The sequence below is a fragment of the Onychostruthus taczanowskii genome, unplaced genomic scaffold (assembly GCF_017590055.1).
Source record: "Onychostruthus taczanowskii isolate IOZ18803 unplaced genomic scaffold, ASM1759005v1 scaffold32, whole genome shotgun sequence".
In the NCBI taxonomy this organism is placed as follows: Eukaryota; Metazoa; Chordata; class Aves; order Passeriformes; family Passeridae; genus Onychostruthus; species Onychostruthus taczanowskii.
In genome coordinates, this window is record NW_024500572.1 from 4,284,778 (window position 1) to 4,523,822 (window position 239,045).

At 51.4% G+C, this 239,045-nt stretch overlaps 12 protein-coding genes across 30 annotated transcripts; 7 read left to right on the forward strand and 5 right to left on the reverse strand.

Moving 5' to 3' along the window:
* Positions 1 to 15,418: 15,418 nt before the first annotated feature.
* FAM222A (family with sequence similarity 222 member A) lies at positions 15,419 to 28,459 on the forward strand. Its single transcript, XM_041410281.1, has 2 exons — positions 15,419 to 15,571; positions 26,890 to 28,459. Exons 1-2 carry the CDS (start codon positions 15,490 to 15,492, stop codon positions 28,095 to 28,097), a joined length of 1,290 nt encoding a protein of 429 aa, XP_041266215.1. The 5' UTR covers positions 15,419 to 15,489; the 3' UTR covers positions 28,098 to 28,459.
* Positions 28,460 to 33,218: 4,759 nt separating this feature from the next.
* TRPV4 (transient receptor potential cation channel subfamily V member 4) lies at positions 33,219 to 41,856 on the reverse strand. Of its 3 annotated transcripts, none has more exons than XM_041410412.1 (16): positions 41,737 to 41,856; positions 39,078 to 39,522; positions 37,717 to 37,889; positions 37,422 to 37,574; positions 37,151 to 37,291; positions 36,764 to 37,062; positions 36,134 to 36,313; positions 35,891 to 36,049; positions 35,695 to 35,787; positions 35,458 to 35,531; positions 35,208 to 35,373; positions 34,942 to 35,008; positions 34,406 to 34,719; positions 34,146 to 34,273; positions 33,825 to 33,946; positions 33,219 to 33,689 (listed from the first exon to the last, which is right to left on the reverse strand). In XM_041410412.1, exons 2-16 carry the CDS (start codon positions 39,440 to 39,442, stop codon positions 33,547 to 33,549), a joined length of 2,577 nt encoding a protein of 858 aa, XP_041266346.1. In that variant the 5' UTR covers positions 39,443 to 39,522; positions 41,737 to 41,856; the 3' UTR covers positions 33,219 to 33,546. The 3 variants fall into 3 exon arrangements, 2 of the variants coding, with proteins under 2 accessions (XP_041266346.1, XP_041266345.1); XM_041410411.1 differs by lacking the exon at positions 41,737 to 41,856 and adding an exon at positions 41,572 to 41,720; XR_005953099.1 differs by lacking the exon at positions 41,737 to 41,856 and adding an exon at positions 41,572 to 41,720 and having other exon boundaries at positions 33,549 to 33,689; positions 34,406 to 34,685.
* A 718-nt stretch (positions 41,857 to 42,574) lies between these two features.
* On the reverse strand, positions 42,575 to 45,053 carry LOC121338881 (glycolipid transfer protein). The gene is made up of 5 exons (XM_041410223.1): positions 44,855 to 45,053; positions 44,111 to 44,172; positions 43,782 to 43,915; positions 43,136 to 43,286; positions 42,575 to 42,978 (listed from the first exon to the last, which is right to left on the reverse strand). The coding sequence occupies exons 1-5, from the start codon at positions 44,955 to 44,957 to the stop codon at positions 42,796 to 42,798; spliced, it is 633 nt and encodes a 210-aa protein (XP_041266157.1). The 5' UTR covers positions 44,958 to 45,053; the 3' UTR covers positions 42,575 to 42,795.
* Positions 45,054 to 45,847: 794 nt separating this feature from the next.
* On the forward strand, positions 45,848 to 49,722 carry LOC121338794 (trichoplein keratin filament binding; the record flags this gene model as incomplete). The annotated part of the gene is made up of 11 exons (XM_041410028.1): positions 45,848 to 46,323; positions 46,392 to 46,572; positions 46,776 to 46,832; positions 47,391 to 47,459; positions 47,652 to 47,807; positions 48,009 to 48,121; positions 48,432 to 48,498; positions 48,758 to 48,930; positions 49,155 to 49,236; positions 49,414 to 49,599; positions 49,669 to 49,722. Coding segments are annotated over exons 1-11 (1,311 nt in total), but the record flags the coding sequence as incomplete, so codon positions are not given.
* A 1,384-nt stretch (positions 49,723 to 51,106) lies between these two features.
* Positions 51,107 to 75,218, reverse strand: GIT2 (GIT ArfGAP 2). 11 transcript variants are annotated; one of them, XM_041410015.1, is made up of 21 exons: positions 75,068 to 75,218; positions 70,759 to 70,892; positions 70,146 to 70,258; positions 69,358 to 69,463; positions 68,967 to 69,053; positions 68,690 to 68,820; positions 68,155 to 68,249; positions 67,565 to 67,610; positions 66,728 to 66,776; positions 66,185 to 66,257; positions 65,763 to 65,860; positions 65,384 to 65,495; positions 64,787 to 64,929; positions 63,922 to 64,071; positions 62,211 to 62,459; positions 60,586 to 60,675; positions 58,200 to 58,282; positions 57,940 to 58,122; positions 56,306 to 56,425; positions 54,099 to 54,162; positions 51,107 to 53,328 (listed from the first exon to the last, which is right to left on the reverse strand). In XM_041410015.1, exons 1-21 carry the CDS (start codon positions 75,189 to 75,191, stop codon positions 53,116 to 53,118), a joined length of 2,463 nt encoding a protein of 820 aa, XP_041265949.1. In that variant the 5' UTR covers positions 75,192 to 75,218; the 3' UTR covers positions 51,107 to 53,115. The 11 variants fall into 11 exon arrangements, with proteins under 11 accessions (XP_041265949.1, XP_041265950.1, XP_041265948.1 ...); XM_041410016.1 differs by having other exon boundaries at positions 56,306 to 56,422; positions 66,728 to 66,779; XM_041410014.1 differs by having other exon boundaries at positions 66,728 to 66,779.
* Positions 75,219 to 75,353: 135 nt separating this feature from the next.
* On the forward strand, positions 75,354 to 88,575 carry ANKRD13A (ankyrin repeat domain 13A). Of its 2 annotated transcripts, XM_041410026.1 has the most exons (15): positions 75,354 to 76,096; positions 78,138 to 78,270; positions 78,385 to 78,509; positions 79,467 to 79,512; positions 80,126 to 80,269; positions 80,661 to 80,856; positions 81,446 to 81,512; positions 82,427 to 82,508; positions 83,174 to 83,232; positions 83,842 to 83,978; positions 84,275 to 84,432; positions 84,818 to 84,922; positions 85,109 to 85,260; positions 85,472 to 85,536; positions 86,283 to 88,574. In XM_041410026.1, the coding sequence occupies exons 1-15, from the start codon at positions 76,001 to 76,003 to the stop codon at positions 86,479 to 86,481; spliced, it is 1,764 nt and encodes a 587-aa protein (XP_041265960.1). In that variant the 5' UTR covers positions 75,354 to 76,000; the 3' UTR covers positions 86,482 to 88,574. The 2 variants fall into 2 exon arrangements, with proteins under 2 accessions (XP_041265960.1, XP_041265961.1); XM_041410027.1 differs by lacking the exons at positions 75,354 to 76,096; positions 78,138 to 78,270; positions 78,385 to 78,509 and adding an exon at positions 78,911 to 79,030 and having other exon boundaries at positions 86,283 to 88,575.
* A 787-nt stretch (positions 88,576 to 89,362) lies between these two features.
* CUNH12orf76 (chromosome unknown C12orf76 homolog) lies at positions 89,363 to 91,315 on the reverse strand. Its single transcript, XM_041410428.1, has 2 exons — positions 91,161 to 91,315; positions 89,363 to 91,056 (listed from the first exon to the last, which is right to left on the reverse strand). Exons 1-2 carry the CDS (start codon positions 91,258 to 91,260, stop codon positions 90,971 to 90,973), a joined length of 186 nt encoding a protein of 61 aa, XP_041266362.1. The 5' UTR covers positions 91,261 to 91,315; the 3' UTR covers positions 89,363 to 90,970.
* A 938-nt stretch (positions 91,316 to 92,253) lies between these two features.
* LOC121338988 (sodium-dependent serotonin transporter-like) lies at positions 92,254 to 102,043 on the reverse strand. Its single transcript, XM_041410406.1, has 14 exons — positions 101,724 to 102,043; positions 98,815 to 98,921; positions 97,004 to 97,138; positions 96,691 to 96,910; positions 96,426 to 96,564; positions 96,097 to 96,231; positions 95,466 to 95,569; positions 95,065 to 95,192; positions 94,872 to 94,984; positions 94,504 to 94,635; positions 94,314 to 94,413; positions 94,002 to 94,102; positions 92,512 to 92,679; positions 92,254 to 92,334 (listed from the first exon to the last, which is right to left on the reverse strand). The coding sequence occupies exons 1-14, from the start codon at positions 102,041 to 102,043 to the stop codon at positions 92,254 to 92,256; spliced, it is 1,983 nt and encodes a 660-aa protein (XP_041266340.1).
* Positions 102,044 to 104,031: 1,988 nt separating this feature from the next.
* On the forward strand, positions 104,032 to 136,031 carry SGSM1 (small G protein signaling modulator 1). Its single transcript, XM_041410418.1, has 25 exons — positions 104,032 to 104,079; positions 113,478 to 113,553; positions 117,314 to 117,476; positions 118,222 to 118,374; positions 118,860 to 118,927; positions 119,066 to 119,211; positions 119,630 to 119,761; positions 120,277 to 120,401; positions 120,923 to 120,985; positions 121,791 to 121,858; positions 122,248 to 122,411; positions 122,815 to 122,944; positions 125,342 to 125,480; positions 125,750 to 125,814; positions 126,254 to 126,399; positions 127,361 to 127,489; positions 128,030 to 128,212; positions 129,885 to 129,956; positions 130,452 to 131,033; positions 131,714 to 131,838; positions 132,983 to 133,065; positions 133,310 to 133,419; positions 133,675 to 133,771; positions 134,128 to 134,295; positions 134,554 to 136,031. Exons 2-25 carry the CDS (start codon positions 113,490 to 113,492, stop codon positions 134,640 to 134,642), a joined length of 3,264 nt encoding a protein of 1,087 aa, XP_041266352.1. The 5' UTR covers positions 104,032 to 104,079; positions 113,478 to 113,489; the 3' UTR covers positions 134,643 to 136,031.
* A 12,727-nt stretch (positions 136,032 to 148,758) lies between these two features.
* On the forward strand, positions 148,759 to 213,593 carry KIAA1671 (KIAA1671 ortholog). Of its 5 annotated transcripts, XR_005953073.1 has the most exons (14): positions 148,759 to 148,901; positions 168,818 to 168,946; positions 169,208 to 170,846; positions 171,410 to 171,503; positions 172,943 to 176,143; positions 176,906 to 177,028; positions 203,900 to 204,018; positions 208,097 to 208,349; positions 209,838 to 210,012; positions 210,199 to 210,326; positions 210,520 to 210,653; positions 210,817 to 210,899; positions 211,279 to 211,605; positions 211,715 to 213,593. XR_005953073.1 is itself a non-coding variant. In XM_041410005.1 (13 exons), exons 3-12 carry the CDS (start codon positions 169,261 to 169,263, stop codon positions 210,893 to 210,895), a joined length of 5,892 nt encoding a protein of 1,963 aa, XP_041265939.1. In that variant the 5' UTR covers positions 148,759 to 148,901; positions 168,818 to 168,946; positions 169,208 to 169,260; the 3' UTR covers positions 210,896 to 210,899; positions 211,279 to 213,593. The 5 variants fall into 5 exon arrangements, 4 of the variants coding, with proteins under 4 accessions (XP_041265939.1, XP_041265941.1, XP_041265940.1 ...); XM_041410005.1 differs by having other exon boundaries at positions 211,279 to 213,593; XM_041410007.1 differs by lacking the exons at positions 148,759 to 148,901; positions 168,818 to 168,946; positions 169,208 to 170,846; ... (1 more) ...; positions 172,943 to 176,143; positions 176,906 to 177,028 and adding an exon at positions 181,361 to 181,572 and having other exon boundaries at positions 211,279 to 213,593.
* A 174-nt stretch (positions 213,594 to 213,767) lies between these two features.
* On the forward strand, positions 213,768 to 220,204 carry LOC121338790 (beta-crystallin B3). Of its 2 annotated transcripts, XM_041410009.1 has the most exons (7): positions 213,768 to 214,792; positions 215,501 to 216,908; positions 217,596 to 217,675; positions 218,917 to 219,035; positions 219,114 to 219,246; positions 219,324 to 219,466; positions 219,956 to 220,204. In XM_041410009.1, exons 3-7 carry the CDS (start codon positions 217,601 to 217,603, stop codon positions 220,119 to 220,121), a joined length of 636 nt encoding a protein of 211 aa, XP_041265943.1. In that variant the 5' UTR covers positions 213,768 to 214,792; positions 215,501 to 216,908; positions 217,596 to 217,600; the 3' UTR covers positions 220,122 to 220,204. The 2 variants fall into 2 exon arrangements, with proteins under 2 accessions (XP_041265943.1, XP_041265944.1); XM_041410010.1 differs by lacking the exon at positions 215,501 to 216,908.
* Positions 220,205 to 223,396: 3,192 nt separating this feature from the next.
* On the forward strand, positions 223,397 to 225,904 carry CRYBB2 (crystallin beta B2). The gene is made up of 5 exons (XM_041410407.1): positions 223,397 to 223,574; positions 223,965 to 224,178; positions 224,775 to 224,907; positions 225,408 to 225,550; positions 225,661 to 225,904. Exons 1-5 carry the CDS (start codon positions 223,397 to 223,399, stop codon positions 225,827 to 225,829), a joined length of 837 nt encoding a protein of 278 aa, XP_041266341.1. The 3' UTR covers positions 225,830 to 225,904.
* The last annotated feature ends 13,141 nt before the right edge of the window (positions 225,905 to 239,045 follow it).

A 239,045-nucleotide genomic window follows, 5' to 3' on the forward strand; every position in this document is an offset into this window, starting at 1 on the left:
CCGCCCCGCCCCGCCGGGCACCGACCGCCGCCGCACAAAGGAACCGGGGGCAGCCGCGGTGTGATGCCCCGCGGGGTCGCCGCGCCGCCCCAGCTCAGCCGCGCCGGGTGGATTTGGGGTTGATTTATTTTTATTTTTTTTTTCTCCCCGCATTTTTTTTTTTTTTTTTTTTTTTTTGCGGGGGCGCGGGGAGCGGGGGGCTCCGCCGGCTCCCGGAGCGCAGCGGAGGCGGTGCCGCCGCAGCGCGGTGCCCGGTGGTGCCCGCGGAGCCGTCGCCGCCGGGGCCCGGCTCGCCCGTCGCTACCGGAGAGGAACGGGAACAACTTTTGGTTTTTTTTGGTTTTTTTTGGGTTTTTTTTTATCCGATTTTTGATTTTTTTTTAAATGGCTTTTTGGGTCGCCTGACTCATAAGTGGAAATAAAATATCCACGGGTGCCTCCAGGAGGAAAGCTGAGACACTTCCAGCGGGAGCCGACCGGGAGCTGCCACCTTTGCTGCGACCCTTTTCTGCCCCTTTTCGCCTGGGGGGGAAAAGGAAAAAAAAAAAAAAAAAAAAAAAAAAAGGGGGTTTTCTTCTCCGTCCCGGGCAGGAAAGCGCCCGATCCCACCGCGACACCGGAGCGGGTGGTGGCAGAGCAGGACCCCGCGCCTGGTGTGGATCCCGCCGGTCACAAAGGAGAGGGAAGAAGGACCCACCCAGCGATGGTTTATTTAACACTCGTCTCCCTGGCTGCCTCCGCCGGGTCAGGAGGCTCTGCCGGGGAAAATCCCCTCTGGAAAAAGCTCCGCTGCGGAGGCAGCATCCCTGTGGCGTCTTCTGGACCATCGGCGCTGGGAATACGATTCACCGGGGACGAGGCATCGTGGTCCCCGAGAGCTCCTGGGCAGCACGGCTGGGCATCCACCGGGTCGGCCGCCGGCTCCAGCCGGGGACGAGCGAGCTGTGCCGCCTCTCCGGCTCGGTCCCCGGCAGAAATGAGGTGTTGCCGGTGCCAGCAGCTCAGCCCCAGCGTCCCAATCCAGCTCCGGGGAGAGCCGTCACATCGTGGAGATTTAATGGCTGGAGAGGCAGGGCCTGGACGCAGCGAGCCGGCGGCGGCACGGCACGGCACGGCACGGCACGGCACGGCACAGCTCGCTGCAGGGCACGGCTGCAGCCGGGGCTCGGCTCTGGCCCTGCGGGGTATTTCCGAGGAGAGGCACTGGCAAAGTTTTCCAGCCATGCTTGGCGTTTGCCAACGGATGAATTCATTGGCATTGGGCAGTGGTGGTTTGCCCGGCTCTGGTTGTCAGGATCTCCGTAGGGAGGTTTTTGATACGTATTTATATGTGTGTATATATATATTTTATATATATATTTATCTGTGCATCCTGCTCGGGATGCTCTGGCTGCAGGCAGCTTGTCCGGGTGGGTGAGGAGCTTTCATGGAGGGTGGAGTGGCCGTGGGGCTCTGCGGGCATGGGGACAGAGCCACGTGGCCCCTCTCTCAACAAGGAGCACCCAGCATCGTTCTTGGGATAATTTAGTGGGGTTGGGCAGTTTTACCCCTTCTCGTGCCCCTGTGGTGGGGTTTGGCTGCCCGCTGTGCCGGGCACATGTCGCTGGTCAGTGCCCACACACGTGGCCATCGCTCTGGTGGGAGCCTGGCCGGCAAAGCTCTCACACCCAGGCTGTGGTGATGGGGGGTGAGGTGAGAAACATCCTTGGCAGAGGGCACCCGGCATCCTGCGAGGGTTTTTTCTTAGGAAGGATCCATAAAACTTTGAGGAGTGGATTTGGTGCCAGGGTGTGAGCCGGGTGCGTCGGGTCAGGCGGCCTCGAAGCCGTGGTGCCTTGTGTGTGGAGCAGGGGAAGGGATTCCCTGGGAGCACGGCTTGTTTTCCCAGCTCCAGGAACAGCTTTCCTGCTGGTTGGAGGGTCGGTACCAGTAGGGCACGTTCTTGATGCCGGAGCAGCACCGGCTGTGAGCTGGGCCCTGTTTCAGCCAAGCGTGTCGTTAAAAATTGCAGTATCTCGGTGTGAATATTTGCCCTCAGGCTGGAGCAGGGAAGCCCATGGAAGGAGGACATGTCTGGCTGCTGCCAGGCTGCTGAGGCCACGTCACCTCAGTTTTTTAGCCCCTCTGGTTGTCTGTTTTATTTGAGCCTGAAATTCGTCCATCCCTGAGCGGGCTGCGGAGGAACCCCTTCCCTCCTGGGGCTGGTTTTTAATTGCGTGCTGCTGCCCTGCCCGGGAAGGGCTCTGGCTCTGGGACCGAGGGTCTCCTGGACCCACGACCCCACGGGGGTGATGCTCTTGAGCCGGGTGTCCCATCCCCGAGCTGTCCCCGAGCTGTCCCCGCCGTGCGTGCGGCATTACTGCCGGGCGCTTGCATCCCTGCCAGGCGGCGGAGTTAATTTTTGCCTGGAGCGGGTTCCCTGCGTGGCCTCAACTTGTGTGGGAAAATCTGCGGTGGAGCCGGGCAGCCCTGCTCCCTCACCGGCGTGATCCTGCGGCACAGGGAGCGGTGGGCTCGGGAATGTGTGCTGGGAGCCAGCCCACCGCAGCCCCCTCCGCCTGCCGGGGTACCACGGGCAGGGATGCGGGGTGCTGAGCGTGGAGGGTGATGGCAGAAGTCTCCTGTCCCCACGGCTCCATGTGGGGACGGCAGGATATGTGTCCCTCGGTACGGTTCTTTGCTGGTGGTGTCTCGCCCTGGGATGGAGGCAGTGTGTGTGTGACCCCCCCAAGGCTGGGGATGCTGCAGCTGGCGGGGTGGGCCGGGGGCTGCACCTGCCGGGACCCCTCTCCCGGCCCCCGCCGGCATCTGTGCCGCCGCATGTCCGTCTGCAGCAGGCGCATGCATGCAAAAAAAAAATAAGACATTTCTTCTTTCTCTTCTGCCTGCGCATTCCTCAAAAAGCTAATATTCATGAAAGGTAATTCAATCAAACCACGATGCCTATCAGCTAATGCAGCAAAGCTGGCGCAGGGGTGAGAATGGGAGCCAGGAACACAAAAGCCCTGTTTTATTACCTCCTGCTTGCCTGAGAATTGCTTTTCTCCCTCGAGTGAGCCGGCTAAAGCTGGCTTTATTATGTTAACCTATTTGCGTGTCAAGAGCTATTGTGCCTCTCTTTATCTGTGTTTGTATTTGCTCGATGCAGGGAATAAAAGGACGAGGCGAAAATGGATGGCTGGTCAGTGCTCCGCACTCTGGGGGCACTGATTGGTTGCTAAGTGATTTGCATCCCCGGTAATCGCTTTTATCTCGGAAGGATGTCGTGTATAATTATAAGCCTACTGACATCTTTTGAAATCTGCCTAATGGGTGTTTTTAATTTACATGGGAAGCAGGGGCTATTTGTGTTGCTCTGATTACAGGTTGGGCGAGTATATGGGTTAAAATACAGATATTTCCATAGATGCGGGGCACCGGCAGGGACGAGGCTGGGATTTTTGGCAAGTCCCTGCTCTCTTAGGGATGGGTGGAAGAGCACAAGTCTCCGTGTGTGAGTTTGGGGTTTAATCCCTCAGCCCAGTGCACAGACTGTTGTGCTGGTGCTGGTCCTGCAGCCATCCCGTGAAATACAACACGAGGTGGGCTCCTGGCTGCTGCCAGAGCCAGCTGGACCCCAGGAAGCCCCTCTGCAGCCTGGGATGAGGCAAGGGGGGGCTGTCCTGACTCCAGCCATCTGTGCCAGCATGGGGCTGGTGGGGGTGGCACACAGAGCTGGCTGTGCCAGCGAGGGGACAGCCTGAGCTTCTTGTTCAGGCCCCCATGCAGGGAGTACCTGTGGAAATGGTGTTTGGGGGTACCTGTGGAACCATCGAAGCTCCAGCTGGGTTCACATGGGATGAGTTCACACAGCCATGGCAATAAAGCACCTGTGCCAGCCCTGGGCACCTGCATCCAGCAGGATCCCAGCAGGGTGGCTCGCTGGAGCTGCCAAGGCATCAGCAGGGTCCAGGGTGAGCTCCCTGTGTCAGGGGCATTGGCAGGGCCGTGGGTTGCTGTCCTGGACAGACAAGACAGCAGGATGTGGGTGCTGTGAGATTGTCCCGTGTGTGGCAGAGGAGCCACGAGTGGGAAACATCCTGGCAGGAACGCCGGGCGCGCCGTGCCAGTGGCACGTTCGATTTCATGTTTCTATCTGTGCTGTTGGAAAAGCAGAGCTCTGAGGTGCAGGCAGTGGTGAGATGAGGGGTCTTGGTGTCCCCCCAGGGCTCTGTGCACTGGGCTGGGTCACCTCGAACAGGCAGAGGTCCTGAACTGAGGGTGGTGCTTGTGACAGGGGCTGGGCTGGGTGACAGTGTGGGGCAGGTGACCCACGGGGACAGCTCCAGCCAGCTGCCTCCTTCCTCCTCCTCCAGGAAAGGCCGGGACTGAGCTGCAGGCACGTTGCAGCTCCCTCAGGCCGTGCACAAGGTGACCCCATCCGTTTGCAGGGCTGAGGTGGCTCCGTAGCACACGGTGCTGCTGTTCTGAGCAGGATGGGGTGCAGGGAAACGTGGAGCAAGGGAAAAGTTGATAGAGGAGAGCAAGTGCTGGACCCCACACCTTGGAGCCTGGGGTGCTGAGCCCCCCTGCACAGGCAGCCCCATCCCATCCCATCCCATCCCATCCCACCCCATCCCATCCCATCCCATCCCATCCCATCCCAGCCTGTCCCGCTGGCGAGCGAGTGGCGCGGGCGCCGCTATTTATGGCTGGCTGTAAACAAACTCCCAATGAAAGAAAGTTAATGACCTGAGACTGACAGGAGCCTGCTGGGAGTTTTTATAGCCCCTGGGACTCCTTTTGCTAAAGAGAGAATACATCAGCGTTTTAACCCAAAACGGAGAGAGCTGCACGCTGCGGGGGCGGGGGGACAGCCCCAGCCTGGGGAGGCATTTCAGAGGGGCTGGCGCTGGGTGAGGAGGGGGCTTTGGTAGGGGGACCTTGACTCTGTCTTCCTGCATGGGACTGGGATGCACAGCCCCCTTTTGAGGAGGCACGTCCCGGCATCGGGGGCTCTGCAAGGCTTTGCCATCTGCCTCTTGTAGGTCATCTCTCTGCGCTCCAGGCAAGAGCAGGGCTGGCTTAGCGTGGCTGGTAACCACACACTAATAAAGCCTTAATACCCTGCAGCGGGGAGATTTCACTGTCAGAGATAAATATTCATATTGCTTTCCAATTCAGCCTTGGCTGCACGACAAGGGCGCCGTGGGGGGAGACGGGAAGGCTGCGGTGTGGGGTGCTCCGAGCCCCGCTGGCTGCCCTGCCTGCTCCTGCCTGCCTGCTGTGTTCAATACCGTGCCCTGGCTAATTGTGGGGTGTGAATATCATGCCCAGGGCTCTCAGGGGACAGGATGGTGAGCGTGGCACAGGGTGCCCCTCTCGCCGTGCTCCCCGCCTCCTCCTTCGCCGCCGCCTCGCACACGCAGCCTCCATCTGCACGCGACGCTTGATTTACCGAGAAGAGCTGGCAGTTAAACCTGACAAATTGAAGGCAGTTTTAAGTGGTTCAGGTTAATTAATAGTCAGGGAAGTATCAATTTTTTTAAGGGATGCTCTTGGCTCGCGGGGAGAACTGGAGTTTGACTTTGCCTTTGGAAAGTAGCGCCATCTGCATGGGTGGGTGCCCACGGGCAGGGGGATGGAGCAGGGCAGGGGGATGGAGCCAGGCAGAATGGTGAGCTTGTGGGAGCTCCTGTCCCACAGCCTCACATTGCTGCTGGTATTTCTGACCCCAGCTTGTTGGTGCTGAGGGAGTGGCTGGCTCAGGGAGGGACAGGGCTGTCCTGTGTGGCCCAAGCTCCAATGCTCATCTCAGTGCCCTTTGTGGCTCTGGTTGTCCTCTCTCCTGGGGTCTGTGCCATGGCTGCAGTGCTAGAGGGTGCAGCTGTGACAGTAACCAGAGAGATTAATTCATAGCCACCTGTAGTGGCACAGCTGAGTGGCTGCAGTTTCCCTTCTATCGTGGGGGACCCGAGGATGAGCAGCAGCTTTAATGAGGGGCTTCATGGGGGTCCATCCTGGGCTGGGACTGGGCGTTGGCATGGATGAACTGGAGCAGCATCAGTTCCCCTCGGTTTCTGCACATGTGATTGCCCTGTTCACATCTGCCAAGCCTGGGAATGCTGAGGGGGAGGACAGATTTTAAAAAATCTCACTGAAAGGTTAAGGTCTTGTATAAGGAGGAGAGATGGTCAGGCTTTGAGTGTGTGCAGCACAGGAAGGCTCCAAGCTGTGTGTGAGAAAGTCTGCACGGCACAGGACCTGGGCTGTGTTGTGATTGTCACGGGATGCCACAGGGGTGGACAGCTCTGGGAGCTGGCTCAGGGCTGTGTCCCAGAGCAGCACAAACCCTTCCTCAGGCCATGTGCTCTGTCTTTCCCAGCACGGAGCAGGATGCAGGTGGAAGTGGGGGGTTTCCAGCAGCCCTAATTCTTGGGAATATGAGGGATTAAGGTTAGTGACCATTTTTTAACTCAATAAAGGGGAAGACAAGCTGGAGCCTGCAGTCCAGAGATATAATTAGTTCGCAGCAGTGGTGCTTTCTTGATTTAGCTTCAGAGAGCAGAACAAGACAAGGATGTTATACCCAATTAGCAATAACATACAGCCCGAGCCTCGCTAGGTGAGATAACAAGCCATTTTTATAGCTCTTCTTTACGGACTTTTTTTTTTGGAAAGGAGGGGGGAAAGAAGAAAGGGACCGAGTCTCGATTTCTTTTCATCAGGGAACAATTATTAGCGAGCTCAGAAAGCCCAAAGCTGAGTGATCTGTTGGCCAGTGCGGATGATAAAACAAATCAAACAGCTCAGAGCCGGGCTGAGGCCATCTCTCCATCCAGCTGGGGGAGGCTGAGCAGGTGACAGCCGTGTCCCGGCAAGGACACGGCCAAGGGCCACCCACACACCGTGGATGTGCTGCTGCGAGGCTTGGTGGCACATGGCCTGGCCGTGCTGCCCGCAGGGACCTGGTGCAGGTGGCTGCGCTCCGGGCGTGTCCCACGGTGGGTGACCCCGAGCCGTGTCCCCTGCACAGCCCCGGTCAGATGGCAGCCGCCTGCCTCTGCCAGCGCCGCCGTCCCTTTGTATTGCAGCTCGATGGCCATCGATTTTTCCTCCCCGTGTAAACCTGCCCGGGTCGGGTTTTTGTGCACGTCTGGCTCTGGCTCTGCCGTGGTCGGAGCAGCCCGTGCTGGTCCCCGATCCCATCCAGCTCCAGCTCGCCTCTGCAGCAGAGAAACTCAAGGACATCCGGAAAAACAGCCTTGTAAAGAGTCGGGATAATTCGGGTTTCATTAATCACCTGTTAATGACGGGCTCTGCTGTTCGCTGGGGTGTTTGCAGTCTCTCTCCTCGCTCCCCAGGGCAGGACCCCAGCCCCTCCGGTGGCACCTGCTGGGGATGGGGCTGTGGCAGCTGGTTTGGGGCACCTGTGGGAGCAGGGTGTCCCCCTCAGCCTGGGGACACTCCTGCTGCACAGGGGGCTCAGTGTGGGCGACGTTCTCCCTCCTGATGTTGCCCCCCCTGCAGCCACCCCTCCGATGGGGCAGAGCCTGGGGATGGATGGAGCAGGAGGTTGCTGTCCCCTCCGTGTCCTTCCTGTCCTCTCCGTGTCCTTCCTGTCCCCTTGTCAGAGTTTTACAGCCTGACAGGCAGTGGTGTGCCTGCGTGGGACCACTTGAGCTCATCCCAGCCCACCCGTGGGAGCTGGGCTGGGACATCCCCGCTTGTCCCCACCGGGAGCCGCTCTCCGGGCTATTAACACCCCGCGATGATCATCAGCTCTCGTCGTAATCATTAAGACTATTAGAAAGAAATGTTGGCTCGCAGCTCGTGTCAGACTTTCCGTTCTGCTTTGCAAACGCGCACAATTAATGCCAATCAGGCGGGGGAGGCAGCCAGCTCCGATCCCGGCTGCTCCCAATCCCGGCTGTCAGCTCTCCCCATCCCGCCTGGTACATTTTCATACAATTGCTATAAACATCTGAGGGAAACTCCGTGTTCTTCGGCAGCTCTGAGTATTGTTCTCTGTTCCTTTTAATTACTCGACATTCAGCGGCTCATCCGGCCTCCCGATCGGGTGGGGAAAGTAGGGATTTGTAAAACAAATAGAGAAATCTGGAGAGATGCCTTATTTTCCCATTCAGTGGCTGCCTTAGGTTGTCTATGGATAAATAAGAAAAACCTGTTAATTTTTCTTTGTCTTTTCCTTCCTCCCCCTCCCGAGTTGCTTTCTCCCCATGAGGACACAGCCTGGTCCCTCTCCCCAGAGAACCCCAAAAGCAGGGTGAGCTTGGGAGAAGGGGGGGAAGAGCTGGAATTACTTGGCCGGATGGTGGTATAATCCTTGTTACAAAAGTACACATCAATTATAAGAATTCCTACAGTAATCTTGGAAATCTATCTTTTCTGCTGAACCAGCTCATTAAAGAGCACCATTCATTTCCATCTCTCCGGGTGAGAAGGGTTTAAATCTCCAGAGCTTTGTGTTACCAAATAGACTGAGGGTGATGGACTCGCGTTAAATATTAAAAGGAAGAAGTTGATTTTTATTTTTTTTCCCCCCAGACCGGCAGCACAGACAAAGTGGAATGAAAGGAGAGGAGGGTGAGGGGTGCTGTGAGAACCTTCCCCAGCTGTTGGTGGGCGACACAGGGCTGCGCTCAATGGGTGCCTTTGAGGACCCCCCACTCCTCCTTTGGCCTGGGGACCCCTCCAGCTCTGGGGGAGGTGGAAGGGAGCCAGGGAGGTTTCCCCAGGCCACCCTGGCAAGCCCCCGAGCCTGCGCCGGAGCCGGCTGTGGCACAGGCAGGGCTTTTGTGTGCCGGGGGGGCAGTGGGCGGCTGCGGGGTGAGGGACGGGCACAGAGCCCCTTTGTGTGCAGCTGCGAGCAGAGCAGGATGTGGGATAGGGCCCAGCCGTGGGGATGGGGAGCCAGGGATGAGCAGAAGTAGCCATGGATGGGGAGCAGGGCCGGGGATGGAGAGCAGCGGCCGGCCGGGGTCGAGGGCGGCGCGGGGCGATGTGTGCGCTGCGCCGAGGCTCTGTGCAAACATGTTAATTTGTTTTCTTTCTTGCCTCGCCTTTCAGGGTAATTGGTTGCATTTGAAGCCTTTGTGAAAGGCTTTGATTATAGTAATTTCAGCAGTGCGATCTACCCTGGATTCCTTCGTCAGATTCTTTCACAGCTCCAGCACTTGGGGCTGTAATTATGGAGTGGAGCGCGCCCGGCTGCCGAGTGTGGGGCAGCTGGACAGGGCACCACGGCCATGGGAGCACAGGGGCTGTCACTGCAGGGGACAATCAAACCCCTGGCATGAGGCAGGAGCGAGCCAGGGTGGGACAGGAGCTGTGGTGGGGAGCTTTGGTCTCTGCACTGCTGAGTTTTTTGGGTCTCAGCTGGAGTGCCCATGGTGTGGCTGCCCGTGCTGGAGGTGGCTCCTGGCTTGTTGGGGTCCAGAGTGCATTTAGTTGCTGCTGCATGGAGCCGCTTGGCTTTTCTGCTGGTTGATCCCAGGTCTGTGCTGGTGCTGGGATTAAAGCCCATGAGCATCCCGAGCATCCGTGAGGGACAGCTCCCCAATCCGTGTGCAGGGGGAAGGCATGGCACGACCGCGTCAGATCAGTGAGGTTTTGCTTTGAGGAGCTGTTGCCACATCCGAGGGGCCACGTCTCTACATGTCTGGCAGGACCTGGCAGATCCTGCCCGCCCGCTGTGCGCTGGCCCTGCCGGGACCTCGGTGCGCACAGCCAGGGCTGAGCCCTGCCAAAAGCACCGACGGCACCCAAGTGGGGCCCTGACCTTTGCTAACAGGGCTGCTCCCCCCTTGCTCCTGGCATTTTGTTCCCAGTCCCATGTAATGACCTTCTCGGCAGCGCCGTGCCAGCGTCTGCCACTTCCAATTACCCACGGCTGCTCGGCGCCCGCCGCGGCACGCGGGGTTCCTTCCTCCCCGCAGGATGGCAGCCGGGCGGGGGGATGCTGCACTGTGATCCCCCCACCCTCCTGCCCTGGGGAGCCTCAGGAGCCCCCCGAAAGCACACAGGGCTCTGGGGTCCTGCCCCGGGGTGCTGGAGGCGCTTGGCTTTCCAGAATCATTATTAACCTGTTCGAGAGCTGTTCCCGCTCGCAGCGAAAATAGATCTTTAATCTCTGCCCAAAATAGCTCATTTGATGAGAGGCCTCCTTAAAGCTGACACATAAATTTAACCAGGCCGCCCGAGCCCTGCGCAGGGACGTCTGCAAATGCTCAACAGCACTCGAATTGTTGGGTTTTTTTAAATTCCATCGTTGAGGACATATCTGATACCCTATTTCTTCCTTAGGGTCTTTGGAAGTGCTCAGGAGGTGATTTGCCATGCCCTGTCCCAGTTCTTTTGCCCTGCTTGTGAGCAAAAGGTTATTTTGGGGTGTTTTTTCATGTTGACTCTCTTGAACAGTCCAAGGGGTTTCTCCTTGGAGCTGCCACAAGAGCAGAAACCTCATCTCTGGGTGGGATGGGAGAGACATGAGGTGCTGCTGTAGGATGCCTGTAGCAGTGAGTGGTCCAGTGCCACTCTGTCCCTGGCACTGTGCCACGGTTTGTGGGCTTTGTGCCATCCTGGTGTCACAGCAGCCCAAAAAAGTGGGAAATGAGGATGCTCAAGGTGTCACAGCTCTGCTCAGCGCTGGGTCCAGGGCTCACCCCAGCACCTTCCCAGTATTTCCACAGAGCATGGGCTGGGAGAAGCCACTTGGCTGCTCTGAGTCTCTCCCCCAGCCCCCCACAGTCCCCACATCCCAGCAAGACCCTGAGCAGCAAAATAATCACTTCCAGCATCATTATCCATCGCAAACCCCAGCTTCCAATTTTAATCAGAGGAGCTGGTGTTGCTTTAAGATCTGCGGGTTTTAAAGATCACAAGAGGGGTTAGAGAAAATTACCCTTGACTCTTACATGCTAATGTAATCTCTAACCAGATCTGCAGCACTGCAGCTAAAATTGCTTTTTAGATTAACATTTAATTATTAACAGGGCCCCCTGAAAGGCCTGGGGCTGGAGCACGCGGAGGGGAGCGGATTAGCCGGGCGGGATGAGGGAAGGTCGGGCAAGGGAAGGTTGTGGGGTGACCTTTGGTGACAAACTTCGGGTTTTATTTTACCTGATGCTCCCCGTGGTTCACAGTGGGGTGACCTTTCTGTGCTCACTCCTTGCAGGGCTGAGCTGTAGCGTCGCTGCATCCCCTCCACCCTAAATCTGGATGGGAGATGAGAGTGGCAGTGCCAGGCAGCAGCACCAGCCAAAATGCTGCTCGCTCTGCAATGGGTGAGCATCCACTGTGTGCAGAGAGGAATTCTTCCTCCTCTGGCACCTCCTCACCCTCGGCATGGGATGGGAAATCAGTGTCCGTGGGACCAGTGGTGGTGGCAGTGACGGGGAGCTCCGATGTCCCCGGGGCTGTGAGGGAGGGGAGCTCCCTGCTGGTGTGGTTGGATTCTCCTCCATCTGTGGAGGGATGAGGGACAGGGATGTTCCCAGTTGTACTCTTCACACCAAGGGCCAGTGAGGGCTTTTGCTTTGTTTCTCTGGTTGCTGCCAGCCTTGGCCTTGCCCCGTGCTGTCCGTCTGTCTGTCTGGCACTGTCAGGAGCCTCCTGTGCCTCTCCCAGCCGGGGTCACCTCTCACCTCCTGTCCTTGTGCCAAACCCTGTGCTGGCTTTTGATAGCCAGGGGGGATACAGCCATGGTGTGACTCAAACAGCTTTGCAGCATCCCTGGTCCTGCCCCCCTTTCCTCTCCCAACCTCAAAAGCTCTTTTTTGATGGGATTGCACCCCAATAACACCTGGGGAAGGATCTGGATGTGTTCCACCACAGCCTGGATAGTGACCAAGACCTTGTCCCTCACCGTCCCCACCCTGCCACAGCTCAGCAGCCACACAGACCCACTTCAGGCTGAGACTTTAAAAGTTCCTTTTTTCTTTTCTCCCCCCTCCCGTCACATTTTCTTTTATCTAAATCCTCGCCTGCAAAAGCCTCTATCGACAGCTGCGCTGGCCTTATCTCGCGGGAGGGACCTTCGCAGGGCTCTCGCAGGAGATAAGCCCGACTTATCAGCTGCTGATGTCAGAGGAGGTGCCAAACCCTCCCATCACTGGGGCTTTAGACATGGAGGGTGGTGTTTTTTATTAAAGTCACAAAGACCTTGGGCTTATAAATAGTGTGATGTGGAGATGGATTAGCTGGGTGTGGGGCAGGATGGAGTGGTGGGAGAGGGGAAGGATGGAGTTGTGGCTCCCCCATCCCTGGAAGTGTTCAAGGCCAGGTTGGACAGGGCTTGGAGCATCCTGGTCTAGTGGAAGACATGCCTGTGCATGGGAGGGAGTGGGAGAGAATGGGCTTTAATGTCCCTTCCAACCCAAACCATTTGGTGATTCTGTGATGCCAGAGTTGTGGGATATGGGGTTGGGGCTCCTAGGGAACCTTGCTCCAGATGTCCCCAAGGGACCCCACTGTTGGTGGGACTCACCCTGTGCCCCAGTGCTGGGTGATGGTGGATCCATGTGCACAGCCTGGCCAGAGGCCGTGCGGACTCGGGGCATTCCAGCAAAACTGCTGAGTGTTGCCTTCCCTGCCACGAAAGAGCCAGAGCAGCTTGAACTAAATCGGATCCTGCTGATTGGAATTAGTTCAAATGCAGATGGAGCTAACTAAGCCGGCGCTAAGCGTTGGACAGCCCAGCGCCCAATTCCCATCAGCTGATTCAGGGGCTTTTCGGAGTGGCATTAGCGAAATGCCACCGTGGCACAGATGCCCATTGTGCCAGGCGCCCACCCGCTCGCCCACGGGCCTTCTGGGGCTCGGGGCTCCCAGCAGGGTGTTGGGGTGGACAGATGGACGCTGTTCTGGGGTCGTGGCACCAGAGCCTTCCCGGTTCTGAGCGTGCCTGTGAAGGTGGGGTGAGGAGCAGCGTAGCTGTCGGAAAAATCACCTGGGCTGCGAGACGCCGGGAGACGGGGGCAGCAGCAGGGCCTGAATTAATCGGTGGCTTTATTCAGTTTGGCGTGTGGCTCCTGCGCCTCTCCCGCCTGCTGCCGGTGATGATCCGAGCCCAGGGTCGGGATGGCTCCAGGAGGGAGCTGGGCTGTGCGTGGCAGGGCGCAGAATCGTGGGGACAACCTGCGCCAGCATGGCGGTGTCTCCAGGGCTCTGCTGGGCCCTCAGGGTGCGCTCAGCTCCTGTGGCAGGCTGCATCCACACCCTCCCTGTGCCAGCACATGGGTTTGGTGACCCCCTGGGTGCTTTCTCCTCGCCCTCAGCCTCGCGTGCCCCAGGGACCAGCAGGGACCTGATCCGCATCCGGCAGCGGCACGAGCCGCCCACGCCGCCCGTGTCTGCCAGGGACACGGGTCAGTGTCCCCGCGAGGAGCTGCCTCGGCGCAGGGAGCGGGTGACGTCCGCCGCTAATCGGCCAGATGGTGACACCCGGCAGGACGCCAGCCCTGAGGTCACCGCGGAGCTCAGGCTCAGGTACGGCAGCAGCCGGTGCCATCATCCATCTCCTGCACGGCCGTGGGTGCTTTGATCCGGGGCCACCCTTGGGGGACAGGGATAGGGATGGGAATGAGGTCGGGGTGGCAGCTCCCGTCATGGAAAATCCGGGTGCCGGGCACGTTCCGGGGGAGCCAAGGCGCCGGGAGCGGGGCTGCGTAATGAACCCCAAGTCCCGGCGGGGAGAGGAGAACTCCTGGCAGTCAAGTGCGTTCAGGCTCTGAATAAGAAGCACTTCATTCTCTTTTCAAATTGTATAATTTCTGCCTGATTGTAATGGCATATTTTAAAATTACCAGAAATCGAAGCCAGAAAATGGATACGGCTGCTTTTACTGCGAGCTGCGTTAACAAAGGATATGTAATGCATGAAATAAAAACACCTCCCTGCCCCCCTCCTTTTTTTTTTAAGACAGTAATAGGAGAAAATTGGTTTTGAAACTGAATAAAAGTCCCTTTCAGAGGAAATCATTTCTTTCAGGGTACCTTTGCTGAAAGTAAAATAGTGAATAATGAAAGGTGGTTACATGATTGTCTTTCATTTAGAGAGCGCGAGGACAGATGGAATCTGGGAGAAATGCACGATTGGAATAATTGCATGGTAACAAGGCGCTTGTTGTGAAATTAGTATCTTAAGAAAGTAGTGAAAAAGGCTTTTACTCATGAATACTTCATTATTAGGAGAAAACAGCACAATTTGGGTTCTCCAGACACCTGCTCGGTATTAGATGACTTCCTCCCCTCCTCCTCCTCCTCCTCCTCCTCCTCCTCCTCTTCCTCACACCTTTTTGCCGATGAGTTGCTCCTTGTCCTTGCTTTGCTGGGGGAGTCAGGGTGAGACCCTGAGCCTGATGAGCCCAGCTGAGGCATGGACACCCTGCATGGATCCCATCCTGGGCATTATCCCAGAGCCTGGCACCCTCTGCCTGGTGGAGGGCACAGAGCAGGAGCGAGCAGCACAGGTCCTGTTGTGTGTGCCCATGGTGACATTTAAACCAGCAGAGCTTGGAGAGCCCCGGGCACAGCTCAGGGAGCATCAATCCATACTTTATTTCCTTGTGCTGACGGTCACGGGCTCTGCCAGAGGCCACCACGTGCCTGAGGCCACCGCATCATTCCCTGCACGCCCGAGCCAGCACTGGGACATGTGGGAAGCATCCCAGATGGCTGCAGGAAGGCACAATTCCCCCACAAATGAGAAGATGGAGTGATGTACCCAGCTGTGACACCCATCCAGGATGTCCAGTTGTGACCCCCAGCCACCCATGAACGTTCAGCCAGAGAGCAGCAGCACAGGAGCTGAAATGCTGGCAGATGGGCACCACGCCTGCTTCTCTGCTGCTCCTGCCCACGTCTCCCTGCCCTCTCCGAGTGGGAATATCGCTCCCCGCGCCAGCTGGAGCAGTGGGAGGGTGTCAGCAGCAACTGGTTATAACTCAGGGCCCTGGCGGCGGCTGGGGAAGGATGTACAATGAGCAGCACCGTGGTGACGACGACTTTGGCCTGACCCCTCCAGCTTTTGTCAAGCGGATTTTGATGCCAGCTGGGAGCTGGCGGCAGATCCCAGGACCCCGAGTGGGATGTTAACACTGTCTTTCCCCAGCCTTGGCCGGGGTCACTCCGTGCCAGGAGGCACCGGCTGGCACGCCAGCGGAGCGGTCTGGCACCGCCACGACGCCCCGGCTCCGCCACATTCCCAGTGGGAAGGGCGGAAAGCTCTGCAGGAAGTGCAAATCACCCGCTGAGACCTTCATATTTATTTTATATACATCCCTCTTCATTTCAGGCTTTCAGAGTTACTTGTTTATCTCCAGAGGAGCGAAGGCACTGAGTGCTGGGGGGCTCCTGCCGCGTGGGCACGGGGGTGGTGGCAGGGGGTGGTGGCAGGGGGTGGTGGCAGGGGGTGGCAGGTCCCTGGCTCACCGTGTGTCTCCTCTCTCGCAGGGCACGGGGCGGCAACGCCCGCAGGGAAGCCTGGACCATGCTGGCCTGCCTGCAGAGGACCCAGAACCCCCCAGCCCAGCACCTCCCCTGCCCCAACAAGGCGCTGGAGCCACGCAAGTGTAAGTGCCCGGGGGCGGGCGCCCGCTTTGATGCTGTTTCCCTTATTGAAAAAGACATTTATTTAACCGATAATTAAAAAGAGCAGGAGAAGCGGGGAGGAGAGGGGGAGGAAGGAGCCAAGATAAGCAAATTAAATTGGGTTCTGTTGTTGATAAGTCCAACTTCAGCAAATGTTGCAGAGCTGCCTGGGAAGCGTGGCGGCAGCAGAGGATGGTGCAGTCAGCCCCCCAAACCTCCCCGGCCCTTCCCCCCCTAATTACTTTCCCCGTTTGTGCTGCAGCTCGCCTTCCCCAGGAGCTGGCCTTTCAGATAAGCTGTAAACTAGTTACATTAAAATGGGATCCAAAAGGTCACTCCGGCAAAGCACCTGTCTCTCCCAGCCTTTGTCTCTCAATCCAAACCGTGATTAAATGTATATTTAATGAGCCTGCTTTAGGCAGGCGTGTTTGACCTCCCCGGCTGGGAAAGACGCATTAAGATTCTCAAGTGATGAATGTGTGTTTTAAAGAGGGGAGTGGATATTTTTCTGCTGGTCTCAGTTGGATTTTTAAACATTGCCGGCTGAAGACAAATCAGCTGCTAAAGCTCTGCTTGTTAGGCTGTGACAGCCCCCGGGTGTTTGTTTAATGAGCTGGATTTTCCTGTAGATGTTTTTTTTTCCCCTCTACCTGAGCACCCTGAGCAGCCAGGTGAGCTGGGCATGGGGTTTGGGCAAGCTGGGCATGGATTTTGGATGATGTTCAGCCTCTCTGGGGACCCCCAGCATCGCTTCACCATTGCGCTGCCAGCCAGGAGGGAAGTTCTTTTATCCCTGAAATGTATCATGTTCATGGCCATGGATAGGGCTTGGAGCAGAAGGTGTGCCTGCCCATGGCAGCGGGGAAAGTGAGTGATCTTTAAGGTCACTTCCAACACAAACCATTCTGGATTCCATGATTTTTTTGTGTGACGCTCTGAAAAGCACAGGGAATAGGACACCCAGACCAGAAGTGGGGTTTTGGGCACCCAGGTGTCACAGTGCAGCTTGTACTGCACTGGAGCATGCAGTGCCTCCCAGGTTTCCTCCTTATTGGTGTCTGGAAGGAAAAAAGGATGCTGCTGTTGTAAAATTATTCGTAATCCGTAACGCCTGAGCATCGCGGCAGCGCAGGGCTGGCGAGAGGTGTCCAGCTCCTGGAGCACCTCGTTGCCATGGAATAATGAGCCCAGCCATGCCCACATGGTCTGAGACCCACGGGCAGGATGAGCCTGACAGGGTTTTCTGGAGAAAAACTGGAGGTGTTCAGCATTGAGAATCTCTGTGTGAGCTTGTTGTGTTCCTGGGGTCAGGATACACCTGCTGGTTCCCACAGCATTCCCAGCAGAGCTAAGGAGCATCTCAGCTCATGGAACAGACCCCAGAGGCACCTTCCTGCTGGGGGGCTGGTGCTTTCTAGCATTTCCCACCCTGCCATAGGTGCTGAAATAAGGAGGGTTTGGGAAGCAGGAGCCCTTACATGGTGTCACATACGGTGCCATGGGTGTGAGAGATGCTCCTGGATACAGCTGCCTGTGTGCTGGGAGGGTCCCAGCCCCAAGGTCCTGGTGGTCCTGGAGTTGTGCCAGTGGGATGAGGACAGAAGTTTGACCCCACCCCAGACCCTGGCAGCGCGGGGTACCCAGGAGACAGAGACTGGTCTCACCTCATCCCTCAGGCAGGGCCGTGCTCACCTGAGATCTCCAAGGGACTTGTGTCCCCCCAGGATGGGTGGCAGCAGCCAAGCTCCTGCCCAGACCCCCACGCTGCACTCACCACCGGCTGCCACCAGCCAGGTCACCTTAATCAAAGTTTAGCTGCCCGTATGTTTCCGCTCATTATGGGCAAATCCGGCACGTCTCGCTCCTCTCTGCCTCCTGCCAGCGCAAATTAAATTGCAGGTGACATCCAGGGCCACGCATCTGGCTTGGAATACAATTTTCCCTTCCTTATTTATGGCACCTGTGGGAAGCACAGTGGAGGGGCTGGGAGCTGGCACGGGGCTGAGCTCCCGCTGCCACCGGAGCGCCCGCGCGGGGAATCGGCGCGGAGAGCGCGCTCTTCAAACCAGGCGCCATTTAGAAGTGCCTCTGATTACTTAATTTGTTCCTGAGTATCTCAGTAATTATCTTTATGGGTCTTATTTCTGTCCTCTGGCATTGTTTCTGTCGATATTAAATGAGTCTGGCTCTCGGCACATTGGCCGTCTGGCCCGGCACCACTGTGAAATCCTATTATCCTGCCCGCGCCGCTGATTAATTTTGGTATTAATTTCACGTAAAAGGTGAGCTGACTCATTTTCCTGCCCATGCAGGGAGCTGCTGGTGCCTTCATCCCCCGGTTCTGCCCCTGGCCTTTCCTGCTGAGTGTTGTCCCCCCCATCTCTGTGCCCCCCACATCGGTGTGGCTGCATCCCAGCGGGCCTGGAGCATCCCACAAAATCCATCCTGATAGAGCTGGAGGTGACTTTGCTGCTGCTGCCAGCGGTATTCCCAAGGCTGTTCTGTAGGAGCCAGCCTGGCATGCCTTGAGGAGGGTGCAGGAAGGTGCCAGAGCCCTTCCAGCCCTGCCTGTGCCTCCCTCCTCCAGCAGAGGAGCCTGCAGAGCAGCAGCATCCTCAGGAAAATATCACGTCCAATTAACTCCAGCAGCCTGGTCCCTTTTGATTTTATCCTGGGTGCATTACAGGAATCCTGAGCTTTATTTAAATTATAAATCAAATAATGCCCCTCTCAGCTTGGCCAAACTCTTTGCTGCTCCCACTCTCAGCAGTCACGGAGCAGTGGATGATATTTAATGAAATGTTATATTCCATGTGCCCTCCTCCAGCCAGCCTGGGGCTGGGAGTGTGGCAGGGAGCAGGATGTGTGTCCCCCTAAAGGGGCTGGGAGCCATGGGGAGTTCACAGAGGTGAACCTTGTGAGCTTCCTCTGTGGCCTACAAGAAAGATGGAGAGGGGTTATTTACAAGACTGTGGAATGGCAGGATGAGTGGGAATGGCCTCACAGTGCCAGAGGGAAGGGATAGATGGATTTTGGGAAAAAATTCTTCCCTGTGAGGGTAGAGAGGCCCTGGCACAGGGTGCCCAGAGAAGCTGTGGCTGTGCCATCCCTGGAAGTGTCCAAGACCAGGCTGGACAGGGCTTGGAGTTACCTGAGAGAGTGGAAGGTGTCCCTGCCCATGGCAGGGGGTGGCACTGGATGAGCTTTGAGGTCCCTGCAGCCCAAACCAGCCTGGGGATTCTTTCACCATTCACATCCTCCATGCCAGGGGTCCCATGGGAGCTGTCACCTCAGCCCCACAGGGACAGTGTGATAAATGGCTCTTTGGGGGTGGCACAAACCCTCCCGGGGCCCATCTGGGTATTTAAACACTAACGAGGGGATAGCCCTAATGAGAGGTGATGGCCAGGGCTCCCTGCCTTCAGGGTCACCCACAGCTCTCCCTGCACCTGTGGGGACTCTCATCAGTGATAAACCAGTTAATTGCACACGGGATGAGGCCCCATTTAATGGCCTCTCGTTACCCAATTCTGCTTGTTCCAAGGGCATTTTCATTAGAGTGGCTGCAGCGAGGCTTTTCTTTTGTACACACCCATAAAATATCATTTTAATTTCATGAGGGGTTACACATGAGTGAAGTAAGATTAATTCTTTCATTTTCAGTTTCTGGAAGGGATCGGTTAATGATGGTTCTGTGTATTTATATACGTGCCATAAAAAGGAGTTCAATTAACTGCTGGGCCCAAAATGTGCTGTTCACTTGCACTTTCCCTGCCAGGAATCGCTGCAAAAACACTTTTCCATTGGTCATGTGTGGAGAATGAGGTGGTGCTGCTCAGTGCCCGTCTCCTGCCAGGTCAGAGGCCTGGATTTGGGGTGGGCTTGGCTGGTAATGGTGCAGTGCACGAGGAGGTTTGGTTTGTGTCCAAACTTCCCAGGATTGTGATGGCCCATTGGCCACAGAGCAGGTTCCTGGGCACTGGCAGACCCCAGGATGGGGCACCCTGCTTTGGAGGTGCCCACCCTGCTCCCCTTGGCAGATACAGAACCCGTGTCTTAAATTAATTAAAATATTAATTGGCTGTGGATGAGTGAGCAGAGGGGCTGGGGGCAGCTGGGATGAGCTGCAGGGCCAACAGAGGTGGTGGGGTCCCCTCCTACTCCCGGGGTCTCTCGGAGGCTCTGTGGTGAAATGGCATCAGGGCTTCTGAAAGGTGGCACTGGCATGGCATTGGGGTGGCAGCTGTGTTGGGGTGGCCTCAGGGCTGTGCTTGGGCAGCGTTGGGTGACACACAGGTGACATTAGGGCAGTATCATGGTGGTGCTGAGGTGGCACTTGAGTATCACGAGGGTGGCACTGGGACAGCACCAGGATGGCATTGGGATGGCAACGGACTAACAGTGGGACAGCATCAGGATGGCTTTGGGGTGGCAATGGACTGACAGTGGGACAGCATCAGGGTGGCAACAGACTGACAGTGGACAGCATCAGGATGGCTTTGGGGTGGCAATGGACTGACAGTGGGACAGCACCAGGATGGCTTTGGGGTGGCAATGGACTGACAGTGGGACAGCACCAGGATGGCTTTGGGGTGACAATGGACTGACAGTGGGACAGCACCAGGATGGCATTGGGGTGGCAACGGACTAACAGTGGGACAGCATCAGGATGGCTTTGGGGTGGCAATGGACTGACAGTGGGACAGCACCAGGATGGCTTTGGGGTGACAATGGACTGACAGTGGGACAGCACCAGGGTGGCATTGGGGTGGCACTTGGCTGACAGTGGGACAGCATCAGGATGGCTTTGGGGTGGCACTGTGGCATCTTCCCGCAGTGGCACGGTGGCTGTGGTGGCACAGAGCACGGTGCCTGTGCCGGGCTAATACCTCGTGGAGGAGACAAATGGGAAGTGACACGTGTGTGTGTAGACCGGTATTTGTGGTGACGCTTTGACTGCAGATAATAAAGTGCTCGCCCCGAGGTGATCCAATTCAGCAGCCGCCTCGGCAGAGCCGCGCGCGACGAGGGGGAGAAGAAAGGGGAGGAAGAAAGGCCCGTCTGAAATGACATGTCAGCCTAAAAAGGGAACGTGTTAACGGATGAATATCTGGGGACGGCGAGCCCGGCGCTTCCCTTTGTGCTTTGTCATGAATTTTGTTGTCTTTGCAGATTCCGGCGCTGCCGCGCGGGGTTTGCCACCTACGGTTATTCAGATGGATTTCTCCCGCTGTTATTGCTGTAGTTGGTTTAATTTAAGCCCCCCGGAGCTGGGGTGGGTTTGTCTCAGCTCCTGGCACCACGGCTGGGGGGTCCCACAGCGGGGGCTCTGCCGTGGTGATTTTGGGGATAGCACAGCGTGCTGGTCATGGGTGGTGCTGTCCCTTCAGTGATGGGGAGGGCAGGCAGGGACCCCCACGGCGTGGTGGCCTCTGTGCCACCCATCCTGGGGACACTGTCACCATAGAAACCGCTACTGGTGCTGGATGGGAGGGCTGGGGGATGTGCCCAACCCACCCGGAGCGGGGGGCACAGTGCCCACAGCTCCCCTGCCCAGCAGCACCCAAAAACCACGTGGCTGCTCTCCCCATGCCCACCCACTGGGCACCCTGGTCTGGGCAGGGCAGCATCCCCCAGCCCAACCCCCAGCTCCGTCTGGGACCCCCTGGAATGTGCCCTGCCCTTGGCTGGGGTCACGGGCTCCGTGTGCCAGCTGTGCCAGGCTCTGCCCTCCAGGGCAGTCAAATCCTGCCAGGCAGCTTTGCTACTTGGGGCACAGACCCAAAACTTGAAGGACTGTCTTGATTTGTTAAATGTAGCAGCTTTTGTTTGTTTTCTTCAAAGTGTTTTCCAAATATTGAGGTTTCTTCCAAGTGTTTTGCAAATATTTAGGGTTTAGCTTTTACAAAATCTGTTCCCAGCGTGGCAGGCAGAGAAAAAGGGGATTTTTGATGCTTTTTGAAGCTTTGAAGGCACTGGGATTGCCTTGCTGCAAGGGCAACAGGGATCCTGGTCCCAAAGCTGGGGACAAGCTCTCTGCTCTCACAGAATTTAATTCATTTGGAGGCTGCAGCACTATTATTTTTTAATAAGAGCCATTGGCACGGCTGCTCAGGTCCCCAGTGTGCTCCTGCCTCTGCCCGGCATCGCTCCCCTTCCCACCCCTCCTGCCCCTGTGCCAATTAAAAATCCTGACTAATTGCTGCCCTTCTGCCCTGCCAGCTCAGAGAGGCTGGGCAGGAACAAACCAGGAGCTCAGGGCTGGAAATGCCAGTGCTGTTCTGGAAAAGGGACAGGGCAGGACAGGGATGGAGGGTGAGGTTGGGTAGGATGCTCAGGGCTCCAGGAAAATGCCCCTTCCCAGGGTGAATGTGGCAGTGGGACCACGGGAAGACAGAGCTGGGGCAGACGCTTTCCTTGAGCTGCTTTTTTGGGGTCGAGCCCTCCATTGCAGCTTTTTTCCCATCTGGAAAAGGGGTGAAAAGCTTTTTCCTTTGGGACCACGGGGAAGGCGAGGCCCATCCCCTGCTCAGGGAAGCTTCCAGCCAGCCACACGTCGCCTTCGGCAGCTTTATAAAGATTCCCTGCCGAGATTACTTCTTTCATTTATTGCAAAATATTGTAGCGCCTTCGATGTGTAAAAATAAGGATTGTCCCATCTTATCTCAGAAGGAATGGGGGGGGAGGGAGGGAGCAGCACGTGTCTCTGGTGCTGCTGTTAACCAGTGAGGTGCCGTGTCCTGCCACATTCCCTCTCAGCTTCTCCCTGAGGAGTCCTTGCTCAGGGCTGTGGTGCTGCTGGTGCTGATCCCCAAATTGTTCCTTCTGTGCACCCAGACATCCTGCTCCCCATCCCCTTCCAGAGCTGGCAGCTGCCAAGGCAGTGCAGTCTCATGGGCTGGAAATTAAAGACACAAATTTCTGGTGCCCATGCTCATCTTCCTCCAGGGAAGAAGGAGCCCAGCCAGGGATGTTGTTCCAGCACCATCCTGGGGGTCACACAGGCACCTGGGCTGTGGGAGCAGAGTGGAGCTTCCTGCTGTGTGCTGAGTGTCCATCCTGCCCTTCCTGGTCCAGAGCATCCTTCCCAGTACCAAGCATCCCTCCTAGTTGTGAGGATCCACTCTGTCCTTCCTAGTTCTGAACGTTCTTCCTGATCCTGAACATCCTTCCCAGGACTGAGCATCCTTCCTGCTCCTGAGCATCATTCCTCTCCTTCCTGCTCCTGGGCATCTTTCCTGGTGACATTTTGATCCCACAACTGCTTTAGCCAGGCAGACCATGCTTAGCTTCCCTTCTCTTCTTTCTTCCCATCTTCCTTCTTTTCCCTTGACCTTGTGGGCTGTGGCTGCAGCCAGGGGTGGTGTGGGTGTCCCTGGGGACACCAGAGGTCAGAGGAATGCAGGGGATGCAAGGAATACTGTGCAGGCGGGGGATTTGGGAGATGCAGGGAATGCTGGATGTGTGGGGGATGTGAGTGATGCCAGCAGCAGGTGGGCACATTTGAGGAGGTTTTGGGAGGGATTTCCCCCACCTCTCCCACCCTTCCTGCAGCCCTCCCAGGTCCCTGTCGGACATTTTGCCTCATCCTGCTGCTCTGGGCACAGCAGGGCTGGAGCTCCCTGCTCCATAAACCAGAGATTTATCCCAGACTGAGGCCCCAGAGGGGTCTGGGATTTACATCTGTGTCTGGGACTGGGTTTGGTGGCCAATTTGCTAAAAATAAAGTAAAGTAAAAAGTTGTTTAGCTGGAGGCGTAATCTCATAAGCCCGTGCTGCCATTAGCTGGGGTCTCCTCGCTGCCTGGCTTTCCAATAATGCTCCAAGCAGAAGCTCAGAGTAATATAAAAAGCCATCGGATTATTACTGCGGGCGATGCATTTTCCATTTACAGTAATAAAATACTGAAGAAACAAAACAATTTAAAATTCCAATAAAATTCAAACCAAATCTTCGGCTGCTGAGCAGATTCAATTATTTAGCTGTTATTGAGTGCAGGCTGGAAAAATAGAGCAGGTCAGGGAGGGAGGGGGAGCTGGGGGGTGCCGGACGCATCCCATGGGAATGCCAGTGAGGGAGGGAGCTGGGAGGCAGGGAAACATCTGGGAGGAGGGGCTGGTTGCTGGCAGTGCCTGAGCTGGGTGTAGGGATGGCAAGAGGTGGTGATGGCTGTGCTGTGCGCAGGGGAGTTCAGGAGGGGATGGACACGAGGACAAACAGCCAGTGGCAGTGTCAGGGCTGGCTCTGATGCTCCAAGTTCAGTAGGGGATGGACACGAGGACAAAGAGTGAGTGGCAGTGTCGGGGCTGGCTCTGATGCTCCAGGTTGAGAAGGGGATGGACATGGAGGACAAACAGCCAGTGGCAGTGTCGGGGCTGGCTGCAATGCTCCATGTTCAGGAGGGGATGGACACGGAGGACAAACAGCAAACGGCAGTGTTGGGGCTGGATCTGATGCTCCAGGTTCAGGAGGGGTTGGACGCAGAGGACAAACAGCCAGTGGCAGTGTCAGGGCTGGCTCTGATGCTCCAGGTTGAGAAGGGGATGGACATGGAGGACAAACAGCCAGCAGCAGTGTCAGGGCTGGCTGCAATGCTCCAGGTTCAGGAGGGGGTGGACACGGAGGACAAACAGCAAACGGCAGTGTTGGGGCTGGCTCCAATGCTCCAGGTTCAGGAGGGGATGGACACGGAGGACAAACAGCCAGTGGCAGTGTCGGGGCTGGCTCTGATGCTCCAAGTTCAGGAGGACATGGACACGGAGGACAAACAGCCAGCGGCAGTGTCGAGGCTGGCTCTGATGCTCCAGGTTGAGGAGGGGATGGACACGGAGGACAAACAGCCAGCGGCAGTGTCAGGGCTGGCTCTGATGCTCCAGGTTCAGGAGGACATGGACACGGAGGACAAACAGCCAGCGGCAGTGTCGGGGCTGGCTGCAATGCTCAAGTTCAGGAGGGGATGGACACGGAGGACAAACAGCCAGCGGCAGTGTCGGGGCTGGCTGCGCCCGCCGGTGCCGCGGTGGCTCGGGCAGTTTGCATCTTGCAGCAATTAGAGCCCGCTGGAAAGCAGTAATTACTGCGGAGAGCGGCACGCCGGCGTGCCGGCAGCCGCCGGGAGAGCGGCTCTCTGTAATTTTCCCGGCGGGGGTGCGGTGCGTCACCCTGAGATGTGACAACACACCGAATTGGTGGCTTGTCACATCCAACGCAGCTGGAGCAAAGAGGCGACAAAGGCTGCTGCGGGCACACCGGGGCTGGCGGGTGGTGATGGCCAAGGCCAGGCTGGGATCACCGGGCTTGTCCCATGGCACAGGGAGTGTCACCTGTAGCCTCAGTGCTTGGGGACAGGATTTTGGTTATCCCCGTCAGGGAGTCGTGGTGCCCGCAGGTGACACCCCCTCCTTCCCTCCCTTCTGCAAAAGCCCCTTGGTTTTTTAGTATTTTTTTTCCTCGTAAAGGAGCATTTCCATGGTACGGGCTCATTAGGGATTCTGCAAGTGTCACCAGCTAATTAGTGTCATGTTAATTGAGTATTCACGATGCTGCCACCTCCAAGGACAGTGGTGCTGGCATGAAGGGGAATGCAGATGTGCTGTGCCGTGCCATTCCGTGCTGTGCCATTCCATGCTGTGCCATTCCATGTTCTCTGGACAGAGGGGTCCCGTTCTCAGCCCCCTGCACCCACTGGCTTGGAGGGTGCCCATGCCCAGCAGAGCCCACCATGCCCCCTCAGTGTGCCCTCACTGCCCTGCTGGCTCTGCAGGAGCTTCCCAGAGGCTGGAGGCTCCGTGCCTGGGATGTCCTGGTGCCACACGTCCTCACGTGTCCTGCCAGAGGGAGCTGCTGGTGCTGTTCCTCCTGTGTTCCAACAGCTCCTCTAAATCCTCCTCAAAGGCACTGGTTTTAATTGGCTTAATACACTCGTTAATAACAATGTCTATTTAAGACACCTGTAAAAAGCCCGTAACATCAGCTTAATGGGGGCAATGGCTGGCGCAGGCGCTGTGTCCTGCCTGGGCAATTCCCTCAATTCTCTGATGGAGAGCATGGGGAGCACGGAGAGTGGCCATGGATGGAGAGAGAGCATGGAGAGCATGGAGAGCATGGAGAGCAGCCACAGCCTCGCTGCTGTGTCCCCCCTCTGCTGCTGGGAGCAGGGGTGATGTGGACAGTCACAGATTCCAGTGCATCCCTCCTGCTGAATCCTGCTTTTAACCAATGCCTGGTTCATCTGAGCATGTCACAGCCATGGGAATGTCACTCAGAGCAGGATTGGGACAGGAAATCCCCTCATAGGGAATGTGGAATGTACCCAGAGGTGCAGCTCTTCCATGGTGACTTTCACACCCAGGATGTGGTGGCATGAGGGGTTGCTGATGCTTGTGGCATCAGGAGCAGAGTGCTCCAGGTATTACTGGGGGGATGAACTGCCTGGGAAAGCTGGGTCTCCCCAAAACCCCCTATTTTACCACCTCTCCCTTGCAAAACCTTACCCTGGGCAGGCACCAGGTCTGGCGTTCCCAGTGTGCTGTAGACATTCCTTGGCAGGGCTGGGAATTTTGGGAACCAGCTGGGAACCAACCATCATTCCCATGTTCCAACGTGTACGTGCACGTGCCTGCGTGCGCGCGTGTGTGTGAGTGTGTGTGGAGATTTTAAACACCTAATTTATTCCATCTATTAGATAGATTTTGTAGATTTAATCATTTTCACAGTTGGTGGCTCATTGGATACTCAAGATAAACTCCAAATGAAAGTATAATGGGAACGACAAATGAGTTTTCACACCAGAATGGCAGAAACTTGCTCAGGAAAGAGTTTGAAAGGAACAAAACTATATACATATATAAATTTTTTTTCTGCAGTGGCTTTTGCTGACTCCAGTAGGTTACCACAGTTAATTTCACCAGTTTTGTTCATCTGTAAAATTGCATAAAAGTGACATTTTTGTGCTCATTATAGGAACTGCTGATTTATGGCTGGTAAATGCAATGCTTTTCCATTTTTGGTGAGGTTCTCGTAGCAGCGCAAAGCACCCATGAAATTGCTTGTATAATGTAGTTTAAATCCAATCTCAGAGAAAGATTCCCCCATTGGGTAAAGTGACATTTCCATTCTCCACACCGAGTTTATTTTAGGCCACTTACAAGTGGCTCCCGTCAGCGGGAGGGGACAGCTCGGTGCCGTGACCTGCTTTCTGCCGGGAGCGGGTGGGATCCGCCCGGGGGAGGACGGTGCTGGGCCGCTGGGTCCCCTCATCCTGGTGGCACTGGATTCACCCCAAGCTTTGCTCCCGCAGGCGAGGCGGCCCCCATGCATTCCCCGCGCTACCCCAGCCCCGCCGAGCTGGACGCCTACGCACAGAAGGTGGCCAACAGCCCGCTGACCATCAAGATCTTCCCCACCAACATCAGGGTCCCCCAGCACAAGCACCTTAACCGGACGGTGAACGGCTACGACACCACGGGGCAGAGGTACAGCCCCTACCCCCTGCACGCCGGCGGCTACCAGGGGCTGCTGGCCATCGTCAAAGCCTCCGGCAAAAGCGTGGTGAAGAACTCGGAGGGGAAGCGGACTAAGCTCTCGCCCGCCCAGGTGGGCGTCGCTCCCTACCCCGCCTCAAGCACTTTAGCTCAAGGTCCCTCCTGCGCCGGGCAGCTGAGCTACCACGGCGGCCAGAAGCAGCTGGAGGGTCCCGTGCCCCCCAACGTGACGGTGGCGGCCTCGGTGCTGCCGCTGGCGGGCAGGAGCCTGGCCCTGCCTCCCTCCAACCTGCCCTCCATCCAGAGCATCATCTACCAGATCAATCAGCAGTGCCAGGCGCAGGGTGCCCAGCCCGGCTGCCCGGCAGTCGTGGCAGCCCACCCCAGCCCGGCCAAGCACGGCGCCTTCGGCCCCGGCTACGGCGGCACCGTCCTGCCCGAGTGCCGCAAGGGCGCCGAGCTGGCGCTGGGCTCCAACCCGGCCGCCGCCCTGGGACCCAAGGCGGGCGTTTACCCCGAGGGCATGGACTACCTGGTGTGGCAGCAGAAGCAGCAGCAGCAGCACCTGCGAATGTACAGCGGGGGCAGCGGCGGCGGGGGGGCTCTCAGCAAATCCCCCGAGACGTGCGCGGGCGCCTCGCGGCCCTACGGCCTGGGCGGCGCCGCCGACAAGGTGAGCTCGTCCCCCTTGAACTGCATGCACGGCAACTTCGCGGTGGGGCAGTACTTCGCTCCCCCCTGGAACAGCATCCTGGTGACCCCCAACAGCGACTGTTACAACCCCCCGGAGCTGGGGGCCGGGCCCCGCGAGCTGGGGGTGCCCCCGGCCGACGGGCTGCCCAGCAAGACCCTCTGCAATACCTCCATCCTCAGCAGCAGCCTCCAGTCCCTGGAGTATCTCATCAACGACATCCACCCGCCCTGCATCAAGGAGCAGATGCTGGGCAAGGGCTACGAGACCGTGTCTGTGCCAAGGCTCTTGGACCACCAGCACGCCCACATCCGCCTGCCCGTCTACAGATAAGGGACCGATGCTGCTCTTCCCAAACCCAGGGCGAGGACTTTGGCGCGAGCTGCGGGCACCGGACCGCGGCAGCGAGGGCAGGGGGACAGGGAGGGGGACGCGGGATCGGCGGCCGGAAGGGCTCCCGGGACGCTGGCATTGCACCGGGGTCCCCAGACTGGACACACCCGCGACCCGCTGGAAGCCGAGGCCGAAGGACCGCTTGTCTATATAGCTCAGAAATCATTTTATCTCCACGAATGTGAACAGGGAATTGCTACGAGTTGCTGCTATCCAGGGAGGGGAGGCTCTGCCGCGCTGGCGGTGCCCAGAGCGGGGCAGAGCCCGGTGTCGTGGCCGGCTGGGAGGCTCCAGGGTGGGTCTGGGAGGCTCCGTGGTGGCCAGGGCTGAGCTGGCAGCTGTCCAGGAGGCTCCGTGGTGGCCAGTCCTGGCACGGCAGTGGCTGGGAGGCTCCGTGGTGGCCAGTGCCAGCCTAGTGGTGGCCGGTCCCAGCCCGGCGTGCGGCCGGTGCGTGGCCGCAGGGAGCTGGCGCCTGACCTGTAGCTGAAGTCCGTAACTTGCACTGCTTTGATTAAAGCTAATAACTGGGGACAGTCTGGAGGCTATTTAAGAAAAACACTTGAAAACTTGAACAGTTTTTTTGGTTTTTTTAATTTTTTTTTTTTTTTTTTTTTTTTTTTGTTTTGTTTTTTTTTTTAGTTGACTAGGCTGTACATCTATGTGTTGGCTGCTACAGAGTCTCCTCCCACCCCTCTTCCTCCTCATCCTCCTCCTCTCACCTGGCCCCACAGTGGCCATGGCTCCTATTCCCACTCAACCAGGAGGTTCGGGACCCCCTCAGCCCCTCTCTCCTGGGAACCCCTGGCTCTCACACTTCCAGGCTGTTTTATTTCCTCCCTTACTGTCAGTTCTACCTTGGTTCTGGGTCACGGTACTGGGGCGCTCACATACCTCCTTTTTTTTCTCTTTTAAAAAAAAAAACAAACAAAAACCCAAACAATTCCAAAATTATTATGGTCCGTTATTCACTCTGTGTAATTCTGTGTTTAATAGATTTGTTCATTTACAAAAGGCTCCTCACCACGAAATACAAAGTGTTTTGATGTTTAAAGGTAAAAGAAGAATAATATCCCGATGAAACCCAAGGTGATTGTGCTCGGAAAAGAGGTACTGTATCCCTGAAAGCCTGTTCAAGCACTAAGTGCATTTACAAATCTCTGAGAATGTTTTTTTTTTATACTAAAATTGACCATTATATTCTACTGTGAGAAGTGCTGGCTGCACTATATTGTTTTAAAAATGAGAAAACAAAATGATAAAAAAAGAAAAAAAAAAAAAAGAAAAAAAAAAACCAACACAAAACCCGCAAGCCGTGTGTCCGGATGGTGTTTTTCCCAAAGTAAAACCAGGATCTTGCTGGATGTGTGCTCTGGAGTCTCTTTGCTTTGCTGTGGCCTCCCCCAGAGCCAGGACACCCCCCCTGCTCCCAGAGATTTTTAGGGCACGGTGGAGCACCTATAAATAACCTGTTAATGATGCTGAGCCATTAATCCCAGCACCAGTCTCTGCCTCACACCCAAGGGGTGGCACATGGGACAAATCCCTGGATTAGGGCTGTGGCCTCACGTGCACCCTTGGGATGCCCATCCCTCATGGGGCAATGGGTGCCAGGGTCAGGCACCGCGTCCCCATCCTGTCACCAGTGCAGGGCGTGGCATCTCCAGTGCCATCCGTCACTCCTGTTTCCCACTGGGTTTCCATGGCAGGGCCATTCCTGGTGCCCAGGTGGGGTGGGGGCTCTGGTGGCCCTAAATCCAACCCCGCTGCTCTGCCCAGCAGGATATCCACAACAGGATAATGGGACTGAATCCCAAATTGATCCTGGCTGTGGATGCATCTCCCCGGCCTCTGTGTCCCACGGTGGGACACACGGCATGGCCTTATCCCAGCCAGAGAGGGGACAGGGTGACAGAGGCTCAGCTGCCTTCTGTGCATGACCAGGAGGGTATGGGGATGGGACGGGACGGGACGGGACGGGAACCAAGGGGAATCAATGGGAACCAATGGGAATGGGAATGGGAACAGAATGAGGATGGGAATGAGGGTGGGGATGGAATGGGATGAGTTGGGATAGGGATGTGGGTAGGACAAGGATGAAGATGGGAATGAGATGGAGACAGGGATGTGGATAAGAATGGGGAAGGGGATGAAGATGGCGATGGGATGGGATGGGATGAGGATGGGATGAGGACAAGGACACAGCCACGTGCCTGGAGCTGCCCCATGGCTGAGGCCAGGGCTGGCAGCTCCATTTGCCTCCTCTGCTCTGTCACCACAACGGCGTGCATGGCTCCGCCGGTATTTATGGCACGCCGGGAGGGGACCTCTCTGTCACCAGCAGCAGCGAGCAGCGTGACAGCCGATCCGGGGAACAAAGAGAAATTGGGACAAAAGGAAATTCTCACAGAGGTTAACATTACTGCTGGGGGGGGGGGTGCCACTGCCTGCCTGCACGTTAAAATTATTCCGTCTGGAGGAAGATCTTCGCTCAGATCTTTGTCATTAAAAAGACGCCACATCAAAGGAATGCGAGGCTGGAGCTTGGCGGGGCTGCTGGGGGCAGGGCAGCCCCTCCTTGGGGACCCCCTGCACCAAAGGGGGACTCTGCAGAGGCTGGGGTGCACGGAGCCGTGCTGGGGGCTCCAGGAGAAACTTTGCTCCGTCAGCGGTGCCCGTGGGAGGAGGATTCATTAGCGCTGCCTCCATCAGATTTCCCAGCTCGCCATAAATCAGGGCGAGCGGCTGGGAGCGACGGCGCGATCCATCTTGCAGGTCTCCGAGTCATTACATTTCATTAGGAGGTGTGCGGGGGTTTTTATTATTTAGCAGGTTAATTCTCCCCTCAGATCGCTCCTTGGGAGGAGGATTTCGCTGGGCGCGGGGAGGCTTCAAGCGAGGAATGCAAAACAAATGGGTTCCTCCTTGGTGGGCACCTGCTGCAGTGCCAGCTCTGGCAGGTGCAGGTGAGCACATGGGGACACAAAATGTGCACAGACACTGGTGGGAGATGGGGCAGGGACACCTGAGGTACAATCCAGCACCGAGGATGAAGACACCACAACCCACTGCCCTCCCGTTCTGTGGGGCACAGCGTGCACGAGCACTGTGGGAACACACAAGGAAACAATGCTGCTTCTGGCCTACAAATACCTTCCTATTCAAATTATACCAGTAATAATACCAATAATAATACAAATTTCTTAGTGCACGAGGCTGATATTAAACTTAGCCTTTGCTGTTTGGGAGCGAGGAGGAGAGACAGGCAGTATAAATTGCACGGCTGCAAAAGGACTTAAAAAAACCCATCTCTCATTTTGATTGATATTAGCTTCACAAATTAAGCTTTAGATTTATCTAAAAATAAATTTGCTTCCACGCTCCGCATTCTGGATGACAAGTGCTTTTCTCTTCCCTTTGTTGGGTTTGTCATCTCTGGCAGGGCGGCGCGGGGAGGGGCGGGAGGGGGCCGGGGCTGAGCACCCCCCGTTCACCGGCCCCCAGCTGCCTCCATCACCACAGCTGAGGGTGAAACAGCTCCAGGCTTGGTGGGGCAGGGGGTAAAAGGGCCAAAGTCAATCCCTGAAGGTGGCAGAGGCCTGCTGTGCTGGGATGTCACTGTGGAGGCTGTGGCGTCCCCGTCCTCACAGAGCCACCGCGGGGTGCAGAGTGATGGCGCAGGGGCTTGGTGACAGCTGTCCTTCCACACCCCATGTCTTTTTAAAGCTCACTGATATGTGGCCTCTTGGCTTTGGGCATCGAGAGCGGCATTGGAGGGGAGAAAATTGGTTTATGTCTCATTTTACTGGAAAATCCCATCTCTGGTGCTGCAGCCGGGGGCAGCAACAGTGCTGAGCCCATCTCTGGCTGTTCCAGAGCTCCTCAGCCACCACACACGGCCCAGCCAGGACTGCCCACTGTGGATCTGTGACCACCCACTCGGGTGAAAGCCAAGTTCATTGTTTTCACCCAAGATCCAGCCTAGAAGCAGAGCAGCTCCGCTCCTCATTCGATTATGAAGCAGGAGCCGCCACCTCCGCCTCTCCCGAGGAGCGATAATGAAACATATTCATCCCTCACCCTGGGGAAATACTTAAACCACAATATGAGAGATGTATGTAAATCACATTTAAACGGAGACGGTGCCGTTAACGCTGACGGCGACTCATCAAGTTGGAAGATGAAGTGTCCCCTCTGCTGCTAAAGCGTTTGCTGAGAGAGCTGGGCTGTCCCCAGGCCCTGGCCAGGGTCTCTGCCAATGTCACCGTGCCACTGGTGCCCGCCCAAAGCGCATTCACACCCGCACAAAGTCCAGCTATTAAAGGAACGCTCACCACTGCAGGTGGCTGGGAGGATGCGGAGAAAAGGAGTTACAGAGGGGTGATGGATGGGATGGGCTGAGGATGGGAATGGGATAGGGATCCATGGGGATGGGCTAGGGACGGGAGAGGATGGGTTACCGATGTTATGGGGATGCGGAGAGCTGGTTTGCCGCTGCCCGGTAGCGGCCCCATCCCTGAGCTCGGGGTGCGGGGTCAGCCCGGCCCGGGCTCCCCGCGCCCGCCGGGGCCGGGCCCGCATCGCGCGGTGTGGGCTGCCCTCCAGTGGTGCGACCGTGCACGGCACCCCTGCACCGCACCTGTGCATCGCATCCATGTGTCACACCTGTGCATCGTATCCCTGCACCACACCTGTGCATCGTAACCGTGCACGGCACCTGTGCATTGTATCCATGTGTCACACCAGTGCATTGCATCCATGCATCACACCTGTACATCATATCCATGTGTCACACCTGTGCATCGTATCCATGTGTCACACCCGTGCATCATCACATCCCTGTACCACACCTCTGCACCACGGCCCTGCACTGCATCCGTGCACCACACCTGAGCTCATCTCGATGGGTGACCATGCCCAAAGGCACGGCATGGCTTGGCCTGGTTTGGCTCGGCTCGGCACGGCCGGGGAGCAGGCAGCTCCTCCCTGCGAGCCCTGCCGGCAGCGCGGCTGTCCCACCCGGAGTCACCCAGCGCCGGGAAGGCACGGCGGTGGCGCGCCAGTCTTTATTACTAAATAAATAACCGTATAAATCTTGTGCAAAACTCTGTGGCAAAACCTCGGCGGGGGCCGTGCTCCCCACCCCGGGCCGAGTCACGGCACGGCACGGCACGGCACGGCGAGGTGAAGCTGGAGCTCGCCGGTGAGAGCCGCGACCGCGGGCAGCGCCGGGCCCCGATGCGGGCGGGACACCCGCCGGGACAGCGGCTGCCGGAGGGGACACAGGCTGCGCGAATCCCTGAGGAGCAGACAAGCACCATCGAGCCCAGTCGCGGTTCCGGAGCCGCTCCGGGGGCCCGGGCAGAGTCCATCAGCTGCCGGTGCTGCCGTGCTAGAGCGGGGAGCTCGGGGCATGGCCGTGCCGCCGCTCCCGCGGCTCCGCTGTGCCCAAGGTCCCCAGGGGCACCACCACCTCCTCCGGCGGGCAGCTCTTGTTCAGCTCCACCACGCGTGGCACCACCGTCGACCACCGATCTGTGGAGAGGGGGGGAGATGCGCAAAGCCGGGGGCCTGTGGCGGCTCGCCAAGCCCCCAGATCTGCTGCTGGGGCTCATCAGAGGCTGCAAGCAGCATCCTGGGGGATGTGCCAGCCCACAGCAGGGCGCTCACCTCTTCGCAGCCGGCCCATGGTGTGGGAGAAGCCGTAGTACTGGTATGTGTCGCTCTTGCCCGGGTCCTCACTGATGATGCCCAGGTTCTGGTTCCAGTGGGACCAGTTCACCTCGTCCACCCTGTGGGGAAGGTCAGACCCGCAGGGGCTGCACGGAGTGCCCGGGAGCCGGGGCGGGACCCTCGGCACCCACCGGCAACGCCAGCTCCCTCCAGACCACTACAAAGCACCCAGCAAATGAGTGCACGGTGCCAGCCCCCCAAAAATGCTGCTGGGAGAGGCTCAGCTGCTCCCCAGCCTCCGAGGGAGCCCACCTTTACCTGAAGCACCAGCGGCGGTCAGGGGTCCCGTCCGTGCCCTTCCCCACCGTGACCATCTCCCCCGAGCGGAAGGCTTTCCGCAGGAACACCGGGAAGGAGCGCTCGATGTCCAGGATGGTGGTGGCCCACTGCCAGGGACACCAGGGACTGCTTGAGCATGGAGGTGCCTTGCCCATGGAGCTCAGGATGTCTCAGGATGTGCAGCCCCCAGGGCACAGACGGCTCCTGGAGCCCCCATCCCGCCACCCCTAGGGTGGTACCTGCAGCTTCCAGATGTGCTTGCTCTCCTTGGAGACTTGGCCCACGGTCTCGCCCATGAGGGCGATGAGCATGTTGAGGAGGAGCACAAAGGTGAGGATGATGTAGGTGACGAGGAGGATGATGAAGACGCCGGGGTATTTGGCGCTCTCGAGCATCTCCAGGTCGCCCATGCCGATGGTGAGCTTGAAGAGGTCGAGCAGGAAGGTGCTGAAGGTCTGGCTGTCCCGGCAGGAGGGGTAGGTGGGCACCGTGCAGTTGGACTTCTCGCTGCAGGACTCGCTGCTGGGACATGGGTTGAGGAGGGACACCAGGGCTGGGGGAGAAGGGACAGGGACAGCGAGTCCGCAGGGGCAATGGCAAGGACAGGATCCACAATGGGCCCCAGTGTGGCTCCATGCTGGCTGAGACCTTCTCCACCATGACAGGAGGCAAAGGTTGAGCCTGTGGGTAGGTGGGATGGAGCTGGGGGTCTGCAGCCCCCTGCCCAGCCATGCTGAGCCACAGGGCTTGTCCCTCCCCCAGCCAGGCTGGTTACCTGATGCGTAGCCAATCATGAAGAGCAGGTAGACCAGGAGGAAGCGGAACAAGTCTTTGAAGAGGATCTAAAAGTGATGGAGAGCAGGGTGAGGTGTGCTGGACCACAGCATCATCATCAAGCTGTGCCACCGGCACAGCTGGGCTGGGAGTAGGGCAGTGGAGAGCCACAGGAACCCTTCAAAAAGCCTGGAGGGACCTCTCGAGGCTGCACTTCCACAGGAGGATCACCCCTGGAGAAGGACAAGACCCACGACCCCACCAGACCTTCTGGATCATGATGCTGTAGGTCCCTGTCAGCTTGAGCCCACGGGTGAAGTACAGGGCGTTCATCCAGCCCAGGACCAGTGCGAAGACCATGACAGCCAGGTAGGCCTCGATGCCACCCAGGTACAGCCCCGCCGTGACAATCACCAGCACCGAGTAGATGAAGCTGCAGGAGAGCTTTGGTCAGACCCTGCAGCCACGAGCCTGGGGGATATGTGGCTCATGGTGGCCCTGGGGGTTCCCCACGTACTAGAGCAGCTGGAAGGAGCCATCTATGAAGAAGGAGTTCACACCTGGGCATTTCTTCATGAACAGGTCTTTAATCTGTGGGAGGGAGGCAGAAGTTGGAGGGTCTCAAGTGGCAGGGTCCCCATGTCTGGGGCCACTTTGGCAGTGGTGGATGCTTCAGGGGACCGGGCTGTCACCCCTGGAGACCCCAAAGAGTTCAGTGGTCCCAGGGGAGGACACCCTGCCTTGCCACACTGACGTTTGTGCAGAAGAAGAGGATTCCAGTGAGGAGGGTGATGATCTCCCCTGCCAGGCGCAGGTAGTCGGCGGTGGTGGTGTAGGGGTAGGGCGGCTGTGGGGAGAGCACAGAGCTGAGCTGCTGCCCCATCCCCTGGGACAGAGCCCTGGCAGACCCCCCTGCAAGGCCGTGGGGCTGTGCCAGCCCAGGGACTCACAGGGCCTTCCATGGGGCGGTAGTAGGCAATGAGGGTGAAGATGATCATGGCGCTGAGGTAGGAGACCACGCTGATGTAGAAGGAGACAGCCCCAAACTTGCGCCACTTGTCCCTCAGCAGCTCGTTGATGGGCTCCACTGCCAGCATCTCGTGGCGGTTCTGGCGGGACACGGCTGCTGGCAGAGGGGACAGGGCCACCCAGTCCCCTCCAGAGCCCTCCCAGTCCCCCCCAGCCCTGCACACCTCGATCTTGCTGTTGTAGACGAGGATCTCCAGCACGGACACCTCCTCCCCACAGGTGTCCAGCGAGGAGAGGTCGTAGAGGGAGGAGTAGACAGGGCCATAGGCCCAGTCCTTGAACTTCCTGGAGAGGTGCCGGGCGTCCTCATCCGTGATTTCCCTCCGGATGATGTGCTGGAAGATCTGCCAGAGGGAGGGAGGGAGGGAGGACTGCTACCCACAAACCTGGCCCCATCTGCTTGGGGCACCCTGCCCTCCTCCAACCCCATCCTGGCTGCATCCCCCCACCCCCTCCCTGCACCCCAGTGGCTCAGGGTGCTCCCAGGTGCTCCTGGGGTGATGCAGGCACTGTCGCAGCCCTGCAGGATGCTGCGGCTTTTGTATTTTTGGTGACTCCCCTGCCTGCCCCACCAGAGGCCAAGGGCTGGTCAGGGGAGAAGATGGGCTGTGTGAGAGTGTGGAGTTAATTGGGAAAGGGCCAGAACGCAAAGGGGTGTTAATTAGCCAGGTTAATAGGGCTGCACATCCAGGTTTCCACCAGCATCTGCAGAGAGAAGCCGTGCATGCACTGAGTGTGACAGGGCTCAGCAGGGACAGCAGGGAGACCTCCCCAGTACGGGGGGGACACCGTACCCCGATCTTGCCGGTCTTGGCTGCCATCATGAGCGGGGAGAGGCCGTCGTTGTTGAGCAGAGTCTCCAGGTTGGTGTCGGGGAAGAGCTTGGCGCACTTGACGAGGAGCAGGTCGTACATCTTGGTGACAAACTTGGTGTTCTCGCGGGTGTTGTCGGCGATGGCCACCAGGGCGTGCAGCACGGTGTTGCCGCGGGAGTCCTGGCGCCGCAGGTCCGCCTGCTTGTGCCCGTTCTCCGTCAGGTAGTGCACGATGTGCGGCTGGTTGGTGCAGGCGGCCAGCGAGAGGGGCAGCTCACCTGCGGCGACAACACCGCGGCTCCTGTCGCTCCATCCTCGCTGCGGGGACATCTTGGGGCGCAGCCCCCCAAATCCCTCCCTGCTCACCGAAGTAGAAGTAGCCGCCCTCGCCCTTGGGCTGGAAGAAGCGGCCGCGGGCCTGGGCATGGACGTCTGCTCCCTTCTCCACCAGCAGCTCCACGTAGTGCTTGCAGCGGCGCTCGATGGCGATGTGCAGGGCTGTCTGACCTGTGCCACCCGTCAGCCACCGCCGTGCCCCGCGACTTCCCCCGCGTCCCAGCCTTCCCAGTCCCTTCTCCGGTCCCTGAACCACCCCAGCGTCCCCAGGCGGGGCCAGCAGTGGCCCCACGCCCCCCACCTCGGTAGTAGACGTCCCTGAAGGGCGAGTTGATGAACTCGCGCATGTTTCCCGTCTTCTCGGCGATGTCCAGCAGCACCGGGATGGTGTCGTTCTTGCCCCCGCTCAGGTTGAGCAGGGCTTTGGGCAGGCACGTCTTTCCCGTGGAGGGCTCTGCGAGTGGAGGGTGCTGAGGGGGTTGGCCAGGGCAAGCCCCTCAGGCCCCTGGCTCCCCATGCCAGAGCTGTGCATCCCCATCCCCTAGGAACACAGGGATCGCCAGAGGCACCAGGGCAGGGAACAGCCAGGTCCTCACCTCGGAACTCCTCGTCTGTCAGGCGCTTCTTGTGGGTGAGCAGGAAGGAGAGGAGCCCATCCAGGCCGGCCGGGGACCCCCGGGAGACGATGTCGAAGAGGATGGGTCTGTTGAAGACCTTGAGGACGGGGGGTGGGTCGGGAGCCGGTCCCTTTGCGGCGGGCGGCTGCTTCCTGCGGGAGAAACGCCAGCGCTGGCAGCAGGAGCCGCTGCCTCGGCTTTCCCCACCTGTGCGACGACCTTGAGGGTGCTCAGCCACTGGGGACGTGGGGACACCTCCCGGCCGGGGTCACCGGTGAGGCCAGGGCAGCCTCCCCATCCACAGCAGCCCAGTGCTCCCGGTGCCTTTCCAGCTCCCACCCAGGTGCTGCAGCGCTTGGGGCCCCCAGCTGTGCCCCCCGGGAGGGACGGGCCGCGGGTTTGTCACGCTCCGGCACCACGGGTGAAGCCAGACCGGTCGGAGCAGTCGGCAGCAGGGCGGGGGGGGGATGGACCGGGGGCAGCTCCGGGCACCGGGAATGGAGGCAGGACTTTTGGCGGCTGCCCCAGCCGGGGACTTCCAGTATGTGGGCTCATGGAGCATCCTGGGCCCCTCCAACCACCTCCACGGGGAACATCCCGCTCTCCTAAGCCGGTTGCACCCCTGGGTGGGGACACTGGCGGGCCGCCCCAGGTGCCCGGCACAGAGGGGCATTGTGCGTCCGGCCGCGGGCTGCCCCCCCCGGCTCCGGTTTCCTGGCGCGGGCAGGGCGGAGGCCCTCCTGAAAAGCCCTTTCATGCCGCAGCCAGACGGCCGCACCGGCCAGGGGAGCGGCCGGGCGCACAGAGCCTCTTTCATGGCTCCCGCAAGGGGGAAGGGGAGCGAGCTCCGCGGTACCGGGGGCTGCGGAGCCCCACCACGGCATGGCACTGGGGACTCGCTGGGAGCTGCTCCGTCTGCCCAAAGCGCCCGAAAATGCAGCTCGGAGGAGGTTCGCCCACGTCCCCTGCTACTGAACATCCCCATCCCCACCGGGGTGTCCCCAACTGAACGTCCCCATCCCCACCGGAGTGTCCCAAACAGAACATCCCCATCCCCACCGGGCTGTCCCCAACTAAACATCCCCATCCCCACCGGGCTGTCCCCAGCTGAATATCCCCATCCCCACCCGGATGTCCCAAACAGAAAATCCCCATCCCCACCCGGGTGTCCCCAACTGAACATCCCCATCCCCATCCCCACCGGAGTGTCCCAAACAGAACATCCCCATCCCCACCCGGCTGTCCCCGGCTGAACGTCCCCATCCTCACCCGGGTGTCCCCAGCTGAACATCCCCACCGGGTGTCCCCATCCCAGCACCCCGCGGGGGTCCCATACTCACTCCGCAACCCTCCTGCGCCAGCGCTTGTTCTCGCTGGGGTGGTGGCGGTAGGTGCCGTAGTCGAACAGGGAGTCCATGGGGGCTTTCTTGGGCGCGGGGACCACGGGGGACTCGTAGATGGTGGCCTCCAGCAGTTCCATGGGCTTCGGGGCGCCTTTCCGAAAGGCCCCGTGGAATTTCATGCGGAGGTTTTGCTTTCCATCCCCGGCGCCGGGGGGACCCCGGGCTGCCTCGGCGGGGCTCGGGGTGTCCTCGCTCTCGAACAGGTTGGCCAGAGAGGAGAGCGGGAAGGATTCGTTCTGGAGGGAGCCGTCCTCCCCCGCGCCCTCCCCGGCATCGCGCGGGGCGTCCTCGCTGTCTGCCATGGCCCCTGCCCGGAGGGACGGGCACGACCGACCTGCCTGGCTGGCTGTGACCCCCGGCTCCTTCCACGAGAGCAGGAGACCTGGCAGCGGAAAACCCCGTGTCAGCCCCAAAACACCCTCCCCATCCGAGCCCCGGGTCTCCGAGCCCCGCGGCGGGACAGGTCCCACACCCACCCTGGCAGAGGCTGGGGCCGGCAGGACCCGCTGTAGCTCAGAGTCTCCCGGACGGTCCTGCCTTGTCCCGGCTCTCCTCGGCACCCACCTACCCGCTGCGGGGACCCCTCACGTCTGCGGGGGCCCCTCCGGCTGCGGCGCTGCCCTGCTGGGCGAGGGCGAGCCCGGCCCCGCTGCGGTCAGCCGGGGTGCAGCCCAGGACAGGGCACAGAGCAGACCCTGTGCGCTGCGATCTGCCGCCCAAGGAAAGAAAACATTCCTTGGGATACTCCCCACATCCAAGGAAGCGTCCAGGGAAGCGCCCAGAGGCAGCAGGAGCTGCCACCGCAGCAGGGCTGGGAGCGGGGCCAGGGCTGCTCCTGATGCTCCACAACCCGGGGGGGCTCGGTGGGACCCGGATCGGGGCACCGGGAGGGGACGGGCGCGGCACGGGGGGGGGGCTGCAGCCGGCGGGAGGGCAGGAGCAGCGGCTGGGACAAGAAATTGCGGGTTTGGGTTGCCCAGAGGGAGATAAAGGAGAGACGTGCCTTCAGCGCGGCCAGCAGAGCACTGTACCGTGTCACCGCGTCCTGCCCGCCACGTCCGGGACACGGACAGGTGACCGACCCCAGGCACTCCCCCAGCCCCGCTTCCCACCAAAACCCTGCGGCGAAACCCAGCAGCGTTAGGGCTCAGCACAGCTCCCGCCCGCGGGGAGCTCAGCCCTCCCGGGACGGAAAAAGCAGCGGGAAACGTGTCATTTTGTGCTGGGCTGAAGCTCTGTGCGACAAGCCACAGTGGCAGGCTGGGCTCTGTCAGGACAGGGCTCGAGTGAGGCAGAGGGTCCTGGCAGCCACGCGGGGCTCCCGTGGGCACGGGGGATGAGGGTGGCAAACGGCCCCAAATCCTGCAGGGACAGGGAGGGGGCTCAGGCAGTGGTCCCTTCTCCCTGCCACCCTTGGGGACAGCCAGTGGGGCTGGGGGACACCCAGAAAAGACAGTGCATCCCTAGGGGACACAGAGCTGACAGTTTCTCCTCTTTGCTGACTTTCCTGCCATCCCCGTCTCTGCAAGAAATTCCACAAGCACCTGCCAAAGCCCGCAGGTCCCACATCCCGAACCCATGCAGACAGGGGCCCTCGGATGGCTGGTTTGACCTTGGACAAGGGAGGAGAGGGAATTGCCAAGCACACGGACCCTGCGGGCTGGGAATGGGGACGGAGCACCTGACCTGTCCAACCTGTGCTGGGACCCGGAAAAGTGCAGCTTTAGGGAAAACCTGGACACGGCACGGGATGACCCACGCCTGCTGTCACCGGGTGAAGGTGACAGCTTGAAGCTTGTGTGGGAAATGAGGGACTCAGGGCTGGTGGCGTCAGCCCGGGTGCTGCCAGGAAAGGTGCTGTCACAGGGCTTTGATTTGGCCCCTTCATTATTTGGGTTTGGATTTTTCAAACTTCCTCACCTCATGGAATAACCGAGTCAAGGCACAGCTCTCGCATCCAACACAAACCCCACCTGTGCTCCCACCTCTTCCCAGCTTCCCACCAAGGTACCTCCCAGTTGGACCAGTGTCCCCAGTCAGTGCCCGCTCCTGCCCACCACGGGAGCACGGACGCTGTCACCAACACCGGGATGTGCGGGGACATCTATGGGTGGGTGGCAGCGAGGGTGTCCCATGACATTAAAGGGTGATCCGGTGGGAGTGAATCCCTGAAACCACAGCGGGTTCTAGTCGGAAATGCTCATCCCGAGTGATGCAGCTGCTCCCCAAAATCGCTCACCTCGGCAACAGCAGGAGCTCGGTGTGGGCAGCAGGGGGGGTTCGGAGCCGGTGGGAGCCCCCTCCTCAAAGCTCTGCCTGGGAACCCACCCGCACCCCAATCTCCTGAGCCCCCAGGCTGTCCGGACAGTGCCGGGGCATCCACGAGGGTCCACCTGGCCCTGCCCAGCTCAGCCCTCGACCCCGGCCTCACCTGGGGTCTCCGTCCTGTCCCAGTCCCCGTGTGCTGCCCGGAGAGTTCCATCCTGCCCGTTTCCGTGTCCCCGCACCGGAGGCTCCATCCAGCCCCCGGTGCCCGCGTCCCGGCCCGTCCCACTCCCGGTCGTGCCCCCCGCTGCCCGCTCCCCCGGTTCCGTACCGCCAAAGGTCCCGTGGAAAGTCCCGTAGGCTCCGGCGCCGCCGAGTCGCCCGGGGCCGGTCCCCAGCGCGGCCCCTCCCCGCCCCGGCTCCGGCTCCAGCGGCGGAGGCGCCACCGGGACCCGCCCTCGGGATCGGCCCCCGCCCGCCCCCGGGCACTCTCCCGGGAACACCGGCCACAAACCAGCCCAGAAGGGACAGCCCCAAAATACCTTCCAAAAAATAAGCCCCCAGGAAAAACGTCTCTGGCACAGCCCTCCCAAGGAACAGCTCCAAAAACCCTCCCATAAACAGCTCTCCCAGGGTACAGCTCCAAAACAGCCTCTCAGGAACAGCTCCAAAACACCCTCCTCAAAACTCTCCTGGAAACGGCTCCACTAGGAAAAAAAAAAAACCCGAATCTCCCCACCCAAAACAGCCCTGCCAGGAACAGCCCCAAAACACCTCCCCTAAAACAGTCTCCCCAAACACCCTTTGGGGCTGACACAGCCCCAAATGAGGCTCCCAGGCCACGGGTACTGTCAGTTTTTATTAATTGCTGCTCCTGGGGCTCATAAGGCACCGCAAACACCACGGGGACAGTCCCTGGTTTCTGAATCCCAGCACAGGGATTTGATCCCACGCCAGCACTGGAGGAGTTGGGATCACCCAGGAAAGTCATCAGCTCCTCCTCCATGGGCATCATTCCTGACAATCCAGTGGCAATCAACACGAGGTGCCCGTCGGTGGGTTCCAGGCACAGTCCGAGTGCCACTTCATTCATCAGCAGGACACTTCATTCCCTGCCCCACTGAAGACAGGAATCCAGGAGTTGGGACTAGAAACACTTGTTCTTCCTCTTGGGAAATCCAAGGGTGACACCCACAATTGTTTTATTGCCGTATTCTTAATAGAAAGTTAATTACTGTTATTTTTTGGTTAGAAAAGACATTATCCACTGCAGATCCAGACAGGAATCGAAGCCACCGGAGAGCTGGGAGCCGCCCCAGCTGCCTCAGTGATGAAGACATAGGTAACACCCATCACATGTTATTTAATCTGTGCCAATCCTGTGCCAGCTTTAGGCTTTGTAGCTCAGCTCAGCGTTCATCTTCGTGTACATCTCATAAATTGCATCCAGGATTGGAGTGACCCTCGTGAGAAACTGGTGGATTTTTTCTATGCTTTCCTCTTCCTTGACTTCTTTACCCTTCTCCAAGGCCTTCAGCAAATCGGATTTGTAGGGAAGAGCATAGACCGAGCCCTATAAAACATGGAGAGGGTGTTTGACCCCCACAACAGAGACCATGGGTTGGGCTGTTGCTATGTGCCAACGCTGTGGGGTCTCTGGACACTTGTCAGTGCACAGGAGCAGCTTTAGGGATGGTGTTTGGATGCTTGGAGAGGGAGGGAATGCTCACCGTGAAGAGCTTCTGCAGCATCCAGCCGTGGTATTTCTTCAGCGCGATCTCGTAAGCCTTCAAGGCGTTCACCCGGATGAGGTTGGGATGCTCCTCATCCCTCTCCCCGTCAGAGATGCTCTGCAGCAACACCAGAATGAATTTCAGACCCCTGGGAGAAGAGCAGAGATGTTGGGCTCAGGGAAGTGGGTTCTGCTTCCCCGCTTCCAGCCTGGTGTTTCCAAGCATCCCAAAACCCCACAGTCCCATCAGTGCATCCCTCTTGCAGAGCTGGTGCCTGCCCCTGTGTGTCCATCCAGGGAAGAGAGAGAGGAGGGCTGCATGGAGCCCCCAGGGCAGGATGGATCCCCAGGTGAGGCCAGGAGCTGGGCAGGGTCAGGTGCAGCCCCGTGGATCCTCCAGGCACCGCAGGGTCCTGACCTGTCCAATTTGCGGGCTCATGCTCTGAGCTTGAACTCCCCTGTGCGTTCCCAGGGTGGAGATTTGAGGAGGGCGTTCCCAACAGCTGTGCTCCCCACACACAGCACCCCAGTGCCAGCTGCCCAGCCCACAGGGACCAGCCCAGCACACACAGCCTCCATTCGGAGCTCTCCAGCTCCCCACATGCCGGGACACAGCAGGAGCAGCTCCCGACGCCGTGAGTCACCTTTTCAACCACATCAGCGCCAGCGTCGCGCCTGTCCTGGGCCAGGCTGAGCCGTGCAGCTCCTTCTCCACCTCCAGGATGTTCTGCAGCGTTTTGAACTTGGCAGGGTTGGAGTCATAAACCGCCCGGATTTTCTGAGGGCAGAAAAGGGGATTGGCACCCAGGAGCAGGGACTTTGGGCAGCAGCTCTGGGAATAAACCTGTGACCGGGTGAGCCACTGCTGAGCCCAAAGTCCCCGTGGGAAGAAAAGCCTTTTGAAACACCTCCAGTCCCACAGCATCTCTCCCCAGGGATTCTCCTCTCTGAGCCCTCCCGAGTCCCTTCCTACCTTGATATTTCCAGTCAGGTCTGCTTTGACTGGCGAGTAGACGATGGGAGTCCCCAGGCAATCTGTGGAGACAAAGAGGGAGGACAGTTAGACATTGGTGACACAGGGGACACCACAGACTTCCTGAAACCAACAGGTTTCACTTTAAGCACAGCCCGGGCACTGAGTCTGAGACTAGAAAGGAATCTCAGAGCTTCATACACGGCTGTTGGTCCTTGGGACAGCCCTGCCAGTAGGTGGGCACCTACTGCGGCCCCACCAGCGACCTCCAATCCCCCTGGCCCCGGGACACAGCCCTGGCAAAACATCCTGGAACAGCCTGACCGGCACCGGACGCTGCCCATCCACAGGCAGGCAGCCCCACGTCCTGCCCTTCCGGGGCTGCCACACAATAGCTGACATTGTGGAGGGCAGCGGGCACATCGTGCCACGAGGGCGGCCACGCCGACACCCACCCGTGTCCCGGCACGGGGTGGGATCCATGGGTGGGATGGCAGCCCCGGGCGATGCCTCTGCATCGGGCGCTCCAGGGGACGGCAGGACGCTTCCCAGCGGGGCTGCTCGGCGGGTTTGACAGGATCGTGATGCAACCCCGGCTCTGGCAGAGCAGCCAAGCCCGGCGTGAGCCCTGGATCAGGTAGGGGGGCACCACCCAGAACTGGGGAGGGGGCACCCCGAGCGGCTGAGCCCGCAGCAGGCCTGGTCCCAGCCCGCATCTCCCAGCCCCGGCCACCCCGGTCTCACCGAAGAACGGCGGCAGGTGCGCCACGGCCTCCAGGAAGGGCAAAGTCTCGATCTGTTTATCAGCCGGCAGCGGCTTGAACTCGTGCTCCAGCAGCAGCGCCATGACCAGCACTCCTCTCCCCCTTTCCCCCTCACCGCTCCCCGGCTGAGGGGGCTCTGAGGCGGCGGGGGCCGACCCGGCAGCGCGCCCACGCCACGCTCCGCCCCCCGCCGCTCCGACCAATGGCTGCACATCAGCCGTACGGCCGGTGCGCAGCCATTGGTCGGAGAGGAGGAGGGCGGGACTTTCATCCCAAGGAGGAGACCACACCCCCATCGCCCCCTCAGACTCGGGGCCTGGCCGTGCCCGGGGCCGTGCGCTGCCCGGGCGGCGTTCCGAGCGCCGGGCGGGCCGGCGTTAATTATTCACGGGAGATAAATATTTTATAGGGAACAGATGGAAAACAAACCTCAACGCGCGGGAGTGATGACACACCTCAGTGAGGGGTTGGGTGGGAAAATGACACCGAGCGGGGACACGGGGAGGTGATGAAGAGGTGGGAGCGGAGGGAGGCTCAGCCCGTCCGCTGCGTGGGGAGCGGACCTGCCTGTGACAGGGCCCCAGATATGGTGTTTTTACCGGTTATGCTGGAAAAACAGGTCGTGGGGCGATAGCGATCTGTGCCTGGCAGGGCGGGTGCGGGTCCCCGGCGGGGGCTGCCGGCTGGTGCCGCCTCCCTCCCCGCTGCCAGGCTGCCGTGGTGCCCGGAGCCCGCCTGAGAGATGCCCGGAGCCCTCCCGGGACGCTTGAAGCCCCTCCCGGGGTGCCAGGACCAGTTCTGCGGTGCCCTGAGCCCAGCCCAGGGTGCTGGGAGCCTGTCCTGGGATATCCAGCTCTCACTTCGGGTTGCCCGGAGCCATCCCGGGATGCCCGCAGCCCCGCCGGCGGTGCCCGGGCTGTCCCGGGTCACTCAGCGGCCGGTCCGCTTGGGTTCGCTGCGGGCGGCGCCGCGCTGGTGCCCTGCCAAGGCGGGCAGAATCAGAAACCTTTAACCCCTGAAATATTTACAGCGCCACAAACCCCGCGCTGCTGCGCGCTCCGAGCCGGGCCCGGGCTGTATCCGCACATCCTGCGAGCGCTCGCTCGGGGCGCGGCGGCACCGCCGGGCCGGAGCGAACCGATCCCCCGCCGCCGCTCCATCTCCCGACCCTCCCTCTCTCCCCGCCTCCCTCCGTCGGTCCCCGCCTCCCTCCGTGCTCGCGGAGCCCGTCTCGCCGTGTCCCTCGGCGGGCGCCGTCGCGGGCGGGCGCGGTGCGATGTCGCTGTGGCTGCGGCGGAGCCGCGGCCCGGAGCGCAGGGCGGCCGAGCGGCGGGAGCTGCAGGAGCGCAGCCGGCAGCAGTGGGAGAGCACCAGCCGCGCCTTCGCCCGCGCCGCCGCCTGCTGCTCCCTGCAGGCGCGGTGGAGCCAGCCCCGCGTCCCCCCGCCCAGGTAGGGCCGCGGTCCGGCGGGTGCCGGGGCGCTGCGGGGATGCCGCTGACCCCCGGTGTGTGCGGCAGCGCGGCGGCGGCGCGGCGGGACGCGGAGGAGGCGGCGGCGCGGCTGGAGCGGCGGCGGGAGCGGCTGCGGCGGCTGCTGGGCGAGGAGCGGGAGGCGCTGGCGGCGGAGCTGCGGGAGCGGCGGCGGGGCGGGCTGCGGAGCCAGGAGCTGCGGGACAGCCCCGGAGAGTGCGGGAGGAAGGTGAGGGAACGGCCCGGCCGTGCTCGTCGCGCATCCCGGGGCTCCTCCGGTGAAGGGCCGCTCCCGTGCTTCAGCTGTACCAGCGGGACTTGCTGGAGTTGCCACCGCTTGGTGCCCTGAGCCCCTGTCAGCCTCGGCGGGGTTTGGGATGCCGAGCACTCCTGTGTCCTGTATCCTGACCTGACCCAGCTCTGTGTTCCCAGTTTGCTGAGCCGCCGCTGCAGGAGCGCTGGAACAAAAACAACGCGGAGCTCCGAGAGGTGATGTTGCTTTCTCCTGAGTCCCTGCTGCCTTGTATTCATTAAACCGGTTTTTAACTTGAAAGTCATCATGGCTCTGCTGTGGTCACTCATCTCGCATCACAGCAACTGCCTCAAGTTCTGATAAACAGAAGAAGTAAAGAGTTTAAGTTCAAATAATTTTAAGAAGCCCTCTCAAAGCTGTATTTTTAAAAGCCAGAAATGTGTTCAGACTCTGAGCAAATTTTCAGAGCTCACAATGTAAATATCTCAGGCACATAAAATATAAATAACACCAAAAAAAAAAAGTTTTTATCTCAGCTGTACCTGCCATGCTGTGGTGCTTCCTCATTCTTTATCCCACCCATGTGCTGCTGCAGCATTGCAGTCCTGTATCACTGTCACTGTGGTGTTTCCCATGTGACAGCGACCCTCAGGACCTGGTGGGCACCTTGGACACTCAGATGAGCCCAGAGGCAGATCCTCCTGGGATTTCAGTGGTGCTCCAGAGAGTCTGGAAGATCCTGGGGGACAGAACCTCTGGCACTGATGACCCTGCTACATCTGTTGTGTCTCCAGGCAGAGTCTGAGCAGCAGAGGAAGCACATGAGGGAGGCTTGGGGTGATCAGCTAACACAACAAAACAAGGTATGGGGGCAGCCCTGGTGTTCTGGTCACTGGGAGGACTCTGAAATGCGTGTCTGGGTGTAGGGGTGACACTTGTGCCAGGAAGGGCACTGTTAACAAAGCCATCCAGCTTGCTTTGTGGATTTTCTGAGCCAGAAGTTGTTTCTTTGTGTCAGGCTAACCTGAAATGCTGTTTCCTTTTCTTTGGGAAAGGAAGAGGTGACCAAACTTGAAGAGAAGAAACATGAAAATGAGTATGAAACTGCACGAGGGGAAGCGCTGGAAAGAACGAGACAAGAGGAAGAGAAGCCTCAGCTGGAGAAGGCCTTGCTTCAGCAGATAGAAGAACTGAAACTGCAGGAGACAAAGGTAATCTTGACTTTCTCCTCATTTGAGAAAGGAATTCATTGCTTCACTTGGAAATACAGCAGGGCTGACCTGACCTCTTCTCTCCATGTTTGCACTGCAGGGAGGGTTTTCCCTGCCTGCAGAGCAGAACAGGGTACAAACTCTGGTCAAGCATGCTCTCTGATGAACTCTTGCTCTCAGTGCTTGTGTTTTCCTTTTTAGGCAACAAAGCTGAAAAAGGAACAAGAGAATTTATTGAAGCAGCAGTGGGAGCTGGAGAATTTGGAAGAAGAAAGGAAACAAATGGAAGAGCACCGAAGGAAGAAAGAGCTCGGGTAGGACACCAAGTGGAGCTTGTTTTGGATAGAATCTGTTCCTGTGCCCACAGCAGGACTTGGGGCACAAGGAGATTTTCCAAGTAGCAGTGGTAGAATGTAAATATCTGAGTTTTGGCAGATTTGCCCACAGCAGCCAAGGAGCAGAGGCACTGGTGCTGTTACTGCTTTTTGTTTCTAGTAGCAGGTTCCTCATTGTCACAGATGTACCTCCCCAGGTGCTGCTGTACAACGATGTGGTGCTTTAGAGTCAGTGTGACTGAAATACTGTTGTTTTATTTTTTAATTTTGCTTTTTTTTCCTCCTTCAGTCGCTTCTTGAAGCATCAGTGTGACGTCCAGTTAAGGAGACGAGCGCAGCAGGTACAGGAGGAGCTGGTAAGAGATTAATTTATACTTTATAGATGCTGTGTGGTGAAAAAACTTGTTGTGTGTGGTTTGTGTCTGCCTATTCCTATAGATTGGGGGGCCCCTTCCAGCTTGTGCACAGGGCAGGAGCACAAAGCTGACGGGGAAGCAGCAGATGGAGCATCGTGCTGAGCACACCCTTGACACTGTCACCAGTAATGCCTAGAGGAGCACTGGAAGCAGGCTGGGAGGCTCTTGGATAGTTGTAAATCTCGTGGTTTTTCTCCAGGAGGCAGACAGGCAAATCTTATCAGCTCTCCTGGAGAAAGAAGAGCAGGATCAGAGCTGGCAGAGCGTGCGGCGGGGACGGGCGGTGGCAGATGTGGCCTGGATGAAGAAGGTCATCGAGGAACAGCTCCAGCTGGAAAAGGAGAGGGAAGCAGAGCTTGAGACTATCTTCAGGTGAGTCTGTCTACCTCTGAACCTCACCTGAAGAGTCCATGTGTCCACACCATGTGTGCTGAATGTTCTGGGTCAGGGGGTCACTGAGAGGCACAGGTGGGATGGACACACAAACTGGCACGGGCCAAACCTGAAGAGAAACCCAAGTGCTCCTCTAAAGCACAGGATAGCTTGTCTGTGCCTGTGGAGTTAATCTCAGAGATAATTCTTCCTCTCTCCTTTAGGGAAGAAGCAAGAAAAATCTGGGAGAAGAGGGAAGAAGAATGGGAAAGAGAGAAGGTGGCCAGAGATCGCCTGATGAGTGAGGTGATGGATGACCTCTGTTGATGATGTGTCCCCCTTGGCTCAATGAAACCATCATTCCACTTGTAACCCACCACCCTCTGGAGAGTCAGAGCCTTCCATGCTGGGGTGGAATTTTTTTGCTTGTCTGGTTTGTTTCCTGGTGTGTTTAACCATCTTCTTCCTCCATCCTTTGCACAGGTCCTTGCAGGCAGGCAGCGCCAGATCCAAGAGAAGATGGAGCTAAACAGAAGGGCCCAAAAAGAGTCCATTAAATATCGAGAGCAGCTGATCAAAGAACTCGAGGAGGCCAAGGAAGGGACTGGTCGGGAGAAGGAGCAGGAGGAAGAACAGCAGAGAGCCCACAGGAGGGAGCTGCAGGCACAGGTAGGCTGAGCTCCCCAGTACACACCTGGCTGCTGAGGCTGCCCCATCTCACCTGACTTCCCTGTGCAGGGGACAGAGCACAGCTTGAGAGAGGAGGAAGAGCAGCAGGAGGGATCAGCCCAGCAGCACCTTGAGGAGCTGGAGCAGCAGGAGGCCAAGCAGGGCTGGCACAGCAGGGTAAGGTCACACCTGGGTCACCCTGGCACAGGGGTCACCCCAACACACGAGCCCCTCATGGAGGGTGACACCATCATTACCTCTGATCTGCACTTTAGTCATCACAGTACCAGGGCACAACACAGGGCTGTTCCTTCCCCTCACAGAGCTCTACACTTCCCTCTGTTTTTTTGTTTTTTTTTTTTTTTTTTTGCTGATACTGAGATATTAGGCCCTAATGTGTAAAGAGTTTTTGAGGCAGATGTGTTGCTAATGCCTCAAATCTTGCTCAGTGCTGAAAGGGATTTATTTTAAATGCATAAGTGCAGTTGGTACAGTGCAACTCCCCTGCTCAGTGTCTTTGTTGACTGTCCTGCTTTGCCTGGCTCTAAAATCATAATTGAGTAACCCTACCTAAAGCCCCTGCCCAGCCCATCTGCTCCTGTGCATGCTCAACACTGTGTGTGGATTAATTCCAGAGCCCAAAAACCTGTGCTGATCTTTGTTTTGACCCCATCAGTTCTACAGTTACCCAAGAGCAGCTTGGACCTGAGGAATGAGCATGACATGCAGCTCCAGACTACAGAGAAAAAACTCTGAGGACTCAAGGAACTCCTGAAATAATGGTGCCTCTGGAATAGCCTATAGTGAGATCAAGACATGACTCAGTAGATTTCTGAAAACATTTTTTAGTTGTGGCCAAGCTGAAGAGGAGAAAAGTTCTACTGTCTTCAGGAATGTGGAAGTGTGAGCACCTTCAGAGAAGTGAACTGCTTCACTTTGCATTCTGGAGTTGTGCTCGTGTATTTTGGTACGTGAGAGGCTGAAGCAACCCAGCAAATTCAAGGGCCCTGTGGACCTGAGCCACAAAAGCATCTGTGTCTCCCCAGGAAGAGGAGCTGTGGGGTTGTGTCAGACTCCCACCTTGGAGAATCAGGCTGTGCCTGGGTTCCCACTGGACTGTGAGGAGTTAATTCATAATGTATATTGCAAATCAGTCAGATCATGTGTGCTGTGGCAGCAGTGCTTGTCCAGTTCCTCTCCAGAAGGTGCTGGAGAATTAAAGATTGTTTTTCACTTGTTTAATAAATAATGAATAATTGAAACCTGAACAAGGATTTGGTTTTCTTACATGAGCAAACCACTGCAGCAACAGGAGAGGAGATTGAGCTGATTATTGCAGTTCATTCCTTGCTGTTACCATCCACTACTGCAGCTTGACACCAGTCCTGTCACAGTGCACAAGGAGCTGTTACAAAGACTGGCAGCACTTGACTCAAGAGTAGAAACTTTTCCAGAGATCTTCGGAGAACCAGCAGTCAAATAAGCCCACATTATTTCACACACTGAAAGGGTTTTAGCATTTTATAGTAATACTGTAAACAAAAGATTAAAAGTCAAAATATTGTACAGACAGAATGACACTGATAAATACAAGGTTTGGAAAAAGGCAAAAAAAGCTTTTCCTTTCCTCTGCAGCATTTTGTAAAGGAAGAGCAAGTTTGTTTACAGGGGAACAAGAGATCTAGTCCTAAAAGAAAAACACACTTTTGTTACTTGAGGTGCTACAAACTCTGTGACTGCAGTGCTGTGAGTGGAGGGTTCATGAACTTGCTGCTGGGGGTTCCTGTGGGGTGTGGACCACTCTGATTTCAGTGTAGCTGGAGCAGGGGCTGGCAGTTACTAAAGTGTCCCTTGGTTTTGTATCAAAGGCAGGTTTAAATAAGTGTAAAATACACCATAGCTCAGTGTTACCCTGCTTTGGAAAGCAGGTAAGATATGTTAAAGAACAGCACACAGTGGTGTCCTGGGAGACTGAAAAATACCATCTGCTGCCTTTCAACCATTATTTAAGGAAAAGTTCCGAGAAGATTCTCAATGTATTTAATTAATTGCCAGTTACATGATTTTGAAGTAGGTTTCACAAAGGTCATTTGCAGTTTTAATCCCAGCCTGCCTCTGCTGTCTGGCTAGAGCTGCTTCTGGGGTTCAGAAGGGCAGAAAGGAAATAAAACACCACAATGAAGAACATTAATTTACTGGGCTGTCATCTCCTCTCTCCATTCCTTCCCTCCCTCAGACTCTGTGACCAGACAGCACCAGGAATCCAGCAGTGCTATGGCACTTTTATATCCACACAAACACACCATGGCTGGCTCCTGGGCAGGGACAAGACACTTCCAAATTGGACAGAGGCAAACATCAGTGATTTCCTGCACCACCTAAAATTCAGACTCCCAAAAATATTCTCAATTTTTAAATTAGGGACTGACACACTTCTGTGAACTGTTATAGATGAAGAAACCTGGAGCACACATGGCCACTGGGGCCAGGCAGCCTGGCAGGGGTTACTCAGCAAGTTGTCAAATTTGTAAAGATTTGCATAAAAAACTTAGGAGATACGAGAAATATTTTCACATTTGGATATGTTGAGGTACAGAGGTTATGTGCTGTGGCAGACACAGCTGCTTTTGCACTGGCACTCTTCTAACTTCCTTTTTTTTTTGCTAATAAGCACAGAAATCTTTAGTGAAATTGCATCTGGAGTTACTGAGAAATGCTGCTGCAAACAAGACGGTGCCTCAAAGATGACAGAAAAATTCTGCAGGAAACTTAACAATGAATTACTAACTCAGAAACAAAGGATAATATTTTAACCACTAATGCCCTAAAATAACATCAAACATATATATTAATGGCATAGTGACAACTAAAAGAAATAACTACTAAGTTTCAAATTCCTTCCAAAACAGATAAAGTGACAAAGACCTTGTAGAGTTACACGTAACAAGCTTGGATGCCCACAACTACTACTGGTTTAGCAGACTAAAAAAAAAACATATTGCACAACAGTTGATATGGGAACAGAGAACGTTGGGCTTGTACCCCGTTACCAGGACAAACCTTCTTCCTGCTGGGAGCAGTCCTGGAGCCTGGGGAGCCTCAGCCAGCAGGATCCCAGCAGGGGAGGCTCCAGAGGGATGGAGATGCTGCTCTCCCATCCGTGCAGTGGTGTCAGAGCAGTTCCACCAGCAGGATCTGAAAGCAGAACGTGGCCCCAAGGAAACGTCTACAAGAGCTCGGTACAGCGCCGGGACATGAGAGTGGCTCCACAGCTACTTGCAACATGCTATTATCCATAACTACACTGGCAACACAGGCACAAAATAAGGCAGTGGGTTAAATTAATCATAAAATTGTTAGAAAACATGCAAAAATAATACTGAGTTTAAAAAAAAAAAAAAAGTTTCTTGCCCCTTGAAGTTTTTTTTTCCTCTTAAAAATGCGCATAGTTCCACACCTATATGTTGAAATCCAACCTTTAAAAAAAAAACCCCAGAGTAAAAAGCCCCGAGTGCCTCAGTTGTTGTTCTCTTTGGTTGTGATGGTGACCAGCTGCTTGGCGGCCTTGGCGATGTCGTAGGCGCACTGGATGACCTGCTGTGTCACCAGCTGGATGTCGGGCGCGGGGCTGGGCTCGGCGGGCAGCGCCTTCCTGCACTCCGACTGCAGCCTGTAGGCGCTGGATGTCAGCAGGCGCAGGGAAGTCCTCACCAGCTCCGACTTGGGCTTCTGGGAAGGGAAAACAGACGCTGGAACAGGCAGAACAACACAACCTTTTAATTAGCCGGGAGTGCTCACAAGGGTTCTTTGATGCGGCCAAGCCCCGATTCCCCTCGTGGCAGCCGGGGGAATTTCCCTCTGCTCTCGGGGAGATCCCGAAGGGCTGCCAGGCAGCAGGCAGGGAATATTGCTCCGTGCCCTCCCTTAGGAAGTTACTCAAGCTCATTTCTGGTGGCTGTTTACTGTCCCAGCCCATGTCCTGTCTCGCAGGAGGGGACAGCATGTCCAGGATGATGGGTGCAGGCGGGACAGCAGCTTTGGTTCTTTCCTTGCAGTTTTGGAGAGGTGGGTAAAGACTTTACAAGAACTTGGTCATGGGGATTTCACTCCCTAAATTTGCTGTGAGCAAACAGATCACTTTGATGGATGGATAACAGAGCTAAACGTGGCTGCAGGAAAGAAATCCAGGTGATGGAACTCAGATGGCAAAGGGGGTAATGAGTCTGGTGAAATTCCTATATAACCACACAACTCTTCATGCCAGATCCAAGCACCTCCTGTTTTGTACAATTCTTAAGTGTTTTACATTCAAGAGTACAATTAAAGGCCTGGAGTCACACTTCAGCCTTTACCAGCTGCCACGCTAATAAATACAAAGGTGCATCATAACCCCATCATTTCTCCCTACCGTTTTCATTTTGAAGTGAAATAATTTTTAATTTTCATTCTGAAGGGGAATTGCACACAAGGAAACCATTCTGATGGTGGCAGGTACTTACTTTTGGGAACAAGGCTGCCATTTCTGTCACTGCCACATGTATTCTCTCGGAGCACGGTATATAGCTGCAGAAAGATGCCCTGGGTTATTCATTGTGTGGAGACTCCCCTCCCTCTTCCACTTCACTGCTCAGTGACTGTTATTCTAAAAACAACCAAGTGACTTCAAGAAAAAGCAAGAACTTAACCAACAGTGCAAAATTATTTCTTAGATTTTCGCTGTTTTTCGGAGTTGGTCTGAAGGAATAACTGTCCATACTTTCCATATAAAACTTGGTCAGGAAAGTCTCCATTTGTGTGCAACTTCAGAACACCAAGATGCCTTCTTGGATTAATTAATATCCAGTAAACAGACAAGGCAGAGTTCTCACACACATGCATCCCCAAACTACCAACGGTATCCACAGTCTGTGAATTCTAAATATTCACTAACTCTGATGAGTTAGTTAATAAAACAAAGGCAGATTCCATGAATCCTCACAGATTTCACTTCTGATTTATATACCAAATGAAAACTGGTCTGTTCAAAATAGAATTATTTACCATAAACTGCTGTGAATAGTGAAGTGTTAGTGTGCTCTCTCACAAGTCTCATTTCAAAAGACTCTTATGCCAAAACTGAGTCTTTGAAGCATAAGTTAGTTCACATGATCCAATCTTAAGCAAGAGAATCTCAAAACTCACAAAGCATTCAAGAAAACTATTCAGCATGTGTGGGTTATGGTAGGTCAGTGCCCTTTCAAGCAAAAAGAGCCCCCAGACCCACCCCCCCAGTCATTATTGATTTGATCTTCTTGCAACACCAAAGGTGCAAAAAAATCAGTCACTTGCAAATGCACTGAGAGAAAAGCAACACACTGGGGTCATTTTGGCAATGCAGGAAAATTGCTTTAAAAGGAGTATTTCCATGTGTCTCAAGTCACATGAGTTCTTCCAAATAAACTAAAAGTGGAGAGAGGTCTTCCAAGTTCACCACAATTCCCCTTCTGCTGTGGAGTTAATGATTAATCTGCTCCCTGCAGCCACAGTGACCAGCACCCCACCTCATTAAAAAGTCAATTTACTGATTAAACCCTTCACTAACAAGGCAGAGAAAGCCCTGAGAATAATCTGAATGAGACACTCAGGTGAACATGTTTCACTGTATGTTCTCTAGGTCAGCTGCAAAGTTTCCAGTCTAGCCTGGAGGAATGGCTTTGGTTTGATGTCTCAACACTCACTGTGAGATGCTCTGACACTCTGTTGGGTTTACACACGCTCCAGTGAGACATCAGGAAGATATTCAAGTAGTGACAGCTTGGAAAAGGAATCCCTCATTAGCAGTAAATTGTGTTAATCTCTTCCTCCAATCCTGACATTTGTTGGGTTTGAACCTGGGCAGTTCTGTTTTAAAGAGCCGCTCAGGCAAATGTCACTTTTATTTTAGGCACTAACAAACAATGTTTTGGTCAGGTTGGAAGATATCATATAAACAGACATCTTTTTTCATGGATTTGGGATACAAATGATCTCATTTGACCCCCAGCTGTATAAACACTGGAGGGGCCTCAGCTGTCAGGTGTGAATGTTCCACCTTGGGAATGTGAAACTCCTTGCTACTTTTGCAATGGTGCTAAGAAGCAGCAACCACGTGTTTTGTCCACAAAATCATAGAATATTTTGGATTGGAAGGGACCTTCAAGCCTCAAAGATTTCTTCCTAAAGGAAGAAATTCTTCCCTGTGAGGGTGAGGAGACCCTGGCACAAAGAAGCTGTGGCTGTCCCATCCCTGGAAGTGTCCAAGGCCAGGTTGGACAGGGCTTGGAGTAACCTGGGATAGTGGAAGGAGTCTCTGTCCATGGAGGGGGTAGAACAAGGGGGGCTCTAAGGTTCCTTCTAACCCCAACTATTCTGTAATTCCACAAACCAACCAAGCTGTAATTTAATTTATCTTGACAGGCAATAAAAACCAAAACAGAGACAGAAGAATACACCAGAGCCAGCTGCAGCTCCAGGCTGTGGTTCTGCTGCCCACTGATACCTACTGGGAGCTGAAGGGGTTGTGCCACACCCCTGGCTTGGAGGGGGCTGCCTGCAGTTCCCTCATCCCCTGCAGCATTTCATGCATCGCCTTCCACGACCCCGTGCGGCCGGAGAGGGAGGGAAAAAGGCAGCAGAGAGAAGGAGAAAGGACACTGTGCCTGGGAGGCAGGGACAGAGGCCAGAGTACCAGGAGGCAGGGCCGGGCTGCTGGCTGGTCAGAGGCTGCAGGGGCGCTCGCTCAGCCCCGGGGAGCCGCGTGCCGAGGCTGTGTCTGAGCTGGGATGTGCCCCCACGCTCCAAGGGCCTGCTGAGCCCATGGAGCACAGGGAAAGGGATGGGAGAGAGTGAGAAACAAAAGGGAGAAGGGGTTTCATTAATAGATGATACTCTGGCATTGCATTTTTTTTTTTTTACTCTCCAGTTAGCTATGCAGCATGTGATTTCTCTGTACAACGTTCCCAGCATGAGCTTGGAGGATGTGTTATTACATCCTCAAGTGTCTCATTTTGGTAAGGAAGCATTCCCCTGTGTTAAGGAAGCCAGGGAAGGGGAAAACAAAGAACAGCAGCTTCCTCGTTCAGTGTTTTGCAAGATAACACTCATCTAAGCATAGGCAAACACCTCACTCCACGTGTGGTACAGAAAACAAAAATGCAGCATAACAGGTTTTTTAAAAACCTGATCAATTCAACAACGAAAGCCAGGTATGCTGCATTGCTTCCTTCAATGATTTCTTTTTTAAATTCACAACTGTATAGTGTGATATACATAAAAACTACACTCATTTGAAGCTTCTCTGTGTGAAACAAGCACCAAGAGATTGCACTGGAAAAGGTTACACCAAGGGCAAAGAGCTCAGTACAAACACGGCAGAAGTCGTCACTCGGGTGAGAAGGAGAGGCCACGCCAGCCCTGCTAAAAATAGCAAAGTACAAGAAGGAAAAAACACAGAACAAAAGTGGCCCCATTGTTGTTCACTTCTCTGAGCCAGGCAGGAAGTGAGGGCTCAACACAAACCTCTGCTGCTTCTCCCAGGCACAGAGGGCACCGAGCTGGGGCCACAGCAGAGCCAGACCCAGCAGCCTGCAGGGTCAGGTTTGCTGGAGCCCAGAGTGTTCCAGCCCCAAAATGTGCTCACATCTGGGAATATATAACTTTGATTTACAGCCTTCTAGAAGAGCAGTGTGGAGAACACCACCTGATGATCAGCAGGGGCAGTATCACTTTTTGTAACCCACAGCTATTCTGGAAATTGTTCAGGTGGGCCAGAATTTCCCTGAGGGAGCTGAAGCTGCTGCAGCCTGATGTGCTCAGTCAGTGCTCTGCTCACTCAGTTGGCTCTGTATCTAAAACCAATAGTTCAAAATACTTTTGCTGGTACATAATTTGTACTAATACCTCAGTAGGAAAGCCAAATTCTCCCTCTTTCACAATTTGCTCCTGAAGCAAGGCTTGGTGTTATTAGCACATTCTGCAGGGTGTAATTACCTATGGACATAGAGGGGTGAAGACCCAAGAAAAAATTGCAGGGAGTTTTCTGCAACACATTTGATTTGTGTCTATTACAACCCTGGTTTTGCAGCAGGACTCACAAGTTAAGGGCAGGGCAGGCAGCACTGCAGCCAGGACCCACTCACAAGGGGCTGGTCACTTGTCCCCAACTTGCCCTGTGGCACTAAGGACACCACAGGCCTACACATTTTACAGGTGTGAAATAGCAGGGCTGTATTTCACTTTCACCTGTGCTACAGGTGGAAACACCTGAAGAATTTCCTTTGTTTTCTCACCAGCCCCAGAGCTTTCTCAGCTTTCCCTCCTTACCTGTCATGTTTGTTCTCCTGTGCTGCCCGCAGCAGCTCCTGGATGTTCTTGGTGATCTGCTCAGTTTTCCGGATCACATCTTCTGTGCTGGGCAGACTGGAGCTGGGGGCTGGGTCTGTGTCCTCAGGGATGGACCCCTCCCCCTGCCACACCACGCTGCGCTGCCTGCCCTTCCTGCCCGACCTGCAGGGAGCAAAGCAGGGCTTGGCCTGGGGACAGAGCAGTCCCCTGCCACCCCCAAGCTGTGTCACAGCACCTACCCCGGCTCCTCCAGCTCCACGGGGGTGGTGGGGTTGTCATAGTCGCTCTCAGACACGCTGCTCTGCTTCTCCAGCTTCGAGGCCTGCAAGGAACAGATTTACTTCAGCCTGTGCAGGAAAGAGCAGCTCTGGGCTGTGCCAGAGCCACGTGCTGTGGATTTGCTCCTTGCACAACAGTTCCTGCATTACCCTGCAGCTGCTGTGCCCCTCTCCCCATGCCAGGCTGCTGCTCAGCTTGTACCCGAGGCCCTGGGCACTGCCAGGACAGCCCCACCAGCCCCTGGACACCCAGCACAGCAGGACAGACAGACAGAGCACAGCGTCCTTCCCTGCCACTGAAAATGCCCCGGGGACACACTCTGAGAGGCCACCAGGAGCACAGGCCAAATGGAGAAGCAGCACCATGAAACAGGAGCCTGAACAGTGAATAAGAACCACTGGAGAGGGAGAGAACCCCAGAGAAAAGGAGGCCAGACCAAGAGCAGAGCAGAGGCCAGAGACCACGGTGGGGAGGCTGAATGCAGAGTGGAAAGACCACTGCAAAATGGGAGCCCAAAACAAGGGCCGAAGACTGCGGCAGTGGGAAAGCCAAAATACAGACAGGAGACAGAGACGGGGGAGCCCAAACTGCAGGTGGAAGATTGAGGGCATGTGTGGGACTGATGAGACCTGGAGCTCATCACAATTTGGGGCCAGAGGAGTTAAAGCCCATTGCAAAGTGAAGCCCAAAACAGGGTGGGAGGACAAAGTGTGAGGAACTGAGGTCCATTGAATGCTTAATACTGGTACAGAGCTGGAAGACCAAACAAGTGAGAGTTGTGCCCCAGAGCACTGGATGCAATAAGGGCAGGAGGCCAACCATAAGAGGGCCACAGAAGAGCAGTGTCAAAAAGAGGAGAGGGGCCAATTCCAAAGTGGAAGCCGAAATGAGAGCAGGAGGAATGCAGGGAAGCAGAGGCTGGATTGAGCACTGTAGGCCCATTGCAAAGTGGGAGGCTGATCCCAGAGCAAAGGCTGAATGAAGAAAAGGATATCACAATGAGCTTGGAGGGCAAATCCTCAGCCAGGCCCCAGGATGACCACACATCTGCTTCCTCAAGTCTTCTAAAAACTGCAAAGCTTCACCCAGGTACCCAGCATGATGTGTCTGATGTCACTCTGATCACAGAGAAGCAGCTCAGGGTTCTTCACAGCCCCAACAACCAGCCCTGGGGCTCTTACAGAAACCCTAAAGTCACCATGAGGGAGTCTCCAGGGTTAAACTGTAAGGGACACCTCCAATCTGCTGATCAAATAATATTTCTGCCTCAAGGACAGACCAAAAATGTGACCAGGAACTGGTTTTCACTGGCTGAGTTTCAGTACGTTTGTTAAGCACTCATCTGATGTTAAATCCATCAATTCTTAAATGAAGCACCTGGAGTTAGGAACCCCTTTTCAATTTTAAAGTTACTCTGCACAGAAGGAAAAACCAGCATTTTCTGAACACTCCTCTCTCAGGACAGCTGGTAAAGATCAATTGTATAAGTGAAATGTATTTTGAAAATAAACTATTTTATGTAGAGTCTGACCTTTCCCCACTCCCAGGTGTACAGAGACAACAATCCTAATAAGGCAAAGCTCTACCATCTGGTCAGAAATACAAACAACAGTGATGAATTACAAGAAGAAGATACTGTGGGATCACTAATATAGAATCAGTGTAGAATAAAAACAATCAACCAAACCCTGTGCAAGTCTCCAGTATCAGACAGCACTGCAGCCAAACCCAGATTTCCATTTGGCTAAGTAGGATATTCCCTTGAAAGTTTTTATTCTATCCCTACTTGCAAATCTAGTATTTTCTGGATTAATATGTCCATACATGGCATAGTCAAAATAAAATGGGGACAGAAGGAATTAAAAAGGAGAATCTGTGTCCTGGCAGGGAGAGACCAGAGTAAACATTTAAACCCCCAGATTTGTTATCTGTAAGGCAAACAGTCAATCAGGACCACCTGGATTGGTGCAAGCCACCAGCCCCCAAGGAAAGAAGCTTTGAAGCTGGGCCTCATGCAGTGCTTTTAGTCAGCAGGAGAGTTGTACATTGGCTTAGAAATATCAGTGAGAGCCTGGAAAATCAGTGTCCAAACAGCAGCCAGCTTGTCTTGGGGCTGTTGTGCAGCTGAACAAGTGACCTGCAGAACTGTGCGTGGTGTTAAAGGCTGAAGATGTGAAGTTAGAGAGAGGCAAGAGCCCAGAGCTGGTGGCAGCAGGAATGGAAGGGAGGAAATTCTGCTCCATGCAGGCTGGAAGGCCAGGCAGTGAGAGGGGGAAGAGAGAGGATGTGCTTCTGGGGAGATTGGCACCTCCTCCAGGGAAAAGATGGATTGGGAAGGTACTTAACCCTTCGTGTGCTCTCATCCCTCGACCAGGAAAGCGTGGAGGGGAAGGAAGGTAGAGATGAAGAGGAGGTCACAAACGCACTCCTCCCGATCTGAAAATGGGAAAGAGAAAAACCAAAACCAAAACACAAACAAACTCTTAACTGAAATCAAAGGAACATTCTTAAAACCATGGAGAAGACATAAAGCAAGAATGACGTTGAGAATCTGGCTTAGGCTGAGGGGACTTAATTCTTTCAAAATACAATTCAATTCATGCTTATTCTAATACTGAGATTCCAGAGGTGCCAAATTCCACGGAGAACAAAAAAATTCACCACATGCCAAATTAACTAACTCCACAAAACAAATCAATGCTTCAGAACTGCTACTGCTATCCAAATTTCCACCCAAATGGCCATAGGACCTATACAAAGCACTGTCACATTTTGCAAACACCGTCACACACAAATGAATTCTGACATTTCTTGCTGCCAGAACTGCCATCATATCAACATGACAATATAATTTAAAATTATCTAGATTTCATAGCTTAAATTAATTTCATTGAAGGTGGGGATTGATTCCCTTGGTGCATTCAACTGTCTTATGTGGAATGTGCACGGAATATTTGCTCTCCCTCATGCCAAAGGTAACTTCAAAATACATTTTAAAGGTCTTAATAATTTGACTGGAAGGAAATAAAAGACATTGCTACTAAGAGGGAAAGATATTGTCAAAAATCCACACATTTTCAATGTGTGCCTAAAAGATACTGTCCTGTATTGCAGCCCACAGGGCAACAATCTATGAAGATGAAACAAAAAATTAACTGTGCTAATGAATTAAATGCACTTGTTAATTAAATGCACTAGTGTGTGGTGGGTCACTTCTGTAAAGTGTGAACACTTCAGTGCAAAATCCCTCTGGCCAACAGAGAACTCCCTCTTCACTTCACACAGGAAAATACTAAACCAGAAGAATCTGTTGACTGACAGATCTAAATCATCTCCAGCCTCCAGTTCCAAATTCAGAATAAGAAACTAGTAGTCTGGGGAAAATTTTTCAACTTTATTTTATTTTTTCAAGGGAAAATATTAAACCAGAATAATCTGCTTGACTGGCAGATCTAAACCATCTCCAGCCTCCAGTTCCAAATTCAGAATAAGAAACTGGTAGTCTGGGGAAAATTTTTCAACTTTATTTTATTTTTTCAAGGTGGTTATGAAGTTCCACAAATTGGTACCTGCATGTTTATGTCCAGAAATACATAAACTTTACCTACCTTCTTGGAATATTATTTCCCCCTCCCTTCCTGGTTTTCAGACAATCACATATTGATATTTTATATCTATATATAAATATATGTATAAATATATATATCTATATATAATGTGGTTAAAAAACCAGCTGAGCAGAAGCCAAAAGCTCCAGTTTCCATATGCCAGAGCTGCTACAGCTTCTGCTTTTCAAACCAACAGGCTCCTGCAGACATGTTAATACAGCAAACATGAACAATTCTCACAGTTTATCCCCTCTGGGTTTTTTTTTCCCCTCTGAGGCAGAAGCTGAGTGAACGAGCAGCGTCGGAAGAGACAGGAAAGCTGAACATGAGAGGCAGTGCAGAAGCAGCAGCAGTTTTACTCACGTGTGGAGGGAAGGGCTGCAGCCTGGTGATGTTTTCCTCTGGGTAGGTGACCTCCCCCATGGGCAGGTAGGGCTTCTGCCCCGAGCCAGTCTCGTACATGGACATGGGCCTGCTGCCCCGGGCCGACGGGCGCCGCTTTAGGGAGGAATTGCTGCTGGGGTCTGGGTACTCAGAACCACTTTGCACCTGATAGATATTGGTTGTGGCCTGTCTTCTGAGGTTGGTATTTTCACTCTGTAGAGTTTGGAGCTGAAAGAAACGTTTAGCAGTGGGATTTGGTTTCCTAAGAGCAAGTGCCAAAAGCAAAGTGACCACGCGACACTCGCTTGTCAGCCGTACCAGAAAATCCAGGTACTGCTGCCTGGGGGTTCATTTCTTTTTCAAAATCTACTTGAATTGCTTGGTACAAGCATAGAAACACCTTTATTCCAGATCTGGAAATATTTAGGTGCTGGTTTCCAGCAGCTGGTGGGATGTAAACTGAAGTTAGATGTTAAAATTGGCTGCTGTAGTTCAAAAACACACGGCCCATTCCCTCCAGCCTGCTCTACTGGCACAGGAATCCTGGGATAGAATGAGGCTGTGGGGGACAGACTGCCAACACAACAGTTTTCCAAGCAAAGGGATTCATTGCAGCAGCCAATACAAGGACTTAGAAGACTTTAACATAAGGCCAGTGAAATCTGACAATGCCAGAACTGCAGCACAGACACCAGAGGCAGCACAAAGGAACTTGAGCTTGCTCTGCAAAGCAAGGAGAAAGTTCAGCTTATGAAAATTAGGCATCAGCTATTGCTATCTAAAAGCCAACAAGAAAGCATTTTAAATCTTATTATTATTATGTATTTATTTGATAGAGAAAATGTACCAATTCTGATTATTTTGTGTATTTGGAGTAAGTTTGCTATATTAACACATCAGAAAGAAAAGATGAAGTGAAGAACAACTGCAGGACAGCAAGAATTTTCCTTCTGCTACACCATGAAAATATCCTAAAGCCTCATTAATTCATAGGCCCCAAAGGAGTTTTTTTTTACCCTAAATGATTATATCTGTCTAAAGAAACCCAATGTACATGAAAAATTAATTCAATTGATGCAAGAGAAATGCTGAAACCAGTACAAGCTTTTGAAAGACCAAGGAAACACTCTGAGATCTCCCAGTGTTCACCATTCCAAAAGAACAGAACTGGCACTTAACAGACAAGGATATTCCAATTAATCTGAGGGCAAGCAGCCAGCCCTTTCTAGTTTTAGTCTAGTTTTATCCTATCTTTCAGACAGGATAGTGAACTCAGATATAAATTGTCTTTTACCTCACAAAATATAGGTAAGTGCACACACACAAGGTGTGCTGACACTTGATTCCTCATTGTTTAAAGCTGCTTATATTGAAGCAAGACAGCAAAAACACCCAAGACTTGCAACAACTGTCCTGTCACTTGGAAAACTGATGTTGAAGTTTTGACATAAGTTCAAATAATCCTCGTGATTTGCAGGGCTGGACCACCACCAGCACCATGAAAAAACAAGATTTAAAGCATGTGCTGCACATAAATATTTATAGTCTCATGTCTGATCCCAAAGCAGCTCCACTTCAGAATGAGTTTTCTCACTATCCTAATACTGGATTATTTCATCCTCAGTTCCAGCAGTTTTATTCTGACAATTTCAGATACCCCAAGAGCTGGAGGGAGGGGCTCCTCTGTTACCTTTTTCTGCATAATCCTCAGCTCATCACTCAGGTTGATGTTCACTTTCATTAACTGCTGAATCTTCACCTCAGAAGCCACCAAGGCATTTTTAACCTGCATATATTCCTGGGCTGTCACTGGTCCATCTGACAAGTCTGAATCCAAGCTCTAGGAAAAAGGAAGAGAAAAATACTTACACCATTAAGAAGAAGAAAACAAGATAATGAGATTTCAACAGCTTTTCATGTACTTACTTTAAAGGCATCACAGTTCAAATGAAGTTGAAATTAATAAAATCCATTAACCATAATCATTTAAAGTCCTCTAGAAAATCAATCAGCTCTTAGCTCCTCCAAAAACATTTGCATCAGCATTTTAGTGATAAAATACTCTTTTATAAGGGTTTTTTAAAATATGCAATAAAGAACTGCAAAGTTATGAAAGACAGACTGCTAAATATCCAGTGTGCATTTCCAGAGAAGATTAAAGTAGAACCACCAGGTTTTACTGCCCTTTGATGCCATTCTGCATTATTCCAGGATGGTTTAACTCACTTGGACACCATTGGTCTGCTTTGAGTATTTCTCCAGTAAGAAGCAGTAAATGTTTGTGAAATACCATGGAATCACTGATTTAGAGCTTTTTGGCAGATCAAATTATTTAATCTATCAATTAAATCTGTATCTTGTCTCCAGCCATTCATATTACTTTTCTAGAGAGGCTTTTTTTTTTACAATAAAAATTCCTTAAGAAACAACATTTAAGAAAGTTCATAGACATAGACATGATTATAAAATTAATTAAAATATTAATTTTCTGATAATTTATGCAAATTACCTTTATTAATAACACTTGGGGGGGTGTATCACTCTTTCAATCTTACCTTCTGCCTGTTTGATTTAGCTGCATTTGTTTCCAGATCTGTATCTTCATCTGAAGCAACACTGTCATAATCAGGCTGGTCATTGTCCTGGCTTTCACTGCTGTGCTGATTGCTGATTGATTTCAGTATCAGCTCCACATTTTCTGCAGATCAACACATGAAACACATTCTAGTAAGTCTGGAGAAGAAATAGAAGTTCATAATTTGGAAAAAATTCAATTTAGATCCACCTAGGAGGAATGAATGATTACTGTCCAAAACTTCAAAGTATTATGGTTTTGTCTTTTTATTTCTTCTAAGTGTTTAGGCAAATTTAAATAAGTGGTGAGAATCCTTTAGCAGCTTAATAAAATTCATATAAATTTAAAAAAACCCCAACAGACTACATTGGACAAATGGATGTCAGCATGCAAATGAAAAATACAGGGAAATATTAAAAGTAAAAAAGATTTTTTTTTTTGTATTTTTTCTCCAGAGGGAAAAATATATAAGAAAACAATATATAGATCTCTCTCATAATTCAGCTCTGCTGAGGGGCTCTGGGAGTGATTGAACTACTTAAGAAGTGCCTGCAAAGGAGCTGACAAGCTCACTCACCTTTGGAACCAGTGAGAGAATTCCCCTGTTGTCTTCGTTTGGCATCACTTAAAATGTCTATAACCAGTGTAGCAAACTCGTGGGCATTAAATCGAGCCAGTTTCTGCCTTCCCATAATGCAGAGGAAAGAAAAGTACATCCTGTATCAGAAGAACAGCAGAGTCCCCAGGAAAAACTAGAACTACACACTTGGTGTGGACTGTTCAACTACATTTATTGCAAAAAGTGTGATTTAAAAGGGAAATGTGAAACTATTTTAACCTCTTTCCAAGTAGATGCGACTCTTCTACAATAATAAAATGCAGTAAAGCAATATTAATTAGGCCAACTTAATTACCTGGGCTGTTATATCATTTTTTACAGTATTAAAATTGCATACCTGATTCCTGGTTGAGGAATATTCAGGGTTTACAGGAAGAAAAGGGACCACAGTGGTCTCTGTCACGAGTGTGCTGTGGTTCTGAGTAGCAAGCCAAACTGCTCCAGAGGAAAAAAAAAGAAGAGGGAATAACCTTCCTGTACTGCTTGACAGTATTTCTTTGTCAAATAAAAGACTGCAATTTCAAACACAAACACAATCAATTCAGAGGAAAGCTTTTCCCCAGAGGGTTCTCTACTTTGTGGAAAACACAAGATTTTTTTCAATTAACATCCCCTTCAGGCAATGCAAGACAAAGAAACTCCTCAGCAGTAACTGCTGAATACAGAAGCACTTGAACAGAACATGTACTTGGACTGGAATCTTGTATGTAAAGTGACAATACAGACTTGTTTTATTTAATTCCAGAAAGTCTCACTCACCTGCATCTGTTTCCCTTCTGTCAACTTCATCATACACATCCATGGCAAGTTCTTCAAATAAGTGGTTGCTTAGCTAAGGGTAGAGGAGAATAATTACAGTTTGAAAAGAAATGAAACCCAGCAAGATCTCTGATAACAGAAAATAACAGAGAAAATGTAAGAGCACAACTCTGCTCTTTTCTCCAGCCTCTGTAATCCACAGAAAAGCTCCTTTTTCAGCCTGCACAGGCAGCAGAAATGCATGACCACCCCATTTCTAGGTACAGAAACAACCATCCTCTTCTACATTCCTTTCCTGGTCAATGGATTTCTTTTTCCTCTCCCATCTGATCACAAGAAGACCTTTTGTGTTTGGGGTGAGGCAGAGGCACTGTGGGAATGAGGTACCAAATGGCACTGGAGATGTGACCTTCAGTGAACAGTGAAGGCTCACAAAATATTTGTGGTTCAAGCTGCTCCTACAACAGATGGGTCAAGAGATACTTGTGCTAGGGAGCCTGAGAAATGAGGGCTTGCCACATCTAGAAAAGGAGTTTTACTTACAGACTGAAGCTTCTTCTTGGCTGCTTTTGCCAGTTCTGATACATCCAGACTGCTATGAAAACAAGAAGTGATCATTACATCTACAGCATTTCATGGCTTCTACATATCAAAAATCTACATTTTGGTAACTCAGTGATTAAAATGTCACTTTTACCTTAACAATTTCAGTATTTCAGTATTTTTAGCATTGTTTTTAACACACTGATGTTATTAATACTGCTACTACAACATCACAATTAGCATACTATTAAGCTTTCTTTTTAAAATTAAAACAAAACAATACCAAAAATTCTTTGGAATATGGATACCCACAGGTTTTTACCCACACAATTTTTAAGTTACTGAAGTTTTTCACAGAAGTTTTGCAAGCAGGAGGTTGGACAGTGATTTACTTACAGCCGTCTTATTTCCAATTGCACAGCAATAAAAGAGGAACAGGAACTTAAAATTAGTACTTGATACTTCTTACACAAATCTGATTTCATTGATCACAACCAAAAGTTACAAGCATTAAAATATCAGAAAAATACTCAGTTGGTCCTTAAATTATTTCCACAATCTGTTTCCTAGGAATTCCCCATGTGTGTTCCCTCCCCAGAAACATCTCACCTTCTCCCTGCATTTTAATAAATATAATTGGCTTCTATAATTTTATGATTTTGTTGATATCCCAATATTCTTTCTATGAAAAAAAGCTTTCAAGACTAATAAAGGTACATTTTAAAAAGCCAGAATAGCAACAAGCTTAAAATGTGTTTCAGAAAAGAAAGAAAACTTAATTATTAGGGTTTTTTTAATTCTGATGTTTTCAGACATGTGATGGAATCAGCAACTTACCTGTCTGCCATCTGAGGTATAACAAAGTGCTGCCCATTTTTGTGCTCTAGAATTGAAAACAAATTGCACTTTACTAGGTTGGTACCGGCCTACAGTTTTCAGTAATAAGCATCAGGCAACACTAAGTAATTTATCTTGCATGTAATTATTCAATTAAGGCTTGTTAGTTGTATTGAAATTCCATTAAAAAAAAGGAAATTAAGTTCTAACACAGGTACCTTTATGGTTAAAAAGCTGTAAGTGCCCTTGTGTTCAAAAGGCACGCACTTAACAGAACATTCCCCTGCTGTTGCACTTCAATTAGAAGAAACTACTTGGAAGAGTTTCTACAGTATATAAAGAACATGTATTTGTGGAAAACCAGGAAGGAATTTTGTTTTTAATTTCTGTCTATTTAAAACTCTGCAGTTTTATCCCAATTTTAAATGTATCATCCCTAACCATACATCTTATACTTTCTTTGGTTATGTGTAATTTATTTGACTATTTGGAAGGGTTACAAAAAGTGCAGTGCACAAATATGACACAGCAGAGTCTGAATGTCCTGTAAGTGGCAGTGACAGGTCTGAGGGTGCAGGTGTGCTGCTCACCTGGTTTCCTGCCACAGAGGTAGAAAGCCAACCTGTCTGTGAGCTCGTACTGGATCTCCACCAGCCTCTCTGCCAGCTCGTGGTGCCCCCCTTGCCTGCTCACACACAGGGACAGGGGGCAGTCAGTGACACACAGAAATGGTCAGACACATTTAGTACAAGCCAACACTGCACTGCTTGGTGCATCAACCCATCACAGACTCAGCCCAGCTCCACCCCGTGTGCCCCAACCCATCTCTGCAGTCTGGGACATTCCTACAGCAATTCCTGAGCAAATCCTCACTCTTGGAGCCTGAACTTTCAGAAACTCTTCTCTAATTAATTTCCTGTCAGCTGCTAGATTGGCACAGCCTGTGTCATTGGCATCATAGCTGATGTCACAGGCTGTGATCTGATGAAAATACTTATTCCTCATTTTTATTTATTCACTCTTTCAGGAAAAAGTATTATTAGCATTTAGCAGACAAATTATTTCAGGACAGAAACATATCTTAGCAGGTCCATTGTGTGATTTATGGATACCAGAGACTCCCACCTTGCATAATCAATTGGAGTTTTCCCATTGGAATCTTGTGTGCCAGGATCAGCACCATAAACTGCCAAGAGTTCTGCTTGCAAAGTCTGTCCTGCCTTAGCAGCAACGTGCAGTGGGGTGTTTCCTTTCTCCTGCAAGAGATTAAGGAAAAGTATCTACTTAACCAAAAGGTCTGAGTAGAAGATTGAAATATAACATGAATCAGCTGAAATGAGTGTAAATAATATGAACTAGAATTGATTGTATATCATCAAAATAATGAAAAAAGGGCTCCTACAGGATGGAAGAAGTTGGCTTGAGCTCCTAAGGAGAGCAGTCGCAAACAGGTCTCCAGATTCCCTGTCCTCACACTGGAATGGAGTTGCTGAAAAGGAAGCAGAATTGTATTTAACACACTGATTCAGCAGGTATTTTTCAGCCATGCTTTGAGAAACAAGAGCATGCAGATTTCTCACTACAGCTCTTTCGTGTAAAGGGTTTTCTCCAAGTTCACCTCAATTAATGCCTCTCAATCATCACTTCCACTGAAAACCACAAAAAAGGGGCTTCGAGCTGAAGTCAAGCTTTATTTATTTATGATAAATGATAGTGCAGAAAACCAGAAACAGTTAAGCCAAAAGCAAGCAAGGGAAGCCAGTGAGATTTGTGCTGTCCCAGGAGGCACTGACCTTGCTGAGATCCTTGGCAGTGACACTGTCGTCCTCCCGGCATGGCAGGCGATGCACAAACGCTAACATTTGATACTTAGCTCTGATGAACTCTGCTTTGTTGGGACTGCAAAGAGAAATCCAGGCAACAAGAAGGGACAGGAAAGAAATATCAGTGTTTTCATAAGTAATACAGATGTTCCAGAAAAAGAAAAATTTCACAAGTGAAGATTGCCATCAGCAACACGCAAATCTCTGATTCAAAGTTAGGCATGGAAAAATATTTTCATTAAAAAACAACCCAGTGCAGATTGTCTGACTACACAGAGAAAAAGTCTGTTACAACCATCAAATATCTGCAGACTGTAGCATGTGGTGTCTCTTTCTTAAAAGAAATACAGACTTTAAAATCATGCCAACTTAAGATATATACTTACTCTACACAGTTATTTACATTTTAAAGTGCAGCACACAGTCAGGGACAAAAGTCTCTGAACTTTTATTTAATTCCTCAACCAAACTCCATTTTGTTGGCAGCACTGAGTTAAATGAAGCATATGACAAAGAAAAGTCTTTTGACTAAAGTGCAAGCAGAGTTCCTCACTATTCAACAGGAATCAATAATTCAAAGAATTCAAGCACTGTATTCCTATTTCCGCTATAAATTTTAAAAAAATTAATACTTGGAAATAAAAGAAAAGAGTAACTACCAAACACACAGAGGTTCCTATGGATTCCTTGTTGCCCTGTCACTGCTGAATAAAACAATTCCACTTCTCTAAGATAAGAATTCTGCATTTCCCACTTACTGCACTTTATCCTGCGGGCTGGCCTTGCGCCGCCCGCTCATCACGGAGGCAGGGTCCAGCAGGGAGTGCTCCCAGATGGAATTAGCACCATTGTTGTACAGAGTTTCCACCATCTGAAAGCCAGAACACACAGATATTTTGCTGCTGGCTGCATTAATCAACTATCTGTAATTATTTTCAAGCAGGTATCAAGCAAACAGATTCCCACTCTGTGTGCCAGCACCAGTAACCTGCTGAGATATTATAACTGGGCATGTGTTTAGGATATTATGATGTGGAATTTAGTGAGAACCCCCTTAAATCTCTCTGCTCTTCCCAACAGCACCTACAATGAAAAGAAAATTCAGGTTGAAAAAGATGTACTGTGGAATTTCCTTCATAGATGTACTGTGAAAGTTGAAAGTGATCTTCCAAAGCAAAGGCATCAAATTCAAAATGAAAAGATAATTCTGACTTCAGTGGTCCACAACAAAACAAAAGAAATAAAATGAGAATAACTTAGAAAAACAAAGTTTAAAAGGACGACCCCTCGCAGAAAAAGGTTTAGTGATTTAAGTTACATGAAAAATCACTGTATCTGGTTTCAATGGAGGAGAACAGTTTTCCTCTGTACCTGCAGCAGTGTTGGAGGCCACGGGGTGTGTTTGAGATGCCTCACTTGGGAGATGTGACGGCCCAGGCTCCTGTGCACACTGCAGCACTCATCACAGATCAGGATGCCCCTGTTTATGGATGCCCAGCAAGGATCTGCAAAAGAAGCCATCCATTATAACACAGGAAGCAACAGGGCCTTGGATTGCAAAAGCAGAGTCTCAAATGAGCAGCTCTGCATTTCAACCTTCCCTGCTCAGCCACTGTGTGAGCCTGTGAATGTCACAGCCCTGCTGGGGCTCTGGATGCTGGGAAAATGGGAAACACCAGTCCTGGCACTCATGGGGGATGTGGCATTCCAAGGACAGGGAGATCATCTGCAGTGGAAATTTGGGGAAAAGCCCCACTGTTTGCAGTTCTTCTTGTGGAAATACCTTCCTTTCTAAACATAACAAAACATTGAATTTATCACCACCTTGAAGTGCTTTACTTGTTATTTTGTGGACTCCCACAGAAGAATTCCTAACAACAGTGCCTACTTGCTCTTTGAAAAAAACTCTGTTTTTTTTTTTTAAACTTGTCAAAAAATACTTTTTAAAATAATTAAATCTACACACAAAGTTGCCACAGCACTCAGCCTTTCCTCCTACTACTCAGTTTTCAGTTCTATAACAATGCCTTTTAAATTTCCACATTGAATAATAAAAACACACAAGAGTGTCATAATAAAAAAGGATACATATGTGCCAAGTCAAAGGCTCAATAAAATCCAGAATTCTCAAGCAAAATAACTTCATCTCATAGCAGATACGAACTGAATCATCTTATAAGCAGCCCAGAAAGAAAACTGATGGGAAGTGAAGTAGTAAATAACATATATGAGCTACAACATCAAAAGGCATAAAATCAAGTAGGAATGGTGGATTAGGTTAAAACAATAAATGCCTACAGGACACCAAACAGGTCCCTCAGCTGCTCAGAGCTCAGTCTCCAGAAGAAATTCCAATTTCTGTCAGTGACACGTGAAACCCAACGTGCCAGAACCCTGCAGGAACAGGCAACTGAGCAGCCAGACAGAGCTTCAGACCTAGCACATCCCATGAGAACAAAAAAGGAAATCAAGATCTCTTTTATTTTGGAAAAATCTTAATTTCAAATGCAGAGATGAGTCTGAGGCCAAATAAGCGAGTACAAGGCTGCCTGGTATTTGATGAGAGAACTTCTGAGTCCTGTCAGAACACATCTGAGCACTGGTGCATCATATGGAAAAGTCTCCTCTGACCCACACAACAAATGGACTGAATCCCTGCAAACAAGATGTGATCACAGGTTTCTGAGCAGAGTTGATGATCTGGGTGTGCTGCAGGCAAACCTGTCCGAGCCACGAGGGACAGCAGCATCTCCTGACCCACCAGAACCAGCCCAGAGCCAAATTAAAGCAGGTGAAATAAGAAAAATAATCAATTTGTTAAACAACAAATTACAACAAGCACATTGAACTCCCTGTTAAATCAATCCATTATTTAACAACTTTGATTTCCAAGAAGAAAAAGAGCAGCAATGGAGTGAACATGCATTCATGGCAACCTAATGACCCAAACTGAGGCAGCCTTCCAGATTAATGAGCCTGGTCCTTTCTTGTTAGAGACAGCCTCATCACACATGGATGGGATCCTCAGGGATCCCTTCCCTTGCCCATTCCCAGGCTGTTTGTGAGCATTGCTCTGCATTATCAGCAGTCAGCACTGGGGGTTTTCTTTACCTGCACCTCAACACCCAATGCTCCTGGATATTTCAGGTGTAAATTTAATGCAATGAAGTATCTGTCCTGGAATTTGAGTAATTTTTAAGAGACATAATTATGGACTCGATCAGAATACGTTTAAGCCAGTACCAAAATACACAGAAACCCACAATCACTGAGGTTGGAAAAGACCTCCAATATTGAGCCCAACCTGTGACTGATCATGCCCTTTTCACCAGCCCAGAGCACTGAGTGCCACATCCAGCAATTCCTTGGACATCTCCAGGGATGGGGACTGTAAACCTCCCTGGGCAAGCCCTGACCACCCTCTCCATGAGAAAATTCCTCCTGCTGTCCAACCTGACCCTCCCCTGGCACAGTTTGATGCAGTTTCCTCTCCTCCTGTCCCTGTTCCCTGGGAGCAGAGCCTGACCCTCCCCAGGCTGTCCCCTCCTGTCAGGAGTTGTGCAGAGCCACAAGGTCCCCCCTGAGCCTCCTTTTCTCCAGGCTGAGCCCCTTTCCAGCTCCCTCAGCTGCTCCTGGTGCTCCAGCCCCTTCCCAGCTCCATTCCCTTTCCTGGACACGCTCCAGCCCCTCAATGTCTGTCTGGAGCGAGGGACCCAGAGCTGGACAAAGCAACTGAGGGGCCTCAGTGTCCAGCTGAGGGGTGGCCACAGCCTGGCCCTGCTGCCCACGCTGGTTTTGATACAAAGAACAACTGGGGAGAAGCTGCAGGGCCGGGCGGGCGCTTTCAGGAACCTGCAGGGTGGTTCAAAACAGGAAGCGTGAGATGAAGACAAACCCGGCCCTGGCTTTGAGAAGTGAGCTCCTGCCTCGGGATAGGAAGTGCAGCACAAGAGCTCCTGTAAGATCACCCCGAGTCAAAGAAAACCCTCCACACCCTGCAGAGACAAAGGGGGCATTGATGAGCTTCCAGGGGAAGCAATAATTAATGCAGGTGCAGCCCCCAGGTCTCCTGACACAGCCCCCCTGCAGCCAGGGACAAACCCTCTGGCTCAGCTAAAGGAAGGGGTTGATTGGTTTTATTTACAAAAAGATTAAATTGAGATTTCTTTATATATGTGGATAAGCCAGCGGATTTCTAGTAAATAAGGAAAGAGCTGGCAGTGCTCTGATGTCACGATAAAAGGCAGGGTTACAGGATTACCTGACAGAGATTCTGATACCCCCAGGACCTTAAGGAACACAATTCACACAGCTTTATCTCCGAGTCACAACACTCCTGAGGTGTGCAAGCATAGATAGGCTTCCTTGTGTGATAGGGAAAACTGCCTGCCTGAGGGATGCCAGCTCCATTTATTGTAAAACCAAATTTCTACAGGGATACAAGCAGAATCCAGGCTAGTTTGGGTTGGAGGGAGCTTAAAGCTCACCCAGTTCCAATCCCTACCCCAGGCAGGGTCACCATCCATTATCCCAGGCTGCTCCAAGTCCCACCCAGCCTGGCCTTGGACACTTCCAGGGATGGAGCAGCCACAGCTTCTCTGGGCAACCTGTGCCAGGGCCTCGCCACCCTCCCAGGGAAGAATTCCTTCTGTAAAAAGAAGAAAGTAACTTCCTGGAAGTTTTACAATTTTTTTAAACATAACTCAGATTTAATAAAAGTTGTTCTCCTTTCTCCCACATCCTATCTTCTACCAATTCCAGTGTTATCTACATTACACAGACATCTACATTATACCCGTAATAATAATGTATTATTACATTAGTGCTTTAATTCATTTCAGTATGTGCATAATTAATTAATTATGGCAAGAACCTGCCCAGAACACAAACAGCAAGAACTAGAGAGAAAAGACACAGAGCTGATAAAATAAAGCAGGGCAGTTTTAGATACAAGAGCAGCAGAACTACAGATGGTCAGGAGATGCAAGAGCCCTTCTAAACACAAAATCTGCTTCCATTCGCTCCCAAACTGATCTGCAGTGGGATACGTGTCAGCCCAGAGCAGACACCGCTCCCTGAGCGTCTCCAGACACCTCAGCACAACTTTCCTTGGAAGCCCCAACCCCGGCCGTGGGACAACTCCCAGTTCACCTCCCCCGGCGCTGGGAGCTCGGGATGGATGCAGAGCTCCGAGCCCGGCCCGCCCTCGCCTCCCCAGCTCCCCCGAACAGCCCGCTCCCTTCCAGGGACACATTCCCACCCCACGCCCTCCTCCCACCTTGCAGCCCCGGGACTGGAAGGTGGATTTCTGTCAGCTTTCCTCCTTCCTGAACTGGGCAGCTCGGCGTTTCCTCTCCCGCCGGAGATCTCCGGGACGTTGCCGGAGCTCTGCCCGCCCCGGGCTCGGGACCCGGACACCCGGACACGGAGTTACACCCCAGCCCCGCCAGTGTCCCAGGCCAGGCTGGACGCGGCTAGGAGCAGCCCGGCCTCCTGGAAGCTGTCCTGCCCATGGGATTTAAGGTCCCTTCCCACACAACCCATCCCGCTCCATCACAGGTGCAGCGGCGGCCGCTCCGGGGCGGTGACACTCCCGGGCCAGCGGCGCCCTCACGGCCCCCGGCCCGAGAAGGGTCGGCGGGACGAGGCCGCGCGGTGCCGGTGGCGGTGGCGTGCCTACCCTGAGCGCTGCAGTCGGCGCACACCTCGCTGCTCCTCAGGCGCTTCGCCATCGCGGGACCGGCGGCAGCGGCGGCAGCGGGGCCGGTAACGGGCCCCGCCAGCCCCGGGCCGGCCCCGCGCATGCGCGCCGAGCCACCCTGTGCCGCTCCCCGTGTCGCCCGTGCTGCCATCTTTACTGCTGGCAGCGGCTTGCCTTCAACTGAGCCCTGGTTCAGCGGCGCAGCACTGAGCGCTCCCGCCCGGTGCTGCGGCCGCCTGCCTGCTGCGCCCTCTCGGAGGGGTGGCGGAGCTTCATAAGCCTGGCGAAAGAGGCCTCTGTGTAGCGAGCTCTGCCCTCACCCGACATGGCGGGCGGGCGAGCGAAACCAAGGCCGGGCGAAGGCGGGGTGAGAGCAGCCGGCGCTGAGCGCTCCCCCCGCGCGGAAGGCAATGGGACAGCTGCGGGCGGGACGTTCCATCTGATCGCCCGCAGAGGGGGAGGGGGAGCGGCTTCCGCTTTCCGTGCGGCTGTCGGTGGCGGTGGAGTGCGGGGCACCGCGAGGAGCCCCCCCTGCTCCGGCCGCGCTGTGGTTCGCGCCAGCCGTCCCCGGAGGGACGGGGAAGAGGGACGGGGGCGGCTGAGGCGGCGAGACCCCCGGGAGCGGCGCTGAGGGGGCTCCGGGAGGAGACCCTCGGGAGCGGGGGGCTGCCAGGGGCACCAGGAGCAGGGGAGACCCCCCCGCGGTGGGGTTTTGCATGGGGCTCCCCTTGGAGAGGGGCGAACGGTTCCTAGGGGGTTGTGGCCCGGGCTCGCACACACGCACCTGGGCCGGGTGGGTGCCGGCAGAGAGCAGAAGCTGAAGGGCGCAGGGCTTGGGTAACCTGGGGTGTCCAGCGTCCAGAGAGGGAAGAGTGAGGGGCCCTGGCTGCCCCTCCCCAGGTGTGTGCCGGGATGAGCTCCCCTGGCGGGGCCAGCAGCGCCTTCCCCCTCCACGTCCTGGTGTGGAATAACGACTACAGGCGGCTGGACGAGGAGCTGCAGCACCAGGTAACGGGGGGCCCGGGGGCTGCTGGCCACGAAAAGCACCCTGGTGGTACTGCCAGGAGCGTCCGCTGGGCGTGAGGGATCCCTGCGTTGCGTTACCTGTTTGTTTGTGGTGTGGGAGCGATGTTAGAAGGTGTAGGAATGTAGTTTTATGTCAGACACGAAACGTTGGTTTCCCATCTGTGAAGCTGTGCCCTGAGCATTCCAGCTGCGGAGTAGCTCTCTGGGGGAGTTAGGAGTGGCTCAAGGAGAGCAGCTGTGATGGGGATTAATTTATTTATTAAAGCAATAGTGTTTATCTTAATGGGAAGTCAACGTACGGCAAAGGTGGCTGCTGCTGGACATCAAACCAGCCCCCAGCTTGCTGAGCACCATCAGTTCTCATAGGTTTGTTGCTGCCCAAGATCGGGGGTAGAGCTTTTATATTGGTTGGAATGTTGTCAGCATCTCTGGTAAAAAAAAAAAAAAATGGATCATTGTTCCATGCTGGAGAGTAGAAAACACAAAGCTGTCCCCTCTCTGGGACATGATGACGTAAGGAAACAGCCTGAAAGCTGCAGCAGAGCTTGAGCAGCAAAAATCCTTCTGGCTGAGCTGCTGTGGAAAAACTCTGACAGGAGCTAGAGTGAGGTACAGTTAATAAGCAGAGCTGATTAATTAATTATACCTGACACCACAAGTAGGTGAGCCCAAGAGCAGCCGTGCCACCTCCTGACTGTCACCTGCAGCTCTAACGGTGCACCTGACTTACTAATTCCTGCTTAGAGCATGTTCCTGCCCTGGTTTGGGAGAATCTTTGGAATGCAGTCTCACTTTTTATCTAATTTACGTCACCTTATGCATTAACAAAAATTTTTAACCTCACTGGCACGCTGCTCCTGTGTGTTTATTTCTGACACCTGTGAGGGTTTGTGGTTAAATAGGGATCACTCAGCAGCTCCCACCTGTGGAATGCTGCTTCCTCCCTCCATTCCCTGGGGAAACCAGCAGTGTGTGAAGATGGACTGTCTTTCTTACTTCCTTTACCTGCTTTTAAACCCCCTATTTTTTTTTTTTTTAAAGTATTCCAAAGATCTATTTCCCCCCGCTTCTTTGGGATGAGCTTCCTGCTGCGGAGGGACGCGGGAAGGGATCAAAGGCACTCCCAGCTGCAGCAAACGGGGTCGGGCATGTGGGGACCAGGGAACAGCAGCAAACACAGTGGGGAGGGACCCTTGGAGCTCTTTGGTGCTGCAGTGTGGAGCTGCAGGAGGTGGGGAAGGAAATTAATTAATGTTCCACCCCAGAAGTGAAGATGCTTTAAAACGAAGCTCTCCCACTCTCTGTGAGATGTTCTGACTTGAAGCTGTCGGATAACGCTGTTAACATGCATAATAACCTTCCTTTCTCATTCTGCTATTGACTTTCCCCTTTTCCTTTAGTTATAGATGCTCTTCTGTTTCAAATCTCTAAGCTAATAGTGAAAAATGTGTAAGGTATGAGTATGTTGTGCTTGCATGTTTTGGATATTTGTGCCTGTGTAGTTTATTTTTTATTTTAGTGACTTGTAGAGAATGCCCTCACTCCTCATTGTGCTGTGTGTGCTTTGTGAAACACCATCTGCTTCTGTCTTTTCCAAAAGTGCTGTCCAAAAGCTGTGTTGTGTGCCCTGTTGCCTTTTTCCCCCCTTTTCCCCCCATTTTGTTGTCCAGTTTAAGCCCTCTGTGGGGTCTCAGGCTCTCGGCCGTCCGTGGGGTGACGCACACGGACGAGAACTCCCATCTCCTCCTGAGCCTTCTGGGGGGAGCCAGAGGGGAAAATAATGACAGAAAAAGAAATGAAAAGCACCAGCAAGAACTCCTGTCCTACAGATTTTGTGTCATTTCTTAGGCCCCGTTCTGCCTCTCCTTTTATTCACGTGGGGAAGCGAGCCAGCCCCGCAGAAGGGCGGTGCAGGAGAGTTTGGGAGCGGATCCGTGGGAATGGCAGGGAATGTTGACTCCTGGATTAGCCCTCTGTTTGTGCAGGCTCTGATGAGCTCTGCTCCTCTCTTGGACACTGGCAGGATGTTGACCAGCGGGATCCACGGGGCCGGACCTTGCTGCACTTGGCTGTTTCCTTGGGTTACATCGAATCCGCCAAGGTCCTCCTGCAGCACAAGGCAGATGTGACCAAGGAGAACGCGCAGGGGTGGACGGGTAAGGAACAGCCTGGGGTGGCATTCCTTCAGTAGCAGATGTTCTGTGTTTTTATGGGGAGGTTTTGGTCAGCAAGCAAAGTGACCCACCTGGCTGTGGCTGGGTTTCTTTCAGTTTTGCATGAGGCTGTCAGCACAGGGGATCCAGAGATGGTCCAGCTGATCCTGCAGCATCGGGACTACCAGCAGACCTCCATGACCCTTGGAGGAGTTCCTGAGTTACTGCAGAAAATTAACGAGGTAATGATTTATTGAAGTGTAAACTCTCTCTCCAGACTGAAATCACTGCTTGAATTCTCATTCAAGTAGTTCACTTAAGTGAACTATTGCAATCAGCTGGGCAATTCCAACCTGCATATTCTGTAGGAGGCTTTTCCTTGACTTTATTTAATCCTTTGTCATGTACTCCAACATGGGAGGCTGAATCTTGAGGGCATTACTGCCCCTCCAGTAAAACAAGGAAGAACAGCTCCCTAGAAAGCAGCAGGGGCAGGGCAGTGCCTGTTGTTGCTACTTTCAATTTCAGTTTTAGCGTTGGCTAATAATTTCTCCAGTTCTGCTCTCCTTTTTTTTTTTTTTTCCTTTTTCTAAAATTTTCTCAGGAAATGCTGCCGGCTGTGGCTGGGTTTCTTTCAGTTTTGCATGAGGCTGTCAGCACAGGGGATCCAGAGATGGTCCAGCTGATCCTGCAGCATCGGGACTACCAGCAGACCTCCATGACCCTTGGAGGAGTTCCTGAGTTACTGCAGAAAATTAACGAGGTAATGATTTATTGAAGTGTAAACTCTCTCTCCAGACTGAAATCACTGCTTGAATTCTCATTCAAGTAGTTCACTTAAGTGAACTATTGCAATCAGCTGGGCAATTGTGTTTTGTTCCAACCTGCATATTCCGTAGGAGGCTTTTCCTTGACTTTATTTAATCCTTTGTCATGTACTCCAACATGGGAGGCTGAATCTTGGGGGCATTACTGCCCCTCCAGTAAAACAAGGAAGAACAGCTCCCTAGAAAGCAGCAGGGGCAGGGCAGTGCCTGTTGTTGCTACTTTCAATTTCAGTTTTAGCGTTGGCTAATAATTTCTCCAGTTCTGCTCTCCTTTTTTTTTTTTTTTTCCTTTATCTAAAATGTTCTCAGGAAATGCTGCACTGAATGTCAAACTATTTCATGAGGTATTCATCAGATGTTTTCCTTCTGCAGACTCCTGACTTTTATGTGGAAATGAAATGGGAGTTCACTAGCTGGGGTAAGAATCTTGCTCCTTGTTACCAATTCCAAGCTGTAAAAATGAGTTACAAATGTCCCACAACACAGGCAGGGAAATATCCACTCCCTGGAATCCTCCTCTCCTCCATCTCAAAATGACCTCTTGTGCTTTTGTTGCACAATTATTCTTTGTTTCCTGTGCGGTTGGTTGGTTTTTGGTAGTGGAGAATTTAGCTGTTGTTGCAATTGCTGAAGACTTTTCTTGAGGTTTTTTTACCTGTCCCTGGCCATCTGATCATGTGTCATCTATGGATGCACTGTTTGGGAAATACCTGCTCTTCCCTGAAAGGAATGAACACTAGGCCTCACAGCTGATTAAATATTTCAAATATCAAACGATTAGACTACCAGGCATGGAGTTTATGCCATTTCACACCTTTCAGTCTGAACAAATATCTTCTTCCTTTTCATATTCATCTTTAAATTAGTCCAGTTTTGCCCTAAGCTGGTTGCTCTTAAAGCTGAAGAGGATCAGTATCTCAGCTCCTCTGGAATGACATTCCCAGGAGTGAGCAATCCCTGTGCTTGAGTTCATATCCTCTGTGCTGCACCTGTTGCCCATTTTCCCTTTCCATTCCTCCCATTTCTCCCAGTGCCCCTGGTTTCCAGGGTGTGCCCGAGCGACGTGTGCCGCATCTGGAAGAGCCGGGCCAAGCTGCGTGTGGACATCACCTTGCTGGGCTTTGAGAACATGAGCTGGGAGAGGGGCAGGAGGACTGTCATCTTCAAGGGAGAAGGTAAAGGGTTTACCTGTCTGCACCACTGACCCCCAGGTACTCTGTGAGCACAGTGAGAAATCTGATTTTACACGAAAAAGGCCTCTTGTGTTTTATGAAGGTTTTATGCTTATGTTTGTGTATCATAGAGATGCTGTTTTATGATGGCTTAACTTCTTTGCTTTGAGTAAAGCTGAGGTAAAAATTTGGTGATAGGGAAAAATGTCAGTATTTTACTGTTTCTCTCCCTCTTTTCTGCTGCCCTACATATAAAAAACAATTTTAGTTCCATCTCCAAGTTTGATCCCAGCTGAGTGCAGAAACACCTGGGTTTGATACACGATGCACCCCCAGCTTTTCACCCTGGAACACTTGCTGAGTTTAACTTGAAATATGCCTTTTCTTCCACCAGACACTGGTGGCTGGGCAGAGCTCATTGAGATCAACCACGATGACAAGTTTGTCACAACAGAAAGGTTTGAGATCTCCCAGCACATGAAACGTTTGACTTTGGGGTCAATGACACCCAAGAGGAAAGATGTGGAGAGGCGCCTTACATCCCCAATCATCAGCACGTGCCTTGATACCAAAAACATTGCTTTTGAAAGGTAAGACACAGGGTTTCTATTAGAAAATAAACATTTTGATGTTATGTCTGAAGAAAGCTTTAATGACAAACTCGCAAAAGCTTTGATAATTAAAACTTCTAGGGCTAGGTTTGAAATTAATTTAAGCTTCATAAATCGCTAGATAAAGAAATTTGTGTTGGTCAAATTGCCACTATTGCTTGGCAAAAAGTTCCCAGATGAAAGAAATCATTGGCAGAAAACTTCCAGTTTATCATATTAGTGGGATAGAATCATTAAGGTTGGAAAAGGTCTCTAAGATTGAGTCAATTGCTCACTGCAAATTTGCATTTCACTCAAATCCATGTGCTGGAACTGATGGACAAGAACCTGGATTTGGTAACAAATTTTGGTAACAAATAGGTCAACTCTCACATGATTACTTTAAGTAAATATGCACAGTGTGTCTTTTAACAGCTACACATTTGTCTTTCTTCATGGCTACACCTATTTATCTAGGTATCTGGGATTAATAACCTATCAAATTTGTTTAAAATGAGATTTAGAATGACTAGCTGGGGGATTGTATAGAAATGCAGCTGTGCAGACACTTGTGTTCCCTTTTTGTCAGAACCACATCTGGATTCTGGGTATGGAGGACAGAAAAATCAGAAGGTGTCAATGGTTATGAAGCCAAGGTAAAGCCTGTTCTGTTCTTCTGACAGATCTTGCAGCAAATTGAAGTCTGGCTGTGCTTTTTCTGTATATCCTGACTATTTCAGGTCTTCAAATTCCTTTTGGGACGTTGATTGTGTTGCCAGCAGAATTGGGCTGGAGTGAGGAACTTCCAGGCTTATGGGAGGGATGGAGCTTGTGTGCAGGAATGTCACCAGGGGGATCAAAGAGGGGAGAGGAGGGACAGAAGATGCAGCAGAGCTGCCTGCAGTCCTTCCCTTCCAGAGGCTGGCACTTAACTCACACTTGAACACTGCCATTGTTTCAGTGGGTGAAAGCTGAGGAACCTGTTGATAATAGCAGCACTTCAAGCAGCCATGAGTGGCACCATGAATTCATGAGCTGGGCTCTGCCCTGCACCTGAGTCACAGCTGCTCGGAATGGCTCCTCCTGACACTGGTTTTGACCTCTGTTTCACCTCAATGAAGTGTTTTTCAAGGTGGTTTTGCAGCCTTGCTGTGGTAGGAATTAAATCATGAGATTTAATTTCTCTGATTCTGTGTTTACACCAGGTTTGGGAATTGGTGCAATAAATTACATTTTGTAATTTCATTCACCAGAAGAGTAAGTGCTGAATAGCTTTTGCATTTATCTGAAGGTTTTTCCTGATAAGACTGCAGGGCTCTTCAGCTGGACAGAGAGTTCATTCGTGTTCCCAAACTGTCACTAAATACAATTTCTGAGGTCTTATAACTACTTCTGATTAGAAATCATGTTCCCTGACTTTCCTTTTCCATTCCCTTTCAAAATCTCTTGGAAATGCCAGTCTGGTGTTGAGGTTGGTTGAGTTAGTTTTGTGTACATGATGTTTTACTGGGGAACTCTTTTTTTTTAACCTGTGATGCTGCTTGGTTTTTGTCCCTGTGTTTTTCGTAAGGTCTACATGGCAAACAACGTGAACGTGGTCACACGGATCAGAACAGAACATTTAACAGAAGAGGAGAAGAGGAGATATAAAGGTATCTTCCCCATAGGAAAATTGGGAATAAATACAACCCTTTGGCTGTCTGACACCTCCTCTGTGTCTGAAGAACTGGGCAGACAAACAAGGAAATTCTCTTCTTGCTGCTTTTGCCCTGCTTTTCTTTGACGTGTTCTGTGTCTGAGGCAGCTCATTATTTCACTCTTAACCTACAAATGAACCTGGTTTTATCCCAGCTGTGTTTAGAGGAAAGAAAAACCCTTCAAACCTGTTGAAAGTTTGCTGACAGTTTTAAAAGGCTGCGCTTTTCTGCTCTGGAATGTATTCCTGCCCTTAATTCACTTTGGCTATGGATATAAGTTTCACAGAGGCTTTGTTTGCTTGGAATTTTTGTTTTGGTCTACTAATTTCTTCTGGTATTTGAATTAGAGTAAAAGGTGACCAGCCAGTTACTTTATATGGAAATTCCCCTACCCTGGGGCCACTGAGGCACTGGGACTCATAAAGGTGTCTGCTAATCACAAAACCCACTGAAAGTCTGTGCTCTATTCTGTGTGTTGTACCTGTTTTGGTCCTGGGCTTGCCTGAAGCTCACTGGAGATCTGAACAACTTCCCTTTGGGTGGGAAGCCTGGCCTGAGTGCCAGTTTTACTGCTAATTAATGCTAATGTCTGTTTTTGTTTTCCTTCCTGTCACCTGAAGCTGATAGGAACCCTCTGGAATCATTCCTGGGGACAGTGGAGCATGAATGTGGTGCTCAGGTGAGTGTCTGATGTCAGCACAGGTCACTGTGCCAGTAGGAATTCCTGGTGTGTGGAGTCACCTCTTGTTTCCTTAATTTGGCAGCAGTTTTGATTATGAGGTTTTCATTTACCCTGAGGATGTTTTCGTTTGGTTGGGAATAGGTGAACTTTGAGATCCCTTCCAACCCAAACCATTCCATGATTCCACGTGGCTTTAGAAGCTCCCTTGCTTCTAAGCTGTGAAAGAACAGTGGATAATGGATTTGCTGGCTCTCTGTCAGGATGGCATTGCACATTTACAGGGATTTAGAGATTTTGGGTTCAAATTCTCCATCCAAGTTTTGTCTTTAGTAAAGGATTTGGAGCCTGGAAATGCTGTAGCTTGTGTGTTGGTTTCCAGCTTTAAAGTATCTAAGTAGATTTTTCCTGTCTCTAAAACTTTGGAGATTTTTAACCTCAGTAAAACAGAGTAAAACCTCACTCTAATAGCAGCTGCTGCTTAGGGCTGTTAGTGACTGTGTCTGAAATAGGGAAGGAGTTACTTCACAAAGAGTAAACTGAAAGTTTCTTTTTGTAACCATTGTTCATTACTTTTTGGGTTGTTTTCTTCCCTCTCTTTCCTTCTAGAGTATATCCAGGACTACAGAGTATGCTGCAACCAACAATCCCACTGCTATTACTCTGGAGGAATACTTCAACCCAGAATTTGATTTGAAAGGCAGAGACATAGGAAGACCAAAGGAAGTCACTGTTAGAACACAAAAGTGAGAAATACCATTTCAACTATTTCTGATTTGTCTCTTCCCAGTTATCTAATCCCTGGAAACCATTTTTACAAATATCCACTGTGGTTTTCCCCCCAGTTTTCACAATTAATTAGAAGAGAGATTTTGAAGTATTCAGCTATAATCTATTTTTAATTCCACTGAGTCAAAGCAAACATTTGGGCTGGTGCTGTAACTTGTTAGTAACCTCCTGTCACTGCCCAGCTGCCTGTTTTGCTTTGCATCTGTTCCTAAACTGTGAATTTAGGATGCTTTTATCCTACTTTGTCTTTAAGATTTAAAGCAACCTTGTGGATGAGTGAAGAGTTCCCCTTGTCTCTTATGGAACAAGTCACTCCAATCATTGACCTGATGGCCAGAACCAGTGCTCATTTTGCCAGACTTAGGGATTTCATCACTCTGGAATTTCCACCAGGATTTCCTGTCAAAATCGGTAATATTTAGCAGTTTTTATTGTAACATTTTGTCCATTTTTTCCCCTTTGGTTTGGCAATGTATTATTTACAAAAAACCACATTGGCTTTCTAGTTGTCTCACTGCTACCTAAAACGTTGTTTTGTACATCTGGAGTCAATCCAGAAATATCATTTTAAAGACAATATAATTTGACAATGAGCTGTTGTCAGCCCCTTTGCTCTTAGCTTCAGTGCCTTAAATTTGGCAAATCTTATTTTAAAATAAGAGATTTAGAGAGAGATTGAGAGTAACTAAAGCCTCCTTCTTGGTGAGGTGAGTCCCTCTGTGCTTTGTCATTATAGGAAGCTGTTGTGGAAGCAAACAGGAGTTCTCATTTTGACAGAAATCTTGTACTCTTACAGAAATCCCCCTGTTTCACGTGCTGAATGCCCGAATTACTTTTGAAAATGTCAACAGCTGCAGGACAGCTGAGAGAACCTCTCCTGGAGGTGCACAGAGTGATGCAGGTAAGGGATCCCACCTTTTTACATCCCTGTCCCTGGAATGCACAGAGGAGAGAGAAGCTGAACTGCAGGGAATGGAACAGAGGGAGCTGCAAGGTGTTACTGCCAAAACATTCATCAGAATCTTTTCAGTTACAACTTGTTACAAACAGGGCACAGCGTGTTTCTAACTTTATTTGGCTTCTGTAGGTGCTAATTTTGAGGTTGACCAGTCGGTGTTTGAGATCCCCAAATCCTACCACATCCAGGATGATGGCAGGAACATCCACGTGCAGGATGAGGATAATGAGATCATGCAGTTTGCCATCCAGCAGAGCTTGTTGGAATCTGGTGCAAATAAAGTAAGTGCTGGGGTCTGTACAGTGGCAGCTTGGGCAAGGACTGTGCAGCAGGAGCTAAGGAAACCAGTTTAGGACCAGTTTTTCTAAGGCTTTAGAAGATAAAAATAATGTATTTCAAAGAAGAAATAAGGGTGGTTTAAGGGTGACTTTCAGTGAGTTAATTCTGCAGATCTGATAACTGCTGTGGAATTGTCTCTTTGCCCATCTCTAGGAATTGGAGGTGCTTTCCAATGGAGCAGTTGCCTATTCCCCAGACTTCAACATGCAGTATCAGAAGTAAGTACCTTTTTTCACATCAAACCATGCAGTGACAGAGCAAAAATACACCCAGCAGTAGCATGAAGCAATTTGACAAATTTTTTTTTTGTGTGTGTGAGTAGCAAATGCACAAAACTCGAGGTTTCTTCTTGTGCTTCTTCCAACTTTTCCAAGAAACAAAACCTCCAAACTAGGCCTCCCTGGTTTATGTTGTGCAGTTCTTTCCAGCTGTGGGGCTGATCTGTGCACACAACAGATTTTTCACCCAATATACAAACCCAGTCCTTCTCTTCTGCTCTTAAAACTCTGAATTTGGTCCCTCTGCATTGAGGGTTTGGTTATTAGAGGCTGCACACTTCAAGGCAGCTCTTCTTTCTTTTCAAAATCCATATGTAATCCTTAAAAACACAGATTTAATGAAACTTAAAAATGGGCTCTGGTGTCTGTGGAGCTGTCTGCAGTTAAGTGCAAAGAAACCAAGAACTGAATCTTCTGGGTTCTTCTATACACGAAAAATCCTTTAAACCAGGTGAGGATGCTTTAGAGGCCCATTGAAAATATAACTGTTGGCATCTATGAAAGATTCAAAGGAATCCATGTTTGACATTGAGAATTTTACAAGTGTTGGAACTCAAACTGTTTTCTCCCCTCTGGGAGAGATTTTCAGGTTTGTGAGTCTAAAACAGTTGCCAGGAAGGATCACTGCAAAGAATATGAGACAGGCTCTGTCTCTTTTACTTCTCAAAGTTGTTGTTTTCCATCAGGGCACTGCAGGAGAGCTTTCTGACAAGATCAGGGACCTCCCACAGCAGCAGCACCAGTGAAGCCTCCAGCTTTGAGAAGGACTTGCAGCTTGCCATGGAATTGTCAGTGCGGGAGCAGGAGGAGCAGGAGAAGCAGCGTCGGGAAAAGGAAGATGCAGAGCTTCAGCAAGTTTTACAGCTCTCTCTTGTGGAAAAATAGCTCCTAAGTGACCTCCTGAAGCAGGGATGACCAAATCTGTGTAAAACTGGAGATTGTCAGAGCTGTCAGCCTGAAGACCACTCCTGGATTGCTTAAGGAAACGTTTTACTGCCTTCTAAGTTGGCATCAGCTGCAAAAACCTGATTTATTTTTGTTTGGGGGAGTTGTAGATCACAGGACTCCACTTTTGGCTCCCCAGCCATGCAGTCTTAGCTTTGAAGGAAATGTTTTTATCTAAACTTATTTATTGAAGAGCAGATGGAAATTTTGCTTTGCACCAGGATGTAGGATTGCAGTAAAGCTTGAAAGTCTGATTTATGAGGAGTTCAGGAGGGAAACTTCATTACTTACCAAAGAAATACTCATCTGCTTCATTATTTCTTAATAATTCAAAGCCATTGCCTGTTTTTCCAGCTGTTTCATGGGAGAGCATCTCCCTGCCTCTACACACAGTAGTTCTTCATGCTGACAGATGTTTTCTGTTAGTTTTGTTTAGATATGGTTATCTCTCCTCTAGTTATTGAGATTTTTGGCTTAAGAGGGATAATTTTATACTTGAACAGCTCATCCAAGCTCCAGATTAAACTAGTGCTTTCTGAAAAAGGACAAAATAAATAGCCAGTAACATTTTAGATGCTGAAATGGGACCATCTGTCCAGTACAGCAGCAGTTTCTGCAGAGATTCCAGACCAGCTCGTTCCCCTGCTCAGAGGGCAGCAAGAAATTAAGGCATAGATACAGGTGCTCCTTTGGGATCTCTTGGTGTGCATGGCTGAGTGTGGGTGCTAAATGCAGCCAGGAAAAGAATTCAGGGGAGATTTTCATGTGTCCTTATTGGAAGAGAAGTTTTAATTCTGCAAGGGAAACGTGTGTTGCTTTTTAAACCCCCAGCAGTTGTCCTTCATGTGAATACATCTATTTTTTTACCTGAATATTTTTATTGATTTTAAACCAAACCACTAGGCCTACACTCATCAAACTGGTCTTGTAACGATTCCTAGGTCTGTTTTAACCAGCTTTCCTCAGGTTTTTGGCCATACAGGATCTTTGTAGCTCTTTTGTCTGCACTCCTCTCGGTGTTTACAGTACTCACACTGTGACTCACAAGTGCACTCCACAGGTACACGATGAACAGCCACAGGAAAGCCTTACAGTTGTCAATTGTGAGCAATATCCCTCTGCTCTGCCTGCCAGGGCTGGAGGAACCTTTGGTACAGCTGCTCTGAGCTTGCTCCTAACACTGCTCCTGTTCCTCAGGCTGAACAGGGCAGTTCTGGGTGACCAACTCTTAATTAACCAATGTAAAATCACTATAAAATGGACTTGATCATAACCAATGGGGCAGTTGGAACCCTATTTTAAACCAATAATCCATTTTACATAGGAAATGATTACAATTCCTTCAGTGTACACTAGGACTGGCCTCTCCACACTGGTTTTGTTCCCTGGCACAACTTGCATCCCTGAAAACAGCTTCCTGGGTGCTGCTGCAGTGGGGACTGTCCTGCACAGGGGCAGTGGGCTGGGTTGGGATTTCTTTCTTTGCAAGGGGGATTCCTGTGACTGTCACAGTTGGGAAAAGGGAAGAGGCCTCGTGTTGAGCTCCTGACAGGGTGGGAGGTAGGAGATGGAGCCGTGGGCATTCCTCCAGTGGGAATAAAGAGTGCTGTTGCCTTTACAAATCTGCCTGCCTGGCATTGCCTGTCTTCTGCTAAGCTTTTCAAAGGTTACAAGAGGGGTAAAAATAGCATTTTTCAAGCTGACTTGTTCTGGTTTTATATTTAAACTAAAGAACATTGAGCACTTTCAGCTGAAGTTTTGTTACGCTCCTGCTTCTTAGTCTGGGACTGTAAAATAAATTGGATTAGCTTTTGGGGTTTTTTTTTTTTTTTTTTGCTTTCTTTGACATTTGTATCATTCCAGCTAAAACTAGAAGGCCCTGCTTCCCTCAGCCAGGTGCTGCTTCTCTTAAAGACTGGCTTAACCCTTTCAGTGCAAGATGGACATGCTCTGTGTGCTGGAAGAACAAACCAAAGGTACTGCACATTACACCACATACAGGTATTTTTTCTCACACTGTATTTGGAGTCTTTTTTTTTTTTTTTTGCTAATTATCTGTCTTTTTGTACATTAAAGTGACATTATAATCTATGAAATTCTCCAAGGTAGTTCTGGCTTAGTGTGAATCAGACACACAACCCCCAGAACCACTTTTTGGACTTTTTCAGCCAAGTTTTGAGTCTCCCTGTCTGAGAAGGGGGAGTCAGTACAACACAGAAGTCAAGGCAGTGAAAAGCAGGAAACCCTGTTCATTTCTCTGCATCTTCTTGTAAGAGAGGAGCAGAGGGTTCTGAGTGTGTTTAATATTAAGCCAAGACTCCTGTGTACCAACAGAGTCCAGTCTCTCTCTGAGGCAGCTTGAGGCTGATGTAGGAAAGAGAAGCTCAGATTTACAAACACCTGTAGCTTCTAAAACTATAACCAGCTTTAAAAGTGGGTTGTTGCTGTTAGTTCCTGAAAGCAAGACTATGTGCTTTTTCCCTGCTTTTTACCCCATTTCAAGGCTTCTTACATCAGCAATTAATGATTTTGTTTATTTGGAAACCCTTCTTACACTGCTTTGGCTGAGTTTTGATTCATAGCTGAGCTGCTGGAAACTGCACAACCATTGTAGGATGTGCTTCTGTCGTGCTGTTAAATGGCTCCTTGCTGACAAACATCCATGAAAACATTCCCCCAGCACTGCCATCCTTTCCCTGCCATCCCACTAAAAACAAGGTAGGAGCCACGAGGGGGCCAGAGGTGGGAATCAGGACAGCCTCGCCCCTTTCCAGCCCAGTTAATAACAAACAGCACAGCCATGAATAAATGAGAGCCTGGATTGTTTACTGAGCGTTTTATTTGTACAAAGAGGCATAGCAGGGCGTGAGGAATGAGAGCAAACAGGAATTCTGCTCCTGGGAATGCAGAGCTGAGGCTGGGAGCTTCACCATCCACCCCCACGAGCAGCACAGGCTGCAGGCCAGGCTTCACAGCGATGAAGGACCAGGAAAAATCAGGAACACAGGAATCAGTGAGGAAAAGGAGGAGCAGAAAGCAATAGAAAGAAGAGTGCTGCCTTGCTGCCTCACTCTTGGATTAACAACTCCGTCTGCTCGAGGCCAGGCTCACTCTGTCATTTCTCAAAACAAAGAAAATCCCTGTTCAATGCCAGCACTCTGTGTCCTTGAAACAGAACAGAAAACACCTCAGATGCAGCACGAGGGCTTGAGAACAGGTCAACAACAATTGTTCTGGAAGTTACATTTTAAAATTCTAAATAAATTACTAAGCAAAACGCCCCTATGTTAAATATTAAAATAATAATCAGTAAAATCCAGTTACTACTTGTAGCAGTGCAAAACAAAATAGCAGCTTTTGTATGGAAGTGGGATTCAGTGTAAACACTTGTTACTGAAACTGCATCAAATGGGTCTGGCTGGAGCTCAAACTCTTCCAGAGCCTCTGCCTGGCTTGCAGACCTTTGGAGGCTCCTGTTTCCAGGAGCACAGTGCCCAGCACATGCTGGAATCCCTCACCTGCACCCCAGTTCCCAACAGGCTCAGCAGGGCTGGTTTGATGGGAGGTTATTCGGGGCTTTTCAGCCAGGAGTTAAAGCAAATAACGTTGGGAATGAGAAGCCTGGCTTGGGAAAACTACACCAGGATCAGCTCATGCATCATGTTCTGCTCAGAGGCTGGAATGGACCAGACCCTCCCCCCACTGCTGGCTGGGTCACTGAGCTTTTACCTTTGGAATAGTTTTGAATGGGACCTTAAAGCTCATCCTGCCCTGACAGGGACACCCCCCACACCCCAGGTCGCTCCAAGCCCCGTCCAACCCTCAGGACTCAGCGTTCACACAAGGACCTGAATTAATCAGAAAGCAAAAAGCAGACGTGGCGTGACTGAGCACGTGGAGCTGCTCCTCGGACAGTGTCCCCAGTCTCGCTCTGTTCTTGTGCCTGCACGCCCCGGGGATGCTCTGGAGCACACGGGGTGGGATCAGCCTCGCCAAAACGCCGCGATTTGGGAGGCGTTGCTCAGCCCCCGCTCCGAGCCCGGCGGGTTTGCTGCGGACACGCCCCAGGAGCTCCAGGAGTGTCAAACTGAGGGAGAGGATGATTTCCAGCACCCGGCCAGACCACCGCTGGAAGCCACATCACGATGGAGCCGCGTGATGCGGCAGAGATGGGTGAAAAGCCACGCTCGCATCCTCAGGGCATCCCCAGCAGCTGACGAGAGCGGAGGGGAGAACCGGGCGGCACCGGAGCGGTGGCGGCACGCTGGGTAGCGGAGGGGAGAACCTGCTGGGTCCGGAGCGGTGCCGGCGCGGTCGGTACCAGGCGGGAGAACCGGCAGGACTGAAGCGATGCTGGGATGGTGGATGCCAGGTGGGAGAACCGCGTGGGATGCAGCATTCTCTCGACGCCCCGGCGGCTCCCGCTCCGCTACCGCCGCCGGACGGGCCGGTAGACACAGATGGCCATGAGGATGATGGTGAGCAGGAGAGCGCTGAGGATGCTGCCCAGCAGCACTGCGGCGGGAAGAGAAAGAACATTAATTAAACACTCCCTGAGCAACTCCCGAGCCCCGGGCCGGGTCGTGGCGGGGCTATCCCCGGTGCCCCCCGCTCCTCACCCAGGTTCTGGTGCTGCAGCACAGCGTAGGGCCGGCTGCGCTCCGCCGGGCCCGGGGACAGCGGGGACAGCGCCCAGCCCCGCGCCGCCGCCAGCCCCATGGCGCCGCGACAGCCGCGGACCGCGCCGGGGCCCGGGCTTTGTGCGCCGGACCGGCCCCGGCCCTGCCCCTTCCTGCCGCCCGCCCCGCCCCGGGACCGGCCTTCCGGGGGAGCGGGGACACGGAGCGGCACCGGGAGCGGCACCGGGAGCGGCACCGGGAGCGGCTTCGCCCCGCGCCCGCCCGGGGCAGACCCGCGCGTCCACCCCGCGCCTCCCTGCACCCCCATGGGCATCCTCTCCTCCCCAGCCCCTGTGTCCCCCCAAAGCCCCGTGTGTCCCCCCAAGCCCCCGCTGTCACGGATGTGGGTTTTCCCGGTGTTTTACGGGCCCCAAATACCCAGGAACGGCGATGCTGCTCTGGGAGCGGCGGGACTGGCGGCTGATTGACACCGGCTCAGCCCGACCCAGGGTTTCGTTTTTAAATGAGATATTTAGGTCTTTTCCCTCTTCAAATGCCTGTTCTCTGCGGCAGAGGCACCGACCCGCCCGGCTCCAGCAGCACCTGGGACCCACCCCCGGGCTCGGGCGATTCCTCCGCCGGGTTTGGGATCTTTGCAGCAGGACAAGGTGTGTCTGGACAGCGACGTCTCACCTGTCCCCCAGCCCAGCACGGCGCTCCATGAACACAGCACTGCGAGCTGCGGCTCCTCTCCCTCCCCTCATCTCCGAGCATCAGCATCTTTATTTTCCAAACACGGCACGGCTACAGACATGCACGGGGGAACCTCCGAGCGAGGCAATTCCTCCGTCTGCTCCGGGAGCTGGGGTTCTGCTCCAACCCCGGGCGCTTGGCCCCTTGGCTGCCAGCCGGTCCCGTTCTCCCTGCCGCGGTTTTCCTGCCAGCAGCGAGAACGGGCTCTGCTCCGCCAGGACGTGCCGGGGATGCTCACGGCGATGCCGGGTGCGCTCCGCGGTGAGGATGGCAGCTGTCCCTTCGCTGTGCCAAGGAGGCAGCCCGAGCAGCCTCCGTGTCCCCCGGCCGTGCCACCGCGCTACAGGACGGGGGCCATGCCCAGCCCCTCTGCCTGGGGGGCTCGCATCAGCTTCTCGGGCCGAATGCAGACGGCGAGGCGCTGATTGAGAGACAAAACCCCCCGCCGTTCCTTCCTGGCCTGCCCTTCCCAGGGCGGCTCTCCCGGTGGGATTTAATTGCCAAGCTGCCCGGCTTCCCAGCCTCGGGTGACCCCAGTGGGGTCCCTGCCCACCCCAGCCCACCCAGGAGCCGTGGGATTGTCAGTCCTGCTCCTGACCTGCTTGAGGGACCCCGGTGTCCAGACGAGCTTGTACACCATGTAGAGGGGGATGCAGATGAAGGACGACGCCCCGATGAGGAATCCCAGGGAGATGCTCCACTCGGGGTACTGGTACTCAAAGAGGGTCAGGGGTGGCTGGTCCAGGAGGGAGCTGATGACAATGAACTGTAACGAGCAGAGCCACAGTGGCCTCGAGTCCTGTGAGCAGTTTGGGCTCCTCACACCAAGACAGACATGGAGGGGCTGGAGCAGGTCCAGAGAATGGAACAGAGCTGGGAAAGGGGCTGGAGCACCAGGAGCAGCTGAGGGAGCTGGGGAAGGGGCTGAGCCTGGAGAAAAGGGGGCTCAGGGAGGATTTTTTATCTCCCTACAACTCCCAGATGGAGGGTGGGCTCTGCTTCCAGGGAACTGATAGAACCAGAGGAAATGGCCTCAAGTTGTGCCAGGTTATGTTGGACATCAGGGAAAATTTCCTCACCAAAAGGGTTCTCCAGCCCTGGCACAGCTGCCCAGGGTGGAGTCCCTATCCCTGGAGGGCTTTTACAGACGTGTGGATGTGGGCCTTGGGGACATGGGTTAGTGGTGGCCTTGGCAGTGCTGGGTAATGCTTGAACTCTTTGATCTTTGAGGGCTTTTCCAACCTAAATAGTTCCCTGATCTCCCCAGTTCACCCCACAGGTTATCAGGGTACAGGGATGGAACAACATCATCTTTAAGGTCCAACCTAAACCATTCTGCAATTCCATGATTCTATGAGCACCCTCCACGTCCTGCTGCTCCCGCTGTCATCCCAAATCCCAGCCAGCACGGACATCACAGGGACATCTCCCAGGCTGCCACCCCTGGCTGGGTGAGGGCTGGGGGGCTCTGTCTAACAAACCCTGAGCCGGTGGCCTGCGAGGGCTGCTCAGCCCCGTGCTGAAACAAAACCATTTGCTGTGTGCTTTGATGATAATACTCCTCTCTTAATAACCAGGGCAAAGTGCTTAGAGCCATAATTAATCCTCACAAGGCCTCTTCTCCTGCAGATCCAGTGAGATTAGACCCCTCTGCCGACGGCAGCCTTTGAAGTGCCGTGGGAGCTGGCATTTCAAAGGGACAGATCCAGCCCAGCACAGGGAGATGGACTCGTGGCCAGCCCTGCCAGGGGTGCTGCGTGCTGGGAGGATGAGGCTAAGCTGAGCTTGCACCTGGGTGAGCACCCAGCTTTGCCCAGGAGCTGTGGAAAAGGCTGGAATGTGAACTTCCAGCTCCCTTTCTCGGAGAGGTCCTGGGGATGTGGGCACAGTGGCAGTGCCCCTGGCTGGAGCAGCTGGCATGAGGTCCCTCAGCCCTGTCTGCTCTCCTGGCAGCTTGGTCACCTCGTGTGGGTGAGAGGGGAGTTATCCATGGCACGGGGAGCTGGGCAGCAGAGGGGAGTGACTGTCCTGTGGGGTGTCCAGAGGGACAGGGATGACCTTGTCCATAATTTGGCCATGGATACTCACCGCCAGCAAGGCTGGGCTGATGGCAACCCAGCACAGCTTCCAGAAGAGCCCTGGGCTGAAGCCCAGCATGGCTTTGACATCGTGGGAGAACCTCTGGATCCCTGCCAGAGGAGAGAGCCCTCTCAGCCCCAGGATCCCGCTGGGGATGTGGGGTCGGGGGTATCCACACGGACACAATGCCCTCTGTTCCCATCCCAGCCTGGCCAGGAGCCACACACGGGATCCAGTGCCAGGGATTTACTCACCTGTGCAGGGTCACACACCTGTGTAGGTGGCCATGGAGTGTTTTCCACCACAGAGGCAGTTTCTTACCATAAAACCAGGAGACAGCGATGGTTTCCAGCAGCACCACTGCCAGGATGGAGCAGCCAGCACCGAACTCCTCCAGCAGCTTCACCACGTAGGCTCCTCCCTGGAGCAGCAGGAGGAGGGGGAGGCTGCAGACCCCACGGGGTGAAGGAGGGCGTGTGGGGCAGGGCAGGGTGGTGCCAGTGGAACTCACGTAGGTGAGGGTGCTGAGGGAGCCCAGGAAGCAGACTGTGATGAGGCCGAGGACGAAGAGCTCCCGTCGCCCTGCCAGGACCTGGGGGTACTCGTCCATCACGGCCGTGATCACGGCCTCCAAGCCTCCAAACTGCCAAGGAAATGTTGGTGTGGGGTGGGGAAATGGGATGTGGGGACAGCCCTGCTCTCCAAGAAAATCTGCATGGCAGAGCGGGGATGTCCCATCCCATCCCAGCCCATCCCCTCCCATCCCATCCCAGCCCATCCCCTCTCATCCCAAGGCCATAACTCCCTTTGTCACTCCACTATCAGCCATGGGACATGGCCACCCCCGTGGTGGGGACACAGCTGGGCTGTCCCCCCTACCGTGCTGTCCAGCCCCAGGGTGATCATCATCAGGAAGAAAATGATGGCGAAGAAGGTGGATCCCACCATGTTGGCAATTGCTTCAGGGTAGGTGATGAAGAGCAGGCTGGGCCCTAGGAGGGGACACTGGCTTGCTTGGCTGTTCCCTGGCACAGCCCTGGGGGTGGGAAGAGGCTGCTGGAGGGAGGAGAACCTTTATCTCTGGCGACATCCTCCACCTCCACGTCCCTCATCTCGGCCATGTAGCCCAGCACGGTGAAGATGACGAAGCCCGAGAGGAAGCTGGTGAGGCAGTTCACAGCACTGGTGACCAGCGCATCCCTGAAGGCAGAAAAGAGGCAGAGACCCCACTCCAGGTCAGCCCTCACCCCACTCCAGCTGCCCTGGCCTTCCCCCACTCCACTTCCCTCTCCTGGCCTGTGACACCAAAACCATCAGTGAAATGGGGAAAGCTGCCCAGCCTGCAGCCACGGGGACCAGGAGCTGTTGGGATGTGGCAGTGGGGACCAGGAGCTGTTGGGATGTGGCAGTGGGGACCAGGAGCTGCCAGAACGTGCCTCCCCTGCAGCTGTGCCCCCTGGGATGGACCCTCACCGGTAGCAGTTGTTGTGGAAATGGTTGTAACTGGCCAGAGCAAGGATTACTCCAAATCCAGGGCCCAAGGAGAAGAAAATCTGTGCAGCAGCATCCACCCAAACCTGGAGGGAGACACAACAGGAGAATGGGCAGGGCAGGAGGTCCTTGGGGCTGGCATGGAGCTCGAGGTGCCCCCCAGTACCAATGGGATGGATGGATGGATGGATGGATGGATGGATGGATGGATGGATGGGAGCCCTGAGCCTGCCATGCCCACTCCTGCTGGCACATTCAGTGCTGGCAGCACGGCCCTCATTACCTTTAATGAGAATTCTCAAGTGCTGCCTGGTAATTACCCACAGGAAGCCCATTGTCAGCCCAGGGGGGGAGCACAGCACAAACAAAACCGGCCAGAATGAGATGGGTGATTCAATTATGGATTTACATTTCCAAGAGCCTGTCCAGGGCACCTCGTTTCTGTGGGAACAAGGGCCCCATTGCCCTGTGCTGGGGCCAGACCCGTGGGCAGGGTTGGGTGGGTGTCCTGGGCAGGATTCTGGGTGTTGCCATGCCCAGTGGGTGGGTGGGTGTGCTCTGGAGGGCTCTGGGTGCTGCCATGCCCCGGGCAGGGGGTCCCACCCGCACTCACCGCCGTGCTCAGGAGCTTGCCCCAGTCTGGGCGCAGGTAGAAGACAACCCCTCTCCAGGCTCCAGGCAGGGTGGCCCCTCGGATGAGCAGGATGAGCAGGACGACGTAGGGCAGCGTGGCTGTCACCCACACCACCTGGGGGGAGGCAGGTGTCACCCCGTGTCACCACAGAGCACCCAAACCCCGTGTTGGGCTCGCTGGGGGTGGCCTCAGGAGCAGGGGATGAAGAGGAGGTGACATTCCCTCTTCCACAGTCAGGTGGGTGGCAAGATCCTGGAGGTGAGGGGTCCCCTCCTGCCCTGGCAGGGCGGTGCTGGAGCCCTCCTCACCTTCCCAGAGGTTTTCACCCCTTTCCACAGGCTGAAGTAGACGATGGTGAAGATGAGGAAGAGGCAGAGGAGCAGCTGCCAGCGGATCCCCCCGATGTCATACAGACCCCCGGATTTCTGGATCTCCAGGACCTTCCTCCTGCAGGCAGGGATCCCCACGGCTGGGAGCAGGCTCAGCCCCTGGCAGCCAGTCCCTGAGCTCCTGAGGAGCATCCCCACCCCAGAGCCCCCTCGGGGACGTGACCAGCTCACACCATCCACTTACGTGTAAAACTCCTCGGCGGGGGACCTGGAGAGGTTGCTCCAGGTCACGTTGCTCTTCCCAAAGTAGTTGGTGCAGTCAGGGGTGTTCCAGGGGTTGTCACAGCTCGCCCAGGGCAGCGTGCCCGAGAAGGACGAGTAGAAGTAGTAGAGAGCCCAGGCAATGATGGTGTTGTAGTAGAAGGAGACGTAGAGGCCGATGATGCAGATGGCAAAGCCGATGCCTGGGAAAAGCAGGATCGGGCTCAGCCCTGGGACTGAGGGGCTCTGGGGACCTGCTGGGGGCCACGGTGTCACCCCAGCTGGGGGTGCCTCACCTTTGAAGATGGGGCAGATGCGCTTCCAGATGGGGATGGCACCTGTCCTGTGGAACTGCCCCAGGGCCAGCTCCATGTAGAAGAGGGGCACCCCCCCAAAAACAGCCATCAACGTGTAGGGGATGAGGAAGGCTCCTGCAGGGTGGGAAGCAGAGCAGGGTGAGCACCAGGCTGCCAGGGGACCATGGCAGTGTCACCTCCCTCCCTCCTGGCACTGCCCCAGCAGGTTTGGATGTGTTTGTGAGAAGCTTTGGAAATGATCTGGTCAGAGGAGCTCAGAGATGTGAGACCCTGCTTGGTGTTGCAGCTTCCTGGGCTCCCAGGACAGGTCCCAGCCCTTGCTGGGGAGGCCAGGATGGAACAAAGAATCACACAAACCATTAGGGAGAGGACAGGGGAGGGGACACCCAGCACCCCTCAGGTCTGGAAGAGTTTTGGAGGAAAATCTGACTGAATATGCACAGCCACCCCAAGACACATAATTAGCGCTGTAATCTGCATTATTCATGACATCCTCATTTTTACTGGGGCTACACTTGTACCCCATGGAGCTTTTGGAAGTGGAACTGCTCTCTGAGTTCTGCTGGGATTAGTTAATTTAACCCCCCCAGCTCCTCCCTCTGACAGATGTGAGTGTGATGCACCCCAACATTCCCAGTATCCCCAAAACCCCCAGCACTCCCAGTATCCCAAATATCCCTGTCACCTCCAGCTTCCCAAATATCCCCAGCACCCTCCTGCAGCCCCCCTGTCTGCCTGGCAGGACTGGCCCAACAGGACCAAGTGTTTTCAGTGTTTTCCTTCCAGGCAGAGCCTGAATTGTGGGTGAGTCCAGTGCTGCCTATCCCAGTGTTCCCTCTCCACGGGGCTGTGCTCCTCCAGAGCTGCTCCCTGAACTCCTCATCCTCCTGTGTGTGGGGCAGGTGGAATCCTCCCACCCAAACCACAGGCACACAGAGGGGCTCAGCTCTGCTCCCAATCCCACAGGAGCAACTGGCAAATAACTCTGTTTCAACGTGGGCACCTGGGATCCACAGTTTTGCCTTGAGTATGGAACTAATTATCTCTTTCTAATTTTCCCAAGCAGTGGAGGATGCTCCCCGAAAGCCAACTTTGGCAATTAAATCCGCTGCGCTTTCCCAAACAGCACAAAATTCTCATCCCTCCTTTTTCATTTCCATGTGAGGGGGGTTTCTATCCTGCTCCATTCTGAGCAATTTATTTAGCTGTCATTTACTGAAGGTTTTTCCCTTTGTGGTGTTTGTGTCTTCTCTTCCCACTGATCCCTCAAAGCCAGGGCTGCTCGTGAGGTGCAGCACTGCCAGCCAGGATCCACAGCAGGAGGGTGGGATGCTCATGAGGATGATTTTAAACCAGGAGACATCCCAAAGAGCAGCTGCCCAGAGTCCCAAAATCATCAAGTGTGTGAGCCTCCCAGCCCAAATTTACGGGTCTTTATCCTTTTTTGCAGTTTGGGCCATGCTAATTTTCCCTTTGTGATCCTAGAGCTGCTAACGCACCTCTAACCCCGCTGGGAAAGGAAGGAAAGACCAGAAAAGGAGGAAAGGACCCCAGGGAAGGAGGATGGAGGGAGTGGAGGAGGATTTTGAATGAAGAAAGACACAATCAGAAAAGAGACAGATGTCGGGAGAAGTTGGGTCGGTCTTTAAACCGCCCTGTCTGAAGTGGAGCGGCTGGAAACAAAGAAGGAGAAGAAACAGTGAATTCTTCAGGGTGGGAAAGATGGAAAACGAGCAAAAAGGCATCATTTCTCCAAAAGAAGACTTAAATAAGCCCAGTGGTGTCCTTACCCCCTCCGTTCTGGTAGCAGATGTAAGGGAACCGCCAGACGTTGCCCAGATCGACGGCGAATCCGATGACGGAGAGGAGGAAATCCATTTTTTTGCTCCACTTGTCCCTGGGGTGGGTGTGGGGGTTTGGGGGTGCAGGGCTGGCAGGGGGACCCAGGCAGGGCTGCTCTGCCATCCTGCCACCCCGGCAAATCCTGCAGGATTCAGGCTGAGTAACTTGCGAAGGATTTCTGTGTTGCTGATGACAGATCCGAGGAGGGGAGGGTCAGGCTGACAGCGCTTCCCCACCTCCCGCTGGAAACCCACGGCACGGAGAGCAGCCGGCAGGGAAACAGAGCCGTGCTCTGATCAAAGGCAGCCGGGGAGGGCAGCCCCCGAGCCTGGGGACCAGCCTGACCCTGCAGGGACTGGCATCACCTCATGGGGACCGGCAGCATCCCACAGGGACCAGCCTGACCCTGCAGGGACCGGCAGCATCCCACAGGGACCAGCCTGACCCTGCAGGGACTGGCATCCCTCACAGGGACCAGCCTGACCCTGCAGGGACCAGCATCATCCACAGGGACCAGCCTGGCCCTGCAGGGACTGGCATCCCTCACAGGGACCAGCACCATCCCACAGGGACCAGCCTGGCCCTGCAGGGACTGGCATCCCTCACAGGGACCAGCACCATCCCACAGGGACCAGCCTGACCCTGCAGGGACCAGCATCATCCCACAGGGTCCGGCATTATCCCACAGGGACCAGCCTGACCCTGCAGGGACCAGCATCATCCCACAGGGACCAGCCTGACCCTGCAGGGACCAGCATCATCCCACAGGGACCAGCCTGACCCTGCAGGGACCAGCATCATCCCACAGGGACCAGCCTGACGCTGCAGGGACCGGCAGCATCCCACAGGGACCAGCCTGACCCTGCAGGGACCAGCATCATCCCACAGGGACCAGCCTGGCCCTGCAGGGACCAGCATCATCCCACAGGGTCCGGCATTATCCCGCAGGGACCAGCCTGACCCTGCCGGGACCAGCATCACCTCACGGGGACCAGCCTCACCTTGTGTGAATAAACATCACCCTGTGGATCCCACCCAGGGGAGGGGATTCCAGCTCAGTTTTTGGGGCTGAGGTGGTAAAATTGAACTGTGTTTCCTCCTTCCTCCTGACAAATCCTTGTTTCTCTCTCCATGGTGTGTTTTGCTAAGGAGGTGACATTGATGCTCGCAGGGGAAATTCAGGAATCATGGAGTGGTTTGGGAGGGAAGGGACCTTTAAAGGTCATCTCATCCATCTGGGCTCGACAGGTCTCTCTGGGCTGTGAATTGCTGGGAAAAAGCCACATGAAAGTGAAATAACTTCCACAGCTGAGCTGTGACCAGGAGGGGATGGCAGCATCCCCAAAGCCGCCGCTCTGCCCTGCGACAGTTTCACAGCGAAATTCATTGCAGTGAAACGTGTCTGTGCAGGGCTTGCACAGACCTGAGGTCACCGGGTTCTCCCGGGGCTCTGGGGGCCTCCAGCCCTGGCTTTCACAGCCTTTCCCGTCTTTAATTAAAAGAAGCTACAGGAGAGACGGAGCCGGAGCTGCGGCTCCAGGGCCATGGTGAGCGGGTTGCTGTGACGACGTGACGCAGCTGCCGGGCCCGGGAAGCCTCTGGACACTGTTAATCCCTCAGGCACACACACATAGGGACCTGTTAGAAACCTCCAGCTAAAAGCACATCTATATTTTTTCTCTTTTTTTGTTTGTTTTTTTGTTTGTTTGTTTGTTCATGTCTGGCCGGGACCCGTTAGAAACCTCCAGTTAAAAGCACATTTATATTTTTTCTCTTTTTTTTTTTTTTGTTTGTTTGTTTGTTTGTTCGTGTCTGGCCCTGGCTGCTTTGGCTGTCATAGAATGGAATCACAGAATCCTGGAATTGTTTATGTTGGAAAAGCCTAAAAGTGGGTCCAGTCCTGTCAGCCCCTCCACAGGGTGGACTGCACTCCCTCTCCACTGTGGTATCTGAAATTATTCTTGCTTTAAGGTGAAATAATCATTCTTTGAACACCTCTCCTGCTGTGAAACACAGCAGTTTTCTGCTGGTGGGTTACGTGGAGCCACGAGGATGTTCCCCCAGTGAAGGGTTGGGTGGCCGGGGCTCAGGGTGGTCCCTGGGCTGGGGGGGAGTGAGGGGAGATTGGGGGGGTCCCGGCACAGCCCCTCCATCAGCCCCTGCTCCTAAACCTGGTGTGGCTCCCCCCGAGCCCAGCCCCAGCACTCAGGTGAGGGAGAGTTCATCTGCTGTGGTTTGTATGGGATTTGTGCCCCACCTGGCACTTTGCAGAGCCGTGCATCCCAATCCTTCAGAGCTGGAGTGGAGATGAAAGCCGAGGCTGTGGGGGCTGCCAGAGGGGCCGCCCTTGTCCCGGGTTTTGGGATGAAGGGGAGAAATCCCCTCTGGGGAGCGGGGTTTAACCCTCTGACCAAAGACCATCTCGGGGTGTAAATAACAGAACTGAGGCAGCTGGTGCCCTAGCAACTGTGAAAAATAATAGATAATAGAGAATAGAGAATAGATAATAGAGAATAGAGAATAGGTAATAGAGAATAGATAATAGAGAATAGATAATAGAGAATAGGTAAGGGCTCTTTCTCTGCTGCTGGCCCTTCTTTTCTCCGGGTGGTTTATATGGAATGGCTCGGTGGGACATGTGGGAGACCCCCCTGTTCCCACATCCTGCCCCTGCTCAGGAGGGCTCAGCAGATGGGCTCAGGCACTGCCAGGGGTCTCAGGGGTCTGCAGGAAGCAGGGACAGCCCCCAGCATCCCTCCACCCCTTTCCCAGTGTGAAGTAGCAGCTGTTCAAACTCTGGCATCTATTTCAAACTAATCTCCTTTCTGTCCTGAAGAGTCTGTCGTTTCCCTCACACCGAGCTATCAAACCACGCTCGGGGGGGCAGAGCGGGGCCTGACGGAGCATCGGTGGCCGGAGCTGTTCCCGGTGCGGGGTTTGCAGCGCAGGGATGCGCACGCTGCTCTCCGGGAGCTCGCTGTGCTCAGGAGCGCACCGGGCACGGCCGATGCTCCAGCCCGGGGCTGAGCCGAGCCGGTTCAGTACCTCCATCCCTGACAGATCCCCCGGGCTGGCTGGGGAACGAGCCGTGAACGCTCCCGGTGCTCCCGTCCCGCGGCTCGCCCGGCAGCGGGGCAGGGCCGCGCTGTCAAACCCATCAGCGCGGAGCTTTGACATCTCCGCCCGCTTTTAGGAACCGCGAGGTGGAAAGAGCTGCTGGAGGTGGGAGGAGGGCAGGGGGAGAGGTGTCTTGGGGAGGTCATGGAATGGTTTGTGTTGGAAGGGAGCTTATAGAGCAGCCAGTGCCACCCCTGCCATGGCAGGGATGCTTCCACTGTCACAGGCTGCTCCAAGCCCCATCCAGCCTGGCTTTGGGCACTGCCAGGATGGAGCAGCCACAGCTTCTCTGGGTACCCTGTGCCAGGGCCTCACCACTCACAGGCAGGAATTCCTTCCCAATCTCCTGTTTCTCCACCTGAGACGCTGTGGTCAGACAGTCTGTGCACTGCCTCAGCCTCTTACTTCTGCTTTTTCCCTGTTATTTTCCTTATCCAAAGCACAAATCACTTCAGATTGAAAATGCAGAGTTGAAATCCAGCTCCAATCAGATTTAAATTTGAATATCCCTTGCTTTAGAAGTTGTTTCTAAACACCACAATGACTTGATCAGCAGAATGCTTTTATCCCACCTGCTCATCCATGCAGGGAAGTGAATTGTGGTCTTAAAACAGCTATCCTGTTTAAGCCTCAGAGGCAGCAGTGGGAAGTTTAATTTAATTAGCATGATACTCGGAGATGTAACTTAATCACATTAAGAATAGATCAACGTGCTCTCATTTAAGCTCTCCAAGCTCCAGAAAACAGGGGCCAATTGTCTCCCACCTGTCTTTAATCCAGGGAGAGGCAGAATTTTCCAAGGAAAAGGAACCAGCAAGGCTTGGGGGGAGCTTGCCCCTGTGCTTTTTTCCGACGATTTTCTCCCAAGGATTCTGGGACCCATCTGGTCCAGCAATCACATTCCCCCGAGTGACATTTGTGCCAAACGGGTATTTAACAAGCAAATCAACAGCGAAAAGCAAACAGAGTACACGGAAATACAGGTATGGCCTGGGCTTCCTCCTGGCCCCTGCAAGGTACAGAAGGAACCAAATTCAGATTAATCCCGAGGCCAGAGCTCCTTCCTGTCCTCCTGCCGGCTGGGCAGCGGAGGGAACCACTGGGATGGTGGTCCCTGCTGTCATCAGAGGCACCGAGGAGGAGCAAAGCTCGGAGGCAGAGGATGCAGCCCAGCTCTGGGGGCTGCCGGGGGTGGGAGCGTGTCCCTGTCCCTGCCGTCCGTGCCGGGATGGAGCCCCGGTGCAGCGGGGCCAGGCGGGGCCGTGCCGGTGGCCGCTGGCCCGGCGCCACCGCGGTTTGTAGTGATTGGAAACCGGACTGCGGAGGAGCCAGGATGCTGTTTCTATGGAAATGTCCTGGAACAGCAAACCAGGGAAGAGGAAAACAGAGGAGATGGTAATGGAGCTGCAGGCAGGGCACTCTCCGAGGGGCTGTGATTGAGAGGAGGCGTTGGGGGTCTCTGGTCATTGTCACCTTCCCGCTGTGCTGGCGCTGAGCGGAGCGGGCCTGGAAGGCTCACGCCTCAAAGGACGTGGTTGTTTCCCCCCTGCGAGGGACCCCCAGAGCCCGGTCCCGCTGTCCGAGGCCGCACACGGCCCCAGCCGTCCCAAGAGCGGGGACACCCCCAGGGCTCTCCCCGCCCGGTGTCACCCAGCCCCGCCACCACCGTCCGCGGGCACCTCGGGGCTGGGCCGGGGGTGCGGGGGCCTGGCTGGGGTAACGGGGGTCAGGGGCTGGTGGCGACACCGGGGGACGGCTGTGACCGCACCGTGGGACCGGTCCCGGTTGAGACCCGGGCGAGAGCACCGGCCCGGACCCGGCCGCCCCTCGGGCCGGGTGTCGGGGTGTCGGTGCCGGGGCGAGCCGGGGCTGCGGCTGCCGGTGTTACCGGAGCCGGGATAGCGGGGTGCCGGTGCCGGTCGCGGATTGGCGGCGGCGGCGGCCCCTCCCCGGCCGGCGGGGCGGGGGGCGGTGCGGCCGGCGGGCCCGGCCGCGGGGCAGGGCCGGGCCGGGCCGCACTAACGGGTCTCTTCTCCTCATTTCTCCCCGCAGAGGCGGAGACCCGGCAGCGGCTGCTGCGCACCGTGAAGAAGGAGGTGGGTGCGGGACCCCCGGGAGCAGCCCCCGCCCGGTGCCCGGGGAGCGGCGGCTCTGCCCGGGGAGCATCCCTGCCTCCGGCTGCTGCTGCTGCCGCGGGGTTCAGAGCCCCCCAAAAACCAGCCCGGAGTGGGGCCGAGAGCGCAGCCGGGCGCGGTTGCGGGTCCCGGGGGGCGGAGGAGCATCCCTGCAGCGCCGGTGCCCGGCATCCTTGGAAAATCGCCTTTGGCCGGGGGCAGAGCACGCCACAACTTGGGATTTTGCGCAGGGAAAAGGGGCGAGTCCCGGTGCTGCATCCTTCCCTTGGGAGCGGGGATGGGACGAGCCCTCCCGCAGCTCCTCGGCAGGGCGGGGGGCAGCGGGTTCTGGGGACCCCGGCCAGGAAAAGGGGGGGCCCAAATGTGTGTGCCCGCTGCGGGGTGATGGCGTTCCGCATCTCGCCGTGCTCCCCCTTCTCAGGCATCTTTAACTCTTATTAGTTTGTGCGATGTTTTATGCTGAGCTCCGTGTTTATCCCGTGTGTCACACCCGAGCCCACGGTCCATCGAGTCCCGGCGCCGAGTCCTGCCCGGTGCTGGAGCACCGGGGGCTGTTCTCATGTCCTGCTCTGTCCCCGCAGGTCACCTCCCGGGATGTCGGAGCGGGGGGAGGTGTGTGGTGTTTTGTTTCTGGTGTTAGGAGCATCTCGCTGTTTACAGGGAGTGGAAGACACGGCTTGGAGTCGGGAGGAGCAGAGCCGTGGGTGGTGGGCCTGGGGAGGGTGACAGCTCTGCCCAGCCTGACCACTTCCACCTCTAATCCTGTGCCGGGTGTGGTGCTAAGGAATACTACCGGTTGCCTCAGCAACGGCTATTAAACCAGGAAAAGGGTATGACATTTATTTAGCGTTGTGGATAGAGCTGCCATCTCATTATTGCTGTCTGTGGCAGCTCCTGAGCGCAGAGACAGCTGCTGCAGGGTGGGAGCCAGCGCTGCTCCTGCCTTCCCCCTGAGCCTTCAGTGCCCGGCTTTGCTGGCTCCCAGGGCTGGGGGAAAGTGGAGCTGCTCAGGGAGCAGAGCTGGGGTTGGTTCCTGCCCTTCTGCTGGTTTTGGGGGAGATAACGTGGGTTTGGTGAATGTGGGTAGAGCCTGAGGGAGGGAGGGTGCGTGGGGGAAGCCCTCCCGCCCTGTGAAGTGCCACCACGCTGCTGTGAGCTGCATGTTTGTCACCCTCTGGGGCCCTCTCCAGCAGCCCCTTGGTGCTGACACAGAGCAGAGGCTTTTTCCTGGTGATCCCATTGCTCGGGATGTTGGTGTGGATGTGGGTTCCCTGCAGGTACCAGGTGCTTGCCATTCCCTTGGGATTTGCCTTCCACTCCTGCTGGAAGTGCTGCGCTTGGGCAGGGGCTGTGGCTGCATGGCCACACAGGTGAGGGATTTCCATGGAGTGGAATTCCCACTGTGCTCTGGTAGGAATTAAAAACCTGGGAAAACATGGTCCTGTAGGTTATGGAGTTAATTATTCAGCACCATCCCTGAAAACAGGAGCAGGTGGGGCATTCTTGTGCCTGTTGCTCTCTGCTCATGCTTTTGGTTTTCCTTCCTCTTCTAGGCTGACCTCAGGTTAAGTCAGGAGGGTGTGCAGACTCCAAGGAGCAGTAGAAAGGGCCAGCTGCAGAAATTTGGGTGTTTTTTTTCCCCCACTCCCAGGATTTTAGCCTTTCTCAAACCTGCATTATTCTCATTTCACGAGGCCATGCCTGGTTTTGCTCCCTCAGCACAGGTGAGCCCAGCTGAGAGCAGGGACAGGCAGGGCTGTCCTTGGGGAGCTGTGCCACGTCTGTCAGGGCCATAACTGAGAAGACAAACACTGGGAAGAAGGTCTGATCCCAGCAGGGGCAGAAACAATAAACTGGAATTAGCCAGGGCACTGAGCAGCCCTCAGTATTTGGCTGTTGCCATGGTTAAGGCTTCTGGAGAAGTCCTGTGCTGCAGTGCATGTGCAGGTTGAGATGAGCTGTGTTATCTGTCACCATCTTCTTCCTCCCCCCAAGCCCATATGGCCACAATAAATCAAACCAGCCCTGGAAGCTGCAGGATTGACTGTTTGTCAGCAAGGGAAGGAGTGGAGCCTGGCTTGGTGAGGCACCCTGTGTGCTGTTGTGCAGGACAAGCAGCATGGCCAGCATTCTCTGATTTTTGTAGGGCTTTTATCAGATGGTATGAGGCTTTTTCACTAACCCAGAAATGCCCAGGTTTGGAGGGGTGTGGGTTTCCAATTAGAAATATTCCTCTTGTAACCTGTGCTGCTCCTTCTTTTACAAGTTTTGTTCTGCATGGAGGAGAGTCCTGGGCAGGTGTTACCTGTGCCATCCACCCGCACACGTGGCCCTGGAATGTGAGCTGAGTGAAGAGCTGAGTGGTGTGTGAAAGCAAACAGTCATCTTGGTCTTTCTTCTGCAAAAACTTAGTTTATGTTTAACTTGCCACTCAGGAAGCAGCTCTGAGTCTTTACTCATCAGCAACTGTTGAACCTGGGTTGAATATTTTGCTGCCTGTTCTTAGGATTCTTTCAAATATTGGGGTTGACCGCAGCCTGCTTGTCTTCTGCCAGATATATTGTTTATTTTGCAGTAGCTGGAGTGGTTGTCACTGTGTAGCTGTTGACTAATTCCTTCATCATGTGTCATGGGAACAGCAGTCAGTCTCTCCCTCCCACCCTTTCAGAGAAGCCCCTGCTTTGCTGCCATGTTGCCTGGTTTGTGGCTAAATAACACAAATGACTGGTAAGAGCAATGTTTTTGCAGCTTGGGTTTGTTTTTCTGTGTGCCTGCTATTCCAAAATATCAGATTGCAGGCATCAGTGCCAGCTATTTCATTCTGGATGGGTAGAAAATTGTAAATTAATTTAATGTTACTAGGATTTGAAAAATTAATGTTGAGAGCTTTAAGTGTTCTCAAGGCCAGTTTATTTAAAAAAAAAAAAAAAAAAAAAAAAACCGAAAAGGCCTTTGTGTAGCTGTCAAAAGTGTTCAGGCAAGATAAGGATGAGGATGATGAGCTGCAGGTTGGTAATGAAAGCTGCTGTTGGCAGAGGGACCCTCTGATGTCTCTCGAGCACCCAGGGCAGCCTTTTTCAGATATTTCTGTACCAAGAGAGAAGAGAGGGCCCTTAATGCAGCATTTCTCGATTGCCTGCATCGATCTGCTCTGGAGAGCAGCTCTGATCACTGGGGACCATTTCCTCTCCTCTCAGAGATAAAAGCAGGGCTTTGCTCAAGAGCTCTCGTGCTCCACAACCCCCTGCCTTGAGCCTTCATCCCCAGAGCAGGTTTTGTGCTGCTTTCCCCCTTCCTCAAACCTTCCCTGGGCCTGGGGACCCTCTGTCCTCTGCTGCCAAAATTTCCCTGCCCTCCTCCCTCCCTGCATCCTGGCTGTTGCCATGGAAATTCCTGGCTTTGCACAGATTCAGGACTTCGGGGCAGTTTGGAGCTGGAAGTTGCCCTGGGTTTCAGCATCATCCTTTGCCATGTTGCAGTGAGTCCAAAAGACTCTTCAGGGAGCCATCACTACCTTGGAAAAACAGGAGCTTTGGGATGTGCTGAGAGCAGAGCCCAGCTTCGAGGCTGGAAACACAGAAATGACTAAAGTTTGCCTTAAGTCTTCCCTTAAATGTCTGCATTGAGCATTTACAGCGAGCAGTGCCCACAGATGGCGTGGAAATGTGCCTTTGAGAAGCACAACAGGAATAGAACCAGCTATAACGTGATCTCAGGCAGCTTAAATTAGTGTTGCAAGCAGGGATTTTTTTGGCCAAAAGTTGATGCTCTGTGAAGAAAAGTCTTGCTGCAAAACATTCTCAGCAAACACACGTGGCTGGGATCGCCCCTGTGTCCCCCAGGGTGCAATGTTGCATTGTGGATCCTTCCATTAATATGTTTTAAATTAATTTTCCAGCAAACTGCACAAATATTCAGAGTTCTTCTCTTCCTTTATCCCCCCAGGAGCCTCAGCCCAGTCCCCAGCTGTGAGCACAGGTGGTTCCTGGGGAAGGGCTGGCCTGGAATTCCCTCCTGTGTGCCACGTGGAGGATCCCTCAGCTGCAGGAGGTGCCATGTTTTATTCAGCAAGTGGTCATAAATAATTAAATAAGACTTTTAGAGAAACCAGAGGTCTCAGTGGGCTGGAGGGTGATCGATGTTTCGGAGGCAGCAAGAACAGGGAGCTGCCAAATGGCTTTCAAGGCAAGTGCCTGCTGCCATCAGAGCTGTCCCCGTGCTGTCCCCTCATTCCAGGGCCACCAAAATTTCTCAGGGTGTAAATGCTGCTGTGCCCTGCAGCTGGGGGTGTTTTAACTGATCCCAGCACAATTAATTGGGATTTTTTTTTTTTTTTTTTTAGTGGTCAGCCAGTGAGCTCTTGGGGAAGTGGCTGCAGCTGGGGGTGGTGCTGAGCAGGGTCTGGCTCCTGCTTTTGGGATCATCAGGGAAAGGTGGGGAACGTGGTAAGGCAGGAGAAACAGGAAATCCTGCAGCACCGAGCTTGAAAATATGAATTTTATCAACAAGGCTGCTAAAAAAGGGCATTGTAGCAACAAGACAGGCAACAGGCAGACATTTCATTTACAAATGAGAGCATAAATCTGGTGAGAGGTTTCAGTCTGAGGAGTTCTGCTGTAGCTGGAAAAGTGGCTTCAGCTCCAGCCTGGGCAAAGTGCTGAAATATCCCAGGATTTCCCTCCAGCATTCCCTGCAAATTCCTGTGGGCACCAGAAGGACTTGGGGTTTGGAAAAATGTCTTTGTGTCCTGAGGCTGAGCAGAGATTCTGCACTTGCTTTGCCTGGGACACCTTTGGTACATCCAGCAAAACCAGGCTAGCATTCCTGCTGGGAAACATCCCCCTGCAGTGCAGGGGAGGCTGTTTGTCCTTGCAAATACAGCCCTGCCTGGGGGTGTCCTAATGCTGCATCTCAGTGATCTTCAGCATTCTGTAACACCTGAGAAGTGCTGCAGTGTTCCATGGGGGGCTGCTTCCTGCGGGGATTTTTCATGGAAAGAGACCTTGGTTGGGAGAAGCAGTTACAGGAGAGCTCAGACCACAGCAGGGAATTCCCAAATGCACTCGTTGCACCAAAACTGACAAGGGAAATGGGATTTTTTTTTTTTAAGTGCAAGAATTAACTTCAAACACATAATCAAAGCAGTGATGAGAGCGCTGATGAGAATGAGAAAGCTCCAGCTTGGAAAATAATTTGAAAAGCAAATGTACAAAAACAAATCAAGTTTAAAGCCTCTTTCATCAATGGATTGGGTGGTTTAGGGTTTTTTAAAATTATTTTGTTGTTTGTTTGGTGGCTTTTGAGGGCTTGCTGGTTCTCCTGGGCCAGGTGGATTGAACAGGAGCAGTGAAACTGGAAGTGCTGGTAAATGGTTGGGGTCAGTGATCGTGGAGGTCTCTTCCAGCCTAAACAATTCTGTGATGAATTCCATGATTCTGAGGGGGTACAGGCAGTGCAGCTTCCTGGCTCTGGTCCTGCAGCATCTCATCCACCTGATCTGACACCCTGGGTAGAGGTGGGTGTTCAGAGGGAGAGGAGACATCTCCATCCTCATCTCCATCCTCATCTCCATCTCTATTTTCTGCTGTAAATCCTTTGGGTTTGGGATGGGATACCCTCCCACTGCTTTGGCTCCAGTGTGTGGCTGCTGTGCCACATTTTTTGCTCATCCAGGCATTTTTTTGGTGCTGGATGTGGCAGCCAGGCCCATTCCTGGATCTGGTGGCCAGGAGCATCCCCACAGCTGCCCTCAGCCTGTGGCAACGTGAGCGAGCTTGACCCTGGAACAGGACTGGGAAAAGGATCTCCCTGGGGACTCTGTTTGCATCTGGCTTGCTGTAAACAATTTCACAGAGTTGTGAGCTTGGCCAAATAGACAGGAGGTGCTGTGCTTCCAGAGAAATGCCTTAATAACCAGTGAAAGGCTTTGCAAGAGGCAGGAAAATGGGCTGCAAATGATCCAGAGTACAGCTTCTGTAGGGAAAAACCTGACCAGGCACAACAGTTGAGAGTCAGTATTGCCTTGGACTAATTAAACCTGCAGTTCTTGGTGTGCTCCTGGTCCCTGCACCTCGGTGGTGGCTGTGGCTGTGACAATATTTGGTTTGTTCCAGCAGTGCAAATGACAGCAGGGCTGGGTGACAGCAAAGCTGGACTTTGGGTGATGCATATCCGTGGGAATTTTGTAGCAGAGAGGTCTAAGCCTTCATCCTTCATCCCTCCCTGGGGTTGTTGGAAAGGTGAGGGTTTGGTTTCCCTTTCCAGGGGGACTTGTCCTGTGCTCCCAGCTGGAGCCAGGGGGGCTGTTTGTGCTGTTGTGGAATACTTGATGCTATTCCTCTCGAGTTTACCTACAGCAAAATTACTAGTTGCTGTTTTAATTTCCTTTCTAATAAAAGAAGAGCAAACATCTCATTTCCCTAGGCTGGCATAGGATCCAGAGTGGGCAGCTTCATCTGTTGGGATTGTTCTGGCTGCAGTCTGAGAATTAGCATTAAAATGCAGCACACTCAGAGGCTGTTCCAGTCCTCTCTGTGGAGGGAGCCAAGTGTGCCTGAGCCACGTCCCTGTCCCCAGGGTGTCACAAATCCCCTGGCAGATCCCAGCTGTGGGGGGAGAGTCCTTTGGGGTCTGCAGACAGATCTGTCAGGAGCTTTGGGCTTCTCTGGCTCTGAGCTGTCCTACAGATGCCAGCTGTGTCTGTTTGGGTGAATGTAAGGTGGTTTTGTTGGAAAACTTTCTTGGTAGGTAGAGGAAGTTGGGATCTCCTGGCTCCGTTCCCTGGAAGTGTTGATTCTGTTCCCTGGGAGTGCCCAAGGCCAGCTTGGACGGGGCTTGGAGCAGCCTGGGGTAGGGGAAGCTGTCCCTGCACTGCAGGGCTGGAATGGGATGAGCTTCAAGTTCTTTCCAAACCATTCCAGGACTCCAAGATATCCCTTGTTTTGTGTTACAAGGCCATGTCTGTCTGTCTGTCCGTGCTGGGGCTGTTTGTGTTTGTCACACACCAGGTGAGTGCCCTTGTTGCCCTTTCCACTTCCAGTCCTTTAGACTTGATTTATTTTTAGCGTTACAACCTCAGTCAATGCAATGCAATTTTTAATTTTTTTTTTATTTTTAATGAGTAATTTTCCACTAAACTGTGTCTCTTGGAAGGTGTTTTGTTTGTGCCTGGAGCGTGCAGGTGGTTTGTGCAGTGTTGGCACTGAAATGCCCACTCTGAGCCACGTCCTGCTGTCCTGGATGGTCCCAGGCCTGGACAGACAGATGGTCACTGCCCTGGGGAAGGCCCTGAGGCACTGCAGGCATCGTGTGGATGTACTGAAATTTCAAATATTTGAATATACTGCTGATGTTGGAATGTTTCCTGATTGGATCAGAAGCTGGTAAAGACTCTGCACGTTGATTTTCAGGTGTATTTTGTGGAGGTGGAGGGAGTAAAATCCTGATACCACCAGTGCTGCCGTGAGTGTACATTTAATATCTGTGTGTGGTCATTTTCTGGGAGATCAGTTGGATGTGTGAGAGAGAAGGGCTGAGTCCTGCTGCCTGAGGAAGCTCAGCCTGCCTGGGTGAGGCTCAGGAGCCATCTGGACCAGGGGGGCTCAGCCAAATTCCAGGGAATCCCTGAGGGCTCTAAGATGTGAACCTCCCTACCAGGCGTGGTCAGGGCTGGCTCCTGGGCTGGGCAGGGTGTCAGAATATCTCTGCTGGGCATTCCAGGTGGAGGGAAAGGGGCAGCTCTGGGCAGCACGTGGTGGTGGACGCGAGGTGTGTGCTGCTCCCCATCCCTGCTCTGCTATTGCATCCAAGCCTGGGGCTGTGTGGGAGACAGAGGCTCCTCTCCTCTTTGCTGGGACTGGCTCTGTCCCTGTTTCTGATGCTGGAATGTGAAATAAAATGGTGCTGGAGCAAGGAGTGAGGATTGCAGCTGCCCCTTCCCTGTGCCCAGTGTGGGGCAAGGGGGAAGCTGCAGGTGGGAGGTGAGGAAGGAAGGAAGGAGCACCAGGAGGTGCCCTGACCAGGGACAGCAGCAGTTTTGGGACGCAATAAAGCACTGAGGTGGAAGATGGAGCTTTATCCTGGTCCCTGGAGTGTTCGTGCAGGTGGAGTCACTGCTCTGAGCACAGGGCTGGAATTTCCCAGCACTCCGAGGCACCTCCAGTCCTGAGCTCCACATCCCAGTGACATTCCTTGCTGTGACTTCCTGACTCATCCGAGCTGCTGGCATGCAGGGAAGTCTCAGGGCTCTGTTAGTCACCGAGCAGGGAGCAGTGCTGGGATCTGACCTGATGGCTCTGACAGAGCAGCTCTTGGCTCAGAGAGGACTCTGCCCTTAACCCATACTCAGGATTTCCTTTATGGAGCTGTCAGCTGTGTATAACTGACCTTAATGACACCTTGCAGAGGAGTTTAATTCCCCAAAAGATGCCATTAAAGGTCTCTCATTCGTGCCAAGGTTTGCTTGGCCAAGTCTTGACCTGCAGTATTTCCCTCCCTGTGCCCTCAGGGAGAGCACCTCGCTAAGCAGAGCTTCCTTCACACCCTCAGCTCCGTGCTGGCAACACTTCCCCCTGTGTTTTCCCAAACCAAGATGTTAGAGAGGCACTGGAAGATGAGATCCAGGCATGCTGGCAGCTGTGTTTGAAAGGAAAAGTGGTTGGGAAGTGAATGTTTAAGGAGCGAAGATTCAGCTGGGCTTTGGCTGCTTGCAGCAGGATTAGGGAGAGTGACAGCTGGGGATGGAAGTCACTGCCAGAGCTGACCTGCTGGCTCTGACCTCCTGTCTGCTCCCTGCAGCAATTGCCCTCCTAGTTTGTGTGGGGTCCTGTTTGTTTTTGTCCCCTAATCGTGCCCCTGATGAGCACTAAGTGACAGCTTCCTCTGGATCAGCTGAGTGCCAGTTGTGAGCCAGAGAGGGCAGAGCTGCTGGCACTGCTGTGCAAATGGAATTCTTGGGCACAGCTGGTGCCAGGTGATCACTGAATTAGGCCTTGATGGAGAGTTGCAGTCATTTGGGACAGCCATGTCACAGGAAATTTGTCAAACAAAGTGAGAGAACAGAACAATGCTGTAGAAGCCCTAAAGATGAGATTTGTGTACCTTTATTAGACTACTTTATCTAAGTGATGCTCAGTTCCCTCAGTTAATCCTCAGCTCACCGTTTTCCTACTGTGAAGTTTCTCAGAAATGACACAACCCTTTTTTTATACCTGACTTTTTGAAGTAGCTCAAAAAGGTGATGCTCAGCAGACAGAGCTGCATCAATCCTCCATGAGCTCTCCTGTGCCTTTGGGATAAACCTGGGCGCAGAGGTCCACGGCTGAAATTCCATGTTTTCCCTGACTGCCTCTGTCCTGCAGGTGAAGCAGATCATGGAGGAGGCTGTGACGAGGAAGTTTGTGCATGAGGACAGCAGCCACATCATCTCCTTTTGTGGTGAGTCTCCCGTGCTGGCCTGGACTGGGGTTTTGGTGCTGTGCCACTCCTGGGAACACTCTCCAGCTCCAGGACCTTGGGCTGGGGGAGTGGGGAGTGCCAGGGGATGGATTGTTCTGGCAGAGGTCAGAGTCCCTGAGGTCTTTGTGCTTAAAATATACAGGGATGTGTCAAAAGAGGGAGGGATGCTGGCAGTGTGTGCAGCCATTGAGGAAGGGCTAGAAACAATATTTTATTTTTAAATTCCCTTGAGAATTGACCCGCCTGAAAGTCTGTCAAGTCCAAACCTTTTCTTTGCTGTTATGGAATAGGAGTTTATGGAAAGGAGGCTGGGCTTTCTCCTTTTCTGCTGGGCCCTCACATCAAAGACACTCAGGAGCCTGTTCCCAGCCCGTGGCCCCTGTGTGGCTTTGGAAGAGCAGAGCAGACCTCCAGGTGTGACTCATTCCCTGCTTTTCTGTGCAGCACGAGGCTTCTCAAACTGGCATTATTTATAGGCTCCTGTGACAGGGAGCTGAGGCATCCAGGCACGAAGGGCTCCTTGGTTCCTTCTGGCCTCTTAAGATGCTGCTGCTGCATTCCCCTGGTTCCTGGCGTCCCCCTCCTGCTCCATCTGCTGTTCCTCTCACTGGAATGCTTCCTTCACCTTCCCAGCCCGGTGCTGTGGCTCTCCAGGAGCTGGGTGAGCTTATAAATAACCCCTTTCCCTGCCAAGCAGAGCGTGCTGCACGCCTGGCTCTGGCTGCCAGAGCTGCCCTTTTCCCTGGAGAGAGCTGCCTTCCCAGCAGAGCCCTCCTCACGGAGCCCTGGGGATGGAGGCAGTGGTCTGGCAGGGAAGGGCAGCAGCCCCCTTGGTGCCCTGAGGGGGGGTTTGGAGCAGACAAACACGAGCTGGCATCTGTCACGTCCAGGCTGCCCTGGGAGGCTGATGGGGAGCCCAGGGTTTGCTGCTCAGCCCGAGGGGTTTGGATCGTGTCAGAGCTCTGGGCAGCTCAGGAATATCTTCAGTCTTTTGGCAGGAGTCAAAGCTGCCCCCTTAGCTTGGTGTGGCTGAGCAGGGCCCCTGCACCATGTGCATCTGCTGTATTATATTAATAATAAATTATATTTATTATTATATTATATTATATTATATTATATTATATTATATTATATTATTATTATCCTCTGTATTCTGGCTCTGCTGGAAGTTGCATCCTGAGGGGTGAGGAGAATCTCTTTGCAGTGGTGGCAAAACTGAGCTCCAAAACTCATCCTGTTTAAAAACCCTGCCATCACCCCTGGATTTAGTAGAGCATGGGGAGAGTTTTTCCTGTGGAAGCTGCACATTTCCCTGTAGTTTGCCAGCAGGAGAGGTGTTTTGCATGGGTTCAGATCTGGCATTGGGAACAGATGCTGCTGACAGCTCTGGATGCTCTGTGCCAGAGGCCTGTCAGGAGCTGAGATTTCTCCCTGCCTGGCAGGAGCTGGGATTTGCTGCCTGTGACCTGAGCACAGTGAGAGCACCAGTGTTCCTGTTTGTCTGCTGGGAATTTGGAATGGAGCTGGCGGCACTGGGAGCTCCTTTTCTTGGGATTGCAGCAGGAGCAGCCCTGGCTGCTCACCCTCTGTGGGTACCTGAGCTTTCAGCACCAGCCTGAGCTGGGCACTCCAAATGGGCACCCCAGTGCAGTCCCAGGCAGGTGGGGCTGTTTGTCACTTGTATTTCAGCCATGGAGCATAGGACAAATGAGGGAGATGTTGGCTTTTCTGGCAGAGCCATGGAGTGCTTTGGATTTTATTTTATTTGCAGCTGCATATAATCCTGGGACAGTTGAAGCCCTTTGGGCTTTGAGAGGGCTTGTGCAGGGCCTGGTTTCAAAGCCAGGTGTCCATGCAGTGGCTCTGCCTGGCTTCTGGGGGCCCAAATCTGTTGTTCTGCCAGCACAGGCTGTGTCTCACTGCCCCTTGGATGCTGCTGCTGGGCACGGAGATCAGGCATGGATCAGAGCAGGATAATGAGCCTCTCCCAGCTTGGGAGCTGCTGAGATGGGGCTGCATGGAATGCCTTTTTCTGTGTCTCCATGGAGTGGTTCAGCTGTAGGGAAGTGTGCCTTTCCAGGCAGGAGGGGAAGCAGCACCCAGGCTCAGCTCAGCAGCACTGGCTTCTGGAGGAGGGAGCAGAACTCCTTGTCAGACCTGGATCAAGGGCCTGAGGACTGTGGGTCTGTGTGATTTTCCAGTTCTTTGATCAGCCTGTTTAATCAGTCTGTGTTTGGCACCAGACATCCATCCTGAGCCCTCCCAGGGGGCTTTGGGAAGGAGCTGCTGGCTGAGCCTGTCTGCGCCTTTCTGTGGAGTCATTGCTGGTTCCTGGGATCCCTGCTCACCCTGGCAGGGCAGGGAAGGTGTCTGGGGCTGTCTGGGCACTCACTGGGGTTTGGTGAGTGCCTCTGGGCAGAGTTCAGGACATGGAGTCAGGCACTGCCTTTCACAGGGGCTTAATGAGTCCCGTGTCCCTGAGTGCCAACAGAGTCCCCAAAGCCAGACTGAGCTGCTGGCACTGCCTGTGGTTTATCCCCAGGGTCTTTGTTCCTTTCAGCTTTTCAGAGAAATGTTTGTATGAACACTGAGATTTTTTGGGGAAAGTTGCCCCATTTCCTGTGCTGCTTTATAAACCCTCAGGCTGCCTGTCCTTGCTCCTGAGCTTTCTCCTCCTGACTTGTACCATCCCAGCACAGGGAGTGAAACCTCCTGTTCCAGCTGTGCCCATCCCTCAGACTGGGCTGAAGGGAAAACATCAGGGAGATGCTGGTTTCTCCACAATCCACAAGAAACCACATTAAAAAAAGCCCACAAAAAGGAGAGAGTCAGCCTGTTTGCCCAGCACAGCAATTGCCCTGCCTGGGGAAGATGTGGTGCTTGTTAATTCCCATGTGGGATGGGATTACAGTTTCCTGAAGCCAAGGTGGGGATGTCTGCTTCAGATTTACTGTCTGAGGAGTTTCAGGAGCTTCCATCCATGCAAGTGTTCAAGGATAGACTGGATGAGGCTTAGAGCAACCTGATCTAGTAGGAGGGGTCCTGATGAACAGTCCTTTTCTGAATTCCTTGTAATCCCCTCAGATCCTGGGGGGTGCTGTGAGGTCTCAACACAACCTCCTCTTCCCCAGGCTGAACAGCCCCACCTGACTCCATAGGGAAGGTGATCCAGTGACCCCGAGGCTGGCTCAGTTGGGTGGAGCATGGTGCTGCTAAAGCCAAAATTGTGTGGTGCTATAACTGTGTGTTCCATTGATGGGCCAATCCCTCAGAGCGCTGGACTGGGTGATCCCTGTGGCTCCTTCCAGCTGGGGATATCCTGATCCTGAGGCCTGTGCTCTCTCAGCCTGACTCCATAGGGAAGGTGCTCCAGTGACCCAAGGTTGGCTCAGTTGGGTGGAGCACGGTGCTACTAAAGCCAAAATTGCATGGTGCTAACAAATGTGTGTTCCATTGATGGAATCCCTCAAAGAGCTGGACTGGGTGATCCCTGTGGCTCCTTCCAGCTGGGGATATCCTGATCCTGAGGCCTGTGCTCTCTCAGCCTGACTCCATAGGGAAGGTGCTCCAGTGACCCAAGGTTGGCTTGGGTGGAGCATGGTGCTACTAAAGCCAGAATTGCATGGTGCTAACAAATGTGTGTTCCATTGATGGAATCCCTCAAAGAGCTGGACTGGGTGATCCCTGTGGCTCCTTCCAGCTGGGGATATCCTGATCCTGAGGCCTGTGCTCTCTGCAGCCGCCGTGGAATGCTGTGTGCTGTTCGGGCTGAAGCGGAGGGCGGCCGGGTTCCTGCGCAGCAACAAGATCGCAGCGCTCTTCATGAAGGTGGGCAAGAGCTTCCCCCTGGCAGAGGAGCTCTGCAGGAAGGTGCAGGACCTGGAGCAGCTCATTGAGAACGCGTAAGGCACCAGCCTGGCTGCCAGTCCTCTCTGCTCACTCGGGTTTCGGGGTGGGAAGTGTGGTTTGGGTCCAACTTGAGCCTCAACAGGAGGAATTGGTCCCTCAGTCTTCTCCTGGGTTTTTTATATCTTGACCAAACTGGTTGCTGTTCTAGGAGACTGAGTTGTGGCTGTGGTTTAAGCAGGACAAGTTCTAAGTCTCTCTGCCTCTGCTCTGGTGCTTCAGGGACAGCTGAGCACGCTGCTCCTGAGCTGTCACAGTTTATGGAGCAGTTCACCAAGCCAGCTGGAACCACGTTTGGCCTGTCCCAGTGTGCAGGGCTCGAAGCTGCAGTAATTCAGCTGCTGTTTGGGAGAGGATTACTCATCCTTGGACAATTAGCAGGGAGATGGATGAAGCAGCTACCTGCGGGCAGGAATTTTAAGCTGTCCTGAGATGAGCTGCTCTGCCTGAGAGCTCAGCCGTGGAAATGTGTGTGGGCTGGAGGACTGTGCTGAGGGAGAGCAGAGTTCTGGGGTTGTCTTTACAGTGGGGAACTGATTTGGTGACATCTGGCTTCAAATGCAAGTGTGGCCCCTCTGGAGCAGGGGATGGGACAGGGACAGGAAGCACCTCCAGAGCTCTGTTCCAGACAATTCCCTGGGATCCCCCAGCCAAACCCCTGATGGCAGGAGTGCCCTGGGCTCCCTCAGAGTTCAGGGGTGAGCCTGTGGTGTTGTTGTCTCTTGTCTTGTACCTCTAAAGGAGAAATCAAGCCCAGGGGGTCCCCGAGAACGTGCGCAAGGTGCCGAAGCTGCCCAACCTGTCTCCTCAGGCCATCAAGCACCTCTGGATCCGCACAGCCCTCTTCGAGAAGGTCCTGGATAAAATCGTGCACTACCTGGTGGAGAACAGCAGGTGAGCACTGGCACAGCCCACCCATGTCCTGCCCGTGGCCCTGGGGGTGTTGCTGGCTGGGAAATACCTGTATCCACAGGGGCCAGGGAAGTCCCTGCATGGCACAGGCCAGGTGTGTCACTCAGTGCCCATCCTGGGATCTCTGATGGATGCCCTGCTGCTGGTGACCACTGTGCACTCCCTGAAATACAGACAGGCCACACTGGCCCTGGTGGTGGCTGGGTTGTCAGGGCTGCATTGTCCTTGTCTTCTGGGATCTGCGTGCTCAGGTGTCCTGTGCTGGGACAGGTTAGTTAGGAGATGGTGATGCTTGCGATGTGCTGCAGGAGGGTTGCTGCTCCCCAGGAATTTCTCAGCCTGTTTAGGGCTTCTTGCTCTGCCCCCATCAAGGGGTGATAGAGAAAGAGAAGTGCACAATGGGGATTTAAACCACTGTCTATGACTTTGCAGTGCTCCAGCATTCTGCTGTCCTTTATTTCTTCTAGTAAGTACTATGAGAAGGAAGCTCTCCTGATGGATCCTGTGGATGGGCCAATACTAGCATCTTTACTGGGTAACACTTGCTTTACTTGCTTTCCCTCCTTGCTTTCCAAACCCATGCTCCCAAATCTGTGATCTGCAGATGCGGGAGGTAACCGTGGCCGTGGGAACAAGGATGGCTCCCTTATGTTTGGGGTGTTCCTCTCCCCAGTGGGGCCCTGTGCACTGGAATACACCAAGATGAAGACTGCTGACCACTTCTGGACAGATCCCTCTGCGGATGAGCTGGTCCAGAGGCACAGGATCCACAGCTCCCACTGCCGCCAGGACTCGCCCACCAAGCGCCCGGCGCTCTGCGTGAGTGGGGGATAAACCTCTCTGCTCCTCCCACATCCTCAGCATCTGGGCTCCCTTTGCTTGGAAAGGCCTGTGGAGCTCTCTGATGAGGGAAGTCTTTGAGGCAGAGGTGCTGGGAATGTGGCCCATGGAGAGCACTGGTGTGCCAGCCCCTCCTGGCGCTGCATGCCAGGGTCTGTGTCCCTGAGATCATCATGTATGAACAGAAAGCTGAATCTGCCCTGTGCATTGCAAAAATAAGTCACTCCTGGGGCTTCTCTGAGCTTGGACAGAGTATGGAATCCCCTTAGAGGACCCTGAGGGAAAGATTTCTAGTAGTGACTCTCATAAGTGAGGAGGGAATGAGGTTCAAGAGAAGCTTTTGGGAAGCCAGAGGGTGTCTGTGATCACCTCACGTTTGTGAGTGTGTCTCTTGCAGATTCAGAAAAGACATTCCAGTGGCAGCATGGATGACAGGCCATCCCTGTCTGCCAGGGACTACGTGGAGTCCCTGCACCAGAACTCCCGAGCCACGCTCCTGTACGGCAAGAACAACGTCCTGGTGCAGCCGGTGAGTTCTGCTGGGAACCTGGCCTTGGAAACACTGCTCTGCCCCTCAGCACCTTGTTCTGTCCCAGTCTGCTCTTGGATGGAGAAAAGCACATTTTCCATCTGGGAAGGCAGTGAATGGATTGTGTTTGTGGAGGTCTTGGTGATATGGATCCTCCCGGTGGGATGGAAGAGCTCTGCTCCAGCCTGGGAAGCACAGGCTCCTCTCCCTGCCCATTCTTTACCACAAAACTCCTTCTCCTATCTCCTCCTGCTTCTTGTAGTCAAACAGATGAAGTGCCAACTGCTTTTAGGTGGAGCTAATAGGTTTTCCTTACTGGGCAGTTGCTCTCAGCCCTTTTCCAAGGCCTTGAGGTGTCCTGGAGTCTCTACTAGGAGTTTTTCCAGGGACACAGTGGGTTCCTCCCTGTTTGTGACTGGGTGGGCAGGGCTGTGTGAGGGGCCACAACTGGGCTCCAGGGCTCTGTGCTTCTTCCAGCTCAGTGTGTCATGTGTCACTGTGTTTCTCCTCCCAAGCGAGATGACATGGAGGCAATCCCGGGCTATCTGTCCCTTCACCAGACTGCTGACATCATGGCACTGAAGTGGACCCCCAACCAGCTGATGAACGGCTCCGTGGGGGACCTGGACTACGAGAAGAGGTGACTGGCTCTGAGTGTGCCAGAGCAGGGGGGGAAGCGTTCCCCTGGGTCAGAGTTTGGATGCAAAGCCATCACTGTTTTCCCAAAGAAACACCATCATCCTTGAGGCTGTAATGGGAAGGAGGCAGGGAGAGGGTGGCAGGAGGTGGTGTGAGATGTGTCTCTGCTGGGAAGTGCTCAGAGAGGGAGTGTTCCAAAACACACAAAGTGGTTTTGTTTCTTGCCCTGGGGGATTTTCTGAGGGGAATGCTCTCCCTCCCTCCCAGCACACTGTGCTCCCAGGTTTCTCCTGGCTCCAGGAAGGTGGGAGTGTTTAGGACACTGATGCTTTGACCTAGAGATCCTCATCAAAACTTGGTCTCAGTTTCATTCAGTGTCAGTTGTAGTTTTTTGTTTACCTGTGTACTTTTCATCTCCCCTTTCTTCTTGGCCCCTGGGCCGTTCAGTTGTGCCTGGTACCCTCCCCTAAAATCTGTTTTCATCTCTACACTCCTTTTCTGAGTTCTTGCCTTGGGCATCAGCCTAAGCTCTAAAAATTCCCAGTGTCAAGACGTGACCAAGGAAGAGAGGAGGCAGATGGCACAGTAAGTATGACTGTACAAGGAGTCACTCTTGCACACCTTCCTGTCCTTCACGAGCTGTTTTTAATGTTATTTAAGCACTATTTTTACAAAGTGGCAGATGCTGCTGTTGCTCAGAATCTGGAGATATGCTTTGTTGCAAAGAAGTGGGATGTGATTGAGTGCTGACACCCTTGGACAGCGGTGCTGGGCTCTCCACAGGAATGAAACCCTGCCTCTCTGCTCTGTCTGGTGGCCACCAGCTCTCCAGCATGTTCTAGATCTGCTCAGACACCTTGAGGTGCCTGTGCTGAGACAGTTCTTGAACAGAAGCAGCTGAAACCAAATCTGTTGTGAGCTCTGAAAAAAACCCACACATTGTGAGGGTTTATTTCCCCTCCCTGGGGCAGAGCAGCAGCACATTTCCTCATTTCTCACTGCACTTTTCCTTGGGGCTCCAGGGCTGCTCCTGAAGGATTCTTGGGGTGCTCAGAGGAGAGTGCTCAGCTCTGCAGGGCTCCAGTCCCTCCCTGCAGTTGCCAGGATCCATGGACACATTTCCTGTGCCTGGGAACAGTGTGAGGGCAGAGAAACCACCCAGGGCAGGTGGGACAGGACTGGCCCTGGCTGAGCTGAGGTGGCAGGGACAGTTCCTGGCTCTGGAGGCATGTTGTCACTCATCAGGCTGGCATCACTGCTCTGGGATTTCATCCTTTCTGCAGCTTTGGCTGCTGCCAGGGGATGAGGAGCAGGGTTTGGAGCTGCTGTGAGCAGCAGCAGAGCCTCTCACACCCTTGAGGCTCACAGCTTCCCTGTCCCTCTGTTCCAGCGTGTACTGGGACTATGCCATGACCATTCGCCTGGAGGAGATCGTGTACCTGCACTGTCACCAGCAGGGTAAGGCCACAGCTGGGGCTGCTGGGGACTGTGACACCTGGCTCTTGATCCCTTACCTCTGGGACACAGAGGATCCCTTTACTCTGGGACACTGCTTCGGCTCCAGGGCAGTTCCCCAGAGTTCTGGGTGGTCACTATGATTTAAGTGCTTCTAGAAAAGTCTTCCCCCAACTCCTGGCTGTGGTGCTTGGCTGGGAGTGCTGCCTGCAGAGCAGGGCTCTGATTTCCAAGGGGGTGATCCCAGCAAGCCTTTTCCAGGGCCTGTCTTATCATGGACTTAGAGAAGAATCCACCCAAGGAAGAAAGTCCTTATTTTCCATTCCCTGAGCTTTCCTGCTTGTGCTGTTTCCCTCACTGATGGCTGTGTCTGTTCTCCCTGTTGCCAGCAGTAGACAGTGGTGGCACGGTTGTCCTGGTGAGCCAGGATGGCATCCAGAGGCCACCTCTGCGCTTCCCCCGTGGAGGACACTTGCTGCAGTTCCTGTCCTGCCTGGAGAATGGCCTCCTGCCCCATGGGCAGCTGGATCCACCCCTCTGGTCACAGCGGGGAAAGGTGGGTGCCTGTTCCTGCTGGGGTTTCCCTGTGGACCCTCTGCCTGGCATTAGCGGCTGCTGTGTTTTAAGTCATCCCCTACCCAAATTAATATTAATATTTAATAATTGTAATTAATATTAAAATGTGGTGTTTGGGTTTAGCTCATGGCCTTGCCCAGCTAAACAGACCCTTCTGGAAAGCTGGGGGGTGCTGTGGGAGGGCTGCCCGTGAGGGTTTGGGTCTTTGGGCTGCACCTACCCTGTGTCCAGCAGGGGTAGGGATTCACCTGCCACTGGAAACTTGATCCAGGGGCTGCTCCAGCCCAGGGAATGTGTAGACATGGCAAAGCAGGTGGGGCAGGAGCTTGGGAAGGGCATGGTTGGACACGGGTGGCTCGTGAAGGGCAGGTTGTGCTCCCCAGGGAAAGGTGTTCCCCAAACTGAAGAAGCGAAGCCCCCAGGGCTCCTCCGAGTCCGCGTCCGACAAGGAAGATGACGAAGCCACAGATTATGTCTTCAGGATCATCTACCCCGGGACACAGACAGAGTTTGGTGAGTGCAGGGCAGCCTTTGGGGGGCTTGGAGGAGCTGGGACACGGCGCTGGTGGGCACGGGGCAAACCGGGAGGTGGTTCCAGGGGAGGGGCTCTGCTTGTGCCAGTGCTGCCCGATTGAAATGTCATCATTCCTCCCTGGGAGGGTGGCAGGCCTTGGCACAGAGAACAGCCAGATGTGGCTGCACCATCCATGGAAGGCTCCAAGGCCAGGCTGGATGGGGCTTGGAGCAGCCTGGGATCATGGAAGGTGTTCCTGCCCATGGCAAGGGGTGGAAATAAATGATCTCTAAAAATAAATGATCTGTTTGTTTTTTTTTAACCCAATTATTCCATGATTCTATCTTTTGTTTTTGTGTTGATTTTTGTGGGTTTGTTTTTTTTTTTTTTTTTTTTTTTTTCTGGGTTTTTTTGTGTTTTTTTTTTTGGTTTTTTTTTTTTTTTGTTTTGTTTTGTTTTGTTTTAACTTCCACTTGGTACTGAGTCCTTTGTTTCTGCAGCTGCACAACAGCATTAATGGTCAGCAAAACCCCCTCTTAATAATACCCACATAATATCAGTAAAAAGGTTCCCTTTGGTCACTTGGGGGCCACCTTCTGCCATCACAAGCCCCCAGGGATGATTTTTCTCTTGCTGCCCCCAGGCTGCACTAAATCCAGTGATGTTCCTTCAGTGTGGCTCCTGCAGCACAAACAGGAGGTCCCAGCACCCTGCCCTGGGTGCTGCCTGGCTGCACCCACTGCCTTCAGTCCCTAACTGGAGGGAGGGGATGCTGCTGGATTCTCCAAAGCAGAAATGCCTCTTTATGTCTGGTGGTGAATGACCTGAACCTGGCTGAAATGTCTGTACATATCTCCTTGCTCTTCTGTGAGGTGCCAAGAACTGTTTTCTGACCTCTGGGGACATCATAGGTGACTTTAGAAGGGGGAGAAAATGAGTTTTATATGGAAGACTTGTGGAATGTTTTTTAAAAAAGCTCTGAAATTGGATGGGAACCTTTTTCCTACATTTTGGAGGCTATGAGGGAGAAATTACATCCGCTGTGACTCCTCCATAACGTCAGTTGAGATTATACTTGGTTCTCCCTGCCTTCAGCTGACTAACACAATTCAGTGAGTCAGATAAAAACCTGATTGGAGCTAAAACAGCAGATAGAGATGTGCCTTTCTGTGGCTGCCTTTTGATCTACCCCTTAAAATTCCATGCTGGGGGCCACATTTTCTGGGAAATGAATTGCTGCCACCTCCTCAGCTGGCATCATCACAGCCTGTGCTGTTCCTGTGCACCTCCTCAGCCAGGGGTGGAACTGCATCATTCTCTCTTCTCCACAGATTCTTCCTTTCTCCCCTTTCACTGGTGCCTTTGTCCTCTCTCTGTGTCTCTAGTTGCCATTAATGGTGCTTTTCACCCATTCCTTGCACCTGTGACTGCTGGGAGAGGGAAGATCATGAAGATTCCAGCTGGAAGCAAGATGGTGGTGATCCCCAAATGGTGTCTGAGTCTCCCTGGCAGATCCCGAGCTCTCCGTGCTGCTCTGGGCCCCTCTTGGCATCAGTGTAATGAGCTGTTGGTTGGGTCTGGTGCTCAGCTCACCTGTGTTGTCACTTGAGAGCTCCTGCAGAGCTGTCCCTGTCACCACTGACTGTCACTCCCTCAGTGGGAGGGGAAGAGACTTCAGTATTTTTCCTGCCAGTGTCATTTATTCCTTATCACAAGCAGGGAGAGCCAGGGAGACCAAGGGAGAGTGAGGACACCTTTGCACAGCCAGAAGATGAAATTTCTACCACAATTTAATTTCCAAGGAGGAGTAAAAAGGATTATTCCTCATGGCCTGGGCTGTGTGTAGGTGGTACCTGAGCAGGACCCAAGGCCTTTGCAGCAGCACTTTGAGTTTAAGCAGGGATTAACAAGTGACAACATGCAGAGCTCCTGCTGTCCCTCTCAACCTCTTTGTCCAAGTCTTCATCTCCTGTCTTGTGATTTGGGTGCTCCCTTCTTTCCCTGAACTTTGGATGGGATCCTTTGAGGGATGGATCTTTTCCCTTCCAGTAATCCACTCTTCCTGGGGCAGCAGCTGATTTCAAACCTGTTTTCTCTCTGGAGCCTCTGCGTTGGGTGTTGGGTTTCTGCCTTGGTCAGCACGAAGTAGTTTAAGATCAGCTTTCTGAATTAGCTGGTTAATTAGCAATGGTTCTCTCTCATCAGTGCACTTTGTTCCCTTTCCTTTCTCTTGAGCTCACCAGTGCTGTGATTCCCTGTGGTGGCTCCTGCTTGGTTGCTGGAACCTCCTTGGCAAGAGTGGGATGCTGCATTTGCCAATGAAAGCTCTCTCTGTAGCTCCCTGACTGCAGGGCAGTGCCAGGCTGTAGCTGATGCTCCTCTCTGCCCTCCTGCAGTGCCCCAGGACCTGATGGACACTCCAGGGGCTGTCCTGCCCGCCATGTGGCAGCCCAGCACCCGCAAATCCTCCTGCTCCTCCTGCTCCCAGAGCGGCTCCTCCGACGGAGGCCCGGCCAACGGCTGCAGCCACGAGAGGTACGAGGGCACACGGGCACAGCAGATCCAGGGCTCAGTGCCCAGGAGCCATGGCAGGGTCACTGGGATGTGGCTGAGGTGAGGCTTGTCCCTGCATCCTGGGACATGTCTGCTGCTCCAAGCCTGGCAGCAGGAATTGCTGCTCTGAACCCGGGCAGCATCCCTGGTGAATCTCTGCAGGCAAAGCTGGATCAGTGGGATCAAAGCCAGGCTGAGGGGATGCACAGGAGCATCTTCTCCCCTCACATCCTGTGTGTTTCTGTTGGCAGAGCTCCGCTGAAGCTGCTGTGTGACAACATGAAGTACCAGATCCTGTCCCGGGCCTTCTATGGATGTGAGTACTTGTCACCCTGCTGCTGCCCTGGGATGTGTGACAGGATAAGGGATGAGGTCCTGAGATCCTGGGCTGGGAGTGGTGCTGGGGGAGCTGGGACCAGCCTGCTGCACGTGCTCAGGGTGGGGAGCAAACAGCTGGGCTCTGACTGTCAGCCTTGAGCCCTGTGAGCAGCAGCACTGGGTTACAAGATGAGGGATTTGTCCCGGGAGACCCCCTGCTCCAAGAGCTGGATGTGGCTGCAGGAAGGTCTCCCCCAGGATCTGTGAGCAGCAGCACTGGGGGTACAAGATAAGGGATTAGTCCTGGGAGACTCCCTGCTCCAAGAGCTGGATGTGGCTGCAGGAAGGTCTCCCCCAGGAGACCAGAGCTTTCTCCTGCTCTTCATCCTCGTGTTTCCCAGAGTTCCCCAGCTGAAGGTGTGGTGTTCCTGCTGCAGGGTTGGCCTACTGCAGACACCTGTCCACGGTGAGGACCCACCTGTCGGCGCTGGTGAACCACAACATCGTGTCCCCTGATGTCCCCTGCAGTGCCAGCGCGGGGCTCACTGTGGACATCTGGCACAGATACCTGCAGGACAGCTCGGTAGGGCCATGCCCTGGGGACACACCAGCTCTGCCGGGCTCGGGGAGCCCAGGGCAGTGTCACTGGAGTGGGTGTAGCACGGGGAGGTGGTGAAACATGTCAAGAAGTTCCTCAAGGAGGGAAGGCAGCCAGGCTGTCCCAGGCTGCATGGAGCCTGAGGCTTCTAATCCTTGGCACGTGAGAGCTGAGGAGTGAGCACTGCTCTTCTTCAAGTGCTTCTGCTCAGAGCCTGCCTGCAGCAGTGTCTGTCACCCGGGTCCTGCTGTCCTGAATGGGGTCCTGACGTGCTGCCAGCTCAGGGGCACAGCAGTGGTGTTTCGGTGACTTTGTGGGCCACTCTTTGGTGTGGAGAGCCAAAATGTCCACCCACAGCAGCCTCTGGCTCTGCTTAAGCCCAGGCAGGGGTCTGAGGGATCACGGGCAGTGAGGCTGGGGGCTCTCTAACACAGAGACTAGACAGAGTTAAAGAATAAAGTAGGTGTTTATTAGAAGGCCTCAATGGGTCCACCTTGGGCAGCACAAGAGCCCAGCCAGGGCTACACCCAAGATGAGCCAAAATGGTCATGAAATGCATGACCAGTTACAGGGTCTCTCACTTCTCAAGTTCTGTTCCATTTGCATGTTGGAGCTAATTGTCCAATTACAGCTTTAGCCCATGAAGCCCTATCCTTGTTTTTCTCTCTTCAATCTATGTTTTTTATGCTCTTGGGCCTGAGATTTGGATCATTTGTCCTTGGTCCCCAACTAGAGAAGGAATTGTTTTGTCTCCCTACTCTGTGAAGAGAGCTTGCCATCCCCTCATATGAAGCTCAGAACTGCCCACCAAAGCAGCACAGAATATGAAAAACATAAAAACTAAAACCTGAGGCATCAGCTGTGGTGCTGATGGGTGGCACAGCCAGGCTGGGGACACCAGTACATCCTGGCTGTGTCTGTGCCCTGACCCAGGCTCTTCCCACAGAGTTACGAGGACCAGGAGCTGCTGCGGCTGATCTACTACGGCGGGATCCAGCACGAGATCAGGAAGGCTGTGTGGCCCTTCCTGCTGGGCCATTACCAGTTTGGGATGACAGAGGCAGAGAGGAAGGAGGTTGGTGAGGGTGTGCTGCCAGCTCAGCAGCTTGGTGTGCTCACTGGTGTGCTCTGGTCCTGCCCAGTAGCAGAGGTCTGTTAGCTCCATGGGAGATGGTTTGAAGTAGGGGTGAGGAGGAAGAGCATGTTCCTGGCACTAAGGGGCTGTGAAGCATGACATTGGGCTTCCTGACTCCGTTTTCCAGCGTGGAAGAAGCCTCAGCACACCCCTATGAGCCCACTGGGCCTCCTGTCCACTCTGGACTGGGCTGTAGGTAGGAGTGGGGCAAACCCTTGGGTCAGCAGGAATTGGTAGGGCCAAGCTTGTCACTGGCCTGTGCAACTCCTCGTGTTCAGTGCCTTGTGCACCTTGGGAGGGCAGGGAGGAGATGGATGGGCGTTTTTCCATCCAAATTTTGGCCACGTTTTGTGCAGGGTAAGGGTGGCTGTGTGCTGCGAATTCACACAAATGTGCCCCGCCCTGCGTGGGGCACAGCTGGGGCTGGTTTGGGGCTCTCCAGGGACAGCCATTGCCAGCCCCTGTCCCCCTGTGTCCCAGGCTGACGAGCAGACCCGGGCGTGCTACGAGCACACCATGGCAGAGTGGCTGGGCTGCGAGGCCATCGTCCGGCAGCGCGAGAAGGAGTCCCACGCCGCAGCCCTGGCCAAGTGCTCCTCGGGGGCCAGTCTGGACTCCCACATCCAGAGGATGATGCACAGGGACTCGACCATCAGCAATGAGGTGAGGGCTTGGGCAGTGCCCACCCAGAGTCCCTGTGGGGTGCAGACACAGGTCCTGCCCAGCCTCCTCCCCTGACCTGTGCCCACCTGTGTGTCTTGTTGCTCGCTGTGTTCTGTGGAAGTGAAATATTCATTACCTGATGCACTCCTGGGGCAGGCTTAGCTCCATGGAAGATGGTTTGAGGTAGGGGTGAGGAGGAAGAGCATGTGCCTGGCACTAAGGGGCTGTGAAGCAGGGCTTCCTAGCTCCCTTTTCCAGCATGGAAGAAGCCTCAGCACACCCTCAGTACACTGTGTCATCCATGGGGACACTCAGCACCTTGGGTACTGGCTTTTAGCAATGCAGTGAGGAATGAGATCCACAGCCCAAACCAAAGGGTGTGGAGGGAAAAGTCTGTGAAAGGAAAGGCAGTCCTGGGAACAGAGTCCAGGGAGTGTTTCCATGAGAGTTTTGTACTTGGAGGAGAAGAGCCCAGCATGGCAGAGCATTCCCTGACCTCAGGCTGCTGGCCCAGAGGGGAGGGGAGCACTGGAGATTTGATCTGCTTCCCTCTGGGAAGTTTATGTGGGTGCTTTGGGAAAGAGATGAGCTCAGCCCCAGTCCTGCAGGCTACATGTGTGCCCAGAGAGGGAGAGATGCAGGGAAGGCAGGTCTGAGCCAGGGGCAGGGTGGAACTGGATGATGCAGCTCTCAGAGGTGCTGCTCCATTGGCCGAAGCCCTGGGAATTATTCCTATCCCCTCAGCATCTCCACCGAGGCTCTTCCTTTGGACCCACGTGTGGGAAGGGAGCTGGCAGAGTGAACACATGCAAAGTTCCCCCCTTTTCCCATCTCAACCTGAAATTTCCTGTTTTAAGTGCTCCCATGGTAATGGAGGAAAACTGTCGCGCTTCCTTTCCCCACCAGAGTCCTGCCCAGCAAACACCCACAATACAAGGGTGGGGACAACTGCTGTTCTGAATGTGCTGTATTTTCTTAAAATCCTATTGTTTGTGTGTGATGTCATGGCCATGCTCTGCACCTCTGCTCAGTTAATAGGGAGGACTTGCTCTCATTGTGGGCTGGTTGTTCAGAGGGACCCCACAGAGCCAGGCTGGTCCCTCCAAAACCCAGCCCTTCCCTCTGTGCTTCAGCTGGAAGCCAGAACAGGGTGCTCATGACTTTGAGAGGAGCTGTTTCCACCAAGTCTGGCTTAAAACATCAATATTTGTCCTTGAAGAAAAGGAAAAAAGCATGAATATGCTTGGAGGGACTGTTTTATAGCCTGACTTCATCGTTTATGTAAACGGAGCTGGGCTGAGCTGCATTGCTGCCAAATTAGGACAGAGATTTGTAGAAATTCGCACTCCAGGGAGGCAGCGTGACCTCCATGCAGGCCAGAGGAAAGCAGCTCCTTCAGACCAAACACACAGCACTTGAACAAGTGCATTGACCTGACAAAACTTTGGCTTTGTCACCTCCCCAGCAGTGTCAGGGGCTGAGGCAGGACACTGTGCTGGGTGGTGCAGCACCATGGATGTGACAGGAAAATCATGGGTCAGATATTTACTGAATGCATTTTCTGCTTGTTCTTCACCTGCAGAAGTGCCACCTCTGCTTGAGTTCCCTCTCCCTGACCCCTTTGCTTTTCTTTTCTTTTGCTTCTCACTGCCCTTTTCCCTGTCCCCTGCAGTCCTCGCAGAGCTGCAGCTCTGGCCGGCAGAACCACGCCCGGCTGCAGAGTGACTCCAGCTCCAGCACCCAGGTAAGTACCTTCTCCCTCCATTCCTTGTCCCCACGGTTCTGCTTTCCTTGGGCTGACCCCTCACCACAACCACAGTGATTTCTGGTGATTTCTGACCTGTGTTGGAAGAGGTAAATGAGTCCCCAGCCTGCTTTGGAGCTGCTAATGTCAGATCTGTGCTCTGCTTAGGGTGTTCAGTGTTCACCTGCCAGCTCTGCCTGTGGCCTCACACCTGAAGGTCCATGGCTGCTCCCTCTGTTCATGCCCAGGTGTTTAACACCTCTTGAAATTTCTGCCCAGTATATAATGCCAAGCAAAGCAAAGTCCTTTGGAGCAGCGGTTTGTGGGCTTGGAGTTGTGCAACTGACCAAGCACTGACTCAGATCCAGGCAGAAGAAGCTAAAGGGGGATTTTCCTCCCTCTCCACTGCTGGGAACTTGGGCACTATGAGTACACAGCTCTTGGGGATGTAGTGCCCATGTTCCCAACATTTGCTGAATGCTTCCCACTTTGCAGGTGTTTGAATCTGTGGATGAGGTGGAACAGACTGAAGTAGATTCTCAGCTGGAAGATGGCAAACAAAGCAAGATCCCCAATGGGACAGTCCCCAACGGCACATGTTCCCCTGATTCTGGGCACCCCTCTTCCCAAAACTTCTCCATCACATCAGGGTTCTCAGAACGCAGCTTCAGCAACGAGGACAGTGCCCTGGAAACCACCAAATCCTCATCCAGCTCCCAGGGAAAGGCTGCTGGCTCCGACCTGCCAGCCCCACCGGACACGGACGGTGTCCAGCAGGAGAAGCTGCAGGGCCAAGACAGCCTGGAAGGTGAATTTCCCACTGGTGGAAGCGTGGATTTTGTCCCCATGGGTGAGGGCTCGGCGGGGCTCCTGCGTGACAGTGACACTGTGGCCCTGACTGTGGTGGAGAGCTGGGCAGACAGCGAGGCTGAGAAGCAGAGCCTGGTGGAGAGTGAGGACAACCTCTCTGAGGAGCCAGAGATGGAGAGTCTGTACCCACAGCTGGACTCTCTGACTGTGACTGATCTGACCAGCAGTGAACCAGCTGCTCTCTCCTCCACGGGTGTCACCTACTCTGTAAGTACAGACCTGGCATGGGGGGGTTCCTTCCTGGCTGCCTCCAGGACCACAGAGCAGTTGGGGTGGGAAGGGCCCTCTGGAGATCATCCCCTGCCAAGGGAGGGTCACCTGGGGTAGGTGACACAGGAATGTGTCCAGGTGGGTTTGGGATGTCTCCAGAGAGAGACATTCCATGCACTCCCTGGGCACTGTTCCAGGACTCTGCCACCCTGCATGGGAAGAAGTTTTTCCTCATGTTGTGTTTCAGTTTATGGCCATTGCTCCTTGTCCTGTCACTTGGTACGCCCGAAAAGTCTGGCACTCTTCTTTTGGCACATGATTTGAGATGTTTGTGTGGATTTATGAGATTTCCTCTCAGTCTTCTCTAGACTGACCAGGCCCAACTCCTGCAGTCTCTCCTCATCAGAGAGATACTTCAGACCCCAAATAATCTCTCTGGCAGCACCTTGTCTTTCTTGAGCTGTGGAGCCCAGAATTGAGCACCACACTCCAGATGTGCCTCACTGGGGCTGAGTGGAGGGGCAGGATTTACCTGCATTTACCCTGTGCTGATCCTGCAGTTGGGTGCAGAGTGACTCCCACCTTCCACCCAAGCTCTGGCCTGTCTCTCCACTGCCCTTGCAGCTCTCTCCCTGCTTTTGTAGAAAACAAATCAACTCTGCTCTTGTTTTGGGCAGCCAGAGCTGCTGGACATGTACACGGTGAACCTGCACCGCATCGAGAAGGATGTGCAGCGCTGTGACCGCAACTACTGGTACTTCACCCCCGCCAACCTGGAGAAGCTCCGCAACGTCATGTGCAGGTGGGGGCTGTGGGGGCCTTCCTGGGATTCACCTGCAGGCTGGAGCCTCAAACTGTGGTGTGGTTATGGAGTTTTGCTCCTTGCCTTCCTCCCCTCATCACCCAGCACTGGGGCTGCAGCTCCGAGGATGTGGCGGTTCCCAGACCGAGGTGTCCGGCTGTCCTTCCCCATCACTGCTGTGTCCTGGGGTTTTGGCCAAGGCATGGGCTCCCTGGGCTGCCCAGGAACCAGTGCAGCCCACCTGCTTCCTGCAGCATTCCTGGCAAATGTTTTAATGAGGGTCAGCCCACAGAGCTGTGGTGCTGATGAGAAAGTGCCTGAAGCACTGGAATGGTTTGTGCCTGCCCGAAATCCCAGGAGAGAGCCAGACCTGGGTGTATTTCTGAGTCCTTGTGACTCAGAGCTTGCTAGTGACACTCACACGCTCAGACCAGCTCCAGCTCAACTGCTGCTTCACAGGCAGCAAAGGCTGAAATATTGTTACTCATCTTGCAAACATGAGGAGAAGCTGCTTTTCCATCAGTGCTGTCACTTCACCCGACAGCCAGAGCTGGAGATCTCTGCTGAGATTAGACCTTCAGCACAGCACATTTTGGAAAACCAGTGGGCAGGATGGAAAAGAACTTTCCCTTGTGCCAGCAGCAGATCTGAGTCCTCTCCGAACACATTTTGCCTTGCTACCAAAAAAGGGAAGATATCCCTGCAGGGCTGGGTGCTTCCTGGGACACTGGGAATGGGAAGGGGAGGCAGGCAGTGTCTGCAGAGAGAACCAAGGGGATGAATGGAGGGAGAAGGATGAGAATGAGAGATGAACAAGTTCTATGTCTCTGTCCTTTAACCAATGACCCCACTGTGCTATGCTTTGCCATTTTGCTTTTCCCTGTGCTGATGTGCCCTGCACAGCCGTGGCACAGCCCTGGATTGACCCTGGATGTGGCCATGGCAGGGTGTTGATCCAGGACTGTGCCATGCATGCCTTACCTGAGAGGCACCAGAAGAATTTAATCATTTACAGCATAGGGATAACAGAATGTACAGGTATGATTTACCCCAGCATCCTGGGAAGGGAGACAGGGCATGGGCAAAAGAGGTGACAGGTGGTGGCACTCAGGTCCCAGGTCACCTCTCCTGCTCTCTCACACAGCTACATCTGGCAGCACATTGAGATTGGCTACGTGCAGGGCATGTGTGACCTGCTGGCCCCTCTCCTGGTCATCCTGGATGATGGTGAGTGGCTCTGCTCTGCTTTCCCTGTCCCTGTGTGGGGATCTGTGTGGGGATGTGCCAGGTGGGTGGTGGCCCTTTGCAGTGGAGTGCCTGGAGGTGTGGAGCAGGATCCTGTTTGTCTGTGATGCTGTCTGGCTCCCAGGAGCCCACCCTGGGGCCAGGCTGGACTTTCTGGAGGGATGTTGCTGCTGCAGGAGCAGCAGTGGCCATGCAGCCCTGCAGTGATTCTCTCTTCCCTGCACAGAGGCTCTGGCTTTCAGCTGCTTCACGGAGCTGATGAAGAGGATGAACCAGAACTTCCCCCATGGAGGAGCCATGGACACCCACTTTGCCAACATGAGGTCGCTGATCCAGGTGAGAGTTCCTGGCATGGGGATGGCGGCTCCTCACACCCAAGGGGGAAAGCTGGTCCTGGAGGGGCTGGGGTGGGGTTCAGTGTTGGGGAGCAGGAGGGACAGGGGCTCTAAGGACAGCCTGGAGCAATGTGTGCTAGGAAAGAAAGGGAGGAGCTGGTGCAGGAGGGGAGCAGTGGAATGGAGGGAAGTAGGCAGAGGGATGGCTGGTGCCTTGTGTGTGCATTCCTGAGTTTCCTTTTGCTTTTCTTGACAGATTCTGGACTCTGAGCTCTTTGAGCTGATGCACCAGAATGGGGATTACACTCATTTCTACTTCTGCTACCGATGGTTTCTCCTGGACTTCAAGAGAGGTGTGTGAGACCACCCAAGGGTGGGGCAGGGTCTGCTTCCAGCCTTCTCAGCAGGTTTAAACTTTTTTTAAAATTCCTTTTCATTTTTCCCTGGTTTATGTTTGGCTGATTGTTCTGTCTAGATACAGAACCTGTTGTTCCAGACCTGTTGCTGAGCTTTTCCATGAGTATGTCCTGGGGCCTGTGTCATCTGCTGCTGGGCAGAATATTTCTCCCTACAGATGACTGACTTCTGCTTCCAGCTGGAGCAGGTTCCTGTGGGAAGGAAGCACCCAGTGTGTCTCTCCAGTGCTGCTGTGAGCTGTGTGAGCCTGGGTGGGGTGAGTGGAGTGGTAACTGCTGTTCTCTGCTCACAGAGCTGGTGTATGATGATGTCTTTGCTGTCTGGGAGACCATCTGGGCTGCTGCTCACGTCTCCTCTGCTCACTACGTGCTCTTCATAGCCCTGGCCCTGGTGGAGATGTACCGGGACATCATCTTGGAGAACAACATGGATTTTACAGACATCATCAAGTTTTTCAACGGTACAGCTCGTGCTCTGTTTGGCTGAGTTTGGGGCAGCTGCTCAGGTGTGGGAATGTTTAACACCCAGAGCTCTGAGGGATCTGGTGGGGCTGGAATCCACCTGCCCTCCTCAGCAGTGGCCAGCCTGGATGTGTTGGAGGGAGCTGAGGTTTGGGCTGGTTAAGGATGGTTCTCCAGAGCCAGGTGTCCCTGCCAGGGGAGGTTGGGAATGTGGGGTGGGTGCTGCTCTGCTCTGACCTGTCTGGTGTGTGTTGCAGAAATGGCCGAGCGCCACAACACCAAGCAGATCCTGAAGCTGGCTCGGGACCTGGTCTATAAAGTGCAGACTCTGATTGAGAACAAATGAAGGACCCGGGGCAGATGAGGCACACAAAGAGGCAGGACTCCCCTCCGACGCTTCCTCCCTTCTCCTGTTTCTCCAAGTGCCACACCTGTGGGACTCAGGTGGTGGGACACGTGCTGCTATGTGAGCTGGGAGTCCCCTGGGCTCAGCACAGGCCCAGGCTCAGACCTTCTGCAGTGACTCAACCAAAGATCCCTCCAGGTGTGTTCCTGTGCTGGGAGCAGGACCAGGCAGTGGCTTCCTGGCCTCGGAGCAGCTGCTGTGGCCACCAAAACTGCTCAGGCACTGCCACATCCCAGGGTGGAGCTCGGGGGCTGGGAGAGCAGGGCTTGGTGGCACAGAGGGAAAGCTGATTCCTTGGAAAGCTGCTTCCTTGGGCAGCCCTTCCCAGTGGTGTGGGAAGGCAGCCAGCCCTGCGAGCACAGGCAGCGCAGGGATGCTGCCAGTTCTCTGCTTCTCACCAACACAATGAAGTTCTGCCAGTAATGGGGGGCACTTTGATCACAGAAATTCCTCTTTTGATCTTGTCCCTCAATGCATTGCTTCCCCTTCAGTGTTATCTTTTTTTAGGGCTCTGTTTTCTCCCTGGGATTTTACATTGTTCCTACAATATCTGAGCACACAAGAGGTTCGTGTCTGGATGGATTTTCAGAACAGCTCCAAATTCAGCATTGGGGTTATTTTTCAAAATCCAGCCTCTTTAATGTTCTCTGAACGCTGGGAAATCTGGTCCTGACCTCCTCTGGGAACTCCAGGGTGGAGGTTTTCTTACCTGCCTTACTTTAGCTGCTTGTGGTAGGAGTCTGGTCTCTTGTTGTTCCTCTGAGCTCTTGTGAGGGAAGGGCTCCTCAGAAGGTAAGTCAGAGCTCCTGATTATCCTGACTTTCCCTCTGACAGCTTCAGGGCTGGCTGTTGAGTCCCTAAACCCACTGAGCATCTCCAGTTAGGTCTTGGTGGGCTTTTCCCACAGGCCTGTGAGAGGAAAATAGCCCAAGGTCCCTGAGTGGGCTTTGCTTTGGGAAGATGCACTTGTGTGGCCACTTTTCCTGCACAGCCTGGAGCCCACTGCATGAAGTGCCTCTCCAGCTGCTGTGTCCCACACAGGCTGCCCTGCAGAGGCTTCGGAGTAATTTTTCAACTCAGGTAAAAACAATACAGGAAAAGGAGAGGGGTGGGTGGATGGAGGGTCCAGCCCAGCCTGGGAGGGCAGTGCTGGGGGTGCTGGGCTGGAGCTCTCTCTGAGGGTACTTTCTCTCAAGTTTTGCTGCAAACATTTATGTTCCCCCCTGGTGCAATGTGTGCTGTGTGTGTGCTCTCCTCTGGCACTTCTCCTTGCTGCTGGAGTGCTCCCACAGGAGGGAAAGGGGCCCTTCCTCCTCCTGTGGAACATCTGTCTGTGCTGGTTTGTGTTGGCTCGTGGCACGTGTCAGATGTTGCTGGAAGAAAAAAGGTGGTTGTCAGTGTGCACAGGAGAAAAGTGCTGCTTCAGGGAAGGTCTGAGCAGCGTGGTGGAGTGGTTTGCTGTCTCTGAGCAAATCAGCAATTTCTGTATTCTGGGACATGGAGGTCACAGCTGGAAAAGGCAGTGGCACGTCCTGAACCCTTTGGGGAAGGAGCTGAGGCAGGGGGAGAGCAGTGGGCAGCCCTTCACTCCTCATAATCCCAACAGATGTGTGCAACAATCTGGGAAATTCCCTGAAGCAGTAAAACCCCACAGGGTGCTGGGCTGCAGTAGCACAGGAAACAAAGAGCTTGAGATCTGCCAGTTCCTGAGAATCTTTCATCTTTCCACCAAGCAGTGAAAAGCTCGTGTCCTCCCTCCTTCCAGGCTGCTCCTGTTCCCTCAGGGCTCTAGGACAGGTCTGTCACCTGTCTAGAGGGAAAGGGAAGTGTTTGTTCTCCCTTTCCTGAGGGCCAGGGACCTACAGGTCACCTTAAACATCACCTGACCAAGCAACATTGCTGACACTAAACCTTTCAAGCTTCTTTCCTTGGTTTTTAAACAAAAACAGCCAAGAAATTCTGCACAATATTTGCTGTCTGTATTAACTGAGAGTGTCTTTGGGCCGCTCAATAGCAGTGTTTTTTGAATAATTTCTTGGGGGGGGGGAAAGTATTTATTTATTGATTGTACCTGACTGTGTGTCCTTGTGTGCTGGCGTATGAGTGCGCGCTGTTGTGCAAATGGAGATAGAAATTTTCAATGTTATTTACGATATCTTGTAAATGTTTACCAGAGAATTGTGTCTATATATAATATATATACAGTATAGAGAGAAAATATGTCAACTAAGTGGGTTATTTTTTGAGGGGGGGGTGGGTGAGAAATCTTTTGCTTCAAAGAACTGTGTGGTTTCTATAGCACCTATTCCATGATGTGCCAATTTGTCACTGTCCCTGTGCTGGGAGAGCTGTTCTGGTGGGGCAACAGGGAGCTCAGAGCAGAGCCACCATCACAACCTCAGTTTGGCTTCATCTTGGTTCTGACTTTAAGACTGGACAAGAGGAAAAAAAAAAAAAAAGAGGGAACACTAATATAAAAAAGATATATTTCAGCTGTATTGCTGGGCAAATTCTTGTGCTTGTGGAGACCCACAGTGAGACCACACCAGGAGCCTGGGGCACTCTTTAATGCCTAAAAGCTGCTAAGAAGCTGAAAAGCAAAGGTTTTGCTGTGCAGCTGTTTGTGGATCTCCTCTGGGCTCAGCCTCTCCTGCCTGGCTCTGCCCCCCTGCTGGATCCCCATGAGATAAAGCCTTGTTCTGGAATTCTGACAGGGGCAGTCGTGGTGCTGGAAGCCAGCAGGGATCTTTCCCAGCTGTGCAGCCCAGGATGGCCTGTTTGCCACGCAGGAGAGGCCTGTCACCAGGCTTGTCCATATACAGTAATCTTGTCTGGCCCCTTGGGGAAGAGGAATGTCTCATCCCAGCAGCTCTGTGCAGCTGAAATCCCCCCCACAATGGCACTGCCAGCCCAGGACTATTTTAGCCTGTTGTTGGCTCTGTGGGAACAGGGGCTGGAGCTCTGTGCCTTAAACTGACAGAGGGCAGGGTTCGATTGGATTTTAGGGAGAAATTCTGCACTATAAGGCACTGGCACACCCTGGATCCCTGGAAGTGTCCCAGGCTAGGTTGGACAGGGCTTAGAGCCACCTGGGCTAGTGGAAGGTGTCCCTGCCCATGGCAGGGGGTGGAACTGGGTGATCTCTAAGGTTCCTTCCAACCCCAACCATTCCATAACTCCACGCCTTCTGAGGAGATTGCTGCAAGGGTGGCATGAGCTGCCAGCCCACGTTCTCTGCCCCAGTCACTCCAAGCTGAGCCTGAGGAAGGAAGGAAGGATGGGCTCCGTGGGCTGAGTTCAGCTCCCATCCCACCCTCACTGAGCTCCCACATTGCTGTGGGGTTTGTGGTTTGTCTCACACTGAAGCTGCTGAGCTCAGATAATCTTGGTGTGTGTAAATCCTCTCAGTGTTTGTGTCCTGGCCCTGTGTTCCCCTGAGGGAGCGACAGACGGAATCTCTTCCTGCATTTGAGCTTTCTGCTCTTGCAACCTTCCAACCAGCTCTTGGTACTCATCTCTTTTGGTGTCACCTGTGCAGACCCTTCAGAAGTTGTTTGTTCCTAAATGTGTGATTTTCCTAGGAGTTTTTCTCTTGCTGTGTTGAGTCCCTGAATGGCTTTGCTGTGAATGTTTTTTATGAAGACTGAGGGGGATTTTTTTGTGTGGGAACTTCCTGCTGTGTCCCTGTCCTGCTCTCATCCAGCTTCTGGCATGGGGAACATAACTTACCCAAATGCACCTGGTAGTGCAATGTGAGCCATCAGTGGAAGTGCAGGTGTCAGCCCTTGTCAGTGACAGGTGAAAAAAGGCTGAGAGATGGAACTGTTGAAGGGGTGGGTCCCAAAATCCCTGGGGACACCAGCCTTGTGGCCAAGAGCAGTTTATGGGTTGAAGTTCTTATTCTTTGGTTTTTTATTTATTTATTACTTATTTTGCCTGACTATTTCCCCTCTCTTTCCTGGTTTTTCCTGAGGTTCATCCCCTGCACTGGGAGCCACTGTAGCCAATGGGCCTCTGACCAGGGATGTCCAGTTTTGGTTTCTCATCCCCTAAGTTTGCTTTTGAAATATCTTCCAATATCTAAATTCCTTTTCTCTAGAGGCACAGTGGGAGCCTCTGAGCCTTTGATCAGAAGAACCAAAATGATGGCCATGTCATCAAAACCTCTGTCTTATTTCTCATTCCATTTGGGAATTTCCCTGAGTGCTGAGCAGTTCTGGGCTTGTCTTCAGCATTTTACTATGGTGTGAGCACAAATTGATAGAGCACAATGTAGAGATGGGGTTCCAACCCTTCCTAGCACTATGGAAGGGTTGGAACTCACCAGAACCTGTGTCAGAAATTTCTGTAAAAGTTTTTTCAGATGCCCTGAAGTAGATCAAATGCCACTGATTGTTCCTGATTGTTCCACTCAAGGTCAGCATCCTCATTGCCCTGAATAAGCAATATTTCACTAATTAAGGCATCTAAACAATTGTGGTTCTCAGTGTGATCACTTTTCTCTCCTCTGGTGGCCAGGTGGGCCATGGCTGAGGCCATTTGGCACCATAGCCACACGTTCACACAGCTCAGTGTGTGGATTCCTTCCCAACTTTGCCCGAATCCTGAACTTCCTGGAGAATGTACACAGTTGGAATAGGAGTGGAAGTCTCTTAATGTGTCTAATCTAATCTAATTTTTAATTTAATTTTAGATTGGTGCATATTCCACCTTAAATTCCTGTTCAGTAGTTTAATAGCTTCTTTTCATAGATGGATTTTGCACATGGAAGCTGAGCAGAGCCTGTGGATGGTGCTGCAGGGGACAGTCCCTTCTCCATGGTGGTTCCTGAGCCATCAGCAGTGGGACATGACTGGGAGCAAGGGCACTTTGCATCAGTGCTTTGATGAGGGGAGGAAAAAGCACCATTTATCCTTTTTTTTTTAAATTATTTTTTAACAAATTAATGCTACAGATTAAACTATGCACAAGATCTTAAATACATGGAAGTTTTAGGAATGAGTATGGCTTTGCTGCTAAGGACAATAAATAATTGAAAATCCTGATCCTGGATACTGAGAGACTACAAATGTAATTGTTGTGACTATGTAAGATTGACTTAAATTCTCAGAAATTCATTCTCTCTGGAAAGTGATTCCCAGAAGCCAGGGAAGAAATTGTTTTCCCAAACAGAATTAATGAAAAGCTTTGAAAATGCAGCGTGGATGTAACCTCAGACCCATGATTGTCACTTCCCTTGTTCAAAGAGTGTTCTGGAGAGCCAGGCTGGGCAGCAGGGTGTGACAGCCATCGTGGGGGGCTCTGTGGGACAGGGAATTACCCCTCAGCACAGGGATTTGAATGTATCTGTTGTCCTGGCATTAGACTTTTCTGTTGCCCTACACAGAATTGCTGCTTTTCTCTGTTGGATGCCATTTTGGTCTCTGGGAGTTGCTCGATCTGAGCTTAACGAGCACTAACAGCTTTTAATCTATTTGTAGAAGTGCTGCTAATGTTCTTAGATTATCTGAATGCCACACTGTGGTAAAATATCTGTTTTATATTATTTTATTCATGCTTTTGAGGTTTTTTTTTTTTAATGTAAACTGTTCCTTATTGTTGTTGAGAAAGAAAAATTAAAGCTCTATTCTCTATGGTTAATGTATTTTCAAATCAATCAGATCTTGGTGGTTCTTTCTGTCTGCGTGGTCCCTGGGGAGGCAGTGAATGGGAATACCCTGAGCAGGGAGTGCCCAAAATGCTCTGTATTTCCATGCTGCTGACGGATTTCAGAGCCTCCTGTTTCTTGTGATGAGTGTCCCCTGTGCTGGGGGGGACCTGGGATCCTTTTTGCACCCTCCTTGTCCTCATGGTCCTCACTTTCCCCCATCCCTTGGCCTGCTCAGTCCAGCTGACACCTGGGCAGATGTGTGGCACTGACACCTCCTTGGCCCTGCTGGCACTGTCACCTCTGTCCTTTCTCTTGCTGTACCCCCCTGTAATGTGGAGATGTAAACTGATGGTGAAACAGAGCCATGGAAGAGGAGGAAAAGCACTGAGGAAGAGCTGGGCCAGGTCCTTGGTGCTGCATGGAGTGAACTGCCCCTCCCAGAAGAGGAGGTGACAGAGGGCCCTGGCATGGTGGCAGCCCAGAGCTGGGCCGTGGTGGTGATGGTTTGTACCTGTGTGTGATCCTGTGCTGCCAGGTGAGCTGGGCAGGAGGTGAGGGAGTGCATTCTGCAATGGTGCTCAGAATGACCTTGGACTTGATGTCATTTTCTTGCCTCAGTATTTCCTGGATCAGTCTCCAGACCTTTAAACTGGCAGTGATAGGATGGGCTGCAGTGCCTTTCTTGCAGGGAACAGGAGGGACAGGTTTTTCATCAAAAACATGAGGATGACAAGCTGCCTGTGCTCCCTGCTCAGGGCTGGCACTTGTCACCCCTCTGGACTCCACAAGATCCTTGGGTGCTTGTGGTCTTCCAGCTGTTCTATGGGGGGATGCCATGTGTGGGAAGAGGGAAGAGGTGCCCCCAACCTCCTTTCTGTGGTGTCAGTTCCTGAACTGCTGTTGGAAGGGTCCACATCACCCCAGTGTTGTGTTTGAAGCAGCACAGAATTTAACTGCATTTCTAAAAATGGGAATGCTAGGAAGGCTGGATGCTCACTCCAGATTCCTGCCTCTACCTACTTATGAGAAGAGGCTTAATTAAATAAATCCTGGTATTTAATTAATCCTTAATATGTTTGCTTCTTGAGGCATGTTTGCTCTAATGGCCCAGCCCCAGTTTCCAGTGCAGGCTGAGGTTTGCAGGGAGCTCACAGCTCTGAACTTCAAAAGCTGATGAAGACACTCCCCAAACACGCAGAGTTTGCAAAATGTCAGGGTGGGATTCAACCAGCCCTTGCAAATGTGTTAATTACCTGACATTGATTGGCAACCTAACCACCAGAGGCCACATCCCCAAGGTGCCAGAGCAGGAATGCTCTGTGTGCTGAGCGGACAGACTGGCAAAAATCCTGCCTTTTGGATGGAGGAAAGTAAATGATCCTAAAAGTGAATTTCATTAATTTTTAACTTGGGATAGTTTCTCACAAAAGCAGCTATCCTGAGGTTTTGCTTTGAAGTGCATGGAAATTTCCATCATTGCCACCTCCATGCAGTGCAGGAGACAGCAGCTGGTGGAGCAGCTCCGGAGAGGCAGGAGCTCTGTCCTGTGCAGGAAGAGAAATCCATTCCAACCCCTTGCCAGCAAGGGGTCCTCAAGAGATACTGAGGATGGGTTGGATTATGGGAGCTCCTCTGAGGGGTGGTGGCAGCCCCAGGACTTTCCATGCTCTGTTTTGCTCCTCTGCTCCAAAGCCCAGTCCTTTGGCTCCCAGGTGGCCGTGGCAGATGAACCAGTTTGGCTGTGGCCCGTGCCCATGGCTGGGTGTGATGGGGGGCACTGGGGGCTGTGCTGCTGAGCCCAGCTGGGAGTGCTCGTCCCCACACAGCCTCCTGCCAGGCTGGGGCACCGAAGGACCCAGAGTATTTATAGCCCTTGTTAACATGCATGAACGGACACGCTGAGTCCTGGCACAAACATCTGCCCAGGTGGGTGCTGTCCTGGCAACACCCTGTGCTCCCTCTTAAGGTGCTCCAGCACCTATTTCACAGAGGCCTTTTGCGAAGGAAAATGAAGCTGAAAATTCACAGCTGTAGCAATCCCTGGGTAAATCCTGCAGAGAAGCCCAGTTTGTACAGGCACCACCACCTGGCTGATGCAGGGTAAGGGGCTGACAGCCTTGGGTCCCTTCCCAGCCCTGCAGCACTGAGGGCTGGAGGACTGTACAACAGGGATTTTGTTAGCCTGGGGTTGGGAATCTCAGGGCAACACCAAGTGGTTTGGAATGGAAGAGACCTTAAAGTCTATCTCGTTCACAGAGGCACCTTCCACTATCCCAGGTTGCTCCAAGCCCTATCCAACCTGGCCTTGGACACTTCCAGGGATGGGGCAGCCACAATTTGTCTGGGCAACCTGTGCACCCTCACAAGAAAGCATTTCTTCCTAAACTCCAACCTAAAACTCCCCTTTCTCAGTTTAAGTTCTCCTTTTGCTTGCTTTGAGTGCAACAACTGAGGTGAAGCAATCCATGCTCTGGCATTTCCAATGAGCTGTGGATGTACCTCACAGCCATGAAAAACGAGCTCAGATCCAGGAGACAACAGCACAGGGATGTGTTAAGCCAGTCCTTAAGCACAAGGAAGTATGGTGCTATTTCCTGGAGCATTCCTCAGGAAGTGAAAGCACTTCTGCAAGGCTTTGGCAGCCGTGTTGGAACAACATGTGAGTGCTTAGGAGTTATCAGAGAGCTGTGATAGTGCAGCAACAAGATTATCTGTGCTGCTTCAGTGGATTTTCTGAGTAGTTTCTAGGAGTTGAGAGGTTGTTGGGGAGGAAGATCCTGCCGTCACTGTGCACAGCTCGGGGTTCAGTCAGGTTTAGTGAGTGACCTGGCCCTTGGGTGGATGAGTTTGAGCTTTTTTTAGTCCAGCAAATGGAACACAGATCCTCAGCTTTATCGCCGTGACTAAGGACGTGTTGTTGTTGGCTGAGTTACAGGAGTGCACTGAAATCTGAGTCACTCTTCTGCTTGGCAAAACAAAAGCAGACTCCCAGGAAATCTGCATCCTTTTGTTCTCCCCACAGCCCCCCAAGCCTGGCCATGTGCTGCTGGCTGATAGCACAGGGATCAGGATGGGGCCATGTCCTCAACCAAACCAGTGCAGGCAAAATCACCAGGGATTATATAACTGGCAACAATCCCACACCCACTGGTTCTTCCCTCTGTTGCACTGAAACCTCCGTGACGGTGCAATCTAACAGCTCCTTCCTACTGGAGAGCATTATACATACAAATTTGACACTCTATTATCCTTGTTTTTTAGTCAAGGATTCCTCGGCTATGGCTGCTTTCAGCAGCTGAGGTTTGACAGTCTCTGCCTTCCCAAACTTCTCCTTTCTGGAGGAAGAAATATTGTGTGGACACCACGGTGTAATCCCACAGGCTCCATGCCCCCTCAGAGGGGTGATGTCCTTTCCAGGGCCTGGCAGAGCTCAGCCTTCACAAGGACATTGGACTGTATGTTCAACAGACTATTCCCTTTAAAACAGGACTCTCTCTCCTGCCTTCCTCCTTCCAGCCCTGTTCCCAAGTCAAACTTGAGGATGGGAGAGGCAGCAGTGGGGTTTCATTGGGAAGGCAGTGCCAGGGCTGTGCCCTCCCTGTGCTCTGAGCCAGGCACTTGCTCTCTGTGTAGCTCTGCACTGATTTCCATGGTGGATGAGCAAGAAGAGGTGGGAAAGGAAATTTTAAGGACAGTTGCCGTGGTGGTGATGGAGAGTGGGAGGATTTCCTGTTTTCCATTATGCAGATTATATGTAGTGGGCAGTGGAGCACCTTCCTGCAGTGCTCAGTGCCTGAGGTGTGTGGGGAGCCTCTTTCCTCCTGGGGCTCATCCTGAGCTGTCATCAACAGTTCTGGATTTTGTGGGAGCAGTCACCTGGGGGAAGGTTGCAAGGCAGGACACTGAAGTGCTTCCCTGCTGAGGGCCAGAGCATTTCAATGCCACGTGGGCCTGGGGAGGGTAGCAGGGGAGCACTGGAAGATCAGTGTTCCCCTGACCCAGACGGGGTGTTTTTGCATACACCTCCACCTTTTCACATAACAGGAGCAACTGGCTCAGCAGGAAGAGACAGAGACTCTTCCTGGCTGGAACAAAGGAAGGGATTTTGTCGCACCGGCCGAAGTCAGGCAGGGGTGAGACAGGAACGAGACAGAGCAGGGGCTGGGGAGGGTCTGCCTGGGTCCCCCGGTGTTTGTCCCTGCCCTCAGTGTGCAGGTGTGTCATGGGCAGTGTCCATGTGCCATTTGCAATTAACCCGTTTCTCCACTGCAGGGCACTGACAGGCTGTGTGAGAGCAGCTAAATCACCCAAGCAGCCCACTGGAGCACAGAACATTCACTGGTACTCCCTGCTTTATGCCGTTCTTAGCTCAGTTCTGAAGAGATCCCAGCCTGGAAGTTAATTGTATGGTGGAGAGGAGAAACAGTGGCATTACTCATCTGAGGAGTGGAACCTTTTGTTTGAAAACTGTATCTGAAGAATGGAAACTTCATAGATAAGGGACCTGTCATTCTTTTCTGAGTGCAGGCACTCCTTCACTGTAGATTGCTGCTTGTCATCCCTCTGATGGCTCCAATGAAGTCATAAAACAGAGGGTCAAAGCTCAGATGTCTGCAAGATGGGTCTGGAAGTGTCTGTTCACTATTGCCATCCACACTGCAGGGTGGAATTACAGCCCTAATTCATATACATGGGGTGAGAGGCCAGGGCTCTGCATTTAACTCTGCCCCTTTTGGGGTCACCTCTGCTCTGCTAAGTGCTGATAAACACAGTGGGACAAAGATTCACGCTGGGTCTCAGGTGGGGACAGAGCACAGGGGAAGAACCTTTCCAGGAGCCAGGGCTGTGCCTCATGCCGGGTGCTGTCCTCGCCCTCTGCTCACTGCAGGACGCACACTGGGCTGTTGGAGCATGCCCAGGGAAGGGAACAAAGCTGGGAAAGGGTCTGGAGCACCAGGAGCAGCTGAGGGAGTTGGGAAAGGGACTCAGGTGAGACCTTCTGGCCCTCCACAACTCCCTGACAGGAGGGTGCAGCCAGGGGAGGGTTGGGCTCTGCTCCCAGGGAAGAAGGAACAAAACCAGAAGGAAATGGCTTCAGGCTGTGCTAGGGGAGGTTTAGATTGGATATTGTGGAAATTCCTTCATAGAAAGGATTGTCAGGCATTGGAACAGACTGCCCAGGGAGGTGGTGGAGTTCCATCCCTGAAGGGATTTAATGCATGTGTCAGTGTGGAGCCTGGGGACATGGGTGGCCTGGGCAGGGCTCTGGTTGGACTCGATAGTTTTAGAAGGCTTTCCAACCCAAATAATTCTATGATTCTAAGGGAGCAGCAGCACTGGGGTGGCAATTCTCCTGCCCGGTGCCAGAGTTGGGGTGCAAGGGCTGGCTGTGACAGCCGGGGAGTTCCCATCTCCCCAGGGAGCACCACCAATCCCACAGTTCTGCACTACAGCCATTCCGTGGGGTGGCAATTCTCCTGCCTGGTGCCAGAGTTGGGGTGCAAGGGCTGGCTGTGACAGCCGGGGAGTTCCCATCTCCCCAGGGAGCACCACCAATCCCACAGTTCTGCACTACAGCCATTCCCTTTCTCACAGGTTCGGGGTGTCCCCAAGGCAAGAAGGGACGGCTGAGGGTGAGGATCTGGCCCCTGCAGCCCAGGTGAGGGTGAGGATCTGGCCCCTGCGGCCCCACACGGGTCGGGCCCAGGCCTGCTCCGTGCCCCTCAGCGCCGCCATCCCGCCGGCACAGCTCTGCCCCGGGCCTGCTGCAGCTCCAACCAGCCCGAGTTTCTGTGGCCACTTTGAAGCTCCCAGGTCTCATCTCCTGGGGCATTTGCCAAGGCACCCGCTGAGGCTCCTCCTCTCACAGTGGGAAACAAGACAGCAGCTCCTTGGGAACACGGCTCCTCTCTTGAAGTGTCCGTTTGAATGCAGCTCCCAGGGCTGTGGAGCCTCCACAGCCTGGCGTGCCCAGTTCTCCCGCTCTGTCGCTGTGGAGGTGTTTTTGTGGAGGGAGCTGCCATTAAGTGGCTCCTGAATAACTGATCAGGCACTTTTCTCGTTCCTTATGACTTTTCTGAGAGCCCCGTGTGCTGGAGCAGGGGTTCCCAGCCATGGGTGGAACAAGAACCACTTCAAAGAGGTGCAAAAGGCAGGAACACCCTCCTCGCAGAGGCGCTGATCCAAGCCATGGATCGCCCTCATCTGTGCCGGAGCTGCAGGGAGGGTGCTGGCAGGGGAAGGTGGCTGAAGGGATGGGTTACGGCTTGGCTTCTGGAAAAGTGGAAAGGCAAATGAGTCATGGAATTGGGATCCCTTGGTGTGGTGAAGATAAAAGGATTGCTAAGGTGGGGAAAACACCTATATTATCCTGATTTGGGAGCAAGGGGGGAAGCTGTGGGAAAGCGATCTTAATTTAAATGGGAGGTGGGTGGGAACAGAGGAGGCAAGGCGAGCTCCATATTCCTGCTGTTGTTACAGGGCTGGATGTTTTTCTGCTGGAACTTTTCCTCTTGCTCCCATCCATGCACCTGCTAAGGGGCAGCTACAGAGACTCTGGCTTCCTTGGAATGGATCACGGAGAGATCCAGTGGCTCCACTGGCTCAGGAGCGCTGTGCCTGCAACAGAAGGAGATTTGGGCTGGTTAAAGGCAGAATGAGTTCCCCATGGAGGGCAGGGACACAGGACCTGCTGCCTGGTCTTTCCCTGTCCTGCCAAGAGCTGGGATGAGGACATGGAGATGCATTTTCCCTGTGCCATGGCATCACCCTGGCCCCTGGCCAGCCCATCATCCACACTCCCCTTCCTCCTGCTGTGAGTCATGGCCTCGCCTCAGAGCTGACTTTGGCCTCCTCGGCAGAGAGCCACACCTTTGGTAATGACAAAAAGCAGCATTTGGAGCTTTTGAAGCAGCATTTGGAGCTGTGACAGCTGTGGCATGGAGAGGATGCCAGCGGGCAGATCCCATAACTTGGGTGCCATTCCTGAGGGGACTAAAGAGAAACACTCCCTGGTCTGAGCAGAAATGTTTCCTTTCTGATTTTCTCTGCTCTGAGGCAATGTTTCCTGGACTGGGTTCCACAGCTGTGCTGCCCTGAGGGTGACAGAAGGACAGCCAAGGGGCTGCCACTGGTGACCACAAAATTGGGTTTTTTACCTAGTGTGCGACAAGCCAATAATGACACAATTCAGAGAGAGACATTGATTATTTATTTCAGGGTTGTGCAGCCTGGATGCTCAGTATATTCCACAAATCCAGCACACCCCACTGACTTTCCTGCTATTGTTTACACACAGAAATTCAGATTTAGTAACTTTCCAAGCACAATCCTTTATTAGGATTTGTCAGTAATTTTCATACAAGTTGCTTCTCCACATGCCCAAGGGAAGGGTCTTCACCTGGGCAGGGTCTTTCTAACCTGTAGGTGTGATTTTTATTATTGTAACAAACATAGTTCAGCTATAGAATGTACCAGCTTTGAAAGTGACCAATGTTTACAGAAACATACATCACCTTCTTAGTTCAGGTCCTTAAAGCTTGTAGTTTCAGGGTGTTCTTGACTAAGGGATGCAGCTATTGCCTGTTCCACTGATTAGAATCACAGAATCCCAGAGCAGTTGTGGTGGGAAGGGCCCTCTGGAGATCATCCAGTCCAACCCCTCCGCCAAGGCAGGGTCACCTGGAGCAGGTGACACAGGATTGTATCCAGGTGGGTCTGGAATGTGTCCAGAGAGGGAGACTCCTCCCTGGGCAGCTGTCCCAGTGCTCAGCCACCCTGCATGGGAAGAGCTTCTTCCTCATATTGAGGTGGAATTTGTGTTAACTGCTCCTTATCACCGGGCACCACTGAACAGAGCCTGGCACCATCCTCTTGGCACACTATTTGAGGTGTTTGTATGGATTGCTGAGATTCCTTCCACACTGACCAGGCCCAGCTCCTGCAGTCTCTCCTCATCACAAAAATGCTCCAGATCCCTCATTATCCTTGTGGCCTCTGCTGAACGCAGTCCAGTATCTCCCTTTTTCCTTTGTCCTTGTCCAGAAGCAGACACAATAAGATAATCTTGACACACCCCACATTTTCCAGCCCTACCCACGCCCAACCCCGGTCCCTCGGGACGGCGGAACCTGGATTCGAACCCGCGCCCCACGCGGAGCAGGTGGAGTGGGGCGGAGCCAATCGCGGCCGCGCAGCGCGGAGGAAGCCCCGCCCACGGCCCGCTCCGCGCGGTCACCATGGCAACAGCGGCGCTTCCCGCGGGGCCCCGCGGCCGCCGGGGCGAAGGGGCCGGACTGGCACCGGGGCGGGACATTCCCGCCTCCCGCCGCCCTCCTGCCGCCCTCCCGCCGCCTTCCCGCAGCCCCTCGCTCCGGGGAAGCGCCGAGGGACGGCCCCCTGCCCGCCCCGCCCCCGGCCGTGCCCGGCCGCCGCTCGCCGCCGCCGCGGGGGAAAGGCCGCTGCGCGCCCAACTTCACTTCAAGCAACTTCCCCGGTGCGGCGGAGCCGGCGCCCGGTTTTGCGGAGGGAGCAGCCGGTGGCTGGGCTGGGTGAGTGCTGCTGGCGAAGCCACGGGGGTGGGACAAAGGCGGGCAGCGCTCGCTCAGCCGTAGGGCCGGCACGGGAATCCCTTCCCCGCTTCCCCGCGGGTGCCTCGCCCTCCTCGCCGGCTCCGGGGGAACCGGGAGAGGGTCCGGTGCCCAGGGGTGCGCTCGCCGCTCCCGCGTGGACCCCTGCCGGACCTCCTGGCTGCTTCTTTCCCGCTGCGTCAGAGCCAAGGGCTTGTGTCCTCGCGTGTTAAAAAGAAGAGAAAAGCCCCCCTCCAAAAAAAAACCCTTCTGTGGTTCCAGTTCGGCGGCAGGAGGTGGGCAGGGGTTGTAGGTGGCTTTTGGTGGATGGTGTTGTTGCTCGTGGTTCTGAGGATTAGAGCGTAATTTTGTAATCCACGAGGGCTGCAATTATCTGTTCCTCGCTGGATTAGGGATGATAATGTGCTTGGAGGTCTTAAACGGACAAATAAAGATGCTCCCCCTTTCTCCCCCCTGGTTTGCAGCCGGGCGACGGCTCCTTGGGCAGAGCAGGAGGGATTCAGGCTTTCCCGAGAGTGGTATGTGACTCCTTAGTGCCTTGGATTTCGGGAAATATATTATCTGCTCGTTAAAATTACTTCGAAGTGCCCAGTTTAAAGTCATCATGCTGCTTTTTAATTGAAGATGCACATAGCTTTGTTTGTTGGCATCGTGTGTGCATAGAATCTCAGGATAGTTTGGGTTGGAAAGGATCTTAAAGCTCATCTCATTCCAACCCCCCTGCTAAGGGCATATATTTTTGTTTTGGAAGCACTTGGGTGGACAGATTTGTGTTGTTCTGGTGATATGCGGCTCATTTGTTAATTTTTCCTCCTAACTCCACATCCAAGCGGTTTATATGTGCACGGAGAGATGTTGGAGTGCTGCTTCTGGGTGGAAATAGCTGGTTCAAAAGATCACGTGGAGGTCAGTTCCTTGAATTTGCACGGAGTTCTGAGCTCGGATTTGGGAGGGAGCAGCGCTGGGATTCTGGATGGGTGAAGCTAATCAGTGAAATCCCAGAATTTCCTGTGTGGTGCTGCACGGAGCCGGGTGGAAAGCTTTGCCTTCCTGAGCCTGCCTGCAGCATTGTTGCTGTTCTTGCCTTTCTCCCGTCTGGAGGTGGGAGATTAATCCCGTGGATTCAGGTATTGACTTGACTTCTATTTCTGTGGCGTAATCCGGGCGATTCTGATTTGTGTGTGAGGAATGGGATTAAGGGAAATCACACTTGGCAGATGGCGGAGCCCTTCTGTGCCATTAGGAGATATTGTAACCTTTGATTATACCTGCAGGTCTGGTAATAGAGCTCAGGCTCTTTGGGGTTCGGTAATAGAATTCCATTCCAGATCTAATATTGCTCATGATAAATTACTGGGATCACTTTAAAGGAGCTGCAGCAAACAGAAATTGATGTTTTGTCCAAACTGGTGCTTTACTCCGGGGTGGTAATTGCAGGCAATTTTTCCTGTCTGCTGAGGGGTAAACTCTGTTTCCAGGGTAACTGGGAAGTTGTTCAGCTGCTTCTGAGGTACTTTTTTGCCAGAGCTGAAGGTTGTTGGCATTTTCTTTTCCTTGTCTCTCCTCCACAAACCAGAAGGATTTGCATCTTTCTAACGACCACATGAAAATGGGAGTTTTCTTTGTTTTCCTGTGACGTTTGCAGGGTGTGTAGGGGAAGCAGACAGTTGTGTGGCAGAAATGCTAATAAAGTTGCCTGGCAGCTTAATCCCGGTAAAGACTTTCTCAGAAAAAAAAAAAAATCAAGAATTTATAAACTTTCCCCCTCTTTTGTTTTTTGGCTAGGATTTTCTTCACAGTGTGCTCTGCCTTTTCCTGTAAGAATTATCAAGGATATTTATTAGTAAGCAAAGCTATAAAGCCTTTGTGCTTCAGAGTAGTTAAGGAGGTTGGAATCCTATTTAAATAGATGTTGTAGCCTGTAATTCCCTTTTGATAGGTGTAGAGTTTATTGAAAATGGGTGTGTAAACTTTTCCTCTGTTTCAGACAATGCCCTAAGCTAATTCTCAGCTAAACGTTTCCTTCTCAATGTATAGAAGACACAGAATCAAGTCACTCTGGAGTGTCACAGTATGGAAAGTCCCTAAAAGGAGACAAAGTCTAGGACCGTTTCCAACTCGAATACTTTAGTTTGTCATTTTTTGCTGTCTCATTTTATATGTGGCAGTAAAGGACGTGCACAGCCCCAGCCCCAGGGTTGTGCTCACGCTGCAGTTCTGGAGCTGCTGCTCTTATGGCAGGAGAAAGGGCACAGTACCCATCTGTGCTCCTCCTCACGCGGCTCTGCCCTGACCAGATAACCAGGGATTCAGAAAATTTCCATGGCTGATGATGAAGCAGTTTTCCCCTCTGCCATACTGAGGCTTTGTGTGGCTGCAGGATTTTTTTTTTTTTGTGTTTTTTTTTTTTAAACTCTGTTTTCAGCCATGTGCAGCACCGTCACCTTGGGTGTTAATTGATCTTCTTAAGTGTGCAGACTCCTCTGGCAGTGGCAATAGGCTTCCCAAATGCCTGATTTCTTCCAAAGTGGAAAAAACCCACTTACAACTTGAAAATAGGCTTTACTGAAAGCAGGTATTTCAGACTTTGTGTTTCATAAGTTTACCAGCCCTTCCTGCCCCATGTGCTCAAGGTGACATTCAGACCACATGTGAAAGAAGCAAGTCCTGACCAGCAGGTCCCAGGTGGATGGAGAGCTGAGGTATTCCTTCTCCTGGGATTCTTTGCACAGCTCTGTGATTTCACTTGGGTGTTGTCCTGGACTCTGCTCCATTCAGCACTCATGTTTCTCTGGCTATTAGATAATTTTGAAACCAGTCATGTCACCTGCCCTCTCTTTGGCACGTGTTTGGTTACTGCAGAGTGCAAAAGGAACTCCGTCTCTGTGGTAATGAATGTGTTGCTCTTCACTCCCTGGTCCTTGCCCTGGAGTTATTCTGTGTTTGGTTGTTGCTCATGGAGCTTCCTCCCTTTTGGCAGATTTTCCAAGTAACATGTGAATCAAATTGATATGATTTCTCTGTCCTTGAGTTTGTAAACAGAGATAAGAAAACTTCGCACAATCTTGAAAATTCTGGTGTAGTGTTGCTTGTGGGGAGTGCTGTGCAGATCAGGGACAGGGCTCAGGATCACATTGGAGAGGATTTCCCTGTGTCAGTTAGGGACACCTCACAGTTGTGATTTCCTCTCCTTGCTGCTCACGTGTTTAAAAATTGTGCTGGTTTCTTATTGGGCAGTTTCATAGACAAAGGTATTTCTCCAAGTCATGGTGTGTTTTCTGAAATTGATACTCCACAGAAGTTGGTAACTTGGCACTGTCCCTATCCAGGGAGGTGTCCTTTGGCAGTGCATTGGTCATGCTGGGTAGTTAGTGAAAAATTTGACTAATTGTGAGCATGTCTAAATGCAGATTGGAGTGTTCTGCGTCCATTTATGTGTAATGTTGCTGTTCTTTCCTCATTTTCAAGCTGTTTATTTTAATGGAATGTTTTCTTGCATGAGGTTTGAAGTCTTTCACTTCCCGAGCTGGGTGAATGTCCATGATGCTGTTGATCATAGGGAGGTGTGCAGTGCTGCAGCCTTTCTGCTCATTGATTTTATAAATTTATTTATTTCTTAGGGTAGGTGCAGCTTGTTCAATTCTCAAGTAGCAGGCAGCATTTGAGGAGGAAGGGACCATTCCAGTGAATCCTTTCTGGAGCAGGAGATCCTGCTGTGTGCTGTGGGCTGCTTGGAAAAGCGAGACTGAAATAAATGCTCAATCCTGCAAGCCCAGGCATGAGGCTTGTGGTGATGCTGTGAGCCCAGTCTGTATCACTGCTTTGTGTTTGGTGCACAGAGGTGACTGGAACCTGGGAATGTTGCAATGTTTTTAGGTGTGTTTTTAGTTTTGTGTGTAAGAATTGCCCAAAGGCATTGTAGGGCAAAAGCCACAGATTTTTTGCTTTTGCTTCAGAAATCTCTTTAAATGAAGACTCCCTGGTTGTGGTACTAGGACTTGCAGTGTAAACCACTGCGTGGTTGTCTTGAGCTTGCAGCCAAAGAGACTGGAATAATAGCATCAGGAGAGCTGAGGAATTCTCTCCACAGCAACCAGTCTTGAATCCTAATCATGGTCCTTGGAGCGACCACAGGCTTCGTAGGTTTAACAGCTTAACTGGAAGACTTCATGCTTGACAAACTCAAGATACACCTGCTCTAGGCAGCTGGATGTGCAGACTGTTCCTAAAAATGTCCAGGAATTGGCTCTTGATTGCCTGGATATGTGCTTCCAGTGAGAATTGACTGCTGATTCCGAAGAGATGCTCTTCTTGCTGGGTTAGAAGTGAAGTTGGTTCTCTGTTCTCTTGTCCTTCATTGACCCTCAGTGAGACTGAAGGACATCCATGAACTTCTGAACTCTCGGGCCATTCTTTTCAAGCTGAGTTCCAGGAATAATTAAAATATTTACAAGTAACAAAGCCAGAGCAAGTCAATTGCTCTTTGCCTTGAGAGGGCTTCTATAGGTGAAGAGGACTTTCCATGTCTTGAGTTCTGTTAACTGACAGGAAAAACAAATTCTCATGAAAACCTGGATATTGAGTGTTGCCAAAACATACTAAATTTGGTGTGGTGACTGTTTTATCTATTTGCAGCTATTTCTTTAAAAAAACCCCTAATATTTCCCTTTTAGTCTCATGATTGGTATGACCTGAATATCTGATCACAAAAGGATGTTTTAAGTCTACAGGGTGGTGATTTTCCTCAGGCCTAGGCTTAAAGAATTCAGACTCTTAAAATTAAGCTGTTTATGGGAGCATACTTTATCTTTAGATTCTTTTCTCAAATCAAGGAGGTTTATTTTCTTGGTTCCCACTGTCTTTGTTCTGGGAATATATAATGCTGGAACTTTTGCAAACAAAGACACTTTCAAACAGCTTGGGGATATTTTTCAGTGCACATGTATAAATAGGAGATCATTAATACATTTTTCTGCAGTTTCTGAATGCCTTACACTTATGTTGAAACAATGGGAGTTGAGCTTTCTTTTTATGCTCTTCATCTCTACAAAACACGCTTGAGGAGAGGAAATGAATGTTTTCTGGGGGTTGTGTGATTTGTGGTGATGCAGCTTGAGCAGTCCAGGGCACAGAGAGGGTTATTATCCAAAACACTGCTTGTTTGTGGTTGAGTCATGTCCAATGAGCACACACTTAAACATTGGGGGTGGGGGGATCTGGGCTCTTCTAAAGCCACTTGCAGAGCTGTTCATTAAAAGTTCTTATCAGAATTAAGTGCCAAAACTTCCAGTTTTGGGCTAGAGTAAAGCCTCTGCTTGCCTGAAAGGAGATAGTGTTGGTCTTGGAGCAGTGTGAGAACTGAAAGCTTCTTACTATTGTAGTAATTACGAGTCAGGATGGTCATTAGGCTGGTGTAACGAGCAGGAAAAGATAACAATTCAGTTGCTGGAGGTTTGGTGTCTCCCCAGTTTTCACTTGGAGGGAAGAGGCATGTGCGCTCCAGCAGCTCCTCCAGAGAGCGATGCCGCAGCATGGGCATCTTTGGAGTGAGGCTTGTCTTTCTGTACGCAGTTAGATGGGCTTTAATGTGGGCAGGGAGGAGATCTGAGCCTTATTTCCAGGTCAAAACACCCCTTTCATTTGGTTGGGGGCTGGGAACTGCCAGGAGCCGAGTGGGCTGTTAACTCCAGCTCCAGGCTTGACCCAGTTCCTGCACAGAGCTCCGGGAAGCTCCGAACGGGCAATTCCAGCTCTGCTGCAGGGCCAGCGCTGGGATGTGGAGATGGATGGCAAAGAGAGAGGAAAAATGAGTTAGCTGCATTCTGTTGTTTAAATCTAAACGACGTGGGTTTAGTGCATTGGGGAGGAGGTGAAGGAGTGAAGATGCTCGGCCTGTACTTTGTTAGTTTTTCTTTGATTTTGATAGTTACTATTCATAACCCTTCCTACCTCTTTCTGGCAGGGTAGGAAGCTGCCAGTGTTCTAGTGAAATGCATAAAAATAAGAGGATTTGTGTGTGCTTTTAATGCTGCTACATTGTTGCCATACCCAGCAGCCTTCCTCTTCTGTTTATATTTTGTGACTGTTTTTGTAATCACATTATTGGTTAAATATGTGCTTTCAGTGCCTTTCAACGAGTGATGTTAATAAATGTCAAGTTCTAAAACTGGTTATTCCTGCTGTTGTAAAATGAGGACCATCATTATTTTACGGTGTTGGTGAGACTTTGAAAGGCACGAACAGGAGCGGAATTTTAAGTTTGTCTTTATTTTGCTCTTTTAATGAGCTCAGCCTTGAGCCTGTGCTGGGCTTGGCTGTCTCAGTGCAGCCGTAGCACCGGCGGCTCCTCGCAGGGAGGGAGGTGTGCCAACATTTAGGAGGGATGTTTATCTGCTGGAAGTGTGTTCAACCATACAAGGCTTTCGATGGACAAAGCTGCCTCATCCATAACGAGGCCAGCAAACCAGGATGTGTTTTAAACAGAGTTGGAATTTCTGGCCACTGTAACTGTTTGATATTTCATGAGAATACTGGGAATTCTTCATTGACCCAAACGAGCACAACAGACCTTTCTGCTGGAGCTGAGCAGCACGGCTGGCTCGCTCCCTGACTGAGGGACTTTACAGAAATGTCACTGTTGTTATTGTTGTCAAACAGTGTCTTACTGTATTGGCACTATTGAATGTCAAATATTAGTGTAATCTGTCGTTAGAATGTTTTCAGCAACATGATGGCTGGAGAGTTATCTAAATACCATCCTGTTCCTGCTGTAAACATGATGCAGTGTGGGTTTTTTGCATGTTTGAGCAGTAGTAACAGTTCTGTCCAAGAGAAGCTGGGGCTGCCCCATCCTTGGAAGTGTCCAAGGCTTGGAACAACCTGGTTTGTGGAAGGTGTCCCTGCCCATGGCAGGAGATGGAATGAGATGAGCTTTAAGATGCCTTCTAACACTTCTCTTCTTCTATAATACATATATTCATTTATCCAAGTAGTATTAGATATTTCTAAAATGTATGGATTTATGTATAATAATTCTTACAAGTCATCATAATGTTCAGTTAATGTTCTTCACAAAATGAATATTTAAAAAGTAATTAAATCACTGCAGCTCTGTGGCTGTTGTCTGCTAAGGAGAGATTAAATGAATCACTCTGATTACAGCAGAGTGTCGAGTACAACTTCAGGTCTTTGTTACTCTCCTAAGTACAGTTTTAGTCACTGTTCCTGTGTGGATGTGCTGGAGAGGTTTCCACGTGTCTGACCTGCTCTCACTTGACAGGGCAGTGATGTTTTGTTGCCTCCTTCCCCAGCTGGGTGAATCACAGCCCCCATCAGAAATGCTCATCAATAGTTACAGGTCAGCATTTCAAGAAGGTCAGGGAGGCTGCTTTCTGCCTCGTGAGCATTATGCTAATTCAGTCGTTAAACATATTGGAATTGTGCTTCCTTTTGCTTCTGCAGTGCTTGCAGATTCCATGGGAGCCTTTTCCCTGAGCTCGGAGCACAAAGGGTTAGTTTTGGGCATGGAGAGGTTTTCTTGTAGCCTGTGTTGTAGTCACACACAGGAAATGTGTCTGTAGATGAGTGTGAATCTGTTCTTCGTGTGAAATATTTGCTTAAATAGTGTCACTGTCATGTTGGTGCTCGTGCATGAGGAGGAAATTGAAGGGAAATGATAGAGAGGCTGAAGGATTAAGATGAAATGCATATTTTCCTCTCCCAAAGGCACTTCACTGAAGCACCTGTGTAACTTAGGTACTGACACTTCTGAGGAACCATATTGAGCCTTTTCTCTCTTATTTGTTCTTAAATACTGGGAATGTGTTTTAGTATTGCTTCCACATCACCACATGTAGAATCTTCAGAGATTGTTTGTGCTTTGTTTGTGTGATCTGTGTGTAAAGTAATGATCACACAGAGCATTGTCTTTGTTGATGTTGGACTGTTGCACACAATGTACAAAGCAATTGATCTGGAATCCAGGTTTGTTCTGCTGTAGATTTATGGCTGGCTCAGATGGTGTTTTCACACACTTGGCTCTGTAGGGAGCAGGTTCATATATTTTTCAAATTGTCTCAGAAATTCTTGTTTCACTTCCATTGTATTATTTTATTTATAATTTAACAGCTTTCATGCCAGATTTGCACGCTTCAAAAATGCTGAAAATGGTTACTTTAAAGCTTTTTCCATCTTTGTTCACCTTGACTGTAGAAATGGTTGTGCTCTCTTCTCTGTCATGTCTTGTCTAATAACGCTGGAAAGCTGGGCTTGAACCGAGCTCCCAGAGCCCAGGCTTGGAGCTGCTCACAGAGAGTCAGCACCACAATTTGTCAGATCTAATGGCTCTGCTCCTGCTCACATCTGGACTGAAGGCTGGAGTAAAAAACTTGTTAAGACATGAGTGTATATTTTAAAATATATAATTAACAGAAGGTTGTTTATAACTGTTTACCAACGTGCAAGACAGTGTTTGTAGTAGGTTGGACTGGCTTTTATTAGACTTCAGAATCTGTGGCGTTTATCACTTTGCTGCAGAGCAAACAGGCCACACACTGCCTGAGCACTGGGCAGGTTTGGTCAGGCAGAGCTCTTCCAGCCTGTCTGGCTGCTTTTTGTTAATGCTGATTTTTGAACACTTTGGCTGTTGAACCTGATGACTTTGGGGAGGAGAACTCAACAGGCTGACCAGGGCAGTTCCTGGGCAGAGTTTGTGTCCGGTAGTTCATGTGGACCTTTTGTCCGTGGTTTGCTGGTTGGTTCATATGTGATGAAACAAAATGAAAAAATTGCCCAATCTTCTTCACTGAGCAGGTGTCTCCTGTTGTCTTATCATGTTTCAAAGCTGCAGATTACTAGAAAATGAAAAGAAATTAGATTTTGTGCCTAAGTCACTTCTGAAGCATCCTTCACCAGCTGCTGTCTCATGAAAGATATTGGGACATGTGGATCTTTAATTTCCTTTCCAACTTTGCCACTTCACATTCATTTGCTTGGATTAGTGTGGTCACAGTGGGATCAGTGGGTCATGCTTCACTGTGGGGCTCTGTGGGGATAGGCATGAACAGAGGTGGGGAGCTGGGAGAACTCAGTGTATCCTGGTTTTCTTTTGAGTCAAATTTCAGTCCAAGGATTCTTCTTTGTAATAACTTCAGAAGGGTGTTTCTAAATTCAGTGTGAGATTGTTTTCAGGTTACTAAATCTCTTCCTTGGATATGCTCTGAGAAACTGGGATCAGGTACCAGGGCTGCTGTAATTGTGGTGTGAGTGTGGCTGGGTGGGGGTGATTTGAGGGAAGCTTCATGGTCTGGCTGCTCATGGGCAAGTGAGTGCTCGTGCTGAGGCACTCAGGTCTGGATGAACTGGTGAGGACAAACCTGTGATCTTTCACTCCTCCTAATGTTTGTGAGCTGCAAAATATGCCTGTGTCAGCTATTCATTATCACATTGCCTTAAAATGTAGGTGATCTCTACATTGGGCCATGAGTTCCAAGTGCTTTCGTGTTACTCTTCTATCTTCGTTTTGATGTTTAAGTGCCTCTCTGCTCTCTGTGCTTAAAACTTCTCAAAAAATTAAAAAGCCCCCAGGGTTCATTTGTGGTTCAAAATGCCCTTCTGTGCCAAAGCTGTGAGTGTGGTTTGAGCAGCCCCTGGGGGTCCCTGGGCCTCCTGTCCCTGTGTTGGGCATGTTCCACACCAGTGCTTGTGCACATCCAGGCACTCCCAGGTTCCCAGTGCCACCAGAGCTGCTTTTTCCCACTCCAGCTATTTCTTTATCTTTCACCCCGCTCAATAAATACATTAATGTTTTTAGTGCCTGAACTGTTGTCTTTCAATTAATAGGCTTTTTTTCCCCTTCTGTGCTTTCTCAAGCGTGTAGGGAGGTGGAGGAGATTGTTTAGTACTCACAAAGCTTTTGGGTAGTGTACGTGTTATCAATAATTCATTACAGGCCTTGATTTTGCTGAATAACGTTGTGTTTCTGAAGAACAAGGTAGTGTTCAATGCATGTGCAGGCTTGTTGCTGTCAGAGTTCTTGGCTTAAACATCCTTTTGTTCAGAAATGAGTAGAAATGCAGCATCACTGCTCTGGCTCCTCACAGTCACACGCGACCCTCTGTGCTCTGTTCCATTCCTGGGGCTTTGTGGGAAGAGGAAGCTCCTTTGTGGAATGCTGGTAACAATGCCCTGCTCACAGGCAACCAGAGGAACGCTTGTACAAGCTGGCAATACCCAGCCAGTGGTTCTGAGGTGGACATTTGCATTAAAGTGGGGGGAAAAAACCTATTTCCTGCATATGTGAAAAGCCAGATGTGCCCACTGAAGGAAAAAGGGGAGCCTTATCATCAAGGCAGCAGCAGTAGCTCCTCTGGCACAACGTCAGGCTTTGTTGACAGAGCAGGTTTGTTCTGGGTGTGCAGCTCAGGGCGCTTTATTGATGGCTGGCAGGAGGCAGCACCCTGCTGCAGCACCGTATCCTACCTGATTTAATGCCAGGTTCAGTACACAAGGAAGAGATCAAAGAGCTGTTGGAACACTGGGAGCAACCTGAAAGGCAAAAGGATTTCATGTCTCAGTATGTCAGTGTGTTTAGGGCAGTGGGTGACATAAGGGATTTTGGTTCAAGGAATGATACATGCCACCAAGTATTTGGCTTTTATAACAAATACTCAGACTCAGAATAGATCCACCCATCTCTCCTTAATCCAATGCTTTTTTCACTATCTTTGAGACAGGAGTGGAAATGGTAAATCTGAGGGTCATGTCCATTTGATCTTAATGAGTTTTAATGGCTCCATCAGTATCCTGAAAGACATAACTGGAATAAAATTAATCCAATTTAATACTGTTAATAATTTTCTAGTTCCGAGTTGGGTCATCTTTTCTGTGGAGCACTTCAGTTGCTGCTGTAGAGCTGAGGATGGAGGTGCTGCCTGGGAGATGGAGCTGTGTTGTTTATTAATGCCAGCTCTGCCAGTCTTTTGTCACAGTGCTTGTCTCCTGCAGCAGCACCAGGGAGATCTCCTTATCTCCAGCTCAGCACCGCTGTGCTGCAGCTTTGCAGGCTTCATCTTCAGGGCAGAGGTTGTTGTGACTCAGAGGAGCAGGCTTTGAAATTGTTCATTTGTTCAAGAGCAGAATCATCTGTTCCTGGGAACCCCCTGGTCCAGCCCCCTGTTTATCAGTGTCTTGCTGCCATGCAGCTGCAGTTCATTTCTAGAGCACTGCCTGGTACGAGTATTTTGGGCTCGAGTGTATTTGCTTGTTGACTGAACTTGACTACGTGCTTATGCTCTGACTAATCAAATATCTGAAAGGTGGAATGATGGACTGAGTGGAGAAATTGCTGTGACGCAGTGTTGGCTCTCTGTTTTGATAGAAAATGTCTCATTAGCAGCCAAATCGAAAGCTGTTGAACACAGAGCTTTTTGCACACGACTTTTTAAGATCACAAGTAGCAAACCAGCCATCAGAGAAGACATCTGATAGCAGAGCTGTGAGAGCTGAAGCAGTACATAAATATTCCTATCAAGAATGTGCAGTGACAGTTTTCTCCAGATCTCCCAGGGAAGCTGTGGAGTCTCCCTCAGTGTAGTTATTCCAGAACCATGTGCTCTGAAATGACCCTGCTTGAGCAGGAAGATGGGACCAGATGACCCTCTGTGGTTCATTCCAGCTGAGCCAGTCTGTGATCGTGTGATTTCTTTTAGTTCAGGTGAAAGCTTAGGAGCAGTGTATAATCTATTGCAGCATCTCTGCTCTGAGTGTTTTATCAGTAGCTGCCACGTGCTCTTTGTGAATGAGTCTTTGCTGGCGACTGTGCAGCTTCCAAATGTGCCTGTCAGGAAGAGTACAGGTATAAAAATAATGTACTGTAAACCTGCTTTCTTGTTTTTGCAGAAGCGAAGGAATGTTAATTCTTAGCCCTTGGATACACATTAGTCACCATAGCTATGTATACACATATATGATTTTTAATGTCATGGTTTTGGTCTTCTTGCCCATCACTCTCTTTCCTTTGTCCTCCAGTTTTATGGGTTCAGGTTTTCTCCAGATTACACTGTTGAAGTGATCTCTCGGTGTGTTCAAGGTCGTGCTCAAAGGCCAGTAGCCTTAAGTTTTCTGAAAGTCTGGATGAAACCACTTTTTTTTCTCTCCGTATGGCAATACCTTAATTAATTCTTCAGCACTGAGATGAATGTATAAAGGCTCAGGATTTATAAATTCGTCCTGGTGACCCCACATCAATCACAGGACAGCTTGAGCTGGTTGTACTTTCTGAAGGTGGTTTACTGTGCCAGGCCACAAATGCGTTTTCCAGCGCTGGAAATCCATTAGAATTTGAGGAGGCAGATCAGAGGATTAGGGGCTTTGTCCTTCTGACACAAAAGCACCTGCTGTGCATGAAGACAAGCAGGAAATGTCTTCTCACCTCATGCTATTTCTGTGTTACAGTGACCTTCAGAGGCTGGGTTTGTTTGAAGAGATCCTTCCCCTGATTCCTGCCTGGGGGCACAGGGCCATGGGTCAGCTTTATTTCTGAAGTCTTCAAAGTGCTGTGGAGGCACTTGCCTATTTTTGTAACAAGTAGGTGGATTTTTTCAATAAACGAAAGCCCACGGATCTGCTTCACTCAATCCTTTGACTTGAATTCCTCAGCAGGTCAGCCAAGCCCTGTCTCCCATGGGAGTGCTGCACCTCCCACAATTCACATGAGCTTTGGTGTCCCCACCATGGCTTAGCAAGGTGCTGTGCTGCAGGGCTATTTTTACTGCACCTTTGCTCATCAAGGAGTTCCAATGTCAGTGTCCAAGTAGCTTCCACCACTGTTTTAGGAGGAAAATGTCCCAATTATATCATTGCTGCTTTTAAAGCATTTGCAGCAGCTGGTGGCTCTGAAGGCAGCGAATAAAACAAAATCCAGTGGTGATATCCATGTCCTGTCAGCTCTGAGATCAAACAGTTGTCCTTCCTCTTCCCTTGTTGCCAAGAGGATGAGAAATATGCACAGTTACAGTAAATATTTCCAGGTGTGGGTGGTCTCTAAGCTCCTTTTACTGCTGGAACATGGTACCGAGCGTGGTGTTGGGGAGGGGAGTATCAGTTGGAAGAATGCCGAAGTTGTTTTTCAATCCCATATTTCTGTCTGTGCTGCAGCTGGCTCATCCATCTCCTTACACTCCTTCAGCTGTGTCCATGGTGTGCCTGCCAAACGAAAGCATTCCCACCCAAAGCTGGAGCCTCTGGAGAAACACAGCCCTGCCTCAGTTCTGGGGCTTTGGAAAGTGCTGCCTGTTCGAGGTCAGAGGGATCAGTAGCTGCCTGATGTATTTATGAAACTATAATGAGCCAAATTTCACCTTTTTAAAGCAAGGTCGTGGAGAAAATACACTCAAAGGACGTATAAATAAATTAGCTTTTGATTAATTCTATCATATTCAGGATGTGCGGCATAAGATATCAAAAAGAGAGTCAGGGATTTAACCCATTCCTTCAGAATCCATGCAGAAAAACTTAACTCCAGCCAAAATTTATTTTAAATACAGTCAAAAGTGAAGTTAAGCTTCCTTCAACAAGAAGACTGTGTTGCAATTAGCCAGCAGGAAGTTTAATGATGATTTTGAAAAGGTATGAGGAGAAATTTGCCAAATTGCAGATTCAAGTACCCACCCTCTGCTGTGTCCAGGACATGACCCCATTGACCTTTGGGAGTGCAGATAGAATAAAGTCCTCCCTGAAACAACCAAACATCTTCCTGGAAGAACCTTAATTTGACTTACTAATCTTTTTTCAGTTTCACAGTCAGTTTTTCTTGCTTGTAGCCAAACCTGATCATTAATATTTTATCTGGCACGCAATGCAGTTGTTTCTGGAATGTCTTTTTTTTTCCTGCTAAACTGCATGGGGAGGTTATTTGCAGGTCTTGTTTGTGGTTTAAAATAATTTGCAAGGATGAAACCTAAAAGAACATTATCAGGAGTTGAAGCTGACCACAAAAGCAAAGGTTTGATGAGAGAAGCAAACAGAGCAGCATTCTGAGGCCTGCTGGGAATATCCACCTTCTGCACAAATACACTTTTAGCCTCACTTCAGCCTTATCCCATAATTCATGTTTTTCTGCAGAATGTCATCCTTGTCTGGCAGAAATCAGGATTTTGCTTTTATTCCCTATTTCAACTGCCAAAAGAATTGGACTTTCTGAAAATACCCACCCAGTAATGAGCTGCGTGGAATCCCTTGTGTGAAATGCTGGAGGTAAAAGATGATTCACACAGGAGGGTGAGGATATGCAGCTTCTGGTACCAAAAAATGGTGATTCACCAACACTTAATGTGATTTTCATTTGGTTGGGTTTTTTTTCTACCTGAGACTCAAGAGACTTTCAAAACAAATTAAGCCTACTGTGAATCTGGAAAGGGAAGAGAGTTTCCTCTGAAACTGGCAATGAGAGGTTTGGGAGAGGGAAATTGTGGAAGATTGGGGTGAGATGAGGCAGTTGTGCAGGTCAGAGGAAATGCCAAGCGTGTTCTCTCAGTCCCTGTGCTCGTGAGGGATCTCTTGAGTAGAACACGATGTACAAAGAGGAAAATCTCCAGCCAAGACCTGGCTTGGACAAAATTGATCTTGACCAAGGTGTTGGTCTGAATTGTTCGTAGAGCAGCGGTCATTGCCCCCAAAACCCAGTGCAGAAATTTTTGGAGCTGAATACCCAAAAATGCGTACTTGATACTAAATCTGTGGTAGCAAACTGTTCCTTTCTGAAGGGTGATATTCTGAAGCTGTTTTCTAGAAAGAACTGGAGCAATCTTTTGTACATTAATGCTGTTGGGTTATGTTTTATGTGTGACACACAGACATTGTTATGAAAATTGCACAGACTGACAGCTGTGGAAACAGATTATTACATGTAATTTTTTACCCAAATCATTCTCTCCAGACACGTCTGTCTCATGAATTCAAGGAAATTTGTAGGATGACTCCCTTTGCCCTACAGCCATCATGGTGCATTCTGTCCTGGTTACACACAGTAGCATTTTGCTGTTGAATCCTACTCTACCATAAATTAATCACAGAATCCCAGACTGGTTTATGTTGGGAGGGTCAGGGACAGCTTCCACTAGCTCAGGTTGTTCCACATGGTATCCAACCTGGCCCTGGACATTTCCAGGGATGGGGCAACCTATGCCAGGGCCTCCCACCCTCACTGTGTTTTCCTGAATCCCTGTCTCAGCTGATTGTCCTGCCACATCAGGAATGTGATCTTAAATTCATACTGGCCATTCCAATGTATTTAACATAGAATTTTTGCTTTACTAAATAAATATTGCAGCCTCTATGGGGCCAGTTTGAATTACTGAAACTGCTGTTCTATAACTTGTTACCATTTTAACTGCCCAGTCTTTGCAGCATGGAGATTAAAATACAAGGTGTAAAGTTCTTACCGTGGGACTGAGGTGACAGCACTTAATGGAAAGGGTGGTTGGAAATGCTGCAGCTCTTTAGTGCAGCTGCATGGGGGTGAAGCTCTGGCAGGTGATGATCGTTATGCAATTGTACTGGCAGGAGCAATTAGAGATTTAGAAGTGCTTGTAAATGATGCTATTTATAGGTTGGGCACTTTATTTAACAAAATGCTAATCTTTTCTGAAGTGGGAGGAAATGTCAGAGTGGAGTCTTTCATCCTTGGGCTGGGACTGGACTCTGATGTCCAAAAGAACAGCACTTAGTTCTTCTTGTAAAAGAGAAGAACTAGAGGTTTCCAAGAGACTTGGACATGGGAAATGGAGGAAGGATATTTTGAATTTTGCAATACTTTGGAATTCTAATATTAATGATCTGTGGTGTATTGCAGATCTATCTGGCTTGTGAGATTTGGAATATGTAATTTTAATTCTCAGCCTTCTAGTTTTCATTATTGAGAAGCAGAACTGAGTTACTGTGAATCTGAGAAAAGATTACTTAAATGCTTTTTATTAGCTGTTTTTACTTTGGGAATAAACTTGTCATCGCAAATTAAAAATTAGAGCCATTAGGAAAGTATTTTTGATAATCTCTCCCTTTAAGAGACCCTGAATGTCCTCTTAAATACTACTGATGGATCCCACTGCAGAGAATAATAACGTGAATCAGGCTTAAACCCAAAAATAGAAAAAGCCTGCTTTTTACTGAATTACTTTCACTATCTGCTTGGTTATGAAAGTTTCAGAATAAGGGTTTTTTTTGCTTCTTTGTGTTATTTTTGTTGCGCTGTAGTAAGTTATGTTCTTGTCAGCACTCACACTCGTACGTGCACAGTGAGTGATAGGATCTGCTCTGTTAATTCTTATTTAATCCAATCAGCACCTCTCCAAGCACGGGAAGCAGCAGAAGGAGGATTTCTGGGGAGAACAGGCAGGGATCGCTGCAGACTGACCCCAGGGTTCGGTCTGTGGGGACAGGAAGGAGAAAAGAGAGAAGAAAAATGTTTGTAAAGACTGAATCACTTTAGACAGAGGGGCAACCTTTTGTAGGAGGGATGAAATAAACCTTGGTTTATGATCATTGCTCCCAGTAGCTCCTGTGGCTTGTTGGGCCAGGGGAATGTACAGAATCATGGAATCCCAGACTGGTTTGGGCTGGAAGAATCCCTAGACGTCATCCAGTCCCATCCTCCCAGCCACAGTCATGGACAAAGCCATGTTTTCAGGAGCTGATAATATATGTTGTTATACAAACTTCTTGTATGTACACAATAAGGGAGTAGATTTTTTATACTGGGAGCAGATTTGCTGATGAAGTTGTATATAAAGAAGAAAAACTTCATGTTTATGAGGTGCTTTTCTGTGGAGTATTTTTAGTGGGTATTTGCTGCTGGAGCCAGGCTTTCTGCTTGATCTCCATGTCATAAACATATTTGGTTTTGTTTTTTGTTTGTTTGGGTTTTTTAATAGCAGAGACATTATCTTAGTGGAATTTTTATGCTTTCCACCCTTAGAGAAGACAGATGGACTTGTTTATCTGCTGCAAGGTTCAGGGCAAGATTATAGATGATTTTGCTTTGTGTCATTTAAAACATTCTTGCTTCTGAGCAAGGAAGTTGGCAATAGTCACGTGATTCATGGTGGAAAAATTATCTGCAGGCTGTTGCTGTTGCCTTAATAGGCTTAAAGGAATTAGCAGTGATGTAAATAATAGTTGTGTGTGTGGTGGGTGGGCAAGTGCCAAAGCGAGGGCGTGTTTGGGGTGCAGCCCTTCCCAAATGATCTGCAAAAATAACCCTGAGAAGTGAATAATCCTTTTTTATTTCTTACAAGGAAATTGTTGACAATTTTTTGCGATGATCTTTAATTAAAAATGCAGGCAACACCTGAGGGCATTAAGATTTGAGGGGACCTGGAGCGGTGTTTGCATTTGCATCTCTGTGACACCCTGTGGTGGCTCAGCTTGGCCCAGGAAAAAAAAACATCCCAGTCGCAGGTGTTTGGAAGCTGAGGAAGAGGAGCAGCAGGGAAGAGCCAGGCCTTCATATGCCAGCCTTTCTGATAAAAAAAGCAGGAGGATTTCAAGAGACATTTCAGTGCCATTTATAATTTCATTTGTGTGCAGAATGCGCCTGCCACAGCCAAGGGGAGCGTGGGCACTGCTTGGGAGGCACGGAGAGAAACAGTGCCCAGAAATGGGGATAAGGTGCCCAGAAACAAGGACAAGGTGGCTTTGAGGCTCTGCCACACAGGATGGGACATGCAGGGGCAGCATGGACAGCTTGGCTGACTGTCCCTGGGCGGAGGAGGTCAGGGAGGCAATGACATGATGTAGCTGATGGTGAGGGATTTACAACTGCAGTAGTACGATTACAGTAGTATTACTAAATATTAATAGCCTCTGAAATCCTCCTGCAGTTCAATTTACAGTTGATCTTTATAAATTGCCCCAAATTTTGTATGTTGCCAAGTGGACTAGAGGTGTTTTATTAAGAAAGAAACAGGTTTATCTAAAACAAGATATGTTTCAAAACTGAGACACAGTGTCTGGTGTATGTTACACTTGGCATTGATGACATGATTCCTCTTTATCAAGTGTACTTGTATCAAGGAGCTTTATCATTTTCAAAGTTGGGTGATTATTTTTCCACTAAATTTTTGTTCTTTTTCAAACACTTGTCTGTTTGGGGCCACGTATCTGTTGTAGGGTATCTGAATTTAAAATATGAAAACTGACTTGGCTGGATTATGTAGGGGGAAAATGGGGTCCTGTAAAGGTGGAGTACAATGAAACTGAGGAAGGGGTAAATTTTGTGTTAGGAATATTGGCTGGAGAAGCAAGTTGTACTCTGTTACCAGGGATTAGGTCCCACATTATAAATTCACTGCCCTGCGTTCCATTGAGGATCAAGTTTTAGTCCATTTAAGAAGCTCTGTGCCCCCTTCTTCTTTTCCAGAGAAACAGGGACTACAGAATGATAGGAGAGAATTTATTCTCAGCTACTGCAAGACCAATGCTGTTTTCACAGCTGAATTTTTCCCTTTGCAATGTTGCCTGTGAGCATCAGCCTCATTCCAACAAGTTTCCTTTTACAGCACCTCCCAAACCTTTGCATCCTTGGAATGTGAGAGCATTTTAATCGGATTTTGATGGTGTTTCTTAGGGCGAGGAGTGGGAGAGGGAGGAGGACTTCATGGAGATCTGTGAGATGGTGGAAGGGGCAGATTGATGTGGATAAGCTGATTGGGTTAGTGGCTATTTTGGAAAGACGAGGTCATGGGCTTGGGAGGAGGGAGATGGCATCAGGGATAAGTGGTTGAGACAGAACTCCAAGTGGATTGGAAGATGAAAGAGAACGGACAAGGTGAGTGGAGTTCATTCTCCTGCCTGAGAGAGGGAGCACAAGCAGGGACAAAAATAAATCCCTCCAACTTCAGTGCCAGTGTGGGCTAAGTCTGGTCAAGGGAAGCTGAAGGTGAAATAACCACTTCTCCAGACTGCAGACTCAGGAAGGCAAGATTCTGGTTGGGTTTTTTTAATAATCACAAGCAGGAAGCTCCATATTCCAGGGAATCTACGAATAAGTTTATTTGAATGGTAAATTCACACCAATATAGGGTCCAGTGAGTGAAGTCCAAAACTACCCCTTTAGAGGCTGCCCAAAGGAGACAAGAGAGTGGCAACACAAACTTGGACCCCTGGTTATGAAGTACAGTGTGAGTTTTCTAAAAATGAAGAGTATGACAGCTTTTGAAGGAAAAAATAATCTAACCTTACATAGCTGCCTGCATCTGCTACGAGTTTAAATATACTTCTGCTAGGAAAGATTCAGGTTACTTCTTGTAGCTGAAATTCTAATTACTGCTGGTTTTCCCACTTCTCTGCAGTAAGAATATAATTAAAGCCAAAGCTCTTCTCCTGCCTTTGCTAGCCAGATACAAAACTGCTTTGTCATGGTAAAAGTTCCATTTTGATGGAAAATCAGCCGTTTGCAGGTCAGCTGCTCAGGTAGCACTTCACAGACTGCTGCCCCAGAAAAGAGCTTTACAATAGAAAGTAAATTACAGTAATTGAGATTACAGTAATGCAAAGCTCTGTGTTTAACCAGTGATTGGCAGCACTTGAATATGCAAACAGTCTTACCTAAATGTGGTTTTAACTGTTCAGATTTGTTGTGTCTGTTGTGCAGTCTGAATTATTCCCCCTTCACCTTTTAGTTACACCTTTCAGTGGTAATTTCTTGTAGATTGTTTCTTTTTCAAACAGCCATTAAAGATTCTTCTGCTTTTTACAGTTGCATGAGGTCACTTTTGCTTGGGTACCAGCTTTTTCTCCTTAGAATACTCTGGATTTTTGTCCCACATGGCATTGTCTGGGTATGTGCCGCACCTGAACTGGAATATTCTGCTTATTTGCAGGTGAGGTCTGGGCAGTATCTCTGGAGTGATCACATTCCCTGTCCTTAATGTGCCCTTGGTGACCAAGCTCTTGTTGTCGCTATGAGAAAAGTTTCAGGCCCTATGGATTGGTTGCAGCAGCAAATTATGGTAAGTGGAAGCCTGGAAATTTGTAGGATATATTTATTTCCATTGTATTTGGTTGTTGGGCCAAGTTAGTAAATGATGGTGTTTCTTGCCTTTTAGAGAAGGAACACTATGTCTTTCAGAGTGATAAACTCTGGGATCAGCATATCTGAAAGGCACCTTAATCTGAGTTTGCTTCCTTGTGAATTTATATGAGAATGATCTTATTTGATGTTCATGCTGACTCTACATCAATACTTGCATTTTTCTTTTCTTTTTTTTCAGATTCTTTTCCCTTGCTGGAGTTTTTCAGTTCTGTTGAGTGTGTAATTCCAACTATGGCAACAAGAGTAGAAATAAATTCTACTTTGGCGTCTTTGACGACAGTCCCTGACCTAGCTGAGCTCAGGGCTGAGGAGAAGGCACAGCGTGTGTATGTCAGTGTGCTTTCAGATGCCAGCAACAAGGCAAAGGAGGCCTCAGCATCCCTGACTCTTGAAGAGAACAAGAAATTTGGGAATTCCTTGAGATCTGCAACGATGCCCTCGCTGGGATCAAGGCCCAGACTTTTCCCAAAGCCTTTTTGTAAAGAGAAATCCTCGGATACTTTCGCAAATGTCAAACCGCCCGTCCCAGCCTTCAGATCCAGCAGCATGGTGAGAAAGACCACTGAGGAAACGTCCTCTGTGAAGGTGCTGAGTGGCAGTGTCCCTCCCTTAGTGGATCAGAAAGCCATTGGCACTGAAAATCAGGCTGGCAGTGACATGGTGACAAATGTGACTTTCTACACGGGGCCCAGTGCCAACACAGTCATTCTGTTTGAGCCAGGGGGCCCCGAGCAGACCAAGCTCAGCCTAACCCAGGAGAAAAAAGCTCAGGAGCGCAGGGGATTCACTGCTCTGCAAAGCAAGGACCTCCAAGGCTCTGGGAAACCAGCAGACACAGCCAGGAATCCTGATGGGGCTCTCCATAGGCATATGTCATTTTCCTCCAGTCTCAGACCAGAATCCTGGAGCTCCCTCAAAACCGGTGAAAAGAAAGATGCTCGTGAAGTTCATGCAGGGGAGAAGAGCAATGATGATGCAAATAATCTCAACAATAAAGCTGATTTCTCTGTTGATATCCAGCAAAGGGCAAAACATAGACCAGTGTCTGCTATTTTTCTGGAATCATTAAGAGATCAAAAGCATCATGCTGTGGAAGCTACTGAGGAAAAATCTCCTATGGAGAAATCTGGGGTTAGAAAACCAAGACCTTTGTCCATGGACCTGACAGCTAAATTTGAACATAAAGATCTTTCTTCTTGCAAGAAGGCTGGTTCATCCCACGAAAGCAAGGAGAATGTATCTGTAATTGCTTTTACTGATGTGGGTAGTCATGATCAGTCTGAAACGGGGCCAAAACACGAAGAAACTGAACTGAATAAAAGCAGTTCTTCTAAAACAAATCTGAAATGCAGTAGTCAGGACATTGGCATCCTAAGTAATGGGAAATACACCTGGGAAACAAAACTTAAATCTAAAAGTGAACAAATGGAGACAAAGCCAGAAATAATTATTAACTTGCATGGTCCTGAAAGAAGCCCTGAAACAACCAATGAAAGCAGAACTAATAAGGGGGGGAAAAGAGCAGATCAGAAGGAAACGTACACGTTCCTGGGCTGTGAAAGTCCTGCAGCTTCCTCAGAAAAAGAGAATAATATTTTAAGAGGTAGTGTTAAAAAACACATTAGTTTGTTTACTTTGGAAAATCCTAGTGCCACAGTGGATACAGAGATTCTCCCAGCAGCTGCTGAGAAGGAAAACAGGTGTGTGACCATCCAGCAGAGGATCAAGGAGCTGACAACAGAAAATCCTGAGGTTAAGGGAGGAAATCTGCGCCGGTCACTGCAGTCACGGCCACTCTCTGCAGACTTAACCAAGATGTAGGTTGCAGAGAAATTCTCTTTAATCCTCTTGGCTTCATGTTCTTCAGTAAAACTTGCTCTCTCAGTTCAGTAAAAAAAGCTTGATCATTTTGCTTCCACTTAATGTGATTTTTTTAGTATTATTCTTAAGCTCCTTTCCTGCCTTTTTTAATGGGAAAGAGAGAAAATTAAATATATTCTGACAACAGCTGAAAAAAATGAAGCTGTCAATATTGTGACTTTTACATGTAAGTGTAACTGTCAGTTAGAGATATTATGGCTTGTTGTGCATATCTAAATCCTTTATTATCAATTAAGATGCATAATTAACAATATTATTTATAGTAACAATAACTAATATTGTTGTATTAATATTAATAATTAGTATATTAATATTTTGGAAATTCCTTTGGTCTAGATGCAATTTAACCACCAAATACAGTCATTTACTATGAAATAGTGATGTTTCTCCTTTAGGAAATGTGATTTGATGAATAATTTCTACCAGCCTGCTTTGGTAGGAAGCCACCCTGCTCACTGACCAGCTGGTCTAAAGAAATAACACCAGTCCTTTGTTTTAGGTTTTCAAGTCTAACATCAGGGGGTGAAGCAAAGCCTGAGAAACCTGGGGAGGCTGGAGCTGACTCAATCCACGACCTGCAGGAAAATCCAAAAGTAAGGAACTGGCAGCAGCTGGTGGGCTCTGTCTGGCTCTTCAAGGTCCTGTTGTGTGTGGCTTTATCAATCAGTGACTTTTTAGTGGGTATGGAGATTATTAGGGCTGACACAACCCCAGTGGATCTGCTGGTGTGAGTTTGTCTTTAGGATGTGCAGAGAAAAGTTCAGGAGTGTTGTGTCAGCTGAGTTTGTCAAGCTCTGTGTGCACACTGTTCAGTGTAGGAGTGGTAGAGAGGGAAGAATATTTTGTGCTCTGTTTTTAAGGGATTTCTGATGTATGAAACCCCAGTGAACTGCCTGTGGCTGTGGTGGGTTTGTGCAGTGATTAGTCTTTATTTTCTCCAAGCAGAGCATTCAGATTGTGCTTTCCTGCATCCATTTCCCAGCTCCTGATAAATCTCAGCCTGGACCTTGGTCGGTCTCCTCAACAACATTTACCTGAGCAATTTAGACAACAGAGTGTTCCAGGGAAAATGGGGATTTGCTGTGGAAGCTTTAGGTTCTCTCTGTTTCTAAGCAACGCTTCAGTGTTGCAAAACAGAACTTCTCTGGTGACAGTTCTTGGTAGAGGAGATTTAATGTAGTTTAAGGGTGTTAGTAGTGAGTTCTTATTGCTTTTTTCCTGTCCAAGATAGGAATATATGGTAAAGAAAAGCTACAGGTACAAAGTTTCCGTAGTTCAGTGTTATTTTCGAGGAGAACAATTTGTTTTAAAATGAAAATCTTTCATTAGTGGAAGTGCTGTTTTCAGAATCTCACAATAAAGTAGGATTAAAGAAATTAGTTGAAGAGTATAGGTCAGACCTTAAAATTTCCATTTATAAATACCTTTAGTGTTAATTTTCTGATGTTCTTTAGCTTTTTTGAAAGGCAATCTTAAGTCAACTCTGAGTTTTAAATTTTAAAACCTGAATAGAAGATTGAACTCCTGTAAGACCTCTAGTATTCTGATTCCCTTTATTATTTGCATGCTGTGCTTTTTCAGCAAGTGCTATTAAAAATACCACCTTTTAGGATGCTGCTTATATTTTGCTTGTAGATAATAGTGAAGCATTGGTAATAAATATTAATTTCCATCTTTCCTTTCTTACTTTGGCTCCGCTTAACATTTCTCATAGCTGAGCAGCTCCAGCTGTGATATTTACTCAGATCTTCATGTTCCTTGCAGTTTGACCATGTAACTGGTTATTAGAGAGATAATTCTGTTAAAATCAAGATTGAGGAGCTGGAGCTACACATTCCCTTAGGTTACCTTGGTCTCAGTGGAGTTTGTGTTCAGGGAATGTGGATGTCTTTGACTTGTACAGGCTCTGTTGCACAAAGTAGGTGCAAGTAAGTTTTAAAATAAACGTTATTACACAGCTTTAAATTTTTAAATTTAAATTTTTTGAATTTTAAAAGAAACTGAAGATAACTGTTGGATTTTGTTGTTCCAGAGCAAGGAGCTGAAGCTCACCCCTGGCACAGATTTCACCGAGGCGTTTGCTCCTGGGAAGCCTTGGAAATCTCGGCAGGTTTTAAAGATAACCAATAAAGCTGATCAGCTGGAGAGGAAAGGCAGCTTCCTTGGAGATGGTCAACATTTCTCTCAGCAGAGTGAGAGTTCTGTCTCATTCACAAGCAACTATGAAAAGAAATTAAATCCAGCTCTTCTGGAAAAGCCCTTCATTAAAACTGTCCGGGCCACCGTGTTTGAGCACAATGTGCAGAAGCACAACGTTGTTGCTGAGCATTGTGGGGCTGATCCTGCACCAAAAAGGAACCAGGAGCCTGAGGCAAAGCAGGACCTGGTGGTTTCAGGGCACAGCAGACGCTCGTGGATGGGAGAAGGGGAGGAAAGCACCACTGCAAAGGAGCATCACAAACAGCCTGATCCATCAAAACATCCAGCACATGTAGAGAAAAGTCCAAAACCAGCTCCTTCAAGTGAAGACAAGAAAATGAGTCCAGGAATTGTCTTAGAAAAATCTTTCGTTGAGAAAAGTGAAAAACCCGCTCCCAAAAATGCTGAAGATTCTCAAATTTACCAAAGAATAGAGCCCAGGTATGAAATCTTTCAGACTTGTGGTGAGAGGGCTCTTAGTGAAGCCATCACAATGGCTTCTGAGAAAAAGGCCATGACACTCAGAACTAGAAAGTCATCTGTGAAAGAGAATAAGACTGATGAGGACATTGTACCTACAGGGCAGTCGGTTAAGACAAGTAGTCACACTCTTTACTTGAAAGAAGATAATGTTACTTCAGAACCCAGAGAGGCAAAAGTTCTCACAAGCAAGGCTGTGTTGAGAGAACCTGCTGGTTTTCTCTCCAGTGAATGCACTTTACCTGAACAGAAAAGAGACTCTGATAAAACTGATCCTGAGCCACTGTTCATAGCTGAGAAAATACCTTATTCCACAAACAAAAGTAAAGGTTTGGGAATGAGTGAAAAAGTCAGCAAACTACATGCTGAAATTAAAGGTGGTAAGAGTGAAGTGTCTTCTATAGAGAAATCAGAGAGGATTAATGTTGTGAAATGCTCTTCTGAGAAAAGGAGTTTCAGGGCAGGTGGGACAGACATCCATGAATTCCGAACCAACTTGGATCGTGAAGTGATTTCCACAAGTGTCAACAAACACGGGGCTCAGGCTTCAGTGCTCACAAGTGGGCAATATTTTAAATCTTCCAGTAGCCACCCCCCTGATACAAAAGGACTGAATGTTACTAAAGAGGAATCTGGGGCCTTTGAGTTGAGGAAAAGTCTGGAGTTAAACTGCAAAGAGCAAGACTTCAGCTTGGCTTGTACAGCTCCTGAAAACAACGAGAAACTCCGAGGAGCAGATCCAGAAGAGAAAGTCAGGAGAAGCAAAAGTAGCGTTTCTGACTTGAAGATTTCTGAAAGGTGGAGGAGGAGGACCTTGCCTCAGGAGTCACTCAAGGTGGAAGAAGTTGTGTGGCTCACTCCTGAAAATATCAAGAAGCTGAGCCGGACAGATTCATTGCAATTGAATGAAAATTTACTTAAAAAGAAAAGCAAAAATATCAAAGATGGGGTGGAGGGGAGTGAGGCTAACCAAGCTGTTCTTGGCAGTCCTGATGATTACATGAAACATCAGAGTTCTGTCTTTGAGCCAAAGGCAACTTATTTTGCAGTGACTTATCAGATTCCTGGTATCAAAAAAGAGAAAAGCTTTGTTGGTGCTCCCAGTGCAAGTGAAATTAATACGGTTTCTGGTTCAAACGAGGCAGCAGCAATTAATCTGGACCCTGTTTTTCCTGGAAGGTCCAAACCTTTATTGCAGCAACCAAATAAAAACGTGACAAGTTCAACTTGTAGAGAAGACTCCTGGGAAGCACGTATTAGCAAGGATTGGGTGAAAGAAGATGAAAAAGATGCTGTTTCCTCCAAAAATGTTGGATTTGGTAATTTTCATGTGTCTAGGAAAGACAACCAACAACATCACGAAAAAGGTCTGGATCATTCTAAAGAGAAAATTATAGATGTTGATGCTTTCCTGTTAAAACATGATCTGGAAAGTACAGCTCAAGCTGATCTCAAGAGTGGCAGAAGGAAAATCTCCTCTTACCACGAACCCCGGTCCCCGCCACGTTCCACGCAGGTGCGTAAGGACAGTGAGCTGGGCCCCCAGAAAAGGAGTGACAATAATTCTGATCTGCCTGGAAGGAAAGCTGAGGATGGGTACAGATCCCAAATTCTCGATATTGATGCGCTTATGGCAGAATATAAAGAAGAATCAGCAAAGGCCAGTAAAGTTCAGGAGAAGCTTTCTGAAGATCTTGGCTCACTGAGTAGGGAGAGATCAAAGAACAAAAGAAATGTGTCGGAGAGAATGACTCTTACCTACAGCTGGAATGAGTGGAAGAGTGGATCAGAGCACTGTTCAGTTAATAACAAACCAGGTGAACGTGCAGAAGAGCAGCACAGGCCAGAGAAACTAATCCTAAATGAAAAGAGCAAAGAGAAACTGGAATTACGGAGCCCTGAATTTGATAAGCAGAAGTCCAAGGACAGAAAGGTCAGCCCTCCTTACTGGGGAAGCCCCAGCAGCATTTTTCCAGACAAATTTGTAAATTCACCTGTGGAATTTGCTAGGAAGAAAACTTTCATTGTTGATGAGGATGAGGAAGTGAACTTGACCTCCAGAAATCAGGGTGCAAAATTTGTAATTGAAAAGGTACAGCCCATAAATGCAGTGAGTACAGAGCAGAGGCTGGAAGTCAATCTGGCCTCCAAGCTGTCCCTAAAGGCTGATGATGGGCTCTTGCAGAAGAAGTTGGTGACAAAAGAACAGTTCTTTGAGGTGTCTCCAGAGGGTGATTGGAACAAAGACATAGTGAGGAGCTCTACACTGAGAAGCAAAGACAGCTCAAGTAAAATGTGTGAGGGAGACTCTTTCAGAAGTAAGAGCGATTGGAAGGGCTACATGTCTGGGTTTGGGACTGTCCCCGCGGATCTCAGACGATCCTACTCGGAGAAATGCCGCCAAGGGAGGGACAGCCTGCCCCTCATGCAGGAGATGAGGGCGAGGAAGGACCTGCATCGATCCAGGCCAAGCTTCCCCTTGGAAAGTGTGGATAACTCGTGGAAACACAAGGTGGCAGCTCAGTCAGAGCCATTCTTCCATGAGGATAAAAAGGTATTTTCAAATGTTAGCCGTGTGTGTCATGTCGCTGTAACTGAACTTTTCTTTATTAAGGATTTTGTTGTGTCCTTGTAGCACTTCTCAGCACTCTGCAGCAAGGCAGCTGATCCATACTTTTCACTAGAATTAATTTCCTTTTGAGTTCTCTTTTCTTGAGCAATGGCTTTTGCACTAGATGACCTCATTTTTGCTTCAAGTCTAGAAATACTTGCTGATGTTTTTGTGGAGAGCTTGAAAAAGTTTTTAAAAGTGTGCTTATTATTTTTGTAATGCTGTGAACCTGGGAGTTTAAATTGTTAATTCTGCAATTTTATATTTACTTGAAAAGAAGTAATTTGGGTTTATTTTACGAGTTGTCAGCAGTGATCTTTCTGGACCTCTCTTTGTTTTTTTATCTTTATCTGAAGGAAGCAAATTTTATTTTTATTTTTACTGGGTGAATGGCCTTCATTTGTCTGTGACACTCCACTGCTTTCCTGACCTGGGTGAAAGGCAAGAAATTCTCTTCACACAGTGACATGTGAATGAAATCCAGAGGTTGGATTTGGTTGGAAAAGACCTTAGTGGTCCTATAATTCTGTGATTAAAGTGTAGAATGTTCGTGGCTATCATGTTTTTCCATTTTGTGTTTTCAGCCTTGAGTTTCCTCTGGTTCTGTTTTTTTTTTTTTTCCCCCCCAAATGGCATTCTTGGCATTTTTTATATATATGTGCATGTGCATATATATTTGATCACATTCCTATCTGTATTTTACAGGCTCCCAGGAAAGAGTGGAGCAAGCAGAGCTCAGACAAAACAGAGGGAACAGACTTTTCCTCAGTGTCTACACAGAGGAGCCACCACAGTTTCTACAAGGAGAGAAGAGCAGATTTTGGGATGGTATGTGACCCTGGAGGAGGGGTTTGGGTGGGATCAGGGAGCTGCAGCTCTGTTTTCCTTTTGCAAAGGTCTGTGCGGGAAGGATGAGTCTGCCAAGCAGAGAAACATTTGCTGGGGGGTTGAAGTGGTGAGGCTGCCCCTCCCTGGGATCCCACCCCAGTGCTCCCTGCCAAAGCTTCCAACACGAAGCCTCAGCCTTGCAGCTTGTTCAGTTTACTTTCTGAGTGAAGAATTTTCATCCTGAACTCAAGATGGCTCTAGAGCATTACAGTTTTTGTTGTCTTCTCAGCTTGTGCAGACAAATAGAACTGTGTGCCAGCCTGAGAAATCATGAGTTTGATTGTCTTTCTGTTGGCAGCACGTGGAGAAATGTTTCTGTGAAAGATCACAGCTGACATTTTGGGTGGTTTGGTTTGTCTCTAACACACAAATTGTGAGGTGAATTCCTGCTTGATGATGTTGGGTGCTGTTCTCCTCAGTTTCAGAAGGATGTCCTGACTTTAGCCCCTTAGAGAAATTTTATGTTGTGAAATAGCGTCCTACATCCAGCTGTTGTTCTGAAATATGAAACAAAGTCTGGATGCATTTCCTGGGGAAAATTTTCCCAGTGTTTCCTGGGGGAAATAGAGCATTTGGAAAGTGGAGACTGAAGGATGTTGTCCCATGAACTCTCCCAAGGTCACACCTCCCCTGTCCTGTCTGTGCCAGCACACTCTGCAGTGAGGTGCTGCTCTGCCCTGTTCTGTCATGGCTCACTCTGCTGTTTGCAGCTCTTTAGCAGAGAGCACACAAAAATATAAAAAAAAGAAAAGAAACTCAGTGTTTTCTTTCCTTAGAGAACACCTAAACCTATAAGGATTTTAGGAACAAGTTTCCTAATTGGAGTTCTGGAAGTGGGCTCAGATTGTTCTTCAGTTCTAGTCTTTAAGCTTCATGGAAGGTGTCCAAGGGCTGATGTCCCTTTTTTCTTTCTCATTCTTAGCATGGTTCATTTTAAGGAATTTGGGTTATTGACAGAATGGGCATTTATCCAACCCCTAAAAGTGATGTGCATTCAGCTTATAGTGCAAATATGTGAAGGTGGTGTTGACCAGGTAGGAAATGTGGGACAGAAGGGCTGTTGGAAGTAATGCTGGGGTAACTGAACTGTTCAGGTGCTGTACTCAGATAAATACAGCTGCTGTTCTCCAACTTCATTGTTAATTGGGAGGTTACTCAGAATAATCCTTCACCTTCACCAAGTGTAGCCTGAGACAGGAAGGGAAGGTGGGAAAGGAAGACTCAGCTCCATGAAAAGAGAAAGCTGACCTGTGTGCCATTCAGTAGGATCCGAGTGCTTTGCTCCTTTGTGCTGTTTTGGAAATGCTCCTCGGGGTGTGATTGTTGAGCAGTGCCATGGGAGCCAAAGGACAGCCTGCTCCTCCTGGGTGTCAAGTGTGAGTGAGTGCTTGGAAGGAGATTTGACTTGCATTTGGGAGGTGGAAAACACACCACACTGATGTTTTCCAAAGCCCCACAGAGGTATTGCAGAAGATTATGTAAAACCAAACTGTTTATTCTGCACCAAGGCTATGCCTTTGTTTTCCTTGGAGAAAACAGAGATTTTGGGTGCGGAGTCACAGCTCCGGGTTCCAGCAGCGCGTTCCAACACTCCCCTCTGCTGGAGACACATCCGAGCTGTGTGAGGTGGACAGACACGAGGGGTCAGGAAAGAGCCACGGGAGCAACACTTGAATCTCCTCTTTCCCAGAAATCCCAACGCAGTCTGTATTGCCCTTGGTGCAGCTGGAAAGAGGGATTAAATGGAAATGTGACATCGTGCTGCTGTTTGCTTTGAATGGTTTCTGGACTGTGTGGTTGGGAAGTTTCTTCTTTTTTGCTTGTGGCTTAGTGACAAAATATATTCTCCAGTCCATATTGCTGGTCAGTGAGGGTATATTGGTATTGTCCTAGTGAGACTGAGTGCTCAAAGTGACAAGCCTTGTTGTAGAATAAACTATTCCTTTTGATTCACATTCACCACTAAAGCAGTGAAGAACTGATATTGATACCCTTTTATATTTGCCAAACAAGTGTACAAGAATCAGTTTGTTGTATTATTCCATGTATGTCTGTGATAGTAAACTGCTTGAATGGCATTTTCCAGGACAGCTGATGAGCCAGCCAGGTTCTTATGGATAAACACAACTGCAAATGGAAGCAAGGTGCAATAGTATCATTTTACCTCTGGAGAAGCCATTTCTTTGTGATTATATTCCAGAGAATGTGCTTGTAATTAGGCTTTTAGAACATTACATAGGATGACTTCGAAATCAACCATTGCAAAATACAAGTGGTAATATGGAATTGGTGTTTGAAATTGCAAAGGATGATACTTTGGAGATTTAACACTTATCTAGATCACATTGTTCAGCTACTTTAAGTTTGTATTGATTAAAAAACAGAGTAAGGCTTTTACAAAGATTCAAGCATCACTGCTGGACTGTCATCATCTGTGGTTTTACTATGGCTGGTACTTCCCTCTCTTTAACCCTGTTGCAGCACAGAGTAGGTATAAAAATTAAGTTGAGTGCTTTGGACAGCGAGAGGTTTCTCTCACTCACTCATCTGGAAATCTCAGAGACTGCAGCAGGCTCAGGGCCTTGGGCTCTTGTAGGGATCTTTTCCTTTGGACCTGGAATGCAGGTGAAGGGACTGGTGTGAGCACTGAGCAGTCAAACCCTCTCTGGCTGGTACCTGTGGTTGGATGTGGGCTGTTCCCTGTCAGTGCCATTCCTGCGCATCCAGGGGTAGCCACAGAGCTCAGGAGGTGTTTCCATAAATTGTGTGATGCCATCAGAGCTGACGCTCAGTCACAAGCCTGGATTCCTGATTGAGTCATCCACACTGATAAGAGCGTTGGGAATGAAAACCTGAGGAATGTGTGCTGGGACTCATCCTCCAAATAAAGGAACTGCAGTTGTGCTGTGGGGCTGGAGGAATTGCACCTTCAGCTGGAGATGGAGCAGCTTTAGTGCAGCTTTGGGTTATAACCCAAACTGCTGCTTTGGGGAGTTAGAACAGAGCACTGCTACTGGAAGTGGTGTAGGCAGGAGTTACTTTGAAGTCTCTCAACATATTTATTTATTTTATATTAAAGGCTGGGGTTTTTTTGTCGTTTAGGGAGGAAAATCTCTCTAATGGTCTCCATAGAAAGATGCATTTATATGAGACTGAGATGTGTGGGTGGAGAAGGATTTGTTGAAGAAGATCATGAGCTGACTCCTAAAATATCTTGGAAATGAAGTGCAAGGGAGAGAAGATAAATATTTTATAAACATGTGCAGATGAATTTATGGTTTGGCTTGTCACAGTTCACCAGTTGTTTTCAGTTCTGCCCATGACAGATCTGTCTCCTGCCCACTGAAAACCACACCTTCTCTTTTTCTGGATTGTGTAAAGCCTCTGATACTGGAGCTTTGTTCCTTCTGATATCCACCTTGAGTTGTTCTGTTTCCCCAAAAACTGATGCAACCTGGAAGAAAATCAAAATACTTTGTTAGAACTCTACAAGAATTCATAGGTGATGATTAGGAAAGTGGGAGGTAGTTTCCTTGAGGTACCAAAATTTCAAGGAGAGGAGGCTGCTGCAGCATCCTGGAAGCAGTTTTGTGTCACCTCAGCCCTGGGAAGGGTGAGAGCTGGAGCAGTGCTGGGAGGGGACAGGCTGCAGGGGCTCTCCCTGGATGGGCTCTTGTCACTTATCTTCCCTTTTCCTATCAAAAAAAGGATGTAAGTAAAAAAAAAAAAAGCAGTGTTACAATTCCCATTTTTTGCTCTTCACAAACCACCCACTGCTGATGTCCAACAACTCCACCACTCTCTATTTTAGACCCAGCCCAAGGAGGACAACCCGGGGGTGGGTAAAGCTCTGCCTGGGCTTTCTTCCTTTTTTGGCAGTTTTTCGTTCCCTGGGAACATTCCAGGGGTGTATAAAAAGCCACTTGGTTGTGTCTATTTCTTCTCGTTCACAAAAGACATTTTTATATTCAAAGAACATAAAAACAGCAGCTCCTCTTGTTACATGTGTGGGTTTTTGTCTTTCCTGTACATCACCCAAAACAAGGTCAGCGAGCGACCCCGCCGCTGTTGAGAGCGTTTAATAACTGAGGGGTTTTAAAGCTTCCCTTTCCTTCTGGAGGGCCTTTACTGCAAAAGCCAAAGTCCTGTCACTAATTCCAGCCTGACCCACTCCAGATTACGGAGTTGGGAGCAGTGGGCTGCTCAATAACAAGTGGTTAAGTCACGTGCTGCCGGTAGCTCCGCGACTGCTCCTGAGGAGCCCCAGCTCGTGGTGGTGGTGGTGACGTGGGGCCAGACACACTCAGTACATTATTACATTATTCATGGTGCTTTTAATTGCTCCACTCTGCTTTTAACTGGTGCTGGAGGCGGGGAGAGCCGGGAGCTGCCTGCGACAGGGATGGGTTGGCGTTAACTCGGAGCTGTGGAAAATGGAGTATTATTACTGTCCACGTCTGCTGAAGTTCCTGCAGTATCTGTGGGTAAGTGTGCTCTGGAATGTCTGTGTGCTCCCAGAGCTGGCTGCTTCCACTCTTTGCAGAAATCCTGGGAGTGTTCATATGTGCTGAAGCTTTCATCAGCAGTTCCTTTTTGAGTAGTAACGTGAAACTCAGGATTTATTTTGGGTGAGGAAGGCTGTTTTATCTCTAATACATAAAGCTGTAGACTACCCGAGTGTGCCTTGGAAAACCCTTTCAGGAATCTACGTTTCTTCCTTGTTTATGCAGAACCATGGGAGTTGTGGTTTAGTTAGGTGTGTGTTAGGAATATTCTCCCCTCTTTGTGTAAAAGCTCTGCCTGGCTCTGGGGTTGCTGCCCCAGAACTCTCCTGCCCTGCTGCTGGTACAGCCACTGCTATTCCAGGAAAACAGCTCTGCTCATGGCTTTAGGAGTGTGTCATTTTACAGTTCCTTACTTGTTTTTCATTTGACTCTTCATGGGTTTCGATGTCTCAGTGAGCACTTCCTCTTCCAACACTCCTCAGGGCTGTCTGTCATGAAAAGCTCTTTTTAGCAGGCTCTGACTGTGCTGCCCTGCCAGCTTTGCACAGGGCTGCTGTGTGTCTGAAACTTTGCAATTTATAAAACATGAATTTGAGCTGAAAAGCCTTTATGAATAAATACTGTGCTGCTTTGAACTAATTAATGTTTTAATTTCTCCTGTACTCATCAAAGATCAGGTTTCATTTGCTCGTTGTAGTTTGCATTGATCTTCATTTTTTCAGCTGTCAATTCAGCATGTGATCAGCACCAAACCTTTTCATGTTAGCTGTTTGCAACTACGTCTTAAAACTGTAGTAAAGAGTTTCCTTCTCTTATTTTGAGTTTACTTTTGCAGTCCTTGCCTGTATGTCCCTTGATCAGCTGTGAGGTGAGATTGCCCACTGTGAATTTCTTACAGCTGGAGAGAAAATTGTGCTTGAAGACCTGGGGATTTTATTGAAAGCCTTTTTCTGCTGGAGACTGTAGTAGCATAAAACATGGAAGTGCTTGGACTTTTTTTTTATTTGACCAGCTGTATTTTTAAGAGAAAAGCTTCCTTTAAATGGCAAACTAAAAAAAATTAGTCATTAGTGTGAGGAGGGGGTGGATGTTTTTCATGGTTTGTCAGGGTGAGAAATACGAAAGAGCTGTCTCCCTGCTCTTGCTTTGACATGGGATTTTCCGTAAGGCCAGGGGAAAAATCCCAAACCAATCCAATCTTTGCATCAGTCCAGATGGTGGGATCCAGTATTGTGCAGTTCTAGGCTGTAACAGAACAGAATGTTGTATTTTCTGGGTGTATATTCTCTTTTACAGGCCCTGGAGCATTCCTTACTTACTTTCATTCATGCACACTTCCTGGTTTATTACAAGAAAATATTAGAATGACAGTTCTGACGTTCATGATGTTAAAAAGAGAAATTTAAGGGACATGCACAGTTGTGCCTTCTGTCACTTTCTGTGCTGCTGTTGCAGCTGGAGGCTACTGAGGAGATACTTATCTGTTCTCTCTACTTACAGTCAGGAGTAACCAGAGATGTTGGGGTTGGTTGTCAAGTGTTATTTCATCTGTCTTGGGGAGCTAAGATGCTTTATTCATTAGGCAGACATACCTGAAGAAGCTACAACTCTTAATTAAAAATACTATAGCAAAAATCTGCTTTTAAAGCTACTCTATGGAGTTACTGTTGGGTTGCATCTCCTCTGCTGTGTGTTTGCTTTACTCCTGCAGTGGTGGAGTTGGGGGACATCCCTGGACCCACTCAGTGCCAGCTCTCTGCTAATTCCTTGCTGATTGCTCTCCTGATCTTTGGGCAGGACATGTCTGGCTGTGACAAGCAGCATTTTCTGAGCACAGCAGGGTCTGTGGTCTGCCCCAGCCCGTGTGCAATGGTGTGACCACCACACATCTGTGTCCTGTGGCTGGGTGACACCTCTGGGTTTCTGAGCAGTGTCTTTGTGTCCATTGAAACATTTATTTTTTTTCCACAGCTTGTATATATTTTAATATTTTCCAGTGTGCGTGGGGTATCCATCACCCCTTTTCCAGCTGGTGAGGAGCTCTGCTGCAGTTGGTAGAAGACCCCTTTAGGTCTGGCTTGCACAGGAAGTCCTGTAGGTGCAGCTCCATGGCCTTTCATCAGTCCCAGGGTCAGACTGGTCATGCCAGGTGTGCAGCCACAGCTCTGGGGTTTCCTGTTCCAATGCCCTTTGTCCAAGAGCCAGGTTTTTTTGCTTCCTGGTGGACAAAACCTCTACTGAACTCTGGTGGTTCTCTTCCTGCCCTTGGCCTTCTCAGTTGTCAGCAATTCTTGCTCTGGTTCACTGCTCAGTTTTAGCTTTCTGGAATGGGTGTGATGGTGGGTCTGCTGCCCATGCTGGTACCAGTCCTGGTGGAGCAGTTTTTTTCCCAGTCTGGCACTTGTCCGTTTTCGAACAGCAAAGAAATGCTACGTCCTGAAAGCACTCAAAGCACATGCTTGTTTTAAATAAAACGTTCCTCTGCAGCACTGTGATGGTTTAAAAAGACCTTGTTCTTTATTGATAGTCATGAATTGAACAATTGCAAAATCAAAAGAAAATTGGGGTTTTTAAAGAAGAAGTAAGATTTAGAGTTTGTTTTGACAAGATTTTGGTTGCTGCCTTTAAAGAGTAGTTTTGATGTGTTTTGTCAGGTGACTCTGAAGGAAGCGGCAGCTGGTTAATAACCACTGTCCTGACGTGTCACTGTGAGAGGAGGTGGGTTGGTGATGGAAGGAAACTGAAATCATTGTCTGGAGCCACGGGGGATGATCATCCTGCTGTGAGGGGGGCATTATCCCTGCTCTTAGGGGGCATTATCCCTGCTCTGAGGGGGCATTATCCCTGCTCTCAAGGGGGTTATCCCTGCTCTGAGGGAGGGAAGGGGCTCTGTGCTGGTGTGCTGTGCCTTCCCTCTCTCTGCACTTCTGGAAAGTTCCTGTGGACTGTGCTGTTCTCCCCTTGTGGGATTTGCTTTTGGTGGTGGGGATGTTTCTTCCAAAGAGTTAAAAACCCCTCCCACCCAGGTGTCTGCTCTGCTGGTGCCAGCTGGAGCAGATAACCTGGGTAAATGACGCCCTTGCACAGGAAAATCTGGAAAGGCATTTCCCCAGTTCCTGGCTGCTGCTGTGGAAGTGGCATTGTGGTGTCTGTGGCATTGCTGAGAGCAGGCAGACAGGTCAGCCTGGCCGAGGAGCCCCGTTCCTAGTGGGAACACGAGGGAGTGCTGTTCCACCACGCAGCGCTGCTGGCCCACGGCCACATCCCTGCTCCCAGCCCAAGGACACGTGCTCAGGGCACAGCAGTTTGTTCTAATGAGGTGTGGTATTAAGTTTAATTTACCATAAAGTGCTCACATGGAATAGCACATTCTAGGTTAACTTGTCGCAATAAGGCTTTCATTGAGTAAGATGTAATCATTTATAGACCTGGTCATTTTTTTGTAGTGACTGTGTTGTTCCAGGTTCAGAGTAGCTGGAAGTGGGGCTGACTGTGCCTGCCCTAACTCCCCTTATTTTAAATCTGGAATTGTGAATATGCTTCTGAAAAAGTTCTTCCCTGTGAGGGTGGTGAGGCCCTGGCACAGATTGTCCAGAGAAGCTGGGGCTGCTTGGAAATGTCCAAGACAAGGTTGGACAGAGCTAGGAGCAACCTGGGATAGTGGAAGGTGTCCCTGCCCATGGCAAGGATGATGTTAAAAGGTCCTTTCCAACCCAAACCGTGCTGTAACACGATGCTAAAGAGAATTGTTAAACCTCATTTACACACACAAAGCAGAGGTAACTTCACTGCCTCCCTCCTAATATTTTGATCTAAAGCTGTTTTGACTGAGTTCCTGCTTTCCCAAGCTGTTGTCCGTGTTGCTGATGCTGGGAGACAGCCAAGTTCCCACTATTGTTCCTGTCCCTTCAGCAGTGGTGAGTTGTTCATGCAGCCAGTGTGTGTTTACTGTGCTGAAAGGAAATGGTGATTTTAGGGAGCTGCTTGAGCACAGGGAAAGTAGCTCTTTGTAGAGGACTTTCCTCAGGATACCACAGGATTTGTACTGCAGGGCACAGGTGTTCTTAAAGTGTAACTTCAGGGAAATCTGGAGTCTGAACAAAGCTTGGAAAAATGTAGTGTTTGGTTTAGTGATTGATGGTGGAGAGCAATAAATCCCTGGCACCTAAGGGGAGGCAGAGTGGGTTGAGTGCTGTCCATGTCCTGGGGAATGTGGGGGCATGGGGCTGTTGTGCTGGGTCTGGAAGGAGGACGAGTCAGTGAGAGCAGAGAGACCTGGAAGTAAAGGAAGGTTGTGCACTCAGGGTTATACAGCCATCTCAAATAAATCCTGTTCTCATCATCAAGTGGGCTAAAATGGGTGAAGGAATTGTTGTATTAACTTACAGCTGCTGTTTGGTCAATTTACTGCCATCAAGCAGTGCCTGATGTGAGTGGAAGACACATGGAGTGGTGTTTTGTAGGGAGAAGATGGAAGAGCAGTGTTCAGACAGGCCTTGGGCAGTGTGTGATCACACCGGGAGCAGCTGGAATGGGTTCAGAAGCAGTTCCTTCTTACTGATCTTTGAAGAAGGAAATCCCTTGCTTTAAAAAAAAAAAAAACCTCTTCCTCCAGAGTGTTCTCTGAATTTTGTGAGTCAGATCTGAGCCCTGAGTAGTCGGAGATTTCCTGAGCACCCTCAGTGAGGAGAACAAATGCTCTGACATCTCCTCAGGCAGGTGTGGAGCAGGAGCAGCGTGTTCTGCTTGTTTCTGTGCACTCCACTCACCCTGTGTGCCCTGGGAGAAAAGTTCAGCAGGTGAAGATATTTTAGACCTTGTTCTGTGCTCCAGAAATCTCTTTTAAAGATGTTTTGTGGTTATCTGTGCTTAACATGTCCATTGGGTCAAGTGATGGAGCAGCAACTGTTCGATGTTGGATTTCCCAGGAGAGCCCTGGTTGTGGCATTACTTCGTTTTCCCTCCGTGGGGCAGGGAGATCCACTGCAGACATCTTCATCCTGGATTTTTGTTTGTACAAATTAAAAACAACCTGTAGCCATCCATCTTTTGCTTGGCTTGACCCCTAGACATAAACAAATGTAAAGAAAATTGGTTTAGTCCTTCCCAGCGTATTTGTGCTGTAGGAATTTCCTGTTTCTGTTTTTTCAGTTTTTCCTCCTCCATTGAACTAGAAGGGAAGTGCTGCAGGATTATGGACATGGGTTTGCAAACAACCTCGTGTATTTTTAGCTGGTTTCCTCAGCTTTAACATTGATAGCTTTGTTTTACACTGAAACAATTCAAGGCACAAAAGCTGTGTATGTTCAGGATGTTTAACTGGGCCTTGCTTAGGTTCAGGAGATACCTAGTTTGGGAGACAAAACAACTGGCATTTGCTGAAATACTGTTGTGTTTTAGTTGTTGCAGTTATGACTTGTAGTTGCATTTAAGTTGTTTAAAAACTTGGAGTGACAATTTTATTTCACAGTTACCTGTATTTACAGATTTTTATTAATCTTGAAACAATTACATGCTACTGCAAAAGGGCCCAGAATCCTGGGCAGAGAAAGGATGGCTGACTTTTTCATTACAAATAAAATGGGAAAGTTCATTTTTTTGCTGATCCTGTCAAGGATCACTGTGGCAGTAGAATGGAAAAATTACTCTGGCAGGTATAAACAAGTATGTGGAGCATTTGTTCAGTCATGAAAACTATTAATGTGCTTTCTTTATCACAAGGGTACTACAGTAAGAAAAAGAAGGAATGCAGATCTAATTTTTTTTTCTGTTTCACTTTTCTTCTCTTTAAAAAAAGACTTTTTAAAGTAGCCATTGATGGGCTCTTTTATGAAATGCTTTTACACCTTTCTTTAAAAACCTCCCATATCGGTGTGTGCTTGTGTAAACTTTCCCAATATTGATGTAGAACCTGTTGCTTTCACAGCCTCACCTTATTCACTGGTTTGTGAGGCCTCTGGGGGCTTTTAAAATTTCCTAGCAGAAGGAAAAATATGGAAATGGAATTTCAGCCTCTTGTAGATAGTATGTGCAAGGGGAACACCTTTAACACCAAGGTCTCTCTGCAAGTTGTCCAAAATTGTGAATAACCATTAATTAGAGCTGAAGCTGTGAGTGTAACTTGCTTAATTTCAGTAGAAAACGAAAGTAGGAATCAAAACTAAATATTTGGTGTAAATATTGAGATACCTGGGGTTTCAGGTTACAAAAGAGATTTCTCTGTATGGACGCTGTCCAAAGTCCTTGTGTTAAAACACTCCATCCATTCCACTCTTTCCTCTCTTGTTTTTTTTCCCTTTTTCTTTTTGACTGTGGAGTGCCTGTCTACAGGTGAGGCCGTTTGGGCATCTCAGTGAATTGCATTATTATATCACCATGAAAATTTTTTAAAAATCCACAAAAAACAAAATAGATAATACAGCCAAAGACAAAAGGCCTTGGTGGTTTTAAGTGTCCTGGGAATTCCTGGATTGGGATGGTGGCAAGCTGGGTGTCTGCCATGGAGCAGATCCTCTGCTCCAGCTGTTGAGCTTTGGTTTCTCTCTGCCAGAGGTGCAGCCAAGCATTTCCTTTTTACCTTAAATGAGAATTGGAAGATGACGTGGCAAAATCTTCATGATGGGGGTGTTGCACTTGAGAAATTCAGGCTGTAGTTAGGAATGCTTGCTGCTCCTTCTTGGAATGTGACAATTCCATTGGCAAAACACAGAATACAGAGGCAAAAACAAGGAGCCTGTAAAACCATGAGTTGTTTGTCATGTCTGAGGAGCCCAAGAGTAATTTAGTCTGGAGCCATGCAACCGAGCCCAGCCCAGTGCTGCATCTTTAAATAGTCCATCGTGCCAAACAGAAGAGGTTAAATTGAGTTCTCTTACTAATGAAGCAGAAGGAGAGTTGGTGTGGAATGCAGGGCTGGGACAGCCTTACAAGGGCAGGCTCTGCTCTGTCACAAGGTGGGACTGGAGCTGCCCGTGGTCCTCACAAGTGCTGGGTCCTGCTCTTTGTAGGTGGGATGGTGGCTCACAGAAAACCCTTTGGAAATCCCTGAATTAATGCTAATTGCTGACTGGAGTGATGAGTGGGAGGGGTGATAGGAGGAGCCGATCAGAGAGTGAATTCCTGACTGAAGTTGCCACAAGAGCAGAAGCTGTTGTCACACTTAGGCCAGACTAAGGTTGCCAATCCTTCTGTCTCACCTGCTTTGCTGGCAAAGGATCCTTCAGAGGACCCAGTTGAGGTGAAAACTGATCTCACGTGTCTTGGTGGGTCTTCAGCTGGGTTTCCTTCCCCATTCCATGGTGCTGGGGTGGAGCTGGTGGCAGAGGAACCCCATGGGCTGGAAGGACTCACACCCATGGAGAGGCTGCAAGTCCCACCTGCCCCTCCTGGGCTTGTGTTCTGTGCTCTGCTGCTTGCTGGCCTTCTTTAAATTGACCTTGCAATCCCACAGAGTCATTAACATAATTACATGTATTTGAGAGCAGGTGAGGCTCCAAATGAGCTGTAAGAGGCTTTTGGAAAATATAATGTAACCATGGAATTTTGTTTTCTAGTGAATAAGGGGAGAAACAAGGGTTGTTAGGCCTTTGTGCAGGGTTGTGTTTTTGAGCTGTAGGTGGAATAGATGTTAATAATGGAAGTATCCAACAATGTTTGAATAACGAGGTCCCATTTATACTGAGGTAATTAGTCATGCAGTTTGGGTAGCTGTGTGTGTGTGTGCTCTGTTTTCTGGAGCTGCAGATCCCTGACAGCCCCAGAGTGAGATAATCACTCGGATTTGTCAAGGGCAGAAGATCATCTTGTGCTGTTCTTGTTCAGGAACAAAACCTCACTCAGCCAGGACAGCTGGGCTGGGGGCCAGTGAGAGAATCCTTCCATGGGAAGGTGGTGAGGCCCTGGCACAGGGTGCCCCTGGTGTCCCTGGATCCCTGGAAGTGTCCAAGGCCAGGCTGGATGAGGCTTGGGCCAACCTGGGACAGTGGAAGGTGCCCACGGCCTCCAAGGGAAAGGACTTTAAAGTCATCTTGTTCCACTCCCCTGCAAGTTTAGCTGAAGTGCTAGAAGAATCTCTGACTACTTGAATTTGATGGTGAAGGTGCATCTGGATTGTTCTCCAAAGCATTTTGCCCTGATGTTAATTGAGGTGTAAATCTAAGCAGTAATTTAGATGCTTCAATACCCAGCAGTGTGTTCACGTGGTACCAGAAGATCCTAAATTTAGTATTGCAGAAGGACTCAAATCAGCAGTTTTCCAATCTTCTGAGGACAAAAATGGTATATTTGGTATAACATTCTTTTTCAGGGGAGGTATAATAAAAAAGTGGAATATATTCTGTAGAGCATTTTCAGATCCTTCAAGTTCCATGCACATGTGAGGAGTCCTTGCAGCGAGCTGTAGGAACACTTTGCTCTGTGCATCCTGGGTGAAATCTGGCTCTGCCTCTCCTCCTGTTTGCCCCAGGTGATATTCCAGATGGGGAGTTAAATTTATGTTCTGCTCTGCCCGTCCTGGTGAGGTGAAGGAGCTGCTGACTAACTCACATGGCAGCTCCAGGCAGAGCTCTTGGGCTGCTATTTCAGGGGCTCCTGCATCAGATGGAGCCTGAAACCCTCTGGAATGGCAGAGTGCCCCGTGCACAATCCCTGCACTGCAGCAGGCACAGAGCTGCACTTGCAAAGGCACAGATGTTTGAAATATCACACTTCAATTTAACAGCATGAAAATGTGCAGTAAGTCTTGAATTTCAGCCTTGGATGCAGGATCTCCATCGTTCGTGAAGCATTATCCATAACTCTGGTAGATAATTTTTTTTTTCCTATTTCTTTACAAATCTAAGAAACACCCTGCTCTTGGGGAATCTGGTCAAAACTATCTCTTTTCATTTCCATACAAAATAACTCTGTACCTCTTTAAGAGAAGAGCTGTGTGAGGGGGGAAAAAATGGATTTTCCCTGTTGGCTGGATTTTCTTTGATTACTGAGGGCATTTATAAGGCTGCTAATTTGCAAATGTTCAAGACAAATACATTCAGAAATGAGAATAAGTTAGAGAATGCTACATAGTTGTCACTGAAGTTTTTCCTGGAGATAAGTTACAGGTTGGTGGAGCTGAGCTCCTAAAAACAGGGATTAAAAGGGAAGGCATCCTGTTTCCTCAGGGTATCTTGGGTTCATGCATGTCTGCAAGGCACATTTCTGATACAGTGAACCTTACGCAAGAAGCATTGCATCAAATGTTATCTAGAAATTCTTTGTTCCATTGAATCTCTTCCTGGATAGTTCAGAGGAGCAGAGGGTGATGCAAGTTCATGGTACTTTGTATGGCAAATTAAGCAACAGCCACAAACCCCCTTGAACAAACAAGAGAGTGAGCAGCTCCCAGCCTGCCTGTCTGCCTCTTTCCCCTTGGTCCTGAACTAGTCACAGCTTGACTTTGGACTTTTAAGTCCAAACTTACGTCATAAACTGAGATTTATTGATTTAAACTCAAAGCTTTTATTCCTGCTGTCTTCCCAAGTGGGCTGTTCCCAGGGTTCCATGGCTGGTGACACCAGGGGTTCTCTCATTGCCCTCAATCATTTTGGGTTCGTGGTACCGACCCTAGCAGCTGGGAAGGGAGCAGAGCTTAGCAAAGACATGGAGCCATTCCTCACAACAGGGAATGCTGTAGAAACGTGGAAAAAACCAGCTTCCAATGGTCAGACCTGTTCAGCTTTGGTTTGAGCCTCTGGCTTAATCATTATCCTGTGCTGATAGCAGTCAGTGGCTGGGACGTGTCCTCTTTGAGGCCATGAATGGCACAGTGAAGCAGGTACAGGTGCTGGCACTGCCCAGGTGCCCGTCGAGCAGCAGGACCAGGGTGTTCGGTGTAGGATTCCCAGCTGGAATCTTCTGGTGTGGGTGTGAGACATTCCCTGGCAGAGCCACGTTCCCCAGGAAGGGTTAAAATCAGTAAGTCCACGTGACGTATGCAAACTATGAATCATTCCAATAGATCTGTGCAACTCCTGCCTGCTCCGGAGCCAGCAGATGCTGTTCCCTGCGTTGCCATGGGAACCCTGCCTGTACTATAATAAAGCCCAGCCCAGATCCTTCCTTGGGCAGACCTCTGCGGCTGGTCACCTCCTCATTGTTTCCTCCCCGGAGCACAGGGATAGAGAGGAGGCATTCCAGAGGCAGCAGCGTTCTGCTGGTAACCCGGTGTGCCTGTGCCGGGAGCGTGGCACAGCCTGCCTGGGAGGCAGCCGGGCTGCAAACAGCTGTGCATCCAGAGCCATGTGAGAGGAGAGGAGCAGCGGGGACAGTCCGTGCGTTTGTCCCTGAGCTGGGAGCCCCCTCTGGAAGCAGAGGAGCTGATGTCATCCAGCAGCTCTTTTGGCAGGCTCTGAGCAGCCCCGCGGGGAGGGCTGGACACGCTTCTTCCCCTTCAGCCTCCCCCGGCTGCGCTCCGCAGTTCTGCCGGGGAGAGCTCCAGGATGGCTCCGAAGGCAGCGAGGATGGTGAGGAGGGGATTCTGCTGCTGACACCCTGCTGCAGAGTTTTCTGAGGAGAAGCTGGATTTATTGTTTAGAAGATCTAATCGATTTGCTGCTAAATGGATTGTATAGGAGCACCAGAACTTTGGTCAATGTACTCTCACCTGTCGAGTGGCCGAGCCAGGAGAATAAGATTTGTTTTATCCTTCTGATATTTACAGCAGAACAAAAACTTGGCTGCAAAAGGGAGTTACTTTTCCTGCTCTGAAATGAGAGAGTGAAAACCTAATTCTCTGCTTGCAAATGGACTCGTTTCAAGTGACTGTGTCAGGATTTAAACATTGATTTATCTCTTTAACATGGCTGAATTATACATATTTTGATGGAACTCTGCAAAGCCGATTGTAAGTAGGAAAAGTCTTTTATTTTTTCCTACTTGACAAATACCAATCTCCCACCTCACATCTTTGGTTATTTAATTTTAGGAATATGCTGAGGGTGATAGTGCAATGCTGTTTACCTTAGCTGGAAATACTTTATACACGGAATCACATTTCGCAAAATAAATCAGGGTTGTTAAGGAGAATATATTTTAATTGCTACTGAATATTGATATTCCATCTCTGCTGGAAAAAAAAATGGATTACCTTGGAGACAAACTGACAGTGGCACAAACTCACATGACCCAGTGGATGGGCACAGTGCGGAGATCCTTGCAGGAAGCACTAAATTTAGTCACTACTGCGGTGGCTCATGAGCGGAGTGGAGGGGAAGGTGGCACCAGGACTCCCTTCAAGAGAACCTCTTCCTTCAGGCACTTTGCATCCCGGAGCAGAGAGTCCTTCCGAAGGTTTTCAGTGCGGAGTCAGCAGAGGTTTTCCTCTCTGAGGAAGAGGCAGCCCAGCTCAGAGCCCCCCGAGCTTGTAAGCACCTTTTTGAGACCCTCAAGGGAGAGAATTCAGTGCAAACCCTCGGGTTTGTTGCAGCATTTTATCTCCTAACAAAACCTCCCTCCTGTCTGCTTTTCCATCTAAAAACAGCCCCCAAAACACCTCCAGATAGTGCTGTCTGTCTGTCTGCTCCCAGCTGCTTTCTTCCTGCAGCACAGGTGGATGTTTTCATTTGCCAGGGAATCAAGGTTTGGGGAATGGGAAAAATGTGGTTGATTTTGAAGCAAGACAGTAAGGTAGGACACGTATTGGTCTGAAATTAGAAAGTTAAGCTGCAACTGGGCTGGTGTTGGTCAGTTCCCCAGCACAGGCCAGCATGGCTTTGGGTGTGCTTCAGTATTTGTGATTTTCTAGTAAAAAATGCCTGAAGCTAAATTTGTAAGAAGAAGAGTGTTAAGTGCTGTCACTGTGCAGGCAATGTAAATGATAATTATTTCCTTCTTTTATTGAGAAATAGGTGTTTTTTTTCTCAGAGTGCTTCCTACTTTGTCATGCTGTAGTAGCAGGAGGGTCAATGTGACTTGTGAAGGCTGTGGTGTGGCAGAGGCAGGGTGCACTTCCTGGGAGCAATGGAAAGATGAAGAGCTCTTGGTTCTCCACACTTCTGTGCCAGACAGAGCCCTTTTCCATGGTCTCCAGGTTATATTCAGGATGGACTGTCTGTATTCCATGGCATGGCAGAGGGGTGAAGGAGAGGCTGGTTTCCTCAGGGCTGCAGCTGCCATGATCTTCCTGCCTGTTATTGACACCCCCAATTCTAGTTCTGGCACATCCTGCAAAGCAGCAAAGGTTTGGGGTGATAGGGAGTGAAAGGGAAGCAAATATTCTTTATTCTGGTGTTTATTTCATGGAAAGGAGCTCAAACCAGTGGTTTGAGTTGTACCTGAAACTGGTGATTTGAGCCCAGTGTTGGACCAGTGACTGTGGTTCAGTTGTGTGGAAAGGGGCCCCAAGCCTTGGTGCCAACATGTGGGTAAATCCAAACTCTCTGAAGTGGCTAAAATGTTTTGTTTTCTTTTTTTATTATTAAACAAAACAGTTACTCACTGTGAAGTGTAAACACAGGCAGCTCTGGCGGGGTTTGCTCAGGGAATGAGCGCAGGTGACGCTGCATTCCTTGGGCAGGTGTGGTGTTTGAATATGGCTCTTTCCACTGCTCTCTATCAGCACTGGGTAGAGCATTTCTGTCCCAGCTTGCTATCCATGTCCTGTTTGGACAGACTGGGAAAGAAAATAGTGTCAAGTAAGCACAAAAGAATGAAGAGAAAATATTTGGTAACCACTGTTACAGTGTTAGCATGGTGAAGTTCTCTTGGCTTTTTTTTTTAAGCTGGTGGTTTAGATTTATTGGGATCATCTGAATGAACAACTCGTGTAGAAGAAGGGTGAAAAATGGGAATGTGAAACCTGCAGAGGACAAATGTTCTGCTGTCCTACACAGCACTGCTTACGGAGCAGAAATCAGGAGACGTGGGGTGACCTTTTCACTTAAGTCACTGGTGACAGTGCTGGAGCTGCTGTTCTCTGTTTCAGCAGGAATTCTGCTTGTGCTTGGCTTTATGTGGGAATTTGGTTTCACTTGGGCTCAAACTTAAGCACTGAGCACTCCGAGAAGTTTGTGGTTGGTGCCATTGTGTCTATGGCAAACAACTGCTGAGTACAGACCTGGAGCTGGTGCTTTTTTACCTGATTGCAAGAGGGTCCTGTCTTAGTCCTTGGAACTACTGACATTGTGCTAGGAAAAAAACTATGGAATGAGTAAAAAGTGTGTAATTCATGTAAACTGACTTCTGTGCTGCTTTGGGGCTGTAGTGTAGAGCAGTCACTCAGGGCTGATGGAGTTTTTAAAGAAGGAGCAGCCGTGCCCATGAACTCCTGCCTGACACAGCCAGGGGCTTCCAGCTCCCTTCCCTGCTGCCACTGGTGGCTACTGGTGGAGAACTTGGCATCACACAAAGCACAGAAAGCTCTCCAAATTCAACTCAGGCAGCACAATTTAAGTCAGTGTGAGTAAACTTCTTCACCCTCACATCTGCGAATCCGTAGCTGAGCTTGCAGAAGTTTTTGCTTTGCAGTGAGACCTTTTAAATAGAAGCTGATTTTTCTTTCAGGTGTTTTGATGGAGTTAATTGTCCATTTTCATCTCATGTCATCAGCTTGGTGTCTTTGTAAGAGGAGCAGAGATACATGCATTAAACATGGCCTCAGATTTAATCAGGGTCTATCGGTCATGGTTCTATTCTAGGTGTGAGATCTGGTTTCACAGCCAGCACTGTTCTAGGTCTCGAGGTTTGTTGCCATACAATGAAACCAGGGCAAGCTGTTTGATTCCCTTGGCTCCACTTACACTGCTAAAAAAAGTCATGGAAAACCTCAGAGGTGTTTCACACAGAACAGGAAAGATGAATTCTGGGGCTGAGAGTGGTCGATGTGTTTTACCTAAATTGCTCTGATACGTGCTAAAAATAACACCTAGGTGCAGATAGGAGTGGTTTGCTTTTGGTGTACTGGGCAGTCAAAAAAAAAAGATGTTTTCATTCAAAATTCATCTGGCAGCATTACCATTACTTAGTTTGGACTCAGTTTTTAATTCCAAAATAAAGATGGAAGTGAAGTGATTTGTTTGATCCATGTGTCCCAGATGTGCTGGGAGGGCACTTGTCCTTTTGAGGGTTTTTGTTGCATCCTGCAGCCCTTTCCCTGCTAGAGGTTGAAATTCCCATCCTAGTTTTTATTAATCTTCCCAGATGTTTCATTCTAAGCTTGTACAGCTTTTTGCTGGGGAAAGCTGGTGGACCCTGCCTTCTCCCATCAAACAGGATCCCTTTCTGGAGCAGGGCAGGGTCCTGGTTTGAGTTCCTCACCTGCATTCACCTGGGACTGTGTCTCTGCTTATAAAAGAGCTTTGATCTGCAGTGCCTGTTATGCTGTACCCTAATCTATCTGCAAAAAGTTTATCCTTTGTGGTGAAAATCCTTCAACAAATGATTTGTAAAGAGAAATTACTACAAGTTGGCACTTTGATTCTGAACTTGGAATAGGTACAGGCCCTACGGTGAATAGTTGCTGAATTGTTCTGCCCTAATATTCACTGAGAACACAGTGAGTTGTTCTCAAAAATAATATTTTGGTACTATCAGTAAATGGCATTTTAATCTTTAAATTTAATCTTTAAATTCCCAGGGAGCTGTTAGGGTAGGGGGAAGCAAGTTTGCAGAAAGCAGGCTTTAAAAATGAGTTGTTTGTCTTGTTTGGGGCTGGGGGGAGGAGTGAAGCTGTTCAGTTTAATTAATGAAGATACAAGGGCCAGTGCTGAAACAGTTCCTGCTTTTTCATTCTTAATAACTTCTCTTTGGTTTAACAGGCCATGAACGTAGCTGGCAGATAAATCTGGGCCAGAAACCCATAGTGATGGGCATTTGGTGGCTGCCTTTGTTGTTCTCTCATTATTTTGGCAGGAATAATTATTTAAACGACTTTACTCTGTAATTTCACTTATGCTGACTGCAAGGAGCTGGGTTTTACCATGCTCTTAAACAAGAAGAAAATAGCATAAATAGACTTAGAGCTGATACTTCGTGCTCATCCACCTTGCTGCCTCTTTTTTTTTTTTTGTTTTAAGCTGTAAGTGGCAGCTTTCAGAATATATTGTATCATACAAAAACTTCTCTGAACGCAAGCCTTAGAATCAGAATCCCAGAAGAATTTGGGTTGAAAGAGGGCTTAAAATTACCCAGTCCCACTCCCTGCCATGGGCTGGGACACCTTGCAAGGCCAGGCTGGAAAAACCTGGGATACTGGACACTTCCAGGGATCCAGGGGCAGCCCCAGCTTCGCTGGGCACACAATGCCAAGGCCTCCCACCCTCACAACCTCCCTATCCTGGCAATCCATTTTTATTGAAACTGGTAATATTGTGAAAGTTTTGGGAAACACTCCTGGCGTTCACTGGGGGGTGACTGTGTGTGTGTTTTGACTGCTGGCTCCTAAAACATCTCCTGAGCTGTGTGTTGAAACCAGCGTGTTTGTTATTCACTTGTTGTCAGGAAATCCTATCACTTTCTCTACATCTTTAATTCCAGGCTTTAATCTAAGGAGAGCTTTTTTTTTCCCAGGAGTGTTTGTTTGAAGTTTAACTTGTGTCTCATGTGGAGAGACGTTAACTGTGTAGAAGAGCTGTGAAATGCAGCATTTGGAGTAGGAGGTGTTGATTTCAACTATGTAGCTTTTCAAAAAAAAGCAAATCTATCCCCTCCTTGGCATCCCAGAATGAAATTGCCTTGTTCTGGCTTGTGCCTCCTGCAGTGTTGAAGTCGAGGGATCCTGTTCCAGGTTTTATTAACTCTGATGGGTGTTACACGTGCCCTGGGGAGAGCCTGGATTCCCTCTCACTGCTCAGGATCTTCCTGACCCAGCCTCTGGCTCCTTCCTGCTGCCTTGGCTTTCTTAGGGGTTCATTCCTTATCAGCTTGGCTGCCTGAGGCTGAAAAGGAAATTTAATCTGATGATAGAGGAGAGGTTTTAAAGATGTTCCCAGCTAGTTCCTCTGCTGTGCCGTGGTGTTGTACACTCCCACCTCTCAGAGGAAGTGCTGTTGTGGCTCACTCAGCCCTAGCAGGGCTTATATTTAGAATTAGATTCTCGTCTGCTTTTTGCACATCGGGTCAAACTCTGCTCTATCTTCAGCCTTGTCCTGAACCACCTGACCTGTGTGTGCTCAGTGTTCACAGCCAGGCAGAGCAGCTCGATTTGCAGGGTAGAAAAAATGACAAACTCTCAAATGTCTTTGAAATCCTCTGTGGGATGAGGAGGATAACAGCACCAGGAGTCACTGCAGGAGCAGGGAGCTGATGTCAATGCTTGATTATATCCAGACCCCTGGCAAAACCAACTTCATCTGGTCACATTCTCTGCTGTGGCCAGAATCAATGCAGGGTAGACTTTGGGTCTCTCTTTGGTGCTGCAGCCTGTGCCAGGGCTTCACCACCCTCACAGGCAAGAATTTCTTCCTAATATCTGATCTTAACCTGCCCTGTGCCAGTTTAAAACCATTCCCCTCCACATCCTTATCCAAAGTCCTTCCCCAGCTCCCTTGGAGCTCCTTTAGTACCTGTGTAGTTTTTGCTGTGCCTTTCCAGGGAGAAAGGGTTGGGATTCAGTCCTGTGCATCAATGGGGAAGCAGTGAAAAGGGGGAGAATTAGACCAGTCACCCTCTAAAAACAACTCCTGTTTCGTAAGGGAAATGCTGTCAGGCTTTAGCATCAGGGATGTAATTGGTGGTTGGGTATCATATCCCTGTGGAAGAGGCAGGGAAAACTCAGATGGAAAGGCAGCTCAGGGTTGCATAGCAACAGGGAGGCTGTCGGGCCTGATGGCATTTATGAGATGCTTGGTACTGTGGGACTGGAACGTACTCCACTGCCCATGGGAGAGGGGAACATCCATTATTTAAAGGGTTTTTGAGCAGAGCAGTGGAGCTCCTTAGGATCTGAGAGAGCTGAATGTGCTGTGTGAGTGCTCACAGTCACATGGGGCACACGTGTGTTTCTCCAGGCACTGCTTGTGCATTCAGCAGCAGCAGCAGCTCCAGTTTTTCACATTAAACCAGCTTGTCCTGCCCAGCCCAGGATGCACCAGGGCCAGTGGGGTTGTGGAATGGTCTGGGTTAAAGCTCATCCCATTCCACCCCTGCCATGAGCAGGGACACCTTCCACTATCCCAGGCTGCTCCAAGCCCTGTCCAGCCTGCCCTGGGACACTTCCAGGGATCCAGGGGCAGCCACAGCTGCCCTGGGCAGGGAAGCATTTCTTCCTGACACAAATCTGAACCTGCTCTCTGTCAGTGGGATGCCATTCCCCCTTGTCCAAAGTCCTCCCCAGCTCTCTGGAGCCCCTTTAGATACTGCAAGGCCATAGTGAGGTATCTCTGGAGCCTTCTCTTCTCCAGGCTGAACAACTCCCAATTCTCAGCCTTTCCTTATGGGAGAGCTACCCCATCCCTCTAATCATCTTCACAGCCTCCTCTGGACTCACTCCAACACCTCCACGTCCTCCCTGTGGTGGGACCCCAGAGCTGGACACCCCACAGAGGGATGCTCCACCTGAGCAGACTCCACAGCCACTCACTGCCATCTCCTCACCTGCTGGCCACCTGGAGGTGGCTGTGTCAGGCTGGATGGATTAATATCCTTAATTCTGTCCCTGCTCTTGGGGCTGCTCTCCAGAGATGGGGCAGAGCTGTCCTGTTTGGGGCTGTTGTGCTGGCAGGGGTGCTGGGGAGGGCTGAGGAGCCTTCCCTCATGCTGGAAGTCTCGAACTCATCCCTGAGCTCAGCTGGGCAGTTCCTGGAACTCTTTATCTGGGGCTGCAGCAGGGAGGGTGGGGGCAGAAGGTGCTGCCTCGGCCTGGAGCATTCCCCTGGGCACTGACTCCATTCAGCAGTTAATTAAAGCACAGAGCTGGCTGATCTCACCAGTCTGAATCCCACCTGATTGCTGGGAATTAAGAGGAGCTGGAACCATGACTTACTCCTTATGGGCAGCATTCATTGGATGGATAGTAAGTACAGATGGAAATCCTGGGATCCTCTTCCCACTTGCTGTCTTGGCATTTGGGTACTTCCAAATTAAAATCCGTGGGCTGTGACCCATAAGCCCTCTTATTGTGGTGGGGTTTTCAGTGTTAGTTGGTTACAATCTCATATATTATGTTCTGATAATTCTGTTAGTGCTCCAAAATACATAATTCACCTCTTAGACCTTCGTATTCTTAGAGTAATTGTAGAATAATTTAGGTTATAAAGGACTTCTTGTGCTCATCAAGCCCAGCATCCCATTCAAAGCAGAGTCAATTACAAAATAATATCATAAATTATGAATAGGTGGAGGTCTATTGCTGTCTTCCAGGCATGCTGCAGGGGAACAGCTTGAATACTTTTTGGGATTTGTAAGAACTTGTGAGCTCTGCTAAAATGCAGTGTCACACTTAAGGGGCAATTTAACCACATTTCTTGCTTCTTGAATTAAAGTAAGGAGAGGAGAAAATGGGGGAAAAAAATAAAAAGCAGCCCTTTTCAAGAAATCAGCACCATTTTTTCTCTGAGTTGTATATTAACAAGGCAGATGGTCAAAACTTCCTTCCATTGTGCAGTTCCTCTTCATGCCCAACCCATGCCAGTGGAATTTAGCTCTGAACATTCACACTCAAGCTGTGGGCTGTCACTTTGGCTGGCTGATGTCTCGGGCTCCTTGGCAAACAAAGATATTTTTGAAACTGTCTGTGCAGCTTCTGACTCAGGAGATCTCTCAGAGCTGGTGCTCCTCCTGTGCCAGGTCTTCATTTCCCATCAGTGCAGGAGGGTTTTGCATGTAAATATCTGCATTGACCCAGAGTTAGAGGTAATTTTGGGGCTGGTGGGACCAATGTTGTGTGTGCATTGTTTTCAGGAACGGGAAATTGCAGGAGTAATCAGCCCTGGACTGTAGCCAAGCCCAGCTTAATTCCAAGGGAGGACTGAAAGAGGCATAATCATAATGGCTCATTTTAGAAGAACCAGAGGCAAAGCAGGACACAGCTCAGCTGCTTAATTTTATAGAAAAATCAAGTAGATTTTTTCCCTAGCTCCTGGTGTAAGAATTGGGAAGTTAAACATCAAAGCTTGGAGGCTTACAGCATTTGAAACCTGGATCAGGCATGGCTTTTATTCGATTTGGGAGATTTTTCTGTCATCATTAATTAGAAAAGTTCTAATTTGGGTTTATCTTGTGTGCTGAAAAGTCACCAGACCCTCTTTATTGCTTTTTTCCTTTGGAATGATTTGTTTTCCAGTTTCCTGAGTATTCTGTTTGTGGAGGAAACGTCTGTACCTTGCCTGGCTTTGTGTGTTGGCTGCCTTGAGTCTTTCAGGAGTGTGATGACAATAATAGAAAAAAGATCTTCAAAAGAAAAGCTAAAACTCTTCATTCTTGCTAATAATCACCTTCTGGCAAGGAAAATCTTCCCGGTTTGTTGTCACTTCCTTCCTCAGCACCCCCTCTCCTCTGAGCTGCTGCACAGGCTATAAATTGCTTTTCTGCACTGCTCTCGGTGCCCCCAGCCAACACCTCCTCCACCAGCCAAGGAGAGGATCAGCTCCTCTTCCCACTCCTTATTTTTCTGCTTGGTACCTAGAGAGCATTTATTTTTTCTAATTAATCATTTGGCACCTTAAAATGTATGCGTTGAAAGGGTCTGTCAAGGAAGGACACAATCGTTGTGAAATAGGCAGCTTCCTCCAGAAGCAAAATGAAATAATGATTCTGAATATAACAAAGTCTTTAGAACACAGAAAACTCTGTATTTCTTGGAGTTTGGAGTGTTTTATTCCTGACATTTAGACTTTGTTTGTTGTATTGAACTTTACTTCACAGTGCCTTCAGAAGCAGTAATTTTATTTCTTTTTCAGGCTTGTTTTGGGTTTAGCACACAGAAACAACTCTGCTAATGGTGTCATTCTGGGCAGCAGTGTAAAATGTTGTTAGGTATTACCGAGCCTTCACAGGGGTGGTGTCTTTGCATCTAAACTTGACTCCTGTGGCTGCTGAGCTGTTGTTATCTGGGCTGTCCACACCTCTCCTGCACGGCCCCCACAGCCCCGATAACTCACACTGTGTAAACAAGGGCTCCCCACTGCAGCACGACAAAAGCTGCTCCTCTGCTCCTCCTGTTCCTGCTTCTAAGCTTTTTAGTCTAATTTCTAGTAGAAACAGCATGAGTGGTTGCAAATAAAAAGGTGTCGTGTGTAGAGGTAATGGTCTTTAGTTGTAACCAGTTGAAAACACTGTACAAATTGATTATAAGGATAGGGTAACTCTTGATGTGGGATTGGCATTGGAAAAAATTCATAATAAGCATCAAGGTGGAAAATAATCCCCTGAATGAGCCTGGACAGTTGGGAGGGAAGTGAGAAGAGCCACTGGTATTTGTTAGTGCCTTTCCTAGAAGGGCAGCCACCGGCCAAAGGTACCATGGGCACTGGGTGAGAGCTGAGCCCAGGAGTCCCTGGAGCAAATCATGGGATTGGGAAGCTGCAGAGGGAATTTATGGAAGGCAAAACATACAGCCAAGCCAAGCAGAAGGAAATGCCCTGTGGTTTCTAGGAAATACCAGACTGTCTCCCGTGTTGGAAGCAGCGTGTGCCTGGCTCGCATTTGGAATCTTGTACCTGGCATGGAGTGGGAAATGTAAGAGCTCAACTCGCCTCCAGGCATTCATGTACTTATCTCTATTTAGATATCTATGTAGGATAGGTTGGACTCCATCTTCTTGAGGGTTTTTTCCAACCTTAAGATCCTATGATTATATAAAGTGCAAGAACCAGTGAATTCTGGGGCTGCAGGAACATCTGGAGTATGAAAAGCAGGAAATGTCTGTTCCATGTAACTCACAAACCAAGCCTGTTTGACAGAATTTAACTTGGTCTTTAACTTTGAGGTGCATGGTGATAGTTGCAGTAAATGGTGGAGCCTTTTATATTTTCTTTGCTTGGTGACAGTTGCAGTAAATGGTGGAGCCTTTTGTTTTAATGCAAAGAAAATACACAAACTCTTGTCAGCAGCAAAGAGCATGACTTAAGTGGCTGTAGCCACTGGGAAATAAGAACTGATTATGAGACCTGGAAGTGTTGTGGGACTTCTTCAGTAGCCAGGTGTCAGCACTGCTGAATTATTCTTAATGGTTTCATAGTCTTAAGGCAGCATTCTTTAGGTGTACAAAATTAAGGAAACAAATAAACATGCAATCTCTCCTTTTTTCCCCCAATAATATGAAGGAATTCTGCATATTAAATATGGGATTTCTTAATTACTGTTTCTTTGTGTGAGCTGCCTGAAGAGAAAGAGTTGTTCTAGTCCCAGCAATATGTTGTGCTCAGTGGGTCAGAGGCAGGGGGTACTTACAAAGAGAGAAAAATCCTTGGATTTTTCCAAGGGCAGGTGGAAAACCATGTAATTTGCTGTCAGATAAAATCTTGATAAGCAAAACTGATCTGGAGCTGAAAGCCATGTTTGTATTTTTTCAGGGTAATGAAGGTGAAAGAGACCAACAGTTAATTATCTGCTCCCAGCATAGAATTTCAGGAACTCTTGAAGCTCCCTGAATAACTCTGCACAACTGCTGGGCTGGGTTGACATTGGTGCGCTGCAAATCTGGGGTGCCAGCACTGACCCACTTCTCTCCCTGGAAAGCTTAGGGCCTGGGATCCACTCATTCCTTCTTAGGAAAGCAGCAGATCACGGAATAAAAACAGTCAGGAAAGGAGAGGTCAGAGTAAAACAAAGCAAACCCACCGTGGTTTGTCCTGTGTTGGGTTTGGATGTTACATCCGTTTGTAGAGAGCTTTTTGTGTCTGGCCCTGTGCTTATTTATTTATTTATGTATTTGTGCATTTTATTTTGAATGTCTTCCAAGGAAAGCTTGGGGGAAAAAAATGGATCATTTTATTAAATGCAGGAAAGGAGCAGTGGAGTTGATGTTTGCCTGCTGTGCTTGAGGGGATGAAATATCATTCCCAGCACAATTCCTTGTGCTTGCATAGGTGCTTTGAGAAGCTCTGTGCAACTTGAGATAAGAACAATATTAAAGCAGCATGGAGTTCCTGAAACCAGGGAGTCAGCTCCAACCTCTGGAATCCTTTATTTGCCCAGGAAAACAATTATTGTAATTATTGTACAGAGAATTACTGTACAGAGAATTGTCGCTCCGACTTCACAGCAGTTCTTCGTGTTTAAGTTCATTCCCAGTCGGCCGAGTTTAATTGTCAGATTCCAACCCATTATTGCCAGTAAAACCTGTTAATCCCTCAGCCAGGGGCTGGAGCACTGACTGAAGGTGTTTTTGCAGGACCAGCTGAGGCAATGCTTCTCCAGGCAGCCGCCGGGGGCGAAGGACACGGACACGCTGGTGCAGGAGCCCGACAGCCAGTACGGCACCTGGAACGAGCAGCGGCACAGCGGCGACAGGTGAGGCTCTCCTCAGCTCAGGGAGCAGGGGAATGCTGCAATCCCACCATCCCAGAATGATTTCATGCTGGAATGGCCTTAAAGATCTTCTGATTCCAACCCTTGGGTGTGGGACACCTTCTGCTGGAGCAGGTTGCTCCAAGCCCTGTTCTTAGACACTCCTGTTGGTGAACTGCAATGATTAAGTTAAAATCACATACACAAATTTATACATATAACAACATCTCTTGCTTGCAAAGTTTAATGAGATTTCTTTCTCCAGTAAACCTGTTTAATTTAATCTTCTTGCAATCTAAGTCTAATTTTCAAAGTTCTGTTTGCTTTTGCCAAAGCATCCTGTTATCAAATCTCTTATGTTAACCAAGTCCAAAGTCCATCATCTGTCTTGTGTCCCCCAACATTCTAACACACTTCATTTGTTTTCTTTGTTTTTAAGTCTGATTTTGTGTCATTGCCTTTGCTTTAACAATACTACCAGGTGGGCTGAATGGCAAAATCCCTCTGGAACAGCAGAGTGGCAGAACCACTCTGGAGCAGGAACTCTGGGCCTCAGGTGGGGTGACACAGTGTGCATCTCTCCATGCCCACATCTCAGACTCTCAAGTGTTTTATTGGTGGTGAAGTGGAGGATGAAATGGAATATCAGCTGAGCGAAACTGATATTGAGTATTGCTGATGCTTTTCTGTTCTTAGAATGACTTAATGAAATAAACCTAGAGCAGCAAAGTGTGAGGTTTTTTATAGTTCACACCTGTTGTGTAAATTGCAGCTTGATCTACCCTGAACTTGTATCATGTCTGCTCAGTGTGGTATGAAAATAGCATTTTATCTGGTTTTTAATGCTATACTTGTTGGGATCTTACAGCAGACATTAATGTCAATTACGTTTGGTTTGTTCTGCACTTGAGAACAGTGTGCTATGAATATTTTTATTGCTTGTGAAATCAGGGTAAGGACCAGCTTGAGGTTCAGCAGCTGAGTGAGTGCCAACAGTGACAGCCAGGCTGCTGTAAAATTAACTTGGATTCCAGGATGGTACAGACATTTCTGAGATCAGTTTCTTAACAAAGGTGCTTGTCTCAGCTTCACAGCAGACAGCACTGGAGAGTTATTTCAATCCATCCATCCTGATTAGAACAGCTCCACCTAAACATTCTGGTTCACTGAAGGACTGGACTCAATCCCATGTGCTGGAATTTTGTTTGCACTGCAAGAAGTGTTTAGATTTTGCCTTTTTTACAGCATCATGGTGACAGTGTAGAGGCTCTTCATCACTTTGCCACCCCATTGCTCTGCTTTATTTTGACTTACAGCTCATTGCAGGAGAATTACTGCTGTATTAATTCAGGCACTTGAAGAGAAATGAGATTAATGTACTTTTAAATAATGGAAGTCTTCCTGGAATGTATTGAACGTGCATTCTGTCTGCAGTTTATTTTGGATGAAGTCCCTGCCAGGAGCAGTGCAGATGTTCTCTCACGTTGCTGTGGGTGCTCTGAGCAGGGCTCTGCCTTTGGTGCCTCCTCCTCACCCCAGCTGGGGACAGGAACTCGCAGGAGATGTTGCTGGTTCAGTTTTCCTGTTTGGCCTGGCTGAGTTCCCTCGGAGCGTTTCCGCTGCCAGCCCCGCGGTGTGACATCCCGCGGGGACCAAACGGTGTCACAGCCTCCTGCTGTGCTGGGGGAACCTCCAGTCTGGGGCATTTCCACTATTGCAGCCACGGAGGGATTATTTTAGGAGTGTTCCATTAGAGCTTCTGTGAATGACCTCATCTTCATGGAATCACAGAGTCCTTAAGGTTGGGAAAAAACTCCTAGATGAAAGAGTCCAGCCTTCACCTGAATCCCACTTAATGGTGCCCATTAAACCAAGCAGTGCCACCTCTGCTTGGCATTTGAACACTTCCAGGGGTGGTGGCTCCACTGCTTCTCCGGGAGAGGAAGGGAATTTTCAAGTCAAAAGCCATGATCATGCCACTTCATGGCAACAGGATGAACATGGTGCTTTTCCTAGATGAGCTTTTGGAAGGTGAAGGAAGGAGTATTTTCTTCTAGAACTGAGTCACTGCTGGAATTAGCATGAGGAGCTCCTCTGGTCTGGTTCCAGTGGGCTTTGGCCAGTAACTCCTTGGGAAACCATGAAACCATCTCCTCCAATTTGGAGGCGTCAATTGGATTTTTCTTAGTGGACAGAGATGAAACCATCTCCTCCAATTTGGAGGCGTCAATTGGATTTTTCTTAGTTTATCTGAAAGATTTTATTTTAGTTTTTCTCAAGTGATTGAATAAGCTTTTCCAAGTTGGCACTGTAAAAAACTCTTTTAGGTTAGAACAATCTTCATAAGGAAAATTACTGTTTTTTACAGGAAAGGTTTTAGATGGTGGAGCCATACAGCTCTGACTCCTCATTTCACAGGCTGAAGCAACACCTTTTTATGGCCTCTATACTCTGTCTTGCTAAAACTAATTACATTTAATTGCAGTTGAAAGTGAGGATAGCTGTCAGTTTATTGTTCATTGTGATAACCATCCTGCTGGGTTTATGTGCTCCACGTGAGGGATGATTTCTCAGAGAAGTGTCTCTAAATGTACCTGTGGAGCATCAGGGGCAGCTCATGGATATGCTCACAAACCCTGAAATCCTAATTAAGTAATAGAAAGAGGTGCATGATATATCTCAGTAATGAGAACTGGAAATATGTTTTCAGTTTAATTTTTCTGAAGGGAATTTCCCCCCTAATTTGCTGTTCACTGAAAAGAATCCACTGCACATAACTGGGTTTGAACTCCAGGTATCCCTCCCACATTTGGGAATGAGCTGTGCCATAGGGGTTGGTGTATGGGGCTGTAATTGTGCAGAAACTCCAAAGGAAATTCCATTGGGAAGGTCTGGCAATGAGGAACCACCAATCAGTGCTAATTTAGCTGGATTTCTATCACATCTTGCTCTCACATATTTCTGTTTTAAAAACCACAGTGAATTGTATCAGACGTAGCAGGGAAGAGATTGTTTGCAAATCCAACAGGATCCTTTCAACACACACTGTAATTTCCATGAAAGGTCCTGCAGATTGTCCCTCCTCTCTCCATTCTTCCATATTGCAGTGGCTCTAAAGCTGCAGATACCAAATGTCATTTGAAACAAAAACCCCAGACAAAAACTTTCCCCCAGAGCTCATTAGTGCCATTCTTAATTAACCTGGGGCCCACTGGTGAGGGAGGGAAGCAGCATTCCCTCTGCTTGTGTGTTGGAAACCCTCTGGGCAGTGTCTGCTCTGCCAGACTGGACATTGTACCATGTGCTGGCACTGGTGGAATGCTGTTATCCAGCAGTAAACTCCTGAATGGTTTTCTCCTGAGATTGCTGTACCAAATACTAAGGTTTATTGCTTAAAAGATGTGCATATATTGATATATACATGGGGTTTTTAGGTTTAGGACAGTTTTCCTAGATATGTGCCCAAGAAGTGCTGTTTAGTGGCAAAAGGCTTCTATCAAGAGGAGACAAAAAAAAAAATCAGAACTAAATCCTTTAGGATTTGGTTTTTTTCAAACTTTTTTTCTTTTCAAACTGGGAGTTAGAAGCAAGACAGCCCAATTTTTACTGACAGTAAAGTCGTCCTGTTTCAAGGAATACTCCAGCCTTTGTGACAAAGGCAGACAACTGTGTCCAGCTTTGAGTCCTGGCCCTGCAGCTCATTCCTGTCAGTCTAGGCCACGGGAGGAATTCCAGGAATACACTGGGAGCATCCCAGCACTGGGGAGCAGGTGCTGCTGCCCTCCTTTGTGAGGCTCCAGAAGCTCTGCCCATGGAGCCCTGCCTTAGGCTGCCACCTGGTGCCCAGCTCTCTTCAGCTCCAGCATTCCTGAAGGAAAAAATCCTCTGGCTTGGTGGGATCCACCCCAATCCCCAACACACTGCGAATCCAAGGGGTGAGGGCTGTGCCAGTGGAAATGATCCACACCCTGCTGCTGGTACTCACACTTTCTGTTCCCTGCTGACCACGTGTGATCCAGCCTGGCCTTGCAGGTCTCTGTTTGCCCTGAACTCTCACAGATTCCATTTGCTCCATTTGCAGCTTTGTGGGAGAATCTCCTTCCCTGGACAATGAGGTGGTGTCGGGGCGGAAGCAGCCCGCGGGCAGCCACCCGTCCTCGCTGTCCTCACAGACAGAGCCTCCCTCCCTGCCTGAGCACCATGACTTCTCCAAAGAGCAAAGGAGCACCAGCCTGGACCGTTCCAGCACGGACATGGACTCCACTGATGGCACTGATGTGCCTCCTCCAGGGGACACGCTCCCTGAGGACAAGAGTTATTTCTCCTTCATTGATGTAAGTTGCCGTCGTGTGTTCCCTCACTTTAGCCCTCCCCAGTTCCTTCTGGAAACTTTGCAACCAGTTTTGCCCTGCTTTTCCCACACTGAATTTTGCCAGATGTTTTCCTGCCTGAAAAGTTTAGGATCAAAACTACAGAGTTCTTCTAAGTCTCTGTAGTGTTTAGGTTCTGAGAGATTCCATAAAGCTGCTGGCCTTGGATAATCAGTCGTGGAATCCCAGACTGGTTTGGGTTGGAAGGGATCTTAAAGCTCATTTATTTCCACCCTTGCCATGGGCAGGGATACTTTCCCCTAGACCAGATTTTCTCCAAACCCCATCCAACCTGGCCTTGGACACTTCCAGGGATGAATATTGGAAGCACAATTAAATAACACAAACAGCCAGTGACTGCTGTGCTATCAACCATGCAGATTTAAGGCTGTAAAAGCCTTAACTAATATTTTTCTTATTTACAATTGGTTTCTTTCCACAGTAGCTCACAGTTACATTTCAAAGGATTTTTTTTTTTTTAATTGAATAATCTTGCATTTGATGTAAGACCAGGAGTTTCTGGCCATACACAGTTAATGAGGTCCAGTGCTGAAAGAAGTGTGTTTAGTTTGGAAAAGCCCTCTAAGATCATTGAGTCCAACTGTTCCCCCAGCACTGCCAAGGCCACCACCACCATGTCCCCACATGCCACATCCACACAGTGTTTGACGGTGTTTTAACACTTCCAGAAGATTTTGTTTTGTCCCTGGGCTACTAACGATGTCTCTGTAAAACATTAATAGCTCTAAGTTCAGCTGGCAAATGCTGTGTGATAAGTAGTTTATTCCTGACCTGAAATCTTTTGAAAAAAGGAGCAAACCCACATCTTCTGGAGAAGGGGAGGCTCAGGGATATTTGATGGTTACAGGCAAACCTGTAAAAGCACATTGCTTTAAGCAAGGAAATAAATTACAGCTCCTTACTTTGCTCTGTAAATGTTCCTGCTGGTTGGATGCATTGGAAATGACTGATTACAGAAGGTTTCTGAATGCTGGGGCACTAAACTTGGAGTGTCCTTGTTGCTGGTGGGTGGCTTTGAGTGTTTGTGGCTGGCAGGAAAGCTGCAGCTCTGCTCTCCAAGGGAATTTTGTGTAGTTGTTCTTTTTAGACCCCCATCTCAGGATTTGCCTTCAGCTACTACCAGCTAGCAAGGCCTGTATTCATAAAACACTCCAGGAACTAAACTCCTGATTATTGCAGTTATTTTTTATATTAATTTAGTCCAAATTACTCATGTAATTCAGGTGTCCACAGCCTAGGGAGGTCAAAGGATTACACCCAGTTAGCCACAAGGTACCATGTCCTCATCGCACACTCTCTTTAATAAGATTTTAAGTGACAGCAATAATAATAATCAGACAAATATCCATTTTAATGAGTGAATGCAATCAAGTGGGTTGGGATTTCACTGTGGAGGAGCTGGGGCTCATTCCCAGGTGTGTGTTTCTGCAGCACACAGCTGTCCTGGACTCCAGTGCTCTGAAGACTCGGGTGCAGCTGAGCAAGAAGCGCCGGTGCCGGGCGCCCGCGTCGCACTCGCTGCGCAGGAGCAGAGGGCTGGACATGGAGAACAGGTTTTCCTTGACAGAAGAATCAGATAATGGCTGGATGTTCAAAGATTCCACAGGTAACCCCTCAGTTATGATGGAATAATTGGTTGTGGTCAGCCTTGGGTGCAAGGGCAGGAGTTGGTAAAAGGTGCTTTTTAAATACTGCCCTTCATTCCTGCAGGAAGAGATGTTGAACAAGGCAGGGATGAAAAGCCAGCTCATGGTTTCCCCCTCTGCTTTTTTTTTTTTTAACAATTAATTAGAAGAGAAGAAAACTATGCAACAGGAAGATTCTGAGGAGGAAGACAGGATCCAGCACACTCCGAGGTCATCTTCTGTGCAAGCCCAGAGACTGCCCGTGTTCCCAGGGATGGATCACTCTGTTCTCAAGGTGAGCTCAGGCAGAGCCCACTAGGTGGGAGATAAACCAATTCAGTACCTGTAGGTGCTTTATAAGGAATTCCCTCACTCATTTCAGGACAATTTTTTGTTTTTATAAATCTGGAGTGATCCATTCTACATTCCAAAAAAAAAAAAAAATCCTGGATGCTGGCTTAAAAGGCTTTATTTATTTTTATATTTAGGCCCAGCTGCGGAAAAGACAGGAGTCTGAGAGCACTGGTGACATGGGCTCTGCTCAGCTCTTCAAATCCCCCAAAGCACAGCTCGGCACTCCCGGCAGCAGAGTGCTGCCCTCCAGTGTGGAAAAGGAGGACAGGTGAGAGAATCCCAGCGTCGGGAAAAGGCTCATGCTCTTCTTGGTGGAAGGAAAAAATGATGCAACAAGCTGGACATTCCTTTTTTGTTGTTGTTGTTTCTGGCAGGAGTTTTCATAGTGAAAGAATAAAGAGTTGTTTGTTTGGTTTTTTTTTATATCATAGGTCAGAAGAAAAGTCTCCTCAGTGGCTGAAGGAGCTGAAATCAAAGAAGAGACAGAGCCATTATGAGAATCAGGTTTGAAAAGGTACTTGTGTGGGAAGTGGGGCTTGGGTGGGTGCAGGTGTGCAGTGACAAACTCACATTTCCTTTGATGTGTTGGTGTCACCACTGTGGCCCCACCAGCACTGCTCTGTGCACCAGGGCTGTCAGGGACTGGTGCCCCTCCACCCCCAGTCACAGTTCCACTGATCCTCTGCACATCATTTGATTTCCATAACCCTCCTCTCTTGGGATTTCCCAAAGTTTGAAAACTTTGTGTGGTTTCAGCACAATTCTGGGTGGCTCTTGAGCATTTAATGCATTAAATAGACACAACCAAGGTGGCACTACAAAAGAAAACACATTTTAAGGGGTTCCTGTTCCAACTGACCATATCACGCCCTTCCTTCTGTTTTCCTTTGCAGACAGTGATTCTAACTGGGAGAAGATAAAGAAGTTTAACAGAAGCCTTAACTCATCTGAACCTAAACCCCCATGTCATGTTGCTGCTGTTTGCTTCCTGCCTCAACTGCTCTGTGCATGGTGCCTTCCTGTTTTGTGGAGAAAAGCTGCTTCAATTCATAGTCAAATACAAAGCTGTGTGTGTCAGCTCGGGGGGACAGTGGCACTTCAGAGCTGCCTGCCAGGAGAACCCCCCTGGGTCACAGTTAGCACTTCAGAAAGTCTTGGAAAACAGAGAAATTTGGGAGTGCTGTGATCCAGGGAACTCCCCTCGCTGTGGAACAGACTCTGTAGGTGTTCACCTCTGGGAGTTGTGTCTGGCTGGGCTTTGTGTTTGTTTATGAAAATAATAATTTTAATCAAATTTATCTTTTTTTTTTTTTTTTTGTGAACAAATAGTAAGCTCCTATTTAGAATGAAATTTGTGGAAGGTGAGAGTGGAAGAACAAATCATGTTTACTGCCATATTGAAAAAGGAAACTTGATTATTTTTTGTAAAATGTATTTTTGATTGGCTTGTATTTACATGTGATCTGCTGACCTGGCAGATGGAGATAATTTTTAGATGAACAAAATGTTAACTTTTGTCACTCTTGAAGTGGTATATTCTGTGTTTTGTCAGCATGTGGAATAATTGCTTCATTGGAATGTCTTTCCTAAAAAGGATCAAGCAATAATGTCAACCAGTTCTCTTTAAAAAAAAAAAAGTAAAAATATGTAAATACTGTTTTTATAACAAAAAAGGAAGGGAAGAGGGAGGATGTTACACTCATATCAGGGTTCCAGTTAATTGTTGAATGTCACTTTAATAGCAGTTCAGATAGTCCCACTTCATATTTTTATTTGTTAATCTGTAAATACCAAGTTTAAGTTTTTATTTTTATGCTGATTTTGTGGGATAACCTAAATGTGATCTTCAGTTTCTCAGATGATTTCCTGTCTTTCCTTTGGCAAGATGTGCTGATAGCGGAGTAGAGATCTCCTGGACTCCACGGGTGTTTGGGTATCCCTAATTCTCAGATATTCCCTGTCTGTGGCTCATTCTGAAGCACCAACCACCATGGCCATGGAAGACAGGCTTGATTCTTGCCCCAGATAAGTGCTCTTTCAGTAACCTTTGAAAGTCTAGTAGCCCAGGGAGGGAGGTGACTCCAGGTGTTCCTCAGGCTCAACCAGGAAAACATGGAATAGGGAAAAGGAGAGTGGAGAGCTCTCCTCACCTGGCAGAGCTCCTTGGGCTGCGCTCCCCACGTCCTGCTGAGGGGCTCCTGTGGATAAAAACCATAAAGCACCAGCACTTCAGCTCCTTTTCCTTTTTGTCTTTTTTTTTTTTTTCCCCCAATCAGCGTTTTGGGAGCGCGGCTCCCGTGGGGCCTGCCCAGGCCAATGTCTGTCAGGCTTGGAGCTGCCAAAACCATGTGCCAATTCACCTCATGGAGGAGTCACAGGGGGGGCTTTGCAGTCCCAGTCTGCAGGAAATAGCAGCAGGATGAAATAGCAGCAGGATGGCAGGAGACAAGTCCCATCTGCACATCTCCCGGATTTTATTCTGGTGGCAGCTCCCTGTGCTCCCTGGAGATGAGATGGAGACATCTGTCTGATGTAAAAGTCTTTTCCCTGTTGCTTTGCCCTGTTTCTCATGGGAGCTGTTGCCACTGTTATTTTGGCAGCCCCTCTGCTCCCCAAAGAGCAGTGATCCCCAGGATTCTGATGGAATTTTGGGGGTGGGCCGTGTCAGTGCAGCCACCACCATTGACCAGCTCCTTTTAAAACCTTGCACAAATTTCCTTCCCTCTCCTTTAGACGGTGGTGGAAGGGGTGACTCTTGGTGTGTTTTTTGGGGTGTATTCCTGTGGCAGCACCCAAGGGTTCCGTGGTGTGTGGCACTCACCTGGGCCAGCCGGAGCAGCAGGTGCAGGTGAGGAGGATGATGATGGTGGCTGTTCTCACTCACATCAAGTGGCACCTCCCATCTCCAGAAATCAGTCCCTGCTCACAGGAACATTCACACAGGCTGCGTTTTCCACTTCCACGGGTGACAGTGTTGTGTTCCCAGCAGTTGGAGGATTTACTGGTTCTTGGTCTAGGCCAGAAATTCTGTAACTGTTTGTGTTGAGGAAACTGAGGGGATTGACACGAGGTTTCCACACAGCCCTTGAATGTGTTTGCATTTCCACATCTGCTTGGACAATGCACTGAAATTACTGTATTGAGTAGTTTAACCTACTACTGAGAAATGTTTAATGCTTAAATGTCTAATTAAAGAGCATCTTTAGAATGTTGTTGAATGGGAAAGTGTTTTTTTCTGCTCTGTTATTTCTTTATATTGTACATGGATTAAATATCGACTTCCTTCTCTTCGGGTTATCGCTCTGTAATAAAAGATATATAAATATGTTATTACTTAAATGATAGAACAGACTGTAATACACTTTATATAATTCTATTTTAATTCCAAATAATGCTTCTTGAAATTTTTTATGCTTTCACTTTTGTTGCCATGTGCTTTTTCCTGCTGTTTATTTGAGATGGAAGTGAGCTCTAAGATTCCTTCAGATGTGCTGCTTCCTTCACTCCTGGATCCTGCCCTGGAGCAGGTTCAGCTCTTGTCCAAAAAGTGATGCTGAAGGTGATGGAGGGCCTGCCATGTCCTTTGTCTCTCCCCTCACAGCTCCTCAGCTGTTCCTCCTTGCTTAAAAAGCCGCATCAATATTGGGTTTAAAGGTGGGATGATGTGTTTTGTGGAATTCAGGAACACTTTCTGACTGCCCTCCTCATGATCCCCAGCTATCCCTGCTCCAGGTGACATGTCAGGGACTTGCACAGCTGCTCCATTCCAATTTTTATTGGAATTCCCAGTTGTAGATTTCTTCTTTTTTTATTTTTCTGTTTGCAAATTCACCTTTTTAACATGTTCAGTTTGGTCCTCATCCACCAGAGCCTTTCACTTCCTGTAGAGAAAGAAGCAATGCTTGGTTCTCCAACCTTTGACAGCCCCAGACTTTCCATAGGATTTAACCCCCACACTCCATCCCCTTTTCCTTCCCACAGAAGTTTGTTTCACCCTGTTCCTTGTTTGCAAACTGAAATGCACCTGGGGCAGATTTGGGAATACCAAGTGTGACCTGTAGAAGGTTTGGAGCAGCAAATCCTGATTTCTGCAGGGATGGTGTGTTTCGGGGGCAGCTGGGCAGTTCTGGGGTGCTAACTCGGGGGGTGGCTCTGCCTCACGAGGTGTATCCAGGTACAGAACCTCTGGGGTGACTACCCAGAGCTGTCACTGCTGTCCCCAAGCCAGCTCTGGGGGTAAAACAGACTATTCCAGTGAAATCCAGAGCTGTCACCGTAACTGTGCTCCCTGTCAGCCCAAGGTCACTGCCTGCACCTCCCTGAAGGACACTGGGGCAAGAGCAGCTGCAGCCAAGTGAGGGAGGTGTTGGATCCATCCCTTCAGCCCAGTGCTGAGAAGGAAAGCAGGTATTTGCTTTAATTCCTTTTAAAAATGGACTTCCAGGAGGTGAAGACCTTTGGGGCCAGGTTGGAGACAGGGCTTGGAGCAACCTGGTCTAGTGGAAGGCTGGGGGAGCAGCGGGGCAGAATGAGATGAGCTTTGAGGTCCCTTCCAACCCAAATAATCCTGTGATTGTTTGAAGCCACCTCCATGGAGCTTTAAAGGGATTTGGGGTGTTCTGGCAGGGACTGCAGAGTCCAGGCCTAGCTCTGCTCACCCTGGGAGTGGAGCAGGATGGAGGGTGGGAATCCTTCCCCAGCTGGTGGTGAGCTGTTCCATGGCTGTCCTGTTCACCCGAGAATAAATGTATTGCAAAAATATAACCTGAAAAAACTTCTGGTTCTTCCGGTGGGATTGGCAGAGGAGGGAATCCAAGGTCTGGTGGTTTATGGGTTTTTCTCATTCCATATTAAACAAAATGGTGTCAGATCTGGTTTTGAAGGAGCTCTTGTGGAGATTAAGCTTTTACATTGCTCCATGTAGCCTTATAGAGTCTGTAATCTGGGTCACAATGAATACATAGGTAGTGTGATAGAAATCCTATATTTTGTGTTACACAGTTGACTAGGGAATAAAGATATTCTGGCTGCTCTGTTTTGTTCTGTACCATTACAGTTCCAGTTTAGCTTTGCCAGGTATTAACAAAAAAAAAAAAAAAATCTATTTTTTAACAGTCATTTTTCAAAGGGATTTAAGAGGCTGACAGGGAGAGGAAATTGAGGTTTGTTTGGAAGAGGCATCAAGGAGATCCAGCGCCCCTTCTGTCATGTTTTTGGAATTGCCTTGACTGTGTGGAGAGCTGGGAGAGGCAGATCCAGTGCCCTGAGGCTGTGGCAGAGCTCGGTGGGAAGGAAGGGACTGGCACGAGAAATTCTTTGTTTCTGATTTGTTGAGGACAGCTGATGTTGTGTTTGGCGAGACAGAAATGAATCCATCCCTCCTCAGCTGAGGCACCTATGGGACAGCTCTGATGGGGCCAGCAAATCTTCGTCAGGAACCACAGGATGGGCAGAGTGAGGAAGAGTCATTTGGAGACACCTGGGTGATCCCTGTCACACCAGGCCTGGAGCATCACCCAGCGAGGCAGGGATGGGGTGGGGCTGAAGGGCTTCATTCTAACACAAAATGCAGGAGAGATTTTTTCCATCCCTCTGCCATTCAGTTTGTCCAGCCTGGCCCAGGGGATTCACTTTCCTGGCTTTTAAACTAAAGGTTTTGTGGGTAAGCTGTTGGTTTCAAGATGAGCCACACTCAGAGCAGGTAGAAAAACCTGCAAGGACCGTAGTAAATGGGGATGTGTGCAGCTGAATAAAATATTCCCTGAGGAATCAGGATGGTTTGGGTCTGAAGGGACTCTCAGAGGTGAAGAGGGAGTCTGGCCTGCTGCCAGCAGAGTGGAATGCTCCCAGTTTGATGCCTGGTGTGAAATGCTCCCAGTTGGATGCCTTACATCGCCCTGTGCCTGTGAAGATGGATAAACCCTTGTACCAGGCTCCAGAAATCCCTTGTGACACACCCCAGGATGCGTTCCCAGCGTGTTCCTGGGAAATGCTGGGCAGAGAAAACAAAGGAACTCCATGGAGAGAACCTGCATAGGGCTGAAGTTAAAGCAAGAACACCAGTCTGGAAATGCTGAGCTGCTCCAGCTTCCCGCCGAGTTCCTGGAGCCGACCCCGGCCCTGTGTCACTCCTTGCGTGGAGCCCTCACAATCGGGGACATTTTGCCCGGTTTTTGCTTCGCGCTGCCCTCGGTTTCCAGGCTAAACCCTCCGGTGAACTGCTGACGGCAGAGTTTTCCAGAGAAGCTGGCAAGAAGCAGCGTGAACGTGCTGATGTGAATTTCGACGTTAATCTTCTGTAAATCGAGCGGCCCGTGTGCGAGGGACGGCCGGGAGAAATCCGCATGACGTTTCCATCGCCCGCTGCGCGCCCGCCTCGCTATTGAGAGGAAATCCCATGGCTGGAATTCCGTGGACGCAGCTGCTGCATCAGCGCTCGGGGAATTCTGCTGTTCTGTTCAGAAGCAACCCATAAATAGCGGGGCCGCCCGCGCCGCCCGGCACAGCGGAACCGCACGGAGAGGTAGCACTGCTGGGACTGCAAGGGGCTTTCCAAAGAGTTGGTGTGCCTGAGTCCCCCAGCGAAGGGTTTGGCCAGAAGTGAAGCTGCAGGGTTTGATTCAGGACCTTATCAAACTCCTCTAAGCCCCTTGGCAGCGTGGCGTGGCCGGGGAAGGCGTGTTCCAATGTTGGAGCAGAGTTTTGTGGATGTTCCTGGAGAGTGAAGAGGGGGCTCTCACTGCCGTCCCCCCCGGCCAAGACAGCAGCAGCTCCAGCTGCCGGGTTTGGTGTCCCCTGGGATGCTGGAGCAAGGGAGATGTGTCAGATTTATGTTGTGGGGAAAGATGTCAGCAGCTGGAAGCTGAGAAATTCCTGCTGGGAACAGAGGCGGGGCTGTGAGACGGGAGGTCAGTGGCAGCTGGGTGAGCTGCCCTGGGCAGAGGAATGAATCCGTGTCACTTGGGACGTGCCTTGGTTCAGTCCTGTGGGTGCCTGGGTGAGGATTTGGGGCCTGTGTGCACAAGGGAGAGGAGGATGGATAACAGAGCTTGCTGCTACCCTGGACGTCCCTGGGGATTTACAGCTGCTGCATCGGGGTCTGTGCTAACCCCTGCTGCCTGTTCTGAGCCAGCTTCATCCTCTGTGTTTCATTACCAGCTGTAAATCCCGGTGCCTCCTGCCTTAACCTCCTGCAATTTGGGTTTTCCAGGCACAATGACCGAGCAGCAAAGTCCCCCCGAGCAGATGGCGACTGGGGAGGGTGCTGGCGAGCGAGGTGGCAACTACAAGGTATACTGGGCTGTACTGGGCTGTACTGGGGACATCTGGAGGCTGGGTGGAGCCGTGGGATGTGGTGTGCTCATGCCAGGCTGGAACCAGTGCCAGCACTGCAGGTGCTGCTGGGGACAGGAGTGGCCTCCAGCTCCCACAGCAGCAGTGGGTGGTGGCCCTGCTCTGGTGTGGAGCCCAGGGTGGGCTGCAGGTTGGGAAGCAGCTGGGGCTGGGGATCTGCTGCTGCTGCCTGCGGGAGGGACACTGCTCCCTGCCTGCGAGGCTGCCAAGGCCATTGGCTGGCCAGGCTGGTGTGCAGCTGCCCAGGGATTTAATCCAGGAGATGAAGCATCCCAGCACAGCAGGATCAGCTGGGGGCCCAGGCACTGAAACTCCCCAGGTGTGTTTGTAGGTTGGGATTCAGCTGCAGAGGATGCAGTGGGTGCAGAGCTTTCCGCAAAGCTCCTGGACAGGGAAGGCTGAAGGTGGGAGCAGATCCTGCCAGTGGGAGAAGGGTGCCAGGAGCTGGGGCAGTTTATTGTTTATTTGCTCCTGAGGAACCTGGGTATCATCTGTGTCTCTTGATTTCCCCGTTATGTGGTGTGTGCAGGAGGCTCTGCCCTTGTCCCAGACTGAGGTGCTGCAGCTGGGACCCCTTTGGGACAGTGCCAGGGAGTGCCTGGTCACCCCACTGACCCTCCTGCCCCCTGAATGGTGCTGGGCACGCTGGGCCCTGCCCCATGCCATGCTCTGGCCACTGGCACTGGCTCCAGCCCATCCTGCAGCTCAGCCTCGAGGCTCTGCTGGGAGCAGGGCAGCCTGGGCAGGCACTGGGGTCTCTGCAGCTGGCAGGGCTTAGAAGAAAACACTGAATAAAGAGCTCGTGCCAGGCCAGGTCAAGGGTATGGTCAGATCTGGAGGAAGCAGTGATAAGGAAATGGTAATGGGCAATGACCAGCCTGGGGGTAGGAGAGGCAGCCCATGGCTCAAGAATTCTCTTAGCCCAAACCTTCTGTGTTTCCAGTGCTGTGTGTGGTCTGGTTTTCAGCCTGTCATGGACAAAATTCCAGCTTGTGCTTTACCAAACAGGCACCCTTGGCCGGAGCTCTGTCAGGGCAGTGGCACTGGCAGGACCCAGCTCTGCCGGGCAAGGAGTGACATTGGCACAGGATGGGATGGAGGGACACTGCCAGAGCCCTTTGATCACTGCTGCACCCGTTTCCTGCTGTGGTGGCTGACAACATCTCTCCCCACCTTAGATCACAATCTACGAGCTGGAGAATTTCCAGGGGAAAAGGTGTGAGCTGACAGAGGAGCTCCCCAACATCACCGAGAAGGAGATGGAGAAGGTGGGCTCCATCCAGGTGGAGTCTGGCCCGTAAGTCTGGGGTGGGGAAGGTGGAGCAGCCCCAGGAGGTGGCAGGGAGAGCATCCCCCTGACCCTGGGCTCCTGCAGGTGGCTGGGCTTCGAGCGCCAGGCCTACGCCGGGGAGCAGTTCGTGCTGGAGAAGGGCGACTACCCCCGCTGGGACTCGTGGTCCAACAGCCACAGCAGCGACAGCCTGATGTCCATCCGGCCCCTCCAGATTGTGAGTAGGGCTGTGCTGGGGTGGCCACGGCGCTGGGGACAATCAGGGGACAGCCCCTGACCCGCCCGTTCCCCCAGGACAGCGCTGACCACAAGATCCACCTGTTTGAGAACGCGGGCTACACCGGGCGCAAGATGGAGATCGTGGATGACGACGTGCCCAGCCTCTGGGCCCACGGCTTCCAGGACCGTGTGGCCAGCGTCAAGGCCCTGAATGGAACGTAAGGATGGGGACACAGGGGACACCTCAGCAGGTTCCTGCCCGTGGCACTGTGGTTGGTCTCCCCAGGGTGATGGCAGGGGCAGCTGGCGCAGCCACTGCAGTGGGGCAGCTGCTCCCATGGTGCTGCTTGTGCCCATTGTGTCCCTTGTTCCTTCCCTGCTGCCACCTTTTCTCTGGCCCACAGAGTGTCACAGGGACCATGGCAGTGTCCCTGGGGCTGGATGATGGCTCCTTGTCCTAACCCACCAAAGAGCAGTGGAGCTGTGGTCCCTTGAACTCTCCATCCCCTCCTAGCACACAGCATTTCCCACCTGGGCACTGCAGCTGCAGCCTGTGAGGTGGCACTTGGTGACACAGGAGTGGCCCTGGGCAGCGTCACCTGGCTGTGGCAGGCAGAGATGGGGACACTGGGATGGGGATGGGGACAGTGCCCCTGTTCTGGGGGGTGTGGGGTGGGCACTGCTGAGCACTGCCTCGGTCCCCGCAGGTGGGTGGGCTACGAGTACCCCGGCTACCGGGGCCGCCAGCACGTCTTTGAGAAGGGCGAGTACCGGCACTGGAACGAGTGGGACGCCAACCAGCCCCTGATCCAGTCGGTGCGCCGCGTGCGGGACCAGCAGTGGCACCAGCGGGGCTGCTTCGAGAACAGCTGAGGGACCCCCAGCCCCCCCCGGGGCCCTCGCGGGGTCCCCCGGCCGCTGCCGTGACCGTGGTGATTTTTGTGCAAAAACCTCAATAAAGCTCTGAGCTGGAGGCTGCCGGGGCCTGCCTGGTCCTGGGCTGGGGGAGGTCGGGGAGGGGGGCAGGGGGATGGGGATGGGGATGGGGATGGGGCTGTGGCCGTGCCCAGCAACCCCACAGAGGGCAGAGGGGAGAGTGCCAGTGTTTGCAGTGTTACACAAAGGCTGCAGCTTTCCAAAAATAACGCCCGGTGCTGCCGCGTCAGGGTTTTTCCAGTGGCTCTGTCCCTTTTCACAGCATCTCCTGCCCGCTCCCAGGGCTGCTGGCCAGCCCCAGGGCAGGGAGGGGGCCGGGGGGGATGTGGAGCAGCCATCCCTGGCTGGTGCCAGGCCCTGTGCGCTCCAAGGGGGGCTCATCCCGTGGTGGGACAGCTGTGCCCCACCTCAGCGTCCTGCAGGGTCTCCAGCCTGTCCCCAGAGAAGTTTCCCACAGTCCTGGGGTGGTTTCTCCCACGGGAATGAGCTCTGACATGGGGGGGCTGTCCTGGGGGCAGAGGTGGGGGTTCAGGGGTGCCACAGGGTGCTGGTGGGACACTGAGCTGCCCTGGCACTGCCCTTCCCCACGGGCACTGTGGCCACACGTGGGGACCCACTGGGCTGGGACAGAGAGGGGAGATGGGCTTGAGTCCCCCCGAGGGCTTTGTGCAGGTCCCTGAGCAACCCCCCAGGAGCTTTTCCCTTTTTGGGGGGGTTGGTGGCTGTGGAAGGCAAGTGCCTGGCTCCAAGAGACAGAAGCTGCTTCCAGAACATTCCACAGGGCTGCCACAGGCTGGGGTCTGAGGCACCACCACTGCCCAGGGCTGGGATGAGCTAAACCAGCCCAGCCTAGGGAGGGGATCACTGGGGCTGTGCTGAGCACTGAGACAGCGCCGTGCTGAGGTGCTGAGGGGTGGGATGTGGCTGCAGGGCTGCTCTGGGACCTGGGACAGGCCCATGAGGGTCCAGGGCGTGGGATTAACTGAATGGATTAACCCAGGAGATGGGGAGGGCAATACTGGATCCATCTGTGGGGCTGCAGCAGGAGACACAGGCAAGAAAGGAGGATTTCAGAGCTGGGAATGCTGGAAGCTGGATCACACCCTGGCCTGTCCATGGCCTGATGGGTTCCTTGCAGAGCTGCAAGGTCACCTTGGTCCCTCTGACCCTGGATACCCCATCACCTGGAGCTGGGGCAGCTGCAGACCCTGGGGACTGACCCCCCCACACGTCACTACGAGGGTAGGCTCTGGTGACAGCACCCTGTGGGTGACCCTGTGTGCAGCCGTCCTGGGGCAGGGGATGTGGCAGAGGTGACCCTGTGGGGGCTGCAGCCCATCTCCTGCTGTGGGACCCTCGGGAGGTGCTTTTTGAGGGAAGGGGCAGGTGTGGGGTCTGTTCATGCTGGGTGACGCTTGCTGGGGTGACAGGGGGTGAATCCAGCTCCTCTGTGGGGTGAAGTGGTCTGTGGGTGCTGCACAGCAGCAGCAGTGTCCCCTCTCTGTGAAACCTCCTTTGCTGCAGCCCCCAGCCCTGTGCAGCCCTGTGCAACTGCTGGGACAACGCCAGCAAAGGGACAACGCCAGCAAAGGGACAAAGCCAGCAAAGGGGCCTGGCTCAGCTGCCGGGACAACGCCAGCAAAGGGACAACGCCAGAAAAGGGAGAAAGCCAGCAAAAGGACAAAGCCAGCAAAGGGACAAAGCCAGCAAAGGGACAAAACCAGCAAAAGGACAAAGCCAGAAAAGGCACAATGCCAGCAAAGGGACAAAGCCAGCAAAGGGACCCTGCTGCTGCCCTCGCCCCTCTGGCTGTGCTGCCCATCCAGGCACATCCCAGCCCTGGGGACTGTGAGCCCCTCGTCACCTCAGCTTTGTCCTGGTGTCACCCTGGGGTTCTTCTCAGGGTCCCCAAAGGAGCCCAACGCCCCCCACTGGGTGCACCCCAGGCCCAGGGTGCTGCCCGGGCTCTGCCCTGCCCCAGGAGCGGCCGCAGCCCCTGCCCATCCCGGGCTGCAGACGGGCAGAGCCAGACGCTGCCAGCGCTCCGGGGCGTTTTATCGCGCATGGAAAGAGCCGAGCTCAGCAGCCCCGGCGGCGGCTGCCGGGCTCTCGGGGGGATCAAGGCTCTGGCCCCGAAACGCCCGAAGCGGGGCTGGCGGGGCTTTGTTGGCCCGGCTCGCCCCGGCTCTTGGCACGCGTTCGGCTGATGCTTGCAAACTCCAAATCTCTTCGCCACCAGCCCGACAAAGCGGGTGACTCGAATGTGACAGGTAATGAAATAACTCGGGCTTGGTGCTCGGGCAGACAAAGGCTGCGGCGGATCAGCTGACCCTGGTTTTCATTGGGGTTTAATCCAGCATTCTCGCTTTGAATCAGGCTTTAACTATTTTGTGAATAGTTTTGGCACCTCTCTGCTGCAGCTCGGTATAAATTCCACCTCCCGGCCCCAGCCCGCCACTGGCTCAAGCGGGTACTGGTATAACTGGTAAGACTTTGCTCTTTATTGTCCTCTCTTTTGCCGTAGCCTCCTGCAGACCCCCGGGGCCCGGGTCCCTTCCCGGTGCCAGCAGCGGCTGAGCCGGGGACAGTCCTGTCTCCGCAGCCCAAAGCCACCCATCCACGGCTCCGGTTCTTTTTGTCAGGAACGAGTTTTCACCTCTTTTGGAGCTGCTCGGATAGCGAGGGTCCCTCTGGGCCTGGGGACGGGGCTCCTTCCCGGGAGTGGCAGTGCCAGGCTGGGTCGGGAGGGCTCGGCACAGGCTCCTGGGGCTGGGGCTGGTGGGGGAGCCCCAGTGCTTCTCTCCATCACCCCTTCCAGCACCCACATGGGACTGGGACCTCAGCTGGACAGGGACAGCAGGAAATCCTCGACCACAGGGCCTGGGCTCCACTGGGAATGATTTAGGAATTCCCTAGGCTCACGGTTCCCTGGGCTGGAGACCCCAGGCAGGTCCCAGGGACCATTGCCTGAGCCTGGGGAGGTTTTGGGGTGCTGAGCAGCCCCAGCAGAGTTTGTCCTTGGCACCCCTAGGCTGAGCCTATCCTGCTGCAAGCCCTGGTTCCACCACCCCCTTCCCTGGGCAAACTGCAGGGCACAGATGGGGGCATGGACACAGGGCACGGGGCTCTGAGCAGGGTCCCCAGCATGGCCTCAGGGGCAGATTTTAACGTGCAGATTTTCCCTCCCAAGGCAGCAGACAACCCAGCTGATGATGGCTTCCGAGCACCAAATGCCAGCCTCCAAGCAGCAGCAAGCCAGCTCCAAGGTCAGTGGGAGACTGCCCAGCCCCGCAGCGGGGCCAGGGCACCCTCAGCCTCTCTGGGTGCCCAAATCATACCCGGAGGCACTGCTGGGAGCAGCCGAACTCCCCTTGCCGGCACTCCCGGCTGGTGCCAGGCACGGCCGGCAGCGCTGCTGAGCCTTTGCAGCAGGACCAGGGGATGGAGAATGGGAAATTTTTGGCATCCCTCGGCCTCGGGGCAGGTGGAGCGGCTGGGAACAGATCAAGTGCTGATCTCCCACCACTGTCGCTGACCCTTGAGATCTGGGCTGGGCTGGTGGCCCCAGGGCTGTCACCGAGCTGTCCCGGGGTGTCCGGGTCGCCGTGTCCCTCTGGTGGCTGCGGTGCTCCAGCCACAACCAGAGTCCCTCAGCTGTTTGATGCCCGCTGTGAGCGTGGGCATCCCGAGGCTCTGGGACAGAGCTGGCAGGGCCTGGTGGGCACCCGTGGGTGAGACCTGCACCCTCAGAGGGGTGGCAGCGGTGCCTTGCACTTGCAGGCTCCCGAAAAACCTCTGGAGTGCAGTTTTCGGAGAGGGAGAGGTCTGGGCTGCTGCAGATGCGTCGGGGACAGCGTGTGCCCTCCGTAGTGGTGGCAGGGAGGGTGACACCCGTCTCCCCACTGCCACTCCCGCATCGCAGCGCGGGGTTCCTGTGGCCAGCGCGGCTGAGCTGCTCGCCCGCCTCACCCCAGGGAGTGCCCGGTGCCAGCAGGTGAGCAGGGGGACACAGTGGGTGAACAGGGGGTGGCACTGTCGCCTAGACAGGCTGATAGCCCCGCTCAGCGGCAGGAGAGTGGAGGGGTGTGGGCGTGGGCAGAGATCACAGCGTTACCCCCAGTTTGGTTTCCCTCCCTTTGGGAGAGGGGACAGGTGAGACTGAGACCCGCTTGTGCCCTCTCCCCACCTGCTGGCCCTGTGTGTGCTCTCCAAGCCACGGGCTCCGGGCAAGGGAGAGCCCCCGAAAAGCCCCTGAAGTGTTCCCAGCCTGCACCCAGCAGTGCTGCTCGCAGAACAAAGGGACAGCTGGCAGGAGCACAACCCCAGCTGGGACATTTGGGTGATCCCGTGAGTCCCCAGGGACCAAGGATGGGTGGCCACCAGTTCGGAGCATCCCCAGCGGGAAGCGCTGCGGTGCCAGTGCTGGGCTGAGACACCGCAGCCCCCCTGGCACCTCCCTGGCATCTCTCCCTTCCCGGCAGGGAGCGGGGGCACGGCTGGGGCTCAGCCCGGGCGCTCGCCGGGGGCGGTGCCAGGGGCCGACCCCCGCTCCGCTGCCCCCGCTAAAGCGCGTCCCCTGCTCTCTTCCAGCTGGGTGGGCTACGAGCAGGCAAGCTGCAAAGGGGAGCAGTTTGTGTTTGAGAAGGGGGAGTACCCCCGCTGGGACTCCTGGACCAACAGCCGGAGAAGCGACAGCATCACTTCCCTGAGACCCATCAAAGTGGTGAGAGCACCCAGACAGCCACTACCCACCCGCCAGACCAAGGTCTGCAGCCAGAAGTCTTCCCCAGCCTTCCCCCGCCCTCCCCAGCCCCGCGGGCGGAGGGGCACCCCCTCCTGCGCACCCTCGCCCCAGCCCTCGGGGCCCGGGGAGCCGTGGGGGGGTCGGAGGGGGCGCGGGGACGGGGGCAGTGGCAGGTGACCCCAGAGCCGAGGACGTCTGCTGGTAAGTCTGGCAGTGCCCACGCAGGCAGCGGCTCTCTGAGATGGATGGATGGAGGGATGGAGGGACGAATGGATGGATGGATGGATGGATGGATGGATGGATGGATGGATGGATGGATGGAGGGATGCGGAGCACCCCCGGCATCGGTGGGAGCGGCGGCACACGGTGCCGGCCCTGGCCTCGGGTTCCCCATAGCCCTGGGCTCTGCCCCCCCTGCCCAGCCCAGCCCCGCGGGGCCGGCAGCCGCTGACCCCCGGTCTCTGCTCTGCCGGCTGCAGGACAGCCAGGAGCACAAGATCGTGCTGTACGAAAACCCCAGCTTCACCGGCAAGAAGATCGAAATCATAGACGACGATGTGCCCAGCTTCCACGCCCACGGCTACCAGGAGAAGGTCTCCTCCGTGCGGGTGCAGAGCGGCACGTGAGTACCGGGGCCGGCTGGGCGAGCATCCCGCGGGGCTGGGCTCCGCAGGGCGATGCTTGGGCTGCGTGTGTTGTGTGACCCCCCCCCCTCTCCACTTGCCTTCCCAGGTGGGTGGGATACCAGTACCCTGGCTACCGGGGCTACCAGTACCTGTTTGAAAAGGGGGACTACAAGGACAGCTCAGACTTCGGCGCTCAGCACCCCCAGATCCAGTCGGTCAGGCGCATCCGGGACATGCAGTGGCACCAGCGCGGTGCCTACCACCCCACCAACTAAAGCCCCCGGCCCGTGCCGGGGCGCGGGGAGCGGAGCAAGCGTTCCCCCGGCCGCCGCTGTGCCCCCGCGGCCTCGCCTCCCGCCTCCCCCCGTGTGATGCCCGCGCTGCCGAAGCAACTCAATAAAGCTTGGAGTTTCAAAAGTCCCAGCTCTGCCTTTTCATCCGCGGCGTGCAAAGGGACCCCGCTGGCGGGGTGGGATGCCCGCCCTGCCCTCCGTGCTCCTGGCTGGGGAGGGGGCTCATCGCCGCGCCCCCGATGCTCTCAGTGGCACCCAGCGCCGGTGCCATCAGTGCTGGCGGGTCACCCAAGTGTCCGGGGTGAGGGAGGTGATCTGGGGGCTCTGGGGCTCAGCCCTCTCCTGTGTGCACGGCCAAGGCTGTGGCTCACATCCTGCTGCGGGGACAAAGGCGTCCCCTGAGCTTTGGGGCAGATCCCACAGATGCTGGGGGGTGGCTAGGGGAGGAATTGCCCTTTCGGTCGGGGCACTTCCAAGCCGAACAACAGCATTAGTTATTAGGCTCTGAAAGCTCTAATTAGTAACAATGCTTAATTTAGCAGTCACGGTGCTAGAGGATGCTTTTATGATCATGTCATAAACCGGGCAAAGGAAGCGGAGGAGCGCAGCCGCACCTGCCCGGCCGGGGGCTCCGTGCGGTGCCAGAGGCGGTGCCAGAGGTGGCGGCGGTGACAGAGGTGGCGGCGGGGGCGGCTGGGCTCGGTCCCCTCCGGCAGCAGGACGTGCCCGTGGCAGCCGCTCAGTGTCACTGCGGCAGTGCGGGCACGGGGGGCACAGGTGAGGGGCACCTGTGGGGCACCCCGGGCACCCCGAGGCTCCTGCCAGCGCAGGGACCCGCCTGGCTGCGGGGTTTGGGTGTGAATCCGGCAAACCCGGGAGCCAGGGATGCACAGCTTCCTCCCCGTCAGCTCTCGCTGGCGGGGTGAGGGTTCGCCCCCGAATCCTCCTTGTGCTTTTCCCTGGCTCCAGGCTTTTCCCTGCGCTCGGGCGGGCACAGCCCAGCCCAGCCCGCGGGCCAGCAGCCGATTCATCGCTCGCCACACTCTGCTGCGGGATGCCAGCTCCTCTGAGAGGCTTTGGCAGCCACGGCGCGGCGTCCCTGCGGAAAGCTGCGCCTTTCCTTCCCCAGGGAGGATTCATGATCATCCCAGACCGGAATGTTTTTGTGGAAAATGGGGCTTTAGCAGTAGCAGAGGCAGTGCTCTGTGCGTGCCGGGAGGGCCGGTGGGAAACGGCGGCTGCTGGGGGGCAAAGAGCTGAAAGAAGCAGCGGGGTGGGGAGCAGAGATCCCAAAGCACGGAGCCAGAGATTCCCAGCCGTGGAACCCTGGGATGGTTTGGGTTGGAAGGGACTTTAGAGCTCATCTCGTTCGACTGCCCTGCCATGGGCAGGGCCACCTTCCACTAGCCCAGGCTGCCCCAAGCCCTGTCCAGCCTGAGAGCCGGGGCAGCTCCCGCGGGGACAGCGGAGCCCGGCTCTGGGTGGGCTGGGAGAGTTCTGGGGGAAAAAGCACCGAAAGCAGAAGTGGAAAATGTGAACGAGCCCAGAGCAGCTCCTGTGGGACCCGCTGGGGGAAATTCCTCCTCTGGTGGCTGGGTGCAGCCAGGTGGGCGTCCTCGGGTCACCTGGAAGCAGCTTCAGCTCTGCCCAGGAGGGTTTTTCCCTCGCTGGCTCTGGGGAAATGCGCTGAGAGAATAATTTGTTTTTTAAACATTTTTATTCAAAAGCAGAAGATCGCCTCCGTCCCACGCCCGCTGCCGAGCTGCCATCTGGCACCGCGCTCGTCTCCTCAGCAGCTCGGAGCCCCCCGGGCACCCCAGCCGTGTCCCTGTCCCCTCCCTCCCGCTGGCCATCGTCCCCCGCTGCCGGCGGGGCTGCGGGACCGCGGGGCGAGATGTCAGCGGTGCCAGGGCGCTGCTGCGCTGGCTGGGTGGGTGGTTTTGCCGTGGTGCCAACAGCCGGCAGAGCTAAGGCTGGGGAAGGGATGTGTTTTTGGGGTTTTTTTTTTTTTTCTTTTTTTTTTTTTTTTCACACGGCAAAAAGGACGGGTGGGGATCAGACCCCACCGCTGCCGGCCGTGCTGGTTCCAGCTCCCGGTTCCTGCGGTGCCCAGGGCGGCTGGAGCCTGCTGGGGTGGGCGGGGGGATCCCCGCGACCCCCGGCAGGTGAACCCCACCGGAGACGGGCTGCCTGCAGGGGAACAGCAGCAATTTGCTGTGGGGTAATTAATGAAAGAGTAAGAATGATGCAAACCCTGGCTAAATCCGACACTGAGGTGTCTTTTCCTTCCTGTTTTCTTTCCCGACTGGAGCAGCAGCCGCTGTCTCTCCTCGGGAAGTGCCTCCGTCAGGACCGTGGGTGATGCGGGATGGGCTGGTGAAGAGGAGGAGGAGGAGGCAAAAGCGGTGAAGAGATGAAGATGTGCCCGTCGGCTCCCACTGGCTTTGCTTTGCCTTTGCCAGCGGCAGCCGGGTGAATCCCTCCTCGGGACACGCCAGGCTGGAGAATCACGGGCTAAAACCCAACAGTCTTGAAAAATATGAGTTGTTTTTTACTTAGATACAGCGGGCTGAGCTCAATCGCACCTGCAGCCTGGGTGCTTTGGGTACCTAATGTGCCTTGCCAACTGTGAGTGCTTTACTGTGTGTTTAATGGATTTTTATCCTCTGAAAATTATTGTTATGTTTAATTCTCCATCTTCAGGAGCCACGTGATTACATGAGATTCCCAGCTTCATTTTTTTTTTTCTCTTTTTCTTTGCATTAAACGGAGCCTCCAGCCTCATGTTTGTGCCCCCATGCACAGACCCAGCCACAGACACTGGAGGTTCAAGGAAGGAAGGAAAACCAAGCAGGAACCCAGCATGTATTATTAAAGCCTTGTGGTTTTCAGGGCAGATTTGTGATTTATCAATGTTCAGCTTTGGCATGTGGAAAAGTAATCTCTGCTCTGATTAATGCGAGGGCTGAGGCAGGAGTGAAATATCCCGGAGAGAGAGAGGAGCTTTGGCTCTGTCTGTGCCCGAGAGTGGGCATTCTTGCCTCAGTGCCAGGCTCCCATTTGCTTTCTGCTCCTTGTTTTTACTCCTGACATCAGTGTGATGAGGCAGAGAAAGGAAGCAATGAAACCTCTACAGCTCCTTACAGCCAGTAAAATCCCTGTCCGGTTGAAAAGCTAATTAAGAAACATCGCTTCTTCAGCGGCCAGAATTGGAAGCAGCCTCGTGGAGACATAATGGGATTACCGAGTACCAGGGGATTGCAGCCGGCCGGGACAGCGACGATGATGAAACCCTCAGGACCAGCCCCAAACTCTTCACTGGCACAAGGGGATGTGCTGGGACGCATCCTCCAGTGGGAGCTGGGCTGCCGTGGGACAGGGTTCTCCGACAGCTTTCCTCAAACAAATGGGAAAAAAAAGCAAATGTGACATTTCCCTCCGGGCGAGCGGCCAGGGCAGCCCCGACTGCTCGGGGTTCGCCCTCGGGGACAGCCAGCAGTGGCACTGTGACCCCTCCGCGGGGACACCGCGGCCGGGGAACAGCAGCTCCAGGTGGGGCACTGGCACAGCAGCAGCCAGCGCTGTCACATCCTGCAATTCCAGAGGCAGGGACGGCAGGGAGTGCCAGCAGAGGCCGAGGAACGCTGTCCGAGCTGGAAACCCCTGGGCAGCACAAGTGGCAATTAGGAAACATCTGTTCCTCCCAGCGCATGGCAACGTAATGGGATTAAAATGCATCACCGGATTAGGGCAGTGTTGCACACATCAGCTGCCGGGGATGTTCTTGGGGGGAAAAAAAGGAAAAGCAAATTTCTCTCTTCGGCATGGACATAACCTTTATGCTCCTTTTTTATTTGTACCTTATGCACGGTGCAGAGCTGGAGCCAGCCCTTCTCTCTGCACGGTTCAGCTCATCTCAAAGGAAACGGGGCTGAGTTTAAGTGATTTTAGATGAAATGGCTGTGTGAGCAGCCAGTCCCTGGTGCAGGCCACAGGCCAGGAGAAGTGGTTTTAGCTGGCAGCCTGGGGTGTGACACGGTGGCCTGTCCCCTCTGTCACCTCTGTAGGTGCTGGGAGGTGTGTCATGAGCTGGCTTCAGTCCCTTTGAAGAGCATTGGGTGGTGGGAGGCTCATGCAGGAGCAGGGCTGTGTCTGGAGCATCCCTGGGGCTCTTCCCCTCGGGGGAAACACCCAGCCTGCGGAGAAACCCTGAGCCAAGCATCAGGAAAGAAGTTTGAGGCAGGAACAGCAGAGGGGCCTGCATTAATTGTTCCCCATGGCTCCTGTTAGAAAGGCACAGCCCACTCCCCCCATCCTGGCCACGGGGCCACCCCGGGCTCCCCCATTGCTGCCACCCAGGGCACAGCTGGGCTGGTTTGGGGGTCTCCATCCCTTTGTACCCAACGCCTCAAGCGTGGAGGGCCGTGCCAGGCATGGGCACAGCAGCCCTGCAGACAATGGGGACATTCTTTTCGGCAAAGCAAAGCAACAACGCGGAGAGCCGCCCGCTATTTTGGGAGCTCATATGCTGCAAGGCAAATGTCATTTGTGTGTAAGATCCATTTAGGGAGCCGCGTAATGAAGTCGTGCATCATGAGGAGGGACCAGCTCACTTAGCAACCTTCCCGCGTGTGACGTCTGGCGCTCCTCTGCAGGACGGGATTGCTCCTCCGGCAGCCGCAGAGGATAAAACGCTGCTCGCAGCTGCCGGGAGAGGCGCTTGGGGCTGCCAGCAGCTCCCGGCTCCCGAGAGGGGCTGGAGACCCTGTGCAGGGCAGGGTTTGGGTGCTGTGAGCAGCCCCCAGCTCCCGAGATTGCTCCCGAGATGGGCTGGAGACCCTGTGCTGTGCAGGGTTTGGGTGCTGTGAGCAGCTCCCAGCTCCCAAGATGGGCTTGTGCCCCTGTGCAGAGCAGAGTTTGGGTGCTGTGAGCAGCCCCCGGCTCCCGAGATGGGCTTGTGCCCCTGTGCTGGACAGGGTTTGGGTGCTGCGAGCAGCTCCCAGCTCCCGAGATGGGCTTGTGCCCCTGTGCTGGACAGGGTTTGGGTGCTGTGAGCAGCTCCCAGCTCCCAAGATGGGCTGGTGCCCCTGTGCTGGGCAGGTTTTGGGTGTTGTGAGCAGCCCCCAGCTGCTGAGATGGGCTTGTGCCCCTGTGCAGGGCAGGATTTGGGTGCTGTGAGCAGCCCCCAGCTCCTGAGATGGGCTTGTGCCCCTGTGCCGGGCAGGATTTGGGTGTTGTGAGCAGCTCCCAGCTCCCAAGATGGGCTTGTGCCCCTGTGCTGAGCAGGATTTGGGTGCTGAAAACCCCTGAGCTGCCCCTGCCCACGGAGCCTCGGCTCTTTTAGGGGTGGAAGAAGCTGAGTTGTGCTGAGCAGGATTTGGGTGCTGCAAACCCCTGAGCTGCCCCTGCCCACGGAGCCTCGGCTCTTTTAGGGGTGGAAGAAGCTGAGGCAGGGTGGGGGGACAGAGCCCTTTGGTTGTGGGGGATGAAAGGGAGAGCTGCGGTCTCATTTCCCAGCGGGAGATCCCCCCTGGATGGAGGTGCGGGTGCCCTGATGTGCTGGATGCAACGGGGGGCTCTGGGCACAGGCTGGCAGCAGGAGGAAGGCAGGGAGGGAGAGGATGGCTGTCTCACACGGCGGGAATGTCCGTCTGGGTTCTCTCCAGGTTTCCGGATGATGAGCAATTACGGGAGAGATTTACAGCAGATTAAGTCAGAAGGCAAAGTCCATTATCTGCCCAGATGAGCTGCAAAGGCAGAGGCCGTGTGGAAGGGGAAGCGGGGCGCTTTAACCCTCATCCCGCTGTGGGGACAGTGGCTGCTCCAGGCATGGTGGCACCAGGACCACAGCAGGCCCCTTCCCCCAGTCATGGGATTTTGGTGCCCGAATTTGTCCTAATTCCCTCATGGAACACATGGCAGTGTTGCCTGCAGGAGACCTGCGACACCCTCCCGTTGGAGGTGCCTCTTCCCAGCCACAGGGCCAGGCTGAGCACACAGGGCCCCTTCCCCCAGTCATGGGATTTTGGTGCCCGAATTTGCCCTAATTCCCTCATGGAACACATGGCAGTGTTGCCTGCAGGAGACCTGCAACACCCTCCCGTTGGAAGTGTCTCTTCCCAGCCACAGGGCCAGGCTGAGCTGCAGATGCTGAGGCCATGGGGATGCATTTTAGCAGAAAGATGCTTTTGAGGTCACTGAGAGTTTATTCACTGTGCTCTCTGACGTGTAAATCTCTCTGAGAATAGTCCCAGTTCCCCCGGGGAAGGCTGTCCTGGGGGGGCTGCAGCCACCCGTGTGGATGTGCCCGCTGACCCACTCCGGAGAGCCCCTGTGGTCACTCCCCTGGGCTGTGGCCTCACTGGAACCACATTCCCTCAGCTGTGAAATGAAGGCAATTTACTGCTCTGCTTTACAAGGGCACCGAGAGGGAAGATGAATTGTTTGGCATATGGGGCTGCAGACAGGATGGGCTATGATCCTCAAATCCTTGTTTTGCTGTTTGCAAGGCACCGCGGGAGCGCGGCTCTGTGGGGATCGTGGGTTCCTTTCCCCAGCCTCACTCCAGACCAGGTGGCCACGGATTTGGGAGCTGGCACAAGGGCACATCCAGCAAGCTGGGGACAGCACGGCTGGTGGCCCTGGTGACCTCAGGCCCGACATGCAAAGGGCAGCTCAGTCCCCAGCACCTGCGTGCGCGGCGGTGACGCAGCTGGAGGCACCGGCTGCGACAGGACCTTCGGTGTTGGGATTAAACTTGACACTTTGAGCCCGAAAATCTGCTTAAGGGAAAGCTGACACAAACCTCAGCGCTGCCAGGAGCTGTGCTGTGGAGCAGGGTCAGAACTCTCCCTGCACTCCGGCTGATCCGAGGCCAGTGGCTGATCCATCACCCCAGCGGGTGTTACCCACAGCTGTGTTCCACACATCCCACAGCCCTCGAGTGAAAAATCCTGGAGTGGGATGATGTCAGGGGCCTGCAGCAGATGTCCCAGACATGCCAGCCCATCTACAGCTCCCTGCCCTTCATCACAGCAGGGGTGTCCCCTCCTCAGTCCCTGGGGATGCAACAGGAGCTCCACCACGCAGCTCTGCTCCCTGCTGGCTCCTTCCCAGTGCAGTGAATTCCCAAACATCCCTGTTCCCTGTCACCAGCACCAGTCTCTTGGCATCCCTGCAGGAAGCCGTGCCCCCCCCTTCAGCTTGCTGGGGTGCTCCTTCCACTCCTGTGCCAGTCACGGAGATTTCTGCTGCAGCATCAGGAATTCTGTGGGAGAGGTGACACCCAGCACCCTTGCCCATGCCTTTGGGCACAGCACAGCTCTTCTGGGACCTGGGTGCTACTGATACCGAAGTGAGTTGTCAGTGTCATCTCCCAGCGAGCTGCAGAAGGCAGTAATGAAGGCTGCTGAGCACGCACTTCTCCCTAAATTACCTCATTTATTCAGGGAATCAGATGCCGCAGTCTTTCATGGCTTCTTGTGAGGCTCGGATCTTGTGGGATGCGAGGCTATTAATAGGACCCAATCTTTCCCCTTCTTCTTCTCCAGGCTAAAGGCAGAAGAATTCAAACAAGGGCCCCTTTGATGTGACAGAAGTACAAATAAACCCCGTGCCATTTCGCTCCCAAGCAGGCAGTGCATTCCCATGTTCCTGCTGGCTTTGCCTGGGTGAGGGCTGGACCAGCAGCTCTGGGGCTGGGCAGCCAAGGTGGAGGAGCAGCCTGTGGTGTCCCTTTCAGCTGCCACTGCCCCTGTCTGCGGTGACACCAGCGCCGAGACCAGACGGGTGAGCTCGGATGCGGGTGAATGATCATCCAGGGCAGCAAACGCCAATTTGTGTGTAAACAGACTTGGAGCACAAAGAGCCAGGGAAGAGAAATAACTAGAAAGCATTTCCCACACCAGCAGACTTGTTTCCAAGGAGCAGAGACAGCCTCTCCAGTGCTCTGGGGATTTCAGCCCTGCATTCTTTAGCTGTTGACCCCCTCCCACTGTGCCTGGTTTGGCATCGCTGTGGCTGGAGTGAGCTCTGAGCCCTCCCAGCACCTCCGGCACTGACCCTGTCCTGATCCACCCCTGTGGTCCTGATCCACCCAGCAGAACCTCCCAGGGGAGAAAGGCTCTCGTTTCCAGCACTGCACAATTTACCTTTCATAGATGCCATGACAGAATCTGAATTACCTTCTACTGTTTCAATAGCTGCACAGTTGTTGGTTTTTCTTCTTCTGTCCCTCAGAATTTATAGCCAAATTAGGCAATTATTGATTTTTTGTTCCCCTTTATCAAGTTACATTCAAGCCAGCCCGTGGAACAGCAAATGCTCAATGGGCCCCTCTTGACATCTGTTTGTCTGATCAATCTGTGCAGGGAAAGTGCTCCTGCGGTGTCTGGTCCCACCACAGTGCTGAACAGGGACACTTTGACTCTTTGTGGGGCTTTGAGACATTTGCTGTTCCAGTCCTCATTGGGCTTGTTTGCTTTAGCTTGTAACAACACACTCCAGTGTTTTTAAATCAGGGACGGGTTTTTAAATCTTGAGGTCAGTTCTGAGCTGGGCATGGGATGGCACAGGCTGGGGGACACGGGGAAGGTGCCCTGTGACCCAGGAAGGGGGGTCTCTGAGGGTCAGTGCCCCACGGCCCTTGGTTCTCAGGCCCCATGGGCAGGGCTGGAATGAGCCCCTCCAGCAAGGAGCGAGCGAGGTGCCACGTCCATGTCATCACCCACCTGTAAGTACAACCAGAGCTGGAGATTTATGTGTGAGAACGGCTCAAACTTCCCTGCCTCGTGAGAGTTCCTGCAGAGGAGCCCAGCTGGGTGCAGTGGGATGTTCCAGGTGATGCTGCTGAAGGAGCAGAGCCAGGGCTGGGTGTTAATGCAGATCCCTGGCTCTCCCTCCTGCAGTGGCTGTTCCATGTCTCCAGTGCCACCCCCGTGGCGCCTCCACGAGTCACCCAGGATGGTTTTGGTGTGGCAGTGCTGGCTCTGTCACCCAGCTTTGTCCTGATGTTGCTCCTTTTAAAGCTTGCCCTGGCCAGGTGAGGGGGTGATGCTCCTTTATTTATCTGTGTGCAGGGAGGGAGGGAAGCTGTGCCATCAGCGACGTCCCCGTGTGTGCTGCCAGGGGGTCACAGTGACAAGCTGGCAAGGCACAGCCTGGGGTGGGAGGCAGCACCAGGACATTGCTGTGTGCCATGTCAGGGGAAGAAAATGTGCAGAGGGAAATGTCAGTAAGGTATTTTTATTACATGGTGAGAGGGGTGGTGTGATGCAATTGCGAACGGGAGGCCCCGGTCTTCTCGTGCCTGTGTTTTCTCATGCAAGTCTTTATAGATGTTGCATGACTTTCAACTCTGCTCTTATCTCTGCCCCCAGAGGACATAATTATTGCTAGTCTGACTACGCCAGTACAAATGTTTGATGGTGAATAGTATTTTTGAGAACTGAATTGCCACTTGTTTCCTAATTAAAACCCAACCTCCTCATCATGTCAGCTATTTGCAAAAGGGAACACGATGATGATAAGCTACACTGAGGCTCTACCTGCCGGAGGTGGCTGAAGTGGCTTTGTTAAAAGTATTCAGGAGCAAGCAGGAGGGATCCACAGAGATGCAAAAGAGCCACCCTGCTTCTCCGGGAGGTCAGAGCTGAGGAGCTCTTCCCACGCTGGGATTTGGGGTGCCAAATGCAAGGGCACTGCGAGGGCAGAGGCTGCCTTCTGTAAAACTGCTCCTCCTGGAACAGACAGTGAATAAAAGCAGCAGCAGCCATGGCCATTAATTACTCTATTTGTTTTCCACATTGCCTCTCACCACTTATTAGTGCAGCACTAAGGAGATGGGATGCAACCCCAGCCTGGGTGTGGATGCTGCAGAGGAATGAATGCCTGTGGGATTGGCATGGACGTGCCACTGCAGGGGAGAGGGGCCAAAGCCACCCCAGGGCCTGGCAAAGTGCAGAACCTGACAGGCAGAGGGGATGCAGTGAGGCTGTTTCTCTGGGATGCTGGGCTAAAGCTGCAGGAGCGGTGAGGCTGCGGGATGGGGAGTGCTGGCGTTGGAATTCCCAGGAATGTGTTTGTGTTTCTTCCTGTCCTACTGGCCTCCAGGCACTGCAGCACTGCTGCCTGATGAATCCTCACACAACCTCATTAAGCAGGAGCTGTTTCCCCTCCAGGTAACCCCGTCATTGAGGTGAGCGTGGGGAAAGGGGTTCTGCTCTCTCCCCTTCATCAGGCACCCCAAAAGTACAGCCAGAACTGCAGCAAAACATAACCTCGCTAGAAACAAGCCACAGAGAGTCAGATTCCCATGGGGATCCATCACCAATAAATGATTCTCCACCAGTGCTGCCAAGGAGGAGCAAATAATTTGTCCTCTCTCTAGAGAGCAGCAGCCAATGGAGGGAACTGAGCTAAACACTCCTTGATGCTCTCAATCTCCACCTATGTGCATTTCTGGCAGTGTATCAGAAATACTAGTAAAAATCATATTAAAAATAGTATTTAATAATCTTTTATGTGAACATCTCCCTTGAGAGATGTTGCTGGCATCAGCACACAGAGGAGATCTTATTTGATATGGGATTTGGCACAGCTGGGAGGGCAACAGGACGGATGTGGTTCCGTCCTGGGTAATGTGTTGCAGCATTATCTTGATGGGATGGTGTCAGTGTGGGACGCATTAATAAATCTACAACAGCCTCGTAGCTCTCTGGAATATCATCTGTCACGCTGTGAAGCAGAGCAGGGCAAAATTAAACATTTAAATCTCACACAGATGGTGGGAGGAACTCGCTCCTCGGAAGGAAGGAGCAGCAGAGGGGAGGTTGGGTTCCTGGCTCCGCAGTGGATGCAGAGCCTGCAGCCCAGCCAGGCCTCGAGACACACTTAAATGATTGAGCAGTATCCATCACCATCCACAGAAATGTCAGGAGATACTTAAATGCATTCAGAGTGCATCGTGTTCTGACCTCTGCTAACCCTGGCATCGATTAACTCCGGGTTTCCTTTACCTGGGGGAATCCCCAGAGCACTGTTTATAAACATTCGCAAACAGCAAACCCAACACAGGAGGCATAAAACAACACAAGAACAATGCAAACATTCGGCCTGGGATGCAGCACAGGCTAGGGAAAGCTGCAGGCTTACACTTGGGGAATTGAACTTCCCTGAAAAGGAGGAGGCTGGCACTGCCTGTTCTGCTCACTTCAGGAAAAAAATCAGGTTTGATTCCACTCTGTTGTGAAAAAACACCCGTCCCAGTGGCCTTTAAAATCTCTGAATATAACACCAAAAAATGCACATGTTGCTGGAGGTGAGCAGGAATAGCCTGATGTGGGCTGCCTCCCCAGCCAGGGCCTGGGGTGGCTGTGGGGACGTGCCACCACCTCTGACTGTGCTGCAGCCACACTTGGGAAATCAGCAGAGCAGAAAACACCTTTGCTTATCACCCACCACCACCCTGGTGGCTGCTGCTGCTGCTGCCACACCAGCACCAAGAGCAGAAAGAACAAATTCCTTAACTTGGCCCTCACCAGACCTCACTTCCTAGAAACTGTCACCAGGAATGTCTTTGACGTCTGCACAACAATAATATCCAGCTAATAACGGTGAAAACGTGGCACAGCAGTAAACAGGAGAGCATTAGGGATCCTAAGGGGCATCTTGGTGGCTGCTTTTGCTGTCGCCACCGCTGCAAAGCTGTTCAAACCACTGAGCAAACACAGGGCCCTCCACACCCGGGCGATGGTTTCTGTTTGCTTGGGGTGTTTAGCAACACCCTCAGGTCAGTGCTGAGATCCTCCCCGTGTGCTGCTGCTGCTGCTTCAGGGGATGAATCCCGGCTCTTTCCATGGATTTGGGCAGAGGAGCTGCAGGAGCCAAAACTGGGGAGTCCCCCTGGGAAGAGCCAGCACGGGGCACGTGTCCAGCCACATCACCAGGCTGAGGATGCGAGAGGAATTTCCCTCCCATCACACCCCTGCAAGCGCAGAGCCCATGTGGAGGCTCTGGAAGAACTTTTGGAGAACCTCGGGAACCATAGCCAGCCCCAGCAGTCCTGCCAGCCCAGGGGATTTCAGGAGATAAAAATACCCCTTTCCACGGTGTAGCTTGGATCAGTGAAACCTTTAAACAGGGCTGGTGGGAGGCTTTACCCTGAATTTCCAGGAGGGATGTCCCCCACATCTTCCTCTGCTCCCTTCCACACTTGCTTGGTCACCCTGAGCCTCAGCTTTGCTCTGGGGCCACTGGTGGAGGAGACGCCTTCCCCAATGGATCTGTTCCGGTGGAAAGTGTCGGCTTAAATTAAAATTTTCAACAAAAAGCAGGTTCTCAGACGGCTCATAATGAGGCACATGGTGAAATCCTCCCAGCTGTATGCTCTACCTCGCTTTAATCAGATCATTAACTTTCATAAAGATGTAGGCAGGAGGAGTGGCGGCACTTGAAAAGAACTCAAAACACGCTGAGTTTCAAACTTCAGACTTGTCATTGACTTAGCCTTTCATTGAGCCAATTATTTATGACATATTTGATGAAATTCAGAAAAGAAAGCACTTAAAATCTGCATATCTGCTTGGCTGCAGTGGAGCTACTACTACTTGAAGGAGGAACACGAGCAGGGATCTCTGCTCAGAGCCTGAGGACACCTGGGTGCCTTGTTTTGCATCATTATTTGCCAGCAAGTGGTTCAACGAGCACCGACGGGGTGTCACACAGACAGCATTTATTTGTATCCTGTTTTTGTTATGCACGCGTTTTAATAAATTATGAGGAAATTAATTCTGAATTTATGCGTCCAACTGGGTGCTGAGGCTTGCAGGCAGCTCAGCGCTCCGCGGCTGGAGCGGGCTCTGCTGCTCCCCTGTTGCAGAACCGCGGAATCCCACAGAAGTTTGGGTTGAAAGAACCTAAAATTCCCATCCCACCCATGGGCAGGGACACCTTCCACTAGCCCAGGTTGCTCCGAGCCCTGGCAAACCTGGCTTGGGACGCTTCCAGGGATCCAGGGGCAGGCACAGCTTCTGCGCCAGGGCCTCGCGTCAGAGCGGACCCCGCGGGTGCCGTCGCGGCTCGGTACCCCGGGCGATCCCCACTCCGGCCGCCGCCGATCCATGTCCGGGTTTTGTGCGGCGCCGCGGGGCAGCCCGGTCCGCCCGCCCATGCGAGCGGCGGGCCCGGGGCCGCGGGGGCC

What these genes read in the sequence shown, in the direction of transcription:
- FAM222A (XM_041410281.1), top strand. Translation starts at nt 15,490, where the DNA reads ATGCTGGCCTGCCTGCAGAGGACCCAGAACCCCCCAGCCCAGCACCTC. An exon ending in GGCGCTGGAGCCACGCAAGT is followed by an intron (nt 15,572 to 26,889) that starts GTAAGTGCCCGG and finishes TTGCTCCCGCAG; the next exon opens with GCGAGGCGGCCCCCATGCAT.
- TRPV4 (XM_041410411.1), bottom strand. Translation starts at nt 41,659, where the DNA reads ATGGAGCCTCCGGTGCGGGGACACGGAAACGGGCAGGATGGAACTCTC. An exon ending in GGACAGGACGGAGACCCCAG is followed by an intron (nt 39,523 to 41,571) that starts GTGAGGCCGGGG and finishes TTCCGCTGCCAG; the next exon opens with GTCTCCTGCTCTCGTGGAAG. An exon ending in CCAAGACCGGCAAGATCGGG is followed by an intron (nt 36,314 to 36,763) that starts GTACGGTGTCCC and finishes TCCCTCTGGCAG; the next exon opens with ATCTTCCAGCACATCATCCG.
- LOC121338881 (XM_041410223.1), bottom strand. Translation starts at nt 44,957, where the DNA reads ATGGCGCTGCTGCTGGAGCACGAGTTCAAGCCGCTGCCGGCTGATAAA. An exon ending in ACCTGACTGGAAATATCAAG is followed by an intron (nt 43,916 to 44,110) that starts GTAGGAAGGGAC and finishes TTCTGCCCTCAG; the next exon opens with AAAATCCGGGCGGTTTATGA. An exon ending in TGCTGCAGAAGCTCTTCACG is followed by an intron (nt 42,979 to 43,135) that starts GTGAGCATTCCC and finishes CATGTTTTATAG; the next exon opens with GGCTCGGTCTATGCTCTTCC.
- GIT2 (XM_041410014.1), bottom strand. Translation starts at nt 75,191, where the DNA reads ATGCGCGGGGCCGGCCCGGGGCTGGCGGGGCCCGTTACCGGCCCCGCT. An exon ending in ATACCTCAGATGGCAGACAG is followed by an intron (nt 66,780 to 67,564) that starts GTAAGTTGCTGA and finishes TTGTTTTCATAG; the next exon opens with CAGTCTGGATGTATCAGAAC. An exon ending in ATTCCTCAACCAGGAATCAG is followed by an intron (nt 65,496 to 65,762) that starts GTATGCAATTTT and finishes CTCTGCATTATG; the next exon opens with GGAAGGCAGAAACTGGCTCG.
- ANKRD13A (XM_041410026.1), top strand. Translation starts at nt 76,001, where the DNA reads ATGAGCTCCCCTGGCGGGGCCAGCAGCGCCTTCCCCCTCCACGTCCTG. An exon ending in AGGTGCACAGAGTGATGCAG is followed by an intron (nt 84,923 to 85,108) that starts GTAAGGGATCCC and finishes TGGCTTCTGTAG; the next exon opens with GTGCTAATTTTGAGGTTGAC. An exon ending in TGGAATCTGGTGCAAATAAA is followed by an intron (nt 85,261 to 85,471) that starts GTAAGTGCTGGG and finishes GCCCATCTCTAG; the next exon opens with GAATTGGAGGTGCTTTCCAA.
- CUNH12orf76 (XM_041410428.1), bottom strand. Translation starts at nt 91,260, where the DNA reads ATGGGGCTGGCGGCGGCGCGGGGCTGGGCGCTGTCCCCGCTGTCCCCG. An exon ending in GCTGCAGCACCAGAACCTGG is followed by an intron (nt 91,057 to 91,160) that starts GTGAGGAGCGGG and finishes TTCCCGCCGCAG; the next exon opens with TGCTGCTGGGCAGCATCCTC.
- LOC121338988 (XM_041410406.1), bottom strand. Translation starts at nt 102,043, where the DNA reads ATGTCAAAGCTCCGCGCTGATGGGTTTGACAGCGCGGCCCTGCCCCGC. An exon ending in CCCTCAGCACCCTCACCTAC is followed by an intron (nt 94,414 to 94,503) that starts GTGAGTTCCACT and finishes CTGCTGCTCCAG; the next exon opens with GGAGGAGCCTACGTGGTGAA. An exon ending in CGCTGTCTCCTGGTTTTATG is followed by an intron (nt 94,103 to 94,313) that starts GTAAGAAACTGC and finishes CTCCTCTGGCAG; the next exon opens with GGATCCAGAGGTTCTCCCAC.
- SGSM1 (XM_041410418.1), top strand. Translation starts at nt 113,490, where the DNA reads ATGGAGGAGGCTGTGACGAGGAAGTTTGTGCATGAGGACAGCAGCCAC. An exon ending in CCACGGGTGTCACCTACTCT is followed by an intron (nt 131,034 to 131,713) that starts GTAAGTACAGAC and finishes TGTTTTGGGCAG; the next exon opens with CCAGAGCTGCTGGACATGTA. An exon ending in CCTGGTCATCCTGGATGATG is followed by an intron (nt 133,066 to 133,309) that starts GTGAGTGGCTCT and finishes TTCCCTGCACAG; the next exon opens with AGGCTCTGGCTTTCAGCTGC.
- KIAA1671 (XM_041410005.1), top strand. Translation starts at nt 169,261, where the DNA reads ATGGCAACAAGAGTAGAAATAAATTCTACTTTGGCGTCTTTGACGACA. An exon ending in ACCTGCAGGAAAATCCAAAA is followed by an intron (nt 171,504 to 172,942) that starts GTAAGGAACTGG and finishes TTGTTGTTCCAG; the next exon opens with AGCAAGGAGCTGAAGCTCAC. An exon ending in GTTATTTCTCCTTCATTGAT is followed by an intron (nt 208,350 to 209,837) that starts GTAAGTTGCCGT and finishes GTGTTTCTGCAG; the next exon opens with CACACAGCTGTCCTGGACTC.
- LOC121338790 (XM_041410009.1), top strand. Translation starts at nt 217,601, where the DNA reads ATGACCGAGCAGCAAAGTCCCCCCGAGCAGATGGCGACTGGGGAGGGT. An exon ending in ATCCAGGTGGAGTCTGGCCC is followed by an intron (nt 219,036 to 219,113) that starts GTAAGTCTGGGG and finishes GGGCTCCTGCAG; the next exon opens with GTGGCTGGGCTTCGAGCGCC. An exon ending in CCATCCGGCCCCTCCAGATT is followed by an intron (nt 219,247 to 219,323) that starts GTGAGTAGGGCT and finishes CCGTTCCCCCAG; the next exon opens with GACAGCGCTGACCACAAGAT.
- CRYBB2 (XM_041410407.1), top strand. Translation starts at nt 223,397, where the DNA reads ATGGCTTCCGAGCACCAAATGCCAGCCTCCAAGCAGCAGCAAGCCAGC. An exon ending in CTTGCCGGCACTCCCGGCTG is followed by an intron (nt 223,575 to 223,964) that starts GTGCCAGGCACG and finishes TTGCACTTGCAG; the next exon opens with GCTCCCGAAAAACCTCTGGA. An exon ending in GGAGTGCCCGGTGCCAGCAG is followed by an intron (nt 224,179 to 224,774) that starts GTGAGCAGGGGG and finishes GCTCTCTTCCAG; the next exon opens with CTGGGTGGGCTACGAGCAGG.